Source organism: Lissotriton vulgaris, chromosome 9 (assembly GCF_964263255.1).
Source record: "Lissotriton vulgaris chromosome 9, aLisVul1.2, whole genome shotgun sequence".
Classification (NCBI taxonomy): domain Eukaryota; kingdom Metazoa; phylum Chordata; class Amphibia; order Caudata; family Salamandridae; genus Lissotriton; species Lissotriton vulgaris.
The window spans coordinates 884,938,688-885,227,045 of NC_141697.1; the positions used below are offsets into that span (position 1 = coordinate 884,938,688).

The following is a 288,358-nucleotide window of genomic DNA, read 5'->3' on the forward strand; positions in this document are numbered from 1 at the left end:
ATCAGGATTCAAGCAAGCCGGGCGGACGGCGGCTGAAATGCCAGAAACCGGTCCCCGGAAGCTTGTTTCCTTCCCAGTATAAGAATTGGCTTGGTAGTTTGGTTTGCCCTGTTCCCATCATGCACTGGGACAGGAACAGACTAATTTGCATGTAGCCAGGTTCTGAGCTGGGATGGTGCAGTGAGCTAAAAAACAGTGATGGATCAAGCCCTGATCTTTGGACTGGGTAAGAGTGGTCTGCTTAATTCAGACACTCTGTTCATCACCACCCCCTTTTCTGGTACATTAAATACAGCCCATCCATTGTGTCTCAAGGAGGGCACAGTGAAAACTGTAGTATCACAGTTCTGCCGCAGCATTGGAACAGTTTTCATAAATGAGGCCCAGAACATCTGAACAGACACCCAAGCCCTCGCCTATCTATCTGAGGTTCTGTTTCCAGGTGTGCAGCTTTCATTGGTGCCGCTGCACTACCCCTAGATGTCTGAGGGACCCACTGAGCCCTGATTATTGCTGTATTTTTAATTCCAAACAGCAGCCAAAGGGCCCATTTATTTCCTTGTACCAGGGCCTATCACACCGGCTTCTTTTACACCAAATATTCGTGCATTCGTAGCTCATCCTGATGTCCGCGGTTCCTCTGTGTCTGCCAAGCCCAAAGAGCCCAGTGCTGATGCCAGGTCTGCCAGGATGTTTGGCCCATGACCTCACCCGGCGAGCCCCGACCGACCCCTCTTCCCCTGCTTTCATCTCTCTGCTGATAGACGCTGATAACAGAGAGGTGGGGCGGTCAGCATTCTTCGGCCATGTCCAGGGCAGGGCGCCCGTGTCCCTCCTCTGCCCCTAGAAGGTTCTGCAGTCCATGGATTAAAGCTGGACTCGTTCAGATTTCTTTCTTTTCCGAAGCTCTAATGTGGAAAGTTGGTTTTAATCCACTCCTGGAAAATGTGCACTTCTGGCAGGGATTCAGGGGTGAGTCACACTCTGACTCATTCGAACATTCCAGAACACTAAAAAAAAAAAGTAAAGAAACGCTGCAAGGTTCACAGACTAACTTTTTTTTCCTTTTCGCGAGTGGGGTGCTGAATAGCGCTATCTGGGTCGAGTTTCAAAAAATGCTGTTTATTCTAAATTGGTGGCGCCTGGGTTTTTCAAAACGGACTGAAGCTCCGGGTCTCGAACACTGGAGCGAGGGGGGAGATGCTCCTGCTCTACATCTAGACTCTGTGGGCTCTCAGCCTGCTACCTACTACCCCCTTCTACCCCTCACCTCCCGCACAGCCTCACTAAATAGCACATGCCCTGTCGCTGCTAGTCAACCTTACCTGCCCCCTAACATCTGTAAGCCAACAAACACAGCTCACGCTCTGACCCCAGCAGGGCTCCATTTTTCACTGTTCCTTTATTAGCGTTGAGAAAAAGAAACAGAGGTTCCACATTTTCAATATAATATTAGCACGACCTGCTTTGACCGGTGATATTGCAGGAAGTACAGTGGTTTGGCAAGGGTGTCACAGGCCTTAGTACAAGCGAGAAAAGTGGCCCATAACCCCAACCTGGTAGTAAAAGACAACCATACAATGAGTCCAGTGGGTCCCTCACCGTCTTAAGCCCGGTGCCACTGGCCTGCTGCACCAAAGATAGGTAAGTGGCGATGACAGTGGCGTCCAGAAGGTTATATGACACAACCAAACATTCATTTTCCACTCGTTCCTTAACAACTCGGGCGTAACAACAAATGCGCCAGAACCACACATTCCATTTTCAACGCAAGTCGTTACAGCAACTTGCCTTAAGGGGGTGCTGGACTTTGGAATAGTATAATTTACTATTCCAACTCCAGTCAATGTAACAGTAGGGAAAGCGTTGGACTTTAAAGTCCAACTCCTCTTGACCTAACGCATGTCGTTGTAACGACTTGCATTGTAAATGTAATGCGTGGTTTAGACACATTCATTATTCCGCCCGCATTGCAAAGGCAACAAGTTTTTTGGAATTCATTGCATTTGCTGTTTCCCATTCAGGAATGAGGGCCCTCTTCCCACAAGGAATGTCCCAGGCCTCAAGGGAGACTTCTAAAAAGAATGAACTGTTTTGAGATGGTGTACCAGAAGGTTAGAGGTCAGGATCACCCCCAGAAACCACCTAGAGGGGTGAAGGAATTTTGGCATGCCCCTAGGTTGTCAGCCTTCAACATTGGAATCCCTTTAGAGTGCCCTATCTGCTGTGATGGGACTCCTCTGAGGGAAAAGGCTGGTTGTCTTTCTAGGGAGGTAGCAGAGCCACTGAACAAAGACCTAGGCCTAGCCTTAGGCTTTTAGTGTAGGTGTGTGAGTTACCAAACGTATGCGCCTGACTGTGCAACGTTTCAAGAACTAGTAAAGGAAGATGTGGTTCTAGACTTGTGTACCCTGTATTTGGATTGGGAGGGTGAGGGTTTGTTCTCTATTCTTCCCTCAATTTTTATGTGGGGATCAACTCCATCAGGCACTGAATCAGGCTGATAAATATGAAACTGGCAGGAGTGGCACTCCATGCCCTGACTAAGTGAGGTGATTTCTCACCCACTTATGGAAATCTGCAACACTGCCTTTCAAACCGGACGCTATCCAGCCCCGTGGAAGAAGGCAGTGATCAAGCCTCTTCTGAAGAAGCCCTTTCTGGACCCCTCCGCCCCGGTCAGCTATAGACCCATTGCCTGTCTTCCCTTCCCGGCCAAAATCTGCGACGCTCTGATGAATATACAGCTCTCAGAGTTCGTCGATACGTACCAACTCCTAGACGAAACGCAGTTTGGCTTTAGGAAGGGACACGGGACGGAGACCGCTCTAATAAAAGCTTCTGATGAAATCAGAACCATCATGGATCAGGGAGGAACGGCCATCTTAATTCTTCTGGATCTATCCGCAGCATTTGACACGGTCGACCATGCTATTTTGGTCGACCGTGTCACAGCTCTGGGGATTGACGGTTCGGCTAGAGACCTCATTTCATCCTTCCTGGCCGACCGCACCCAGACAGTCAAGTTGGGTAATTTCTACTCTCCCGTCTCTGCACTACCATGTGGAGTACCACAAGGCTCCTCGCTAAGTCCCACGTTATTTAACATCTACGTAGCGGACTTAGCGAGGGTAATAAAGGCCTATGGGGTGCGATTAACTTCCTACGCAGACGATACCCAACTGGTGCTGGCGATCCATAAGAACGGCACAGCAGTAGCAGCTAATTTTCAGGAAGCAATGCTTGCTGTCAGTACGTGGATGTCCTCCAATTGCCTAAGGCTTAACTCGGATAAAACCGAGGTTATGACCTTTGGCAACCTCGCCCCAGAATGGTCTTCCATCTGGTGGCCCAAACAACTGGGCTCTCCACCCGTCCCAGTGGTAAAAGCGAGGAACTTGGGAGTCATCTTCGATAGCAAACTAACTTTCAACCTTCATGTCAACAAGGTTGTCTCCTCTGCTTTCTTCATGCTAAAGAAAATAAAGAAATTGCTGCCTTATCTCCCCTCCTCCACCGGGAAGACTTTAGTTTCCACTCTGGTATTCTCCAAAATGGATTATGGAAATTCCCTCTTCCTCGACACCCAGAAATCTGTGCTGTCAAAGTTACAGTCTGTACAGAACGCGGCTGCCAGAATTCTTTTAAACATCCCTCGCCGCCAGCCTACTACCCTTGCCAACCGCCAGCTTCACTGGCTCAGAGTAGAGAGCTGTATTAAGGTCAAGGCCCTCTGCATTGCCTACAAGGCCGTGCATGGCACAGGACCCAAATTCCTGACTGAGGCACTCCAACTGTACACCCCCAAAAGATTGCTGAGATCGGCTAACACTTGCCTTCTACCTGTACCTCGCACCAGAACGGCAACTTGGGGAGACCGTCGCTTTTTAGTGGCTGCACCAAAACTCTGGAACCTTCTTCCACTAAATATCAAAAATGCCCCCAACCTGATGAGCTTCCGGAGGCTCGTAAAGACATGGCTGTTTGATCAGTGAACTCTACCATTGTGGTCCTGCTAGCTCACACATGCGCCGAGACACCTCAGGGTAATTGTTTGCGCAATAAAAATCTCAAAAATAAATAAATAAATAAAAGTTCCAGGGTTCATGAAAGTTTGCTGTGTCCCCTGGAACCACAACCAAAACCGCCCAACTGCAACCAAGAGAGTTTTATGTGCACCTGCAAGGGCATATCTGCCTACACCGATGCCTGTGAAAGCACCAGTCTGAAAGACACTTACCTCAATCACTCAAGTTCAGTGCACAGCAATCATTCTATTATTGTGAGCACAGTACTGTCAGGCGAAGTTCCCAGGGACTGAACACTGACTGTTTTTCTCCTCTTTGGTGAATTAGATTGTATACTCCGGAGGTCAGAAGTGTAATTCTCTCCATCTGTTGTGGATGCTTATTCTTTTGTGGCTGGCCACTCAGTAATGAACCTGATTGTCTTGGCTCAGTGTCCTCAACCCTACACATCACCTCCCAAGCTTTGGAACCAGTAAGGCACTGGATCATTCACCTGGTTTGAGAGTGTCGACCATAACAACTAAAAACTGCTGCCCATTGTGCCTGAGATTCTTGAGCTTCAATGCCTGAAAAAAAAAAGCTGATGGGCATGAACATTTAAAAACCCAAATTAACTCAAGTGACCAATTTCCCTGCAATTATGCACCATTATAAACAAGAAGGTTGATTTTTCACACGATATTTGAATGCTAATCAATTTTTGCATAAGCTTCTTCAATCAAAGAAAAGGGGATATCCCTGGAAAGGAGTAATACTTGGGTGTCTGCTCGATGAATGGCAGGCCGAGAAGTTATGAAGGTACTGATCCTGCCTCCACCCTTAAAACCTTTTAAATCCTGCCTTCGCGTGTATGCTCTGGCGTATCCCGGGCCTCATTTATGAGAATTGACACATCGCTGCGTAAAAGCAGAGATGTGTCACTTCTCAGTGCGCACTCCTTGCGACATACCTGATGCGTCATATTTAATGTATGACGAATCATGTCGCAAGGAGTTACAGATACGTCAGTATTTCTGACGTATCTGTAAGCGCAAAAGTGATGCATTACTGGAGTGAGTCACAAAAGTGACGCAACTCCAGCAATGCGTCCTTTCACATAGGGCAAGCCCCATGTGAAAGGGCCTGTGTCAGTCTTACGCCTGCTGTGAGGCAGGCGCGAAATTTTGACGCAACAGCGTCCTAGAAGTGACGCAGTGAAATCTCATATATTTCACTGCATCACTTCTACGAGGCTTTTTGCGGGGAAACGCCCCCCTGCATACATTATACCTGACGCATGTATAATGTAGCGCATGGGTTTACAAAGTGACGCATCTGCTGAGATGCGTCACTTTGTACATAGTTATGTTATGTTATTAAGGCATTTGTTAAGCGCACTATCACCGATTAGTTTCTTGGCGCTGAGGTCAACAGTAACATAAACATGGATGAGAGGTGGAGAGTTATTGAAATGCTTGTCTGTAGAGCCAGGTCTTCAAGGCTTTCCGGAAAGAGAGGAGGTCTTGGCAGTTCCGGATCTCAAGAGGGAAGGTGTTCCACAAGCAGGGGGCAAGTGTTGCAAACCTACGTCCTCCAGAGCTCTTGAGTTTGAAAGGGGGCGTCTGGAGGAGGCCCTGGTGGAGTGAGCGGAGGTTGCGAGATGGTACGTACCTGGTGATTAGTTGGTTAATGAATTTGGGGCTTTTGCAGTTCAAGGATTTAAAGATCATACATCCTGTTTTAAAGGCACAGCGTTGGATGACAGGGAGCCAGTGCAGTTTCCTGAGTAGGGGAGTAGCTGCATGCCACCTCGGTTGATTCAAGATCAACCTCGCTGCATAGTTCTGTACCATCTGGAGGCGTTTAGATAGGTAGTTGGGGAGACCTAGATAAATGGAATTTGCGTAGTCCAGATGGGACAGAACAGTGGCGATCACAACCTGGGTGATTGCCTCCGCCGTGAGTAGACGCTGGACCTTCCGAATTTTTTTTAACTGGAAAAAACATTTGGAGACCACTTGGCCCACTTGTGCTTTTAATGAGAGATCGCAGTCCACGGTGACCCCAAGTGTTTTAGCCAATGGTGAAGGTGATGGGGCTTGACCTAGATCCGATGGCCAATAGTGGGGACCCCAGTGCTTGGCGCTGTCCCCAGTAAGGACCAGCTCGGTTTTTCGTGGGTTCAGTTTCAGCTGGTTTTGGACCATCCAGGATTAAATAAACCTTATGGTTGATTGGAAATGCAGGATGGAGTTTTCAGTATTGTCGATAGTAAACGGTAGCTGTAAATCATCAGCATAGTTGAAAACCTTCACCTGTTCGTCTCTAAGGGTCTGAATCAGAGGAAGTATGTACAGATTGAATAGGTGGGTTGACAGGGAGGAGCCCTGTAGCACTCCACATGCAATGGACTGTTTGGCGCCAGCTAGGTCTCCAAGGCGCACTGCTTGAGTGCGGTTCTCCAAGAAGGACCTCAGCCAGCAAGCCGCTGTGTCCCGTATGCCGGCATGTTCGACACGATCGACCAAGATGTTGTGATCGACCATGTCGAACGCGGCCGACAGGTCCAGGAGCACCAAAGCCTGGGGGGAGCGTCTGTCAGCGCAGTCCCGCAGCGTGTCCAGGACTGTGGTTACTACTGCCTCTGTTGAGTGTGCCGGCCGGAATCCAGCCTGGTGGGGGTCAAAGCAGGAAGACTCCTCAAGGAAATTAGAGAGGCATTTAGCCACGTGGGCCTCCAGGACTTTTGCCAAATAGGGCAGTAAGGAAATGGGCCGGTAGTTAGCCTTACAAGCAGGGTCTGCCCCTGTTTTTTTCAGGAGCAGTATGACCGTAGCTTCTGTAAATGCTGAGGGAACTATGCCGGAGGTCAGGGAGTCGTTCAAGAGTGTAAGGGCAGGGGCCGGATGGGTGGAGAAACACTCTTTCAGGATGTGGGGGGGGGGGGGGGGGGCAGCTGTCCGAGGGGGCACCGGATTTAACTCTTGTCAGTAGTTCCAGAAACTGGTCCTGGGTTATGGGCGAGAACCTACTAAGGGTGCGAGGGCTGGTCTTGATTGCCATACCGGTAGTGATTGGGATCGCAGGTTGGGGAATGCTAGCTTTAATATCTGCTATTTTGTCGCTAAAGTAGGTGTTAAGTGAGTCACAGAGAGACTGGGTGGGAGTTATCTTGGGGCGGACATTGTCCAGGTTCATCAATTCATTAAGGATAGAAAAAATATCCTTAGATCTATTTGAAGATTCTAGGATTCGGGAAGAGAAGTAAGCCGCCCTTGCAACGGAGATGGCATTCATGCACTCCTTTCTGGCCCTTGTGTATTTGATTTTTAGCTCAGGGTCGTATTCACGGCGCCATTGGCGTTCTAACTGCCGCAGATCCGATTTCCTGGATTTTATATCAGAGGAGAACCATCTATTGGCATCAGCTCGCCGTGCCAATCTGACTTTTTTGTATGGGCGTGAAGATCGCTAGCCGCTTGTAGCCAGCTTGTGAGGGTGGATACTGAAGAGTTGATATCACTATGAAGGAGGGGAGTGGTGTTGGCTAGTGACTGTAGAAATGCAGTTTTATCCATTGCATTCCAATTCCTAGCTAGCCCGCAGACGGCTGGCGCGGTAGTCCTAGCGGGGACGAAACATAATTTGAATTTGAGGATTAGGTGGTCTGACCAGAGACTTGGCAGGATTGTCGGGGTTGTTACACAGGAGGTGTTGGTCCACACCTGGTCTAGGATGTGACCCTTGCAGTGGGTAGGGGAGAGCACTAATTGAGTAAAGTTTAAGTTGGACAAGAGGTCAGTCAATTCGGCCGATTGAGGGCCCTCCAATGGATCGTTAAACCAGTAGTTTAGGTCACCTACTAGGAAGATCCTGGCATGGTCGATTGCTAAGTTAGCGACTTGATCCCTCAGGGCCATAGGGAACGATGGCATCGAGTTGGGAGGTCTATACAGGAGGACACATGCTATCATCGTGTGGGAGGTGGCAATTTCTAACACTAGGTTGTCTGTGTTTAGTAACGTGAGGCAAGTCAAAGTGGTGACATCAAGATTTGAGCGGATAATAGCCACAACTCCTCCACCCCCTTTCCCCGTGACACGGTCTGCATGGATAATATAATAGTTAGGTGGAAGAGCCGCAATTATATCGGGGGCGGAATCAGGAGTTAACCACGTTTCCGTAAGTAGGAGAATTTCCGGTTTCTCCATATCCAGCAGGAGGAAAATGTCCATCTGGTGTTTTACTAGGGAGCGGATAAAGAATAGTAAGCTAGGGGAGAAGTGGCTCAGAATGCACCTGATTGTTTGCAGGGGTTGTCAGATGACATCCCTGGCGCAGGATGCCATACTTGCAGAGCCGACTGAGTATCTCCATCGGTAAGTGGCACTTATCATTATTATTGTATTACATAAGATCTTCCCTGGAATAGTGGATAGGACGGGCGGCATGGCCTGCCCCTCGTCCCGTCTGGTCGCGGACGGGCGCAGACGGGCTTGTCTTTGGCGCGTCTTCGGCACGCCGTCGACGCGCCCGCTGCGCTCGTCCGCTGCGCTTCCTGGGAGGGGGGTTAATTTTGTGGACGTAGAGGTGGGAGGGGGCGAGCACTGTGCCGCTCGCCTGCTCCTCACCTAAGATGGTGGCTTACTCTCTAGACCCCGGCAGCGCCTAATCGGCTGCAATGGGCGAGCAGGATCAGTGGGGCGGGAACAGAAGAGGTTAAAATAGATGCTCAGAGTGAACGATCGGTAAGTTTAAAATTCTATACACAAGTACACAATAACACTTTTTAAAAAGTAAATCTTTTAAAAAGCCGATAATCAGCTCACTCGCACAGCAGTCCCGGCTTCCGCCTCAGGACCTCAACATCCGCGTGCACACTGTCAATCGGTGCACGCGATCGAGAATAGCGCTTTTAAATGGTCAGAGGTGGAACATAGTGCGCAACAGGAGGCAAAAAGTGATGCATCGGAGGCGCAAAACTGACGAAAGGCCTCATAAAAGAGGCCCCCTATGTTTTTTCAGCCCGCAGCCTCTCATCTCGAGACTACTGATGGATACTCTAAAATGATTGTGGTGCTCCACAAGGTGGGTGCTAGAGTGCGGTTCTCCCTATCAATAGTAGCTGGTGACTTCTGTGTGCTCACCAGGGAGGCTGACAGCGGATGACCGCCAATCGATTTTCCTGGGCACAGACCTTTTTAACAGTACTCTTGGAGAAACATCCACTGAACCTCTCAGTAGATACACACAGCTTCCTTTAACCAGGACCTTAAGCCCCATTAATGTGTGTTGTGTGATTCTTTATGCCAGTGGCGTGAATGGAATTGTGTGCGATGTTAATGGTGCCATCAGTAAAACAAGCATTGGAAATGCAATAGGTCTCGCAGCATTAGAGTTAGTGCTTTTAGAATTGTTTATGGGTTTTTTTGTAAATCTTTAGCATTTTTGTTTCCTGTAGCCAATGCTAAAGAATTACAAATAAAAAAAGCCATAAACATTTCTAAAAGCTCTAACTCAAATGCTCTGAGACCTATTGCACTGTGTGAGGGTGAGGGGTTGAGGGTGAGTGAGGGTGAGGGTGGGTGAGGGTGAGTGAGGGTGAGGGTGAGTGAGGGGTTGAGGGTGAGTGAGGGTGAGGGGTTGAGGGTGAGTGAGGGTGGGTGAGGGGTTGAGGGTGAGTGAGGGTGGGTGAGGGTGAGTAAGGGTGAGTGAGGGTGAGTGAGGGTGAGTGAGGGTGAGTGAGGGTGAGGGGTTGAGGGTGAGTGAGGGTGAGGGGTTGAGGGTGAGTGAGGGTGAGGGTGAGTGAGGGTGAGGGATTGAGGGTGAGGGGTTGAGGGTGAGTGAGGGTGAGGGTGAGTGAGGGTGAGTGAGGGTGAGTGAGGGTGAGGGGTTGAGGGTGAGTGAGGATGAGGTGTTGAGGGTGGGTGAGGGTGAGTGAGGGTGGGGGTGAGTGAGGGTGAGTGAGGGTGAGGGTGAGTGAGGGTGAGTGAGGGTGAGGGTGAGTGAGGGTGAGTGAGGGTGAGTGAGGGTGAGTGAGGGTGTATTATTTCTACCAAAAAGAGAGGAGGCATACGCAGGAACACATCACATATATATTTGTTAGTAAGATAGCTCAGTGGACTACTGCATCCACTGCAGAGATCTCCAATAGTCTAAAAGGTGTACGAATCCCGGCAGGCCCGCTATTCTTTACGTCCTTCTAATCAAGCATATATTGCCAATCATGCTCTCCAGGGCGCACACGTATGTACAGCCACACCCCCTCCAGCTGGCAACCCATATTGTTACACGCAGTCAGAGCCGCGCGTTCGCATCAAGGCGATATGTAAAGGCCAGGGGGTCTTACAACCTGCCATTTGCTTCAACATACCCGTATTCTGTTTACTAACGTCAGAGGAGTATGACATCACAGACACACGGTACAGTGGCCAACATTAGAGCATGTTTTGTTGTTAAAAGGCCAGCGGGGCTTCTTAATCAGTATTCAGCATCTTTGGCACAGGTATTACAGGTCTGGTAGGTCTGATCATGTCACTTTGCAGCATTTACGAGTTGAGCTGGGGGATGGGGCGGAGCGGGTAAAAAAAAAAAGACGGAGAGAAAGGACTGAATCATGAAATCCCCTGGCTTCAAATCACATAAAAAGATGCCCATGATCATGAAATAATTCGAAATAAACACAGCCACACATTGTGGATAACCGATAAACTGTAAATACAGTTAGTCAGCACATAGTATATCATGAAAACTTTAGCTTCAACCTGCGAGAATGCAAACGACACCTGACATATACCGCCTTGTCCCAACTGAAATACATGGGCCGTGTACATTTAGCATGTATAACAAACATAATATCGAAACATCAGCACCTTGGAATGTCATGACATCTCTTAGAAACAAGTTGCAAATGGCCCATTATATACCGATATTGGTTGGAAGTTGAGGCATGTACACTTATCTAATCCTATATGAAAGAAATAATACCTACTTATAGTATATCATGGCATCTTTTATAAAAAAGCTTGTGTGACTCAGTCCGCCATGTCAAAACTGAATTACACTGCTCATGTACATTCATTTATTATGTATAACAATCATACCAAAAAAGACACCAACATTCAGGCACATCATGGCACCTCTCAATCACAAGCTGCAAGCAGCCAATGAGGGTCGATGGATGACAACTACAACTCCCATGAGCCTTAGGGAAAGATAAAGCGACGGCAGGGGAAGTTACATCACTACGCGGCCCCCAGACAGTCTCTACTTGGGATATTTGAAACGGCACTGGCTCAAAACATCGGGCATATCTTGTGAGGCCCCACTGACATACCAAAAAAGAAAAAAATGTTGACTATACTTCAGGGTATTTGTAATACTAATTCACTAATGTAATACTAACGCCTGCTGGAGATGTATGTCATTATGCGCTCCCCAGGCAGAGGCGGCATCGGACACTGGAACACGGACAGTTACACCGGCACATAGTAATTAACCGCAGGCGCTGTGCATCTCACTTTCCCCGCAAAATGGAAAACAGTTAAATATGCACCTTCCCTTCCATTCCAACATTATCGAGAGAAAGGAGCAGGCGCACGTAGGTGTACGGCGAGGGACGCACCTTGAGGCAGTAAGAGAATGAATGAGTGAAGGGAGTTTCTCCCTGGCTATTGCTGAACGCGAGTAAGTGCGTGATGGTATATTTTGTAAAAATGCGACACGGCGGGCAGGGGAGGGGGCGGAGCGGGTAAAATAAACAAACGAGACGGAGGGAAGAGAGGGGAGGGGGGAGGAGAAATGCGACACGGCGGGAAGGGGAGGGGGCGGAGCGGGTTAAATTAAACAAACGAGACGGAGGGAAGAGAGGGGAGGGGGAGGAGAAATGCGACACGGCGGGAAGGGGAGGGGGCGGAGCGGGTTAAATTAAACAAACAAGACGGACGGAGGAGAGGGGAGGGGGGAGGAGAAATGCGACACAGCGGGAAGGGGAGGGGGCGGAGCGGGTAAAACAAGACGGACGTGCACGCGCTTTTAAGCTCAATGCGCATGCGCATTGAGCTTAAAAGTCACGGGCACTGTAAGGAATCGCCACGATTCCTTGCAGTGGATAAAGAGTGGATAAGCCCCCATAGTCTCGCTTGCTCGATGCGCATGCGCATCGACAGGCGAGACCTAAACACACTATGTACCGTACTAAATGGTGGTTCCCTCGTCAGTACTATTTCTAGGCTTATGTTTTTTCAAGGTTTCCGAGACCTGCATAACAAATGGCCCTCCAGAGCCAATCCCTAGCATTTTTTTCAGCAGTTTGGAAAAAGCTATGCAGCTACTACACAGAGAGGCATTCAACCAGACTCAAGACACCTTGGGTTAAAGGGTGTCCAACAATACTTGACCACTGTTCCCAAAGGCAGGACCATGCCTAGGTTATTGGAGGAGCCGTGTTAATGTGCTCTGCTGGGAAATCTTCCCACAAACAGTGAGTAGCTACCATTCCCTGCCCCAATCGTGATGGAATACCATTGATCCCATAGCAAGGCTCTCCATCTTCCAAACCACCTTCATCATTTGCAAAACCATTACAACCAGTGCTCCCGCTTATCCTGCAGACAAACCCATCATCTCTGGTGCCTGTTGGCACACCCACATCCTGTACACCATCAAATTGGAGATAAAGTAGTGTGAAAAGAGGGAAAAAATTACACAGTAGGCCTTTTCAGTCTGTGCACTCAGGATCTGGAAAAGCATCCTGGGATCCATCGGGACCGCCCAGAGCTACTTCAATTTAGGAAGGAGCTGAAGATGCATTGCTTTAAACACTATAACATAATGCATTAACAATCCACAAACCTGCTACCGCTTGAGTTATTCAACTGTATGCCCCGCTGCCTTTTAGTTAGGATTGTGTTATACAAATACCACATACATACATTACACACTGAGCGCAAAAGAAAAGCCTCTCTATATCGGGATCTGCCTAAAGCAGCGGTTCTTAACCTATGGTTTGCGGACCATAGGGGGTTCATGGTGACTACTCAGAGAGTCCGTGACTGTTAAGAAAATGAGCAGATATTGACTTATATAAATATAAAAAAGCAAACTATAAAATGGAACATTTTAAAACGCTCTGTAAATTCGAAGGATTTTGAAATCGGAGGATAAAACGTAATTTGGTATCCTTAGCTTGATTTGTCTGAGCAGCACAAATACAGCGAATAATAATATGTTAGCTTCACTTCGATCATTTCGCCAATATGCATTAGGTGTAAAAAAGACAAAGTGATATACTAGAGTCTACATATCGCTTTGTCCTTCGGAAATAAAAACACATTTTAAAAAGCTACAACCGTAACATTAAAATTACGACTTTTGCATATTTTGTTATTGTTTGTGAATTAAAGAAAGCAGCAGTATTTCCAACTATCACCCCCCCCCCCCCCCCATGGCCAGTCTGACTTAATTTCCAGTACTTAGGACAAACTTATTTTAACTGATGCAAGTACCCAATTGGGACGTTTGTGACCTTTGAATTCTTAGTACATCTGGCCTGAAATGCAGGAGATCAACAGCATTGTTGGTGATCTGTATATTACATCGCTCCTTATTGGTTTTCAATCACCCTGGATAAGTCTACTAGAACATGTTAGACTACATTTGGGCTTTGCCCTTATTTTTGGCAGGAGCATCCTGAGTTTCTGTGGGTAAGGCTTTCCTGCGATGTCCAGTTGGATCCTGCTGTCTATTGATCGCTGCTGTTCCTGGCGATATTAGATAGTGCGCTTACCTTAAGTTGGTGTTGTTTCTGTGGTATGTTTCCCATCATTGCTTCCTTCTTTAACACATTGCGTGCTAATGAGGAGCTGAGCTCGTAATGAGGCACGGTAGAGCTGCACGCATGACGAGCTGAGCTCGTCACGGCCGTTGGAACGTTCACATGCGGGGATAATTTCCCCGCTGTGCTGAACGTTCGAAAAACGGGTGTGGTCGTGACGAGCTCAGCTCGTCATGAGTGCCGCTCCGCTGTGCCTCATGACGAGCTGAGCTCGTCACCAGCACGGTGGCGCCGCGCGCGGACCCCCTCCCCCCGCACAGGAGGTGAAAAACCTCCACAGGGAAGGGGTTAAAAAGTACAGAGAAGAACTGCATCATGCTTTCGGGTGGCCTGCTGGTTTGCACTAGTCATTCATAATATGTAACCCGTAGCTTTGTGGATTTGCTAGCAATGATGCAGCTTCTGTCAAACAAGAAACATCAGCTATCTCTCATTGCATTATCATTCTGACATCCTGTGACCCTTACCTCTTCCATTTCATTGAGTTTCCTTTAGGAGTTCATGGGAAGTACTGACCTATGGGTTTGTGGTAATGGTGTCTGAATTCTTGTGGTTTGTGGTTATGTCTCAATGTCCTCAACTACCTGCAGAGCAGAAGCTTGCTTCATCAACAAATCCTTCTCTCTCTCTAACAACTGAAGGTCCATGTTGGGTATTTTTGGGGTACATTGGTGTTGCTTTCTTGTTGCAGTAGGGTCCCTAACATTCTCCAAAACAGTCATTGTGAAATAAGGGCTTAACACTGTGATGTGGCACAGTGCTGATAGTGGTTTCGAGTCCGCTCCTTCCCATGTTTGTGCCATTGTAAAGTTTGCACCTTCTTTTGTCAGCTGCAGGCCCTTGGTACTTTTGTCATCTATGCTGTTTTCCAGTATTTTTCCTCCTTCAAGAAAGTAACTATGCGTGACTTTGGACTTCCACTTCTGTTGTCAGGACTTTCAAATATGTGATGAGGTTTGCTTAGTCTCTCCTTGTACTATTGTTCTTTTATGCGTACAGTGCATCAGTAGAATTTCTGAGTTTTCTATCCTTCAATTAGATTGTGCTTTGAGTATGTGTCTGCTGTTTGGGGAGCTCCCAGATCTATTGTACTTTACTGTTGCATTTTGATGCCGGACAAGACCAGACATGTATATTTTTAGGTCACGCCTGAATCAGGGCATGCACTGTCACTTGCAAGACATTTTGGGGCATATTACCAACAACTAGCGATAATTTTTGTCTCTAACTTGTTTAGAGACAAAAATTATCGCCGCACATCGGCGATTTTTATCGCAGATAAACCTTGCTAATAGCAAGGTTTATCGCAAATGCGATAAAAAACGGCCACAATGCATGAATATCGCTGAAAAGTCAGCGATATTCATGCATTATCGAGCAAATGCTCTTAGCCATGTTATCCACCTCCCATTGGATAACATGGCTAAGAACTGCTCAGGGCAGGTGTTAGCTTTTGGAGATATTCACGCTTAGCGCGAATATCTCCAAAAGTTGGTAATAGGAGATAGCGATGTTAGCGACTGTTTCCAGTCGCTAACATCTTGGCACGCCCACTTTGCATGTCATTAGTGATAAATATCACTGACATGCAAAGTGGGGCCCAAGATGGTCGCTATCTCCTATTAGCTGTCACTAACTGGTGTTAGCGACAGCTTGGTAATAGGGAGATAATTTTATCTCCGCTTTCTTGGCTTTTAAAGCCAAAAAAGCGGAGATAAACCCCCTTGATAATATGCCCCTTTGTTTCTTACAGGAGACTTTGGGATCGCCCATTGCTTACCAATGTTTGCTCTCATTCTAACTCTCATTTGCTTGCTTTTAAAAGTTGGGGTCTGCCGAAACCAGTTACACTTCTTGTGTCTGTTCCTCCCCTGGAGCATGGAACAAGTACTTATGTCCTTGCACTGCTCCCATAATCAGGCGTTACTTTTTCCTTTTTGTCTAAACACTTGACTAGAGTGAGTGTCTTTTCCAGCAGTCTTCCTCGTATACCCATCTTCCCTATTGCTTTGAACCTCACCACCCTATCCTCTCACTGCCTGTGTGCTCCCACCCGGTGTATGTATTGTTGCTTAGCTCCTCTTGTTGTCCGTACTGTTGCTTGCCACCACCCACTGTCCGTACTGCTGCTCTCCCTCCTACTGTATTGTTGTTTGCCTCTACCCACTGTCCATGCTGTTGCTCTCACTCTCACCCCAACTGCTGTCTGTGCTGTTGCTATTCCTCCCCCTCCCTCTTCCATCCTCCTTCTTCTGTGTTACCTCCCACCATAGTCAACAATAAAAAATGCAATGACGTGCAACGTGCTGGCCGTATCATAGCACTATTTTGTTTTTACTTTCAGAAGTAAACTGCCAAAGCCAATAGGTTTTGTCTATGAGCGCTATTGGCTTTGTCAGTGTTCTTAGTCATGTTGTACAGCAGCACAGCTGCTATGCGCATGGCTGAAAGTAAAAAGAAGCACTATGACGTGGCCAACATTGGTCGTTTCGTGACACATTAAAAAAAAAAAACTTTCAGCAATGTACAACATAGCTAAAAACATTGACAAAGCAGTTTTCTCAGTCATTAAACAGGGCATAATATTCAGACTAGTTTGTAGATTTGACCTCCAGTGGCATAGCAAGGGGGTGTGGGGGTCCGCCCCGGGTGGCACGCGTTTTGGGGGTAGCACCCTCTCCCACTCTTACCTGCGGCCGTCGGAAAAGGTCTAGCTACGCCACTGTTGGCATGTCTTACTTTACTCAGGTCAGGGTGCTAGAGGCAGGCATCCTGCATGTGTCTATTACTTGCCCATCATTCTGTGGCATTTTCTTTACCCTGTTTCCTTTCTTGCATCCTGTGCTCTGCTATAAGTTGTTCGTAGTCAGCGTGACATGGTTGCCTTGGACCGATCACCTGATTATTGGTTTGGTGGATTCACGGTTAAGAAAAAGGTGTCTCCTCATGGCTCTTTTTATGTAGTTCAGGCATCTCTGCTCCTTGACTCATATGGTGATGTGCATGCTGGTGACCTTTGTCGCTCTTTAGCTGTTTATTTGAATCTTTTGGTACTATGGTGCTTTGTCATCTACAACAAAGTCCTCCAGAAAGTGGATATTATTTTGGTGCGGATATAGTGCTGAATAGTGATAGTGCTGAATAGTGAGTGTCTTCTGTTACATCATGCAGTCACTTATATTCCTAAACAGTGTTTAGTACATTAAATCAGATAGAAATGCTAAAATTACCACCAATAACATTTGTGTGTAACTGACCTGTAGAGAAATATGCAAAATTTTATGTAAAGGTCATTACCACTAGCCATTCCCAATTTATGAGTGGAAAAGCCTAACTCAGTTATGCCAAACCAGTTTGGAGATTCTTAAGGACACCATATGGTGTTACCCCTAGTTTAGCATTGACCTCTAGATAGGTTTTGTATTGATACCTTTGTCCAGCAGAGTATAGTTTCTATGCCCCAGTGTAGTGCTCTGGAGTTTTTCTATTCCTATTTCGAAGGGAAAAAAAAACATGAAAATCACAAGAATCATAATAGACGGATGGGTAAGATTAGGAATGATGACCTAAGGATGCAGATGAACATCTTAATTCCAGGAGAAAACAATCAGGGAAAGTGCGGGAGAGAAATTTTGATTACATTTCGACGGGTTAAAAAAAAGTCAGTCCTTCGAGCCCACTCATCAATGCATTGGTAGTCTTTATTATAGGATAATGATATAAATATGTATAATGAACAAAACATTAGGATGTTAAGCCTTGGAGCTTCTGCTCAGGCTTATGCTGGCAGGGAACAAAATGGTGGCACTGAAACAGTTAACAAAGCAAGCGGGGGCCCCGACAGACAAGACCACATGAGAGGGTGTTTGTGAATAACATATGTACAGTTCCATGATTTCCCTCCGCAGGAGAGGACGGTGACCCATCTTGTGCCTACTACCAGGATGGACTGTGGTCTTCTATTCTTAATTAGACTTCACCATTGACATGGCGCCCCTGGTGTCTGGTTCTGTAATCGATCATCTTCTCTAGAAGCTCCTTAAGTCCAACTTGAGTCAGTTGATGACTGACAATCCATTCACATTTCCACTTGGAAGACTGTCCGGTGTTTGTAAGGTTTGTGAGACGTTTGGCAGATGTTAAAAATCTTGTGGCCTCATAGAAAATACCTTCAAACTTCATACATTTGTCAGCAAGACCTGAGAGGAAGACCAGCATAGGATATCTACCACAAGTCAATTCTAGACCAAAGACCACAATCCTGCAAGTAAGAGTTTTTTACAACTCGGTTTTGAAGGTAATAAACAGGCCCTATGTCATCAGGCCACTCTTATCCATATCTTACTATTTAACCAGCACCACTTTTGCTTTTATTGTTAAAAACATGAGACTACAAGTCCCAGAATGTAGAGGGTTGGCTAACAAGCTGACAACAGCCCGTAATACTGGCATTTTAGAAGGCAACTCTAAATTTCAAAGGAAAATCCGGTCGCGTTTGATCAACTTTGTCTTATTTAAATGTTATATCCTTCCAAAAAATGTATTTACGTTGCGATAATACAATTTTGCATTGTACAGCGCCCATACTTCACCTTCCAGCAAAAACAAAATGGCTGCCTAGTAGGAGGTTAGGCCTATGTGCCTTATTGCGGGTGTTTTAGACAATCGACTGATCTGTTGTAGTTTCAGATCCTCAACAGAGTCAGCAAGTTTCCAAGTACTAAGTGCAAATATAGACCCTAGTACCAAATTATGGTCCTGTCCAGGTTTTGATTGTGCTACTCTAGTGCATGATGAAACATAACCAAACCAGGGCAGGAATTAGAAAAGCGAGACTGCGTGATTCAACATGTACAGGGATATGGAATTGAATATTAAGCAGGCCTCCCAGGTGCACTTTAGAAATGGGGCTGGAGAGCTGTACAGTCTGGCTGCAGTCCAATATCTATCTATCTTATTTAATATCTGTAACCCTGCTGAAATAACCAGTAATAGGAGCAGAAAAGCACCACTGTTAGTCTGGTACTCGCTGTAGTAGCTCCTCTTCTGGTTGAGATTCTGAAACTGGGGGATCAGGCATGTCAAAAATAAAACAACTGTGAAACAATCTCTACTTATAAAAGCAGGACAAATGTATTTGTGAAAGAGTCTGCTAGCAACAAATTGATACTTGCGGTGTGAGTTCAGAGTACTTGGGTCACTGTGAAGCGTGTAGTCAAATATATAATGACATGCTAGCGAAAAAGGACCAAAACTCAGGCAAAAAATACAAAAAAACACACAGAACACATCAGTGGAGCGACCGACCATGGTTTCAAAGAAGAAACTCTATATTTTGTTAAGACTTTTGTGAATCTGCCTTATTAGTTGGCATCTTGTTGCGGCACGTGGTGAACAAGAACAACTGGAAAGCCTTTCATCTGAAGTCCGGGTAACAACGAAAAACCAAGAAATGATCATGAATTGGAGGCTGCCTATGCATCTCTTTTTTTATACCATAGCAAAGCATATCGCTTTGGTAACTGATGGTAATATACTATGAGTTTTGCACCGGCTAGAATCTGCCAAAAACTATTGGATAATGTGAAAATGCACAATTTAAGACCAGACAAAAGTAAAACTCGATGGAAAAGATAATTTCATGGGCCTGACCGGTGTTTATGTAAGCCTCTACGCATGAAAAATGAATAAGCGAAAGGGTCAGTTCAGCGTAACTTTGGTTATGCCTGGCCACTGTGCGTTCACCTGAAAAGGTAGCTATTCCAGAGCAACTCCCTGTGGTTTCTACTATTAACAACATACTTGTTGCTAGTGGTCTCTGCTTTGATACATTTTGTACCAATCGCTGCTCAGATCTTATAATAACTTGGGAGAGCAAAATCAGAATAAGCGTCTTCTGTTTTCAATGATAGATGCTTTGAACTTTCAAAGGAACTGAGCGTTCCGGAGTAATCACCCACAGCAATTGTTGGCTGTGATTCAAACCCAAGCGACGGTGCAGATAGGCTGGATTGCTTTGGTGCAACCCAACAAGGTTCACATCCATCAGGTGCTGGAGTGGTTGCAAAAAGGCCTAGCACAGGCACTGGGGGACAGCGAACACTGGTGGTAAACATCTGTACAATGAAAAATGAACCATCCTAAAAAGGCGGTTAAAGCCAGAGGTGTGTCTACAGCCATAATTGTCCTAAGGAACATAATAAACTATCCATTGGAGGATCCTTTGAAACATCCTGAAACGCCCCTAGAAATATCATGACACGGGGTAAGGCTGGGGGTAATAAAAGACAGAACTTTCTGAACTCAAGCATGGGACATAAAACCTGGTTCTCCGTGTGCTTGTTGTGCACTGCCATGCTATGGCTAAATCAGCCCTGGTTGGCCAACTAACTCTTTAGTTGGATGGCTGGTTGACCACCAGAGATCTTGGCAGTGACCAACCAACCCCTCTCTGAGTAGGGAGGTTCCAGCAGAAGGAGACGGTTAAGGTGGGACCAAGGAAGTTCAGTAGCACCAGAGTAAGATCCCACCTTCCCACTGCTCCAGAAGCACAGCAGATCCTGGATCTCTTTGAATATGCAGTGACAGCAGTCATGGATCAATTTTATATTTCACAGTGAGCAAAGTAGCCAAGACTGCTTAGATGGCATGACTGAAAACATGTAATAATAGACAGCTTCCCTTTGCCATACTGCTCAAAATCTACTTCTGTTTCTTATGTTCCAACACAAGATAAAACATCAGGTGGCTTCTTGTGCAGCACAAGAATGTTACTCGCACACAGTTTAATGGTGGCCACACCTGGACTACCTACATTTGGCATCTACCAGAAAAGCATATGAAAATTCTCTTAGATATCATTATATAGAACGTACTGCTTTTGTAATGTGCCGGACAGGGACATATTTGGTCGTTGGTCTTGTCCAGCTAGTTTGAGATGACATCTCCTACACTGACATTTATTAGAAGCTTCTTCAGGTCAACAAGGTCTCAGGCTAACTATTTCCCCATTAGCAAAGCAGGTTGCTGACCTTTTTGAGTACGTATTATCTTTTAAACCTTTTGTTGGCTGCATGTCTCCTAAGAGTTAAGATCAATATGAAGCAACTGAAGGCTTTCAAGCAGTGGCAATCATGACCCCATCCCAGAACAGTGTTGTTAACATGGATGCTACTCAAGCCCAAAATCTCCTTGCAAGGTCTAACACTGACATATTACAGTAGGTATACCATCTTGTTGAATGCAGGACTTTGATCAATGCAAGTGTGGTTGGTCCCATTGTACTTCCATTAATCACACCTAAGAGAAATACTAAATTCTTCATTGTAGGATCAATGAACAGAATCTCAAGAAAGATATTTCAGATATACATTGCATGTGTTATTATTTGCCGGAAACTGAGCATTGCGTCAAATAATATGTCAGCACCACAAAAGGTTTCAAACATTGGCTTCAGCCAACTTGACATTTTATATATCACATGTCAAGATGGCCAACATATTTTTCGAACAAAGGGTTTTTGAGTCATTATTACCCAAAAAAAGCTTCATATATGTTTTCTCTTCTTTTCTTCCTGCCCCCACCCTCTGCACATGCTCTTTAGGAGCAATCTTGTGGAAACCAAGAGAGTTAAATGGCATGATGTGGCTGGGGTTTCTTACTCTGCAGAGCCCTTCTGGCGCCTCTTAGAAGGAGGAACCAGATGCCTTGGCAGCTCACCAGGGAGCCCATGGCCATCAAGTTTTACTTCAATAAGATGGCTGGCCAGGGCAAACTCCTCGTCATCCAGCATTCCATCACGGTCAACGTCGGACAGCTTCCAGATCTTTCCAAGCACTGAGTTGGGAAGCTTGGTGGTGACCATCCAGTTCTTGACTTTGGTGCCAGTCAGCTTACCGTCCATGGGTGAGAGGTTGTAGAAGATCTCATCATATTTGGACTTGTCCCTTGTGACTACCCATTCCTCGTCATCTGCTCCTTCATACACACCTTCGGTAGAGCCCTCCACAAATGGGCCATTGTGCGTGCCATCAAAAGCCCCACCTTGGACCATGTGATCAGTGGTATCCATGTCCTCCTGTCTGAGTAAGGGCATCAACTTTGCAATGTCGGCGGTCATCATTTGATCCAAAGCCTCAATCATCGGAGGCTTCAGGGAGTGAAACTTCTTGAAGTCGTGGACCATCAGCTGCTCCTATAGAACGGGAAAACAATGGCAGATGAAGGCAGTACTTCAGCATCTCTAGAACACTGTTACAATACGAACGCATTCCATTTTATCCCGAAACACCTGACTTAAACTGCGCTCTAACATGCAGAAGATTAGATTTTAATGAAATAATTTTATATATTGACATAAACACACTGACCTAACATAAGTGCATTAAGTTAAAATTAGTATGCGTTAAATCTTAACGTGTGTGTGTGTGTGTGCGCTTAATGCAAGTTCTTGCTTTGCTTCTGCAGAAATTGCAAATTAGTAAACTCTTTTATATGTGCTTATACATAATGCCTTCACTGCCCAGCTTGATGTGCAATGTTCCCCTTCTGCAGTGACTACAGAAGCTGTGAGCTAAAACTTTCCTTTGAAAACGTATGGGGTTTCAAAGGCAATATATGTCCAGCAAAAGGTTGCTACTTGCCCAACATTGGTTTCTGAGCTAAATGTGTCTCCGTCAGCTACACAGAGATGCTTTGGAATACAGGGTATACAAAATCCCCTCAGTTAGTGAAGAGGGAGAGAGCTGAAACTCTAGGAGGTATGCTACTTAGACCAATACAGTATTGAAGACCATTTGATCTACAAGTGGTATACAGAAGTTATTGCATGGCTTGACAACAAAGCAGAGTAATAATTTAATGGCACAAGACATATCAGGAGTTTAGAGTAATCGATTAGGAATATGTGATAAACAGTGTTTGTGCTGTATATTCTTTTCTGTCTTATAATATTCATTATTGCTGAACTACCTATTATTATGATGATAATTATCAGTGCTTAATTTGTAAAATATTATGTGCCAGGGCTCTGACCAGGAGGCCACTGCAGCTTGCAACACCCATCGCCCTGTCATCGCTGACAAAACAACTACTAACCATCTCGCTCGCATATAAATGCAACAGTTCAGATTATTCCAGGTCCCCAAAGCTAAAGGAAAGGCTGGGGACAAAATTATGTCAGGAGACATGGAGTGAGTGTCTTTGTAGGGGGAAGTACAGCCCAAGAATGAGCTAATGACTGAAGGTGTTGGTAAATATCTTATATGTTTTAACAACACATAAGGGCCTCTGCGTATTTCCTGTCTGCCAATTTCCTGCTTTTGCTGACACACAGGCATGCACCATTCACCATCCTTCCAGTACTGTTTCACCATTACAATCATAGTAATATTAACTTTCACTGTCTGCCCCAGTCTTTTATCAACAAAATCATGAGAATCAATTTTCAAGTGTTGCCTCCAATCCCAATCCATGACAAGTCAGACATCGTCACCTTTTGTGTTTGTTAGGCTGTAGCTCTTCCACTGAAAATGCTTTAATCCCCCGGGGGTATTTGATTAGCTCTACCATGTCCCCACACCTCTTTTTTGCCAGGATGTCTATGTTACCTTTCTTGAGTATTTCCTTTCTTATTTGGGCATTCAATAACTATACATGAACAAACTACAAATACTACAGAATGCAGCACCTCATTTCCTAATGCGAATTCTAAAATTCAAATCATTCTCTTATATACTGGTTGAGCTACACTGGCCTACTGTCAGGAGAAAGACATTCAAAGGGTACACAACAAGGAGAGCTCTTCGATCAGCTGCGTCCAGAACAGTGGTAATCCACAAAATAAACAAAGCATTTTGGGGTGGCAGAAGCTTTGTTTCTTCTACTTGTAAACTATGGAATAAATTACCTTGGCATCTCAAACCCCAGTTCAATTTTATCTGTTCTCAGGACACCCCCGCGCCGCACGGCCACCAGCTGTGTGTGTGCCCCTCGCCTTGCTGCTGCCCGCAGCCTCGTTGTGCCTGCCTGGCTGATCCCTGCCCCTCCGCCGTATTTGCGTGTGTGTGATTAATAGTTTTGTTTCCTATTTGTTTTCATTTGCCTTTTGACTGTTGTCACTGCTGTCCCCTTGCACGTTGTTGTATTAGCTTTGTTTCTTTTCATCAGTCCCCCTGTGCCTGCCCGCCCTGCTCCCCGCTTCCCGCCGCCGTCCAAGCGGCCATGCCCCCTTTTCGTTTTGTGCCCTCCCCGCTCCCGCCTCCCAGCTGCTCCTCCCTCCCTCCCACTTGGCCATAAATGGCGACCGGGCGTACGCGCAGCGGTCACATGCAGCGGTCACGCGCAGCGGGAGCGCCGACTGTGCGCCGAAGGCGCGCCAAAGGCAAGCCCGTCTGCGCCCGTCCGCGCCTGGACCGCGCCCAGTGCCAAGACCCCTGGTCCCCACCGATGCAAGTCGACCCAACAGACCTACGACGCCGCGGCCCTCAACGTACTCAATGCCGGACAAAACCCCACCAGCTGCCGAGCCGCCCCAAGAAGCATTCACGGACCCTTCACCTGCACAACCTGCAAGTTCTCCTGCCTCCGAACCTGCACCACGCCCGCCAAGCCAAACTCCAGCAGCGACCTCAAGTGCATCCTGCTCAACACCCGCTCCGTCCACAGACACGCCGTGGAACTCTGGAACCTCCTCAACACAACATCACCAGACATCGCCTTCCTCACTGAAACATGGATGAACGCCTCCTCAGCCCCCGACATCGCCTTCGCCATCCCGGATGGATACAAGATCATCAGGAGGGACCGCGTCAACCAGACCGGAGGAGGCATCGCCATCATCCACAAGAACACCATCCGCATCACGACCGACGCCGATGACACCCTCGCCACCGCCGAACACCTCCACTTCCAGATTCACACCGACCCAAAGACGACCCTCAGAGGCACCCTCATCTACCGACCCCCGGGACCACGCACGCAATTCAGTGAAGACATCACGGACTTCATCAGCCCACACGCCCTCCCCTCCGCTGACTACATCCTCCTAGGGGACCTCAACTTCCACCTGGAGAACAACAAGGACCGCAACACCGCCACCCTGCTGGACAACCTCGCCAACCTCGGTCTCAAGCAACTGGTCAACACCCCCACCCACTACGCCGGACACACGCTTGATCCCGTCTTCTCATCCAGCAAGCACATCAGCTTCATCCACTCCACCGGACTTCACTGGACCGACCACAGCTGCGTCCACTTCAGATTCAGAAAAACCACAACCCACCACCACCCGCAACAGGTTCCTCACAGGAGCTGGAGCAAGATCACCACCGACCAGCTCACCACCTCCCTCAGGCAGAACCCACCTGCCAGCACATCGGACGCCAACGAAGCAGCCCGCAACTTCACGCAGTGGCTGACCGCCTGTGCCGATGACCTCGCACCATTGAAGAACCCTCCCAGCAGACCCAGAAGCAAGAAAGCCCCCTGGTTCACCGACGAACTCAAGGACTCCAAGAAGACCTGCCGCACCCTCGAGAAAGCCTGGCTCCTCCCCGGGACCACTGACAACATGACCGCCCTCAAACACGCCACCCGCAAGCACCACCAGCTCATCCGCACCACCAAGAAGAAATCACTGAAGGAGCGACTGGACAACAACGCCCACGACAGCAAGGAACTCTTCGGCTTCGTCAAGGAGTTCTCCAACCCCAGCACCGGCAACAACAACATCACCCCTTCACAAGATCTCTGCGACTCCCTCGCCTCGTTCTTCCACCGCAAGATCGCCGACATCCACAACAGTTTCGGCGCACAATCCACGCACCGAACCAACGAACCCCACCGCCACCCTCCGTACCTGGACCACGGTGACCACCGAAGACAAAGCCTGCACGATGAACACCATCCACTCCGGCACTACAACCGACCCCTGTCCCCACCACGTCTTCAACAAGGCCGACTCCACCATCGCACCCCAACTCCGGGACGTCATCAACACCTCCTTCAACACCGCCACCTTCCCGGAGAGCTGGAAGCATGCCGAGCTCAGCGCCCTACTGAAGAAACCAACAGCGGACCCCACCGACCTCAAAAACTTCTGCCCCATCTCGCTCCTCCCTTTTCCTGCCAAAGTCATCGAGAAGATCGTCAACAAACAGCTTGCCGCCTTCCTCGAGACGAACGGATCCCTCGACCCCTCGCAGTCCGGTTTCAGAGCCAACCACAGCACCGAGACCGCCCTCATCGCAGCCACCGACGAAATCCGAGCCCTGCTCAACAACGGGGAAACAGCGGCACTCATCCTCCTGGACCTCTCCGCAGCATTCAACACTGTCTGCCACCGCACCCTAGTCCAACGCCTCGGCAACACGGGCATCCAAGAGAAGGCACTGAAGTGGATCATCTCATTACTCACCGGAAGAACACAGAGAGTCCGCCTCCCCCAGTTTCGATCCGAGGCCACCAAAGTCATCTGTGGCGTCCCGCAAGGATCATCACTCAGCCCCACCCTCTTCAACGTCTACATGAGACCTCTAGCTGCCATCGCATGCCAACACAACCTCAACATCATCTCCTACGCCGACGACACCCAGCTGATCTTCTCCCTCACCAGAGGCCCCGACACCGCCAGAACCAGCCTACACGAAGGGATGAAAGACGTCGCCGAGGGGATGAAGAACAGCCGCCTGAAACTCAACTCAGACAAGACGGAAGTCCTCATCCTGGGACCATCACCCTCCGCCTGGGACGACTCCTGGTGGCCCCCAGCCCTGGGCACCGCCCCCAAGCCAACAGACGAAGCACGCAACCTGGGCTTCATCCTGGACTCCTCCCTCTCGATGACCAGACAAGTCAACGCCGTATCCTCATCATGCTTTCACACCCTTCGCATGCTTCGCAAGATCTTCCGATGGATCCTGACCGAAACCAGGAAGACTTTCACCCAGGCCCTCGTCACCAGCCTACTGGAGCACGGAAACACCCTCTACGCCGGAACCACAGCCAAGCTACAGAAAAGACTCCAACGCATCCAGAACGCCTCCGCCCGACTCATTCTGGACATCCCCCGACGCAGCCACATCTCCGGCCACCTGAGGGACCTGCACTGGCTCCCCGTCGACAAGAGGATCACGTTCAGGCTCCTCACCCACGCACACAAGCCTCTCCACGACCTGGGCCCCAAGTACCTCAACGACCCCAAGCGCCTTGAGACCCTTCCGGGTAAGTAGCGCGCTATACAAATGCTGTGATTGACTGATTGATTGATTGATTGATCTGTTTTAGGAAACAACTTAAAACGTACGACTCAAGGGTGCTTTAATCCCCAGGATCCTGTTTTTAACTTTCTTCACAAATTTTTTATCAAAATCTTTTTAAATTGTGGCTATTGTTAGTCATTATTGCACTCGCACTTTATTCCAACTTGATTTTTAATTGAGTACACACACAGAAATGCTGCATTTTAGCGATTTTCTCAGTGTTTATAATTCTCATTACGTGATACTTGACCATTTGAACCTGGTGTATTAAATATCTACTTTTACTTGTGTTGACTGTATCATGGGCTCCACTGCTAAGGAAGAATATGTGTGTATCTTTTAAGGTTTTACAACAGAAATAAAGATTATGATGATGATGATGATGATGAACTTAAAACTTGGCTCTTCTTGTCCTTGTTGCCCTGTTAGTTAATAGCTGAATAATTTAGCACATGCAGGTGACAAGATGCCTTTTGGCATTCGCCCACTCTACAAACAATATCAATATCTTGAGTATCGCCTTCTAGGACGTGTTTGAGCCATAGTCTCTTGTGGCTACACACTCCTAGACTTCTTACAGGGCCCCTTTTCCTTCTGGAGGTATGGCTTCTAAAAGTTGATGTGAATCTTCCTGGCTAGTGTGCACAGTTGGAAGCACAATTAAAATGATGCACTAAGTTATGATTATTTTTGTAGATGCCCTGACAACACTACATTTGTACCTTGGAGAATCCCCTGAAGAAAAAGAGGGGATCAACTGCTACTCCCTGAGGTATTCTTCAATAGCACACCCGTCAGAAACTGAGGCCATAGGCTTCTGAAGAAGGGTGTTGCCATTTTGCTTCACCCAAAGAAAATCACCCTGCCTCTGATAATGCTACCTTGTTAGCCCCTGTTCTACCCTTCTGCCATCTTCGTCACTAGAGTGCAAGTGGTGCCCCTGCCAACCTTACCTGCATTTTGTTGCAGTCAGGGAAGTCCCCGGGTGAGATGTGATGCTCAAGCTGGATCTTCGCAAAGATGACGGGCAGCTTGGCAATGAGCTGCTTCTTCTTGTTGTCCTTCCCAAACACAGACGGCATCTCTTTCTTGAGGTAGCTGATGATGTGGGCATGAACCTGTGGAGGGGATGGAACAAAATTATTAGAAAGGAATTATTACTTAGATTATAAATGAGTATAGGAAGACAGGCTGTCGGGGCATTTCAAACCACGATGATAGGCTAATGCATAAGAGAGCACAGCATAAGAGGGAGTCACATGTCTGACAGACTGGCTTTGCCCCATTTCTGCTGCCCCCCTTTCAGAAGCACTGGCATAAAGGGGAGCATTTAATTTCTGTATAGGTCAATCTAATTCTACAGCATGGGGGATTCCTACTTAAAACCTCACCAACTGCGTCCTTAGAAGGTACTGAGATATTTTTCCTTTCCAAGAAATTGCGTGTGCATCTCCTACGTATGTTGCAAGTACCACAGGATGAACTGCTTTCAACAGAATTTGCCTCAGCTATGTCACAAAGATGCATTGGGCTTCCAAACAGTACCTCACAGAGCACTTGTATATTTATAAATAGCTTCTAAAAAGGGAAGAGGGCCATATAGTTCGAAAGTTTGATGCAATAAGTGTATAATACACATTTTAGGGATCACTACACAAAAAGCTCCTTTTCCCCTCACCTGAAACCACACAAAACAATATATGGTACGAATGTAATAATGAACGCCACTAAGAATCAACATATATTAGGTAAAGGTCCCTTGAGGGTGGAGGCCTTCTAAGACTGAAACCTCTTGCAATGGATAGCGCTTGGAATTGATGTTTATTGGAGAGGGTTTTCAATGGGGTGAGGATCTGCTAAGGTTGAACTTTTTTAAGACAAAGGTCTCTAAGTGAGTACCTTTTTTTGAGGTGTGGGTGTCTTGAAGTGGAGGTGTTTTGGGTGGAAGGTATCTTGGACTGGGAACCGCTTACAGTGTAGGCCTCTTGGGGAAGTGATTTCTACAGTGTTAATCTATTGGGATAGTGGTGTTTTAGATAAAGAGATCTCAAGATGGACGTTTCTTGAAGGGGAGGTCTCTTACAGTGTTTGTCTCTTTGGGTTGTCTTTTCTAAAGCTGTTTTCTTGGAGTTAATATCTCATTGCTGAAAATCTACATCTGCTATATTACAATTCCATTATATCCTATGCAACTTGTAATATGGCGAACTGAATATCTGCTATGTTTGTGAAGGAGTATCCCATCTGCCAAGATTGGAATTAGGCCCTTAGTTTAGAGGTCTCCTGAGAAAAGTCTGAAATATTAGGACGTCACTTGGATTGGTAGTCTCTAAGGGGGAATGTCTAATTAGGTGTTGGTCCCTAATAGTATGAGCTAAGATCATGGAAATCAATCCAAGGATCGTCTTGGAGTAACTAAGATTCAAGCACGCCCTTCAAGAGATCTTGCTTCATTATTAAAATAAGCATTAGCAATGCCAATAGGCCTGGTGTTGGCTGCCAGCTTTTTGACTTTATCAAAGTTTGTTTTGTTTTTGCACAACTTTATTGTTGGGAAACCTGCTTGCCCTCTTCAATCAAAAAAAGCATTGGCCAAAAGCCAAAAAATGTTTGGTCTCAAAAAGCACACGAAGCTAAACTCTGGCACTGAAGGGAACTACTTTCTGTGAGGATGTGCGTCTAATGCAGGGTGAAGTCAGCCAAGGCCTAAAGGGGGCAGACCCTGGTATTTTGGACTGTCTGAAGTCTAGGTCTCAAGGACTTGAATGACAAAGGCAAGCTCTACAAGGTTGATTGTGCCCTGGGACCAAAGAATATCAGTGACCGTAAATGGCGCAAAATGCTGGAATTCCTTCTATACAGGGAAATTGATGTCATTGTTTGCTGCATGCAGAAATGTATTTATTCCAGTTGTTAAGCTACACACCATACAACATCCATGCAGTATTTTTTAAAGAAAGAATAGACTTTCCTATATATGTATATGAGTGAGATAGGTCACTGCCTCCAAGTAGAGATTTTAGAATTAAATTAAATTCATCCTTTGTGACCTTCCATTACAAAGAGTAGAATATAGTGATTAGCTTTACGTAATTTAGAGCGCTTTTTAGGCACATCTGTGCATATGCCATACTGATGAAATGGAGGGAGGGTTACAAACAACCTCACCTGTGAAAGGAAGTGAGCCTTGCTTTAATGAGAAAGTAGCTATATACTACTTTCTCTAGTGATCAGATTTCCATAAAACACATCTTCACTTCAACATAATGAAAGCTCAAAACTGCAAAGACTTTCAGCAAAGAAATGATCATGGGACAGAACTTAAAAGTTGAAAAGTCTGAGAAGTATTGTGCTTTGAAAGGGTGTTTTCAATGAGACCATAGCACCAACTAAAAGTGTTACAGCAAACAAATGATGGACGGAATGCTGACAATGCAAACATTCTCCCCAAGTCAAAAGATCTGGGTTAAATCCATTGTTCTTTTGCCCACTACGCCTGATCAAACGGATCTCTTCCTTCTGTATTAGTACGATCGCATATGCCAACGATACCCAGCTGGTACTAATACTTGACAAAAACCTAACCAATGCTGAATTGACCCTGAAAGAATGCCTTTCGGCAACATTTTCATGGATGACTAACAACCACCTAAAATATAATTCCGCAAAAACAGAAATTGTGCCGTTCTGATGCAATAACTGCTTCTCACCTCAGTCTTGGTGGCCGAAGGAGGCAGAGGCCCCTCTGAATACCATCAATGCAGTAAGGAATTTGGGGATTAAATTTGATAACACACTGTCCTTCAAACAGCAAGCAAGGGAAGTGGCCGGAAATTGCTTTAACATCATTAGAGGTCTCAGAAAATTCTTAGACCTGCTTCCCCTGAGCGCCAGACGGACGGTTGCAGTAGCACTGATAACATCAAGATTAGACTACTGCAATAGCCTGTATGCAGGGCTTAACAAATCTGCCCTGCATAGACTCCAGATGGTCCAGCACGCAGCGGCCAGACTAGTTCTTAGATGGCCAAGAGCATCCTCTGCCTCTGCTGCTTTGGACGCCCTGCATTGGCTCCCGGTACGAAAGCGCATTCTGTTTAAGGTTTTGACAATCTCCTACAGGGCCTTTCATCACCAAGGCCCAGTGTATTTACGGAGATATTTCAAGCAATACCATCCGACAAGTTAACTCAGATCATCCACAGCAAATCTGCTTATCGTCCCCAAATTTAGGCTGGCGACTAAGGGAGTTAAATCCCTAGTTGCAATCGGCGCAAAAGCATGGAATAAACTACCTCAACAACTTCGTGAAGCCACTACGGAGCAAAGTTTCAGAAAAATGTTGAAAACATGGATCTACTCACTGTCAGACACAGGATGCAAAACTTTAATTTGATCCTTTTCCACATCCAGGACAGTCTAGCTATGGACATCTGCTTGACATAGGGAGTCACAGCGCCAAGATGCTCCTTGGAGTGGTAGTGCGCTATAAAAGTATCCAATCACATCACATCACTGATTTGCATATGGCTGGGTCCAAACCAGAATGGCATGGTGAACAAAAACAAACTATGGATTTAGGCCCAGATCTCTGTACTTGGGTGAATATATGACTTTGTTCTGCATTCTGTCCATCAATTGTTCTTTTTGGATTTGTCACCCCGAGTGGGACGGGTATGCCCAGGGCCGGACGGGCCATAGCGGGCACCGGGCGTTTCCCCAGTAGGCCGCTAGGGTGGGGGCCGGTTTTGGGCCCCTGGGGGGCCATTTTGCTACCAGGGGTCGGCAATATCGGCCCCGGGTAACAAAATCGGCCAAAACCGACCCACGCAAACTGCTCGGCTGCACTCCCGCTCTCCCTAATGGGGGAGCTGCTGAGCAGATTGCCTGGGCCGGTTTCTGTTCCCAGTCCGGCCTTGGGTATGCCTAGTCGTGGGTCCCGTGCTCTCCATGCCACTGGAGTCAAGCTATCCTGGCTGATGAGGGCTGAATGAGGGCTGAAAACCTGTAACCGGTCCTAGGATGTTTGTTTCCAATCCAGGGAGGACCTGGTCTGGCAGTTTGGGCTGGACTGTTCCCAATGGGCGCAGGGTCAAGACTGATTTGCATATGGCTGGGTCCAAACCGGAATGGCATGGTGAGCAAAAAAAACTATGGATTTAGGCCCAGATCTCTGTACAGGGGTAAATGTATGACATTGTTTTGCATTCTGTCCATCAATTGTTCTTTTGCTCATAGCACCACCTAAAGCATGAAAGCACTGATCTCATGTAGTAGTTCCCTCTCATTACAGGGGGTTCTACAGAATGGAGCAGCTGATGTGATTGAAACAGACGGATGGATGGACGGTGGATGGATTGAAGGGCAGACAGGGGTCGGTGTGTGGATGGGTGAATGGAGGGATGGTTGCTTGGGGGGTTGCTGAATGGTTGGCAGTATGGGTTGGTTGAATTGATGATATGGGTGGGTGTGTGGCTAGGTAAGTCAACAACAGTTAAAGGCATCTCAAACGGACAATTGCCCAAGGTCCCCATCTTCCAAAGGCCCCCCTGAGAATATTAACTTTATCAATATTTGACCTCCGTCTATTCTATTTCTCTGTGCACACCTCTCTCCCTGTCTCTGCCCACTTTTACCTGAATCTCTCTCCCAAGTGTCCCTTCAAGGATGTTTGGTTTCCCACGTACGACATATTTCGACTGCCTTCGAAAGTTTTACTATAAATCAGTCCTTTTCGGCACCACGAGGGCTTGGGTAAGGAGAAGGGTAATGCAATTCAAAGTTGTTCTGAAGAGGGGCCCCAAAAATAGGTCTTCTTTCCATGCCCCTAAAACCCTTAAAATAACACGAGGTAAGTAAGACAGAAAAAGAAGAAAAATAATGCTTAGAAAGGAAAGCAAGAGAGAGAGAGAGATGACTGGAGTGCTTTTTAAGTGCACATACAGCCCGCTCTCGTGGGAAGGACGGCCTCTCGGTGATAGCAGGTAAACACAAGAGCGCCGTACAGATAAACAGACTCTAACAGAGTCATTCGCCACAGTTTGTACTTGAGCCTCGCCAGGACCGGAAGCCGCGGTAATTGGCTGCGGATGGGCGTCACTGTCTTGGAAGCGTGTGCTTCGAGATGTTGGTGTAAGCACACGCGTGTTTATCCGGGCGGCTTCTTGTTCACCGTAAACCCGCGCAAATCCACCCAGGCACAAGGAAGCAGTTAGTTAGAGGAATAAATCCCGAGGATGGAGCCAACTTTTCACTAGCTTCATAAAGAAGTACTGTGTGTTGGAAAAAGTCATGTGCTGCTGGGCTACGCGGTGAATTGTCTGTTACTTCTGCAGGAAGGGGGTTGTGTTTCTGTGAGAGAGAAGAGCGCACGTGCACGCACGGCAGGTGCTTGCACCATCTTTGCCTCTGCTTTACTTGCGGTGTGTGTAATGTTGCACCGTTTCTGCTTGTGCTTTACTCTATGTTATGAAATGTGCACGGCTGTTGGCCTGTTGCACGCTAGTGTGCACGAAGCTTGCAGTGCTGTCTTTTCTGCACTCGTTCTGCGTGCATGAACACAGGGAAGCTTGCAATGCTTCTTCTCTGATCGTTTTTTATGTGGCACGAGCAGTGGTGTGATTTTCTGTTGTGTGTCAGGGAAGCTTGCGGTGACACTGCATAAGCTGCACCCATTCTCCATGTGTAGGAAGCTTGCACTGACACTGCCAGACTCTGGCAGCACCTTCCTCTTCTATCCTTCTGCTATCCTTTCGAATCCAAATAACTGACTAACTTATCCACCACTTAAAATGTACTTGCCTGTTTCACTATACTAATTCAACACTAATTCTCTATTGGTCCCGGAGTAGCGCGCTACTTGCCGAAAAAGCGCGTTGACGCCTCGTCAGGGGTAGTAAGCGCTATACAAATGCAATTACAATACAATACAATATAGTATGTGTGAGTGAAGTGTGTTTTCAGTTTCAGTCACTGGCTCCCTATTGAGCTGCCTTCGGTACAAGTACAAACAAACAACCACTCAAAAATAAACTTTCCACCTCCGGCACGCCGGGGACATCACGAGTATAACAGATGCCCCGCTGGGCACAGAAGTGATATTTCTTTTAATACATTTCCTAACGTAGAGAGTAATTTATATTAAGAGGCTCTTCCCGAGGAGGTTCCGTTCTTACGTTCCCAGGGAGAGGCTCTGAAGGAGGCAGCTGCGTACTCCTGAGGGAGCGATGAAGCACCCGCCACACAAAGCCAGGAAAAGCAACTTTGATCCGACCAACTTCAAGAGGGGCAGGACGCTTGCAAGAGCTGCATCGGGATACTGAGTGACCCCTGACCCCGGAAGAGTGTGGCGACTCGAGGCGCGCACAGTGGAAATAAGCTGCGCGACTGCAGGGCTTTAAACACTTTGACAAACCTATAGTGCTATTTTTGGCAACACACCCCACCCACACAATAACAGAGCATGCATGAATAAATAAATACACAACAAAACTTTTGTTTGGGAAAAATATTGCTGCAGGTTTATTCCATACAAAAGTATGCAATATGAGGGGTTATCTTACGGGCAAGCCAAGGGCAGGCAGCTGTAGCCCACCTTTGCTGCCCTGCCCGCCTGATGAGTCAAGCACTGTGGAGAACCCAATCACGGTGTGCCCGGCCAAAAGAGGACGCCAGGATGGCCAGGGGAGGCATAAATAGCCTCCCCACCTCCTCAGCGTGCTGGAAGTGACGCGCTAAGCGCCTACGGCAAGGGGGACTCCTCCCTGAGTCCCGGAATTAGAGAGGGTGGGTTAGTGCCCAAATGGCGCAAAAGGGCAGCCCTTTTAGGGTGGCCCCCTGCGTGGGTCGCGGGCAGACGCATTTTGGGGGTGTGACTGCTTATTTTTACTGTCTTTATGCAAAAGTTGAGAGGACAATTTTCTACTGTTTTAGCAAATGAGGTTAATTGGTTTAGCTGGCTTTCAGAAAGGAAGGTTCCAACCAGGATTTTAAGTGGGATGAAAAAAATGGGGGTCGCTCCAAGGGGCGTGTTCGATGTAATTACGGGCGTGGCTTAAAACACAAACTGAACATCTGTGCTTAGCATAGTGCGCCACTGACTGGTAGTTTACCTAGTTCTGTCATTGCATCCAGATATATAATACATTACACCTAGACAGTGCTTTAAATGGAAAAAAATAAGTGCAGGTACTCACCAAATTGAGATGTGGACGAGGGGCGGGGTTAGAGGGGCAGGGCTATGGGAGCAGGGCTACGGGCAGTGCCCATACCCTGCTACCAGGGCAGAGGCCCACATTTAATTTGATTGAGATTTAATTGGTGTGCAGATATGCACATTGCAGACAACACTCACTCATACAAGAACACACACAGGGACATAGAAGCACTTGTGCACGCAGACAGGGTGTTTAGTTCATGTGTTTCAGAAAAGCATATTTGCTGATGTCCACATTACTAAACCTTGATTCCCTGACCCAAGCCCCCACCTCCACCTCCGCCAGTGACATAGCAAGGGTGCCATAGACCCTAATGGAGGCAATGGAAATGCTTCCCCTTGTCCTCAGTTGAGTGATAAAAACCTAATTTGAGTGCAGTGATTCCCTCAGAGCATTGAATCCTGGTGCTGTTGTACCAGCAGCACTAATCATAGCTATTCCCTTGCATCTTTAAAGCTTTAAAAGACTTGATGGCTAAGAGAGCGGCTCCGCCTGTGGATGGTTCCACCTCACAGTGTGAGATTTTGGCTGCTTTCTTTTTGGAGAAAGTTAAGAACATCTATCTGTCATTTCCCAGCACAACATTACCACTTTCTCCTCGGAACGACCTCTGCAGCCGCCCGGTATTACATTCTCTCCCTACTCTCTCTTGGGATGGGTTTGTCAAGCTGGCACAACGTGTCAAGTCCGGCTCCCCGGCGGACCCACTTAGACCTGCTCTCTTCAGAGATCCGTCTTTTCAGGGGCGCACGGTAGTGTGTTCATTAATCAATCTTTCCCTGACTTCAGGCACTGTTCCTGCCAAGTGGAAGCAGGCGGTGGTTTCCCCGATCCTGAAAAAACCATCATTGGATCCTCTAAAACCGGAAAACTATCGCCCGATCTCATTGCTTCCCTGGCCGGCCAAAGTCATGGAGGCCCATGTTAACCTAGCCTTATCTGAGCATCTGGCCCTGGCCAATGGCCTCGATCCTACGCAGAATGGGTTCCGTGCTGGGCACAGCACGGAGACCGCCCTTCTGGCAATGGTGGAACATCTGCGGAGTGTGTTGGATGCAGGTCAAACGGCAGCGCTTATTTTATTAGATCTTAGCGCTGCCTTTGACACAGTGTCCCATCGCATCCTCCTACACCGCCTGGAGAACATTGGCATTTGTGGCCCGCTCTGCAGTGGTTCCGTTCCTTCCTCAGCGATCGCTCCTTCTGCGTTGCCACCCCTCCTTTTCAGTCCAAATTCCATCAGTTGGACCTGGGGGTTCCCCAGGGCTCCTCGCTGAGTCCCACGCTTTTCAATCTCTACGTGCGGCCGCTGGCTGATGTCGCCAGGCAGTGGGGCCTTACTATGGTCTCATATGCCGACGACACACAGCTAGCGGTCACGATCAGCGGGGATGCCGAACTGGATGCCCCCAGGTTCCGAGACGGGCTGAGAGAGGTGGCCAGCTGGATGAATAACAACTGTCTCCAGCTGAACGCGAAAAAAACCGAGGTGATGATCGTGGGAAGAGGAACGGACTGCTGGGGGGACAATTGGTGGCCGCAGGAGCTCGGGCCTGCCCCCATACCGGTGATGGAGCTCAGAAACCTGGGAGTATGGCTCGACCACACCTTATGTTTTACCACCCACACTAAGAGAGTGGCAGCATGCTGCTTTGGTGTTCTGCGCGGACTGAGGCCGGTGCTTAAATTTTTCGATGCCCCAACGAGACAGTTGGTCATCCAAGCGACGATCATCTCCCGGCTGGACTACGCCAGCTCGCTCCTGCTGGGAGCTAACCAAGCTGAGATCGTCCGCCTGCAGCGCGTCCAGAACGCGGCTGCGAGAGCAGTGGTGGGCCTGCCGAGGTCCTGTCCCACGTCCAATACTCTGCGGTCCCTACACTGGTTACCAGTGAAAAGCCGAATCCATTTTAAGGTACTCAGCCTCGCTTTTAAAATTTTAAAAGGATCGGCACCTGAGATCCTCAATAACCTCCTATCCCCTTATGTCCCGACTCGCTCCCTCAGATCTTTTGGGCAATCCCTTGCGGTTACCCCGCGTTTCAGGCTTAGTCGGATGGGCGGGCGCTCCTTCCGTGTGAGAGCTGCGGCTCTCTGGAATTCTCTTCCTTTGGAAATCCGCCTTTTAGAGGATCTACTAGCATTTCGCAGGGCCGTGAAAACCTACTTGTTTTAAACTTTTTATGTTGACTCTCACTTTTTTCCGCGTTATGTTATGTTCACCTTTTCCATGCGCCAGGACGCTCCTTCGCTGGAGCAGCTGCGCGCAAAATAAATGTAGCTAACATAACATAACATAACATTGGGTTCCCCAAAAATTAGGCTACAGCCCTCCATTTTTAATACCCGCACTAAGACCAGGAAGGAGCTGGTCTAATGTGGATGGTATAAAGGGGCGGCTCCTCCACTAAGCAAAGGAGCGTTGCCCACTGCCTTTCAGCACTGTAAAAGAGGAAAAATAAAATGATATTATTGCAAGGGTATTGTTTTATTTTTCCGTGCTGAGGCAGTTTTGAGGGGCGGGGCTGGGCCGGGCAGTGCTGGGGGCAGGAGTGGTGGCACACTCTAAGTGCCCATGACTGTTTGGCCAGACGTCTTGGACCAGCCAAACAGTCATGCGCTCTTTGCATGTTCTCCACCCAGGCAGCATTACAGCTTGGCTTGAAAACATGCCCATGCTCCCGTACTCTGTCTGAGCGTCGAATCACAGTGCTCAGACCAATTACAACGCTGCATTGCAGCGCTGTGATGGGCTTAAGGGAGCCGGGGTGCCTAACGCCCCCCCATACCCCTTGCCCTCATTCTCGCCCGCTGCTGCTTCACGGGAGCAGCCGCTACTGGTGGTATTTTCCTTTGCCCTATAATACCAATTTGTATGGGACACTCTTTAGGCAAATCAAATCTCACACATGCACCTTAGCACTGGTGATAATGTCATAAGGCTCCTATAGGTTTACCACTGGTGCCAGCGAGCATCCGCCTGTCACTGGTGGCCCTTCTATAATGTGGGGCAAGCTTCACTCAGCGAAAGGTCTCCTATTGCTAGAAAGAAGCATATGCATTAAGATCCTTTTCATATCTTGCTTTGTCACTTGGCAAAATTATGAAGAGATTTCAAAACTCTATGTTTGGGAAAAGTTGGACAGTATCTGGCTGTGCTCTTTTTGACGTCTAACGCATGCATCTAGCAGAGACACTTTTACCAAAAGTTTGCTCAATGTCCGTGAAGCGAGGCTATTGCAATAGGTGGAATAGGGCAAAAAAGCCTCCAAACCCCAACTCCTGGCAGGATTAGCAAGGCACAGAACATTTTCAATGTTTGGCAGCGTCACTTGCCTCAATGTGTTGTTGCTTGTCTATGTACTGCACCGAGATACAGTCTAGGAGGCAGATTTACAAGCCCCGTACGCCACATTGCGCCACTGTTGCGTCACTTTTGTGATGCAGCGGCGGCGCAAAGCCAGCGCCATGCTGCAGGGTATTTACAACGTGACCCATCTAGGGAGATGCGCCACTAAAAATTTCTCATGGACGGACCGTAGGACCACCATATGGAGTATATGAGATGTGTTGTAAATGTAGTTTCTAAAAATTTGTTGTGATGGCATGTGTTGTAAATCATGCATTGGAATGGATGTTGCGATGTAAAAACTGCGTTGTAAAGGCATGTGTTGTAAATGTTTGCGTTGTAACATGTCCTATTCCTCTGTGATACCTGTTCCAGTACCATAAATTAGTTGGGAGGAGTTATACAACCTCAAACCCTCTCCTCTTGAAAATAATTCTTTGGAGGAGGCAACAATCCATGTCCTGCCTTTTGGGAGCATAACATGTTTGGAAAAGAAAGCAACACTTCCTCTCACATGGTAAGAGTTTAACAGATTTTTGTAGGAAGACAACTACTTCAGTCCATCCCTGTAGGACAGTATACGACAACTGAAAAAAATCAACAGCAATGCATTTCAACACAACTATGAACATATTCACACAGTTACCTACCAGGATCCAGCCAGCTGTTAGTCTAATTAAACTTCACTGCAACGATCTAATATGCATCACCGCTGAACAGTACAAAACAAAATTGTTCTCAGTGGTTGACCTTATGACTTCCAAAAATGTAAGGCCTGTACATAAAAATGGCAGTAAGTGCTAAACATAACTTGACAGCTTATATGAAATCGATTGGGAAAAACAATGACTTCCAGCTATCCCCTGGTAGAGAATAATATTGAGTGTGTAGAAGATGACGACTGCAGCCTATCTGGTGTTGAAGCTGTGGGTTTGTTAGATGTCAGTGGTCCGGGTTTTATTTATTTATTTGTAACTTTTTATATAGCGTGAACATGAGCCTTGCAGGTATTAGAGCGCTTTTCAATAATCAAGGCGACATGTATAGAAATAAAAACCTAATCCAGAAGGGATAGTGTATGGGGGAATCCCCTATTGAACTGTAAGTGGCATGTGAGAGACATCCTTGCCTGGGTCTGGGCGAGGGAGTGGGACCACCACATAGAATCTCGGGTTGAGCAGCTCTGAGCCCCATAACGTACATTTCCGGGATATTCCTCCACTCCTGGACTGATCTCCACCTGGTAGGTTTTGTGCTGTTCTGACTGGGTCTGGTGGCTCAGTGGACTAATGCGGCCACTGCAGAGCCTGTGTTCGACCTCATGGTCCACAGGTTCAAATCCTGGCAGGTCGACTCAGCCTTTCATCCATCTGAGGTCGATAGAATGAGTACCATTGAGATGGATAACAAGAAACATCTCTTATTCAGCACCAAGATACCCAAGGGTGAACGTGCACTTTACAAATATATCTAATGTGGCTCACCTTATCGTAGACAATTGAGTAGCACTGCCCAAAGGGAGAGATTATCCCAAAAAGTTCACACAAGCTTTGCGCTCAAAGCCACGTGAAATAGTAGCCTGATAGCTCCATTGTATTTGTAGTTCCTAACAAGTGTGTAACTTGAGTGATATAACCTAGCTGTCAAAACTAGTGCTGAGAAGTGAGGTTTCAAGACACAAACACACCAGAGAATATGAGTCAGCATCCACTCCTTGTGTGGTGGTGTCCACAAATATATACCAGAGACTGGCAATTTAACTAGGTAGGAGCTGTACACAAAGGATCACAAGGTATTAGTTATGATAACTCTGCGCCCTAAAAGTGACTGATTGCGAATACCTGTGTATGAGGATCTGGTCACATAATGGACCAGAGTCTGTGACAGCACCCTAGAGATGGTAGTGCACCCAGACAGTCTATCTCTCTCTCGCCCCCCCCCCCAACACAAAGGGGTGAAATGGTCTGGAGATAAACCTGTGGCCAGTATTCATCACTCAATCACTGGAGCCAAATAATTGAAATTATGTATCCCAACTTGAAAACCAACGTAATTTTTATGGCCCACGATTGGAGCACCCGCATATCACATCTATCTGTTGAAACCCATGAAAGGCCATATAATATCTGCAGAAAAATTCATGATGACTCGTGGAAATATTTTAATAATTTTTTTTTTTTTTTTTTTTAGACCAAGGCCAAAATGTTTCATTAGGCAGAAACCAGCTAATTGACATATGTGCCACTGGAGTACATCTCTATCCAGCTGCTTGAAATATCTACGTCTTCTAGGCCATGCCACACATCTCTCTTCAGCCATAATGTGTGAGTCCTGGTGGCAAGGCCCCCTTTCTCCTTCACCCATCTTTCCTGCATACATCTCACATCTGCCTTTCTGTAGCCTCTTATCAGGTTACCTGTACCCTAAACATTCTTCCCCATGCCCCCTTTCAAAGTTTATACACCTAACAGCACAGTGGTGCTTTCCACAATCAATTGTAGGGAACAGAAGTCACTGAGACACAGCAGTGACTTAAACTGTGCAACTTTACTACAAAGGTGTATTACGCGGGTGTCGCCTGCTCAGTCAGCCTGCATTTCAGCTGGGCTGTTCTTAAAATTAATGAGTTCCTCAGTCAGTGCTTGTGGGTGGGGTGCTAGCCTATGTTCATAGCAAAACACACAAGATGATGGACGGAATGTTGCACAATGGCAAAACATTCACCCCCAGTCACAGATCTGGGTTTAATCCATCATAATTTTGCTCACCAAGCCACCCCAGTTCAGACATGGCTATATGCAAATCAGTATTGACCCTGTGCCTCATGGGAACAGTCCAGCACGAACTGCCAAGCCATGTCTTCCCTGGACCGGAATCAAGCATCCTAGGACCGGTTTCTGGCTATCAGCCGTCTTCAGCCAGGATAGCTTGACTCCAGTGGCTTAGAGTGAGCACGGGACCCAGGTCTGGGCATACCCTTCCCACATAGGGTGAACAACAAAACACACAAGATGATGGACGGAATGTTGCACAATGGCAAAACATTCACCCCCAGTCACGGATCTGGGTTTAATCCATCCTTATTTTGCTCACAAAGCCACCCCAGTTCAGACATGGCTATATGCAAATCAGTCTTGACCCTGTGCCTCATGGGAACAGTACAGCCCGAACTGCCAAGCCATGTCTTCCCTGAACCGAAATCAAGCATCCTAGGACCGGTTTCTGGCTATCAGCCGTCTTCAGCCAGGATAGCTTGACTCCAGTGGCTTAGTGAGCACGGGACCCACGTCTGGGCATTCCCTTCCCACATAGGGTGAACAGCAAAGCACACAAGATGATGGACGCAATGTTGCACAATGGCAAAACATTCACCCCCAGTCACAGATCTGGGTTTAATCCATCATTATTTTGCTCACCAAGCCACCAAGAAACCAGTCCCAAGATGCTTTTTTCTGGTCCAGGGAAGACATGGCTTTGGCAGTTCGGGCTGGACTGTTCCCATGAGGCACAGGGTCAGACTGATTTGCATATGGCCATGTCTGAACTGGGGTGGCAGAGTGAGCTTAAGAATGGTGATGGATTAAACCTAGATCAGTTGACTGGGGGCGAGTGTTTGATTTGCTCAAACGCTCCGTCCATCATCCCCTTTTGCATCGCTTTGTCCATCCATCATCCCCTTTTGTACAGCCTATGTTCATAAGCTGCTTCCTCTCTCTGACCACATTAATTCCTATTATATTTCTGAGGTTTCTACAAGCTTTCTCTCTGACTGGAAAGTCACGCAGAGTATAGGTAATTTCACCAACTCCAAAAAGTGTTAACATTAATAAAATACATAAAATCTGCAGGGAATTTAGAAAGGTGGGTTTTCTGCAGAATAAAATCAGTGTCGCAGGTTTAGTCAGTATACTCTGGAAGCATGAGGGTTGGTTTGTTGTTTGTGATGTTAAGCAGATCACAGCAATCCTAGACATTCTGCAGCCCTGCCGATAGGCCAACCCTGCAGACTTGCACAGCTGTTTTGTTAGTTTCTTGTTTGTTTTAAGGTGTTTGTTTACTTCAAGGAAACAGGGTTCTTATATTGACACCATGGGTCTGCAATCTAGTTCCTGTTCAGTGATGACGGTACATTGTTAACAAGCATTGGTAAATTCAGGAAAATATGCCACAGCCAATAGAAATGGAGGAAATGTTGAGTGGCGTGCACAGGAACCTATGATAAGCCAGGAAAAGGAGGGGCCGGATTGGAAGCCACTTTTAAGGTTTATATTAAAAACAATAGATTTCACAAGCACAGCACAAGCGCTGTGCAGGCGAAACCTAAAAAGGGCAGTTTCCAGTGTTTGTTCTGCGTTTTGTCATCAGTTTTTGTAGTACAACATTCTCTGGCACAACAGTCTGAAACCCTGCTATGGGGCCGGGTGCACAAACTGTGAAGGCAGAGGCCGTTCACTTGAGTTGGTGGTGCCATATAATTATAGGGTAACTGCTTACAACGCCAATTAGATCATGCCATCATCAGAAGGGTCGAGTCAAGCACCGTTAATAACATGTTTTTGAAATACTTTGCATATAAATGATAGCTATCTTGAATAGACATGTGGCGCAGACTCTGCTGTCCACCACAATGATCTGAGACCTAGGAAAACATGCACTGGCAAAGCCATTAGGTTTGGCTAGGATTTTGAATCGATTATTATTATTTTAAAGCATGCTGCAGCGAATGCATCTATGATATAAAGAATATTATCTGTGATGGTTCGGTGTACTATTGAAATGTCAATAGCGTGAAATCAGATAGAAATACTCCAACATCAACCCTATGAATATTTGAAAGAATTGGTAACAATAGATCTTGTAAACAGCTGCAATGTCTCGCCAGACCTAATGCACCCAAGCATTGGCAAAGCCACTTGATCTCACCATTGGGACCCACTGGCTGTGCCAATGGTCTTTAGAAATGCTGCACAGCACCCTCGACGCTGTGCAGCACAGTTAAGAAGAATAAAAAATCCTCTGATGAGGCTTCCCATGTCATTTTGTATTTACAACAAGGGGTGATGAGGGACAGAGTCTCTGAATTAAGCAGAAAGCTCTCACCCAGTCAAGAGATCAGGGCTAGATCCAACACCGTTTTTTAGCTCACTGCACCATCCCAGTTTCAGAACCTGGCTGTATGCAAATTAGTCTGTTCCTGTCCCAGTGCATGATGGGAACAGGGCAAACCAAACTACAAAAGCCAATTCTTACACTGGGAAGGAAACAAGCTCCCGGGGACCGGTTTCTGGCATTACAGCCGTCTTCGGCCCGGTTTGTCATTTTGTAAGCATGCGCACCATACATGCATGCACCAATAAAATGACACAGGTTTTCCTTTTCCTATTTATTTACCAATCCAAATTGGATTGGTAAATAAAATAGAAAAATAAGCACAAAAGCGTTTTTTAGGTCAAAGCCTACCAGACAGCGCAGCTGCTTGCTTTGTTAAAAACACACAAGCGCAAAAGAAACGCAGGAGGGAGAAGCAGATGATGGCAAGCACATCACAAAGGGGGGTGCCGGAGAAGCATATTGAGGAGAGTACGCAACAGAGAGTGCGCAGGAGGAAGAGATGCACACTAGGAAGACAGCTGAAAAACACATGCACTGTTGTGGAAAGCTCAAGACAAAAGAAAAAAATAAGTTCCCTAAAAGTGAACAGTGGAAGGACACATGCAAATGTTCCAGGAGTTGGACAGGCACAAGATGAACAGGGCAAGCCATTGAATGAGTAGCAGGCAAATGATAGTCACAGTAAAGCCAATCAATGGTAAGCAGTGGGCAGACTGCAAATCCCGCTATGTATTTTATATACCCACAATATATCTTTTGTGACTAGACAGCTTTGCCATCTGTTAGGCTCGAGCGAATAAGCATGCTGTGCCCAGCTCTACACTCCCTCAGCTGACTGCCACTGACATGCTTGTAAAGATCCATCTTTCTCTTGTCCTACTCATTTTTCTCGTCAATGTGCTCCGTCTCTCTTCTTCCCCACCCTTTTCTCACTCCTCATAACCCCTCTGCTCTTTCCCTCTTTCTCATTTCTAGCCATTCCCTTGCTTCCCCTGTTCTCTCAGGCGTCTCTGTTATGTTATGTTATGTTTTTTGTATAAAGTCCATCCATCAATCTCTTGGACCTTACAGCTCTTGAGTGCAGATAAATGCTTCTGCGGTTTTGCGGTTCACCATGGAGGGTTTTCCATTGGCAAAGACCATGGATATTCCAGGCCGAGAATAGATTGAGGTGATGTAAACTGATACACTTTTTTTTAGGGCTGTAATCGGAATGGTGAGGGTTACCTTGCCACCTGCTGGTCAAACCCCTATGTGTGGAATGTTTTTGGATTGTCTCTGTTGGGCACATTGAAGTGGAGGATGCTAGTCTTCTGACCCGTCTCTAAACCTATGTCAGCTCTGTGGTAAAATCTGTCAATTTAGGGTCACTTTTCATCGTCCCTTCTCAATCCGGGTTATCTCACTTATTTCTCCTTCAAGCTCTGCTCCTTTCCTTGCTGTCTCTTTCTCATTTGTCAAGCATTCCATCCCAGTCCCTTCTCCCCTCCATCTCTTCTTCTAATCTAATATTTGCCTCCTTTGCTAATTTCCAACACCTCCTGTCATACCCACAGTTCCCTCCCCTTTCTCTCTCACAGTTAATTTTGTCCTCGCTGATTTATCTACCTTATTCATTCACCCTCTGTCTACCTTCCGCTCTCCCCACTCACTTTCTTACATTTTCTCAATCTCAGTATCAATCTCTCCTTACATTTTTTCTCATCCACTTTATTTTGCTTCCCCCTTTCTCATTGTCTATTCCATCGCTCTTTTCTCTCTTTCTCAAAATCTTTTGTTACCCTAAGCTGTCCATGCCTCTCTGATTCACTCGCCTTCCCCGTTTCTTTTGGCTCATGCCCCCAGGGTCAGATTGGCCTATCGGACTAAGACAAAAATAGGCCGGGTCACCAAAAGAAAAGTGGCACCAATTAGCAAACCATATAGATGAAAAAGTTGCCCAGATTCGCAAATCAGGCCAGTTTTGAGCCTGCAAAGACACGCTGTATGAGTATTTTGCAAGGTATGGGAGACTGCAGGCATTTGTTCTTGCTGCAGGCGATGTATGTGGTGAAATCATGAAAATCAACCGTAAAAACAGACCCAGCAGACCACAAAAACGGGCCTAAAAAGCAGCCCTAAAAAACTGGCCCACAGAATGATCTGTCAGACCAGCTCCACGGATACTGCCTGGTTGCCCTATAGGCCAGTCCGACCCTGTCTATAAGGCAATTTGGTAGTTCTCGAAGAGATGACCATATATATTGGTGCGTGGGTTTCTTTTTGGCTGTTTGTGGGCCTTGAATTTGCTGGTGGGACGATTTTTACAGTTGATTCTCCAATGTCACCACAAACATTGCCTGCAGCAAACACAAATGCACTCAGAGTCCCCTGACATGCACAACACCAAAACAGCTTGTCTTTACAAGTTTTAAACTGACCTGATTTGCAAATGTGGGCCACTTTTTCACCGCTATCTGATTCACTAATTGGGGCCACTTTTAATATAGTGCCCGGGGTTATTTTCCTTACCGTCCCCCTCCCCCCCCCCACCCCCCACACTTAGCATCTCACGGCTACGTGCTGGGCATTGGAAACCTCTAGTATTCAATAAGACTCCCGTGTGAGTGATTTAAGAAATCCTGGCTTCTCTCCACCATCTCCTCAAGGAAGTCGGCACTTCAAGCTTATTCATAACACAAAATGGCAGGCGCAGCCGGGAGAGAAGGTGACAGGAAAAGATAAGAGAGAGTCCGCTCCAAGCTGAGGAGTTATGAACTGCACAGAGCTTCCTGATCTTCGCAGGCCTTGGCCAAGCTGCAAGCCAGACTCCTGAGGGCCTGTGGCCGCGTCTGCTTTCAAGAAGTCCTCGCTTGAAGTTGAGGGCGCGACCACGGTACATCATTTTGCGTTGGTTTTCAGTAATAACAAAAACTACCAGTTTCCTGCTGTGAATCAAAAACAATTTCCTCTAGTCAAATTTTTGTTGTTGTAATTGGGTCATTCCAGTTAGGCAGGTACACTTCATGCAAAAGGACTCTCAAAACCTGGAAGGTTCGAGAGCTGTGCCGCGCTCAGGTCCTACCATAGCACTGTGAGAACATTCGGGTATCTTCTAAGACAGAAGTCAGAATATTAAAGGACAATGACAGCACAGAAGGCTTGGAACATCACTAAGGCACTGCCCCTCAACTGGTGTGACTGTAATAGCTCAGGTGGCCTTCGCAGTTCTGACGACCTACAACACCAGTAAGGCCAGATGTTCAAAGCATTTTGTAGTTGGAAAAGGCCCGATTCACAGAATTGGGCCGTTTGCACCCGGAACAAGCATATGCAATAGGTCTCGCAATTGCGAATTTTTAAGCTATTGGCATTGTAAATGACAAGGCCTTTTATACGCATTTAAAAAACCTGCAATAATAAAAGGCATTGTCATTTACAATCCCAATAGGTCAAAGTTAAAAAAATGCTAGACCTATTGGATTGCAAAAGCTTGTTGTTTACAAGCGCCCCATGCTGCATTTTCACGTTAATCAAAGTCACATTCCTTTCTTTAGACGAGCCTGTATCTAAAGAAAGGTCTGCAGCTGCTATTAAAGTGAAAGCGCTGTATGCAGCATTTTTACCTAAAAAAGTCAAGTTGACAAACAAATGCTTTTTTTGTAAAAGTGCCCTGTGAAAGTGTGCATTGCGCACTGAATGTTGCAGGAAAGCATGTAGTGCCTGCAGTAAGAAAAACCATTAAAGAAAATAGTGCTTACATAGTAAATAAGACTACCATATAACAACTGAAGTAAAAGGGCCAGTCCTCATGGGAGGTTATAAATGAAGACAAGGCAGTACTAAGGAGGCACTAACAAGCCTATTAACAAATCAGAAGCCAGCATTTATGAAGGACAATGACACAAGCCAATGATAAATATGGGTGGGGCTACAAGTCCATACTCCAATACAGAATGGATCGCAGAGCAACGCATGTGCTGCCCAGATTGGACCTAAAAATGCTCTTCCAAATGTACAAAATGCCAAATGATCGGTATGTAGAAGGGGCGTGTTTTGGGCATCTCTTCCAAATACCAAATCCGTATGTAGTGTATTACTGTTTTGTGACCGAATTCCGGTCACAAAACAACCACCATTTTAAAAGTGGTGGTAACCCATTCGCCAATGGGAAGGGATCCCCTTGGAAACCTTTCTCCTTTAACAATGTTGAAAAAATATTTTTCAAGAGCTACTATGCTTAAAAAAATAAATATTCAAAGTTACTTTTTTTCTTTTTAAACACATCTAGTTTTTCTTTAAGGAAAACGGACTGCATTAAAAAGAAAAAATATTGCTTTATTAAAAAGCAATCACAGATATGGTGGTCTGCTGACCTCAGTAGGCCACCTTCCCTGTTACAGCTGTGATTCCTAATGGGTCGCAGATTGCGACCTACTTCATTCATTTACATGAGGTAGGTCGATTTGCGACCTACAAGGAATCACTATTTGGGAATAGAAGTACTCCATACATTAGGAATACCGATTTCCTAAATGCGATTCAGAGATGATCGCAATTAGGAAATCAGTATTTCTAATGTTTGTACATCTGGCACTAAATGTCAAAAAAGCTTCCAAAATTCTTAAGGTTTAGTAAAGAGAATTCAGGATAGCACCTGGAAGCCACAACACCACTGAGGGGCAGTTATGGCACAAACTGCCTGCCACAGCACCAAGAGCCTGCTACAATTCCAACGGTCTACAACATCATAGAGGACCTGATGCACCTCAAGGTGCAGCAACAAAGCACATGGCTTACACTGCCACAGCACCTGGGTCGCTGATAGCAGACGTATGCAGCAACATCACTAAGGTCTACTATGCTATGGAAATCCTGCAATAGTGCTGACGACTGGAGCTGCAGATAACTCATAGAGAACTTAGGACAGCATATGCAGCCTTGGACAGGAGCAAGGACTGCAACAGCACTGTGGTTCTGTGACATTCCTGCAGAGCTGCGATCGCACTATGGTCCCGCTGAACACCAGTGATTTTGGTGATTCTTGTCATCCTGGATCAAGTATGTCGCTCATACGACTGGTTAGCTCTAAAATAAGGTAGTATTTCTGAATTTAGGATTAGGTAGGTCAATGTAGTCAGGCAAAAAGGTACAGGGGTCCTGATGAAGCCCTGTGTCTTTTTTAAACAACCAAGAAGGGTAGGCACATGTTGACCATATCTGAAAGATGAGGGAAGAGCCATAAAATCACCAGTCACCCCATCCCTGTGCTATATTGTATAACTGGGTAGAAGAGTGAATAAAAATTAAATTGATTTCCCACATTAAGTACAATTTTAATTTATATAACCATTCTCACATCCCCAAAAACTTCTTAAGAGCCCTAAAGCATTGTCATAGGACCACCAATCAACAGTTATTGCTAGTGAAGGAGCACCCCAAAAATTAGCATGCCACCATGTGTGGGTGAAGGATTGCATCCTATTTTAAAGAAGATTGATCAAGAGTGGACAGTCCGGCGAAGAAAGGCACTGAAAGCAGGGTTGAAATACAACAATATTCTAGAACTAATCAGTCTTAAGAGTAATATATGGTCGTGATAGGGAGGCGGATGCTGGATAGATCTCAATAAGCCACTCTCTCCCTAGTTGGCTACTGAGGTCTTGCACCAAGTTCATATCACAGTGTATCGTGTAGCATAAGTGAGCCAGTGCTTCTCACAAGGCATTGTACATGAGATATTACACAATTCTTGCCCCAGGCAGATGCCTGGCATAATCTTAAATATACCCAAGGCGCTTGTTGCTTCTTCCTGTTGGTCTTCTACTACAAGTCACCCAATGCCTGTGCCTGCCTTTGCTATACCAAAAGCCAGCCAGGGTCTGTCACAAGTCACCTTAAATCAGAAGAGACACAGTGCATGCCTCATTACACCCTATATCTAAAGTTGCAAGGCGCCTATCACAATCTGTGTGGAATCATTACATACCTGATGGGTGTCCCAGTCCATCGGGTACCACAAGTCATTCCTCACTGGGCACTGAGTAAAGTGATAACGTCCTGATGTCTTGGCTCTACCATGAAAAAGGTGCAGAGAAAGCAGATTGTTTGCATTGTAGGATTCTTCTAGCACTTGATACACCTGTTGGGGAGGACATTGAGGCCAAATTTCCACATGCATGGTTAAAATCTAGTGGGGTGTAGTTTGTACTCTACGGAGGAGTTGGATGAGGTGCTTGAGAATGAACTTCAAACATGGTGTCGCCAGCTAGTAATTGTGCATACGCATGATGTGCCACACAGCAAGAGGATAATAGAACCAGGTGCCTGGTACCCACCAGTTTTTTCTGCCTGTATCATATGATTATGGTAATTGAAAGTACCAGCTTTTAAGTGCACTCTGAAATTCTAGGTGATTGTTGATCCTTTTTAAACTGGCCAGAATTGGGTTACAGAGTTCAGGCACCTGAGCAGAAGAGGAGGACCAGTGTGTGTCTAGAGGTTAGTGGTAATGCCTGATAAAAGTAACAAAGGTCTGGGCCCCAGTATCCCAAAGCACCTTAGGAGCAGAAGTTGTTGAAGATGTGGGCTTGCCACCAGCTTTTGAGTGAGTGAGACATTTGTAATTGTTTGCACACTAACTATCTGGAAGGACTCGCTTACTAGCCTAAAAGTTATTTGACGAGGCTTGATTCCTGGCACATCATACCTGCCAGACAGTAGCCTGGTTACTGAAATAGAGCTACCCAAAGGTGAATTGATAACTAGAAAACGAATTGATGGATACTGATGCAGAAGACGGCTGATGGGCACGTGAATCCTGGCACAGTAGCTTCCGAATAGGCCAAAGTCTTACAACCCTTTCACACCATAAGAAATATACATTTGGACAATGAAGTGAATGTTTTGTTGTCTTTCACAACAATTTTTGTACAGATGCGATGAATGTGGAAAATATTTTTTTTTACATGCAAAATACATATAGAAAAAATATTATCTATGTGTAAGAAAGCGAAAAGCGAAAAATATAGGAAGAAATGTTTAGGGGCCCAAATCGTAAACTGTGACTCACTGTGGAAACGATTAACACCAACCCCCTCTTTCGATGTGGGGCTACAAATATATTTCATAAAAGGGAATCATTTGTATCTTGCTGATATGTTACACAGTTCCCAAGTAGCTAAGGTATCTGTATAGGGAATTTCTGTTTTAGCTTTTTCAAGTATCTAACTATGACTCAGCCACTTGACCACAAGCAAACCAGTGCTGTCATGCAGCCTTCTATGAAATCCCAGCTGCCACTTCACAGCCCAGCAGCTGTCTTGAATGGAAACTTCACATAAAAGACTATGTTGCCCACATATGGCTCATTCACTTGCAGTGGAAATTAACATAGTTTTCCAACCTAGCTAAGACCATGCATGTGTCAAAGCAAACACAGCGTTGAGTGAGGCACCCAACCCGGGAGTACAACTCGAACCTGTCTCCCCCACGTTTAATCAAAATAATGTTGCATTCCGCTCCTGAGGTGTACGTTCCTCTGGCTGCTTCTTTCTTGTACCTGCCTGGGTGAACGGTGATAAAGGGCGCTGGCGTTTGTTCCCAGGGTGGGCGAAACGACGCACCAAGTAATAAGCTCCTATAAAACACAAATTTCTAAGGTCCATTCCTTAAACACCCCAGGAACGTGGAGAGTGGATTTTCCTTTCTGTCAAACTTACCTAATCCTCTCCTTATTCCTTTGGACTTCTGGATCCTTCCTTCGGCTTTCTTCCATGTTGCAGTTCACTTTCTGCAGGGGTCATGTGACTGGGGCGAGGCACTTCCTCCCAAACCAAGATGGCTCTTCCATTTAGGAGTACTAATACTATCCAGTCCATCATGACTGCCTTTCATCCTGTTAGGTTACTTCTTGTTCCTCTAGCTTCATTTCCTGTTTCATTGTTAAGGGGTGTGGAACCGCAAATGCTCCTGTAACTCTGACTTTGTTTTCTCCCTTCTGGTTATTTTCTCCTGGAATCCTGCTTAATTTACAGGAATTTTGCATCATCTTCTGAAATCCTGTACCTTTTCTTAGTTACCTGCTCCTTCTCTTTGAAACTTGCTCCAAATCCTAGAATACAGCTCCAGCAACCTTGATCAATCTCCTCGATCCCTGATCAACCCCGATCTGGTCCTCATCTTGCGTGTTTTGGGATTTGCGAGAGCCAGTCTCTTCTTATATTAACTCGCAAGCTTACCAATTTATGATGCCATTGGCTTTTCCCTCTTAACTGTGACCATTCATGAAGGCACCAGGTGCCCTTATGAGAAGCCAAGCGAGACAGTGGCTACAGGAAGCGTCACTCCTACATATACCAGCATAGAAACATAACGCAGACACAAGAATTGCATCCAGCTAATAACAGCATGCAGGTGATTGTATGGCTCTTGCAAACTGATCTCAAGACTTAAATAATGTTAAATTTACGGTTTTAACACTAAAATCATGCATGTAGGTATTACAAACAGATTCATCAGTTTTGTATTTGTGTAGTGATAAATGTCCTCTTAGCACAGTCTAGTTAGGTTTGTTATCGGATGAAACTGAATCTGTTGAATAGAGGACATTATTTGATTGATGTGTTTTTTATCGCCCTAACCTGCAACAGTTAGGCTTTCGAATCACTGTGTGGTACTGTAGCCAAACAGATGAAAAAATAGGCAGAAATGTGCAAATTAGATAAGCTGACTAATAGAGAAAATGGCGCACATATGCTTGCAGACAATTGCGTGCACGCGCATACACACATACATATGTCTGAATAAATGTATTGCTTAGTGTCTATAAACCTATGCATTCAACAGGCAGCACTTGAAGAAGCTCTTCTCACAACTGTTGTTTTGTACTTCCTGCAGCCGTTCCCTGCTAGGAGAGGGCGCCAGTAGGGATCGGGCAGTATTACATACACTATTTAGTAATAGCAATATGATGACAGCAGGTATTATGCCAAAAGTGTGCACCTGATCTACAAGTGGCATCACTTCCTGGACAGAAATTTCAGGGCATGCCATCTGTCACATTATGCACACCACGCCTACTTTTGGAGTTGATGGAAGATGTCCTTATATAGATATTATCTACTGACCTTCATATAATGATCCTCATATAAAAACGATGGCAAATGGAGAATCAATACAAAATCAGGTGCCTGGGACTTTAGGAAGGTCAGACTTTGCAAAGGTGTCAGAATTAGTCAGTGTGTTGCAAGCAGGCCATGCCTTAACAGGAGCAAGATGGACGTCCTACTCCTGGGCTAGTCTGATCCATGTCTGCTCATTATCATTGGCCAACATCACCCACCCAAATGCCACTGTGGCATGGGTGAACATCTGTGTTCTGTTTTCGAAAGCAAACTCTGCTATTAAAGGCAAGCCTCAGCTGTGCCTATGTGCTCCAAGCACTACGTCATTTGTTTAAGACTCAATGTGGACTAGGCATATACACACATGCCCACAAGCAAAAGCTCTCTCAAATATCCAATAATGGATATCATCCATTTTGAGAATTAAAAAAATAGCGTAACAAAACTACACTATAAAGAAAACTGGGCTACCTGTATGATATTCAGACTAAGGAAAACTCATCAAAAATCTGAAGCTAGGAAATCACTTGGTGGTTGAGTACGGAAAACAGATCCATTTCAATGTACCGGGAATAAACTGGTATATTTTAAAGTGTTTGGCTCCCGTCTATTTAAAAAAAAAAAACATAAACGATTTAACCGGGTAAGCTTTGCAGTTTAAGATGTGTTGCTGAAAATAAACGATTGTTTCTGAACAAAAACTATGATGCAGAGGGCACAGGAGCTCTGTGTCCCAAATAGATGAATAGGAAGCAGACTGGTTCACATGATGAAGTGATGAAGGAAGCATACTGTTGAGGCTGTAACGCTAAACGGTACAATGCATAGGGGACGATGTGTGAAAAAGCTGAATTGTTCAGGGGCAAGCGGCTTCTCTGTAATGTAGAGTTGCCCCACTCTTCAGAGTACAAAAAAAAAAATTGACAGTGAAACAATATCATTTTATTTTTCTTTGACTAATTCTGACATGTGTGCTGGGCGGGGCCGGGCATGAGCTGGCCCTAACATTTGTTGTGCATGGTGCTACTGTCTTTTGTGGCACCCCCATTTCCTCCTTGTCCATGAATTCCCTCACTACCACTAGCCAGCAATGCACCTCAGCTCTCTATAGCACCTTTCTGACAAACATTTAATTGTGTATTGACCTACCCGTAGTTTGCTCACAGTTCTGTTATCTGCATGGTACATGTTCTTTGTAGTAGGCACATAAACCCTCTACGCTGTGTGGGTGACAGGAGTGCCCATGTGAGTGCACGGTGAGCGATGCGACAGTGTGAGAGTAGGGTGAGGGGAGTGACTGCAGGGTGAGTGTGGTGACCATATGAATTTGGGTGCGAATGGAAGTCCAGAGTGAGACAAATGAATATATGGTTAGTGATGGGCCTATTTGAGTGAGATTTCAGTGTGAGCAATGAGGGGGACAGGTTAGTGAACTGTCACATGATTGCAGGGTGAGTAGTGTGCTTGTGTGATTGCAGGGTGAGGTACAGGGTGCACAGCGCAAGTGCACTGTGAGTGCAGAGTGATCACTGTGAGTGCAGAGTGAGCGGTGTGCTCATTTGACCGCAGGATAAGTGGAGGGAGAACGGAGTGAGTTCAGGGTGAGTAGCATAATTGCAGTGTGGTCACTGTGAGTGCAGGGTGAGCTGGTGAATGGTGTGAATGCATGGTGATCAGTGTGAGTACATTGTGATCGCTGTGAGTGCAGGCTGGGTGTGAAAGTGAAGGGCGAGAGTGAGCTGTCTGAATGCAGGGAGCATTCACAGTCATTTGAAGTAACTCAGCATGTTAGTGAGGGCTGGTGTAGGGTTTCAGATGCAAGGTAAACTATTGCTAATATGGCATTATTCGGGGTCCAGGGATCGAGAGTGGAGGAAATAAATATTGTGCTCATCCTGCAACAAACTTCTAAACTTGTGATTAGGGTTGCCAGCTTATTATATCGATGTCCCAGACAGTACAAAATTAAACAGTCACCTAAAGCATATTTTCAGCACTTATCTGTGCATACTTGGAACAGCAAATATAAAATAGAAAACATATTTGTGTTCTAGGACTGCCTGAATGATCCATGACTGATGATTAAAGGGAACAAAGATAGAAAAGTCACATTACAAATGAATACATACTATTTTATTTTTGCCTTTACAGGCTCTTTAAACAACAAATGGCTGGATTTTTTTCTTTTGGTAACCCTACTTCATATTCTTTTTCATGAAATGCATTCTCACACTACTGAAATGCTTTCTCACACTATGGCAGTAAAAATAAAATACAATTGTAAGGAATAGGCAGAATGGGGACCCAGGGGGTACTGGATCCAGAAAATAAAACTAAGCCTTGTTAACCACTTTACAAAGGTATGCAAATATGCAAATGGTCTTTCAAAAACCTGTGAAAATCTCTGGATGCCGGAGATAAGACTCCAGACACTGCCAAGCGGAGCCCACAGCAAATCAAGCTGCAGCAGCCAGGGCTGAAAAACACGACGGGGGGAGGTGATCTGAAGCCCTTTCAGCCCTATGGGTGTTGCGCGCATGGTAGCTACAAAAAGACACTGGGACTTTCGTGTTGCCATTTTAGCCATGACAAATCAATCAATTTGCAGTCACAAGATCCCACTTACAACAAATTAAATCATTTGCTGCACACGATCATCAGGCGACAACTTCCTGAGCAATAGTGGAGGCCAACTCAGATTTTCTGTACGCATGAGTGTATAATGGCCTTTTGATTAAACCCCAGGTGATACAGAACCAAGCTGCGAGGATTGATCTTCATGCTGTAAGGAGGATGCAAATGACCCAATTGCTAACACAGCTGTATTGGTTGCCATTGACCGTGTTTTCAGTTTAAAATATTGACCTTGATCCATCAGGCTGTCCATGGCTCTCCCTGAGATGGAATCATGGAAAATGCGATGGCTCATGAACCGTAAAAACAAATAAGATCTGCTGATGAAGTCATGGCCGGCTCTAGCACTGGTGGTGCCCGGTGCAACAATAATTTTTAGTGCCCCCACGCCCCATGACCGTCTCCTCTGATTTTTTCCCTACCACTGGGCAAAAGTGCCCCTCATCTCTTAAATCGTAAGCTATTGCTAAACACAGTTGCCCCCCTTAGGTCAGCGCCCCCTCCACAGGTCAGTGTCCAGTGCAGTTGCACCAGTCGCACTGCCCTAAAGCCGGCTCTGGATGAAGTGCACGTGGTGATTCCATATGTGAGGATTGTGAGAGCACACAGATACAGAGCAATGTTATTAGGAAGTGACATTAGTCCAGGAGGTTCAGGGGTTCATTTAGGGGTCGCAGTTACGACCCCTTGCTTTCCCTAATACTGCCTTTGTGACCCGTGGCCTCAGATGTGGCAAATTCAGTTCCAGGTACACATGGGCAGCTGGGGCTTCACTCTCTTTATTTTCTGTCATTATTTTTTACACTAATAGTGAATAAATAAATATATTATTTACTAATAGTGAAATAAAAATGGAGTACAATAAGCTGGAATATGCCCCTCCATGGCAGCTGAGGTAAGAAACAAATGCTTTTAAGTGTATGCTGTGTGTGTGCTTGCGGCGGGTGAGAGTCAGTTTATGTGTGAGAGAGTGTATATGTGTGAATTTGTGTGTGTGAGTGAAGGCAGAGGTCAAATGGCGTGTGATGTCACTTCTGCTAACCCTGGCATTTTGGTGAATTGACGCCCATGAGGAGGTTGGGGCTGGGTAGTATGTTTTGGCGATTCTGAACACATAAATAGAGTCACCCTCTCCAGAATGAGAAAGCTAGAAAGAACCAGTTGTACAGTGGGGTAGAGGCGATTGCGTCAAATCCACAAGAAATTATCCCATGACAAGGGATGCACAAATTTACTGGAGTTAAGGGGAGCCATTAAAGAGCTATCTGTTAGAGTATTCTTTCCACTGGGGTGATCTAACCTTTGAATACTCTTAAATTAAGATTTAAAAAAATGAGTGGAAGAGACCCCAGAGTTCCAGGTGCTTAGCTTTAGACCTTCCAAAATGTGCGTACTTGTCTTAAAACCTATCATATAAAGTTTTGTTAGGGGTTAAGAACATAGCTATTTTTTATTGTAAGTCTCATCTGTGCTTTACTATTATCCAGAAGAATTATATAACCCCATGGGGCACCTCAAAGGTGAATGTATGCGCTTTATAAATATCTTTAAAAAATAACATTTCTAGAGTATAGCACACAAAGGGTAGAAGCTCTGCAGTAACAAGAAATGTGTTTAACAAAAGACTTCCTAACAGCAGCAGTGGGTGCAGCAAACTTTAAGAGGAGCCAACTAGCATGACAACATCAAAAGGAGGACTGTTACCATTGGGAGCAGGGTCAAGACTGATTTGCATATGGCTGGGTTTAAACTGAAATGGCATGGGGAGCAAAATACAATGGATGTAGACCCAGATCTATGTACTGGGGTGAATGTTTGACATTGTTCAACATTCTGTCCATCAACTATTGGTTTTGCATTTGTCACCCAGAGTGGAACGGGTATTCCCAGACGTGGTTCCCATGCTCTCCATGCCACTGGAGTCAAGCTAGCCTGGCGGAGGAAGGGTGAAACCCTGAAACCGGTCCTAGGATGCTTGTTTCCAGTCCAGGGAGGACCAGACCTGACAGTTCGGGCTGGACTGTTCCCATTGGGAGCAGGGTCAAGACCGATTTCCATATGGCTGGGTTTAAATTGGAATGGCATGGGAAGCAAAATAATGATGGATTTAGATCCAGATCTCTGTACTGGGATAAATGTTTGACATTGTTCAACATTCTGTTCATCAATTGTTCTTTTTACATTTGTCACCCCGCATGGGACGGGCATGCCTAGAAGTGGGTACTGTGCTTTCCATGCCACTGGAGTCAAGCTAGCCTGGCTGATAAGGGGTGAAACCCCGATACCTGTCCTAGGATGGTTGTTTCCAGTCGAGGGAGGACCTGGCCTGGCAGTTCAGGCTGCACTATTACCATTGAGAGCAGGGTCAAGACTGATATGCAGATGACTGGGTTTAAACGGGAATGGCATGGGGAGCAAAAAAAATATGGATTTAGGTCCAGCTCTGAACTGGGGTGAATGTTTGACATTGTTTAACATTTTGTCCATCAATTGTTCATTTTGCAAACATCTGAAGGTGAGGCATTATAGTTACAAGTGAAATGCAGTGTTAGCAGACATACACATATTGTGTTGTTATGTGTTTTAAAAAATACAGGTAAGAGCAGCGACCCAAAGTTTTGCATTTTCTTAAGAGCCCACCACCTGCACTGCCAAATTCCAGGATTGTCGAATACCATTGCTGCCTAGTCTTGATTCAACCTCATTGCGTCTTTCCACGCTGCCCTTCCTGAACCCTAGTGGTGGCTGGCACGGGTGAGAGATGGTGATGTGGGAATGAGTGGAAAGTGGGAAAAGAAAAAATAAAATTTTACTTACCTCCTCACCGCGTCCTTCTCGTTGTGTCTCTGCTCCTTGTCCCTCCAGCGGTAACAGGTAGCCCCCAGGCTCCTCTGAGCCAATCACAACGCTGCAATGCAGCGTTGAGATTGGTCTGAGCGCCGTGATACGGCATTCAACCAGGGAATGGGAGCCTCAGCATGTTCTCCACCCAGGCTGCAATGCAGCCTGGGTGCAGTACATGCTGAGTGCACATGAAAGTTTGCCCGGCCCGAGCCGGCCAAAAATTCATGCACACTTAGGGAGGGAAAAGCACTCCTCCCATGCTCTGTCAGCAGAGCAGCCCTGCCCCACCCTGCAAATCTGCCACAACAGGAACAAATTAAATGATAATAATATTGTGTTATTATCATTTTATTTTTCCTTACACTGCTAAAAAACAGTGAGGCAACACTCTCCGGCCTTAGTGGAGGAGCCGCCACTGTTGAACCATTATCTCATTCTTGCAGGTTGTTTTACTCATTGATTTCGCTCATTGTCACTAGCTTCCCATCTTCTTCATCTTTCTTTCTGTATGTTCTGCCCTCTCTTGCACTGAGTCTAATGTTGAAAAATAAGTCATGCCCCCCAAAAAAAGAGCGCCTTAGCCCAACACCTGCAAACACTGGTACCACAAACACCAGCAGAAATTAAACGCTGGTTATTTGTAAAAAGAACAGCTTTGTTAAGAATCAGGGAAAGTGTTTTAAATCTAAGCATATCGGTAATTACAGGATTTACAGCAGCCGAACGAAGACAGCGCTTGAGAACAGCCAGAGTGCATAAGGCTGCAACAAAGGAGTGGTGAGCAGAGGAGATGAGCTGCCTTGGATGTTCATTTACTATTGTTTCACAATATGTACATAGATTCTTGAGACGTTCCAGGAAATGTGCACTTGTTGATGGTTTCACTAGCAATAAGTACAGTTCTAACCTGCAAGTTACAGATCACTACACTTTGTAAAACACTACCCCTTCCAATGCAAAACGAAATCAAAGATTGCATGTGTTTATCTTGAGGAACTGTGGTGGTTGTTGTGGTGGTAATGGTTATCATGCTAGTAATAGAAGTATTAGTGTTTAACGGTGGTAGTAACAGAGGTGGCAAATCAGTGCTTAATTTGTGCCAGTGGTTTCCGGTGCTCAGCATCGGCACTTAATTGTCAACACCAGCACTTATGACAGCTGCCACACGGTGGCACTGTTTGTGTGATTTAGAGATAAGCAGAACAACAGTTGTTTTATGAATTCAATATACATTAAAAACAACTAATACCGGCCCTCCAAGCTATTCTTATATTAATATTTGGGGCCTCGCACATTATGAACTGTCACACTGGTAGGAGTATGATGGTTAGTAGTTGTGTAGATACTGAGATGGCTGCGCTGACAGGGACAATGGGCGGTGCCAGCTGTGTGGCCTTCTGATGAGGGCCCTGATACTTATTTTTGTTTACAAATTAAGCACTGGTGGAAATGGTAATGACTTCTCTTGACAATACTTTTTTTTAAAGCCTATTACAGTAAAATCAAAATGCAAAAAAAGAATGACTTTCTGTTTTACATGCATGGAAGAGGTAAATAGTTGAATACGTAATGACCGATCGCTCATACATCTGAATGGAGGCACTAAGTAAGAAGTGAAATGGTCCACCAAGCAGCCGGTGGCATGTTGTGAGACAGCTATAATCCTCTGATTTTATATTGAAATTTCTATTGGGGTTTAGTGGTATAATTAAAGAAAACTCGATTGTCTACCGTACACATTATGGGGCAAAAAAAGGAAGAACTAGCTACTTAACTAATTTAAATATGCAGTACTGCAAATAATAAGTATGGACACGTATTGTCTAGAACAATCATGACTTGTTTAAAATAGCAAGCAGCCATGGGCAAATATAGATAAATACATGGAATTGTTAAACTCTGCTCCTGGAGTCAAATATCCAAAAACATGCTCAGTAGTTGTAGTGGCTGGAAAAGGCACTTCTGTCTGAATTTGTAAAAAAACAAAAAAATCAGGGGTCAATAGTTATTCTAAGGAACCCACCATTGGCACTGCCGAATGCCAATGTCATTTTTGCTGTATATCAAGGCTACCTAATCTCGAGTCCACCGCATGCCTCTCTCTTCCACGATCCTACACTTCCTGTCACTTCATCCCACTTCCTGTCACTTCATCCAATTCGTGCACGTTCTGTTTTATCCCTGTTTCTTTAACTTTCTCACAGCTTTTCTATATTTCTCTTGCTCCTTCCTTTTCTGCCTTCCACCCTCTTGCTCTGAGTCAAAGGCTGATGTTGAATAATAAGTCCCAGTCCCCAACTGTAAGTGCAGGTGACTGCCACCTGCAACCACCGGCACAAATTAACCACTGGGCACTAGAGCCCCACTTGGTTGCTATGTCTATGAATTGTGACTCCGCCTTTCAACAAATGTGTCCCTTTTGCTACCATTCATGCGTTCAAGCTGAGCTTTCCTCGTTGTTGTTGTAATAACTGTGCATCTAGCTTGCTTGTGTTTGTTTCCAGATATAATTGTTCTGCAAGTAACTCAATGACCCATTGGGGTGAGTCAATATCCCTCAAAACAATCAGGCTTAGGTTTGGCTGCTGGGACTTCCGCAGCATACACAAGGAGGCCTAATTAGCAGTCCTTGTGGATCCTGTGACGCGCTGGGATATGGAAGCAGTGAAGGTTCTAACGACAAAACCGGGACAGGATGTCTGTGTGGGACAGGAAGTGGATCAGCAGCATGGGAACAATAGTACTTTTTCTCCAAGGAGATGGTGCTCAGGCAAGGTGGGGGGCACAAGGAGGGGGATCCATTACAGACTGTGGCTGTGAGCACCCCCTTGCAGAAATTGACTCAACTTGTGTTCCTTGAAAGTGAAGGGTATCACCTGCCACCCTATTCACTTGCCTCCACCTCCAACGTTTTCTTTTAGTAAATTGGGCCTAGATTCTGATCATTGGAACTCTCTGTTTATGATGACAATTCAATGAAACTCTGGCATGCTGAGTACTCTGGCCCAGCATAGGGCAGTTTTTTGGGGGAAATACCATCTGCATTTCTATTCCTCTTCGTGTTGGCTTCAACCACCGCCTATCACTGTCGATCGCGCCATTGAAAGAGGCAGAGGGAGAAAGGAGGTAACCTGGAATGGTGCACAAGTGCACAGAGATCCAGGTAAACCTGTAAGTGGAAAATTAGGCAGTGGATAAAAGAAGATATCTACCAATCTCAGAAAAATAAAGGCAAAAAGAGATCAATAGGTAACCTAGTACCAAATGTTTACAGGTTGCGATGAACATGGGGGACATGTCCAGCTTCAGCTATACAGTCAGTGCTTAATTGGAGCCGATAGGGCCCACCGGCACTCAAGCTCTGTCAAGAAGTCTCCTTCTGTGCCCTGCCTCAACCTGGAAGGATTTTTTAGCATATACCTCACTCCTCTCCCTAGCTCTTACCCTATGTCTTCCCTGACTCGGAGATCGACCAGTTTCTCTCTCCTTGCTGCTGCATCCCATTCCCATCTTGGGATGGGGACCGAGGCCTTACAATATACATAGGGCCATGCGAATTTCGGCCTTAGCGAATCGCAAACGGCCTTTTTACCGATTGTGGAATGTATGAAAAATTAGCAAAATAAGGAATCGCAAAAAATTGCGATTCCTTATTTTGCTTAAGCATTTAAGGAATCGCAATTTTGCGATTCCTTAAATGCTATGTATGAAGCTTTTTAAAATTGCGATTTCAGGTTTAGAAATCGCAAATTACCACCAACTTGTAGTTGGTGGTAATTTGCGATTTCTTGTAAATATGCACAATTGTGCATTTGTGAGGGTGGCATATGACGCACATACATGCCCATTGGGCATGTATGTGCACCATATGCACACACATGTAATTTACAGGGGTGCAGCAGGGTGTCCTTGAGACACCCCTGCACCCTTGAAAAATTCTCAAATTGCGATTAGCAAATTGCGAATTCGCAAATTGCGAATTATTTCACAGTCATTTCTATGGGCCTCCTGGCCCATAGAAATGAATGGGAAATTATTCCTTATTTGCGAATTCGCAAATTGCGAATTCGCAAATAAGGAATAATTGGAAATCGCTAAAAAATACCGATTTTGTACATACATACCATTTAGCAATTTCTAAATAGCGATTCCTTAAAATTCGCGATTTAGAAATCGCAAATGGTGATGATGATACATATGGCCCTTAATCTTTCATCTTTAGTTGGGAGGGTAGGAAAGGCTGGCCAGAGTATTCCCCTAGGCCCTTGCTCCCCAGTTCCTAGTCCATACATAAACACTGCATTGCAGGCGTGGGGACAGAGCTGGGCCCTCCTTTGGGCTCGTTATCCAACCTACTTTTCGCAGGTGTTGATCAAATTCTCTTCCCCTTAAAACACTGAGCTGCTATCGTGGGGTAGGGCACAGAGGTTGCATCCTCAAAAAAATCACCATATTCAACTGGGATCTCAGGAGAGGCTCATAGAGAATCGTAGGAACTTCAAATTGACCAATTCTTTAAAGGAATCTTCCACTAAAGCAATTCCTCTTGTGATCCAATGAGGAGGAGTGGATGTGGAATTGTCGCTTTCCCTTGGGCTCATTATCTACCACCTACCACCCTGATATGCACAATAATGGGATATGGCACAGAGGCAATGCAAATAACATCATCTTCAAATGTGAATTAGATGGGTCTCCAAACATTCTGATTGGCCCATAATCCCAGGGCGCCTAGACCACGAGGTAGTCCCTGCTGTGCCCAGATGAACAAATTACACCAAAGGAAAAAAAAGGTGGCTCAGTAATCCACAGACAGACGTGAAGATGAAGCAATAGCTCTTACCTGGCTATGAGTACGGTCCTTCTTTAATCGGGGATCAAGCAGCCACCTTCTTCCCCCTAAACACCTGCACACCCAAAATCCTTTCCTGTTGCCATATAGGCATGGAATACTGTAAACCATTAAGGAAGAGGGCCAGACTGGGAACTAAAAGAAGTTCTGGTAAAAATGATCAAACCAGCCCATCCCTTTTCTTTCTATATTTTTCTCTCTCTACCTCTCTCTCTCTCTGCCCTCCCCTCACCCCCCCCCCCCCCCCCAAACTGCATGATGCAATAATCCCTTGGGAGCTAGAGAGAATGACAGAGGAGGACGTGGGCCAGCAAAAGTCAGGCACCAGCGGCTTCAGCCACCATGGGTGGATTCCACGATGGGTTGATGGCCAGTCCGGCCGGGTAGAGAAACAACCCATCATCTTCAACTGGGAGGCCGAGAGAGGCTACTTGGATGTTCTCATTGACACATCCTCTCCTGCAACCTCCCGCTGTATGCGTGGCTGTGGCATCATTGTCTACTATAAACAAAACAGAAATCAGTTTAACCCCTTCGATGCTTATGACGGAACGGTTCCATCATCAGCGCCGGTTGGGCTGTGCTGATGACGGAACTGTTCCGTCACGACCACGCCCGTTTTTCGAACCTTCAGCACAGCGCGAAAATTTGCGCCACACTGAAGGTGTTAACTTGCATTAATTGAAAGGTGGCAGAGAGTGAACGCTATTTCGTTGCCTTTTTTAAATTTTTCACAGGCTCCTAGTGAGGTTGCTTGCAATCAGACAACAGACCGACATCATGCCAACTACCTGAATTCCGAGAACTAGACCCTTTGCAAACTATTGATGCTTGTTTTCATAGCTGTCAACAGTTGGCACCAAGGATATGGAACCAAACTATTGCAACCAAAGTATTGTCTAACAAAAAAAAATAGTGTCCTAAATACTGTTAACAAAAATATCAGCCGATTGGTGTTAATAACAGAAAATCTACACTGAACGGAACAATAATTGTAAATGATTTTCCAGACACAATAGGCAACGATATTTTGCCATACAGCTGCTAAAGATAAATACAGGGGTGGACAAACAGATTATGGACATAGCTTCTGGTGGGGTATGCAAGAGCAAACTGCAAAGGGGAGAAAGGAAAAGAGTGGAAGGGAGCGTGAAGTCAAAGCATGCTTGCTGCGGTATGCCGTCACAAACTCTAAACTCCAGGTCAAAATCTGAAAAATTATACGGTGCAGCAGGGTGAGGAAAATAATACCCTCCTGGTCGCAGAAATTTCAGGGGAACTGACATCCGCCATGACAAAAGCCTTGTCGGCCATCTTGGATTGATTAACCAGAATTGTGGAGGCATCCTTACAGCTGGATCCTATAGTTGGGGCCCACTGACATCTGAGCTAGCCACGCGAAGGCTGATTGGACAAAGGCCAGGCCTTCTTGTTAACTCCCCTCAGTGAAGGATCTCTCCAGCTGGGCAGGTTTCTCACATAAGAAGCCCAGATCAATCCGGGGCACAGGAATCTGGCAAATCGGCTCAGTCAATCAATATAGGAAAAGTAGCACAAGTTAATGCGCCTAATCATATTCAGAGGGATTTGGTTGTGCAGTGGCGAGGCTGAATGACCAAAAGTCCCCACTGAGTCATCAGGAGCCACCAATTGAGCCTGGCATGGAACTTGCCATAAGCCAAACAAGGACACACTGGATTTGTCCCATGCAACCTGCCCCTATGTTTTAGTACTGGCCGGAGTGCCACCTCTTAGGGAATCTCAAAGCAGATCTTGGGGGGAGTTATGAATCAAAGGTGCGGATTGGCTTATCAGCACAAACACTTCAACCCCTTGGGCACTAGTGAGATTATAATGGTGCGGAGGGTCGGAGGGTCGGAGGGTCGGGGGGTCGTTCAACTAAAGATATTGATGGAGATTGCATTGTAGTGAATGTTCGTAGACTGTCCATTGTCAGAAATATTTTGAGGTGGCAGGAGGATTTTGATCATACTAACACCAAAATATGCTCCCTTCCCCAAGGTTACTTATAAACCAACAATGCAGAGAGCCCAGTTAAGTTCACCCTATGTCAATTCCCTATGGCATCTTTTGCACATCATAACAGATTCTCCGCTTTAGATAACATTGAAGGGCTGGACTGACTGAGACCAAATCAGTAGACGGGGATGTACTGGTACCAACTTTATTAGTAAGTGTGCCTCATTATGACGTTTCACCACGTTCAAATAATGTCTTGGGTCAGTGAGAATCTGTGCTGAAGATATTGAGTTGGAATGTGGCAATCTAAGGTCTTGATACCTGACTGGTTATCCTTCAATAGACAATGTGACATTTTAATGTTTGAGGAAACCTGGGCAGCAAACTAAATATCTATCGATGGATTTATGTGCCATAATAACCTGTCAAATTCTAGATCCAGGCGAGTGTCGAGGGGTGGTTGGCCATTTGGGTGAACTTCTCGGCATGGGGTTGTGTAAAGGTAATAGAAACCAACAATAAATGTTTTCAGGTTGTGAGGTACAAGAGGGGTCCAAACTTGTATTTAATGCATTCTTACAATAATGATTTTATTAATATTCCTGACACTAAAATTTCCATTTTGTTCCATTACATCACCAGTTTACAAAATTCTGTTAGTGATAGACAAAATACTGTTAGTGATAGCGGGCAGCTTGCAGTATTTTGCTTAGGGGGTGATTTTAATGCTATGCTCATTCCACATGCTAATTCCTTGAGCACTCTTAAAGCAGTTGAGACAACCAATCATACTTATGCCCAGAATAGTACTGATATTAGGGGCTCTGAGCTGAGGGCCTATCTTGTGATACAGGATTTAGAAGACCTTTTGGATATTGCAGCCCTATGTGAACCCCTGTGACTCACTTATAGGGGTAGAGGTTGTTCATCTACAATAGATTCTTTTTTTCGTATCATCTAATTTGGAGGAACTTCTGCGGTATAGGAAAGTTGTTTCTTCAAATATGGAGATCATCACCCTATTGAGGTCACATTTGCAAATCCCCTAAGCTCAGACACAGAATGGAATGTGGAGCAAGAAACCTTCAACCGTCTACTGACACCTTAGGACTAAAATAGAGAGCAGTTGAAACTGCTCACCTGTTCCATAAATTGATCAAGAAGAATCTAGATCTGGTCAAGGCCTTGTTCAGCTGAGAACGACAATGAAGGCCCAGTTGTTAAAGCATTTTTCTCAGCTCTGTTTTAACATTAGGAACGAGCTATTGAGACACTCACGATCAGCGGTCAATAGATCCATGTCGTCTAACCATGATTGCTCAGTGGTTAATCGCCAATTACAAAAGGCCCTTAGGGCCAAACCAAGGAACCCTCTGGAAAGGCGTCTCTATGTAAGTAATATAAAGAGGTCACCACCACGAGGAGGAAGGAAGTATTGGATCAACAATGGCAACAATGGGGGTCCTTAGTCTTCACGGTCAATAACAAGAATAGCAAATGTTTTTGGGCGGCTGTAATAGATATGAGACAACGGAGCACCGCTATTGCTGAATGTTTTTAACAGTTTGGATCATTCACCCTTACCAAGAACATGGTCAACCACAATTATAGTTCCTATTTTTAAAAAGGGTGATCGCTCGCAAGCAGGCTGATACAGACTCATCTCTTTAATTGATACTTCACTGAAAATCATGGGAAGGGTTCTATACAATAGGATTAAGGTATGGACAGAGGAAAGGTCCATCCTACATCCTAGTCAATATGGTTTCAGGAACAAGGTTGGGACATTTGAACAGTGCTTGAATCTTAACCTGATTACTGGGAAATATACTGTAGCACGACAGTCCACTATATACTTAGGGTTTATGGATTTGACTTCAGCATTTGACTGTGTTAAGCGTTGAAAGCTGTGGTCAAACCTTTAAGCATGTGGGATGAAAGAAGCACTGACACACTTTTTAGCTTATTTGCAAAGGGATATGAAGGCGGGCAGAATCAGAGGAAACATCCAGAGGGAGGTTACTAATGATATAGGCATCTTTTGTGGAGTGAGACAAGGTGTGTTTTAGCCCCACTTTTATTTATTTTATATATTAACATTCTCCACCCTTTCTTATAAACGATTAACCAAGATGTTTCAAAAGTCAAAGGCCTCTTTTTACCCTTCCTGTTCTATGCAGAGGATGCCGTACTGACAGCCCATACACCAAGAGCTCTGCGTCTTCTAGGTCAAAGTTTTGTGGACTTTTATGGTCACATTAGATTTACGTACCAATTTGTTTCAATCCTATATTATGGCCTGCGGTCCTAGGAAGCATAATTTAAACACCCTGCCTGTTGGAAATTACAGTCTAAAATGAAATAGCACTTTTTCATATCTGGGTTTAGTCTTTGCTGCTAATGGATTATGGTCAGCACATATTGCCAATGGCAGGAATAAATTATCCAAGGCTATTGGTTCTGTACTCGTCCTACCACAACCAAGGAGTGGGGGAGCTCTTAGGCCTATTCTGCAAATTTAAAAAATGCTATGTATTCTGTTGGCAAAATATGGGGCAGAGGTATGGGGTACCTCTAATTGTTACACTGTAAGGGGGGCTATTTCTAGCCCCAAACAAACGCACAGCTGAATGTGCAACATTGCAGGAATTTTTACCAATTTTTCACAATTTTCATCCATTTTACTCCTTAATTTTCCAAGTTTGTAATCATTATTCATCTCTTTTTAATTCGAGTCCACGTGCTGAAATTACATATGCTGTTTCCGAATTTTTACTGTTCAACTATGTCTATCCAGACTTTAAGAATGAACAGGACTAGAGCATGAATTCATTTCAGGCAGTGTTTATTTTAAAAGTACCCAATGCATTTCGGGCTCAACGCCCTTCGTCGGGGGTCTCTGTAAACAAATAAAAATAATCACAATCACCAATACAGTTATCCACTCGATTATAGTGTCACCAAAAAACCTTTTTGATTCAAAACTCCAATAATTTCTCAGAGAATCACAGAATCATCGATACATTTAAAAAGCTTTTCGCAACTGTTCTATGCATTGCAAGTGTTCCTAAGTATACGGCGCGGTCATTAATCTGTTCCAACCTATTTAAATACTGAGCCCATAGAAATTATCCCAACTGTTGTTACCTCCCCTTAAACAAATCATTCCGTGCGATTCTGCAGCAGTGAAAGCCTCCCCGTCACCCTGTTCTTTACATGCACGTTTTCACAAGTGCCTTTCTAGTGCGTCCTAATGCATTCTTTCTAGTGTGCCCCTTCCGGATCCCTCCATGTTCAAAATCCTCTGCATTCACTTTATTCCTAGATCGTAACCCATTTACATATCGCCGCAGCTTTGTCTCGCGTATTTTACCTCTGTCCCACAATTATTAATAAGCGATTGCATCTCTCCGTATCCACCCCTCTACCTCCAAAGTTGCAACACCAAACCTAGCCATTACACTGTGTTCTTCTTATAACATACCTGCCGCTCTGTTGTTAAAAACCACACGTTCTTCCTCCGCTAAAACTGCCTCATCTCCCTTCCTGAAACCCTTTCTTTTAAACCCGTCGTTACAACTTCTTAATTAGGCTCCCCATTCAAATTTCCCGCCCTTCAGGTGTCCCTCATTACATCTTATACACGGAACACTACCATTCCCATGATGCAATTCAAATGGCTTTGACTATTTAGTCCAATGCAAATTTCGGTAATGTGACCGAATTTAAAACGATGATATACCAAATGGTGCTTAACACATAACGTGTGAATATTAAATGTCATTTTTGTTTGCAGGGAGTTTTTCAAGCGTCGTTTGCACTGTCCTCGATGAACCTCGTCGATGTTAGTGGCGCGCAGACTCGTCTTCATGACCTTCATTTCTTCTATGTTCTTTTATCCTCTTCTTTGGGTGCTATCCTGATGTAGGGCACTCTAATTGTAACATTATTCAGGTTGAAGAAAATAGATTTTGCCGAAAAGATTTAGATGTCCCCATATCTTCTTCACACTTCATCTGTCACAGTCAACTGAATGTAACACATATATAGAAGATTACATCAGAGCCCTCCCATCTCTGTATGGTTAGCAGTGTGGAAAAATAAGGAGGCGAGCCTCACTAGAGATATTATCATGGGAGAGAGAGAGAGAAACTTGTTTATTTAGACCTTGGTCTTTTAAACAGTACAGAACACACGCAATTAGACTCAAAAAGTACGGACAGACAAAATTCTACTACATCTTAAATAGGTAAAATTCAATACTTGTTAAAATTAAATTAAAAGAGGGAGACGCCCTCAGAAACACTACATACAATACGCCCTATTTTACAGAAATCTCAAAATCGCTAAAAGGATAAGAAGAATATTTTCATTTTATAAAACTTTAAAACAATTTAAAATCAGTGCCCCTCTTTCAAAATCACCTTTCCATATTCTTTTAAACTCCTCAAAAATGTACCCAATCCGATTGCAATTTCTAACGTGGGCATATCGGTAAGTAAACATATCGCCTGGGCACGTGAAGTTATCTTATGTGATAAAAATATCGGACGTAAAAACAGTTTCCTTATATCCTGTACAAATAAGCAATCAAGTAAAATATGTGCCATATCATGTCTTAGTCCGCGTCCACAGTTACAGTTACCTTCTGGGCCGATCAGTGCAGATTTTAATTTTCCATCTATCTTCCATGGGTTAATCCCAACCCGAGTCCTAAGAATTTCATATCTCAGCACTCGATTGGGCAGAATGTCCAAATACGGGAACCAGCCATCATTAACCCATGACTTTTTTAACCACTGGACCGATTTTTTCTCTGTCATATATTCTTGGTCCTGCGCCCTAGAGAGCGACTGGCCTTGTTCCCTAAGGGTTTTCTTAGTAAACTCGGCTATCAAGGTTTCCTGGGAGAATTTCACATTAAGGCACCCAGTTACTTTCTGGAGGGTTTTATTCACATCCTTTGCCCAGGCAAGATTACTTATTTGGATCTCATCCCTACACCACTGTGAGACCTTTAGTGTCACTCCTGGGTCTTGGCGCTTCCAGAATCTTACCAGGGCCATTTGAGATTGTACGGTCCATGAAGTTAGCCCTAACTCCATTCTTATTGCTTGAACCATAGTACAATTTGGTAAAGACAATAACATTTTTAAGATTTTTCCCTCTTCCTGGTCCCACTCATGTTTACCGCTCAGGTATAACACCTCTGCGCCATATAATACTTGGGGGGGAATCATTGCACCGAATGCCTTTATCATTGGTTTATGAGTCATGTCGCCATATTCTTTATTAAACTTTTTCAACCCACATGTGGATGAAAAAGCTTTGGCTCTTTGTGCCTCCAAATGGGTGCGCCAATTTAGCGCACTATCAAACCAGAGGCCTAGATATCTATACTCCTTAACAGCCTCTAATTTGTTATTACCCAAAAACCAATTAAAATTCTTCTTGCTCTTACCAAAACATAAGACCTTGGTTTTTTCCATATTTACAGTCAAAATTTTCCTATCACAATAACCTTTAAAAGCATTTAGTTTCCTTTGAAGTCCCATTTCTGTTTGATCTAGGATCACTAAGTCGTCTGCGTATAATAGGCAAGGCACTTTGTTCCCGCTCATTCTAGGGCTTGCACTTCTTTCTACTTCAAGTGTCGCAGGGAGATCTGCCAGAAAGATTGAAAATAACAGGGGTGCCAGAACGCACCCCTGTCTAAGGCCATTCCCTATCAATATCTTCTGGGTTAGTGACCCATGCGAATCTCTAATAACCTGGGCCCAGTTCCCTCTATGTAGATCTTTCAAGATCATCAACAAGCCATCCGGAATTCCGTATCCTATCAAATCCTCCCAGAGTTTGTTCCGGTCCACAGAGTCAAACGCGGCTCGAAAGTCAACAAAACAACAATGCAACTTCCCATTTTGTTCTATTGACTTCCGGGCCAACGCCCATAGGGCAAAGCAGTGGTCAATTGTAGAATGGCCTTCCTTGAAGCCGCCCTGTTCCACTGGAATAATTACTCTCTCCTCTGCCCAAGTCTTTAGCCTACCTAATATAATTTTCGCAAATATTTTTTCTCCTATATCGAGTAGGTTGATTAATCTATAGTTCCTTGGTGCGTTGACGTCCCCTTTTTTATGGATCGGTCGAATTATCGCACCATTCCAGCTACTTGGAACTATCCCTGATTCTAGGATTACTAAGAACATTTGGGAGAAGAATTTGGCCCACCAAGGTGTCCGTGTCTTGATTATTAGGGCAGGCAGGTTATCTGGGCCGGAGGCTCTTGTTAAATTTAAAGTTTTGATTGTATCAAGTACATTTTTTTTCTGAGAAGTCTGGTTTTAGATCATCTACTAGGCCACTCCAGTCCCTTTGTACTTCCTCTTCAGCTTCACCCCCCAGCGGGTATAGCTCTTTCAAATAATCCACCCAGGCACCCTCTTCTACCACGCAGATCATTGACCCAGGTGAGGCTTCTGTTGCTGAGCGAACTAGATTCCAGAATAAACGTATATTCTTGGATTCTATTGCCTCCAGCAATTTCTTCCAGCAATTATCCTTATGGGCTCTTCTTGTGCTATCAAGAAGCATGGTATACTCTTTCTTTAATTTTACAAGATGTTCAGCTCTAGTGTTATCAAATTTATTACGCAGACTGCGCTGTTCTCGCCTTAGTTCTCTTTTCTTCTTTAAACAGGCTATATTATACCAGTTTCCCTTCCTAACTTGGGTGGTTTGTATACTCTTGATATTATCATGGACTGCCTCAGTTATGACAAGGGCTTGGAAATTCCATGGCTAGCAGGGGTGGAATCCTCTTTGTGAAGGATTGGTTATCAGCCTGTTTTTGAGAACCCTGGGGGCAACAATTTGTTTAGCAAAAAGCAGCTACAGCAAGAAATCCTTCCATAGCAAAAGAATAGTCTCAGAGACTAGGAAGACGAGTGTGATCGCATTTTTTAATATTAAAACAGATAGCCAAATTACAGGGCACCTTACCAAACCATTGGATTGATGGAAGCGTAGTTTATGGTTCTGTTTTAGGGCTGATACCATCAATTAGCTGCTATGCTTCGCCTCTGGTTTGCAGGCAAATCTTGACTTTTTGCCCTAGCCGTGCAATGGGAGATCAGGTAGATCTGCACTACACTTTGTATTCTTCTGTGGCTTTTATTCTATGTATACAGAGCATATTATGCTTCCTTTAATTAAGAGGTGCCATATCAGAGATTTTAGGATAGCATTTACTATGCCGCTTAAACTTAACGAAGAAGAGAAAACTGCCTATATTGGTGCTTCTTTGAGAACAGCCGTATAAGCTCACATTTCGATGAACACCCATGAAGTTTATTTTTTTTTGCTGTATTGTCCCACGCTTGGCTGCCATGGTTGGAACTGTAACTGCGTGTTTTTATTTTATGTTTTATTTATTTATGCATTTTATGAAACATTTTATATGTTTTTATTATGTATGTTTCAACTTTTGGGGATATTCTTGTACCCGAATAAAAGTAAATTGATTGACTTGAACTTGATTCTTCACTGACATCATATCAGGATATACTCCAACTAGAAATGTATGTTCCATCAACCTCAACATTCTAATCACTCTCAAACAACCTTGTGTTGCATTATAGTTCTGGTCCTTCTACCTTCTGTGATATCGACAGTAGATCTCCCTGTCACCAGACATTTGTGCATCTCCCTCCCTGGAAGAATTCAAAACTAAGCTGAAAATCACCACCTGCTTTCGAAACAGGAGCGTGTCTGCCTCCCAATATGCTGTATAGACTAGTATATTGTATCAGTTAAATAGTGTTTTGCCATTAATTACGGGTACATCTTCACCAACTACAATCAGAAAATTGTAATTCATCCATATAACAACTACACTTTGTCTACACTACACTATTAATACCATCACAAAATCCACCACCACTACCATCTCCATCAATTTCACAACCGACAAAAGTCTTTGAAAACCATTAGGCCTGGCTTTAGTCTTTTATTGAATGGAAATATAATTTCTGCATGCCTGTATTTACATGTTTTGACACATTCAACCTACGCATGTTGGCTTTGTCAATGCTTTTTTGAAAGTTATCCCTTCATTGTGAAAGCGTGTTGACTTTTTTCAGTCCCAGGTGTTGAGCGTTGTAAAATTATTCATTCTTGCTTTGGAAAATTAATAACGCCTTTCAGTTTCCAGAGAAGGCGCTATCCTACACTTTCATTTTGCAAATATTTCTTTGAAACAGAGGATGACAAACGAAAAGGGGTCCATTGTCCATGTCCATCACACCGTCTGTTCAAATAATAAAGTAACTTGTCTCCATGCTGCAGCGAGCAGCTGTGTGTGTTTTGTTTGTTGACAGTAGTGGAGGCTGCCTGTGATCAGATAGGCCAGGCCAGCTTGAAACGTTATTCTATCTACAATGTCTGTCAGATATGGGGCTAGATTACACAAATTGCCGCAGACGCACAACAGACGTTTGTATCCTAGCTGTGGCAATTTGGTATTATTGGCTCCAGCTGTAGTATCCTCGGCCCACGCGCAGGGGCGTTGCTATCAATATTAAGGCGGAGGCCCTCAGAAGACAGAGGGGCCAACCGTACCTTCATTATGGCTGTCTTTTGTTAATCCTAACTAGACTTATATAGTGCGCAGCTGCCTCAGCAAAGAGGCGTCCTGGCGCAAGCAGCAGAAGAACATGGAGGCTGAGAAACTGGGCGAATCGGTGCATAAAGAAGTGCACATGAAAAGGAGGTCTTAGGCCACGGGAAAGAGGTATGTCTTAATGTCTTAAGGCCAGCAAGCTATCTAGACTACGAATCTGAAAGGGCAAGGAGTTCCATAACTTAGCTGCCAAACAACGAAAGGAACCCCCCCAGCACGGAGATGGTTCACTCAAGGGACCACAGCCAAGTGTTGCCCCAGAGAGCGCAGCTGGCATCCAGGAATGTAAGGTACCAACAAGTTGGCCAAAAGACCGGGAGAAGCAAGCTTAAGAATTTTACAGCACAAACAGAGAGCCTTAAATTCGATTTGCTTAGCCATGGGCAACCAATGTAATCACCGGATAGCACCAGCTGTTGAGCAGCTGCTCGGGAGCCCCAAAAGGGCTATGGCGGCCTCATTTTGGACTCGCTGCAAGCTTACTACCTCAGCCTGATTAGCCCCAAGGAGGAGCGAGCTGGCGTAATTCAGTCTAGAATAGATAGTATGGCCGCTTGAACGAACAGCTGACGGGTGGGTGGATCAAAAAACCCCAGGAAGGGTCTAAGTCCCTAAAGAAGGCTGAAACAAGTACCTGCCACTTTCTTGGTGTGATCCTGGAAGCTGAGGGTAGAATCCATCCAAACCCCTACATTTTTAACCACTGTCTTGGGGATGGGTGCACTACCAAGAGTGGTGGGTCACCATTGCTCACTCCAAAGTCTCCTGTCTTTACCAACCAGCAACACCTCGGTTTTATTGGCATTAAGCTGGAGGCAGTTGGAGGTCATCCACTCCACGACTGCAGCCAGACCACTTCTAAACTTGGAAGGGTCCTACATATAGTCGTCAGAGAGGACCACCACCAACTGCGTGTCGTCAGCGTAGGAGACCATAGTAAGGCCTTTGTCCCTAGCCACCGTAGCAAGGGGTTGAATGTACAGATTCAAAAGTACAAGACTCAGAGAGGAGCCTGGAGGCACCCCGCGTTCGATGGGCTGGACACTGGAGAGAAACGGATGGGGGCAGTCACTTGGAATTTTCTCCCTGACAAGAAAGATCTGAACAATTCCAGGGCTTAGCCAACCACACCCACCTCCTCCAGACGACCTAAAAGAATCTTCTGGGAGACCGTGTCAAATGCGGCACTGAGATCGAGTAATGTCAGTGCAGCAGTGTGACCTCTGTCAAGAATGGTCCGCAGATGGTCAATCACAGCAAGGAGAGCAGTCTCCATACTGTGTCCAGGGGGGAAGCCATTCTGGGAGGGATCTAGAGTGCCGTTAATATTCAGGAACCCCGTTAAGATGTTATTCATGTGAGCCTCAGCGATCTTAGCTACCAATGGTAGAAGGGATATAGGCTGTAAATTTTCCACCTTAGCTGGGTCCAGCGAAGGGTTTTTCAGAAGTGGAACCATCATGGCCTGCTTCCAAAGCTCAGGGACCATGACAGTAGAAAAAGATGTGTTCGCAACCTGGCACAAAGGAGCCAGGAGCACAGATAAGAAGTCCCTGAACTGGGCAGGTTTCAAAGAATCTACTGGAGAGCCAGATTTAACTTTACCACACAGCTGTAAGAACCCTTCCTGTGAGATGGGAGTGATAATCTCTAAAAAATCAGTGGGCGGAGGTCCGTGAGGAGCAGTGAGAGATGGAGGCACGGAAGGGAATGACATTTAGATAGTTTCCACTTTATTAACAAAGAAGGTCGCCAGGTCTTCACAATGTTGCTCAGACATAATCACTGAGGCAGTAGAGTTTTTTCTAACTCTGAGATCCTTGAGTATTTTAAAAATGCGCTTAGACGGATTGCGGCTTAGCTTGATTTCATTGACAAAGTACAATGCCTGGACAGAGTGTAAAGACCTATGGTAGCTTTTAATTGCTGCCTGATAACAAGCTTTAGCAGCCAGAGAATCGTTAAACAAAAGAGGGGCTCCATGTTCTGTGCTTACGTTCACTTCAGTGGCGCCTTTGCTAAGTCAATGCCCACGCGCAAAGGGAGTCCCAGAAAACATTACTGCCTGACCTACCTGACTTCACCGGGGGAGCGTGGGTAGGAATTCTGAGGTACTGTTTAGTGCCATTTTTACAAACTTTGGAAAACAATGAATTTTATATTCACCTTTCCTCCTCAAAGTACATGCACACCCCTTCACTCACACACTGACAGGTCCGTTAGCTATTTCTACAAATTGCTTCCGGTCCACGCCAAAGGAACAAGTAATCGAACAACACAGAAAGTACGTGAGTGAATTTTAGGTGTGGTCTAGTAGCAGCGTTTATGGTCTGGCCTGTCTCATGTTTCCCCCCCCAAAATTCATAACAAAAATACTTACATAGATAAATATGTAAACGGCTAACTGGCAGCCCTCAAAATTCAATGGTCTGCTCAAATAACCTTCACACTTTGCTTCTGCCCCTCACAACATGGGGCAATGGGTCAGCTCAGTCATCCTCTGGCTGTCTTGCTCAGAGGCCGAAGGGGTTTTCCCTGCACATGGGTAGAGCCTCTTGAAAACTAGAGCACTTCAGTGCCAGGGCTGTGTGCCTGGGTTCCTGAGTGAGTTACTCCTTTATTTTAATTTCATTGGCATATGTTTGCAAACAATACCTATAAAAATATACCATCAAACCCTTCCTAAGGCCAGATCTATTGGCTTTGCCAATGCTTGTTGACGGGTTAACACTGCTGCAACTTAATCATATTAGTCTCAGAAGAACAATTAGCACTGCTGACCATGTCGGTCTCCGCTCCCACTGGAATGTTTTTGAAAGCCCCATCAAAATGACAGGTTGCCATTGGGCATTCAATTTCCCCTCCATTTTAGGCCTTTCGTTGCAATCCAGTGCTGTTTGTTGCTTGCACAATAAGGTTATTCCATTCAGTGGGCTTAATGTTCCGCCATCCCTGTTATTATCATATGCAGCACACTAGTTTCATTCCAAGGGTGGCATGAGTAAGAAATGCTTCCCATGTACCTCTGGAGCCTCGGGCGGGGCTTCTATCTGGAGGAGATGGGTTCAATTGCTATGGTTTTTAAGCTCCACTTGCATAAATGAATCAGATAGAAATAAAAATAAAGCAACCCACATTTCTCAGTCGCACCATTGTTCAGGAACACAGAGTCTAGATTGAGGGGTGCATAGCAGGGGCCTCCTTGAGGGTGGCAGTCATAAGGGCAGTCCAGGAGGGCCACTTGGCCTAGGCCTCAGAAGTAAACGGGGCTTCCCCTTAAGCCACATGTTCATTATTCTCCCTTTGATGGGGGTGTAATTACAGCTGGAGGGGGGGGCTTGAAGATTGTGGTGTGGACCCCTGACATGTTAGTGGTGCAGGACATGCAGTGACACTGAGAAAGGGGCAGCACTCTGAGTAGCCCTCTGGATCTTGGTGTCCTACCTCTGTTTTTTAGGTCGAGGACCGAAGGCTGCGCTTGCGCAGTCTCCGGTGGGAGATTTAATGATTTGGAGTATGGGGCTCGTACCCGCCTCTCTCTTCCATTGGCTGGCTCCCTAAACGGAGGCCAGCCATTGGATGAGAGGGGCATCACTCAGTTCAATCCCCGTCTCTTTCGGATTCGGGGCGTGTTTTTTTGCGTTCTTTCGACTGTGACGTCATCCGTCACTCAGAACGCCAAAAACACGCCCCCGAATCCGAAATTTTCGGACGTTTGAGGCCGCCATTTTTTTTGCTGTTGCCCGGAACAACCTTGCTGCCACTCCAGGTAAGTTTTCTTCTGCCCCTGATTGTGCCGGCCCGCAGCTCTCCTTCGTCTCTCCTTGCCCCCGCCCCTTCCCTCTGCCCGCAGCTCTCCTTTGTCCCGCTCTCGCCCCCCCTTCCCTCTGCCCGCAGCTCTCCTTTGTCCCACTCTCGCCCCCCCTTCCCTCTGCCCGCAGCTCTCCTTTGTCCCGCTCTCGCCCCCCCTTCCCTCTGCCCGCAGCTCTCCTTCGACTCTCCTCGCCCCCCCTTCCCTCTGCCCGCAGCTCTCTTCGTCTCTCCTCGCCCCCCCTTCCCTCTGCCCGCAGCCCTCCTCCGTCCAGGCAGGCGCAGCACACCCAGAGCCCCGGGACAGGCGGCAGGCAGGTCCCAGACTCTGACCGCGGGGCACCCCGGCTAAGGCAGACCTGCAGGGAACGGGCATCGGAGGAGGGAGCTAAAAATGGCACTGACACTGTGCTTCAATACTAGCCGACTTGTAACCACAGCCCTGTGACTCAACCTCTTTGCCACAGCCCACTGCCCCATGCACGTACACCAGCACATATTAATGGGGGTCGTGACAGTGTACCCCCCCCTCCCCAAATTTTGTGGGAAGTTTACAAGAACCATGTTGCAAATAATATCCCTGATGTTTAGACTCAAGGTGACATGTCCAGGGCCGTACACAAAACTCATAAAGTAATAAACAACATAAATAAGTGTGTGAAGTTTGCTATCTTCACACCTATTATTTTGTGCAAGACTGCCATGATTTACACGGTGCTCTCACACAGAAGTGATAAGCTGCTAGCCAACCTAAACCATAAGGCCAGCCTAACACACCATCACCCTGGTGCCACTGCCAAATAATGTGTTTTTTTCCAGCTGGATCAAGAACACCATATTATCTCACCCTCATAAAATAGAGGAAAGCAGACCGGACGTCTGGTGATTTTTGGCAGCGGCAACACACATACCGTAGGTACAGCACACACAATAGTGTTACAGCTGTCCCAAGCAGCAGACAGACAGACAGCACAAATGCAAACTTTCCACACACTCAAAACACAAACACAGTACAGTTCGTAAAAGGAAAGCGTCACACAGCTGAAACACAAGCACTACAAACTGAAACAACCCGGAACTAATGCTGATACTTTGCAACGCCGCCGCCCCCAGCTTGAAATACTTAGGAAGCTGGGATTGCTGGCACTTCTGGGTCACAAACAATTTGCTAATGACAAAGAATTTATGCACCTCAACAACAACAATAGTTTTCGCCCCACTGAGCGCAGGCAGCAGGAGTGCATAGCTCTCACGCGCAGCAACACGGGCTCACCGCAAGCAGCTGTTTGCTAACGCTCTCTCTTTTGTTTCTATCAATCTCCCTCTCCCTTCCCCCCCACCCAGGGCTTTAAATGGGATGAAAAAACTGGAGGGTCTCTCAAAGGGGTGTCGACGATATAATTGAGGGCGTGGCTTAAAAACGCAGTAAGCTTAAAAGCTATGCATAGAATAGTGTGCCGCCAGACTGGTATTTTGCTGCTTCATTGCATCCAGATGGATAATACAGCAAGTAACATTACACCTACAACAACCCAGGAATATTGTTTTTTCGTCAATGGTTGTTAGTTGTATAAGAGCAATAAGCAATTACTATGGCTTTGTTGTATATAATATTGAAAATGCTTCAGTTCTGACATGAGACTGTGAAAGAACTATACATAGTCTCTCTGTAGATACATCATAGGTTTTAAGAAGTGGTACTGCTGCAGAGTTAAGATTTTTTTTTCACCCTGAGAGTGAAGGCTAAAAAATGGGGAGCCCCGATAGAGAAAAGTCTCTCTGGACTTGTTATTTAGAACCCCGGCAAGACCCTGCCCACTCAAAACACTGCCCCCACCCCTGTCTCTATCTCTCTATCTATCACATCTCTTTTCTTGTAGCTTATAGTAGGCTGCACAACAGTACGTCGGGGGTCCTTCACGCAGCTTTAAAACCCACAATCACAAATAAGCAAGCTAGTTTACACAAAACCAGGTACCGAGAGAGTCCTGTTTTGTATCACTCATTCACTTCCTCTGCCTGACTAAGGACGAGCAATCCAATTCACTGAATGGCCTGTGAATAAAATACAAACGTTTCCAAAGACAACTTTTATATTTCAAAGCAAAAACCTTGTCTTGTGACTCGAGCTTCTGACAGTTTTACAAATTGTTAACACAAATACAATTCTGTAAATAAAAATGCTAAATAAAGTTTTAGGCCAAAACAATAGCGAGTGATATGACTTCACCAAGAACCTTTTTGCGAGGTAGTACAGTCATCCTTCTACAGCACCACTGTGCCATTCTTCTACAGCACCACTGCGCCAGCCTTCTACAGCACCACTCCCCTATGCTTCAACAGCACAACTCCCCCATGCTTCCACAGCACCACTCCCCCATGCTTTCACAGCACCACTCGCCCATGATTCCATAGCACCACCACTCTATCCTTCCACAGCACCATCCTTCTACAGCACCACCGCGACATCCTTCTACAGCACCACTGCGCCATCCTTCTACAGCACCACCACGCCATCCTGCTACAGCACCACTGCGCCATCCTTCTACAGCACGACCGCGCCATCCTTCTACAGCACCACTGCGCCATCCTTCTACAGCACCACTCCCCCATGCTTCCACAGCACCACTCCCCCATAATTCCACAGCACCACCACTCCATGCTTCCATAGCACCACCACTCTATCCTTCCACAGCACCATCCTTCCACAGCACCACCTCTCCATCCTTCCACAGCACCACCACTCCATCCTTCAACAGCACCTCCACTCCATCCTTCCACAGCACCACCTCTCCATCCTTCCACAGCACCACTGCACCATCCTTCCACAGCACCACCGCGCCATTCTTCCACAGCACCACCGTGCCATCCTTCCACAGCACCATCACGCCATCCTTCCACAGCACCATCGTGCCATCCTTCCACAGCACCACTGCGCCATCCTACCACAGTCTGTGTGTGTGCGTGGCTCTGTGTGTGTGTGTGTGCGTGGCTCTGTGTGTGTGTGTGTGTGCGTGGCTCTGTGTGTGTGTGTGATTGGCTGTGTGTGTGTGTGTGCGTGGCTCTGTCTGTGTGTGTGCATGGCTCTGTGTGTGTGTGTGCGTGGCTCTGTCTGTGTGAGTGCGTGGCTCTGTGTGTGTGTGCGGCTCTGTCTGTGTGTGTGTGCGCGGCTCTGTCTGTGTGTGTGTGTGGTTGTGTGTGCGTTATTATTCTTTTTGGGGTGGGTAGAAGCTTCCCTACTCTATAATTGGCAGTTATTCTGGTTAAAAGACGGTATACCTCCTAGCGAGCTGCTGCTTGTGACGGGATGGACCCCTGTCCTCCCTCGCTTGCTGACAGGACTCTGAAGCACTACAAGGCTCAGTCACTGAATAAATAGTCGGTGACTGCAGTTGAGCTTGCTCTACGTTTTCCAGCCACCTTCATGCTCGTGGTTGTTGAGAGTTTGTGTTTGCAGTTCATACTTGATGTGGTTGCACCCCCTCACAGTTTTAACATTGCTCCAGCTGCAATAACCAGTAGCGGACTTTTTTTTTCTTTTGCCTTTCACGCGGACTGTTAAATTTTCACATGTGACTGCAATTATTTAATACACTGGTGCTTGTTACTTGCAGGGAGATAACTCTCGAGGGTGGGCAGGGACGAAAAGGATCTGTTTTGAAACTTTTAGCGTTCTGCCCCTGAGGAATCAGTGGGCGCATTGTTGTGGCTCTCTGTGTGTGGGGGGCTCTGTGTGTGTGGGTAGGGCAGTGTGTGTGTGTGTGTGGGTGGCTTTCTGTGTGTGTGGCTCTGTGCCCGCGAATAATCTCTACTACTCTCTAATGCTCACCTATTGCCATTGTAAATGACAATACCATTTATTTATCTTTAAAAAAAAAATGTCATGAGCAATGCCAATAGCTCTACCTTTAACAATGCCGAGACCATTGCATTGTAAATGCTTGTTTTTCTTTGTCCTGATTCACCTTGGAGTTATTTTGGGTTTCTCTGAGGCCCCCCTCTTGATTGGCACTAACCAGAGAGCTCTGTTTCCAAACAGGTGCACTTTACACAGAACCTCTCCTTTCCTGGTTGATCTATTCCGACCCTCTCTCTAAGTTACCCAAAGAACAACCGGAGTGGTGAGGTATCATTGTGTAGAGGCATAATCATCGGACTGTGTTCATCCCAATTTCCAGCCAATTTATGCATGGTAACCAGAAGTCTTTTTCTTACTTTTCTCATTCAGGGATGCCCTATCTAGCTTTATTGTGTATTTCACCTAATTAATCCACTCTAAAGTAGTCGGGGGACATTTCTTAATCCAATATTTACAAATTTCCCTCCATGCAAGTAAGATTAAGTAAAACAATAAATCCTACCTCTGTTTTTACTATCAAACCTAGAGATGGGTGCCATTTTCCTTGCTTGCATTAAGGCCTATGGCACCCTTGCTCCTACATATAAAGGCCCAGACTATGAATGGACACTACGGGCCCGACTCACAAAGGTAAACTTAGACCGAAAGTCAAAGTTTAGGCCTGATGTCTAAGTTTAGACATAAAGTCTAACTTAGCTAGTAGTAAAGTTAGACTTTTGGTCTAAACTTAAACATGAAGTCTAACTTAGCTAGTAGTTAAGTTAGAAATTTGGTCTAACTTAGACTTTTGGTCTAAACTTAGACCAAAAGTCTAACTTTACTGCTAGTAAAGTTAGACTTTAGGTATAAACTAAGACTACGGGCCTGATTCACAAAGGTAAACTTAGACCAAAAGTCTAAGTTTAGACCAGATGTCTAAGTTTAGACATAAATTCTAACTTAGCTAGTAGTAAAGTTAGACTTTTGGAATAAACTTAGACATAAAGTCTAACTTAGCTAGTAATAAAGTTAGACTTTTGGTCTAAACTTAGACCAATAGTCTAACTTTACTACAAGTAAAGTTAGACTTTAGGTCTAAATTTAGACTTCAGGTCCTAATTTAGACTTTTGGTCTAAGTTTACCTTTGTGAATCGGGTCCTATATTTTTATGTATGTACTGACATACATTGTCAGGACACTGAACATGCTTTGAATGGATACAACAAATCAAAGTATGGGACACAACTTGTGAAGCTGCTCTGAGTAATTAGGACACATCTATCAAGTGGCCAAAAGACAATGGGCCATATGTATCAAGCAAATTCCCATTCGCAAAGGCCGAAATTCGCAGAATTTCGGCCTTTGCGAATGCGAATTTGCTAAATGGTATGTATAAAGCAAAATCTGGTGCAAAACAATAAATCGCAAAATTTGCGATTCCTCATTTTGCAATTGCATTTAAGGAATCGCAAATTTTGCGATTCCTTAAATGCAATGTATGAAGCAAAAAAAATCTGCAAAATGTCCATAAGGAATCGCAAATTACCACCAACTTCTAGTTGGTGGTAAGTTGCGAATTCCTTGAAAAATGCAAATTTTTGCATTTTTCAAAGTGCCATGTGACGCACATACATGCCCTTAGGGCATGTATGTGCACCACATGTGCACCCATGCATATTTCAGGGGTGCAACAGGGTGTCCTTTGGACACCCCTGCACCCTTGAAATTATTCTCAATATGCGATTAGCAAATTGCGAATCGCAAATTGAGAATAACTTCCCATTCCTTTCTATGGGCCTCCTGGCCCATAGAAATCAATGGGAAAGTAATCCTTAATTGCGATTCGCAATTTGCTAATCACAATTAAGGAATTTTAAGAAATTGCAAAAAAAAATGCGATTTTGTACATACATACCTATTTGCGATTCTCAAATAGTGATTTCTTAAAAATCGCTATTTGAGAATCGCAAATCAGGTTGATGATACATATGGCCCAATATGTGACTGTAAAAAGCACACTTTGTGAAGCCACATACTAATATAGAGGGTACGTCTATTAACGTATAGTACGCTTTTAGTGAATGTATAAATCACTCTTGTGAAAGCAGGCGGCACACTGAATGTGAAGGCCAATCTGTGAATCGATATGGAATCCCTAGTCTGCGTGGCAGTACATCGAGTGGTCGAGCTGTTTATTTCTTCTGCACCGAATGTAAGCTGTGTTGGGCATATATGTTGCTACTCATTATATATATATGGTATTTGCTCGTTGATCTATTATGCGTTCTTAACAGAAATGTGAGAGTGTCTCTATGCTTTAAATCAGAGACATCCCCGCCTGATCCGCCTCTCTCCTGCCAAGAAGCTGTCACTGTGAGTAAGCCATGTGGAATGTGAGCAGGGTTGGGTTTGGTGAGAGGCGGGCAGAGTTCTCAGCACCGCTGCCAAGACTGGGAATGAGAAACAGACCGTTTCTTTTCCAGGCTGCTCGGGGTTATGGCGTTGGTGGAAGGCTGGCAGTGCTGTGCCTGTGGTTTGTCAGTCTGCTGGTTCACCTGCTTCCAGAGCCCAAGCCAAGCCCTTCAGCCCGAACCTTGCGCGAGAGGCCGGGGACTGGATGGGAATGCAGTGTATAGGAGCTTTGGACTCAAAATAGGTGGGTTCGAGGAAACTGTAGGGATTAAATGGGCGCACAGTCTGAAGGGAAGTCGGACCCCTAAAATTGATGCTTCCTGGGATTGGCCAAGAATCGAATGGGCAAGGACGGAATGGCCTGGCAGTCTGATGCGCCATCGAATCTCTCTCTAAAGGTGTTGCATTCTGGAATAGTAGAGGGAATGGGAACTGAAGTCATCCCCGGAAGGAACCTCACGGGGCCTCTGAGTTGGCACTTACAACATTTCACTCTAAAGTTTCTAAACTCTAGGTTGAAGCCCAATTTTATCATATTGTTTTGGTATTATTAACTAGATAAATGCTCCACTAATGAACTCTGCCATTAAAATGCACGCACAGCGCCGCCATGTGGTGAGCACTCATATATAGATGCCAGGGTTTACAAATAAGCATTGGCAAACAAAGTCACAAATTAAGCACTGGCTTATTCCTCGGCGTTTCTAGGATTAACTCTGGGCCCAAGGAGAGGAGCTTTGAACTAACATGCCCGATTTTTTCCAGACATTACAGGGGACTGTAAGGCATGCAGCTCCCTGGCTGAGTGAATGCTTTGGCTATTTAAATATAAAGCACTGTCAAGTTCTCAGTCCTTGAAGCTCTTTCCTATGAACCCCTCATTCACTTAAATGCTGTCTTTGTCCCCTTAAGTCCCTTTCCGTGCGGACAACTTCACTGCACACAGGCTTCGTTCTGAGTCCAATATTTAACTGTAGTTACTCATACCCGAGGCTTAAAGTGGGATGAAAAATCTTGGGGGTCTCTCAAAGGGGCGGGGCTAATATAATTAGGGCGTGGCTTAAACACAAGTAAGCTAAGAATCTGTGCTTAGCATAGTGTGCCGCCCAACTTGTATTTTCCTGTTTCTGTCATTGCATCCAGATTTAAGATACAGCAAGTAACATCATACCTACAACAAGTCAGGACTATTGGATTTGTCAATGGTTGTTAGTTGCATAAGATAAATAAGTAGCAACTATGGCTTGTATACAATATTGAAAAAGCTTGGATGTAAAGCCCCGGTGACACCACAAAAATGTTGCTGCTCCTGTCATTGCATCCAGATACATGATACAAGTAACATCAAACCTACAACAAGCCATGACTATTGGTTTTGTCAATGGTTGTTAGATGTTTAAGATAAATAAGCAGCAACTATGGCTTGTATACAATATTGAAAAAGCTTGGATGTAAAGCCCTGGTGACACCACAAAAATGTTGCTGCTCCTGTCATTGCATCCAGATATATGATACAAGTAACATTAAACCTACAACAAGCCATGACTATTGGTTTTGTCAATGGTTGTTAGATGTTTAAGATAAATAAGCAGCATATATATATACATTGTATATAATATTGAAAAAGCTTCCACTTAAAGCCCTGGGGACACTAGGACGATGTTGCTGCTCCTGAGTTTTAAAAAGAGAAGGGAAATCCAGAGAGAAAATGAATCTCTTTAAAAGATTTCCCTTCCCTTACAACGCTCACCTGGCATGACGTCATGACATAACTTCCACTAGTGAGAAGTGAGCAGTGTGAGCAGCGCACATCGAATGTGCCTGCTGTCACTGCAGTCCGGAAAAAAAACGAACGGCCAGGGCACAAAACAGAGCCCGATAGAGGCCTGTTTCGAGGTCCCCTTTAAAACACTGCCGGTGCTCAGCACCGGTGAGACCCGGCCCACTTAAAGCCCTGCTCATACCCGAGACATTGGACTCCAAGGTCCGTCGATTCCTTCCTCCATGTATCTTCCAGCATTTCACCAGGAGCTTACAGCAGCTGAAGTCTCTGGGTGAAATACCACCCTTTGTGTTCCTGATAGGAATGCAATGCCACTTATCGGTCCCGTTTGAATTGCCTGGGGCACTCAGAATGAGGCCAAGAGAGCGTCTTTCATTATGTCCACTCTTCCCACAATTACTCCAATATGGGAATATCTATATGGAGCGCTGATTTACTCTAGCGCTTAGACCGAACCCATTCCCAGGCATATTAATATTTAGGCTGCTCTCCATGCTCCTAAATGGGGCACACATCAACACAACTCCCATCAGCCACAAGCCAAGTTTTTCTTGGGAAGCTTTATCTCAAGGGCTTTCTCTTCTCCTCCATATGGACAGCGTCTGTTCCCTCCTCTCCCACCTACCATCGTATCCATACTCACTGTGATGGAGGCAGCCCTCACTAGCCACAAACATAATATAACACAACATGTGTATTTGTTAAGTGCACATTCCCACCAAAGGGGCATCTTGGCGCTGAATAACAGATGTTTATTGGTACCCAACTCAATGGTAGAAACAGTGTTGTTGTCCCCATGAATCCACAGGGAGACCTGACGACACAGATTCAGACCACGTACCACCCTAAAGGCAAGATAGACCTCCTGTAGGTAGAGTATCTTTGAAGTAAAATACAGGTCCTGGGTGGTGGAAGGCCAAAGCGCTAAACAGACAACAGGGACAACTTCTAGAGCTCACAGAGGTTCCTCAACCCAACATGCATGAAAATCACATTCAGCCCATTGCATCTTTAAGCACGAGTCTGAACTACTGGACAATGATCAGGGTCTTCAGGAAGACATACACGTTCAGCTTGGAGCCTATAGTCTACTACTCCTAGCAATCACCAAGCACACCTTGCCACAAACCAAGGAACCCATCTACCGTTCCATCCAGAGACTTTTCATTGAAGCTCAATCACAGCAACCAGGTCAAGGCACCTCTATTCAGCTTTGTCTGTGGTTTCCAAGTCCCAGCTAATGAGGACTTGCCCCGTTTGCAAAATTCTGCTTGGATCTCCTGCCTATCCTGATTACCAGCATCCTCCATCATTCGTCCAGCAAACTATTGCTCCTGGTCAACCCACAAACTCGCTTTTCACCGCAGTTCTGGGCAAACCCTCCATTTATGTACTAGTCGTTTTCAACTACCACCTCATAGCTCGTAGACATGGCAATCACGATTATGGAAAAAGTTTGCATCTTTCAGTAACAAAACTATCTGGGATGACCCGCCTTCAAAACCGCTGGCAATCAGACTTGTATATGGAACGGAAATTGCCCCAGTAGCTGTCTGCAATGATATCTAGTCTTAAAAGATGACAACATACTATGATGATTGTCCTATGCCTCTTGGTCAATTTCAATGGTTTGAAACGCTTCTGAGTCACGTAATCTACAATATGGGAATGAGGGCTCCAGCCAACTCTATGGAGTTGAGATAATTCCTCAGTGCGGATGAATAACACACAAGCTGGACCTTCTCCTTAGACCTCTTATCCATCATATGTAGCATTCCAATAGGCTCATCCCTTTTTACTCTAGTACCTAACTCATACATAGTACAATTCCTTGGCCGCCTCAGAAACCGTGGAGTCAACTTTTCCTCTTAGGTTGATAATACCCACATCTATTTCAAAGTCACTGGCTCACAAAGATACATTCTCCACCGTATTTAAGAGCCCCTTAGGCCTCATTTAGGGTTGGGCAATACTAGGACATTTGCCAAAAACTGGTGGATGTTCCATCTGCCAAACCCTGATTTCCCCACCTCATTTAGAGGTCAGTGGAAAGCTGTGTTTACAAAGGCGTAGACACTGTACGCTCCACTGCCAGAAACACCCTCATTGCGGCTCCACAACTACAGAATCAGATCACCTATTTGCGACAGACCTTTTTGATGGCTCGCTATTTTGACATATTTCTTCCTGTCCAGGTCAGACATTCGTTCCATGTTAGTTACAGGCTGAAAAAAAATAGAAGGTCCTTCAAGAACTGGGAGAAAACTCACAGTGCATCAGGGACACACATATACGTATATATATATATATATATATATATATATATATATATATATATATATATATATATATATATATATATATATATATATATTCCATCGGCAAACGTGTCTGGGATTCATCTCTGGAAAACAAAAAAAAGGGACGACCAACCCTCTACGTCAGCATCACATGTTGATCCTACTCCACCCCAGCCACTTGACATCCTTGCATATTTAGACAATATCATCGGGCCAGCCACAGTTTTAGCTGAAACTGCTCCTACCAACATGGCTGGGGTCCGCTTCTGTGAAAAAGAACCCTGATAGCCAGTCCACCCTGGCAGATATACAAAGGAGGGAGCCAGTTGATGAACTCCACATGGGTAAAGCCAGAAATGTTGGCAATCTTGCTGCTGACAGGCACAGATGGGAGAGAATGACTCCATGTTCTCGTGGACTCACCATAGGCGTCACTGATGACAGTGAAACAAATCGTGGATCACGGTCTTATATTATTCTATTGAAATGGAATGAAATCCTTACCTTGCTATCGCCTTTACCGAAGAAAATTATCCAATTATACATGATTGGTTGAATGTAACGTATCATAAGTAAGCAACTTATGAAATCATACGTGTGTGCTGTTACAAATTGCCTAATTAAGAAATTGATGCTGAATCCTCATTCGAGAATAACCACATTTGTATTGAAATACTCAAGAAGGTATGTTTTTATAAGAATGTTCTGCTTATAAAAAAAATAGGTTCCTTGCCCTCTGCTCTCCACTCAAAAGAGAACAACGAACTCCATTGGCTCGAGTCTTTCTTCCTGTTTGTGCAGGATCACTCCAGTCAAATGTGGGAGGGGACCTGACCTAGGGCTTGCTTTGCCTACATGAACCCTACAGGTTGCTGAAGAATGACTTAAAACTTCACTCTGGCTGAAAGCGAAAAGACGTGGTAGCCACCAATTCAGAAGACTAAGCTCCCCTCCAGTAAGAATCAGAACACAATACCAGGGCATGTGCCTGACAACAATACCATACATACCACACTTCAGCCAAAGTATGGCATTGAGCATCTCAACCACACCCTTCCACACCCCCAGTCTGTATGCACTTCGCATTCTCATATGTATATGACGCGAACACAGGAACGTCTCAATCGGAGCTACAGAGCGCTGTAAGGGTTACCGCTTTCCTACAAGGACTTGCATTACCTAATTTTTTCCCGTAAGACCCTAATAATGCCATGCTTGAAATTTGTAGGGCTAGGCATTGGACTAGACACGATTCATTATACATTGCATGAAATACCAGCTACAAATTAAAGTAATATATTACAGATGTGAAGTTTGAGGTGCATTGGCAGAGCTTTGCTAGCATTCACAACACTGTTCTGGCAGGTAGCTACAAGTCAGGTTAGATGGGGATTGGTGGGACTAACTTTAGGTGTCAGTGCTATAACGTCAAGCGTTCCATAGGTGAGGATTGCAGGGGCGGCTCCTCCGCAATGGTGGAGGAGCGTCGCCCACTGCTTTTAAGCAGTGGGAAACATAAAGTGAAAACAACTTAGAGTTATTATCATTGAATGCTTCAGTTCCTGCTTTTGCTCTCCAAGCAGGGCAGGAGAGGAGTGGTTTGTCCACTACTAAGTGGCTAAGTGGGCAATGATTGTTTGGTCGGCCCGCTCGGGCCGCCCAAACCAGTCTGCGTACTTTCCCCCTTCTACACTTCTCCATGCAGGCAGCATTACAGCCGGCATGGAGAACATTTCCACCCCTACAGCCCCTGGCTAAGTGGTGTGGCATTGCAGCTTTATGATTGGCTATGGGAAGGGGGCTTGGCTACATGCTTCCTGTTCCTGTCAGTGTAGGAGGCAGGAGAGCAGGAACAGAGAAGACATGGGATCATCAAGGTGAGATTTTTTTGTTTAATTCCGACATCCCCCCGTACGACACTCGACACCCTCCCCCCTCTCCCACCCCGCCACATGCGATCCATGCCGGCCGTCACTGGAGGATTGAGTTACACTTGTATATCGGTTTTAGAAGTCCCACTACTTCAAAAGCCGTCTAAGACCAAGGATGCATATGGATCCCCTGTCAGGAAACAGTGAGTTCTAGAAAAAGGTGAAGAGAAGGGCTGTTGCGCAAGGGGGTATGAATACAGAGATGACAACCAATAGTACAAGTGTAGAGAAGGTGGAGAATGGACCTGCGGCGGCTGGGGCTGAGAAGGATTGACTGGCAGGGCATAAGATCCAATCAGAATTGTTCTTCCAGGTCACAGGTTGGGGCTGGTGATTCTATGTGACTCTAATTAGTGACACCAGGAATTACCTGGTGCCCTCAATGTGCTTAAGGTTCCTGCTCTGCCCAGTTTGTTCACTGTTAGCACTCCCACACTTTTGTTGTGTTTACCACTCCCTAATGTTTCCTCTCTCTCTAGGCGTTTTCCCTGCATGCCATGTGCTCTTCTTGGCATAACCTTCAGTGTGTCACCCTGCTGCCTCTTTTGCAGCAGACTCAGACAGGGTCTTATGATACTGTCCTGGTTACTGCCACTGCTCTCGAGCAAGGTCAAGTCTAATATCATATGAGATCATTGTATTTTATTGTATTGTAATTGCATTTATATAGCGCTTACCACGCCTGATGAGGCGTTGAAGTGCTTTTTCGGCGAGTAGCACGCTACTCCAGAAACCTTAAAAGATTAGTCGTGAATTAGTACAGTGAAATATGAAAGTAATTTGAGTGTTGGATATGTTTGACAGGTATTTGGATTAAGAAGGATAGCAGAGGGATAGAAGAGGGAAAAAGGTTTGCATTTAGTGGAGTGGTGTGGCTCACTGGTTAGAGGCGGCAGACCCGGAAGCAGAGAACGGCCCGGGACCAGGGTTCAATTCCCGACGCGGCAGGGTCGTGGACCAGAGTCAATGTACTCGATAATTCTCGCCTCGGTGCCTACTCTAACCAGGGATCACACTCTGCAACTCTGGGCATTAAGCTTGCCTCATCTCTACAACGGCCCCCCACAGACGCCGGGGATGCCTGGTTTCACCTTGGAGATACCCAGAAAGGGACCATCTCACAGGGAAAGTCAGGACGGGTTCCCCAGCGGTCTTCCGCGCCAGGATACTCCGGTAGTAATTGAGCGAGCTACAAAACAGCATATTACATTACATTACATTACATTTATATAGTGCTTGCTACCCCTGATGGGGTGTTGACGCGTTTTTTCAGTGAGTAGCAGGCTACTCCATGGTTAGGAGTGTGAGAAGTTGGCCCGATAAGCAACGTTCGCTATTCTAGCGACCGCTATGTATCGTTCCAACGACCCTTATGGTGTTTGGTTGTAAGTCAACCTATAGACCAGCTATCCTAGTAGCGTGGATACGAGCAGTCTAAGGCTAAAGACTCGAGAGGGCGCGTTAAGCCAGCTGTTTACCACACATGTACCCCTTGAACACCCAGTGAAAGGACACCACACAAGTGTTATGAAAATAAACAGTATATTTATTAAGAATCACAACAGCCCTGTACTCTTTGTGAGGACAGGGTACTAAGCACAAACCAAATCTCTTAGGCAAATACTTCAAGTGCACAATTAAAACAAGTGTCCGGGGACACGGAAAGTTTAAGGTCTCGGGCGGACCCGATAAGGCAAGTCGGAAGCGAGGGACTCGGGACCCTAGAGTAAAGAGGCTATGCAGGCACCGAAATGCCGAGTTACCTAGCCACGAGGGCTGCGGCTGCACAAGTCTTACAGGCGTCGGGGTCTTCGCTGACGAGCCAGGAGCCGGAAGAAAAGGAGTTGCTGGCCGGCGACCAGTGATGAATAGTTCGTAGAGATCCAAGCCTGGATCAGAGATCGTTGACACCTGAAAGCAGAGGGGACCAAGTTTGTACTACTAGCCAGTAGTCAGAGGGTACCAGGAGGGCACCGGTTGGCCGTCACCTCGACTAGGTGAGTGGGCGACGCTAGGCTCTGCAGTCTCACGGACCAGGAGGCGTTGTCGGCGACCACGGTGGAGGTGCGAGCTGTCCCGCGAAGGATGATGCTGTCGGCGTCGCTGGGCCCAGGATGGGGCAACAAGCCTTGGCAAATCTCAGGGCCACGTGGTGGGCCTAAGATGGCGTCTTGAGTGGACCAGGAGGGTCCGGGGTGCTTCTCGCAAAGATGGAAGCAAGGGCCAGTCTGGAGCAACCAGACCAGCAGAGTTGTTTGTCGGTCGTCGTCAAGGACGGGCACAAGCCAGCGGCTAGTGACCAGACAAGCAGCGAGCAGCGAGCAGAAGGGCCCCACGCAGATCGTGGAGATGCTGGGAGACTGCACTTCGGTGCTGGAGCGGCTCAGGGTCGGGGCTTCTCGGACCCCAGAGCACTCACCAGAGAGTTACCTCGATGGTCGTGCTGGTTTAAGAGCGTGCAGGTTCTGATGATGGCCGGTCCCTCGAGGTCTCGTCGCACCCACAGATCACAGCTGAGCTGATGACGTGGGTAGAGGTCAGAGGTGCCAGGGAAGCCGGTTCTCGTCGAGCTGGGCCGTCGGATCCTTGAGGAAGGACTTGCAGCAAACCGCAGAGTTCTTAGATGGTGCCCGCTGATGCAGGGTGACTACTCCTTAGTCACAAGGGAGAAATCTTGAGAAGAGTCTTGAAGTCCTTTCGTAGAAAGTATTCTTGATTCAAAGATGATCTAATTTGGAAGGGTCCCCGCTCCGGTCTTTATCCTAAAGAAAGGGGTGGGTACATGACTAGGTCCTACCCTAAGGGTGGGACCAGGAAGGGGGGTAGTTACACCCCTCTCCCCTGCCGGACTTTCCCCAGGCCAGGGCTGTCGCCCCTGGAACTGGTTCTAACCGGCAGATGCGTAGTGAGCACCGGGGTGCCACTCCGCAGTCACCTTCTCGAAAAAGCCCTACCTACCCAGAATACACAAACCCTGTCTGGGACGGTGCGAACACCGCCCTCGACAGGAAACCCTTTGTCCAAGCTCTCCTCGCTGGAAGGACTCCCAGCAGCAGGAGGTCAGACTCGTGTCTGTGGTGGCAGCACCCATTTTGTGGAGCTGAGGCTTTAGTTAACTTTAACCGGGGTTCACAGTTACGTACATGTCGTGTCCCTCTAGAAGGGTGGAATGCTAACCTCATCGCCAGTATTGGTGAGAGGGCAGCACCCCGATTCGTATGACACCTTACTCGACATGCCTTGATAACGCGACACCGAAGTTACCGATATGGTACGCGTTATCATGGAACAGCCTTTGGGTCTTGATTCCGCAAGCTGCAACCGGGCTCGGCTCGGGCCTGAACCTAGCTCACCTGAGCCCACGCACTCTGCCTTCAGGATTGTTAAGGCCTGCCATAGGAGTGACTGATAGGAACTCGGGTGTCCAGTGTATGGTTAGATATAGAACTACTATACCTAAAGCGAAGGGTGCTTACACGACTCCGCCCCAGCTGTCGTGCAGCCAGTTGTGTCAAATTTAGGAGGCCAGCCAGGGGTGGCATAATACATGCTGCAGCCCCTGGCGGCCCTGGGTACACCTATGCCCTGTGTTACGGGGTCTGATAAGGTGGCCCAGTACCAATTGGTAAATGCACCTAGGGTACATCTCGTAATTTAGAAAGAGAACAGCCAGGCTGTGGGTCTGATTGGCAGGCCCACAGCCAGAGAAAGTCGTAAACCAGTGAAACAAAAGCGAAAAATCTGGGTGATCATAGGATTGCAGACCCTACTCTCCTACATGACCCCCCCCCAAACGTCGGAACAATAAGCTAACCTTGACCAGGTGAGTCTTCTTGTTCTAAGTGGAAATATCTGGAGAGCCCATCGGCATTGCCATGATCAGTACCAGGTCTATGTTCCACTGTAAAGTCCATCCCCTGTAGGGAAATGGACCACCTAAGCAGTTTGGGGTTTTCACCCTTCATCTGATTTAGCCACAAGAGGGGCTTATGGTCGGTCTGAATCTTGAAGTGAGTGCCAAACAAGTATGGCCTCAGCTTCTTCAGGGCCCAAACCACAGCAAAGGCCTCCCTCTCAATAGCTGACCAATTCTTCTCTCTAGGGGTCAGCCTTCTGCTTATAAAAGCAATGGGCTGGTCTTGACCATCAAAATTCAGTTGAGAAAGAACAGCTCCCACACCCAACTCAGAAGCATCTGTTTGGACAATGAATGGTTTGGAGTAGTCCGGACTCTTGAGGATAGGCGCCGTGCACATGGCCTGCTTTAGGTCATCGAATGCTTTTTGACAGCTCGCTGTCCACTGAACCTTTTTTGGCATTTTCTTACTTGTCAGTTCGTTTAATGGTGTCACAATTGAACCATAGTTCCTGACAAACTTCCTATAGTAACCAGTCAGGCCCAAGAAAGCTCGAACCTGAGTCTGGGTGGTTGGAGGAGCCCAGTCCCTGATTGACTGTATCTTGCTCTCCAGTGGCTGAACCTGGCCTCCACCTACAAGGTGGCCCAGGTATACAACCTGTGTCTGCCCTATCTGGCACTTGGTGGCCTTGATAGTGAGGCCTGCTGCTTGCAGCGCCTCTAACGTCTTCCGCAGGTGGACCAGGTGATCCTCCCAGGTGGAGCTAAAGACAGCAATATCGTCAAGATACGCCGCACAGAAGTCATCCAGCCCAGTAAGGACTTGATTCACCAACCTTTGGAAGGTGGCAGGTGCATTTTTCAGACCAAAGGGCATCACCACGAACTGATAATGCCCACCAGGGGTTGAAAATGCGGTTTTAGGCTTGGCGTCCTCAGCTAACCTGATTTGCCAATACCCAGCTGTCAGGTCAAACGTACTTAAGTAGTTGGCCGAAGCCAGCCTATCAATAAGCTCGTCTGCCCTTGGTATTGGGTGGGCGTCAGTCTTAGTGACTGCATTGAGACCCCTGTAGTCTACGCAGAACCTCATCTCTCTCTTACCACCCTGGGTGTGAGGTTTCGGCACTAGAACTACGGGACTAGCCCAAGGGCTATCCGAGGGTTCAATGACTCCCAGCTCCAACATTTTCTGCACTTCACTCTTGATGCAGTCTCTAACGTGATCAGGCTGCCTGTAGATTTTACTCTTGACGGGCAAGCTGTCACCAGTGTCAACCTCATGGGTGCACCAATCGGTCTGACTGGGTGTTAGAGAAAACATATGTCGGAACGACTGAAGAACCTGTTTACAGTCGCTCTGTTGATGTTCGGAGAGGCTGCCACAAAAGACAACACCATCTACCGATCCATCGTCAGGATTCTGAGTGAGCAGGTCGGGGAGAGGGTCACTCTCTTCTTCCTGTCCCTCATCTAGGGCCATGAGCAAACTCATGTCCTTCCTGTCGACATATGCTTTTAGCCTGTTGACATGAAGCACCCTGTGGGGGCTCCGGGGAGTTCCCAGGTCGACCAGGTAGGTGACCTCTCCCTTTTTCTCCAGGATGGTGTAGGGCCCGGACCATTTGTCCTTGAGTGCTGCTGGGGCCACTGGCTCCAACACCCACACCTTCTGTCCGGGCTGGTAAACAGTCAAGACAGCCTTTTGGTCATGCCAAGCTTTTTGGAGTTCTTGGCTGGCCTTAATGTTTTCAGATGCCTTTTCCATGTATTCAGCCATCCGCGAGCGGAGGCCAAGCACATAGTCCACTATGTTGGCTGCAGGCTTTTTGAGAGGTCTCTCCCATCCTTCCTTCACCAAACACAGGGGTCCTCTTACAGGATGCCCGTACAGAAGTTCAAAAGGGCTGTAGCCAACCCCCTTCTGTGGGACTTCTCTGTAGGCGAACAAGAGGCAGGGGATCAGGACGTCCCATCTACGCCGAAGCTTTTCTGGTAGTCCATGAATCATCCCTTTTAGGGTCCTGTTGAATCTCTCAACAAGCCCGTTGCATTGTGGGTGATAGGGTGTAGTGAATTTGTAGTTGACACCACATTCCTTCCACATAGCAGTTAAGTAGCTCGACATAAAGTTTGCACCTCTGTCGGAGACGACCTCCTTAGGGAAGCCCACTCTGGAGAACACTCCAACTAGGGCTCTTGCCACAACAGGTGCTGTAGTGGTCCTAAGGGGAATAGCTTCAGGATACCTGGTGGCATGATCCACTACCACCAGTATAAACTTGTGCCCTGAGGCTGTCGGTGGTTCCATGGGACCGACAATGTCGATCCCCACCCGTTCAAAGGGCACCCCCACCACAGGCATTGGTATAAGGGGGGCCTTTGTCGTGCCACCTGACTTACCACTGGCTTGGCAGGTGACACAGGAGCGGCAAAACTCCTTGGTATCTTCGTTCATGTGGGGCCAGTGAAAGTGTGAGACAAGCCTGTCCCACGTTTTCGTCTGGCCTAAGTGACCTGCTAAGGGAATCTCGTGGGCCAAGGTAAGTAGGAAACCACGCTGAGACAAGGGTACAACCAGCCTCCTGGTCATGCCAGGCTTGGGGTCTCTTGACTCAGTGTACAGGAGTCCATCTTCCCAGTATACCTTGTGGGTACCTGTGGCGTTCCCAGCAGCCTCAGCAGCAGCCTGCTGTCTGAGGGGTTCAAGAGAAGGGCAGTCTAACTGGTCCTTCCCCAGGTCCTCCCTTGAGGGTCCCCCTGAACCCAAGAATTCAACTTGATCAAGTTCGAACTCCCTAGGCTCAGTTTCCCTCAATTCCTGTAGGTCAGCCTCCTCTGAGACTTGATCCACGACCTGGGGCAAGGGGGAAGGCGCAGCCTTAACCCTACCGCTCTTTTTCTTGGGAGGTGTCTGGTCCGTTGTTCCAGGATCCAGCACCTGTTCAGTGGGGCATTTCCTGACTTGTGACCTAGTCACAGCGAACACATGTGCTGGCAAACCTAACATTTCCATGTGAGTCCGGTGCTCCACTTCTGACCATTGTGATGACTCCAAATCATTGCCCAACAAACAATCCACTGGGAGGTCTGGACTAACTACAACCTTCTTTTGGCCAGTTACCCCTCCCCAGGAGAAAGCTACAATTGCCATACTGTGATTGGTAGTGACATTGCTTGCATTGGTCACCAGCAATTCTGTACCTGGCATGATCTGTCCAGGGTCCACAAAGTTAGGCGTCACCATGGTGACGCTGGCACAAGTGTCCCTATAGGCCTGAGCCATTTTTCCATTTATGAAAGGCGTCTGTCGGTATTTGCCCAGGGTATTGGGACTTACGTCAGGGGACACGTCTGCGTCCCCTGTACTGACAAGGACAGCCTGAGTGAGTGTGCCAACTAAGTTGTCACGCCCCTCAGAACCCAGGGTTAACCCTACTAAACCCTTGGGAGGCGCACTACCACTGCTGACTGTACTAGGGGGCACAGGTGCCTTAGGGGCTGCAGTGGCAGGAGTCTGCCCTCCTCCTTTCTTGGTGCACTCACTAAACCAGTGAGATTTACTTTTACAGTACTGGCACCATCTTTTGGATTGGCCTTCTTTCTTCTTTTGGGGAGCCTGACCCCCACCCTCTTTGGGTTGTTGGGGACCTGTCGAAGACTTCTGGTCATTTTGTTCCCCCTTAGAATCTTTACCCTTCTGGTCTGCTTTCTTCTGACCACCTTGATTCTGGCCCTGGTTCTGTTTAACTCTCGTACAAACCCATCTGTCTGCCTTCTTTCCCAATTCTTGGGGAGAGGTCAGATCCGAGTCGACAAGATGCTGATGCAACAACTGGTTCTGACAATTGTTTAAAATTTGTTCTCTCATCATCAAATTATACAATCCTTTGTAATCAGTAACCTTACTGCCCAGCAACCAGCCCTCAAAAGCCTTAGTGGCACAATCGACAAAGTCAGACCAATCTTGAGACTGCGTTTTCTGGGTATCCCTGAACAGCACCCTGTACTGCTCAGTGGTTAGGCCGAACCCTTCAACGAGTGTATTTTTCAAGACTTGGTAATCGTTCGCATCCTCCACCCTTGTGGTGAGGAGCTTGTCTCTTCCTTTACCTTCAAAGGAGAGCCACAAGATAGCTGCCCACTGACTCTGGGGAACACCTTGCACCGTGCAGGCCCTCTCCAAAGCAGTAATCCATTTGTGGATGTCGTCCCCTTGTTTAAAGGGGGGCACTATCTTACCAAGGTGTTTCGTATCGAAACTCTTTTCCCTATTGCTAGGTACATTGCTGCCACCAGTGGGGACTGCCCCACTTAACTGTTGCTCTCTAGCAAAGGCAAGCCTTTCTTTGGCCAGGGCAAGTTCTTCCCTTTCGATCCTCAGATTAGCTGCCCTTTCCTTAGCTTCGTACACTCTCCTTTGAGGGGACGTCATCCCTCTCTGAGAAGAGTTGTGAGAGCCATTGGTTCGAAGGGATCCGCCAGAGTCTCTTGACAGAGATCGGGCTCGTCCATTCCCAATGTTAAGCGGACCTGACAGTAGCGCCGGGGGTCCCCCAGTACCACTATCATGTTTGCTTAAGTTGGACCTGCTTAGTCTAACGACTTCTACCTGTCCCTTATCTGCCTCATCCCCAGAGGGATCCTCATCCTCATCATCCTCCGCATCTTCGTTCTCAGTTGCGAGGTGGATGAGGTCAGGATCGTCTCTGGTTCCCTCGAGGGGAGGCATGTCTCCTTCTGGATTAGAAGAGCTAAGAAGTTTCTCAGCCCTTCTGGCATCATAAGTCTCCAAGAGACCAATCAGAAAGGACGTTGTGGGGTTAGACCCCTGCTTGATCTTCCTGGAGTGACACAGCTGTCGTAACTCCTTGAAGCTCAGCACAGTATATCCTGAAGGGATGACCTGTGGAGGGTCAACTGACACAAGGGGAGACCCAGAGTTTCCTCCTTTGTCCGACATACTGCTTCTAGTGTGGTGTAAGTGATGCACCTACCTACACTACGTGTTTACCTACTGTTCCATTGCTAAGAGTTGTAGCCAAGGTGTGCTAAGCCTTGAGGAGCTACAACAGCTGGTTCAGTAGAACTCAGAGTATTCTAAGCTTTAGTTATATGTACTAATAGTACTTGTGCGATCTTTCAACAAGATATTCTTAGGATACGTGTGGTAAAACAACAGCAAGCTCAAATCCCAACCGCTGCTCACCAATGTGAGAAGTTGGCCCGATATGCAACGTTCGCTATTCTAGCGACCGCTATGTATCGTTCCAACGACCCTTATGGTGTTTGGTTGTAAGTCAACCTATAGACCAGCTATCCTAGTAGCGTGGATACGAGCAGTCTAAGGCTAAAGACTCGAGAGGGCGCGTTAAGCCAGCTGTTTACCACACATGTACCCCTTGAACACCCAGTGAAAGGACACCACACAAGTGTTATGAAAATAAACAGTATATTTATTAAGAATCACAACAGCCCTGTACTCTTTGTGAGGACAGGGTACTAAGCACAAACCAAATCTCTTAGGCAAATACTTCAAGTGCACAATTAAAACAAGTGTCCGGGGACACGGAAAGTTTAAGGTCTCGGGCGGACCCGATAAGGCAAGTCGGAAGCGAGGGACTCGGGACCCTAGAGTAAAGAGGCTATGCAGGCACCGAAATGCCGAGTTAGCTAGCCACGAGGGCTGCGGCTGCACAAGTCTTACAGGCGTCGGGGTCTTCGCTGACGAGCCAGGAGCCGGAAGAAAAGGAGTTGCTGGCCGGCGACCAGTGATGAATAGTTCGTAGAGATCCAAGCCTGGATCAGAGATCGTTGACACCTGAAAGCAGAGGGGACCAAGTTCGTACTACTAGCCAGTAGTCAGAGGGTACCAGGAGGGCACCGGTTGGCCGTCACCTCGACTAGGTGAGTGGGCGACGCTAGGCTCTGCAGTCTCACGGACCAGGAGGCGTTGTCGGCGACCACGGTGGAGGTGCGAGCTGTCCCACGAAGGATGATGCTGTCGGCGTCGCTGGGCCCAGGATGGGGCAACAAGCCTTGGCAAATCTCAGGGCCACGTGGTGGGCCTAAGATGGCGTCTTGAGTGGACCAGGAGGGTCCGGGGTGCTTCTCGCAAAGATGGAAGCAAGGGCCAGTCTGGAGCAACCAGACCAGCAGAGTTGTTTGTCGGTCGTCGTCAAGGACGGGCACAAGCCAGCGGCTAGTGACCAGACAACGTGCTGAGCAGCGAGCAGAAGGGCCCCACGCAGATCGTGGAGATGCTGGGAGACTGCACTTCGGTGCTGGAGCGGCTCAGGGTCGGGGCTTCTCGGACCCCAGAGCACTCACCAGAGAGTTACCTCGATGGTCGTGCTGGTTTAAGAGCGTGCAGGTTCTGATGATGGCCGGTCCCTCGAGGTCTCGTCGCACCCACAGATCACAGCTGAGCTGATGACGTGGGTAGAGGTCAGAGGTGCCAGGGAAGCCGGTTCTCGTCGAGCTGGGCCGTCGGATCCTTGAGGAAGGACTTGCAGCAAACCGCAGAGTTCTTAGATGGTGCCCGCTGATGCAGGGTGACTACTCCTTAGTCACAAGGGAGAAATCTTGAGAAGAGTCTTGAAGTCCTTTCGTAGAAAGTATTCTTGATTCAAAGATGATCTAATTTGGAAGGGTCCCCGCTCCGGTCTTTATCCTAAAGAAAGGGGTGGGTACATGACTAGGTCCTGCCCTAAGGGTGGGACCAGGAAGGGGGGTAGTTACACCCCTCTCCCCTGCCGGACTTTCCCCAGGCCAGGGCTGTCGCCCCTGGAACTGGTTCTAACCGGCAGATGCGTAGTGAGCACCGGGGTGCCACTCCGCAGTCACCTTCTCGAAAAAGCCCTACCTACCCAGAATACACAAACCCTGTCTGGGACGGTGCGAACACCGCCCTCGACAGGAAACCCTTTGTCCAAGCTCTCCTCGCTGGAAGGACTCCCAGCAGCAGGAGGTCAGACTCGTGTCTGTGGTGGCAGCACCCATTTTGTGGAGCTGAGGCTTTAGTTAACTTTAACCGGGGTTCACAGTTACGTACATGTCGTGTCCCTCTAGAAGGGTGGAATGCTAACCTCATCGCCAGTATTGGTGAGAGGGCAGCACCCCGATTCGTATGACACCTTACTCGACATGCCTTGATAACGCGACACCGAAGTTACCGATATGGTACGCGTTATCATGGAACAGCCTTTGGGTCTTGATTCCGCAAGCTGCAACCGGGCTCGGCTCGGGCCTGAACCTAGCTCACACGAGCCCACGCACTCTGCCTTCAGGATTGTTAAGGCCTGCCATAGGAGTGACTGATAGGAACTCGGGTGTCCAGTGTATGGTTAGATATAGAACTACTATACCTAAAGCGAAGGGTGCTTACACGACTCCGCCCCAGCTGTCGTGCAGCCAGTTGTGTCAAATTTAGGAGGCCAGCCAGGGGTGGCATAATACATGCTGCAGCCCCTGGCGGCCCTGGGTACACCTATGCCCTGTGTTACGGGGTCTGATAAGGTGGCCCAGTACCAATTGGTAAATGCACCTAGGGTACATCTCGTAATTTAGAAAGAGAACAGCCAGGCTGTGGGTCTGATTGGCAGGCCCACAGCCAGAGAAAGTCGTAAACCAGTGAAACAAAAGCGAAAAATCTGGGTGATCATAGGATTGCAGACCCTACTCTCCTACAAGGAGTACATATGAACTACTACTGAACTCTGTATTCTGTTTTGTAAAGACTTTACCCTGCTACTGGGAAGTATGTACCATCGTACTGGCGCATTTCACCTGCTGATATACCCAGACAAGTATCCACAACAGTGGTGTGATCTTTCTCTTCCATTGCAATCCCCTTTCCTATCCTTCAAGGTTGTGGTGGTGAGCTTGACTCCATGAGGGTCGGCAACCTATACTCTAAGGGAGAAAACTGGTGGAATATCGGCTGAAATATGTCTTGACGCATCTTGCCACTGGGCATGTCTTGATATCTCACATCTCCATACAGGAACAGAACAGAGGTGTCACCACCGGTTTGTGACAGAATTCCCAGGACTCAGAGAGAGCAATGTTTAAAAGTCACTCAAGATGGTGGTTGAAGTCAGGAAACTTCACCATTTACAAGGATCCTTTACATTGAGCTTGGCCCACAAGTGGTGAAGATTTACTGCTGCCGAATGTCCTGCACACAAAGGGCCTCGTTAATGAAAAGTGACGCATCTCTGCGAGAAAACAGCGTTGCATCACTTTTCATTCCGACCTCCTTGTGACACCAATGATGCGTCATATTTACAGTATGACGTATTATGGCGCAAGGAGTTACAGATATGTTAGTTTTTCTGATGTATCTGTAGGCGCAAAAATGACGCATTGCTGGAGTGTGTCACAAATGTGACGCAACTCCAGCAATGGGTCATTACACATGGGCAAGTTCCATGTGAAATGTGACTGCGTCAGTCTTATGCTGCCATGAGGCAGGCGAAAGATATTGACGCATTTATGTCCTAGAAGTGGCGCAGTGAAATCTTATAGACTTCACTTCGTCACTTCTATGACCCTTTGTGGCATCAGAACGCCCCTCTGCATACATTATACCTGGCGCAGGTTTAATGTGGCGCAGGGGTTTACAATGTGACGCATCTACCTAGATGCGTCACTTTGTAAATATGGTGCAACAAGGCGCATTTTGTACAAAGCTGGTGCATTACAAGGCGGTGCAAAAGTGACGCAAGGTCTCATAACAAAGCCCCAAAGTGAGGAATATCCTGTGGCAGAAATCATTTGGTTCTGAACTGCACACCCACATGAGGTATCATCAAGTAAATGATGACGGTGGGCAGACTCATAACGGGGTGAGGGGGGCTGGGACTATTTACCCCAAATGCCCACTTTTTTCCTCACTTTGCACTGCCACTGCTAAATATATTTATCACAAACGGAGGCTCTTAGCCTGCTTGGGTGATATATTTGTGATGAGGCATATAAAGGCAGTTGCCACTAGGAGGCAACATATATATACTGGTAAGGTACACAGGCTCCCAAAAACGTCTAACAGGCCTGCCAGTGGTAAGAGCTCTGAGCAGAGATTGCTGCCAAGCGGTGTCAATCCAGCCACTGTCTCGCGCAGCTGTCAATGGCTAAGAGAATGGTATCAATCCACGGCACAGGGTTCCGAAAACTAGTCCATTTTTTTTTAACTTTGTAACCATTGCAAAATGTGAAGCTTGCAAAGTTTAAAAATATTGTGCAAAGTTGCAAGTCACCCCACATTTCACAACCCTACCCAGACATTATAGACACGAGAGAATGCCATACAGGGTTCACGTGCTATAAAAGAGCAGTTCTGCAGTTCCCAGTGGAGGTTAGCATGGGATGCTGCAGGACAGAGGTGCATTGGCAGAGTTGTGTTTGGGGGGAGCACTGCCAGAACAGCATGGAGTGCTGCAGGACAGAGGTGCAGAGCTGTGTTTGGGAGGAGCACTGTCAGAACAGCATGGGGTGCTGTAGGAAAGAGGTGCAGAGCTGTGTTTGGGAGGAGCACTGTCAGAACAGCATGGGGTGCTGCAGGACAGAGGTGCAGAGCTGTGTTTGGGAGGAGCACTGTCAGAACAGCATGGGGTGCTGCAGGACAGAGGTGCAGAGCTGTGTTTGGGAGGAGCACTGTCAGAACAGCATGGGATGCTGCAGGACAGAGGTGCATTGGCAGAGCTGTGTTTGGGAGGAGCACTGTCAGAACAGCATGGGGCGCTGCAGGGCAGAGGTGCATTGAATGGGCTGTTTGTGAGTCCATCACTGGAGCAGCATGGGGCACTGCAGGACAGAGGTGCATTGAGTGGCTGTTTGTGAGTCTCTCACTGGAGCAGCATGGGGCACTGCAGGACAGAGGTGCATTGAATGGGCTGTTTGTGAGTTGATCACTGGAGCGGCTTGGGTCACTGCAGGACAGAGGTGCATTGGGTGGGTTTTGTGGGTCCATCACTGGAGCAGCATGGGGCACTGCAGGACAGAGGTGCATTGAATGGGCTGTTTGTGGGTCCATCACTGGAGCAGGACAGAGGTGCATTGAATGGGCTGTTTGTGGGTCCATCAGCGGAGTAGCATGGGGCACTGCAGGACAGAGGTGCATTGAATGGGCTGTCTGTGGGTCCATCACTGGAGCAGCATGGGGCACTGCAGGACAGAGGTGCATTGAATGGGCTGTTTGTGGGTCCATCACTGGAGCAGCATTGAGCACTGCAGGACAGAGGTGCATTGAATGGGCTGTTTGTGGGTCCATCAGTGGAGCAGCATGGGGCACTGCAGGACAGAGGTGCATTGAATGGGCTGTTTGTGGGTCCATCAGTGGAGCAGCATGGGGCACTGCAGGACAGAGGTGCATTGAATGGGCTGTTTGTGGGTCCATCAGTGGAGCAGCATGGGGCACTGCAGGACAGAGGTGCATTGAATGGGCTGTTTGTGGGTCCATCACTGGAGCAGCATGGGGCACTGCAGGACAGAAGTGAAGTGAGTGGGCTGGTTGTGGGTCCACCACTGGAGCTGCATGTGGCACTGCAGGACAGAGGTGCATGGAATGGGCTGTTTGTGAGTTGATTACGGGAGCGGCCTGGGGCACTGCAGGACAGAGGTGCATTGAATGGGCTGTTTGTGGGTCCATCAGTGGAGCAGCATGGGGCACTGCAGGCCAGAGGTGCATTGAATGGGCTGTTTGTGGGTCCATCAGTGGAGCAGCATGGGGCACTGCAGGGCAGAGCTGCATTGAAAGGGCTGTTAGTGGGTCCATCCGTGGAGCAGCATGGGGCACTGCAGGACAGAGGTGCATTGAGACCCTCTGGGTGAGTAGTGCGCTATACAAATTCCTGAACTTGAACTTGAACTTGGGTCCATCAGTGGAGCAGCATGGGGCACTGCAGGACAGAGGTGCAATGAATGGGCTGTTTGTGGGTCCATCAGTGGAGCAGCATGGGCACTGCAGGACAGAGGTGCATTGAATGGGCTGTTTGTGGGTCCATCAGTGGAACAGCATGGGGCACTGCAGGACAGAGGTGCAATGAATTGGCTGTTTGTGGGTCCATCACTGGAGCAGCATTGAGCACTGCAGGACAGAGGTGCATTGAATGGGCTGTTTGTGGGTCCATCAGTGGAGCAGCATGGGGCACTGCAGGACAGAGGTGCATTGAATGGGCTGTTTGTGGGTCCATCAGTGGAGCAGCATGGGGCACTGCAGGACAGAGGTGCAATGAATAGGCTGTTTGTGGGTCCATCAGTGGAGCAGCATGGGCACTGCAGGACAGAGGTGCATTGAATGGGCTGTTTGTGGGTCCATCAGTGGAACAGCATGGGGCACTGCAGGACAGAGGTGCAATGAATGGGCTGTTTGTGGGTCCATCACTGGAGCAGCACTGAGCACTGCCGGACAGAGGTGCATTGAATGGTCGGTTTGTGGGTCCATCACTGGAGCAGCATGGGGCACTGCAGGACAGAGGTGCATTGAATGGGCTGTTTGTGGGTCCATCACTGGAGCAGCATTGGGCACTGCAGGGCAGAGCTGCATTGAAAGGGCTGTTTGTGGGTCCATCAGTGGAGCAGCATGGGCACTGCAGGACAGAGGTGCATTGAATGGGCTGTTTGTGGGTTGATCACTGGAGCGGCTTGGGTCACTGCAGGACAGAGGTGCATTGGGTAGGCTTTGTGGGTCCATCACTGGAGCAGCATGTGGCACTGCAGGACAGAGGTGCATTGAATGGGCTGTTTGTGGGTCCATCACTGGAGCAGGACAGAGGTGCATTGAATGGGCTGTTTGTGGGTCCATCAGCGGAGTAGCATGGGGCACTGCAGGACAGAGGTGCATTGAATGGGCTGTTTGTGGGTCCATCAGTGGAGCAGCATGTGGCACTGCAGGACAGAGGTGCATTGAATGGGCTGTTTGTGAGTTGATTACGGGAGCGGCCTGGGGCACTGCAGGACAGAGGTGCATTGAATGGGCTGTTTGTGGGTCCATCAGTGGAGCAGCATGGGGCACTGCAGGACAGAGGTGCATTGAATGGGCTGTTTGTGGGTCCATCAGTGGAGCAGCATGGGGCACTGCAGGGCAGAGCTGCATTGAAAGGGCTGTTTGTGGGTCCATCCGTGGAGCAGCATGGGGCACTGCAGGACAGAGGTGCATTGAGACCCTCTGGGTGAGTAGTGCGCTATACAAATTCCTGAACTTGAACTTGAACTTGGGTCCATCAGTGGAGCAGCATGGGGCACTGCGGGACAGAGGTGCAATGAATGGGCTGTTTGTGGGTCCATCAGTGGAGCAGCATGGGCACTGCAGGACAGAGGTGCATTGAATGGGCTGTTTGTGGGTCCATCAGTGGAACAGCATGGGGCACTGCAGGACAGAGGTGCAATGAATGGGCTGTTTGTGGGTCCATCACTGGAGCAGCATTGAGCACTGCAGGACAGAGGTGCATTGAATGGGCTGTTTGTGGGTCCATCAGTGGAGCAGCATGGGGCACTGCAGGACAGAGGTGCATTGAATGGGCTGTTTGTGGGTCCATCAGCGGAGCAGCATGGGGCACTGCAGGACAGAGGTGCAATGAATGGGCTGTTTGTGGGTCCATCACTGGAGCAGGACAGAGGTGCATTGAATGGGCTGTTTGTGGGTCCATCAGCGGAGTAGCATGGGGCACTGCAGGACAGAGGTGCATTGAATGGGCTGTTTGTGGGTCCATCAGTGGAGCAGCATGGGGCACTGCAGGACAGAGGTGCATTGAATGGGCTGTTTGTGGGTCCATCACTGGAGCAGCATGGGGCACTGCAGGACAGAAGTGAAGTGAGTGGGCTGGTTGTGGGTCCACCACTGGAGCAGCATGTGGCACTGCAGGACAGAGGTGCATTGAATGGGCTGTTTGTGAGTTGATTACGGGAGCGGCCTGGGGCACTGCAGGACAGAGGTGCATTGAATGGGCTGTTTGTGGGTCCATCAGTGGAGCAGCATGGGGCACTGCAGGACAGAGGTGCATTGAATGGGCTGTTTGTGGGTCCATCAGTGGAGCAGCATGGGGCACTGCAGGGCAGAGCTGCATTGAATGGGCTGTTTGTGGGTCCATCAGTGGAGCAGCATGGGGCACTGCAGGACAGAGGTGCATTGAATGGGCTGTTTGTGGGTCCATCAGTGGAGCAGCATGGGGCACTGCAGGACAGAGGTGCATTGAGACCCTCTGGGTGAGTAGTGCGCAATAAAAATTCCTGAACTTGAACTTGAACTTGGGTCCATCAGTGGAGCAGCATGGGGCACTGCAGGACATAGGTGCAATGAATGGGCTGTTTGTGGGTCCATCAGTGGAGCAGCATGGGCACTGCAGGACAGAGGTGCATTGAATGGGCTGTTTGTGGGTCCATCAGTGGAACAGCATGGGGCACTGCAGGACAGAGGTGCAATGAATGGGCTGTTTGTGGGTCCATCACTGGAGCAGCATTGAGCACTGCAGGACAGAGGTGCATTGAATGGGCTGTTTGTGGGTCCATCAGTGGAGCAGCATGGGGCACTGCAGGACAGAGGTGCATTGAATGGGCTGTTTGTGGGTCCATCAGTGGAGCAGCATGGGGCACTGCAGGACAGAGGTGCAATGAATGGGCTGTTTGTGGGTCCATCAGTGGAGCAGCATGGGCACTGCAGGACAGAGGTGCATTGAATGGGCTGTTTGTGGGTCCATCAGTGGAACAGCATGGGGCACTGCAGGACAGAGGTGCAATGAATGGGCTGTTTGTGGGTCCATCACTGGAGCAGCACTGAGCACTGCCGGACAGAGGTGCATTGAATGGTCGGTTTGTGGGTCCATCACTGGAGCAGCATGGGGCACTGCAGGACAGAGGTGCATTGAATGGGCTGTTTGTGGGTCCATCACTGGAGCAGCATTGGGCACTGCAGGGCAGAGCTGCATTGAAAGGGCTGTTTGTGGGTCCATCAGTGGAGCAGCATGGGCACTGCAGGACAGAGTTGCATTGAATGGGCTGTTTGTGGGTTGATCACTGGAGCGGCTTGGGTCACTGCAGGACAGAGGTGCATTGGGTAGGCTTTGTGGGTCCATCACTGGAGCAGCATGTGGCACTGCAGGACAGAGGTGCATTGAATGGGCTGTTTGTGGGTCCATCACTGGAGCAGGACAGAGGTGCATTGAATGGGCTGTTTGTGGGTCCATCAGCGGAGTAGCATGGGGCACTGCAGGACAGAGGTGCATTGAATGGGCTGTTTGTGGGTCCATCAGTGGAGCAGCATGTGGCACTGCAGGACAGAGGTGCATTGAATGGGCTGTTTGTGAGTTGATTACGGAAGCGGCCTGGGGCACTGCAGGACAGAGGTGCATTGAATGGGCTGTTTGTGGGTCCATCAGTGGAGCAGCATGGGGCACTGCAGGACAGAGGTGCATTGAATGGGCTGTTTGTGGGTCCATCAGTGGAGCAGCATGGGGCACTGCAGGGCAGAGCTGCATTGAAAGGGCTGTTTGTGGGTCCATCCGTGGAGCAGCATGGGGCACTGCAGGACAGAGGTGCATTGAGACCCTCTGGGTGAGTAGTGCGCTATACAAATTCCTGAACTTGAACTTGAACTTGGGTCCATCAGTGGAGCAGCATGGGGCACTGCGGGACCGAGGTGCAATGAATGGGCTGTTTGTGGGTCCATCAGTGGAGCAGCATGGGCACTGCAGGACAGAGGTGCATTGAATGGGCTGTTTGTGGGTCCATCAGTGGAACAGCATGGGGCACTGCAGGACAGAGGTGCAATGAATGGGCTGTTTGTGGGTCCATCACTGGAGCAGCATTGAGCACTGCAGGACAGAGGTGCATTGAATGGGCTGTTTGTGGGTCCATCAGTGGAGCAGCATGGGGCACTGCAGGACAGAGGTGCATTGAATGGGCTGTTTGTGGGTCCATCAGTGGAGCAGCATGGGGCACTGCAGGACAGAGGTGCAATGAATGGGCTGTTTGTGGGTCCATCAGTGGAGCAGCATGGGCACTGCAGGACAGAGGTGCATTGAATGGGCTGTTTGTGGGTCCATCAGTGGAACAGCATGGGGCACTGCAGGACAGAGGTGCAATGAATGGGCTGTTTGTGGGTCCATCACTGGAGCAGCATTGAGCACTGCAGGACAGAGGTGCATTGAATGGTCGGTTTGTGGGTCCATCACTGGAGCAGCATGGGGCACTGCAGGACAGAGGTGCATTGAATGGGCTGTTTGTGGGTCCATCACTGGAGCAGCATTGGGCACTGCAGGGCAGAGCTGCATTGAAAGGGCTGTTTGTGGGTCCATCAGTGGAGCAGCATGGGCACTGCAGGACAGAGGTGCATTGAATGGGCTGTTTGTGGGTTGATCACTGGAGCGGCTTGGGTCACTGCAGGACAGAGGTGCATTGGGTAGGCTTTGTGGGTCCATCACTGGAGCAGCATGGGGCACTGCAGGACAGAGGTGCATTGAATGGGCTGTTTGTGGGTCCATCACTGGAGCAGGACAGAGGTGCATTGAATGGGCTGTTTGTGGGTCCATCAGCGGAGTAGCATGGGGCACTGCAGGACAGAGGTGCATTGAATGGGCTGTTTGTGGGTCCATCAGTGGAGCAGCATGGGGCACTGCAGGACAGAGGTGCAATGAATGGGCTGTTTGTGGGTCCATCATACTGGACTCTTCACTCTCAATGAATAGACAAGTCAGCGCCGTATCCTCTTCCTGCTTCAACATTCTTCGCATGCTGAGAAAAACATTTCGCTGGATCCCCACCGAAACAAGGAAAACAGTCACCCATGCTCTGGTCACGAGCCGACTAGACTACGGAAACACCCTCTACGCAGGCATTACCGCCAAACTCCAGAAGAAACTCCAACGAATCCAAAACGCCTCAGCCAGGATCATATTAGACATCCCACGCAACGAACACATCTCCGGTCACCTTAAAGACCTCCACTGGCTACCCGTCAATAAGTGGATCACTTTCCGACTGCTAACCCACGCACACAAATCACTCTACGACATCGGACCAGAATGCCTCAACTCACGACTGTCCTTCTACACCCCCTCCCGCCAACTACGCTCTTCCAGCCAAGCCCTCGCCACTGTACCTCGCATCAACAAGACCACCATGGGCGGCAGATCCTTCTCATACCTGGCTGCTAAAACATGGAACTCACTCCCCGCTTACCTTCGCCTTACCCAGAACCACCTAGCATTCAGAAAGCAGCTTAAAACGTGGATATTTGACAAGTAATCTTCCTCCCCTCTCTAAGCGCCTTGGGACCCTCTGGGTATGTAGTGCGCTATATAAATTCTCTGACTTGACTTGACTTGACTTGGGTCCATCACTGGAGCAGCATGGGGCACTGCAGGACAGAGGATCATTGAATGGGCTGTTTGTGGGTCCATCACTGGAGCAGCATGTGGCACTGCAGGACAGAGGAGCATTGAATGGGCTGTTTGTGGGTCCATCACTGGAGCAGCATGGGGCACTGCAGGACAGAGGAGCATTGAATGGGCTGTTTGTGGGTCCATCACTGGAGCAGCATGGGGCACTGCAGGACAGAGGTGCATTGAAAGTGCTGTTTGTGGGTCCATCACTGGAGCAGCATTGAGCACTGCAGGACAGAGGTGCATTGAATGGGCTGTTTGTGGGTCCATCACTGGAGCAGCATGGGGCACTGCAGGACAGAGGTGCATTGAATGGGCTGTCTGTGGGTCCATCACTGGAGCAGCATGGGGCACTGCAGGACAGAGGTGCATTGAAAGGGCTGTTTGTGGGTCCATCACTGGAGCAGCATGGGGCACTGCAGGACAGAGGTGCATTGAATGGGCTGTCTGTGGGTCCATCACTGGAGCAGCATGGGGCACTGCAGGACAGAGGTGCATTGAAAGGGCTGTTTGTGGGTCCATCACTGGAGCAGCATTGAGCACCGCAGGACAGAGGTGCATTGAATGGGCTGTTTGTGGGTCCATCACTGGAGCAGCATGGGGCACTGCAGGACAGAGGTGCATTGAATGGGCTGTTTGTGAGTTGATTACGGGAGCGGCCTGGGGCACTGCAGGACAGAGGTGCATTGAATGGGCTGTTTGTGGGTCCATCACTGGAGCAGCATTGGGCACTGCAGGGCAGAGCTGCATTGAAAGGGCTGTTTGTGGGTCCATCACTGGAGCAGCATGGGGCACTGCAGGACAGAGGTGCATTGAATGGGCTGTCTGTGGGTCCATCACTGGAGCAGCATGGGGCACTGCAGGACAGAGGTGCATTGAAAGGGCTGTTTGTGGGTCCATCACTGGAGCAGCATTGGGCAATGCAGGGCAGAGCTGCATTGAAAGGGCTGTTTGTGGGTCCATCACTGGAGCAGCATGGGGCACTGCAGGACAGAGGTGCATTGAATGGGCTGTCTGTGGGTCCATCACTGGAGCAGCATGGGGCACTGCAGGACAGAGGTGCATTGAAAGGGCTGTTTGTGGGTCCATCACTGGAGCAGCATGGGGCACTGCAGGACAGAGGTGCATTGAATGGGCTGTCTGTGGGTCCATCACTGGAGCAGCATGGGGCACTGCAGGACAGAGGTGCATTGAAAGGGCTGTTTGTGGGTCCATCACTGGAGCAGCATGGGGCACTGCAGGACAGAGCTGCATTGAAAGGGCTGTTTGTGGGTCCATCACTGGAGCAGCATGGGGCACTGCAGGACAGAGGTGCATTGAATGGGCTGTCTGTGGGTCCATCACTGGAGCAGCATGGGGCACTGCAGGACAGAGGTGCATTGAAAGGGCTGTTTGTGGGTCCATCACTGGAGCAGCATTGGGCACTGCAGGGCAGAGCTGCATTGAAAGGGCTGTTTGTGGGTCCATCACTGGAGCAGCATGGGGCACTGCAGGACAGAGGTGCATTGAATGGGCTGTCTGTGGGTCCATCACTGGAGCAGCATGGGGCACTGCAGGACAGAGGTGCATTGAAAGGGCTGTTTGTGGGTCCATCACTGGAGCAGCATTGGGCACTGCGGGACCTAGATGTTGCAGCAAAGAAGCACATTGTCAGAGCTGGGTTTGAGGGTCAGTACAGAGAAGCATGAGGCGTTGCTGGACAGAGGTGCATTGGCAAGGCTGTGTCTGTGTGTCCAGCAGAGGAGCAGCATTATTTGGGGGGGGGGGGGGGACAGGTACATTGCCAGAGCTGTGCTTGCCGGGTTCAGAGCTGTCCAGCTGTTGTCACTGCAGCGGGTCAGAGCTGAGGGTGCGAGCAGAGCTTTGCATGAGTATCACCGCGTGTGCACCAGAGAGTGCCCTGAGCTAGGACCAGGCTTGGGGGGCCCGTGACAGCGGCTGCAGGAAGCACACACAAAGCTTGGCCTTTCTCCTCTCCTGGAAGTCTGTCTTGAATAAGAGTTTCTCTGTATTGGATAAATATTGATGCAGAGCCCAGGAGGGGAGATTATATAGTCTGCCACTTCATTCCCGCTCGGACTTCCTCTTGAAGAATCCCCGCTGTGTGTTTGTGTGCTTTTTTTTCTCCTCGGACTGTGGTAATAGGATAAGTGCGCCGGGTTGAGGGGAGGGGGGGGGGGGGGGGGGGGTTGTCGGTCCCTTCGCCGTAAGTGCGTATCTACATATCTACTCAGCCGCCAAGTACAGTACTTCAGCATATCTGTGTTCTCACGTTTTTGCCTTCAGCAGCTTCTTCGAGCCAGGGTCAGCTCTAGGGCGGTGCGACCAGTGCAGCCGCACCTGGCGCCGACTTTTGGGGGTCGCAGTGTTTAGAAACACCTTATTGGTTTGAAAAAGTTCAATGCAGAGTTCCTTGTGTTTTGGGCAGTTTCCAGGCAGAAATAAAAATGTGGAGATAACCGGTGATTCATGATCCTGCTGGAGAGAGGTTGGGTTTTGTTAAGTGGCAGTTCTTACTCGCCATAATGTAGCGCAGGCGGCTAATGTTCCTGCTGCAGAGACCCTGCACCCTGGGGATCACCAGGGCCAGCCTGGGCATGGGTGAGCTGGGCCCAGGCCCGGGGCGCCAAATTTTCCGAGCGGCGAATCAAGGAGCTGCCTGACTTAATGCCATGCAAATTGCAGCTTGGTCTCAATCGGGTCCCGTTAAAAAGCCTTGTAAATGGTCCCTAACCCTTTCGCCGCGGGGCTAATTCCCCTGCGATGCGGGGGGCAGCGCATGGCGTTGCAGTGCTTGTGACGAGCTCAGCTCGTCATGCAGCACGGTGGCGCTGTGCTCATGACGAGCTGAGCTCGTCATGACTCCGCCCACTCAATGGAACGCCCCGTACAGGAGGGGAATTATCCCCGCGTGGGCGTTCCGAGGCAGTCATGACGAGCTCAGCTCGTCATGAGCACAGCGCCACTGTGCCTCATGACGAGCTCAGCTCGTCATGAGCACCCAAAGTGTTAATGTACCTCAGCATAATTGCTAGAACCCCATGAACCCCTCTCCTCCCACCATCTTCCTCACACCTCCTGCTGTCACACTGCAAAGATGCCCTACCCTCACAACAAACACCACATTTTCTTTCCACCTAGGGTGCTCGCCCAGTCAATCCAATTTAGGGCAGGATCACAAAGCTGCCTTTTATGTGGATAGCTCAGTGGGATACTGCTTTTGTCACAGAGATGCTTTTGTTACTTGCAGTTCATAATTTACAATCCTAATATAGCACAGTGTCCTATGAACTGTCGTCAAAGAGATACATACATTCTATTTGGTATAAATTAGAGCAAAAAAATGTTTTGCCCAGTCATTCATTATTTTAATGTTGCTAAAAAAGGGTTTGTTTCAGTAGAAATGCATTATTAGTAAAGCCAACTCCAACCACTGTGGTACGTTTTAAATCCTATGTTTGTGCTTCTCCGGACCAAACACTCATTTTCTCTTTATAACATTTCCCATACACTGATTTACGCATGATTCACTGTTTCTGTATACTGTGTGTGTGTAATATAAAGTACTCTGACACTCTACACTGGTATGAGTAGCGCTATAAAACAAATGAAATGCATGTGTGAATGAGATATATGGAAAGATGTGGGGCACTACTGGAGAGTGGTTGTGAAGGGATCCGTGGAGAAGGAGGTCAAGGGGGGAGGGCCATCAAAATAGATTATCGCACTAGGCACCACCAGCGCTAAAACCGGCCCTGCTTAGAGCAGAAGCAGCCGGGTCTCGCCTATATGCTATATTACGGATATTTAGTGCCACTTATAATCAACAAAGGCCCTTTTAAATTGAGGGGCTTATTTACTAAGGGCTTTTGCTACCCGTGCTTGCAAGTCATTGCAAGACAACGCAAGCCCTTAAATGGTATTTATAAAGACTCGTAAAGCCACCATACGAGGCTCTGCATGGTTTAGTAAATCCAAAGTAATGCAAGGCAACGCATATCACTACCTTGTGTTACCTTGCAGCACGGAGGTGTTCCATGGGTGGAGTGCAGGCGTGTTCACGCATCCACCTATGGTTTTTGACAACAATCCTAGATTTACTAAAGTCAGTAAACCTGAGATTCAACCAAAATGCTGCGCCTCCCTGACCGAGGCATAACGAGGAGAAAAAGCCGCAAAGGCTTGTTTTTGTGCAGGAAACTAAAGTTCTCTGCATTTTGGTATTTCCAACTGTTTTCTAAAGCAAAGTACCTGGTTCCTACAAACCGATCATATAATTTCTTTATATGAAAGGGATTAGACGGATGCATTCTAAATCCCATGTTCCATGTCACTAATACTTGGGCCTCGTGATCATTTTCAGGTGCCACTTTAACTACATGCATCAAGCCTTACAAGGGGTGTTTCTCTGGTATTATTACGGTGGTGGTCGCGATATCGCAGTTGAAATGATGACCTGCAACAATATCGAATCCACAATATCGACTATCACTATATCGTCACGGTAACTAGATGTGGAATTAGGAACAGTAAATCTATACTTCCCTATATATACTTGCCTTCACAATATAGTGGTAGTCAATATTATGGATTCGATGTTGTTCGAGATGGATTGTGTTGACCTCAGTACTGTGGCATACAGTTTTCTTATTGTAGCTTTTGCATATATTTATTACTGGAAACTACTTATGCTACATCTGGTTACAACATTCCCACTCACAGTTTTCGCATGCACGGCAGGAGTGGCCCATGCAGGTAAAAGCGATGAGGCTGGGTTAGGGGGGAGGGATGCAACAGACGACCACTAGGGAAAATTAAATAAATAACGAATTGTCCCTCATGGTTGTATGTCGAAATCCCCCCCCCCCACCCGGCCCTACCGCTCTTACCTGCACGGGCCGCTGCTGATGCACGGTACCACATTTGTCATGTAGTACAAGCCGCCTTTTCAAAATACACTGAGAAAAAGTCCTTATACAAGTCCTAAGGAAATACTCCATAGAGTATTGAACTCCATTGAGCCAAAGATACAGCTGAATTGCATGATGCTGTACAAAGGATTGCCATGAGGTTTCATGTTTGTCTAATGTCAAACAATGTCATATTTTGCATGATCTACATTTGTTTATTCTTCTTGTTTGCCACAATGACATGATGACTAGTCGATCCTTGTATGCCACTCACTAAATATCTATTTAGACTATTCATGTTAGCCTACTGTATATCGAGGCCCCTTCCCCTTGCGCCCTGTAACTTTTAGATGCAGGCATAAGCCATCCCTTTAGCATTAGTTCTCCTGATTTTTATCGTAGTTGTATATAAGACTCAGTATCGTCTTTTATTTTCGCTTATCTGATTGTTACTGACATTCTATTAGAACATGACTGCTATCTGATCATGCTACTGAAGTCTATATTGCACCCAATATTGTGTCGCGTCACCCTCATGTTATCGTCACCCCCTGTTTCTGTGAAGCGCTCTGATATCTGTAAAGATCTTGTTCGCGCTATATAAAACTCTGAATAAATAAATAAATAAATAAATAAGCTAACGCCCTGGTGTCCCTCTTGTGTCCCTTCCCTTTACCTAGGTCACTTACCCTCACTAGCCTGGCGCGTTTCACCAGGTCATTGAGCTTCCTCAAGGCTGCGTTTCGGGGCAGATTCTGGATGTCGGTGAACAGGTCCTGCTCCTCCAGCTCAAAGAGGTGGCGGTTTTCAGAGATGAGTAGTGGTTCGGACCAAAAAGAGCCAATAAAGACCCTCAGCACTTCAGGGGTGTTGAAGACTTTGCCGAGCGACCACATAAGCGCTCCATAGACCCGCATCAGCTGCTGCGTGTCCACCATGTCGGCCTTGTTCAGCACCACACGGATCTTGTCTTCGTTGCCCTTCAGGGCCCTGATGGCTTCAGAAAACTCATCTGAGATCTCCAGCTTGTGGGCATCGAACAGCAGGATGATGCGGTCCACGCGCTCTGCGAACCACTGCAGGACAGCAGCAAAGTCATAGCCTGTGGGAGGAAGCAAGAGAGGGGGTTACTGAGTGTCAAGCTTGGCCCATCTCATATCAATCCAGGCTTTGCTATTGGCGTACTGGTCATGGTTGTCAGCTCTGGAGCAGCAGGTGGAACTGCAGATCATGGTTAAGGTGGACTATGAGTTGTATGTTTAGATGCATGTCAGGTTTAGGGTGTGTGAGTATGTGTCTGCGTGCGAGCCTATATGTCTGTGTGAGTCTTAGTGTGTGAAAGACTGTGGGTGGGTGTATGTGTCTCAGGGTTTGTGGGTCTGAGTGTGTGTGTGTGGGCAAAGAGGGCAATTGCTTGGGGACACCAGATTCTATAGGATACTGGGGGAAGCGAATGTCCCCTCTGTCACACCCTATTCTCTATCTATCTCTGCCTATTTCTCTATCTCAACCTTTACTGTATGATTCAATATTCTTTGGCATTATGGGACTTGGCTTAGCAAAAAATAGTTAATAAGATTCAAGGTTGTTCCGAACAGGGGCCCCCCAAAATATGTGTTGCCTTGAGCCCCTAAAATCCTTAGGATGACACTGCATGTGGGAGGGCACATGAGGTGCTATAAGCATTTTCAAAGCAGTTTGTGAGGTGGCGGTGGGTCAACAGTAAGGGGGTGTGACAGGGCAGGATTGAGGCACACTGGCAGAGCTGTGTGTGGGTTCTAGCACTAGAGGAGCAGGTGGCACTGGTCAATGTTCCTTAACACAGGGTGAGATCACCCTAGCGGTAGGGCTCTCTGGTGCCACAGGATTAAGCGAGGAATACAGGGTACTGCAGATCAGCGCTGAGATACAGGGCACTGCAGGTCAGCGCTGAGATACAGGGCACTGCATGTCAGCACTGATACAGGGCACTGCAGGTCAGGGCTGAGATACAGGGCACTGCAGGTCAGCGCTGAGATACAGGGCACTGCAGGTCAGCGCTGATACATGGCACTGCAGGTCAGCGCTGAGATACAGGGCAGTGCAGGTCAGCGCTGATATACAGGGCACTGCAGGTCAGCGCTGAGCTACAGGGAACTGCAGGTCAGCGCCTTATACAGGGCACTGCAGGTCAGCGCTGAGATACAGGGCACTGCAGGTCAGCGCTGAGATACAGGGCACTGTAGGTCAGCGGTGAGATACAGGGCACTGCAGGTCAGCGCTGATACAGGGCACTGCAGGTCAGCGCTGAGATACAGGGCACTGCAGGTCAGCGCTGATACAGGGCACTGCAGGTCAGCGCTGAGATACACGGCACTGCAGGTCAGCGCTGAGATACAGGGAACTGCAGGTCAGCGCTGAGATACAGGGCACTGCAGGTCAGCGCTGAGATACAGGGCACTGCAGGTCAGCGCTGATACAGGGCACTGCAGGTCAGCACTGATACAGGGCACTGCAGGTCAAGGCTGAGATACAGGGCACTGCAGGTCAGCGCTGAGATACAGGGCACTGCAGGTCAGCGCTGATACATGGCACTGCAGGTCAGCGCTGAGATACAGGGCAGTGCAGGTCAGCGCTGAGATACAGGGCACTGCAGGTCAGCGCTGAGATACAGGGAACTGAAGGTCAGCGCTGATACAGGGCACTGCAGGTCAGCGCTGAGATACAGGGCACTACAGGTCAGCGCTGAGATACAGGGCACTGTAGGTCAGCGCTGAGATACAGGGCACTGCAGGTCAGCGCTGATACAGGGCACTGCAGGTCAGCGCTGAGATACAGGGCACTGCAGGTCAGCGCTGATACAGGGCACTGCAGGTCAGCGCTGAGATACAGGGAACTGCAGGTCAGCGCTGAGATACAGGGCACTGCAGGTCAGCGCGGAGATACAGGGCACTGCAGGTCAGCACTGATAGAGGGCACTGCAGGTCAGCGCTGAAATACAGGGCACGGCAGGGCAGGTCAGCACTGATACAGGGCACTGCAGGTCAGCGCTGAGATACAGGGCACTGCAGGGCAGCGCTGAGATACAGGGCACTGCAGGTCAGCGCTGATACAGGGCACTGCAGGTCAGCGCTGAGATACAGGGCACTGCAGGTCAGCGCTGGTACAGGGCACTGCAGGTCAGCGCTGAGATACAGGGCACTGCAGGGCAGCGCTGAGATACAGGGCACTGCAGGTCAGCACTGAGATACAGGGCACTGCTGATCAGTGATGAGATGCAGCAGTAGATCTGTGTTTAGATCTTAGAGATGGAACATTAGGGAGTGTTACAGGTCAGGAGTGGGGTACAGACAGCCATTGATGGAATAAAGTAGTCTCTGCAGGTCAGGACATAGGTAGAAACAGAAGAGATGTGTTTGGGTACAATTAATGGAATAAAGTAGTCTCTGCAGGTCAGGACATAGGTACAAACAGAAGAGATGTGTTTGGGTACCATTGATGGAATAAAGGGGCTTCGGCAGGTCACGACAGAGGTGCAAACAGAAGAGAAATGTTTGGGTACCATTGATGGAATAAAGGGGCTTCGGCAGGTCACGACGGAGGTGCAAACAGAAGAGAAATGTTTGGGTACCATTGATGGAATAAAGGGGCTTCGGCAGGTCACGACAGAGGTGCAAACAGAAGAGATGTGTTTGGGTACCATTGATGGAATAAAGGGACTTCGGCAGGTCACGACAGAGGTGCAAACAGAAGAGAAATGTTTGGGTACCATTGATGGAATAAAGGGTCGTCATCAGGTCACGACAGAGGTGCAAACAGAAGAGATGTGTCTGGGTCCCATTGATGGAATAAAGGGGCTTCGGCAGGTCACGACAAAGGTGCAAACAGAAGAGAAATGTTTGGGTACCATTGATGGAATAAAGGGGCTTCGGCAGGTCACGACAGAGGTGCAAACAGAAGAGATGTGTTTGGGTACCATTGCTGGAATAAAGGGGCTTTGGCAGGTCACGACAGAGGTGCAAATAGAAGAGGTGTGTTTGGGTACCATTGATGGAATAAAGGGTCTTCGGCAGGTCACGACAGAGGTTCAAACAGAAGAGATGTGTTTGGGTACCATTGATGGAATAAAGGGGCTTCGGCAGGTCACGACAGAGGTGCAAACAGAAGAGATGTGTCTGGGTCCCATTGATGCAGTGAAGGGGCTTCGGCAGGTCACGACAGAGGTGCAAACAGAAGAGATGTGTCTGGGAACCATTGATGGAATAAAGGGTCGTCATCAGGTCACGACAGAGGTGCAAACAGAAGAGATGTGTCTGGGTCCCATTGATGGAATAAAGGGGCTTCGGCAGGTCACGACAAAGGTGCAAACAGAAGAGAAATGTTTGGGTACCATTGATGGAATAAAGGGGCTTCGGCAGGTCACGACAGAGGTGCAAACAGAAGAGATGTGTTTGGGTACCATTGCTGGAATAAAGGGGCTTTGGCAGGTCACGACAGAGGTGCAAATAGAAGAGATGTGTTTGGGTACCATTGATGGAATAAAGGGTCTTCGGCAGGTCACGACAGAGGTGCAAACAGAAGAGATGTGTTTGGGTACCATTGATGGAATAAAGGGGCTTCGGCAGGTCACGACAGAGGTGCAAACAGAAGAGATGTGTCTGGGTCCCATTGATGCAGTGAAGGGGCTTCGGCAGGTCACGACAGAGGTGCAAACAGAAGAGATGTGTCTGGGAACCATTGATGGAATACAGTGGTCTCTGCAGGTCAAGACTGAGGGACAAACAGCAGTGCAGTATGTCGGTCCCATTAATGGACTAAAGGGAGTGCTGGAGGGCACGACTGATGTGCTCTGGCATATCTATGCTGAAGCGGATAATTAGACGAGTTTCAGCAGCTGGGAAGCTGGGCTAATCACCAGAATGTGCGTGAAGAGTTTACATATTATATAATTTTACACAACACTGTGACCCATAGACAGAAGTATGCCTCCAAAGAAATCCTGCGGCCCCGCCCCCTTCCATCCCTTCTCTGCTCCCCTCCCCAGCTCGAGCACCTCCAGCCCCCCGCCCGTCCTCCACCCCTCGCTCTTGGCAGCCCACGAGCCTTCAGCTGCTCGAAAGCACCAAAAAAGGAAGTCGGGTTGTTTGAGGAAAGCCTGAGAGAGCCTAGCATCATTGTTCTGTTTAACATTGAGAGAAAAAAGCCATTGGAGAAAAAATGACCATTGGGTTGATGTAAAAAAGAGAACAATTAATCAGAGCTTATCAGTGCCAAGCAGATCTGATCTGTCTGCACTCCGGGGGTCACGGTGGTGGAAAATACACTTCACGTGGACGCTAAGGGGCGAGAAGTTTCTGGAAAGTCACCAAGAGCAACAGCCCAAAAAATGCATTACATTATTTTAAACAAAAAAAATGAACGGCCTGGAAAACAACTGCGCTGCAATTACCCAGCTATCACATTCTTTCAGTGTGGCATCACCGGGGGCGCGCTGAGTTCGTCCAGGTGACCCCCCTCCGCCCCCCCCCCCTGCCCCCCTCGGCCCTAAAGGAGGGACGCTCAGGGTGAGGTGACACATGTAAAAGATCTCATATATTACGACCTCGGGAAAATGTAACCCTGCAAACTGAATGGTTACGTTTTTTGGGGGGACTGCGGCACACGCTCCCGAATGGAAAATTAACATGAACTGGCCAAAACCAGTGGGACTGGCTTGTCAAACCTAGAGTTTCTTTTTTTGTTGCAAATTTATGTTAACAGATAATAATAGTGTTAAATAAAAAGCAAAAAATGCTTCTGTCTAAAGGATGCGTGCAAATATTTTTTTTAAATAAGTAAACAATTACCTACTGTAGAATTAAATATATATATATATATTTTAAAACATGAAATGAAGCAGAAATTGGTCTGCCATAACTGCCACTTAAGCGGACTACTTTTTAGGAGGATGTGCACTAGTGCAAGAAAAAAATGTGTCACTCATAGTTAAGAGAGCCAATGGCTGAAGTTGGCTGAACCATTGCCCCTTGCTAGAGGCTGTGGTGGGTTGAATTAAGATGTCATTGGTACCAAGGGATGTAGAGGGCTGACCTAGCCCCTGTAAACAGGGTCTGACTGACCGATAGGCAGTCAGGCAGCACATGATGGGCTGGTCTGACCCGCAGTGGTGGCTCGTAAAGTGCAGCAGGGGCGGTTGCACCCACCCATAGTCTATTCCACATGCACACACATACTCACACAAATCAACTATCATTCATACTCATCCACAAGCGCACACATGTACACACACACACACCCACCCATTCAAAGCACACACACATACACATAAAGATACATTCATATATATACACTTGCATAAAACATACATTAAGGGCCAGATGTAGGTAAGTAACATTTACCGATTCTTAATTACCGAAAATTAACTAATTTTACCGATTCGGTAATTAAGAATCGGTAAATGTGAGGGGTGGGTATGTAGGGAATCCAGATGTTCCCTTTTACCGAACCAGTAAAAGTCGGTATTTACCGATTCGGTAAATACCGAATCGGTAAAGCCTATTGATTCCTATGGGCTTCAAAGCCCATAGGAATCAATAGGCTTTACCGATTCGGTATTTACCGAATCGGTAAATACCGAATTTCACAAGGGTGCAGGGGGTGTCACTTTGACACCCCCTAGCACCCCCTAAACAGGATTGGGTGCCATGTGGCAGGCATACAAGCCCTAGGGGCAGGTCTGCCTGCCACATGGCATAGGTGTGCATGCACACATGTGCATGCACACCGGAATCGGTATTTTACCATGAAGTTGGATTTCATGGTAAAATACCGATTCGTTAAGGCCTTTGGGACTCAGAAGAGTCCCACCTACATATGGAATTTACAGAATCGGTAAAATTACCGATTCGGTATTTTACCGAATCGGTAATTTTACCGTTTCTGTAAATGTAGATTTACCTACATGTGGCCTTGGATTTAGGCCCCTACATACCGATTGGCCATTTACCGGTCGGTAACGGCTGAAATCGGCCGTTACCGGTCGGTAAATGGCCTGAAACGGCCACCTACATCGGGCCCTTAGGGATTACCTATCGCAGCAGTGACAACGGATGGCGGGAGGGAAAAGCAGAAGCCTAGGTTGATTCCTGGAGGCTTCGGATAAGGAAGGATGGAAAGAAGATCCCGCCACCTTTTCTCATTGGCTGACCTAGTCATAGGTCAGCCAATAAGAGGAAGGCTTCCTTACCTAATCACAGAGTGGGAAGGGGTCATTGAGAGTTACTGATCCCACTTCCCTCCGAAGCAAGTGTCACTGATGGACAGTCAGCTTAGGGCACTTCAAGGCTTATAACTAAAGTGCACAGGTCTGAGTCTATCAGTGACACTCCCCATCCCCATGAGCGGGGAATTTCACAGAAGACTTTGCCCTAATGCGAAATCTTCAGCCCTGCAAATTCCAGCGCTGGCAGCCAGGCACCTGTGCTTTTAGCGCATGTACAGCTCCTAGCTGCCTGATTCAAACATGAAGAGTGTCTGTCGGGCTGAGCTTTGCTTAGCCTGCCAGAAACTCTTCATGCATTAGAAAAAGGTGGAGGGGAGGGGCCCCTCCACCCTTAATGACGGGCCATGGCTGCCGACAGGTGAGTGTGTAGGCCAATTTATTTGCTGTTTGTGGGCCTGTTTTATGGTCTGCTGGATCGGTTTTTACTGTTGATTTCCCTGATACTAAAACAAACACTGACCACAAGAAGCTAAAACCTGTACTGTGTTCCTTATCCTGCAAAGTACTCACACAGCGTGTCTTTACAAGCTCAAAACTGGCCCAATTTTCAAACATGGGCCACTTTTTTATCTTTCTAATTCACTAATGGGGGGCACTTTTATTTTGGTGCCCGGGCTTATTTTCTTTCCCAGTCTGACCCTGCCTTCATTTATACAATCATGTATTTTTCTTATGAATGTTTTGAAAAACTTGAGGCAGGCGATATAGCTTACACTGTTTCTGTGCCAAACCTAATAATACGTATAAACATACATTGGCCTTCATAACAAGGTGGGCAGATTTAGGTGCAGGTATTCTGGGAGCTGAAACTCCAATTGCAGTGAGTATCCCCAGACCTAAATCCAGCCATTACATATCTCAGTTACTCAAGTAGTGAATAACTTTGCAGACCCAGAAATTCAAGCTACAAATCCACATTTTCCGAGATCCAGAAATTATTTTGAAGATTTTTTACCACCAGGTGGTAAATATCAGTAGGGGAGCAGAGTATGCTGTTGGCGTTCATCTAGAGAGGGGAGGGTGTTTGGGGCAAATAGAGTCTGTGACCTCACTGGCAGGAGCATTGTCTGCCCATCCAATGGTTCTACAGGGGATGGTCAGGGACATGGTTGCGCCTATGCCCACAGCCCTTTTTTTTTCTTCACCTGTGGTTTTGCAGGAAGCGAATAAGAATCTCATAAACTGGGTCTGGTGCTTCTGGACCCAATAATTTCGTGTCAGTGAACACTAAACTAGTGTTCTTTGGGCACATGCTCAGCCCACTTCAGCCCTTGGCTGTCTTGCACTGTGAATGAGAGTATTTAACTGATCACTTGTATACATCCGCCTGAAAAGAAGGTCACTTCCGTGCCAGATTCAGTCAGATATCACTTTTCTTCTCTAATGCTTTGTTCTTTCCATTTTTATTCTTTCATACCTTTCCTGTCATTCTTGTATGTTTAAACCACATGTTCAGGTCACACTTATTCAAAGCCAATACTATCTTTTCTTTGTGCCAGTAAGATAAACATTTCCTGCAAAGTGCATTAAAACTCAATCCAGTGTCTATATCTGGTATAGCCCACCTGCTTCTTACAAAGCACATATACTGTACTATTAAAACTATATTTGATAGTCATTTTGTTTATTTAGATTTTTTATTGCAAGCATGTTCCTGCCATGTCCGAGCAGTGTTATTATGTATTAGTTTTATTTTTGTGGCATTTGCTTACAAAAAAAAAAAATAGCCATCACACCTGCTTGCCAAAGCCAGACCTATTGGTTTTGCCATTATTTATTATTTTTAGAATGGGAGGCTATCCCTGTACTCCAGAGATAATGCAATGCTTAATTTATTTGTACTTAAAAAATGTATTGTAAGCACATAACAGCCACCTTTAGGAGGCAGCGTGTTCTCTCTTTTCTTCTTTTTGTCTTTCTGACATATGCCTGTAATATATATATATTTTTAAATAATCATTGTGCCAGCTTACGAAGGCCAGCTCTATTGACTTTGTCAAGGCTTGTTTTTCATGGTGACTGCAGTTCCTGCTGCTCGGCCACTCGGTTGGACACATGGCAAGCCCATCCAAACTCCCGCTAATATAAAGACTTTGGTCACCAGCACTGTGCTGCATCCAAAGCATTTATGAGCTTTGTCTCAAAATCTATAATTCAAACAAACCCAATTTCACTTCAGGGTCTATGGTCGCACCTTGTACTCCAGTAGTTGCCTCTCTCCTGTGTTGTAGGGAGTAGGAAGTAGATATTCGGTTCTATATTCTTGCACAACACTGTTGTGTATCCCCTTGTTATGCTCAGATTGATATAAACGTACCATACTCCGGTTCAAACAGCAATATAATATGTCAATCAGGGCACAAGTCGGGGGTACACGCAGGTACACAGCATTCACCCACTCTTTTCACAGGATGGGCGTCGTCGCCTCTGCCCAAAAATACGTTGAACTTGTCCCCGTGTAATTTTTAGACATCGAAACACATTCAGCAGCACCTGCACGTTGTCTGCTTTCGATTCCCAGCAGCAACCTACAGGCAGCGAGGAGGTTTTTTTTAAAACTCCAGCTGGGACGAAGTTAAGGGGCCATCAGGTCTCCTTTTGTTGAATATCCTGACTGGAGGTGGTCTGGAACTCACACTTAAATGTAAATGGCATGGAGGGGAAACAAAGGCACACAGCTTATTTCTTCACTGGTACTTAAGAGAGGCAGCTTTTGCCTTTGTTCAGTCCCTGTATATAATAGATGCATGTACTGTAAGAATGTCAGGTCTATTGGTCTGTCCCAGTATTTACACAAATAACAATTTCAATAGCACTATTTTATTTCTTTTATAGAGCTATGCAACCCAATGCAGGGTGTCAGAGCACTTTACATAACATACACATTATACATTGACAATAAATCACGTACATGTGCAAATCAATGTACAAGATGAGCTACATGATACAGTGAGGGTTACAAGGTGAAGGAGTCACATGCCCTTCATACCTCACTGTGGTCTTTTAAAGGGATTACAATTTATGAACTGCAGGTAACGAAAAGATCTCTTTGTTAAAAGCAGTAATCCACTTCACTATTTACATAAAATAAAAATCTGTTGTCTGCGTGTTAGATGATGTGCTTTGCAGGAGAAATATTTATCTTCTCCACTACTTTGAGTCAAATCTGTGACTTTTCAAAACACAGATCTCTCAAGTCATAGTCACAGTGATAGTCATAGGCTCTTGTATAGCGCACGGATCACCAAAAAGGTCTCAAGCAAGTGCATTAACCACCAGAGTTATCCCCCCATTATTGCTATTCCCTGAGATTTACTGGGCACCTTCACAGCAGATGCCTTAACCCAATCAAATATTTTAGAATGTAGACTTTTCAACCAGTTAAGCATAGCAGATCTACTTTCCATGCTTCTCCTTGTTGCCGATTTCTTTGTGGCGGGGTTAAAAAAAATAAATGTATTAGTTGAGGCCCAAATTTTGCGTTGGGATTGCGCCACTTTTTTGGCAAAACCCCAACCCCAAATTTCATTTGTTAGATCTCATAATGTGCTTAAATGTACTCATGATATACCTGATAAACATGTGTGAGGTCTTAATATCTGATATTACTTCTTGTGATGTCACTTCCAGTGAGGTAACTTCCTGTGATGTCACGTTCAATGTCACGCGTTGTGAGATCATGTGCTGTGATGACACGCGGCATGATTTCACTTGCATACTGCCTAACCTGGCTAGTCCCCCCACTTCTTCTTTTTAGGACTTGTGTCCTGATGTCAATGTGAAATAAAAGCAGCTGATTTAGCCCAGCAATCTCTTTTTATAAACAGTAAACTAGCTTTTCCTTTTCCTGGTGAAATGTAACTCTCCAAACAAAAGGAGTTCCTCCAGTGGTTCTCACCGTCATCTTGTTTTAAAAAAAAGTGTCCCAATGATACTGCTGATGTGTGCTAACATCCGCAATCCTAATAAACAGGTAAAACGGAAAGACACAACACAGCATCAAGCATGCCAAAAGAAACAGAGTCAAATAATTCCAAACGTAAACCTACCCTGATTTCATAGAAATCAACTTTTAGTATTGAAGGAATGCTGGAAGCATTAAGATTAACCTGCACACATATGCACATATACATACAAAGATAGGAATGTGCCAAAGAGTCTGAACATCTGTGTAGAGATCAACTGCACTCCATTTGCAAGGTGTGCTTGAATTAATTTCAACCACTGGCGATTACACTGGGTCTCCTTCCAGTTCATTGTCTTTTGCTAACTGTGCCACTCCACAAAGGGAACAACCATTTGGTAAATCAACTTTCACAGTGATCCTAAAGGAACCACCAAGTTACATCACCACTGAATGTGAACACAAGCCACCCCAGATCAGTTTCAGCTTTGGTGGGCCTCATCAGTGAGGTGCCTCGTTATAGGCCCTCAGCTGCTTCTCTGGCCCATCACTGGGGTTGAGGGATTTTGACAATCACTAAAGCCCAGGCAGAGGGTCACAAGGCTAAATACAGAAAATGGATAGAAATACAGGGATCGGATTGGCCTTGATGAAAGCTGGGTGACTCTTCCACCAGCTGAAACATGTTGACATGTGGACGTTTGGAGGCATGGGCACTTTATGGACATCCTTTTATGTTTTTAACCTGTCATGGGTGCAGTTAGAATAAACCCCCTCCCTTGAAAATATTTAGGCAACACCCTAAGAAATGTTAACCTTTCGATTTCCCCGGTCCCAGTATCATGATCTTTCGCAACATCGAAATGTTACCTATAAAAGTGCGGTTCGGTTGAGCCCCCCCTGCATTTTGAAATATACAGGATGAGCATTTGATGATAATGCATGCCACATAGTAATTTGTCGGTGAGAGTTCTTTAAACAAGCAGGAGTGTTTTCCTCTTTCCTGGTCCCTGGAAGACAACAGGAGTGTCTATGGGGCACTGGTGGTTGTTACGGTAAAAAGGCGGGTGTGTGAGGGGCACCTGATGCTAACGCGTGGGGCTGTGATGGCTGTCTGAGGGAAATCAGTGGAAATCTGAGGCTGTAGAAAGGAGTAGGCCCCGTAGAAGGAGTCCGTCAGGCGCAGAGTATCTCAAGGCGACCGAGGGTCAGTGGAGTAATTGAGTGCTAGTTAAGAAGTTCTGACTCTGGATTCTTGGCTTCTGAGGGCTGTGCGAGGGCTGCTGGTGTTTCAGGACTTCAAAGGGTCTCTGAGGATGGCTGAGGGCTGGCTTATGTGTACCCCATGTCCAGCTTGGGGTCTCTTAGGGCATTTAAGGGGATCTGAGGACCTTTGAGAGCCCTATCTTTGAGGGCCTATGAAGGTCAATGAATGTTTTTAGTTTACTATTAAGAAGCCTGGGGTGGGTGCATCAGCACTGAATATCATGTTTGGTCTGCTGTCTTTGAGGTTAGCCTCAAACAAGCGCCCTTTTACTTCGAACACACTAAGGAGTCATTATTCATGTTTCAGTGTTAAATAGTCTTGGCTACATCAATGGGGGGACCAGCCACATCTTTTTTTATATAACGGGTGCTCAGCATAACAAAGATTGAAGACCACGCAATAGTCAGAAAACCTCGTATAGCTCCTAAACAGCCCAATGTACTTCCCACACAAACAGTGGATAAAAAGGTGCGACTAATCGGAGGAGAATCTACGCCGCCCCCCCCCCCGCCCTCCCCACACACCACACACCTTACGCCGCGAAGGAAGGAACGCACAAACACTTGTCCCGGGACTCACACAGACACAACACCTGGCCTACAAACCCGAAAGGTTAGATCAAGTAAAGCAGAGCTTCTTTTCTTTTCTTTTCCTTTAGTTTATAGTTTAGTTCATTCCCTTTTCATATTGTGAATTCCCCCCTCATGTTCAACAGTTGAGTTTAGGCAACTGACCTTTCCCTAGTTGATAGGGCACCAGCCCAGAGACACATGAGCAGTCCCTCTAAGACACACCAGAAAAGGAGGCACACCGCCCCAGACCAGCGGGGCGATAAGCAGAGCACACCACTAGGCCGCACGAGCATAGAAATACACCAGAGGGCTGACCTAGCTAACAGGAATCCGACAACATGTGCGCTCAGCTACACCGCGGAGCTCGGATAGAGCATATTACTTGGAAGGAGGCCATCCGCTAGGCGCCCTGAGACTGAATGAGATCGGGGACTCTAGAGAGATGGGAAGCGACCCCTGCAGAGGTACACTGCGAGGAAATATTAAACAGTATATATTACCGAGTGCCCTGGGGAATCTAACAATGCAGTCAATTGTTGGCTGAAATGTATAATACAATTGGACTGATTATTTCTTATCACGAGCTGAATGTGGGACAGATTTATGCTTCCTCGCAGTGAAATGTTCAACAGTATGGACCTCTATGTTATATGATAAATGACAACACAAATATTCAAACAAAAAAAGGGAAAAAATTATAGTTTACAGCAAAAAAACATAAAAATTGTTCTACCAATTAGATCTGGTATTTATTTCATTACGCGAGTGTGATATAAATGTTACAGACATTCTAAACTTGCCACCGGGCCTCCGGGATGCCGGTAGAAAGGCTGTGTTACCATCTTTTTCTCTCTATTTCCAATACCCTGACGAATATCTCATGCAACTGATGGACATGCCACCAGCCCCAGGGTTGTAGGTGTAAGGCTATGTCACTTGTGTATACCTAACTACAAAAAAAAAAAAAAAACAGCCCAATGTACTCTACAGCTGGGTATGAATGGCGCTACCAATATCACTTACCGCCTAGACTTGCCACGCCCAAGCATGGAAGCGAATACATTTTGAGAGAGAACCATATAAACACCCAACATGGCATAGCATGGATATGCAATGTTGGCAAGTCCCAAATCATTCCCACCACCAGTAGCCACATACTTCAACAGACTCCATGTATACATTTAGAGAGTTATTACATGCCCATGTATTCCTGCCGCCATTTTGAGATACCATGATACAAACATAGCATCCCTCATACAGCCATTAACGGCATAACATTAATACTTAACAGCAGTAACCGCTAAGTATTTATCTGCATCACAAAGAGATCAAGCTATCTAATAACAGCATCACACACACCTCTAACACAAGTCAGACATACCACATAACCAGCAAAATCATGCACAGACTGTTTCTAAAAACTAGGCATCGGCCATATTACTTACTATCAAAAGATTTGCAGAAGCAATTGGAAAATACCTTCAACCCCACCTACTTCACACCAATCACACACCCAGAGATCAAAGAAGACAACATTTCCAGTCAGGCATCCAATGAGAACACAGATGGTCCCTAGTTAATATGAAATCACCGCCAAACCTCACAGCACGGAGGATAGAACAACACAGTACATGCATCACGCAGCGACGCAAACTGTGGTTGGTGATGGAAAAAGCGGAATTATGAAGAAGGAACCCTGGACAGCCAAACAGTGTTACAAGGCCATACTAATAGAGCCACTGGAATTATGCGGAGGGCCAAAGTATGCAGCAGAGTTGAGTAAATCATGCGGCAAGGAAAGGCAAATTGTGTGGCATGGTACAGCACATTTTGTAATAGCATTATTTCATTATTTCGTCAATTTTAAATTTAGTAACACTGCGCAATGGCTGCACCTCATTAAAACCAGATTAACACCCAAACAAAGCAATAACCAACAAAAAAGTGACCAGTCCAGCTTTGAAAATGGCCTTCCACTGAATGAAAACACAAGTGGCTGCATTTTTTGTAACTTTTGAATCATTTGAGTTAGAAATAATTTTTTTATGTTAACATTTTCAGATTATGCACCAGAGGATGGATTATGTGGCAAATCTTAAATTATGACAAAATTGCAGCGGCCACACAAGTTCATAATTCCAGTGGCCCTGCTAATAGTAGATGGTGTTCTATACAAATGCATAACATGGCACACAAATGCAGTATTCTCCGTGTTGTGATTTTGGAGCTAATATGAGTAGACCCGCGTGGTAATGGCAACAGAGGATGGAGCCAGGTGGTCTTCTTTAATTTCCACACTGATGTCTGAAGGTAGGCTTGGATGTGGGCGGGGCACTTTATGGCACGTGGGGAGCAGAGCCTCTCCTCTTTTTCCAATCACCATGGCTGACACACCTAAGGTGGAGCAGGAGGAAGAAAAACACCCTGGCTCTCTCGCCAGGAGGATGCTGTCCAGTCCTTTCTGTCTCCATTTCAAGGAAGTCTGTCTTGAGGTAGCCAGACTAGATAAAAGAACTTTTGAAGACATACAAATATGACATATGTAGAAAAATATTTCGTACAATATTGGACTGGGCAGCTCATTATTCTAGCCTTTGCCAAGTGCAATGCCATTTTTAAATCCCTTGAACCTTAGTCATAGTCCTGAGCAGCATGGGAGGGAGAGGACCTTTAGCAACTTATGTGCATCTGAGGCAGAAGGACTATAACAGTGTTAACACATTTCACCCACTGAGCACAGAACGTTCTACAATTAAAAGGGAAAAACAGAAGGATAAACATTCAGGGCCGGACTGGGAACCACAACCGGCCCTGGCAAGGTGCTCAGCCAGCCCCCCCTCCCCACTCGGAGGGGTTGGAGGTGCCGCTGAGCTCTTTGACGGGGCTGGTTTTTCGGCCGATTTTGGTACAGGGCCGATTTTGCAGCTATGCTGCAAAAACGGCCCCCAGGGGCCCAAAACCGGCCCCCACCCGGGATTGCCCGGTGCTCGCTATGGCCAGTCCAGCCCTGTAAACTTTGGAACGTTGGTGTACAATATTTAAACCACCCATTATTAGACCTGAGCCACTCCACTGTCTTTAATGGTGCTCTCAAATGAGAGTGTTCTAATGTAGCCATATAGACCACTGCCAGGGGCTATAATTATTGTTAAAGGCCCTGAAACCAAGTTCAGCGGCTCAGGTCTATAATGAAGGAGACCTCAAAATTACAATATTGTTATTGAACATAAATCTTTCAATGTAGACCAGATGTTCTTGCGCAACTTCCCAGGGCCATGGGCTAGTAGTATCAGCTGGCCAGAGGACCAGGGTGCTCCCGCTCCGTAGCCATCCATAATGAACCTGGAGATGTGGTTAGACCACAACCTTCCCATGGAAACTCAAGTTACAAAAACTGTCGCCTTTAAAAATTTTTTTTTGTCAGAACTCAAACCACAAGCTCTGCCAATTCTTGTTTCTATTTGTGTGTTGCTTCCTTTGACATATTTCCTATTACAGTCCCCTGACTCTGTTACTTTTTCTGATTCTTGTGATGACATGCCTTTTCATTTTTGAGTCCACAAAAACAGAGGAAATAATTTTTGGGAAAAAATTCTTTGTTTTCCCTTGTTTTTCCTGCTTTTCCATTTAAAATAAATAAATAAATATGGATACTTCAGACTCTTTGTGTACTACTAAACTGCAGTTGAAATATCGACCTTCATAAATCTTTCCTCGACCATATGACCACCAATCTATTATCAAAGTAAGTATAGATAGCTGAGAGTATACTTACCGTTCCCAACCCCCACATCAACTTAGCTAAACAAAATAGTGATAGTTGATGTTGGGGATGTGACATTTTTGTATGTCTACATGTTGGCCACGATTCAGTGGCCCACCAAATGAACACACGCGTCACAGATATTTTGCCAAAGCTTACATTTTGCCAAAATATATTTTATTTATTTGAAGGGTTTTATATAGCGCAAACATGACCATCGCGGGTATCAGAGCGCTCTACAATTGTTAGAGAGGATATAGTTATGCAATGAAAATAAAAGATATGTTTTCTATACCATTCATTACGTTACGAAAACTGTGGGTAAGTCATTATACCATCAATCTATGGGCCTGTTGTTCGGCATCCAACCCATTAGAGAATCTATTCCCACAGACATCTGAAAAGGCCAACAGCATCACCCTTCTGATTAATACTGAACAGCATTCCTTGATCTCCGGCATGTCACTGATCAAGATTGCCAGCACCATCGTTATCAGCATATAAAACGACAACAACAGATATTTTGTAAGGTGGGAACACCTGCTATTCTTTCATGAATATAAAAGGCACAAATAAAACCTAGAAAGAAGTATTGTGATTGGCAATAATAAAAATTAAGAGTTCAGTAGATGTTTCTTCAGTCGGTTGGAAATACATTTATCTTCATCTTGATTGTAAGAGGAAGTACTTTTATAGAGCCAGTTTGAACAGGTATACTTTTGGTAACAGTCATAGCCAAGCAGCTCCAATGAACGCAACGTCTTTTGAACTTATTTTACTTTATTCTACCACGCTCTTCCATGCACTTTCATTCTCAGTGTTTAATTTTGCCCAACAGCGGGGGAACTTTGTATTTTTGTGCTATCATCACTCTGCAAGTTGTTGCGTAGACTGGACACAAAAGAAAGGGCACAGCCAAAGGCCTAATACTCTCTAAAAGTGTCCAGAATTCCCCCATCTTGCTCCGTTAGCAGAGGCATCCAGTACAAGGAATCCCATTGGCAAAGTTTACTGAAAACATCTACTGATACCATAATGTTAAATTCAACTATGCGTTAATTCTGATTCTCAGGATCCTATTTGCTCCCATCAGAACGTTGGGCCGTACTGTAAGTGGTCACTAGGTGTCACTGCTGCATGGTTCCTCAGACAAACATAGCAAGCGTATTACTCAATACAACCACTAGATGTCACTGCTGGTCTCAGATCCGCCTGCTGTTGATACGTTTGTCAGTGACAACATGATGGCCTACAAAGGGAACAAAAGAAAGAAAACAAAACCCTTCACTTGAAATTTAGCTGGGGCTCCCTTATCAAACAATCTTTACTAGGTTTCTGAGGTTTTGAGAATGTAGTTGAATTATCTCACACCCTGTGGAAAATCAAGAAAATATATATTTTATTTAGCATTCCCTTTTAGCCTCTTCATAAAAGGAGATGATCGTTTTTTTCCATCAAGGTAAAAAAGTGGCAACGGTCCAGAATTTCTTGACTCAGATTAGGATGTCACCCACTGTTAAAAATGCATAATTACTTGCATTTGTTTATATGTGCTGGTAGTGTATGATAAGGAAGCCCAGGTGCTAATTTTGGGCTTGAAAATGTACAATTGCACATTTTGACATAGCAAAAAGACATTGGGCCTCATTCGAACCATGCGTGCTATATTGTTCTCTCTAGTTTACAATTCCAATGTATATGTTTCTCAATTTTATGTAAAGTGCCCTGATATCCCATGATGAATACAAATCTGTGCAATAAAACAAATTCAATGATGTTCTTCTTACGTCCCCAGATGACGTTCTGGAGCACTTTACCCCTCCCAGTACAAGGCTGTATATCCCAATCAAAAATGATGATGTTACCACGTCGCCTATATTTCTTCCATCACCTCCCGGTGCACATTCCGAGGGACACCTATAGGACCCTGAATGCAATGCTGGGTGCCTTCGTGTGGAAGAGGGGTAGGAGACGAGGATACTACAACTGCCCTTTGACAAAGGGGTCCTAGGTGCGACTAATTGTGAGCTTTATTACTTGGCTGCACAGCTGCAATGGCCTGCGAGATGGCTAGCGTGAAGGCTGACGGAGGAACTAGGATTAACGTTCATGGCTCAGGCATTTGCTATGGCGGGTAACATGTTGCTCCCACAAGCCCGACCCGCTGAGGAGCCCCACAACTTATTGAGTATCGCTTATGCAGTTACCGTAGGGGACTGCGGTTAATGCCATTGATCCCTCCATACTCCCCGGAGATTAGCCTGAGCAATATAGCGCCACTTTGCGCATTAATTGGGCGAGAAGGAGTGGTGACTTGGGCTGAGGGCAGGGTGGGCACAATAAGTGACTTATTCTGCGAGGGAGTGCGCATCACCATCGATCAGCTGCGGGAGGAGAATGAGATCCCAGCGGGGCACTTCCTTGCGCACGGTAGCCTAGTGGCTGAGCTTGGGAGGTTATGGGATATTACAGACTCTGAACTGGGGCAGCATCCACTCGTGCACATTCTCTGTGTTAATGGCAACAGATGCAGGCTCATTACGTGGTTTGTAAGGGTGCTAGCATCCACCACACGAGATCACTTGCAGGCAATGTGCCACTGCTGGAAAAGAGATATTAGCCAAGAATTCACATCTAAAGAATGGGATAAAGCCCAGCATTACCCAAGGAAGGTGTCCCGCAATGCCAAATTTCAATACATACAACACAACATTCTCCATAGGGCATACCTTACCCTTGCACGAGTTCGCAAAATGTGTGGGTCTTCATCGCTTTGCCTCCAGTGTCGAGCACAGAATGCCAACATGACGTACATGTTTTAGAGCTGCCCAGCGGCTGGGGCCCTCTGGTAGGGAGTGGTGGAGGCACTGTCGGAGGTGACAGGCCAGGAGGGGCTCCTTACCATGAAAGAGATGCTGCTGGGAACATTCAAAAGGAAGAGGGCACATATGGCAACCAACAGATTCCTAGATTTGGCCCTTTTCATGGCCCGGCGGTCCATTGCCGTGCAATGGAAGGCGCACACCCATCCGATTGTACAACACTGGTGTGCAGCAACCATCAAGTGGGGCAGAGTTGAGGCGGTGGCATTGTGGCGTGGGGAAGTCCGAGGATTGTGGCCGATTCCTATTGCTGCACTGTGGGAGGGGTCATTGCAAGAGCTACAAGAGCTACAGATGTTCAAAGACTCACTAGTGGCCTAGCTGGGAAGCCTCCCACTTCTGCTTTCCGCCCCGCAGGAGGCTGGAACGCTAGTGTGGCTGGTGTTCCTGACATAAGGCTCCCGAGGCCCACTGCCTGCGGGGGGCTATACTACTCTTGGAATCTAAGTGTGATTTGGGCTGTGGGTGGATTTGTCCACTGCCTACCATTCCAGTATGAAAGAACAACGTGTAGGCACGAATAATTATAATATGTTGATAATGGAGTCGCCAACTTGTGCCGACAAAGCATGGATCCCCCTGATGTGATCTGATGGTTGTTAATGTTATTGTTGTAGTCATGTTATAATGAAGCAACTGCTCCTTAACAAAAATTGTTGTTACCAGGAAATATTTGATATACGAATGTACTTCGAACACTGCTACACTGTAACATGTGTGCCATACTGGAAAACTAATATAAGTTTATAAAAAAATAAACAAATACTAATAAAATGAAATGTCCTGTTGTGGCCAATTCTTGAAAACTCATCCATTATCTAACCTAGCTGTTCTGCCACCAGATACCCTCAAAGAAGGAATGGAGGCATTACAGTTCGCTGATAAGGGCCAGCTCCCCACTGCTTTAGCTTTGCTGAAAGCCAAGAAAAAAACAACCATTGGGCTCCAGCCTTTTGGCTCTATCAGTGCTTGTTTGTGTGTCATGCTTTAGTGAAATATTATTAAGGAGGCTGCTGTGCCCTCATCAATTTAAAAATAAATATTTGCTAAAAGTGAGTATATTGTATAATAATGTTTGGAAAATCACAACGTCAAGCCTAGAAATATGACAATAGGATATTGATGTTTAGTTAACCTTCTTAAGTGTCTGGTTATATAAATGACATTCCATTCCAAAGGAATAGTGTGCCTGAAGAGCTCAACACAAAAGACATCGAATGTGACACACTGAAGGCTCTCTCATCTCCTGAATAGTGAACCAAAATCCTTCTTAATGCAGGGCTTGGAGAGGAAACTATCAACTTCAAGGCAACTCAGAGAAACAAATAAGTAACAATGTCCGAAGGGACTATCGAAGAATACCCAGTCTTGTATGCAGGCAGCTGCAGGAAAGCTTGTAGCGACTGTCAGGGGGCCGGAGCCTCCTTCCGCTGGATGTGTGGGCCATTCTATGTTACTCTTTAACCCTATGATGACAGTGCTTAGTTTGTGCCAGCGGATCCAGGTGATAGGGAGAGGGATATTTTTCAACACCATTCTTCAACCCAGAGCAAAAGAGAAGCGCTCAACATCGAGAAAGATTGTTAAATAGTGATACATGGAGAAAACAAGGCAGATAAGAATCCACAAAGGCTAAGTAAAGTGCCTGGAAGTGTATGATGGTGGAAAAAGAGGCATGAGGCGAAACCAAGACTATGCAGCCTTAGAAATCAGCAAAAGTAGCATTCAAAAGTGTTGCTGGAGCGAGAATTTTTAATTTTTTTTAAAATAATACAAATAAGCACTGGTTAGTACCGGCAGGGTCAGGGCCCAACAGGCTGTCCCCAGCCAGATGAGCCTATTTTCATGCCTACTCACACCTTAGACGCTGGTTTCCCACTGTGTGCAAGTACATGTATGTGCACACTCAGCCACAGAGCAACAAAGTGCTTTACAGGGCAGAGGAGGGTATAAGAGAGTAGTACTCTGTGGCTCAGGAGGGAATTGTTGAGGGCACAGTTGCAGGGCTATTTGCTCTTTGCAACAATTACTCTCCTTTCTCCATCCCATATGTTTTTGGCTCTCGTGCTTGGATGAATGAGACTTTAATTTACAGACTCATGATTTTAGGGCCGGACTAGCCATGGCGGGCACTGAGCGTTTCCCCGGTGGGTCGCTAGGGTGGGGGTCGGTTTTGGGCCCCGGGGGGGGGGGGCATTTTTGTTACCAGGGGTCGGTAATATTGGACTCCTGTAAAAAAAATCGGCCGAAACAGGCCCTCGCAAACTGCTCGGGGGACCCGGCTGAGCAGTTTGCCAGGGCCGGTTTCTGTTCCCAGTCCGGCCCTGCTCCTCTCCTCCTCTAAATTAAAATAAACTCTGTGGTTTCTTTGGGTCAAACTGACAAAATATTCTGGCCTTTAAACAGCAGATTTTATGTTCCCAAATCACGATTTGTTCACATTCACATTCTTGAATATGTTAACTAGCTCTACTCCTTGCTCGGTGCAGGATGTAGATCTTCAGGAATCTCAGATCGCATCTTGGCTAACTACAGCCAGTAACCATTCTGCTCCCTTAAAAAAAATCAGAATTAATCGCAAGGCTGAAGCCCACAAATGGTTCACCAAGGAATTGAAAGAAATGAAATTGGCACTTCGCCAAAAAGAAAGGAAATGGAGAGCGGGCTATGACCCAGGGGACAGGATCCTCTATAAACAAGAACAGGTCAAATACAATAAAGCTATTAAAGCAGCAAAGGTTGTACACTTCTCTTCGAGAATTATTACGTCTTCCAACAAATCGAAAGAGATCTTTTCAATAGTGGATGAGCTATCCAACCCGGATAGACTGTCACTTAAACCCACTCCCTCTCCCGAGCTATGTGACAAATTGAACTTTTTCTTTTTGGATAAAATTACAGCCATTAAAGCTAGTATCATATGCCCCCCATCAACTAAGCCACCGAAGGACACTATCATGAACAACTCTATCATGGACATTTTTCCCTCAATCAGTGAGGAAACATTTTTTCTTTTACTGTCCAAAGTAAAATCTGGCTCTCCTCGGGACTGCTGCCCACCATATATATTGAGGGAGGTTTTTTCTTCCTCCCCTCAACCTGCTCTGTCTTTGCTCAATTCATCAATCTCTCTAGGATGTGTCCCCAGATCATTTAAGGACGCGATAGTGGTTCCTTTGCTGAAAAAGATCGGGCCGACACTTCGGAACCCTCCAACTATCGACCGATCTCTCAGCTCCCTTACCTAGCCAAGGTATTAGAGGCACATGTGGCAAAGTGTATGTCCGATTTCATGGAACACACTGGACATCTAGACTCCCATCAGGCCAGCTTTCGACCGGGTCATTCTACAGAGGCAGTCATTCTGGCAGTCCTGGACGAGCTCCGAAGGAAGGTTGATGCAAGCATCCCCCAAGCACTGGTTCTTTTAGATCTGTCTGCCGCGTTCGACACGGTGGACCATACCATCTTGGTGGACCGTGTCGGACGGGCAGGCTTTCAGGGCACTGCCCTGAAATGGATCACCTCCTTTTTGGAGGATCATACGCTGGCAGTTCGTTTATCCACCTTTACTGCCCCCAGGCTGAATATCACCTGCGGAGTCCCACAGGGATCCTCCCTGTCCCCACATCTATTCAACCTGTACCTCCTCCTCTTAATCAAAGCTTTAAAACAGAGACAAGTATCCACATTTAACTATGCGGATGATTTGCAGCTGTCTTTTACTATTGATAACTCCACTAAGTCCATCACCGATTTCCAGGAAAGTATGGTATTCATCCGTCACTGGATGGACCATAACCAGTTGAAACTAAACCCCGGGAAAACGGAGGTGTTATTGATAGGAGATAGCTGCATCCACTGGGGCCCCCACTATTGGCCCACAAAACTTGGTCCTCTGCCCAAACCGGCCTCTGCTGTAAAAAGTTTAGGGGTGAACATCGATCGCGATCTTTCGCTAAACACCCAAGTAGGTTCAGTCGTATCGAAGTGTTTCTTCCAGTTACGTAAGATTCAGAAGATCCACCATCTGCTTACCCAGGCAGTATTGATCCAGGTTGTGATAGGACTTGTCCTGTCTCACCTGGACTATGCTAATTCTATCTACCTGGGTCTTCCTCTGTATCAGATAAAGAGGCTCCAGTTGGTACAGAACCAGGCCGCGAGATTGATCTACCAACTACCCAAATGGCAATCGGCCAAACCCCTACTAAAACAACTACATTGGCTCCCATTGCTTCAACGGTCAACCTTCAAAACTGCCTGTTTAACATTTAAGTCCCTGAACTGCTACAGTCCCATTTTCATTAACGATCTGATAATTAGGCACATCCCCATTCGTGATCTCCGTTCCAAACATCAAAACCTGTTGGTGAGCACCAGGTTTAAGAAAAAACGATATGGTGGCCGACGCTTTGGATTCCTGGCGCCACAACTTTGGAACACGTTGCCATTTGAGATCCGTTCCTGCTCTGAGCTACTTCAGTTCAGAAGACAACTTAAGACCTGGCTGTTTACACAGGCACATGAATGAACCAAAGTGAATTAGTCTCCGTCCACACCCTACTCTGATCAGCGCCATGAAACCTTGGTCTACGTGCGCTTTACAAATGGGTTAAATAGAAATAAATAGAAATTTGTGATATACAGAATCAGAATATCAAGAATCTCCTGAAAACAAATTCCACTTATTACTGGGGAACATGTATCAAGTTTAAGGAACCAAGTTTAGTAAGGGTATTTCTAAAGCAGTAGTCACTGTAAATGTCAGGAATACCTGGAAAGTGACAATATGGGTATTCACACACATTCCCATTACTTGTCTAACCGCATTTACAGACATACGCTACGCATAAAAAGGTAGCAGGCACACTGCAGATTAGGTGAGAAACAGCCTTAAACAAATTCATATTTGCAGAGGGCCTAGGGCATAACTTTTCTCCATATGTAAAAATGTTTACCAGGTGCAAAAGAAAAATGAAAAAAACACCCGGTATATTCATAAGCCCCTGTCTGAGAGCTCCGAACTGGATTCAGAGCGTGGGGGGGGGGGGGGGGGGCTCCCACTGCCTGCAATGCTTTTATGCTGCATGCAAACACCCGTTCTGCTCCCTATTTGGCAGCTAATTGTTTAGTTATGCACCTTTTTATCATTTGCCTGAACGTTGGATCTGGATTTTGGTCGCATGAATGTATAACTGGTGAACTGGTGAGGTATATTGAGTTTTCAAAGGGAAAAACTTCAGGTTTGACAATATTCCAGAAGAAGTCTAGTGACATAAATAGCAGTAACACAGGCTGCTTGAATGTTTCCTCCTAGACATCCCAGCACCCATCTACTTCTTTCTCAGATTGCCTGACTGCTGTGATCATCTGACAGAATAACATCGCCAAATATATTCTTAGAAAATATGTGCCAACCACGAGGCTTCCTTGGCACCATCTCCATGCTAGATTTCCTCATTTTTTTCAACTATTTCTTTCATTCTACTCCTAATGTGGCAACTAATGTGTTGAAAGCGTGGTCACCCAAGCTGTTTATGAAGAGTTATGCTAGTAGATTGGCTGGTCTAGCATGTCTGCAACTTTAGTCTTGCCACACAGTATATGGTCTTATGGCAAGGGAACAAAATTGGGCATGAGAGACTAGTGCTGAGGGTCACCCAACTAGGACCATTATAAGGTGACCTATTGAAAGAGTACGATGTAGTTACTGATTTGTTAAAAAATAAAAAATAAACAAGATATGTGCGGAGGCCAAATTGTTCTTGCTGCATACTTCAGGTGACTGGTCTTGATTTCCCCACAGACATCTCTTTTCTACTACCCTACATTTCTTGTCTCTTCATCTAAATCTTGCACAGTCTCTTTTATTGCAGGTTCATCCTTGCTTTCTCTCATTGTCACCAAGTTTGTTCATTTTCTCTTCCTTCTTTCTTTTCCTCTACTGGGCCAAAAGCTAATGATGAAAAATAAGTCTGGGCCTAAAAATGAGTGCCGGTTTCTACCAGCTTCAACCCCGTCACAAATTAAGTGCAGCAACTCCATCTGCTAAAAGAGAAAGTCAATTTAGCTTTGGATAAAAAACATTGCAATGCTGGGGACCACATAGGAATTCCAGGAGCTGCTCTAGTTAGTAAATATGGGAAGACCAGCAAACTTGATGGACCATTTCTGCCCGCAATTTTCTTGGATTTACTGCTAGCCCTTTGGCTTGGACAACAAAGGGGACACATGTGTTGCCTGCTTCTGCTTACTTTACTGCGCTTTGTGAAAAGCAGTGTATTCAAGTGCACTCATGTCTTATTGAAATTCACATTTTCTAGCAAGTTCGATGTGAGCGAAATCTATAGGCCAGGTTACACAATGCCTTTGCATCGCCATTGTGGTATGCAAAGTGACACACCAGGCAAAGTCACGCAAGGGCTGATTTGCTTGACCTTGCGTGACTTGTAAAGAAATAAAACGCAACGTAGTTCCTTGCACTGCCTTACGTAACATTGCGACTTGGGAGACGTTCCGGGGTAGAGCAGGTGCATCGCCGCGCATCCACCCATGGATTTTGGCGCATTCCCATATTTATTAAAACCATTAAACCTGGGAATGCACCAAAATGCTATGTCTTCCTCAGTGAGGCATAACAAGGAGCAATTTCTTTAGTTCTCCTCATTATTTACTCATTCCACGTCTGCTGCATTCTGCGGCACATATAGAAAGAGGAAAATACCTCTAAGGATTGTTTTTGTGCAGAAAGGTGTCCCGTCCTACACAAAAATAGTGGATGGGTGCCTGCATTGGCACCAGGCAGCACAAGGAGAGAGCAGAAATGCCCTATACCTTTGTAAATAAGGAGCTTTTCTGCGCTCTCCCTTTCACGCACCGCAGCTCAGCAACTTTGCTTGCTGCCCTACGCAAATAAAAGTAAATCTGCCCCATAGTGTGTGTGCCCTGCTACGCTGTCGCGGCCCATGCAGGTTAGAGCGGTGGGACGACAACGAGGGAAAATGTAATTATTTATTTCATTTTTCCTCTTGGTTGTTTGTCGAATCCCCCCAACCTGGCCACACTGCTCTTACCTGTACGGGACTCAGCCGGTGCTACGACCCTCATTCTGGGTCATGCAGAGTGGTAGCACCACATGAATCTAGTGCTTTGCTGTGCATGCTTTCACCCATCGAAAGAAAGTAGAAAGTGAGTGCGGATACGGCCCGGGACCAGGCAACCACGGGGCAAGAAGGATCCTGATAGTCCAGAGACCTGCATGTTTTGCCTGCTTCCTGGTCTGGTAGGTCGTGATGATGGCTGGTAGTTGGGGGGGGAGTGGGAGACGGACGGCAATAGAAGCTTTTATCGGAAACTCGGGCTCCTGTTCTCCAATCATCTCATAATAAGAGTCAGAGTGGGCTCCTCGGTGCTCTGATACCCAGGCTCAGCAGCTTCTGTTGAGGTCATACAGCCTGATTCATCATAGACCCGTTTTGCGAGTCTATAATAGCGATTCATAAGGAATCGTTATTACAGACTCGCAAAACGGGATTCATGTAGGAATCGCAAAAAGATTTGCGATTCCTACACAATCCTTATTTGCGATTAGCAAATTGCTAATCGCAAATAAGGAATTACTCCCTATTCATTCCTATGGGCCAAAAGGCCCATAGGAATGAATGGGGAGTATTCCTTATTTGCGATTAGCAATTAGATAATCGCAAATAAGATAGCGATTTAAAGGGTGCCAGGGGTGTCCAAAGGACACCCTGTAGCACCCCTTAAATGCAAATTGAAACAGGTGTTGCGCACACACATGTCCAAAGGACATGTGTGTGTGCAACATGCAACTTAGAAAAATGCTTTTAAAAGCATTTTTCTAAGTTTTCGCTATTTACCACGAGGTTTGACCTCGCGGTAAATAGCGGGCCGAAATTGCGAATTCGCAATTTTTTAATGGATGATGGATTGCATTTAAGGAATCTCAAATAGAGATTCCTTAAATGTAATTCCTCGCAAAATTGCGACATCGCTATTACCGATTTTTGCATTTGGGATGATGAATCCCAAATGCAAAAATAGAGCTCGCAAAGGGCCAGATTCTCAGAATCTGGCCCATTGCGAGCCGAGTTCGGCTTGATGAATCAGGCTGACAGCCCTTTTGAGTCATGCAGGGTGGGCCTCACTGCCATTTTCCACTTTAATTCAAACCCTTGTAATGTAACTGCCCCCACACAGTTGCCACAAAATTATCCTGAGGAGAGAGGGCAATGAACTGGTGGAGTATGCAATAATACAATACAGAGTAGTGCACTAATAAAACAAATATGGCGGGCTTTGCAGAAGTACGTACGCAGGGTGCACACGTGATACTGAAATGCTGCCTTTTTAAATTGCTTCCTGGGCACTGCGCTCTGTACTGCATGGGTGTGTCTGTCTCTTTGCTCCGTCTGTGGGACATCGTAACCACGGCGTGAATTCCGCCGCGGTGCAGTGGTTTTAATCAGTGGGCGGGGCCACGTCGGCCAACGGACGTGTGCAGAACTACCAAGATAGTGCTCACGACGGCCGTTGGCCGACGTGCGCAGCGAAGGGGTTAAGGATTATGGGGCCCTGGGCCAAATGTATTTTGTGGCCCCTTTTTGGAACAGCTTTGAATTTGATCCAATCTCGTCTTTATTGTGCCCTCTTTGGCAGGCCGGACTGGGGACTGGACATAAACCAGCCCTGCCAATGTTGTCTGACTCAGGAACATCTTATGGATTTTGGGGGACCTGGGCCAAACATATTTTGGGGCCCCTGTTCGGAACAGCTTTGAATTTACGATCCAATTTCAGATTTTTCATGCCCTCTTTGGCCAAGTCACAGACACTGCACAGGCACACTCCTCCATATTGTAAATGTGTTTCCAGCTAATATCCAGGGACAATTACGTGTGCTTTCAAGACTGTAAAATAGCAGCAGCTCACAAACATTATTGCAAATCATCTCTGCGACTCAGTGCCATTTCTGAAAGGTATGGCCCTGTTTTGATGTAAAAGAAACTTTTTTATCGATGTTACACGGTGTTGAAATACAAACACATCATTTCTCTGCAAAATGTCTGTTATAGACTCCCACGCATTACGCGTATTAAACATAAATTAGATGAAAATTGTATTAACAATCTATGTTTAAAAATCATTAAATTGTCAGAGCAGGACTGTGTGGAAAACAGAGCCAGATCTATTTGGGGTGCCCCTGAAAGTCTGTGGGGCCCTGGGCCAGAGTCTGAAAGTGCTGTCCTCACGCACCGAGGGGCGTCTCCAACTTGCTCGAGTAAATCAGTAATCAAATGGATAGCCGTTTGATAAATTCTTCTCAATAACTTTATTAAGTGTTTCCAAAAGTTTATGTTGAACATCAAGCGGTATTCCTGCTACGGGCTTGAGCGCCGAGGGAATGGCGACGTGAGCCCGGAGCTCCGCGCCTCTTCCCCCGCAGGAATCCTGTTACAGGGGCCGTAGAGCCCGTGTGTGCCCCGGCGCCGGATGATAGCCCGGCGGTGACCGCCTGGGCGAGATTTGGGCAGCCGGCGACTCCGCGGACCTGGGAACGACCGCCGATCGCGGCGGCCTCTGGAGCGGCTGAGGGACTGGCGCCGAGCAAGATGGCGGCCGCAGCGAAGCCCTAGAAAGCGGCGGATCGCCGAGAGACGCACTGCCGGCGTGCAGGGTGAGGGCGCGATCGCTGGCAGTATCGGACACCACACGACGAGGATTGCTCCTCGGCGACCGGCCGCGGTGAGCGGCGCCATCGGTGGAGGACGGAGTGGGCGTGGCCTCCTGGTGGCCCCGTACAGCAGTGAACCGGCGGACCGACCCGGATTCAGGCATCGGCCGGCCCAGTAAGTGAGCGAGGACCGCCTGGGGAGAGGGGAACAGAGGGGGACGGCGAGCGCGGCAGCGCATCCTGGGCCCCCCCCCTCCCCCGTGGCAGTGACACACACGTCTTGTGGGGACGTTGGGAGATCCCACGGAGGCAGAAACGGGCGGAAAAGGGCCTTTGACATCCGGCCCGCCACACCGCCTCGGTGAAGAAGTGGACGTTACCCCTCAGCACCCGGGGGCTGGACACAGCGACAAACGCTCACACTGGGACGCCCATCTCAGGGCGCAGTAGCCGTCCAACGAAGCCCCGAAGAGCACAGGGGTGGTCCACGAAGCCGGGGCCAGTGGGCAGTCGGGGTGAACGAGAGCGGCGGGCCGGCCACGATGGGAAAGCCGAAGACCAAGGCGGAGGAGGCGGCAGCATCAAACGCAGGGGAAGGGGGCCCTGCGGAACAGACAGACCTGCAGCGGCTGCAGGACCGAATACTGGACGCCATAACGGCCACCAGAGATGCGCTCCACAACGACATAGCGCAGGTGGCGTCGGGGCTGGGCCTACTCCGGGCAGACCACGATAAACTGAAAGACAGGGTTAAGGAGGCTGAGGTGGTGATCGGGGACATGGCGCCGGCTCACAAGGCGATGGAGAGTAAGCTGACGGAGGCCTTGGACCGCATAAGCACCCTAGAGAGACGGGAGGAGGACGCCGAAAATAGAAACCGACGCAGCAACATACGGATCGTAGGTGTGCCGGAGACGGAGGGGACGGGAGACATGATTGCCTACATGGAGGAATGGCTGAAGACGGTGGTGGCGCCAGAAGGACTTTCGCCATTCTTCACTCTGGAGCGGGCCCACAGAGTCCCCTCAGGACCACCCAAACCCGGACTCCCACCCAGACCGATCATAGCCAAGTTGCTACACCACAAGGACAGAGATCTGCTCCTGCGGAGGGCCCGTGAGGATGGCCCCTTCCAGATTGCAAACAGTAAAGTCACGCTCTTTCCGGACTTCACCTTTGAAACGCAGAAACAACGTGCCTCCTTCCTCACGATCAAGAGGGAATTGCGGACTGAGGGCATCCCCTACTCCTTGCTTTTCCCAACCAGACTACGAGTGGTAGTGGACGACAAGGCGATCTTCTTCACGACATCGGCGGACGCTTGGGACTGGTGGGAGACGTACAAGGCCGGGACTGACGGAGCCAGAGTGAGAGAGGAGCGGGAGAAGGAGCGGGAGCGTTCGCCCAGGCGGCTGCGGAAATCGAAAAGACTCTGGAAAAGGGGACAGGGGCAGCTGGGCCCATCGGCCTCACAAACGGAGGCGGAAAGGAAGGCGGCGCTGTTGGAGGTGGGGAAGCTCGGCCGAGCGGAAGGTTCCGGGTCCAGAGGAGCCTCAGACTCGGACACTCATGTTTCGGCCTCTGGATCGGAATCGGACTTGTCGGGACTACATCGCATGGAGGGGCCGCCGGTGACACCGCAGACGGCTGATGAGGTCCTCAACATATGAACTACTGTCGATGCTGAACGGGTAATGCTTGGGGTGTACGGGAGGGGGGGTTGCTGCCCTCGCACACAGTGGGGGCCGGGGCACACGGCGGGACTCAGGGCAGAAGATCCATGAGGAACTGGGGAGGGAGGGCGGAGAGGGGCGGCGCGGCCGCCCTTTGGACAAGGCCACACTCCGTAGGCCCTTAAGGCACCCACAGCTGCGGCTGTGTAGTTGAGACCTGGGTCATCAGGTACGGGAGTTTGGATGGGGACTGCTATTTCGATATTGGGGCCTGTTCTGGGGGAGGAGGGGGGCTCCACAGTTGGGGATTGTTTGTTTTTTTCTTTGATGCTGTTGACCCTGGGTACGCCATGGGCAGGGCTGTTGGGGAGTTTTGTTTTTTACAGGGGGGGCACCATCACCGCCAACGGGCTGGACCTGGGAGGAGGGTTTCGGCCTGATCACTGGGATAATGGCTAATGCAAATGTTTTGACTTGTATGACCTGGAATGTCCGGGGCCTACACACTATGCAACGCAGACACAAAGTGCATGCCTACTTAGTACGGAGGGGAGTACACATCGCGCTGCTGCAGGAGACGCACCTCACAAAACGGGAGGGGGAGGCCCTACAAAGGAGATGGCGGGGCCAGGTTTATCACACCAACTATTCGGCTTATGCGCGAGGGGTGCTCATATGGATTAGGGCAGGCACGCCTTTCCAACTCTCACGTCACTGGATTGACCAGGAAGGGAGATATGTGGTGGTGGAGGGGAAGCTCGAAGGTAGAGATATAGTATTAGCTAGCATCTATGCCCCAAACACGGACCAATTAGCTTTCCTAGCTGCACTGTCGGGGACGCTGGCCCACCCCCTTGCGGGCCCGGTCCTGCTGGGGGGTGACATTAACTCCATTGCCGACCCCCTGCTGGACAGATCTCACCCCCCCCTTCGTGACTCCCCGGTACACAGACTCTCTAGGGGAAGGAGGGATTGGCAGGAGAACTGGGGACTCGTAGACGTCTGGAGAGGGCAACACCCGACTGATCGGGATTACTCGTTTTTCTCAGGGCTCCATGACCTGCACGTCCGATTGGACGCCATACTTTGCTCCCGGGAGGTGCTACCGTGCGTCACCAGCTCAGAATACCTAACGAGGACAATCTCAGACCATAACCCGCTCTTGATCCGGCTGGCGTGGGTTACGGGGAAGCCCAGGGTTCCGCTCTGGAAACTGAGGCCTGAGACACTGGAGGACCCCCTCTTCGGGGAGGCCCTTGCGGAAGGCGTGACCTCGTATTTCGCGGAGAACGCAGGGACAGCAACTTCAAGGGCGATGGAGTGGGATGCCTTTAAAGTAGTGGTAAGGGGCATCTGCATTCGAGACTATGTGGGCGTACGGAAGGTACTGCTGGGCGATTTGGCGAAGGCGGACGCGGACCTGAGAGAGGCGGAGAGGAAGCGGCCTGGACGGCCGGAACTCCAGGACTCTCTATGCTCGGCCAAGGAGGCGGTAGCCGTTGAGGTGGAAAGGCTTCGAGCTTTTGACCACAAGCGGTACGTGCTACGCTCCCATGTAGAAGGCGATAAGGTGGGCACCCTCCTGGCGTGGCTATCGAACCCCTCCAGGAGATGCGCTCCCATACTCCAGCTGCGGGATGCGACGGGAGTGGTACAACAGACTCAACTAGGCATAGTCAACGTGTTCCAGCAATATTATGAGGGCCTGTACAAGAGTGACCCGGGCGGCAGGGCAGGACTGGTGGGTCCCTTCCTGGCTGACCTGCCCCTAGGTCAGATAGAGGCGGAGCAGGCGAAGGACTTGGGGACGGACATTGATGTGGGCGAGATACGACTAGCGGTGAGGCGTATGGCGAGGAACAAATCGCCGGGGTTAGACGGACTCCCCATAGAGTTTTACGACAAATACCTGGATGTACTGGCCCCCCGTCTCCAGACTGTTTACAAGGAGGCCAAGGCGACGGGTCGACTACCGCAATCGATGAGGGAGGCGTTAGTGGTCCCACTGCTGAAGCCCGGCAGGGAGAGTGTTGACCCCACGTCATATAGGCCGCTATCTATGCTCACCGCAGATTATAAAATCCTGAGCTCCATTTTAGCGGCGAGACTCCTACCACACATGGCGGGGCTGGTGCATGACGACCAAAACGGTTTTATACCGAACCGCAACACCACGGCTAATATCAGACGGCTCATCCGCATCATGGACGGGCTCACCGAGAGGACAGGGACGGAGCTGGTCCTGTCGGTTGATATTGAAAAGGCCTTTGACAGCCTCGAGTGGGACTACCTCTACGCTGTCATGGAGCGCTTCGGCCTGGGAGCTGGCTATATCCACTGGACTAAGGTCCTTTACGCGGAAGCGATTGCGAGAGTGAGGGTAGGTCCGGCGGTGTCCCTCCGATACCCGGTGGAGCGGGGCACTCGACAGGGCTGCTCCCTATCACCGCTCCTTTTTGCACTGGCCATTGAGCCGCTGGCGGCCGCGGCCCGAACGGGGCGGCACACCCACGGAGTGCGGACCCGTGACGGGCATCATTTCATTTCACTGTATGCTGACGACTTATTACTATTCCTCCGCGACGGGGTGAGGACCTGAGGAGGGCGGAAGCCCTGCTTGAGAGCTTCGGAGAGGTGTCGGGCCTACGAGTCAATTGGCCCAAGACGGGCTTGTACCCGCTACTGGAGGGCACTGCCCAACCGCAACATCGGTCTGAGGCGACCTGGAACCCTACCTGCATGAAATACCTGGGGGTTCACATCTACCATAAGCCGGAAGACTTACTCGAGGGCAACCTGGGACGATGCGTGCGCGGGCTGAAGGGCTGTATGTCCTTCTGGTCCACATTACCGCTATCAGTGGCGGGCCGGATTTCCCTACTAAAGATGGTAGCCCTGCCGAGATTACTGTACTATTTCCGGACGCTCCCAATCTGGATACCTGGCTCCTTTTTTAAGCTCCTCAAATCTCAGATCACATCGTTCATTTGGGGAGCGGGACGGTGCAGAGTAGCGCTAGCCACGCTCTCTCGCCCGAAGGATGAGGGGGGGCTGGCGGTGCCGGACTTCGAGCTCTATTACCTAGCGGCCCAATTACAGATCTTCACGCAGGAGGTAGCGAGGGTATTCCGGGGCCCGGAGGATGAAAATTTGCGGGGAACGCCCAGGCACGTCCTGGCGTACATAACCCTCCAGCAGCGGTTGGACAGTCGGGACTTATCGCTGGAACAGCGCACGTACCGACAATGCTGGAATCGGACCCAGAAGAGAGCGGGTACCCAATGCCCTTACGCGCCTGAGATACCACTGGCCATGCTGACGGCACTACCACATGGCGGCGATTGGTCGAGCCTGCAGGAGTGGGAGGAAGCGGGAATTCAGGTGGTTGGGGACCTCTTTGAGAGTGGAACACTGCTCCCGTTCCAGGAGTTAACAGACCGCTTCGGTATCCCGAGAGGGGGATTCCTGCTGCACGCAGCGGTGACCAGGGCGATGCATGCCCACTGGGGCACGGGGCTTGGGGAGCCCGAGACGGCAGCGGCGTGCCAATACACCATGATGGCGGCGGGCACGGTTAAGGCAGTTACATGCCTGTACAACCGAATGGTTAGGGAGAATATCCCTCCTCTCACATCCCTGAAAGCCAAATGGGAGGCGGATCTGCACAGGGACATTCCGGACACGACCTGGGCACAACTTGTCCGCAGAGCTCGTAACAGCACGAGGAACGCCAGGTTCCAGCTGATACACTACTATGTGCTGCATAGGGCGTATATGACACCAGGTAGAATACGGCGGTATTTTGGCGATGACACAGCAGCCTGCCCCCGGTGCCCGGAAGAGGGAGCTGAGTTAGTACACATGCTATGGGCGTGCCCGATCCTGCAGGACTTTTGGCAAGAAGTAGGGGAGGTACTGAATGAGGTGACTGAACGATCGTTAGAGTATGGACCGGCCGAATGCCTTTTGCACTGGTTTCCCCACACCCCCAAAAATAAGCTCACGAGTAAGTTTATCGACATGGGGCTGATGATAGCTAAGAGAGAGATTACCAGGAATTGGAAAGCGAGGCTAGGGCCTACTCCACGGAGGTGGCGGCAGGAGTTTCTGAAATGGGCCTCGGCTGACAGCACACATAGATACCAAATAGCGCGCAGGACCCCTAACCAGACAGCGGCTGACACCGCGACAGCATGGGAAGTAATGGTGCAGGCGCTCAGGGATAGCGAGGCTGACGCACAGGAGGAGACTCCCGGAGGGGAGGGCGCAGAGGAAGCGAGTTGAGGCCCCAGGAACAGCAGGAATACGGGGAGCATGAGGCTAGCATCCCAGGGTTAGTACTAACGTAGCCTTAGGCGGGTGATGGTGTGCGGGTTGGGGTGGGATGGGGGGGGGGGTGTTTAGGAGCTAGCGCGGGGAAGGGGAGTTGGGGTTCAGCGCGTAGTTTGGTAGGACAATAAAAGTAGACATACACTTAATCCGGACAATAACCACTCCTCTCTACGGAACGTCAGGCATGGAAGTGCAGAGACTTCAACGCCGCCCAACCCCCGGGTTGTGGGCCGGAAGGCTGTGTAATGATTGAAGAAATGTAATGTATATCTGCTGACACTTATGTTGCTACTGCTATCCGTATATTGGCCTGTACAGGTATGTCTACAATAAAAATTATTTAAAAAAAAAAAAAAAAATCAAGCGGTATTCCTGCATAACGCTGATTATCATATGGTAGTCACAAGTTAATGTCATATTTATTCTTGCGCCCTATGCATTTTGGGCAATTAGCCCTTCTTCAGGGGCTTAATGTCTGTAAAATAGAAGAAATTAAAGGATCAGTACCAGAAATGGCGCTAATGCCGAGTTAATAACGTTTTTAAATCAGTGCTGGTTGTATCGGGGTCCCCCACCCCCCACCTGAAAGGCGGGGGGCCCTGGGCCAACACCCACTTTAGCCTTAAAACGCCTCAGGTGTGTTGTCGTGCAGAGCAGGCCTGTGAGCTCGGAAACGCTCCCAGGCAGAAGCGCTGAGGACACAGACCGTCTCAGCCACACCTGCATCTGAGAATCTCGAGGGGGCAGTCGTGGCACGTGCGGCAGGGAGTGGGAGGGGTGCCGTACCAGGCACAGAGAGCCCTCCAGGTCAGAGGCCGTAGCGGGAAGACCTGGGCGAGAAGCGCCAGGAACATCGGAATGCCTTTGATACGAATTCCTGACCTGCCAGTTTGAGGGGAGGAGTTTGTGCGTGAGTGTGGCTGCTGCCCGAGTTACAACAGGTCTGAGTGCGAGAGAAAGTTGGACCTCTGCTGTCCATGCGGACCCTGTTCTGTGTCAAAGGAAGCTTGAGGCTGCAGCCTGCACTATACATGTTGTGTGGAGTCATGCTTTTTTTTGTGTGCAGTTTTATATACTGAACCCGAAGTTGCATTAGCTTTACATGAGCACCAGTTGCATACAGACGGACACATTATTCTTTTTATTATGTTTTATGCTGGGGGAGATTAAGTGATTTGCCCAGAATCACACGATGTTTGAGCCACCCGCCAGACTCGAACCTGGTTCCTCAGCTTCAAAGTGGCTGCTCCCCCCTTAAGCTTCATCCTCATCTTGCACTGCTGGTGTCAATGCTCTAACTTTTTTGTGTGTCAGGGAAGCCTGAGGCCAGGGGCCTTGTGAACCACCACTTTATCAGCTACACTGAGGGTGGAGTTTATAATGTGAAAGGGTGGGTGAGTAAGTGAGTGAAAGGAAGGACGGATGTGTGAGTGAAAAAAGTGGATGGATGGGTAAGTGAAAGAGTGGATGGAGTGGTGGCTGGATGAATGAGTGAAAGGATGGATATAAAAATGGATGTGTGAAAGACTGGATGGATGGGTGAAAGGGTGGATGGAAGAGTGAAAGGATGGATCGCTGAGTGAAAGGTTTGATGGATGGCTGAGTGAAAGGGCCGATGGAGGAGTGGACGGGTGTTTGAATAAAAGGGTGTTTACATGGATGAGTGCAAGGCTGGATGGGTGAAAGGATGGATGGGTGAAAGAGTGAATGGAAGGGTGAAAAGATAGATGGATGGCTGAGTATGATGGAAGGGTCGGTAAGTGAGTGAAATGATGGAAAGATGGGTGAGTGGAAGGGTGGAAGGATGCGTGAGTGTAAGGATGGATGGATGAATGAGTAAAAATATGGGTGGATGAGTGAAAGGGATTGTGGAAGGACAGATGGATTGATGAGTGAAAGAATAAATGGATGGATGAGTGGATGGATGGAAGGATGCATAGCTGAATGAAAGCATAGATGGCCTAATGAAAGAATGGATGGATGAGTGAAAGGGAGGGTGGATGTATGTAGTGAAACGGTGAGGGAATGGGTGAGTGGGTGGATGGATGAATAGGTCTGAGATGGCAGAATAGGTTTTGATATGGATGCGTTGATGGACGGACAGAATGGTGAAAGACTGAATGACGGATCAAAGAATGAATGACAGAATGTAAAGGTGAAATGATGGATATAAGTGGGTGGATGGAAAGATGGAAGAATGAATGGATAGGTGCCTGGATGGAAGAGACAAGAGAGCTCTTCTGGGGACGGTCGCAATGACTTGCTTAACTTGCTTGATGCCCTAAGAGCTTTGGTTCAAAATGGGGGCTATTTATATTTCTGGCACTCCCTTTCCTGTGGATGTGACATTTACTGTGTTTATTCTGTGCATGAGGGAAGCTTGAGATTGTGGTATGAGCTTTAACTGTTCCGTGTGTGATGGAAGCCTGCACTGCTGTACCTGTCCTTTGTCAAAAGGAAGCCTGTGGCTGCAACCTTTGTTGCATGTGCTCCATGTGAGGGAAGCTTGCTTCGTTGCTGCCCATACAGTACATGTTAAGAGTCTCAGGGAACCTTCTGTCTGTGGCAATTTCTATAAGTGTTTTGTGAATGGTTGGGAAGTTTGTGGCTGTAGCCTGTGCCACACTAGCTTTGTGTGTGAGGGAAGCTTATACTGTGCTCACCTATGCTGTACATCTTCTGAGCATCCTTTGTGCTTCAGGAAAGCTCGTGGCTATGCCCACTACTATAATTGTTCTGTGTGTGTGAGGGTAGCTTGCAGCTGTGGTCTGTGCTACAACTGTTCTATGTGGGAGGGAAGTGTTATGAAATATATATGAATATCCATTTAAATTCATGTGCATGCACTTCAAAACATATCATGCTCATATAAGATCATATTAACATGAGGCCTGGAGTTCGAAAGGGCTTCCTATTTGACCTTGACTGGACAAGCTTCAACCAGCTAGTCTGTACCCCCTTACAGGTCACCTTGCTTGTCTTGGCTGCAGAGCCTGCCTTTCTGGTCTGCCCATATCTGGCTGTTTTGCATGGTGCAGACATTGCACATCCATGTCAGCCATATCTGGCTTGGTGCCTTATTCTAGTTCCGCTGACATGGCATTTCATACAGTATATAACACCTAGAAACTTGTCACTCTGGGAAGAAGCGGTCTGAGAGCCCCTAAGGTGGCAGATCTGACTTCTTCCTTGCTAATTAGCAATGATGGATGCTTTTGGTACCAATAAATACATTTCACTCTGTTTCTGAGCAAACCTGCTATGTCTGGTGAGCTTCATTCATTTGCTCCTGGGAGGGTGCCAGTATTTCCCCATCAGTAAGCTGGCACTTATGTTGCCCAGGCTCTACCCATTCTGTGCTACAGAAAAGTTTGTGTCTGCAGCCTTTTGTTACACTTGCTCCATGTGAGAGAAGCTTGCTCTGCTGCTGCCCATGCTGTACATCTTCTGAGCCTCAGGGACGTTTGTAGCTGTTGCCTTTACTAAGATTCATTTGTGTGTGTTAGGGAAGTTTGTGACTGTAGCCTGGTGCATCTGCTTTGTGTATGAGGGAAGCTTGCACTTGTGGTGTGTATGATGCACATCTTCTGAGCTTTTTCTGTGCTCCAGGAAAACTTTTGTCTGTGCCCACTACTATCATTGTTTTGTGTGTGTTAGGGAAGTTTGTGGCTGTAGTCTGTGCTACACACGCTTTGCGTGTGAGGGCTGCTTCTACTTGTGAGCGCCATGCTGTACATCTTCTGAGCATCTTCTGTGTTCTAGGAAAACCTGTGGCAGTGCCCACTACTATAATTGTTTTATGTGTGAGGGAAGCTTGTGGCTGTGGTCTGTGCTGCAACTGTTCTGTGTGAGGGGGAAGCTGGCACTTATGTTGCCCATGCTCTACCCATTCTGTGCCAAAGAAAAACTTGTAGCTTTACGCTTTACCTGTTTTACTGTGTGAGAAAAGCTTGTGGCTGTATCTATTGCTCATGCTGCACATGTACTGCATATGAATACAATTAGCATCCTGAATAAGATGTAAATATTCTGAATGTGAGTAAGGCCTGCACTGCTGCTGCCAGGATCGTACCCGTGGTATGTGTGAAGAAATGCTGAACTACCTCTTGGGTCAAGTTCGCGCTATATAAAACTTTATAAATAAATGAATACTACTGGCTGTGCTTTGACTGAGGATGTCTATGAGCGATGCTTGCCTAAGGTTACCCTATTCTGTATGTGTAAGGCCCCGTACTCTGCTGCTGCCTATGCTATTCTTGTTCTCTGTGTGAGGGAAGCTTGCACTGCTGCTGTATTGTTCAGATTCTTTAATTGTGATGGAAGCTTGCCATGTTGCTGCCTGAGCTGTCCCTGCTCTCTGTAAGTGGGTGCTTCCTGCTGTGTGAATTTGATCTCAGCTTCTAGTCATGTCCTCCATTTTTCCAGCCCCATGCTTCTGCATCTGCTAATGCTCTCATGGTGCTTGTCTGTGGTACAGCTGCCCCCAACTGTTCTTATTAGCGTAAATAGAGCAGCTAGTCCAGACAGGTTACTGCAATGCTACTTCTGGTCAGAAGGGTTTTTTTCTGAGATTTACGGAACATATGGCTATTTCCTAAATAATAAAAAATAACACCTCATTTTTAGGTCGAGCCTGGGCAGCGCATGCGCTGCAAGGCATGCTGTATGGAGTATGCACTTGAGGCCCTGCCCACTCTACACCCACATTTGTCATTGTCCTTCGTAAATGCTGGCTTTTAATTCTTAAAAAGGCTTGTTAGTCCCTCCTTAGTACCGCCTGGTCTTCATTTGTAACCTCCCATGAGGACACCCCCTTTCACATGTGTTGTTGCTCGGTAGGCTTTAATTACAGCCTACGAGCACTATTTCATTTAATGGTTTTATCATGCCTGCTGTTGCAGGCAGGACATGCTCTCTCCCAACAGCTTTATTTTTTTTTTTTACGTAGCATGGCATGCCACATTGATAGTGGCGGCCATGCCTTTGCTTTACTTGCTGGGCCAAACACGGCCACATGTTTATTTTAAAATCTATCTATTGAATTCATTTTTTTTAAATGCTCCATGTCACACTTACACTTTAAGGTCGGCCGCGCCTCTTTTCTTAGATGAGATGAGTCTAAGGAGAGGGACATGGCCACCATTAAAGTGAAAGTGTGGCATGGGGCGCTATTACAAAAAAAAAATCATTTGTTTGTCTACTTGATAAACATGATTTTTTTTGTAAAAGAGCCCCATACCGTGCTTTCACTTTAATGGCAGCCACGCCCCTTTCTTTAGACTCGGCTCGTCTAAAGAAGGGGGCGTTGACGATATGAAAGTTAAAGCGCTGCATGGGCGTTTTTACAAACTAGTATTTGTAAAGCAATAGGGATTGTATTTACGAACTCTCGGAAATGCGAGACCTATTTCATTGCAAATGCTTGTTTACACTTTTGCTGGGGATAATTGAAAAAGAATGGTATTCTGCTAGTCCATATGCTGGAACTATTTTTCCTGGAGTGTTGTTCCTTTAAGTGCTTTCTGGGTTGGCATCTTTAGCATTGCACTAATCTGTATGCCTAAAACTAAGCTGAAGTGCGGAATTCAAATTGCGATAAGGGGATTTTTCATGTATTTTATTCGTGATGTTCTACATCTTAATTAGGGCTCCCAGTTTTATGCTATTTATATTTTGAACATTTATATCTGTTTATCTACATTTATTTATTAGCCATCTTACAGTATGTATCCATAGTTATCTTAAATGAACTTGTAAAATGGTATCTATATTGGCATATATCGTTATGTATGTTGACATATATCATTATTTAAGGAAATCTCTTCCTGATTTTAACTCCTCAGATGTCTATCTGTTCAGCTGTTGGCCTGGAATTAATAAACGACATCATGGAAAGTTACTCAAAAGAAGCACCCTCAAAAGAAGCCCAGCTTTCTGAATTTTTCAGTTGTTTAAAATAAATGAAGACAAGAAACATATTGGTTTTTGTCCGCAAATAGCTGTAAAAATCAGTAAAGTAGAAAACTGGAAGCCTTATTTTAAATTAGGAAGATCCCAGAGTTCCTATCTTTGTTTTGTATAGTTTATGTAACACCGTAAGCAAGTGAGGAGGTGGTTTAACTGAACATACTAAGCAAAAGCATTTGAAATTCATAGGTTTTCAAAGTCACACAGATGCTTTCAATGATGGCAATGATACAGGGGTCATGAGGATTCAGGGGAGACTTCAATATCTAAAAGGCACTGGTTGGTGAGAAATGTGTCTTTATTGTAGGGGGATATCCCTTGTAAACGCTTGCAGGAGGCAATTTGGTGTGCCAGTTTGGTGTGCAGATGCTCTTGGTGGAACATATGTGTATTCAACTGTGAAGTGTTGGTCAGGCATTTCGGGCAGTGTGACTATCTGGCACTGCCAGACAGGCCAGCTTGAACGGGCAAGTGTGTGGGATGATTTTTCGTTCTGATCACAACCCATGACTGGGGAACCGGCCCCAAAACAGGGGTGGGGGGGAGGGGAGTGGGGTGCTAGTGAAAAGCTGTGTGCCGCTTTTGTTACTGGGGGATGATACGGCAGAACTGGCCCCCTGTAACTGAAATTACCCACCAGGGTTCTAAAACCGGCCTTCACCCTGGGGGCCCACTGGGGAAATGCCAGGTGCCCACTATGGCCAGTCTGGCCATGCCCATGTCACAAAATAAAACAACCCACCAACAGGCCCTTTTCAATCAGGCACATCTGGCAATGCCAGAGCACCTTAGAGGTCAGTCCAACAGTGCCACTGTGCATCAGAGTGGATCACTGTTTAAAATTTTGGCTTGCCATAGCTAGCGTTGTTTCATATTCTTCATTAGCAGTGGGCGAAACATTCCAGAAAAAAGAGAAATATGCCAAATCTGCCCAGAGGAATTTGGCTTGTAGAATGAATTTGCCACTTTTTCACTAATTTGTTCCACTGAGTAGAACTTTGTAAATTTCATGGAATGCTATGATGTTTGTGGAATTTTAACCCTTCCCACCCATCTCCTGCACAAACCACAAGCCACTACATACTATCACAAACTACCACAAACCTTGTGACATGTTTTAATTGTTTCCCTTTTTCACAAAAAAATATTGATCCAGAGATCTTCTTCATTACCAAAGTTATTTCTTTTCTCTCTTCATCAGCACAAAGAATGAAAAGTTTGCATAAAAATAAATAAGAGGGATCGAGAACCGAGTACATAAAACTTAGAGATTTGCGTATTTTCGCACAAAAATATTAACATTTTAAAAGAATAAAGCACATATCACAGTTGGAAGGCTGGTGGATTACAGGCCTAAATGTTTCAGCACATGTTCTCATAGACACAAAATGGGTAAAACCCTTTGGTAAATCAGCCTCTAGTCCAAATAGAGTAACTACAGTGTAAGGTGTGAGACCTGCACCATATGGGTGTCACCGAAGCATGTAATGTGCTAGAGATGACACCTATAATTTTGTAGAAGAACTAACAAGAAGTGCTCTTGGTTCAAGAGGGGTGACAGCAAGTCTGTCACTCCTGCACTTACCCAAAGTGCTCTAGAAAGAGCCTTTTTTGACACGAGGCACTCTGGCAGTATTAAGAAACATTTCGTCACAAAGGTTCAGTCTTGTTATATTGAAAGATGGGGAGCTAGAAGTCAGTAATATAGCACAGTACACAAAATCTAAATAAAACAGGCCTTGGCAAAGCCAATCGTTTTGGCTTTTGTATAATAAAAACGTTTTCACAGCTTCATTAAGTCAGAGAGAACAGGTAAGCATCAGCTTCACTAGTACAATCTTTCATTATACACAAAACAGGAACAGCATTGGCATGTGTGGTGCAAGCATATCTAGAACGCAGAATAGGAACCACATGGGCATAAGCAGTGCTTAATTTGTAAAAAAAAAAAAAAAGAATGAGTGCCAGGGCCCTCGTCAGGAGGACACTACAGCTTGCACCATTGTTGCCCCTGCCAGCTCTGCCAATGGCAGTGCCAACACAACAACTAAACATCACACTCTTACAAGTGTGACAGTTCATACTTTTCCATACAGCCAAAGCTATAAGAATGGCTTGGGAGGCAGGTATTAGTATTTGTAAATGTAAATTTAAATAATAAATAGCTGTTGTTGTGCTCATACCTAACTTAGACAGACAGCGCCACCATGTGGCAGACTGTCATAAGTGCCGGTGCTAGCAATTAAATGCTGGTACCGAGCCCCAGAAACAACCAGCTCAAATTAAACACTGGGCATAAGAAGATGATGCTTCCCTAACATGGACTCAAAACAGGTACTAACTGCATGGGCATCAGCAGTGGAAGCTTTTCACACACAACCAAAATAGGGACCCCACATTGGCCGCGCATTGAATGTTTTCCTAGCATTCAAGCAACAGGAACCATGTGGGCAACAGCAGTGCAAGCTTTACTCAGGCACAAATACAACTGAAGCCACATTGACATCAGATGCCAAGTATTCCTCCCACGGCTATACACACGGAAAAGAAACAGAAACAGAATGGATAGCAGCACGTGAACAGGGCAATTGTCACATATTCAAGTGTCCCATTCAACAGGATAGGTTCACTGTGAGCAGCAGCTGCAAAACAGACATCCACAAACCAGGCACAGCGCAGAAGGAGCTGGACAAGTTGCCCCTATTCAGAGTACAGCAGGGCACACACAGCAGCATCACTGCAAACTTACTCCAGTCATAGAACAAACATAGAATGAGCAGCAGCATTGCGAGCATCCCTCACACAGAAAAAGTTTGGCATGGACAGTAGCAGTTGCAGTTTCACAGGCAGCAGCAATGCAAGTTTCCCACTCGCAGAAAAGACACAGTCTGTCAATTTGCAGTACAAGAATCCTAAAAATGTTTCAGCAAAGGCAGTAATGCAGTCTCTGCAGTGCCAGCAGAGGAGAGTCCTGCTAGTAGCAGCCCAGGTCAAAGGTTGAACGCTCTTGCTGGCCCGGCTGGTGGTGTGGACCATAGGTGTAGGGATTGTGGTTTGCAGTGCTGGCAGAGGCCCGGGCACAGGTTCGGCTGCTAGTAGTGAACCTGATAGTGCTACAAGCTGGAGGAGGTGGAGAAAGTATCTGCTTAATTTGAGCCAGTGGTTTCCGGTGCTGAGCACCGGCACTTAATCATCAACACCGACGCCTTTCATGAGCACCAGTTAAGCACACATTCATTTACGGGGAGATCAAGTGATTTCCCCTGAATCACAGGATGTTGAGCCAATGCCAAGACTCGAACCTGGTTTCCCAACACCAAATTCGGCAGCTCTGGCCATTACGCCACTTACTCTTCCCACTTTCATGGTTAGTAGTTGGTTCTGTTTTAGGCTGCGCTAACAAGAGAAATGGGCTGGTGCAAGCTGCCTCCTGACGAGAGCCCCAGCACTTATGTTTTATTTACAAATTAACCACTGAAGTATCAGTTCCTGTTGGTGGTGTAGTCCAGCACTGGAGATTAGTGTGTGCAGGAAAGAGGCAGCAGACACGGATATGTGTAGGGCATTCTGAAGACTCACCGGAACAGGCAGCCACCCCTGGCCAAGTGTGTCGAGCTGAGGTGATACTCAGCCATGAGCAGGCTAAGTGGCTTTCAGTAGTGCATCATGGCTGAGAGTGCTGCAAAGCAGAGTCATGTTTAGGTCATGATTGCCTACTCACCAGAAATGATCACATTCAAATTGACAGCAGGAATATTCCTGCTGTCTGCAAGCCTCAACAGTCAGGTGTGCAGGCAAAGGCGCTGACTCCTGAGCCTGCTCACCGACTGAGACCTGAGACCCTAATGATACCACAAGTATTTCTCTGTCTTCAACTCCTTCAAGTTACTTCCTGGGTCATAAGAATTTGCCCATAGGAGGATGGTCCAACATCACTTAAGGCAACGCCATGTAATATTTCACCGAATTAAGGATATGGGATGCGTGCAGCTGTATCTTCCAGAGGGTTCATTTGCCTGATAAAAACACTCGGATAGTTTCCATTAGTGGGACATGAATGCCACCCCACCAAAAACGTAAAAAGCAAATTTCTGTGGCTTGTATATGCGAAAAGCAATGTTTCTAACGAGGAAAATGCGAACGAATGTGCATTTAAAAAGCCGGTATGGATGGGGCCAAATCAAGTGATTGGCTCTGCCACAGCCCAGAGGGCCTTTCAATAACATGACATAAACAGACTGAGTTTACCACAGACCTGTGTACAATGCGCAGTAGGCCTTTTGGGTCATTGGCCTGCTCTAACAGGCAAAACTAGGAAATACTAAGGCCCCATACTCTTTCCCTTCCAGCTTCATCTCCCAGAAGAGGGCTATTAGAAAACACAGAAAAGGGACAATAGGCATGATGGGGAGCTCCTGAGTGGACAGGAAATGGCCACTCATTTTCACTTTTCTGAGTGTACTTTTGCTGGTGAGGGCATCGCCTACATCCTGAGGGACAGTGTTCAGCCCCACACTCTAGAGTTGCCTTCCTACGAAGGCAGCATCCCCAGTATTTGATACGAATGTATGACGTTACAACGCATACTTTTACAACGCATACCTTTACAACGCATTTTTTACAACGCAACATCCATTACAGCACATTCCATTACAACGAATGCCATTACAACAAATTTTTAAAAACTACCTTTACGACGCATTCCATTACAGCGCATACTACCTTTACAACGCATACCATTACAACGCATACCATTACATTGCATGTATGGTAAGTATTGGATAGTGTAGGGGTAAAAATTACTATTCTAACTCCAGGGGGTGCAACAGTAGGGTAAGTGTTGGATAGTGTAGGGGTAAAAATTACTATTCTAACTCCAGGGGTTGCTAAGGTAGGGTAAGTGTTGGATAGTGTAAGGGTACTCTGCGCTGTGATGGTATGCGTTGTAATGGTATGCGTTGTAATGACTGCGTTGTAATGACATGCATTGTAGTGGTATGCGTTGTAGTGTCATGCGTTGTAATGGTTGCGTTGTAATGGCATGCGTTGTAATGGATGTAGCGTTGTAAAGGTTTCGTTGTAATGGTAGTGCATTGTAAAAGTTGAGTTGCAAAGGTTGTTTCCCATTTGATACTAACCACCTGACCGGCATCAACAGGTGGCAGCTAGCTGCACTGCCAGTCCTATCCATAGATGCCACCCACTGGGAATACCAAAGGGAATTTGATGTCTCTATTAACTTACATGCTTTGGCCAAAAGAAGCATTATGCTGTTAGCAGTGCTTTGCTTAGGGGGAAGAAATTAGCGGCAGTAAGCCACTCTGTAATGTGCCATCACTAACATTTTGTCATGTATATCCTAGCTGAGAGTATGTCAAAAGAGAAGAGACTCCAAATATTCTTCAAAACCCACACACCCATTTCGAACAATCACACTGTGGATGTCTTTACACTTTAGTAAGGCCTGCCTGACCAGAATAGTATGTTTGGCAATCACATATTTGATTGCATTTGTTAAAAGGGTAACAGAACTTAAATGCTTTGTTTAAATAATTTTAGACATATTTAAAAATACCAATTTAATAAAATAATTGGAAAAAATGTTGAGGGGGCCATGATGACATTTATTTTTTTCACTGACGGGGTGAGGCATTAAAAAGTTTGAAGACCACTGCTTTAAGGTAGGGAGATAAATGAGAGGAAGAAACAAGTAGCAATACAGTAAACTTTCATTAACTCAGTGGGCCCTAGATTGTCATGGACATTGCTTGGATATCCACAATCAAGTAAATCCTAACAGCCCACGTGAGGAAGGAGAATTGAGTCATAGGGGTCTGACTGACAATACTTAGGGGTCCAACTGGAAGGAATGTGATTTTCCAAACGCCAGGGTGAAGAAGTACGTTTTTAAGGATCTTTGAATTTTAGGTAATCAGTTTCCAGTTTCAGGAATAGAGGTTCAGAATTCCCTTTAGGAAGGGAGAAATTGATTTTTTTTTCTTTCTGAGGATAGCAGGAGAAGATCATGAGTTAAACCAGTATTTTAGGGCATCTACCGACAGAAAAACATGAAGGACTGTTTGGAAATGGTATGCCACAGGAGCCATGAACTGATGCAAGACTGCCACCCGCCACCTTGTCTGCAATGTGCACAGCTGGAGAGCAGCCCATTCCAATGGAATGCACAGCAGGTAATCAGAATACTCTAAAAACACAGTGACGGCTGCTCCTGGAAGCAATAGTGAGACGGTGTGGTTAAAAAAAACAATAAAAGATCCCTTACCTGGCGGGCGGCTGGCAGGCCGCCGCTGCTCCTCCGTCCTCTCTGCCCTCTTCCTTCTGTATTAACAGGAAGCACCCATGCTCCCCTAAGCCAATCACGACGCTGCTGTCACCATGACAGCAGCGTTGTGATTGGTCTGAGTGTTGTGGTTCGGCGCTCAGACAGGGACTGGGAGCCTGGGCATTTTCTCCACCCAGGCTGTACAATACAGCCGGTGGAAAAATGCAACAACGTGCACTTGACTGTCATTCACACTTAGAGAGTGCTACCAATCCCCCCCCGCTCTGCCCAGCCCCGCCCCAAAAAACTGCCTCAGCATGGAAAAATAAAATGATAATAACATCACGTTATTATCATTTTATTTTTCCTTTTTTGCAGTGCTGAAAGCAGTGGGGCGATGCTCCTCTGCCTTAGTGAAGAAGCCGCCCCTATAAATACAATAGATAGTTTTGATAGGTTGAAAGATGGCCAATTAAAATTCTTGAAACTACCTGCAGTTTTATAAGTTATGACTGACCACCTTCCAACCAATACAAAAATGGGTCCCTTGATTAACATCAGTTTTGTTGGTTGTTGGATAGCCAATCAAAATAGCTGTGGCATTCATCACCTCTTTGGACAGTTGTTGTCCAACTCGAGTAGATTTTTTGTTGTTGGGCACGGAATCTGACTTTTATTTTAATTTTTTGCAGATGTATACAGCGCGAACTCGACCCGAAGGTAGTGGAATGCTTTACATGAGCACCTGTTACGTTACACAAGGGCACATGAATTTTTTTTTTGGTAGGCACGGGGGCAGATTTATAAGCCCCTTGCGTCATTTTTGCGCTGCTATCACTTTTTGTGACGCAGCAGCAGCGTAAAAATGCTGCCCATTTACAATGTGACGCATCTCCCTCACATCTAGGGAGATGCGTCACGTTGTAAAGGCCTGTGTCACATTATACCTGCGTCAGGTATAATGTATGCAGGGTGGGCGTTCCAGCGCAAAATAGCCTCGTAGAAGTGATGAAGTGAAATCTACAGGATTTCACTGCGTAACTTCTAGGAGGCCACTGCGTCAAATTCTTACGCCTGCTTGAAGCAGGCGTAAGGAGTGACGCAGTGCAATGAGGATAGGCCTCCCCCTGCATTGCTGGGGTTGCGTTGTGCTTGCAACACAACTCCAGCAATGCATGACTTTTTTGTCAACAGATGCCTCAGTATTTCTGACACATCTGTCAATCCTTGCGCCATGGAGCACCGTATTGTAAATACGGCGCATCCATAGTGGCGCAAGAGTTTCTAATGGTGGCGCAGGAAAAGTGACAAATCTATACAGATGCGTCACTTTCTTGTAAATCTGCCCCGGGGAGTTTTCGTGATTTGCCCAGAATCACAGGATGTGGACACAACTCAGAGGCTTGAACCTTGGTTTCCCAGCTCCAAAGTCGGCAATCTAGCCGTCAGACCACATTCTCTTCCTTGTAGTTAGCCTCAAGAGCACACTTTCGCAGTTTTGGGGGGAAAATCGTCTCCCCCGGCCACATATGTTTGTGGATTACTTTCTGGGGTGAACATTTCGCTGATACCTCAGTTCTTAGCACTGCGGAGGCCTTCCTCACATTTTCCATTTGAAATTCCTCGAGATGACACAACATGCCTCAGCGGGCGTGGAGCGGGCAGGGTATCCCCAGGAACGCGGCCCAGAGTGAGCTGAGGACGCCCCCACACCTTCCTCGGTACACGGCGCAGTCTGGCACTTCATCAGCAGCACGAGCCGGTCCGCCATTTCTGACCCCGACATTCCTCTGGAAAAATGTGTTATTTCAGTGAGAAAATGGAGCTCAGCCTCCAACCCCGCCCCGCGGTCGTTGCCAGCTCAGTGTTTGCACATTCCTAGCTCTGCAAACCCTCTCTGACCTCTCGCGCCCAATCCACTTGCCAAATTCTTGCACAAACCTTGCATTTCTTCCAGAACAGTGGGGGCTTTGCTCTAGGCTTGCTACTTTTTGTCTGCCCCATTTTTTGACAGAAAGGGAGAAGTGATGCACAGTCAACGGAATGGATTGGCTGGGGTCACATAGTTGCTTATAGAAGGCCACTTAGGACAGGTGGCAAAGCCAAGATTGGAGCTCTGGTCTGCTACCCTGACATACCTTGAGCTTTAGAAGTAATACACGTAGGGCCCGGAAACCAATGCGGTGCAGAGGACAAAACCCCCACTGATCACTGGGTTTATGTTCTGTATGTATACCTATGGTCACAGGAATTATGCGGCAGGGAGGACTGAATCATGCAGCAGAGTTGACTAAAATATGAAGGAAGGAAAGGCAAATTTTGCGATGCAATAGCTTATCTTGTCCTATTCACACAGGTTAACTCTTTCTGGGCGAAGGTTTCACTTCATTAGTACCAGTTTAACACCCAATTACACAATTAGCAACAGAAAGTTGACTAGTCAACTTTGCAGAGGGCCTTCCGCTGTGTGGCAACAAGTGTCACCAGGTTTAAGTAAATTTTGATCCGCTTGAGCTAGAAACATGTTTTTTTTTAATTAAAATATGCCAATAATGCAGCAGATAATGAATTATCTGGCAGAAGGGGCAAATCCATAATTATGTGGAAAACACCATGGTTGCAATTTTGCATAATTCCAGTGGCCTTGTGTATACCTGTGAAGGAATCGGAGTGCACAATGCTGGCAATGAGGCAACTACACTGTGTGCAAGAGCACCAGGGGCCCTAATGCAAGGAAGGTAAATGCCCCCCTTAGGTCCAACAGGGTAATAACAGAAAGCTATAATCGGGGTGCAGTCAGCCCTTCAAACCTCAGACCCCAGGGCCACTATAGCTTCCACACCACTGGTCACATTGCGCTGTCGTGGTTAGCAGCCATCGCTATGGTCACTCTTCACTTTTTACACACACTCTCCACACTCCACCTATTATTTTGAGTCATACCCATGGTTTTAAGTGGGATAAAAAGGGAGGTCTTTAAAGGGAGCGATCTTATGTAATTAAGGGCATGTCTTAAACAAGCTATCTATATTTCTGTGGCCCCACCCAACCAGTATTTTGGTTCCTCTCTGACCTTTGTGTTATTGCACCCAGATATATAACACAACAACTGACATACACCCAAAACCAACCAGGACTATTGGTTTGGCCAATGGTTGTTAGCTGTTTAAGATAAGTGAGTAACACCAATGATTTTGTTGTAAAGAATATTGAAAATGTTTCTATTCTCAAATTGAGATGGTAAATGAAACATTACTGAGGCTTATGAAAGGGTAGTGGTCTTCAGACACATTACCTTTTCATGTTCACATCTGCATATCTTACACCTCATCTCTTTCCTCTTTAGCACCCTCTTTAAGCTATCACCTGAATGCACTTCCTCGCATGTCCTTTCCTTCACCATCCTCAACCCCACAATGCTCCTATACACCTGTAAGCTCTTCATGTGCTTTAAATTTTGCCTTGTCAATATTTTGACAACTGTGTCCCTAATTCACACAGAGAATCCTGCACAGAATCGCAACTGCAACTGGAATATATGACCAGTGCTCTGTGTGCTTGACAGTGAGGCCAAGGATTGGATTACCGTGTATTCTGAACACCACTGACAAGCGATGTGATAACTCGCACTACCTCAGCCTCTGCTCCAGAGCTATAAATGTGAATCCCGTTCTAAACACCTGGTGGCGACTCAGTTCAAAGCATGCTCTATACAATCGTAATATGCTACATGGAAAAACACAGAAACACTACATTCTGGAAATAGTTTACTTAATCTTGCATGCCGAAGAGTGTTATAAGTGTGAAATATAAGCAGGAACTCAATCGCTGACATGGTTTACTTAACGTTTTTTACAGACATTGTTCGGAACTCGATCCGTGCTTTTGTCAGATATGTTAAGGACTTGAACATAGGGCCCAAAAGTGACCTGTTTTAATGTCCATTTTTAGGTCTCGCGTGCGAATATCCTTACAAATTCATGTGTATGCACTTTAAAAGATATCATGATTAGATATTTCTCATTAACATGAGGCCTGGAGCTCAAAATGGCTTCCTATCTGACCTTGACTGGACAAGCTTCAACAAGCTATTCGGTACACCCTTACATGTCACCTTGCTTGTCTTGACTACATGATATGCAAGTGTTACACAGTGCAGAGCCTGCCTTTCTGGTCTGCCCATATCTGGCTGTTTTGCATGGTGCAGACATTGCACATCAATGTCAGCCATATTTGGCTTGGTGCCTTATTCTAGTTCAGCTGACATGGAATTTCATACAGTATATAACACCTAGAAACGTGTCACTCAGGGAAGAAGCGGTCTGAGAGCCCCTAAGGTGGCAGATCTGGCTTCTTCCTTGCTAATTAGCAATGATGCATGCTTTTGGTACCAATACATACATTTCACTCTGTCTCTGAGCAAACCTGCTATGTCTGGTGAGTTTCATTCATTTGCTCCTGGGAGGGTGCCAGTATTTCCCCATCAGACCCAGCCCTCTTAAAGCCCTGGTCACCTAGCACTTCCCAGCTGGATCATTTCACCTCAGCATTGCACCTAGCCATTTATTATTATTTCTGGCACATGTGCGTCTAAACTATTGAAAGATTTTAAAAATGCAAACCAGTCGTTTCCCGGGATCCTGCATAATGTTTGCATAACCCTGTTGATGGCTGATGAATCTTATAGCATGCAATATCCTTGCTGTATTGTAATATGTAAAGAAGAGAAAGAAAGCTGTATTGTAATATGTGGCACAGTGGCACCATGTGTGGGAGCTACAGCACACATCATATGGAACAAATATAGTCCCATGAGTGTACCTGGCTCATAAAGCACTATTGGGTTCTGGAGTAACGTGCTACTCGATGAAAAAACACTTTGACGCCTCTTCACGGGTAGTAAGTACTATATAAATGCAATTACAAATCAATACAATACAATAATCCTACATGGCTACAAACAATACTTACGCCCAAGTGGAAATCATAATGCAGTACAAGTTGTAGTCAGACCCTGTTTTTTGAGGCGCAATATTCTTAGTGGCAAAAACAGTGCTGTTAAGAGGAAAATGTTGTGGTAATACAAGTCTAAAGAACATTTCCATAATGTATTCACCATTTTTAAGGAAAAACACTGAATATTGTGCAAACACTGAGCTATTACTTAGTGGTCAGGGTATTTCTTTGAGTGTTTTGTGCCAGATCTTCCTGCTGTCAGGCAAAACGAGGTTGTATACGTTCATTTCACTTTTCCTGTTCATAAATTTAGATATACCAGAAAATATGATACTCTGTGTACGCATAAACTGAGCATTAGACACAAAAGAAAACTGAAGTGCTATGCATACAAGCTAGAGTGCACACTACAGGTGCATAACTTTTGTATGCACGCATTATGGCTTGGCTTAAAATGTGGATGCACACAAGGGTTTGTGACTAAAATGGCCATGGCAAGCAATGCAATGATAGCATAAACCCATGAAGGAACAAATCCCACATACATGACGATCTACAAAGGAACAGCACAAGGGGTCACATTTACTAAACGTTCCATGGGCACTCCACAGTGCAATGCAATTTAGCACTGCGCATGAAAATTGTAAAACAAGGTCTTAGAGTGATTGATATGGAAGCGCCTGAGCAAAGCTTTAGCAAATATTGGGCAAAATGTGTTCCTTAGGTCTTTGGTGATAAAGGACTTCAGGTACTACCTGCAGTTCATTTTAAGTTTTATACTGCGCCAACTCTCCACATTGTAACTACTTCTGTGCACTCTGAAACCACAGTGAGGGTGCCTACATTCTAAAATAAAGGTGTAGTGCATCAACGAGGAACGATTACTTGTGATTATCCATCTCTGGTGGGCCCTCCTCCTGATGATGCCTGAAAAGCAGGTACTACACGCAGGCGAGCTGCCTGAGATTTTGGACACATTCAGAAGAGAGATCCTTTAGTCTTAGAGTCAGCTATTACCCCCAGGTCCCTCCGTCCTCGACACCTTCATAATAAACAAGTGGAGATGTCCATCTCCCGACAGAAAAAAACAACAAGAGGCATGCTGGGACACTAATACTGCCCCTCCCCCCGGGAGTACATAAGCAGTACTTACCCAGCAGACCTCCTGTTCTTTTTTTCTGTCTGTCGACAGAATGGATGGTGTGCTGGTGCTGCTCCTGCTGGGCTTGAGTGGCTTCTATTCTCCCCCCCCCCGCCCTACTGCCTGGCTGTTTGGGCGCGGGGTTCCCTGGACTGCCTCCTGGCCTGCCGGGCTTGCTGGGAGTCAGTCTGTCTTGGAGCCGGTGTTTCTGCTGTGCACTTCGTGCACCTACCGGTCCTTTGCGGCTGGGGCTGGAGTTCCCGGGAAGTTGCTTCCGGGTCGAGGGCTCGGATCCCCGAGCCTGGCCGGGGAGGCGTGCCTCGCTGGATGTGCTCCTGCCGGTTTCCCCTTGCTGTTGGAGTGGGGGCCTTGTTCCTGGGGTTGGCCCCCACTCTGGGTGAGTCCCGCTTGCGGAGATTTTTGTTTCTTTTGCTCTTGCTTCTTCTTGGCGCCCTGTTACATAATGCTGGTGCTGCCCGGTCCCGGGGACTGCGGCTGCGGCCGCTTTTGCACTCCGTGCTCGTTGAGGGGCGGGGACTGGCCGCGGATTACTTTGCTGGTTCCCCACTGACTGTTGGGGTTTGGGACTTGCACAGGACACGAGCGCCGCCCAGGTCCGGGCGTCTGCCGCGCTCCCGGTTCTGTTTGCCTTGCCGGTGTGGTGTGTGCGTTGTTTGGCCTCGCTTATGCCTGCTGTGTCCGTGTTTTCTCTCCCTTTGCAGGTCCTTGCTCCCCTGGCTGCGGAGCGGCGGCGCCACGGATCTTCCCGGCGGTTCGAGGGGCTGCTGCTGGACAGAGTTCGGTGGTTGGTGTGACTCTGTCGTCTTGTTGCCGTTTGCTGGTCATTCACGGTGACGCGCAAGGATTGTGGGGAGGGGTGAGCCCGATATTCTTTGGGTTTGTGACATGGGGCCACATGGGAGGCTTTCTGTGTGCCTTTGTGTTGGGTATCAATATACATCTGTTATTACTACGCCCTGTTGCCCCGCTGCTGGTGTGGCCATACGGTGGCTGCTTGCTCTTGTTTTTTGCCCTTGCACTGCTGTGGTCTCGTGCGCTGGGGTTCCGTTTTTCTTCCCTGCTTTGTCACGGGAGGACGGTGGTGTTTGTGCAGTTTTTTCCACAGGGTTGCGGTGGGGGCCTTGTTGTGCTGCGTGGCCCCCGCTCTGGCTGTTTTCTTCCCCTTTTTTTCTGCTAGGGGATCCTGCTGCCCTGCTGGTGTCTGGCCTGCTGTAGTGGCGGGCGGCCCTTCTTCCCTTCTTCCTTTGGGATGTCTGCTGCTGCCTTTGGGTGCCCCGCGCTGCTTCCTTCCTGTGGGGGCTTGGTGGGGGGTGCGTTTGTGTGCCTTTGGTCACTCTGCTGTCCTAGTGTTCGGACTGCACTTGCTGGTGTGTCTTTACTTCGTTCTGTTTTTGGCCTGGATTGCTCAGTCTGTAGAGCATCTGCCTTTTGATCTGGGGGTCCTGGTTCTGGTCCCTGTTCTGGCACCGCGTGTCCGACCCTCCATGTGCCTTTTTGGTGCTCGCTTCGGCAGCACGTATACTAACGTTGGAACGATGCAGGGAAGGTTAGCATGGCCCCTGCGCAAGGATGACACTGCTCCTTCCTGAGACATGCATGGTTGTGCTGTTGGTGGGTGCTACTGGGTTGGTTCTGCTGGTCGCAATCCCTGTCGCACGTGTCTGGTGCCCTCTCTGTCTCTTTCGTCTCTTTTTGGCCCTGGCCTTTCCACGCTCGGCCTGTTGGGTTTCGGGGGTTGGCGTCCCTGGGATGCAGTTCTTTTTTGAAGGGCTACGGGTGGGTTTTGTGGCTGTTGGTCTCGGGCACTGGGGTGCCGTGTTCCTTTTCCTGTCCCTCGCCTGTCTGTAGGTGTTCTGGGTTGGCTTTGGCTGCTCGTGCACCTGCGCCCTTCCCTGATCGGTGCTGCTTTTTCCATGTGCCTGTGCGGGCCTTGTTTTGCTGTTGGTCCCCGCTCTGGCTGTTTCGCCCCATTTCTCTTCATGGGCTGGTCCTGGTTTTGGGAGCTGGCTGCCCTGGCTTTGCCGTGTTCAGGCCTCTTGTTCGCCTGGGGGTGCCGTGGTTGGTGCGAGGTCCTCCTCCTGGGGGTGCATGCGTTCGGCGCTATGCTTCGTCCCCTCTTCTATTTTGGCTGGTCTTCCTGCTGCTTCCATTGCCCACGCTGCTTGCTTCCTGTGGGTGCTCGGTGGGAGTTGTTCTGTGTACTCTGTTGCCCCCCCGCGCGGTGGTCTGGTGGGTGCTGGTTGGCCTTGCCCTCTGCTGCTCGTCTGTTTGGGGGTGGCTTCTTCGGCGTCCTTATCTGTGGGTGGCCTTCTCTCCTCGGAGGGCTGGCTGTGGTGGCCTTGCTCCGGTGGCGTGCCCTGGCTCTTCACCTCCGCTTCCTGGCTTCTTTCAGCTTGGTCGGCTGCGCCTGGTTCCTGTCCTTGGTTGCTTGCCGGTGTCGTGCCAAGGGGGTCTCTCGGGTGCTTTGTCCCCTCTGCCTGCGCTTGGGTGGCTTGTGCTGCCTTGGGTGCGGCTGTTCTGTTCCAGCCCTGCCTGCTCCTGTGAGCGTCTGTTCCCTGCTTGGTGCCTGTTTGTGGCGGCTGCCTGGGGCTTCCTGTTGGTGTGGGCTTCCCTTGCTCCCGCTTGGGGCTTGTGGTGTTGTCCGGGGGCTTTTCTATGTGCCGGGTGTAGTAATAAACCGCTACTCGATGAGAATTCAAAAATGGGTTTTATTAGTCATGAATACAACAGGTGCTCCCAGCTTGGTGGCAGACTCTCTCATCAACATTCTATCTTGCGCTCCGCTCTCAGAGGCAGAGTGGACCGCACCAAGGAGGGAGAGGGTAGAGGGGTGTTGGACGGGGAGGAATAGCTAGAAGGGTTACAACACACCTTCCCCCCTAAAGGGAACAACGTGAAAGAGGGACAGAGCTCCCCAGAGAAAGGCAGGGGAGAGAGAACAAAGATAGAATGGGGAGGGAGAGAGAGAGTGTAAGATTACGGACTGGACCGCGAAAGCAGAGGGACGAGAGAGAGAAAGGAGATGGGAAAGAGGGGAAGAGAACACAGCATGGGATGGGGAAGGGTGGAGAAAGCGAGCCCCCGCTGGGTGACTAAATACAGGCAACTTTAGAAAAGAAGGTGAGCCTTCCACCCCAGGCCCAAGAAAGAAATCCCCAAGAGGATGTATCTGAATAGAGGGGCAACTGTAACGGAAAAACTGTGACCCACAATCAACTCCAATGGAACCAGCAGGAGGCTAGAACGGAAGCGTCCAGTTCCACATGGTCCTGCCCCAAAAACTGGCTGTGGTCGCAAAGGGGAAGAGTAGTTTGGAGTGGCAGATTCTTCCCGATTCTAGGACACATCCTGTGCCACCCCACTTTACTCTTCGACAGTCTAAATGACGAACCTATGGCAACGAGTCCCACTCTTCTCCTACAGGACTTTCCAATCATCCTCATGGGGGATGAAGCTGGAGGGGTAATTCAAATTTACTATTACGAGCAGTACTTGGGCCAGGATCCAGATCGGCCACTCCATCTGGTACACTATGTCTTTCTTACCAGGTCATCAATGGTGGCTGGTCTAGGACGTCTTTTGTCCATTATCCCTTGGCCCTTACCCGACTCCCCGCCTTTATCGGATTTCTTGTCAAACTGCTCCCGTTGATCCGCATGGGCCTCTTCAGCCTTGAGTCCGTCCCCTTGTTTCTTCACACATCTTCCATAGGGGAACTCAGTGGAGATTTCTGGGACCCTAAACTGGTGCTCACTCCTATAATCATAGAGTGAGCCCTTCTGACCTGACTGAACCATATGTGGGAAACCTTTTATTATTTTCTGCACGTCCTTGCTTTCTCTCTCCAACTTCCCACTGTAGGATCTTGCTATGTATTTACCTTTTCTCTCATTTTTTGGTCCAATCCCACTTGCGTCTTCTTCTCTTCCTTGTACACATTTGGCCACGTACTCCTCCCTCATTTTTGTCTTGAATTCAAGCGACGTGGTTCTGGAACCCGTCTCTTTGCAATTGGATATGTTCTTCTTACCTATTAACTTTTGCCACTCTTTAACTGTGGACCTGATGCCTTCTCCTTTTCTTTCGAAATCTCCTTCTTCACTGACTATACCTTCACCGTTTTTTTCCTCGTGTTTCTTACGTATTTCTCTCTCATCCACCAAACTTTGGTAAGATTCTCGTTTTTCTCTCAGTTTGCACTTGGCTGTATTTTCCACACGTTCTTCACAACTTGCTGCACCCGCACAACCACCTGCCCCCATTGTGGGCGGCTTGAGGGCAACCAATGCGCAACCCTTGGTCACACTCATGCTTTGTTTCAGTGCCTCCTCCTTCATTTGTCCTCTTCTTTTTCCATGGAGGGATATTCTCAATTTCTTTTGGTCCTTCCACCCTAGCATGGTGGGTCCTCTTTCTGTAACATATATGGTACTTCTAGTATACTTTCCCTTGTACATTAATTCCATGACTAAATATCCTATTACATCGATGTCTTCCCCTGTATATGTCTCCAGGGATGAGTTGGCCTCTTTCAATTCGTGTCCATATTTCTTAGTTAATTTTTTATTCCAGTCACTCTTGCTTACCCCACTATGAGGCGATCCTGAATCTAATAACATATCTGTCATCACTCCTCCAATGCAAATAGTACACCCCTGGTTTACTTTGCTTAGCTTTGGCTCCTCCTTGCTACTCATTTCTTCCTTGTAAACTTCTTCCCTTTGTACTTTTTCCAAAGAGGCCTGTGCATAATATTCATCCAACACTCTCAAGATGTCCTCATAAATATTACGAACTGTCCCTTTCATGAATGTTTTTTCCATATTGAGGTACCTTTTCCGCCCTCCAGTTCCTAAACTGTAAATCAATACTTCAGCCTTTTCCTTAGGTACAAAGGATACTGCCTCTTCCTCAAGAACTGTAATGTAATTCTCAAAATATTCTTTCCATTCACTCCATTCTGCAACTTTTCCATCATCCTTCTCCATAAACGGCACTGGTGGCAGAAAATTGTACTTCTGGCCCCACTCCATGTTGAATGCGCAACAGTATTTTAGCAAACACGTGACCAAGTTTATCCTCCTAATCAGAAAGATGGAGATGTGGTGAGCTCAGTGGAACACACTAGCGTCCCCAGGACAGTCACAAGGGATGTGCAAAGGACTCACTGGGATTCTACTTTTAAAAGTCACTCTCCAATTTTGCTTACTGTTTTATTGCTTGACTTTCTGTAATCTCTAAATCTGCTTTGCTCACGTCGTAAGTGGGTTTGGGACCCTTGAAAATCTTCATTCACTTTTGCAAAAATACTTGTTCCTCTCACATCGAGCTGCTTCACGACTGTATTGATTCTGCCACAAGATAAAAGAAATGTGCAGGCTGTGGCGACTGGAGGTCCTTACTCTGGAGGTCTTGTTTCCAAGACCGCTTACTATTCCCCTAAAGGCTCTTTTCGATCACTTAATATGCTTTGCTCACGCCGTTTGTGGGTTTAAGACCCTTGTACAGCCACCGTCCACAAGATAAAAGAAATGTGCAGGCTGTGGCGACTGGAGGTCCTTACTCTGGAGGTCTCGTTTCCAAGACCGCTTACTATTCCCCTAAAGGCTCTTTTCGATCACTTAATATGCTTTGCTCACGCCGTTTGTGGGTTTAAGACCCTTGTACATCCACCGTCACTAATTGCAAAAAAATGAGTATCCCTCACGGGACGTGCTGCCTCACCTCTGTATTAACTCCACAACCAGAATTACTAGCACTGTATGCCCCTTCTTGAGAATTCCTCACACAGCTTCTCCCCGCTGCTGCGACTCAATTACTACTCGAAACTCGTGGGTTTGAACTCTGAAATCTCCTCACCCTGTTTCTAGGCGCTGCCTCAGATCATAAGTTACTACACGCTTCTTCTACACACTGCTGCGGTTAGGTTTGCTTCACGGAGCCTTGAGATTTGCAAAGCTCCCTCTGTTCCTTTTGAATCTCCACACGCCCAGTTTTGACAGTGGCTCGTGAAATGTGAGGAGACTTGACTGAAATGCGTGCTGCCTCGCGCTGAGGTACTCGCAGAGTGTAGAATTCCTCTCACACTCACGCGCTGCAAGCTCTGAGTTCTTTAGCTGAGTCCCGTAGACGAGCGGTGCGCAGCATGTGTCCAGATCTTTCACCAATTCAGCCGCTTGCCCTTAATGCGATCGCCTCCCACACGTCGTCCGCACCTTCGCGCTCTTCACCTCTGCGCCACCTGTGCCCGGTCAGACACACGAACTCGGTCTGAAGCGCCCTGATCCTAGAATCGAACCGCAACTCCCTTCAACGCTAATAGGCTGGTCGGAAGCGTGGTGCCCGACACGACACCCGAAATTTTATTCCCAACCTCCTTGACAGATTTTCTTATGCCAATACACTAGTATGGATACAGAGTCACTGCGTCTGAATACTCTACTGGAGGTACTTAGTTTTCCACTTTCACAATACTGTCACATCACCTCATTGGCTCCAATAATATTTCTTTCACTTCTTTCGTCATTGACAGCAATGAATTCAGACCAGGGAGGCGACAGCCACTGTCCCTGGCACAGCTTTCCTTTGCTCCCTTCCTCAATAATCTCAGACAATATGTCACTAAAAGTGCTGCCACAGTGAATCTTCAGTCACTGGAACACAAGCTCGCTAAACTTTCTGTCCCTCAGATATTCCTTCATACAGCTACAATGCACTGCTACCGTACAGTTTAATTAGTCTTTAACACAATATGTTCCGTTAAACGCTCCTCACAGTGTTTCGAAGGCTCAACGCAATTATGCAGTACAGCTTGGTCCCTTACGGTCAATCTTCCTCCCAAATTGGATAAGAATAGTTCCAGATTCTCAGAGACTTTTAATTACTCGCCTCCCTAACTTCTGAAAGTTAGGGGTAGTGGCTTCCCCAAGCTGTCACTCACTCATGCCTCGAACACTTGGCGCTCACCTCAAATCAGTTTCTTTCACGTTGTAAAAATGATTTCAATCCTGCACCGCTCCCGTCTCCTCACGCAGCTTCACGGGCTCACCTCACAGACTTGTGCGACTCCCTCGGGAACCTCAGGGAATACTTCCACCTTTCCGTCTTTACTTCAAAAATTCACACCGGAAATGGTTTAGGCTGCGAGGTCCTCCTTCTTACACACGTTTACAGGACCGGACTTCCCGTCGACAACTCTGTGTTTATTCGTGCCAAGACCCGCTCCGTCTTCTTCTCACGAGAGTTCCCAGCTTTTCTTAGACAGCATGACAGTCCTCACAAACCACGGAGGGGACTAAGCATGGTGCTAAGGGACACCTCCTCAAAACAAGAAACGGAACACTGCTGCCATGAGTCGTCACCTCACATCGACTTCGACAGTTTCACTTCTTGTCTCACGCTCATTACCGGCAACTCATCAAGCCGAATTTTCATTCCTCCTCTTGGTGAGTCTTCCTTGTAAACTTATCTTCGCTCAAGCTCAAATTTATCCAGGGGGGAGGCACCACACTGACCCTGGCTCAGCATCCCACCCTCGTCGCCATAAATGTAGTAATAAACCGCTACTCGATGAGAATTCAAAAATGGGTTTTATTAGTCATGAATACAACAGGTGCTCCCAGCTTGGCGGCAGACTCTCTCATCAACATTCTATCTTGCGCTCCGCTCTCAGAGGCAGAGCGGACCGTACCAAGGAGGGAGAGGGTAGAGGGGTGTTGGACGGGAAGGAATAGCTAGAAGGGTTACAACACCGGGCTTGGCTGCTTCGGCGTTGGCTCCCCCGGGGCTGGCCTTTGTCTGTCTGCCCATCCGTTTTCTGTTGGGGTACCTGCCTGGTTTGTTCCTGGCTGGGGCCTCCGGGCTGCTGCGGGTTCCTGTCTTGCCTCCTGTTCACCGAGTTGGTGTGCTGTCCCCGTGCTCCGCTGTCCGCTCTCTGTTGGGCTTGGTCGGGCCGGGTTGGTCCCTGCCTGGCCTTCTGGGGCTGCTGGGGGCTGTTGTCTTCCGGGTCCGTCTCCTGTTTGGGGGTGTTTGCTCCCTGGGTTGTTCGGGTCTCGTCTGGTTCCCTTGGTGGGTGCCTGGCTGTAGTTTCTGCTGCTGCTACCCGCTCCTGCTTGTGGTGCTCCTTTTTTGGGCTCTGCTTCCCTGCTGGTGCCCCTTTGGGCCCTGGCGGGGTGTTCTGTGTTGGGGCCGCTTCCTGGTGGTTCCTTCTGGGCCTTCTCCTGCTGTTGGTTCTCTTCCCGGGCTTGTTTACCGGTGTTGTGGGACTGTGTGGGGTTCTGTGGCTTCGGTTCTGTCGGCTTCTTGCTGGCTGTGTGTGAGGCTTCGGGCTGTGCCTTCTGGGTTTTCGGGCTGTGCTGTCCCTTTTTGGCCTGCTCTGGGGGTTGTTGCCGGCCTTTCCGGGTTCTTCCTGGTTCTGTGGCCCTGGCTCGCTCCTTCCTCCCTTGCTTTACCGGGTTTTGTTCCCTGTGTGGGTCTGTTTGGCTGCCCCTCCCTCTCTGGTTGGGGTGCTGTTCTGTGGTGCTCGTGCCTCTGCGGGTTCCTCCCTCCGGGCTGCGGGTTGTCTGTGGTTTCCTGCTGCTTGGTCCTCTGCTCTCCTTCGGGGTTTGCTTGGCCTGCTGTTTCTCCTGCGTGGTCGGGTTGCTTGGCTCTGGTCCTGGCTTCCCGGTTCTGTTGGGGTTTGTTGGCCTCCTTTTTGCGGTTTGCTTGGCTCCTCTCCGGCGTTGCTGGGTTGGGGCCTTGTGTTTGTGGTCTGGGTGCTGTGCTCCCTGGACTTTCTTTTCCCGCTGCTCCTGTCCTTGCTGCTTGCCGGGCCTGGGTGTGGGGTTCCTGTGTCTTTTGGGCGCCTTCTTTGTGCTGCCCTCTGTGCCTCGTTGGCCGGCTGCTGGGTTTCCCGGTTGCTCTGTGCTCCCCTCCTGCCTTGTGTTCCATCCCTTTGGGGTTGGGGTTTTCTGGGCTTGAGGTCGGTTTCTCTGTCCCCGACCTGGTTGTGTTTTCTTTGTTGCTGGTTTCCGGTCTGGTTGGCCTCTCCTTGTTTGGTGGGCTTTTGGCTGGGTTCTGGGGTTCCGTCCTGTCCCTGTCTTTTGGGTCAGGTTATTGGTCCTGTTCGGCTCCTGGGTGCTTGTTGCCTCCTGGGCCTCCTCGGGGGGGTTTCCTCCTCGGTTCTCTTGGGCTCGGGTCCTTTCTTTTCCGAGTTTGGCCGTGTTTCTGGCCTGTGCTTCTCCTTCCTTTTTGGGCTGGGTGCTTATGCCTGGGCTCTGTTGGCCGTTCCTTCTTTGGCTTCTTCCGGGTTGTCTCGTCTTCCTGGTGGGTCTGCCTGGCCCTGTATTGTATTGTATTGTATTGTATTGTATTGGCATTTATATAGCGCACTACTTACCCGTAGGGTCCCAAGGCGCTTCGACCGCTGCAAAACCCTTCCGGGCTTCCCTGAGAGATGGTCCCTTAATGGGTATCTCCAGGGTGAGACCAGGCATCCCCGGCGGTCTGGTGGGGCAGTTAGTGAAGATGAGGCAAGCTAATGCCCAGAGTTGCCGAGTGTGATCGCTGATCAGAGTGGGCACCGAGGCGAGAGAATTATCGAGTCCGCTGACCCTGGTCCAGAAACCTGCCGCGCCGGGAATCGAACCCTGGTCCCGGGCCGTCCTCTGCTCTCGGGTCTGCCGCCTCTAACCAGTGAGCCACACTTCCTGCTGGTTCTGACCTGGGCGGTCTTCTCCGGTGGGTTGTTTTGGCTGGTATTGGTGTCCTGGTCCTGGTCCCGGTACCGGTTGCCTGTTTCTCGGGTTGGCGGCCTCCTTTCTTTGGAGCCCTGGCCTTTTTTCTTTCTCTCCGGTCCTTGTCCCTGCTGTCTTGTTCGGGGTTGCGGGCCGGATGTTGCCTGTGGTCTTCCTTTCCTCCTTCTCGGTGCTCCCTTGGGTGGCTGCTTTGTTGTGGTTTCCTGGGTGTGCTTTTGCGTGCGGAAGGCCGGGTTTCTGCTTTGGTATTCTCCACTTGTTTATTATGAAGGTGTCGAGGACGGAGGGACCTGGGGGTAATGTCCTATTACATATGGTAATCTTCATTACTCCGGGTCCCGTAGTCCTCGACACCTTCATACGCCCCTCCCTCCCTCCCGGGCGGCCGGCCTTCCTGTCTGGGCTTGTTAGTACAGGAGGTCTGCTGGGTAAGTACTGCTTACGTACTCCCGGGGGGAGGGGCAGTATTAGTGTCCCAGCATGCCTCTTGTTGTTTTTTTCTGTCGGGAGATGGACATCTCTACTTGTTTATTATGAAGGTGTCGAGGACTACGGGACCCGGAGTAATGAAGATTACCATATGTAATGGGACATTTACAAATGCCCTTATTTTGGGATTTGTTTAGTGGACATGTGGTACAAGCAGTCTTTAGGGGAACATTAGTGTTTCCAGTTGTGGGGTTGAGGCTCATCGAAGGCTGAAGCTGGGCTCTCATGGGAGGTATTTTTTAGGTCTGGATTTTGACAGCAAAGCTGTCACACTGACCTATAGTCTGCAATATAAGTGCAGTGAGCCTTGAGGATGTCCCTAACAATTTTTGACTTTCTACATCCAGCCTCTTTCAGCCATTGACATGAGATTTTGCCAATCATGCCTTAACTCTGCCCAGTGGAGTTTCCGTCTCTCACCTAATGCAATTTGGTGTTTGGGTATATACTTCCGCCTCCATCCGAGTTATTGCAGTAAACTGCATGAAGGACTACATTGCGACTATAACTCTCTGCCTACCTCTGTTGGCTTCCATCCATATTTCTTGTTCCAATGTGTAACATAACATATGTTAGCACATTAAACCACAACCTGAAGCCTTTGCCAATGCTTCTTGTATCTATCCCCTCTCTCTCTAGCTGCTGCAGTTGCCCCTCTCTGTTAAACGAGGTTCTAAGCATGTCCCCTAAGCATACAAGTGATACCTCAGCATTGTCAATCAGAAATTTCAGGTGAAAAAGGAAGAAATGTGTCAACCTAGGGCTACCGGGGACATTCAACAACATAGTCTGCTGTGGCTCTTTGGTGACATGCAAGAGAGCGGGCTGGTGCTACTGGATAGAAAGGCTCTTTTGTATTTTTAAATGGGAAATGAAAAGACAAACTTGTTCTCATAAATTTACACTTTTCCCTGTTGACAAGGTCTTCATCTGGAAAAATTGGCATTCTGTTAACCTCCTGCTTTCGGAAAACTGGTAGCCTTGAGAAATGTAACGTCAATGCATCCGAGCAGTACATTAAGGTGTCATGGGTGTAGAGAGATTGCTCTAGAGCTTAGTTTAAGAAGAATACCTCACTGAATACTGATGCCACATATAGTGCTTCTGAATGGTTATTGAACGCCCAATCCAGAAAAAAAGAGGTTAACTTAGTGCAGTGAGATAAAGTGTTACTCCATGTGGCTATAGGCACATAGAACAAGGCACTGACTGGTCCTAAAGAAGAAGAATAGGTTCATCATTCTGAATCCTTACCAACTCTAGGACAAGAGTACCTAAAGGGCGTACGTCTGCATATCAAGCCTTCTCCTAATTTAAAATGGCCTCCCCAGTCATAAAAGAGCAGTGTAAAACATCTAACTTTACTCCTACATAAGGTTGTGAGTGTATCTCAGCTGACAGGTATTGGGACGCTACGTACAACTTAAAAGCCAATATGGCAACGTTCAGGAGCACTTGAAGAATTCAATTGAAACTTGAACCATTTGAGATTCAAAAACTTTTTGCTCACAAAACAGTTCTATGACGCTTCAAAAAGAGGAAAGAATATTTCATCTGACATGGGTGTATTTTGATATTGTGTGACCCATGCTCTCTTGTCTCGGGGTGAATTGCTAGTGATTTCACAGGCGGAAGATGGGTCGACCTGAGTCAAGGGATTCTTTTCACATTTGGAGTGACGTTTGATTTAGTTTTAATTAGAACTAAACACGTTTCACAAAACCAATACAACTGTGGCTTCCATTTCTAAAAGAAACTAGTGAATCTTTTGCTTATGTTATGCTATGAGAGAAACCCCTCCCCATTAATAAGTTAATTCTCTTCAACGAATGACAAACTATATTATTCCTCCCCTCCCGGGGTGATTTGTGTGAATTATAAATTAAAATAACATAATAACATAACAATCCCATCTTGCAACTGGCTCTGTCAAAGTTCACAGCTCTTTATTTGTTGCAGGGCCTGTGGGCCTGTGGCCAAAATGCTGTTCTGTTTCTGTGACCCGCATACATTTCACAAAACATTTCAGCTAATACGTAGTGTGAACCTGGCATGTGTATAAATCCGAAGACTGTACCTTACAATACACATTGCAAACACTTATGCATGGCATAGTTACACCACAAACATCCCAATTCTGACCTGTGTGAGCCAAAAGTTATTGCAACATTCTCCAAAGCACTCCACAGAATTCCACCCTTGGCAGATTACGGTGTGACTCATAAAGGCCTTTTTATAAAAATTGTGATGGCTCATCAAAACGCAAGCTCTGTTCCATTTCCCCAACATATAGGAACTGCCTTGGATGTCAAATCATCTTCTCTGGATATCAAAGATCTTACCAATATCAATTTAATTTTCAACCCATGAAACATGTTGATGTTCCTTGCCAGGAAATGCACAAGTAATTTTTTTTAATGTTTTATTACATGCGAAGGCCATTGCAGCAGTGCTTAATTTGAGCCGGTGGTTTCCGGTGCTCAGCACCAGCACTTAATTGTCAACACTGGCGCCTACAACAGTCTGCCACATGGTGGCACTGTCTATCTTATTTACAGATGAGTACAACAACAGTTGTTTATTAATTTAATATACATCAAAAATGGCTAACATCAGTCACCCAAGCTATTCTTTTAGCATTGGGGACCTAAAATAGTCTAAATTGTCACACTTGCAGCAGTGTGATGCTTAGTAGTTGTTTTGGAACTGCCATTGACAGAGATGGCAAAGGACAGTGGAAATTGCAGGGAGCTCCTGAAGAGGGTCATGTCGCTTATTTTTTCCAAATTAAGCACTGCATGGAAGGGCTTTATAGGAGCACCACATTACTTTACACAAGGTCATATTAATTTTTTAGGCACAGGGAGATTAAGTGATTTGCCCAAACTCACAAGATTTTGAGCAGACTCTGGGATCCAGACCCCTTTCACTAGTTCCAAAGTTGCAGCTCTGATCTTTATGCCATATCTCTTTCCAAGCCCAAGTAATTTTTGCAGTTGCCAGACTTGGGGATACAGATTCAAAATGACGCCTGTGCAATCAAGGAATACTAGGGCAATCTGTGTAATTCTGTCATACCTTTATGTTTTCCGGCAAAATGGGGGATCTGTGAATTAAACGCTTGTCGCTGTTTTATGGTGTAATCCGCACGTCAACTTTCATCGTTCCAGGGTCGATAAAGAGTGCACCGCTCATTGGGTAGAGATTTTATAATAACAAAAATGGAGAGTATAGGGTCGAAATAAAATACCTTACCTTTTGTCTATTTTGCACACAAATACTATCCTGAACAGAAAAAAAGATCTGCACCTAGTAATCTAATTTCCTAACGAGCGCCTTCTCATCAGAAAGAACGAGGGCAAAATCATCACAATCGCAGCCGAAAAGTTTCACGCGGCTGCCGTGTGGCAAACTGATTTAGCTGATTTTGTTTACAAGAGCTCTGCAGGATTCTTTGCAATTATGCCGGATGTTTTATTTTGTTTTTAAACCGCGTCCAGAATTCCCTCGAGCGACAAACTAACGTCATACAAAAAGTAAGCCGGGATGTGGGTCGGCGTCCCTTGCAGACAATGGGACGTGTTCACGGTGCGCCACCCCTCCCTGGTGCAAGTTTCCACACGTCCCCTCGACATACTGCAGCATGAGGCATTCCACTGCACTGTAAATAACTGTCCAGCAGCACAGCCCCGGAAAGTGCGCGGCGCGGTGCGGGCGGGAGGAGGGAGGGGCAGGCAGGGGGGCCTGGCGGGGGTGGGAGGGGCAGGGTTCCCCCGAGGAGCATCAGTGCCTCCCTACCGCCACACCCTGAAGGCGCAGCGGACACCATGGCTACCCTCGGCGATGTTCCACAACACGCCCTAAACGTGCAGCTGGAGTCTGGAAGCAGCTGGAATAAGAGAGGAGGGGCAGGGGGGGGGGGGGGGGGGGGGGGGGGGGATTATGGAAAAAAAGATTCCAGTTGGAGGCGAAAAGTGACATATGATGATTTCAGGAGCACATGTTCTTAGCTCTGAGTCTTTCTTTTTTTTATTGAACGATGAATCACACGGGTCTGCCACATTTTAGGGCAAATCGGACCCCTAGAGTAGGCTGCTCATTAGGGAACACTCGCACTCAATAGAGCGCATTGTCAGTGATTTCACTGTGGCTGTCATACTCTGGCTCACAGCTCACTCACTGGGTTGGAGCCCACAACACGGGCCATAGTCTCAGGGGTGTGGCGCAGCGACCAGGGTGCCCGACTCCGGACCACAGGGTTCACGGTTCGATCCCCGGCCCCAGCGGCAGGTTAGCCCAGCACCATGTGACTCTGGGCAAACTCTTGCCTAATCTTCCAGATGGCCTCCAGCGCTGGGACACCTCCAATGGAGGGAGCTGTGCGCTTCTACAAATGCTGGCATTTATATTTTACACATTGGCGGTATCCCTCACATGGAACACTGTTGGGCTGGAATGTCCCCTGCACTGTGCACAGGTATGTCCCCTGTTCTAAGTACTAGTGAGGATTTGATATCCTGGTCTTTGACTCTGGCCCTAGACTCCCACTCATATAGTGTGCTTGAGAAGGCCTAGGGCTGTCGCTTGACCTGAGTGAGGTACTGGTTTAAGCATGCCTGCATTTGAATGACAGTAAACTACAGTCCCCATCATTCAGGGCCTGACTGGGAACCAGAACCGGCCCTGGCAAAGTGCTCGGCCGGCCCCCCTCCCCCCCTCCGGGAGGAGAGGGGAGGGGGGAGAGGTGCGACCGCGCTCTCTGACAGGGCCGGTTTTCGGCCGTTTTTGCAGCATAACGGCCCTGTAACAAAAACGGCCCCAGGGGCCCAAAACCGGCCCCCAACCATGCGGCCCACCGGGGGATTGCCCGGTGCCCTCAACGGCCAGTCCGGGCCTGCCATCATTGGTTTAGTATGTAGAGCAGTGGCGGTAGCATACTATGTTTTATGAACCGACAATTGCTACCAGACATTTGTATCTATGTCCAGGAGCAGAGGCGGCCCACTGAGGTAAAAATCTACTTCTATGTGCTAACCCAGATCTTTGTGCATTTATGGTGTGTATTTGAGCATTTGTGTAAGTGGCCTGGGCATGGCCGGACTGGCTGTAAACGGCAACGGGCATTTCCCCGGTGGACCGCTAGGGTGGGGGCCGGTTTTAGACCCTGGGGGGCCATTTTTGTTACGGGGGCCGGCAATATTGGCTCCCTGTAACACAATCGGCCGAAACCGGCCCTAGCAAACAGTTCGGCCGCACCCCCTCTACCCCCCCAGGGGGGCCGGCCGAGCAGTTTGCCAGGGCCGGTTTCAGTTCCCAGTCCGGCCCTTGGCCTGCATGGTGCATACAGTGTGTGTCTTAAGGAGCCAGACAAATGGAGGCCTGCGGGTTCCATTTTGGAAGTCCTGGGCCTGGTCAGGTGTACAAGATGGGAGTGAGGTTATTATCCTAAACAGTGGAAGTGTATTGCTAACATTCCTGAAGCTGGAAGGAGAGATACACATTTGGGCGAGGACAGAGGAGACAAGCCTCCTTTTGAAATGTAATTAGGCCCTGAGAGTGAAAGGAGCTGCTGATTAGTCTGCCCGTACCACTGCAGTAGATGGTCTGGGTTCCTTGTGGACGTCAGGTGGGGGAAACAACACTTACAACGCAACTTTTACAACGCACTACCTTTACAACTAAACTTTTACAACGCAACATCCATTACAACGCATGCCATTACAACGCAGCCATTACACCGCATGTCACTACAACGCATACCCCTACAACGCCTGTCATTACAACGCAGTCATTACAACGCATACCATTACAACACATACCTACACTATCCAACACTTACCCTAATGTTGCACCCCCTGGAGTTAGAATAGTGATTTTTACCCCTACACTGTCCCATACTTACCCTACTGTTGCACCCCCTGAAGTTAGAATAGTAATTTTTACCCCTACACTATCCAAAACTTACCCTACTGTTGCACCCCCTGTAGTTAGAATCGTAATTTTTACCCCTACACTATCCAATACTTACCATACATGCAATGTAATGGTATGTGTTGTAATGGTATGCGTTGTAAATGTAGTATGCGTTGTAGTGGAATGCGTTGTAAAGGTAGTTTCAAAGAATTTGTTTTAATGGCATGAGTTGTAATGGAATGCGTTGTAATGGATGTTGCAGTGTAAAATATGCGTTGTAAAGGTATGCGTTGTAAAAGTATGCGTTGTAACGACATACATCCGTCAGGTGGGGCTACATTTTCCTTGTTTTCTGTCAATCTTTTAATACACTAATAGGGAATCATATTTTATAGTTCACTATTAGTGTAACAAAGAATTGATTACAATTAACTGGAATAAGACTCTTCTTGGCAGCAGAGGTAAGTAAAAAATGCTTTTAAATGTATGTTGTGTGTGTGCTTGCAGGTGAGAGGGTGTTTATGTGAGAGCGAGTGTGTGTATGTGTAAGCATGCATGTATGAGTGAAAATAAAGTTTAAATGATATGTAATGTCACTACCGCTGTCCCTGGCATTTTGACCAACAGTAGTTTCAGGGTCAATAAAAAATACTAATTTTTGTTGTCCGGTACATAACCAGAATTGACGGCACCAGTGGAAAATCAAAAGTTAATCAAAAGGGGTGCTACTTCCATAATTCAAAACTCAAATATAACTCATGACAACCAGAGTAAAGAACATCTTTTCGGGCATGTTGCGGGGTTTCCTACACCCTATGGGAGGAGGAGTGACAAATGATCATCGTGATGCAGATCGTGAAATCACAGGTCAGGCACCCCAAATTAAACTGAGACGTGGATGAGTGACTGGTCTGGCCAGTACATCGTTCAATGAGAGGTTTCTGGGTTGACCATGTTTTGCAGCCCCAAAATCAAACAACAGTGACATTCCAGCATGGTTTGTGTGGTTGAAATTCTCTGAAATGATTCTCAGGACAATGAGGCGTGAAAGACAATTAACCGTGGCTCAAGGAATCCAGATAATTGTCACATGCCTTACGACCTCACAATATTCATAAGGCACACATTCTCCATGCATGCCACTCAAAAGCACAATCACACAACATACATCCAGGAGGAATTGAAGATCTTCAGGAAACTATATGGATTTTTGATGGGGAAGAGAGAGTTATGTGGAGTCAAAGAAAGATAGAGACTCTGGTACATTTAGATGATTATTTATTATCAAGACGGAGCGCCGGGATAACACTTCTGCTCTGCTCTAACGGTAGGCGCCAATGGTTACAACGGCCGCCTTCCGTTAACGCCTGACGTATTTCCTGTCCCGCCTAGCGGAGCGCTGACGCAAGTGCGTCACCACATATCTCCCCCCTTTACGCAGCAAAATATAAATTGTAAAGTTCTTACTTCCAGTTCATATCAAAGTCTTTGAATCTCTCTGGTGTCTTCACTTCTCTTCCCCTTCTGGTTCTCACCTTCGTCAAACCCTCTCTGCACTCCTGTTCCTCGCTCTCTCTGATCAGTGTACCACTCTTGTCCTTCATGTCCTTGCTCCCTTCTCCGTTACTTTCTCTTCCTGATTTTTCTTGCTCTCCTGCTCCGTTGCTCTCCGCGGCCATCTCCTGCTGTCCTACTTCTACTTCCACGTCCATTCCTCTGTCACTTTCATCTCTTCTACTGTATTCGCCATTCTCCATACCTTCCTTCTCGTCACTCTCCACTTTTATCCTTCCGCTGCACTTTGCCATCCTGTCCTGTGACCAAACCTTTCCGTCACTTAGCAAGGCAGACCTGTCGTACGGTTCCAAAACTTGCAAGGGCGGCGAAAACTTGCTCTCACCCTTTTTCTTATGGACTGCCAGTTTAACTCTCACCCAGTCCCCCTTGTCCAGTACCGCTTCTTTAACTTTGTGGTTCTTGTTGAAGTGATTAGTGTACATTTCTTGAGCTCTTTCTAGGTTTCGTTTTACAATAGCTGGGGACCACTTACTTTGTATCACCAGCTTCTTCCATGCCAGATTGTCCTTGGTGAACGCTTCTCTCCCTCGCAATACTTTGAACAGGCTTTACCCGGTGCTCCCCGGGGTGATCCTGTACGCCCATACCATCTTCTCCAGTTCCTTCTCCCAATCCAACCCGTCGTTGATGGCTGCCTGGATGGTTCCCATTATTACGCGGTTGAACCGCTCCACTTGGCCATTTCCTGCTGGGTGGTATATGGGTGGATGTTTAACTTCAATCCCATTCCTTTCAGTGAAGGATGCCCATCTCGTTGATGTGAACTGGGGACCGTTATCACTCACGATGATCCTGGGTATGCCTTCTCTCAGGAATATGGACTGTAAGAAGTTCACCACTGCTTCAGTATCCATGGTTTCTTTAATTTCAATCTCAGGCCATTTGGAATACTTGTCCACCAACGCCACCACGTACTTCTGGACCCCTGCTTTGTTCTGGACAGGCCCCAAGATGTCTACTGACAGCACCTCCCACGGGCCGTCCGGTATGGGAAACTTCCCCAGGGGTGGTCTGATCATGGATTGTGATTTGTCTGCCTTCGCACAGGATTCACATTTCCTTACGTGCCTTTCGATTTGCATGTCTACCGCTGGCCACCAGTAAGCCTGTCTGGCTAGGGCTTTGGTCTTTGTGATGCCCTGGTGTCCTTCATGCAGCAACCCCATCAGACGTTCCAATATTCCTTTCGGTGGTATGACCTTGTCTCCTCTCAGGAGAAAGATGGAGTCCTCCGCCAAGGACAGCTCATCCCTGACTTCCCAATACCTGCGGAGTTCCTCCTTCAGGTGCCTCTTCTCCGGCCATCCGTGGACAATGTATCCTTTAATGGCTTCTAGTTCCTCATCATCTTTGTACGCCTCCTCCCAGTCTTGTCGACGTATCGCCTTCTCTGTTTCCTGGATGGTGGCCACCACATATCCTGCCCATTCCCGATCTTCGAGGTCACTCCTCACTTCCATGGCAGCTGCCCTGCTGAGAAAATCAGCGACTTTGTTTTGTGGCCCGGGAATGTGTTCGACGTCATAGAGAAAGTCTAAGAGACGCAGGGTCATCTTTGCGATTCTAGGCGTGGCGTGTGCATGGCCGCTCAATGTTAACACTCGGACCAGAGGCTTGTGATCCGTTTTGACTAGGAACCTCGCTCCCCACAGATACTGGCGGAATTTCTCCATGGCCCATACCACTGCCAGCATCTCCTTCTCCACCACGCTGAACTTTTCCTCGTTGGGGGCCAGAGACCTGGATGCGAAGCTGACCGTGTGCACCTCTCCATTGCTCGAGCGCTGTGTTAGGACAGCTCCCAGACCTCGGTCGCTCGCGTCTGTCGTGAGAATTGTCTCTGCCTGTGGATCGAAGCCTTTGAGCGGGATGGCAGTGCCCATTTCCTTCTTTAAGTTGTCGAATTCACTTTGTTCCGCATGTCCCCACTGGAATCCGTTCCTTTCCTTGAGTAGTTGTCTTAGGTGGTGTGTTTTTGAGGCGAATTGTGGCACAAACTTGCTATAATATTCGGCCATTCCTAGGAATGACCTAACATCCTCCTTCTTGCTCGGGGTGGGCGCGTCTTGAATAGCTTTCATGTTGGTCGTCTTGGGTCTGATGCCTTCTTCGCTTATTTCGTGCCCTAAGTAAGTGACCGTTCTCACCCCCAATCTGCACTTAGACCACTCTGCTGTCAATCCGTTGTCTTGTAAGATCCTGAAGACTTTGTGGAGCTTTTCGTTATGGTTGTGCATGGACTTCCCCATCACCAATATGTCATCCTGAAAGAATTGGACGTCGACCACTCCTCTCAACAGTTTATGCATCATTTTTTGAAAGACTGCCGCCGCCGAGGCTAGGCCGAACGGCATTCTTAGGAACTCGTAGCAGCCAAATGGAGTGATGAAGGATGTGAGGTGTGTGCAGGAAGGGTGAAGCTTTTCTTGATGGTACGCAGACGACAGATCCACTGTGGAGAACCACTTGATGTTCTTGGTCTTAGATAACATCTCGTTTATGCGTGGCAGGGGGAACTTGTCCACTAGTATGTTCTTATTCAGTTCTCTCAGGTCCACGCATAATTTGACCTTGCCATTTGGTTTGTGGGCCACTACCAAGGGGGAGAGCCATTCTGCACTTTCTATGGCCCTGATCACACCTTCCTTCTCAAGCCTGTCCAATTCCTGCTGCACTGCTTCTCTGCTCCTGAACGGGATGTTTCTTACTTTGTGTATCACTGGACGTGCGCCTTCTTTCAGTCTGATCAAATGCTTGTATTTCGCCAACTCCCCTATCTGTCCGTTAAACACTCTCGGGTACCCTCTCCTCCACGACTCTACGTCGTCACTTTTTTCCACGTCCATCAGGAGAATCTTCTCGATGCCCCCCGGGTTCAACTGGATCCCTAGGGCTCCCAGGTCTCTCCAGCTCAGCACTGAAGGGCCTTTCTCCGCTATATACAGCTTGCATAACGCCTGTCTGTCTCTGAATTCAAATGGCAAAGGGCAGAATCCTAACATTGGGATCTTCTGGCCCGTGTACGTGACTGGACGCAGGTCCATGGGACGTAGCTTCTCACCGTGTGTGGAGGCGAACTTGTCCTCCCAAACCTTTTTCTGAATGATCGAGATGGGTGCGCCGCTGTCCGCAATCATTTCTAATGGAATGCCTCCAATGTGCATGTCCAGCCTGGGTTTGTCATTGCCTGAGTCGTCCATCTCCAACACCTGGACGTCGATGTACAGGATCTCTTCCTGGTCATCGGTGCTCTCTGATTCCCCAGTGTCTGCTTGTTGTTCACGGTCGACGAACTTCACCGTGGGCCCCTTGGGCTTCCGGCGGCAAACCTTCTCGTAGTGGCCAAATATTCCGCAGAATGAGCACTTCGCTCGGAATGCTGGACACGTTTTGTCATTTCCTAGATGGTTACCGCTCCCACACCTGTAACAACTCGGGCGTCCACCCTTTGCTCCCCTCTGGTCGGTGTGATGCGTGGACTTCTGCTTCTTGCCGTCGAGTTTCTTCTGTGGTTCTTTTTGTTTCGGGCGGTCTCCTTTCTGATGAGCCGATATCTGACACACTGCCGGTGCATTGCCTGAGTCTTTCTTGGCTGCTTGGGCACAGCGTATCGAGAGTTCAGCCTTTTTGACCATGGCCCAAATCTCTTTGAGTGGGGCATCGCCGTTTACCCACAGTTTGTCTTGAACATGGGAGCTTGAGGTATGCATTATGATTTGATCTCGGATGAGTTCGTCGTGTAGCGCGCCAAATTTGCACGAAATGGCGAGCTTCTGCAGGGCGATGACGTACTCGTCAACTGACTCGCTGTTCTTCTGTTTCCTTTGGAAGAAATTGTAACGGTCAATTGCGACGCAGACTACAGGTCGGAAGTGCGCATCCAAATCGGCAATCGCGTGGCTGAAAACGTCGTTGTCCGCTGCGTCTCTTTCTGCCTTCACGATGGTGTCGTAGACTCTTATCCCCTCCGGGCCCAGGTTGTGAAGCAAGACCTTCTTCCTGCGTCTGCTCGAATACGGAGCGCCTGCTTCCTCCTCTAAGGCGTCGAGGTAGTTGAGGAAGTATCTCTTCCAGTCTTCCCATTGCCTCTCTGGTTCCCCTGGGTTGGTCCAAAACGGCACCAGTTGCGTGAGGGACGACGAGTGCGCCGCCATTTTGTCTTCCCTGCGTCTGGAAGGATGAGCTGGGACCGGTTTCCCTTGGGGGCTACCCGGAGCGTCGTGCTTAGTGGAATCCCCTTCTTCTGGGTCACTATCGCTGTCTGTTCGTAGTTGTGCGTCGGGAAGGGTGGGTGATGGTTGTGCCCCGGCCCCTTCTCCCGCCTGCGCCAGCTCGTCGGGGTGAGTGTTCGAAGACTCTCCCTTGCTTTCAATCTGTTCCGCCAGTTTGCTCAACAGTCTATATCTCTTTGGGCTGTGAACCCCCTTCAGTCTCTTTTAATGCTTCCGTTGGCGCGGGCACCCTCAATGCGCCTGCTAGCTACCACTAGTCTTCTTGACGCCTGGCACCTCAAGTACTGCAGGCCTACCTCCGTTGCTGTGCAGTCTCGCGTGCCTTGCTGGGGTGTGCTCCGCTCGGAGTAGAGTGTAGGCCTCTGCCACGCTCCGTCTTGCAGGTTGACACGTGGGGTCGAGTCCGCCGCTGGAATGAGGGACTCTCGACCTCGGTGGCTGTCTGCTCGCCTCAGGGTTCTAGGTCAATCCCGTATCCTCGTCGCCATTGTGGAGTCAAAGAAAGATAGAGACTCTGGTACATTTAGATGATTATTTATTATCAAGACGGAGCGCCGGGATAACACTTCTGCTCTGCTCTAACGGTAGGCGCCAATGGTTACAACGGCCGCCTTCCGTTAACGCCTGACGTATTTCCTGTCCCGCCTAGCGGAACGCTGACGCGCTGACGCAAGTGCGTCACCACAAGTTATCAGACCCTCTTCCATAAGTGCAAGTATAGAAAAAAAAGACATTCCCAGGGTCCCTGGAAGTATGTAGTTCTGCAGCTGCAGCCATTTTCGATTTTAACAAACAAAATAGTTTCTAGTTTAAACGGAGCAAAAGTTGCAAAAAGTATGGTGACACGGATTCGTGTGCACAAGAAGGCTTTTTACAAAGATTGATTGGTCATCTTTCAGTTGCTAATTGCCATATTTGGGTATTAAATTAGTACCAATTAAGGTGAAGTCTTATCTCAGACACAGTTACCAGGTGTAAAAATTCTATCAGAAAATGCTCAGCATTATGCCTCATAATTTGTCTTTTCTTGCTTTATCATTTAGTCAACCCTCCCGCATAATGTGGTCCTCTACTGCAGTATATTTCTAGTGTCTCAACTTATACCCATGACTTAAAAACAAACTGTCCTATCTGTTAGTAGCCCCTTACTGGGCACCTGTGAATACTTAAAGTTTCAAAAAACACGTAATTTGATGGATATGTGGAACGGATGGAAATATTGAAAAGAATATGTTAAAGTTAAAACATGGACGAATCAGTATCAGAAAAAAATGGATGAGCTTAAGGGGGATCTAGTATCCTTTAAATAAAATGCTGTGCACCAGGGTGTGGAACGTTAATGTTGCGTTCCCCACTAATGGTTTTTGAAATTGCGCGATGGCAAGGCGAAACCCAGGTTGCACGCAAGAGCAAGGATGTTTAAATATATGGATTAAGGATTATTGTGAAAAGTCTGGTGTGCACACCACCACATTCATCATTAATATTGAACTGCCACATTGGTGATGCACCCGAAGATGAATTGAGTGTATGTAAAGAACTGCTGTCTGAAAAATGCCACATTATCGGAACAGCGAGTTCTCATAAGCACTTTAAAGAGGGGACTTTAAAATACAGAGATATCTATTTTTATATTTTAAGATTGTGCCATTTTGCATATATGCAAAACCATCGACTTATGGACTGTGCGCACAAAGCTTACGGTGTAATCAAGATGCACTATGGGATTATGAGTCGGGCGGGCACATTATGGTGAATTGCAGGTTGCTAATTGATTGCACGTGAGAGGGAGGAGCTGAAGTATTTGATAAAGTTAGCGGCGAAGGGGAATACACCCAGGAGCTCGAAAGGAACTTGGATTTTAAATGAGGAAGATACGTAAGCAGGTACGCAAGGCGCACAGAGAGAATTAGCAAGTTCTAGTAATGTAGAACACAGTTTCAGCTTAAATATGTAAACCGATAAAGCCACCGGCGTACAAAAACTGGTCCGTAATGGAAGTGTATACCTATATATATAAAAGAAGGATAAAATGACAGATAGCCTCGTTGCAAAGTATCTCAACTCTGAAATGTCTGGGTAGTCATTTAGCTCCTGGTAAAACACTAGGTGAGAAGTTCAAAGTGAATGTATTTTGATGTAATTAAACCATGCAATAAAATCATTCTGATCACCATGTCTGCACTAAACTGAATTTTGAGTTTAATGAGGTGTCTTGATTATTAATGCAAATTTTGTGATGTTGTATTACAGCTACCCCTGACGAAGAGCAAGTAATTGCTCGAAATGCATTGGGTTGTAAATAAAGGATGCTGCTGAGAACTACTTTTCGTGTATGAATCATATTTACAAGGAAGCTTGGATGGGCACCTGTGAATACTTAAAGTTTCAAAATACACGTAATTTGATGGATATGTGGAACGGATGGAAATATTGAAAAGAATATGTTAAAGTTAAAACATGGACGAATAAGTATCAGAAAAAAATGGATGAGCTTAAGGGGGATCTAGTATCCTTTAAATAAAATGCTGTGCACCAGGGGGTGGAACGTTAATGTTGCGTTCCCCACTAATGGTCCTTACTGATGCAAGGCATCAGAAATTACCATCCACTATGGTGGGGGAGTTGCACTTTAGAAGTGCCCCCCTGTTTAAAAAAGTCTTGTGCACTGATGGAGGACAAACAAAATTACACAGTGTTTCCAATGCACTCAATGCTCTGAGTTCACTGTAGGAAAAACAGGGTCAAGCACAGATGAAGAGGGGCGGCATGACACAGCTGTCTGCAGAGTGTGATGACCAACCATACTTCACAGATGTATAGGGCCCCGATTTCATTGGGGGGGAGAAAACCTGATCCGTAACCTAGTCCTAGGGTGGCTTGTGGTTACACCATTCACTTGGTAACTCCCTGTGACTATAGGTTCTGACTAGGTGGTGACCAGGAGTGATTAGGTCCAGCGTACGTGCTCCTTACTATATCTCTGATCCAACAGGAGTATGCAGTTCCTATTAAAGAGTGTGTATATGAATGTTCTTTTAAAGTGGGAATCTGCTCCAATAGGAGCAAGAGCCCTCACACACCCAAAGGGGCATCACGCTTCATCATTGGGCAATCTCCTCGGGCCGGCGCTGCAATGCCCGATGGGCTCCCGCGAAGGGGCTCTTTGCCGGAGATCTTTTCATGAAATGCCGTTTGATGAAGTGAGGGTGTGTGGGCTAGTGGTGTAGATTGGCGGACCTTGATGCGAAAAAGAAAAAAGTGTATTTAAATAGGGCAAATGAGACTCGGGACAAGAGGTTTTAATGAATGCGCTCACTTGTCTAGTTAAAATGGTGGTTCACTAACGAAGAATATAATGGTGGAGAACCCGGACAGGCTTCATATAGATCAAAAGAATATGAAACAGAGATTGCAAACTCTTTCCAACAGAGCCCTTCTGTGTTAGAAATATAGTACCATGCGGGGATGCTGAGGCATTCTCCTGTTGCGTTAGTCTAACACGCAATGCGTGGCACATGGCATAGTCACATCAGGGCCACAAGAACCCCCCGCCCCACAATGCCCAAACCCGCAAATAACACGCAGACACAAGTGTTAAGTTTGGGAAAATTTGCTGCAGGTTTATTACATACAACATATGTAATGATGGTGGGTTAACTTACGGGCGATCAAAGGGCAGGCCGCATTCTGGCCACCTGCCCGCCTGTTGAGCCAATCAGCACAGTGGCGAACCACCCAACTGCTGCACAATTATTATAATTATACTACACACGCCCTTTGCGGGGCGTGACTTGGTAAACCCCCGGTTGCACAGGCCCACAACCGCCCGAAGGACTACTGGGGCGCCGACACGAGTTCCTGCACCTCCCCTGAGGTTACAGGTTAGGCTCTCCTACCGGGCGATGCCTGCCCGGGTGAAGAGTGGCTGGCCACAAGGTGGGCGGGGCCAGCCCTCCGTGACTAGGGGCCCGACCTTTTGATGGCCACTGCGTGGCCTCGGGCAGGCGCAGAGCTGGAAAACCCTCTATGGTGGATGTGAGGGATTTCTGAGGCCCCTAGGGGCATTTCATTGTTAGTATCCTAAAGTAAATATCAGCTGGCACAGTGGCTTCAGTATGACAAGCACCTATAATCCAGTTCTAGTTTAAACCGGCAGCATTATGCATGTGTGGCCTACAAGTCCCAGCATGCTCAGCACAGTTGACACAGAACTCTGGGCGGATTTATTCTCCTCCGTGAACTGCGGCCAGCTGGCACTAGCACCCATGTGTAAACAATGTTTAATAACCAATTATATCTAACAGGCTTTTGAACACAACTGTTGCAGAGGCGCGATCTCAGTCCATACCCGCAACAACCGCGCCCCTCTTCCTCCGCCTCGCAGAGTTTCAGTAAACTACGTGTAAATTAAAACAATGGGGTGATTCATTTCGCAAATCTGGCCTGCAGTGGAAAAGGGAAAAACGAAAAAAAAACGAGAACAGGCAAGGCAGCCAAGTTTGGGGGAAGAAGGAAACTTCTGGAAAGAAAGGCGCATATCTTTGCAGATGTGCGGGCGAGCAGTATTTATAGTAACGTGAAGCGCAGAACACACACTGGCAGTCACACGTACAGAAAACGCGGCGGAGGAATCAAGGAAGACTGTGTGTTCTGGAAGATTCCAAGCTCACCAAGGCAAAGCCACGAAAACATAGGGACAAGGACCGAGTCATTCGCCCAAGAACACACAGTGAGCAAAGGTACTGAGTCTCTGGCCTCCGTCGGCGAAGGAAAGAAAAAGAGGGCCTTTTTCAAATTTAGTTTTATTTTCTTGGCAAGGCTGAGTCCCGCAGGGCCTGGCCCACTTAGGAAAAACTGCGAAGACAAAAACTTATCCAAGCCTCACTTATTAAGATGGCACCCGCCTCAAACTAAAGCATCACATGATGAGATGTCATAGCACCACAATCTCAAGTATCACGACTTATACGCTTTTGTGACATCACGCAAACAAGCATTTGCAATGCAATAAGTATCGCATTTGTGAATGACAATAGCTTAAACTCTAGCAAATGCGAGACCTATTGCAATGCAAATACTTTTTTTTGGTAAAAGCGCCCATGTCGCTTGTTCACGTTAATTTCGACCACGCCCTTGACTTTAGATGAGCCGCATCTAAAGAAGGGTCTGCAGTGGCCCTTAAAGTAAAAGCACGGTATGGGGCACTTTTACAAAAAAATCATTTGTTTGTCAAATTAACAAACAGAAGTTTTTTTTTGTAAACGCGTCACATGCTGCGGTTTCACGTCTTTAATGACTGCCGTGGACCTTTCTTTAGATGCGGCTAGTCTGAAGAAAGGGGCGTGGCCTCTATTCACATGAAAGCGTGGCATGGGGCGCTTCTAAACAAAACAAAAGGGGAAAAAAGGAAAAATAACATGCAGCTTCGTTTGACACCACAAATAAAAACAAAGGCGCGGCCGCCACTGTGGCATAACGTGCTATTAAAAAATTAAAATAATAAAGCACTAGGAGAGAGCACGTCTTGCCTGCAATAGAAGGCAAGTGAAAACCATTGAAAGAAATAGTGCTCTGAGGCAGTAATTAAAGCCTACTGAGTAACAACACAAGTAAGAGAGCCAGTCCTTACAGGAGGTTACAAGATAAGAGAAGGCAGTACTATGGAAGGACTACCAAGTATATAGACCAATGAAAAGCTCGGTTTATTAAGGACAATGACACAAGCCAATATAAATTATGGGCAGAGAGTGGGCGGAGCTTCAATCCATACCTGAATAAAGCATGCCTCGCAGAGGAGCGCATGCAATGCCCAGGCTTAAACTAAAAACGTGTCATTATGTCAAGCATTAGAACGTATACTGGCATGCATTAAAACGTTATAGTCAAATACTAGCAGTAAAAGATCACATGCTAACTAAAAAACATCATAGTATCGAGAAATAAAAGGTTATAATCAAATACACTATACTGTCCCTTGTTAGTCACTAAAAGACTCAGCATCATGAAAATAAGGTCACAAACCACCACGCATGCACCAAGAGCAGAGTGATGTAACCCGTCGTTTGTCACTCACTAAACATGTCACACTCAAACTCTCGATTACCACTTTTCACTTCGCAAGTGACAACTGGAACATTATGCTTCACACAATAAAATGTCAGCATGACTACTAAAATGTCAACTGTGAGGTGATATGTGATCTCACAAGTGACGCTGCCAATGATGTCGCTTGTGATTTCATCTGTGGCATCAAGGGTGGAATAATTAGCAGTGCATTGGGGTGCCAGTACTCTCACATTAAAAGTAACGCACCCCTGTGGACAAATCCTGGAATTCACTCTTTCTAATAATGAAGTGCAGGACTCAGTCCCTGACAGTATCTGCCCTTTTGCTGCACAAGATCAAGGCAACACTCCTAGGCTACAACGAGCCAATGAGAGATCGACACAATAGATCACTCTCAAGCGTAGTGTGGCTCACTGGTTAGAGGCGGCAGACCCGAGAGCAGAGGACGGCCCGGGACCAGGGTTCGATTCCCGGCGCGGCAGGTTTCTGGACCAGGGTCAGCGGACTCGATAATTCTCTCGCCTCGGTGCCCACTCTGATCAGCGATCACACTCGGCAACTCTGGGCATTAGCTTGCCTCATCTTCACTAACGGCCCCACCAGACCGCCGGGGATGCCTGGTCTCACCCTGGAGATACCCATTAAGGGACCATCTCTCAGGGAAGCCAGGAAGGGTTTCGCAGCGGTCGAAGCGCCTTGGGACCCTACGGGTAAGTAGTGCGCTATATAAATGCCAATACATTTACATTTACATTTACAGCCCTCATTGGTCCTAACATTTTTTAACACAGGAGCTCGTACATGCTGGTGCCCTAGGGCTGAAACACTCATTGCTATGGGAGGACCATTCTGAACCTGCACTCATGCTATATTCTGTTTGGTCCCCTAGGCCTTTCATACTTCTGTTCAATGTTTTTCGCAAACTAAGCTAAAGTCACACAAATCAATATAACATTTGATTAAAAACCACTTTTACCAACTGTTGTCAAAAAATTAAAGTCCAATGGGGCAATGGTCTGTCCTACAATCTCAGAGTTACGGTCAGCGGGGACAATATACCAATCTTTTATTATCTACAAGCTGTGGTGTACTGCTGCCTAAACAAAGCAGCCATACACCTTGAAATACACATTTTGAATAAAAAGTAACAATTGCATATAATTTTAATAAGACTGTAATGCTTCCTAACAGGCAGGCGTTCTTAGAGCAGGTATCAAAACAATTACAAACTTTTTTTTAAAAACACAGAAAAATAGGATTCTTATTGGAGCAAGAAAAGGTTACGCTTTTCTTAGACTTACTATAACAAGTACACATGTTTTAAACACTCAAAGGTGGCTATTTTCTAAAGCATAATAATGGAGAAAAAAAGCATTGACAAAGTAAAGAGCAACCCACCAGCCCTGACCCACTGCCACATTCTGTATGCTGTGGAAGCCAGAAACAAAATAAGGGTGACAGTTGAACTGACGAATGGATGTTGAACACACCAAATCTGTTGGAAGGAATGCTTGCAATAAGTTTCTCCACTGGGAATGACTAGGGGTAGCATTCCAACCCATCGTTCTTTTGCCCGCCATGCCACCTCAGATTAGACCCAGCCATATGCAAATCAGTCCTGACACTGCTCCAATAGGAACACTCCAGCCCAAACTGCCAAGCCAGGTCCATCCTGAACTGGAATACAAACAACCCAAGACCAGTTTCTCCCTGATTGGGACTCTTTAGTCAGCTGTAGCTGGTTTCAGTGGCAAAGTGAGTAAGGGACCCACGTCTGGGCATAGCATTGACCACTTACGGCGGTACATGACACACACAAAAGGTGATGGGTAGATACTTGTAATAAGGCTAACCACTTGCAATCACTCGGGGTAGCATTGCAATGCCTCGTTCTTTTGCCCACCACCCCAACTCAGATTAGACCCAGCCGGTCAAGGGAGGACGTAGCCTGGCAGTTCGGGCTGGATTGTACAAATGAGTGGCATGGTGGGCAAAGGAACAGGTCAGGAGGAAGGTATATCACCAGATCTGAGCGTGTGTGGGGGCTGGTACTAGGACACACTAGTATTCTATGTGCACCATCACTGAAATAGCCTGGATTTTGCAGATCCAGATAGAGGTACATCAGCAGAGCTGTAGATGGGCTTTAGAAGGACTGACAGCGGTGGCTTCTCCGTAATGGTGGAGGAGCCTTGCCACACTGCTCAAAGCCAGCAGTTAAAAAAGTAAAATGATAAAAAAAAAATTTAAGTGACTAGCTGACCCTGTGAGCCATGCATTCTTAGGGAGGGGTGGGGCAGGGCCATGGCAGGTCGGCAGAGTGGTGGGTACTATAAGTGCTTATGTCAGTGCAGCCATCCGTCTTAAGACAGCCAAACTGGCACGCACACTTAGGTTTCTCAAACCCAGCTGTATTCCACAGCCTGGTGGAGAAACGGCACGGACTTCCTGTGCCTGAGCGAGGGTCAAACCAGCCGACTCAGGCCAATCCTGGCGTTGCTCTCATGCTTGGTAATAGCATGAGAGCAGCGTCCGGATTGGATTGGGAGCCTGTGATGGTGTCCCATGGACACCCAGGAGCAGGAGAGCAAAGGGGAACCAAGGCACGAGGCAGCCAGCAGCATCAGGTAAGGTTTTATTTGATTTCTTTTTAATCCCCCTCCCCAGCTGCCTGTCACTGTATATTGGCAGCAGCTGCCACTGAGGGCTGAGCTACCTCAACAGAGCTGTGTGCAGACACCACTTATAATATGATTTAATTGACCACAAACAATCAAACACAAAAAAAATATTTGTATTGAAAAGTTAAAAAAGAATAAATGATATCCAGAGAAACTGGGTGAGAGCTTGAGTTCCATTTCCCTTAGAAGGGCGGATGCCCCTTCCAGATGGAACATTCTTCAGACCAGTCCTGGCACCAGTCTGTGCCCTGCTCCCCTTTCACCAGCTCAATCCCTTGGTGGTTTGCATGCACTTGAGCTGCCGGAACCGCAGCCAACATATTTTGTTGACTCAAACAAACAAATATTCTAAACAAAAAAATGTTGGCGGCGACTGGCTGAAAGTTGCAGACGCTATATTCTGCCCTGCCTGAACTCTGTCCACAGGAGAGGAGGTGGCGTAGAGGGGAGGCAGCGAAAGGGCAAGCACTGGCAAAGCCAGCTGGTCTTACCTTTGGCACCTGATGGTTTTGCCACTTGTTTTAGGTATGCTGCACAGCATTCCTGTTGCTGTACAGCCTAGCTAATAAACACGGCCGGCTGCGTCATTGCGTATGTACAGGCACCAAGTACGCAGGCACCAATAACATGACGCACCTTTTTTTTTTAACAGCTCGGAGTGGGAACTTCAAACACGTGACAAAGAGAATTGTGGTCAACACTAGACAAATTCCTAACCCCACACAACCCCCCATAGACTATATACATCCAAACCAAAGACAGCCAAACAGACCACAGGTGATCCTCAGCTGGGCCGCAGGTTTGTCACCGCAAGCACCCGCAAGGCATATATATTTGTTTTATGTTATATTATATGGATTAACAAATAAACGCGACTACACGAAAGTACCCATGCCGTTCAATGTTATATGTCACGAACGCGGGAATATAAGGGCTATCACTCGTAAGCCATAGATCACACCCGCCAATACCAGAATCGCAGATAACTGCCAGAGCCACCCAACCTTTGCCCGCACACGATTATGTGCTATATGTCATATTGTTTTGTATTCTGTAATATGTAAATACCAATAAAAACATTTAATAAAAAATGACAGGACAAATTTGAATAACCCAACACAACCACATAACAGTGAGATAATCAGTACCCAAAATAACATGACGGAAATCTCATCAGCCTCTCCAGTAGCATGAGACACAGAAAATACCCACGTATCATTCATTGAACACGAAACAGTGTGCACCATCCATTCCAGTAAGGTGAACAACAGAACATTAATCACCCCAATAATGTGACAGAGGAAACAACAACTTCTCTAATAAGATGGCAAAGAAAACATCAAGAACCCGAACAAAATGACAAAGAGAATGTAAAGCACGCCATTAAAATCACTGACAGAAGAAAGACTACTTCAACCACATGAAAAACAGAACATTAGTTACAAGTAAATGACAGAGAAAATACATCCACTCCTAATCCTAAAATACAGCATCAACCACTAGCATAATATAGCATGGAGACACCAAACTCCAGTAACATGACAGAAAGAACATCAGCTAGGACATAAAAATAAGAAAGAGTAAATCCGATGAGGGAAACCACCATTACCTAGGCAACCTGGTGCAAAGAACCTAAATCAATCCAATAAATACAGTGAAAATCTTCACCATAGCACTACAAAAGAATGCTGGAGATGGGCATTTCGGTCTTGCAGTGTGATATTAAGAATGGCGAGCACCATTCCAATAGGGTGAGAACCACAAACAACGTTCTTCAGACAACCATTTGCAATGCAATAGGTCTCGCATTTATGAACGTTTGAGCTATTGGCATTGTAAACGACAATATCAATAGCTTAAACTCTCACAAATGTGAGACCTATTGCAATGCAAATGCATTTTTTGGAAAAGCGTTCCATGTCGCGCTTTCACATTAATGCCGCCCACGGCCCTTTCTTTAGACGAGCCGCGTCTAAAGAAGGAGGCGTGGCTGCTATTAAAATGAAAGTGCTGTATAGGGTGCTTTTACAAACAAATGTTTTTTTTTGTAAAAGTGCCCCATGCCGTGGTGTCACCTTAATAGTGGCCTCACACCTTTCATTAGACCGGCTCATCTAAAGAAAGGGGCATGGCTGACATTAAAGTGAAAGCGCCATATCGGGCGCTTTTACAAACAAAATTTGCAATGCAATAGGTCTCGCATTTGCAAGAGTTTAGGCTATTGTTATTTATACAGCCAATAGCTCAAACTCTCGTAAATGCGAGACCTATTTCATTGCAAAGAAGCAGCCACGGTTGTCCCAGGCTTCTTTGAAAGTGAAAGCGTGCATGGCGCGCTGAATGTTGCAGAAAAGCACGTTGTGCTTGCAGTACCAAAAATTAATTAAAGAAAATAATGCTTACAGACTAAATAAACATCCTATGTAAAAACCGATGTAAAAGGGCCAGTCCTGATGGGAGGTTACAAATTAAGATAAGGGGGTAGTAAGGAGGGACTATCAAGCCTTTTAATGAATCAGAAGCCAGTATTTATGAAGGACAATGACACAAGCCAATGAAAAATATGGGCGGAGAGTGGGCGGGACTTCAAGTTCATACTCGTATACAGCATGCTTCGCAGAGCAGCGCATACGCGCTGCAGAGCATAGCAGAGCAGCTTGCTGCAGTACAAGCACTAGTCATCCCTCGAATAGAATATGCCAGTATCACCCTCTGCGGTCTCCCCCATACCACTACGGCACCCCTAAGAGCCTCCCTAAACGCTGCAGCGAGACTCATCACAGGGTCAAAAAAGCACTCTCATATTTCCCCTGACCTGAAATCCCTGAACTGGCTGCCTTTTGAAGACAGAATACACCTGAAAATTGCTTGCATGACACACAAGGCGTTACACCTTAACTCACCCGGCTACCTCACTCAGAAGTTGACAATCTCTGGCGGCTCTAGAAACACCAGAGGCACAAACAATCTTCTGCTGAAGCCTAGAAGATTTCGGAAAGAAAAAACTTATAAACGCTCCTTTTCAGGAATGGCACCCAGAATCTGGAACTCATTCCCTCCTGAAATCAGGCTCATCTCCTCCACTATACGATTTAAGAAAGAAGTAAAAGCTATCCTTATGGCTAAATACACTTGAACTACTACTTCGGACTCTTAAAGAATCTGCACACACCTTACTCCCTGTTCGACCTCTTTGTTTATTTGTATTATCTGTATTTTTGCTCTACATCTATTTGTACTGTTAGCTTTACTGACTTACCTGACTAGGATCATGTACTCTCTCTATGTAAAGCGCTCTGATATCTGCAAAGATCTTGTTCGCGCTATATAAAATTTTCAAAATAAAATAAATAAATACGCTGCCCAGGCTCGACCTAATAAAAAGCAATACGCTTCCCCAGTAACAAAGCCGCAGCTCCCTTACACGAATGCTGAAAGACAGTGCGATTGTCCTCTCAATAACTTAACCCCTTCGAAGCTAATGACGAGCTGGGCTCGTCATGGCGCTTACCTGCCGTGCGCTGATGACAAGGCCAGCTCGTCATGAAATAAAGTAAAACAACAATTTGCAGCAGAGGACGGGAAAACGCCTAGCAGCCATGTGGTTAACGAAACCCTATACTGTGCCAGAGAGAACCATAAGCACCACACTATTGAATCAGAGAAAATGTAATGTAAACAGCATTACTCTGAAAAATTACCTTGGTTACTCCCTAACAAAATAAGTGATCAAAGAAGCACAATCGGCCATATTGGAATGAATTAAAAAAAGTAGATAAAATAAATTATTTACACTTGAAACAAAAACTGCAATGCCTTTTATATTTTCAAATGCCATTTAATTTTTATCAATTATTCTCAAAATCCACAGTTAAGCCCGTTCACTACTTGAAACTGTCAGAATTACTTTGTATCTACTATATAGTTTACTACATGTCAGAAGTTGATTTAACCTAGGATAATACAGTCACCTACCGAGGAAAATCCTACACAAGGGGTAGTATCTTACCACCAACTCTGCTATGTGTGGTGGGAGGCAGGAGGGCCAAACTATTTTTTCCAGCACCACCACTGTCCTCATAGTATGCTGTCCATGGGGAAGAGGGTGCAGGAAAAGGTGCTAGGTCCCACAGAGCCGTTCTGGACAGAACCAGCAGAGGCACACACTTGACCTTTTATGTTCATGTTTTCCTAAATGTGGGACCATTGAGACCCTAGTTATGAGCACAGACCACTTATGGCCTGAGGAAACCATGTGATTTCCATCAGAATTAATTCAATCAGGCTTTTCCCTTAAATTTGTACACCAAATTAATTGTGATGTGCCCTCACACTACACCCCTTCTGCTAAGTTGGGCAGCCAATAGGGCCTGTTTGCCATTAGCCATGGGAATCCTAGCAGTGCTTTTGGAGAACGCCAACCCTACTATATGAGACACTGTTAAAATAGGCCTCATGCGCCCACTTTACCCTTACAGCTGGTAGAGCGGGAGTACTCTCTATAATTCTGCTCAGCTGGCCCTATCACCATTTTAAAGGGAAATACTGCCACCTCATTGGTCAATATTCCAGAGCCAGAGGATGGATGCACCACCAATAACAAGCTCACAGATACAGTGGTCATACTGCCATGGACAAATCTGATCCTGTAGTGGTTTATTTTCCTAGGCGGTGTAAGGCTCTGCAAGCACCACCGAGACACAAGAATATTTTCCAAATGACAGGCTATCAAAATCATTGCTATTTAGGCTTCTCATACTCAAACACAAGTGACTTTAAAAGTACAGCTCTGAGGCAATACTCTTTCAGTTCTTATTTCTAATTTTTTCAACAATTACTCCATATTCCAACAGTTTGATCCCCAGGAACAAAAGTATGTCCATTATCTCCTTATACTATTGTGACCAACATGAGATGCAACAAAAAATGCAAAACACGTACAAAAAGTGAGACATCATTCCCCCATGTGAATCAGTGGTCGACCCTTACCTCGGCTCACGCGCTGCTTGGCTCCTGACAGGATCCCAGGAGTATCGATGAGACTGATGCTTTCCAGTACTCGGTTAGGCAGGTGGGCACACTGGAAGCTACAAAAGAAGGCACAGAAAGGTGGTTACTTGAAGATTTCCTTTAATGGCCTCAGGCGTGTGCCGTTGTTTTATGATTTGTACATAATCGCTAAACTCGACCACCATGAATCTGTACATGTATAAATGTAGCGATACCAAAGGGGATGATGGACGGAACGTTTGAGCAATTCAAACCCCCACCCCCAGTCAGCTGATCTGGGTTTAATCCATCACCGTTCTTTAGCCCACTCTGCCACCCCAGTTCAGACATGGCCATTTGCAAATCAGTCTGACCATGTGCCTCATGGGAACAGTCCAGCCCGTTGTTTTTGCATGTATAAATGTAGGCATGTTTTACTATACATACTGGTTACACGCGGGAGGACCACACTGGGGCTTCTAGGACCATGGTGACAGATCTTTCTACCTTTGATTGAACATTGGTATGGATCCCCACTGAGCTGTGCATTTTAAAGCGGACTCTCAGCGTTGCTCACTTTTATTGTCTGTGTGATTGATTGTGAGTGAGAGGCAACAGGCAATCCAAGAAGCACAAATCCGAAAGACAGTAAGAATATCTTGTAAGTCTGACAAAAGAGCTTCTAGCAAGGTTCCATAAGCAGGAAGATCAAGAGGTAGGGCAACTAGAACCCGCTCTCTCTTCCCCACGCAGGTCATACCAGTATTGGAAATGGAAGCTCACACACAGGGCCGGCTTTAGGGCAGTGCGACTGTTGAGGCCTTACTGGGTGCTGACATGGGGGTGGGGGGCGCTGACTTGGGGGGGGGGGGGGTACTCTGAGTTTAGCAATAACTAACCATTTGAAAAACACCCTCAGCAGAGTTCCTTGTGCGTCCAGTTTTCAGGCAGCTTTAAAAATGTCAAGATATTTCTTGTGAATAATGTTTCTGCTAGAGAGAGAGATCAGAGTATGGTCTAGGGGCAGTTTGGACACGCCATAACATAGCAGAGAGGGTTAATAGGCCGGCTGTAAATAACACGTTCCGTGCAAATCACAGATCTGTATTTTATGTGGGTAGCTCAGTGGATTACTGCTTTTGTTACAGGAGATCCCCGATATAGAACTGCGACTGTTAAGAACTGTCATCAAAGACCTGCATGTAAACTGCATAAAATAGGTTAGGACATTCTGTTCTCTTTCCCCCAGTCTTTCATTATCTATTCCTAATGTTGCTGAAAATAATTTGTTTGTTTAGGTAGATGCACATTCTTATTAGTAAAGTTAGCCTTTAATAATAGTCCTTTAAAACAAATTAAATGTATGTGAGAGAGGGGCTATGGAGAGATGAGGGGCACTTTTGCTTGGTGGTCATGAGGGAATCCGAGGAGGTGGTCATGAGGGAGAGGGGGGGGGCAAAAATGATTGATGCACCAGGCGCAAACAACTTTAAAGCCAGCCCTACTCACACAGGTTTCTTAGTCCTACTTCACTCCCCCTTAACCTTAACACTAAGGGGTCCATTAAGATTGCCGGCGGACTTTGTCCGCCCGCCACCGTAACGGTAAACGGAACTGACCGCCAGAGGTGCGGCGGTCCCGCTGTGCCCATTAGGATGCGACCGCCACCCTGGCAGTCGCATCCCGCATATTTAACATTGTGGCGGGTGGTGGGTGGTTTGTGCAGCACCTGCCACAATGTCAAATATGCATGTTGTGCATGCCAATGTAGGGGGGTACATATTTCAACCAAGGATTGGTCATGGCCAGTGTGGCTAGTGCTCCAAGCAGTAATGAGATGTTAACATAGCTGGTTTGCCCACGGGGAACCTCCACATGACAGAGTTTCAGGCAAGTCACATGAAATAAATATACATACAAAGACTGTATTTTAATCAGTTTGCTGCTTTGAACATTCCGCGCCAGTGCGGAGCGTTCCATTGAGCGGCCGGGGCCGCGTCAGCCAATGGACGTGCACAGCACTACGGAGGTAGTGCTTGCGACGGCCGTTGGCCGACACACGCAGCGAACGGGTTAAAGGCATGTACATAGTACATAGTTATCTTTAAAATCTGGCATGGGCCAACTTGTCGTGAACTAACAATGGACAATGTTGATCTACAAAGATTCCCAGCATTTTGACCTGGAGCTTGATAAGATTTCCCAATAACCGAGGGCATAGTATGAACAGGGTGAGACATTTCAAAGGTGTTCAAGCACAGAGGATGGTGATCTCTGTTTCAGACTGATAGACCCGAGGCCAGCTTCAGTGCATGCAGAACTCAACAGCCATCCCAAGGCAGTGATGCTGAGAGCAGATCTGTCAACGCTTGTGCTAATTCTGCATCATCATCATATTAGTGTAAATACAGCCCCGGGTCCTTACTCAGTTGGAGAAGCTACCCAAAATTCACCTCAGAGAACCTACACCCTGCAGGTACGAGTCCACAAATAAAACAAGCATTTACAATGCAATGGTTTTGCCTTTGTTAAAGTTAGAGCTATTGGCATTGCTCTTGACACTCTGAATCTCCACTCTGCACTCTGAATCTCCACTCTGCACTCTGAAGCTCCACTCTGAATCTCCACTCTGAAGCTCCACTCTGAAGCTCCACTCTGAATCTCCACTCTGCACTCTGAAGCTCCACTCTGCACTCTGAAGCTCCACTCTGCACTCTGAAGCTCCACTCTGAATCTCCACTCTGAAGCTCCACTCTGCACTCTGAATCTCCACTCTGCACTCTGAATCTCCACTCTGCACTCTGAAGCTCCACTCTGCACTCTGAATCTGCACTCTGAATCTCCACTCTGCACTCTGAATCTCCACTCTGCACTCTGAATCTCCACTCTGCACTCTGAATCTCCACTCTGCACTCTGCACTCTGAAGCTCCACTCTGCACTCTGAAGCTCCACTCTGAATATCCACTCTGAAGCTCCACTCTGCACTCTGAAGCTCCACTCTGCACTCTGAAGCTCCACTCTGAAGCTCCACTCTGAAGCTCCACTCTGAAGCTCCACTCTGAAGCTCCACTCTGCACTCTGAAGCTCCACTCTGAATCTGCACTCTGAAGCTCCACTCTGAATATCCACTCTGAAGCTCCACTCTGCACTCTGAAGCTCCCCTCTGAAGCTCCACTCTGCACTCTGAAGCTCCCCTCTGAAGCTCCACTCTGCACTCTGAAGCTCCCCTCTGAAGCTCCACTCTGCACTCTGAAGCTCCACTCTGAAGCTCCACTCTGCACTCTGAAGCTCCACTCTGAAGCTCCACTCTGCACTCTGAAGCTCCACTCTGAAGCTCCACTCTGCACTCTGAAGCTCCACTCTGAAGCTCCACTCTGAAGCTCCACTCTGAAGCTCCACTCTGCACTCTGAAGCTCCACTCTGAATCTGCACTCTGAAGCTCCACTCTGAAGCTCCACTCTGAAGCTCCACTCTGAAGCTCCACTCTGAAGCTCCACTCTGAAGCTCCACTCTGAAGCTCCACTCTGCACTCTGAAGCTCCACTCTGAATCTGCACTCTGAAGCTCCACTCTGAAGCTCCACTCTGAAGCTCCACTCTGAAGCTCCACTCTGAAGCTCCACTCTGAATCTCCACTCTGAAGCTCCACTCTGAAGCTCCACTCTGAAGCTCCACTCTGAAGCTCCCCTCTGAAGCTCCACTCTGCACTCTGAAGCTCCCCTCTGAAGCTCCACTCTGCACTCTGAAGCTCCACTCTGCACTCTGAAGCTCCACTCTGAAGCTCCACTCTGCACTCTGAAGCTCCACTCTGAAGCTCCACTCTGCACTCTGAAGCTCCACTCTGAAGCTCCACTCTGCACTCTGAAGCTCCACTCTGAAGCTCCACTCTGCACTCTGAAGCTCCACTCTGCACTCTGAAGCTCCACTCTGAAGCTCCACTCTGAAGCTCCCCTCTGAAGCTCCACTCTGCACTCTGAAGTTCCACTCTGAAGCTCCACTCTGAAGCTCCACTCTGCACTCTGAAGCTCCCCTCTGAAGCTCCACTCTGCACTCTGAAGCTCCCCTCTGAAGCTCCACTCTGCACTCTGAAGCTCCACTCTGCACTCTGAAGCTCCACTCTGAAGCTCCCCTCTGAAGCTCCCCTCTGCACTCTGAAGCTCCCCTCTGCACTCTGAAGCTCCACTCTGCACTCTGAAGCTCCACTCTGCACTCTGAAGCTCCACTCTGAAGCTCCACTCTGAAGCTCCACTCTGAAGCTCCACTCTGAAGCTCCACTCTGAAGCTCCACTCTGCACTCTGAAGCTCCACTCTGAAGCTCCACTCTGAAGCTCCACTCTGAAGCTCCACTCTGAAGCTCCACTCTGAAGCTCCACTCTGAAGCTCCACTCTGAAGCTCCCCTCTGAAGCTCCCCTCTGCACTCTGAAGCTCCCCTCTGAAGCTCCACTCTGCACTCTGAAGCTCCCCTCTGAAGCTCCACTCTGCACTCTGAAGCTCCACTCTGAAGCTCCACTCTGCACTCTGAAGCTCCACTCTGAAGCTCCACTCTGCACTCTGAAGCTCCACTCTGAAGCTCCACTCTGCACTCTGAAGCTCCACTCTGCACTCTGAAGCTCCACTCTGCACTCTGAAGCTCCACTCTGAAGCTCCACTCTGAAGCTCCACTCTGCACTCTGAAGCTCCACTCTGAAGCTCCACTCTGCACTATGAAGTTCCACTCTGAAGCTCCACTCTGCACTCTGAAGTTCCACTCTGAAGCTGCACTCTGAAGCTCCACTCTGCACTCTGAAGCTGCACTCTGAAGCTCCACTCTGCACTCTGAAGCTCCACTCTGCACTCTGAAGCTCCCCTCTGAAGCTCCCCTCTGAAGCTCCCCTCTGAAGCTCCACTCTGAAGCTCCACTCTGAAGCTCCACTCTGAAGCTCCACTCTGAAGCTCCACTCTGAAGCTCCACTCTGCACTCTGCACTCTGAAGCTCCACTCTGCACTCTGAAGCTCCACTCTGAAGCTCCACTCTGCACTCTGAAGCTCCACTCTGAAGCTCCACTCTGCACTCTGAAGCTCCACTCTGAAGCTCCACTCTGCACTCTGAAGCTCCACTCTGAAGCTCCACTCTGAAGCTCCACTCTGCACTCTGCACTCTGAAGCTCCACTCTGCACTCTGAAGCTCCACTCTGAAGCTCCACTCTGCACTCTGAAGCTCCACTCTGAAGCTCCACTCTGCACTCTGAAGCTCCACTCTGAAGCTCCACTCTGCACTCTGAAGCTCCACTCTGAAGCTCCACTCTGCACTCTGAAGCTCCACTCTGAAGCTCCACTCTGAAGCTCCACTCTGAAGCTCCACTCTGAAGCTCCACTCTGAAGCTCCACTCTGAAGCTCCACTCTGCACTCTGAAGCTCCACTCTGAATCTGCACTCTGAAGCTCCACTCTGCACTCTGAAGCTCCACTCTGAAGCTCCACTCTGCACTCTGAAGCTCCACTCTGAAGCTCCACTCTGCACTCTGAAGCTCCACTCTGAAGCTCCACTCTGCACTCTGAAGCTCCACTCTGAAGCTCCACTCTGCACTCTGAAGCTCCACTCTGAAGCTCCACTCTGAAGCTCCACTCTGAAGCTCCACTCTGAAGCTCCACTCTGAAGCTCCACTTGCTCTTGACACTCTGAATCTCCACTCTGCACTCTGAATCTCCACTCTGCACTCTGAAGCTCCACTCTGAATCTCCACTCTGAAGCTCCACTCTGAAGCTCCACTCTGAAGCTCCACTCTGAAGCTCCACTCTGAATCTCCACTCTGCAGTCTGAAGCTCCACTCTGCACTCTGAAGCTCCACTCTGCACTCTGAAGCTCCACTCTGAATCTCCACTCTGAAGCTCCACTCTGCACTCTGAATCTCCACTCTGCACTCTGAATCTCCACTCTGCACTCTGACTCTGCACTCTGAATCTGCACTCTGAATCTCCACTCTGCACTCTGAATCTCCACTCTGCACTCTGAATCTCCACTCTGCACTCTGAAGCTCCACTCTGAATATCCACTCTGAAGCTCCACTCTGCACTCTGAAGCTCCACTCTGCACTCTGAAGCTCCACTCTGAAGCTCCACTCTGAAGCTCCACTCTGAAGCTCCACTCTGAAGCTCCACTCTGAAGCTCCACTCTGAAGCTCCACTCTGCACTCTGAAGCTCCACTCTGAATCTGCACTCTGAAGCTCCACTCTGAATATCCACTCTGAAGCTCCACTCTGCACTCTGAAGCTCCCCTCTGAAGCTCCACTTCTCCACTCTGAATCTCCACTCTGCACTCTGAATCTCCACTCTGCACTCTGAATCTCCACTCTGCACTCTGAATCTCCACTCTGCACTCTGCACTCTGAATCTCCACTCTGCACTCTGAAGCTCCACTCTGAATATCCACTCTGAAGCTCCACTCTGCACTCTGAAGCTCCACTCTGCACTCTGAAGCTCCACTCTGAAGCTCCACTCTGAAGCTCCACTCTGAAGCTCCACTCTGAAGCTCCACTCTGCACTCTGAAGCTCCACTCTGAATCTGCACTCTGAAGCTCCACTCTGAATATCCACTCTGAAGCTCCACTCTGCACTCTGAAGCTCCCCTCTGAAGCTCCACTCTGCACTCTGAAGCTCCCCTCTGAAGCTCCACTCTGCACTCTGAAGCTCCCCTCTGAAGCTCCACTCTGCACTCTGAAGCTCCCCTCTGAAGCTCCACTCTGAACTCTGAAGCTCCACTCTGAAGCTCCACTCTGCACTCTGAAGCTCCACTCTGAAGCTCCACTCTGCACTCTGAAGCTCCACTCTGAAGCTCCACTCTGCACTCTGAAGCTCCACTCTGAAGCTCCACTCTGCACTCTGAAGCTCCACTCTGCACTCTGAAGCTCCACTCTGCACTCTGAAGCTCCACTCTGAAGCTCCACTCTGAAGCTCCACTCTGAAGCTCCACTCTGCACTCTGAAGCTCCACTCTGAATCTGCACTCTGAAGCTCCACTCTGCACTCTGAAGCTCCACTCTGAAGCTCCACTCTGAAGCTCCACTCTGAAGCTCCACTCTGAAGCTCCACTCTGAAGCTCCACTCTGAAGCTCCACTCTGCACTCTGAAGCTCCACTCTGAAGCTCCACTCTGAAGCTCCACTCTGAAGCTCCACTCTGAAGCTCCACTCTGAAGCTCCACTCTGAAGCTCCCCTCTGAAGCTCCACTCTGAAGCTCCCCTCTGAAGCTCCCCTCTGAAGCTCCCCTCTGAAGCTCCACTCTGCACTCTGAAGCTCCCCTCTGAAGCTCCACTCTGCACTCTGAAGCTCCCCACTGAAGCTCCACTCTGCACTCTGAAGCTCCACTCTGAAGCTCCACTCTGCACTCTGAAGCTCCACTTTGAAGCTCCACTCTGCACTCTGAAGCTCCACTCTGAAGCTCCACTCTGCACTCTGAAGCTCCACTCTGAAGCTCCACTCTGAAGCTCCACTCTGCACTCTGAAGCTCCACTCTGCACTCTGAAGCTCCACTCTGAAGCTCCACTCTGCACTCTGAAGTTCCACTCTGAAGCTCCCCTCTGAAGCTCCACTCTGCACTCTGAAGCTCCCCTCTGAAGCTCCACTCTGCACTCTGAAGCTCCACTCTGCACTCTGAAGCTCCACTCTGCACTCTGAAGCTCCACTCTGAAGCTCCCCTCTGAAGCTCCCCTCTGAAGCTCCCCTCTGCACTCTGAAGCTCCACTCTGCACTCTGAAGCTCCACTCTGCACTCTGAAGCTCCACTCTGCACTCTGAAGCTCCACTCTGAAGCTCCACTCTGAAGCTCCACTCTGAAGCTCCACTCTGAAGCTCCACTCTGAAGCTCCACTCTGAAGCTCCACTCTGCACTCTGAAGCTCCACTCTGAAGCTCCACTCTGAAGCTCCACTCTGAAGCTCCACTCTGAAGCTCCCCTCTGAAGCTCCCCTCTGAAGCTCCCCTCTGAAGCTCCACTCTGCACTCTGAAGCTCCCCTCTGAAGCTCCACTCTGCACTCTGAAGCTCCCCTCTGAAGCTCCACTCTGCACTCTGAAGCTCCCCTCTGAAGCTCCACTCTGCACTCTGAAGCGCCCCTCTGAAGCTCCACTCTGCACTCTGAAGCTCCCCTCTGAAGCTCCACTCTGCACTCTGAAGCTCCCCTCTGAAGCTCCACTCTGAACTCTGAAGCTCCACTCTGAAGCTCCACTCTGCACTCTGAAGCTCCACTCTGAAGCTCCACTCTGCACTCTGAAGCTCCACTCTGAAGCTCCACTCTGCACTCTGAAGCTCCACTCTGAAGCTCCACTCTGCACTCTGAAGCTCCACTCTGAAGCTCCACTCTGCACTCTGAAGCTCCCCTCTGAAGCTCCACTCTGAACTCTGAAGCTCCACTCTGAAGCTCCACTCTGCACTCTGAAGCTCCACTCTGAAGCTCCACTCTGCACTCTGAAGCTCCACTCTGAAGCTCCACTCTGCACTCTGAAGCTCCACTCTGAAGCTCCACTCTGCACTCTGAAGCTCCACTCTGCACTCTGAAGCTCCACTCTGCACTCTGAAGCTCCACTCTGAAGCTCCACTCTGAAGCTCCACTCTGCACTCTGAAGCTCCACTCTGAATCTGCACTCTGAAGCTCCACTCTGCACTCTGAAGCTCCACTCTGAAGCTCCACTCTGAAGCTCCACTCTGAAGCTCCACTCTGAAGCTCCACTCTGCACTCTGAAGCTCCACTCTGAAGTTCCACTCTGAAGCTCCACTCTGAAGCTCCACTCTGAAGCTCCACTCTGAAGCTCCACTCTGAAGCTCCACTCTGAAGCTCCCCTCTGAAGCTCCACTCTGAAGCTCCCCTCTGAAGCTCCCCTCTGAAGCTCCCCTCTGAAGCTCCACTCTGCACTCTGAAGCTCCCCTCCGAAGCTCCACTCTGCACTCTGAAGCTCCCCACTGAAGCTCCACTCTGCACTCTGAAGCTCCACTCTGAAGCTCCACTCTGCACTCTGAAGCTCCACTCTGAAGCTCCACTCTGCACTCTGAAGCTCCACTCTGAAGCTCCACTCTGAAGCTCCACTCTGAAGCTCCACTCTGCACTCTGAAGCTCCACTCTGCACTCTGAAGCTCCACTCTGAAGCTCCACTCTGAAGCTCCACTCTGCACTCTGAAGTTCCACTCTGAAGCTCCCCTCTGAAGCTCCACTCTGCACTCTGAAGCTCCCCTCTGAAGCTCCACTCTGCACTCTGAAGCTCCACTCTGCACTCTGAAGCTCCACTCTGCACTCTGAAGCTCCACTCTGAAGCTCCCCTCTGAAGCTCCCCTCTGAAGCTCCCCTCTGCACTCTGAAGCTCCACTCTGCACTCTGAAGCTCCACTCTGCACTCTGAAGCTCCACTCTGAAGCTCCACTCTGAAGCTCCACTCTGAAGCTCCACTCTGAAGCTCCACTCTGAAGCTCCACTCTGCACTCTGAAGCTCCACTCTGAAGCTCCACTCTGAAGCTCCACTCTGAAGCTCCACTCTGAAGCTCCACTCTGAAGCTCCACTCTGAAGCTCCACTCTGCACTCTGAAGCTCCCCTCTGAAGCTCCACTCTGCACTCTGAAGCTCCACTCTGAAGCTCCACTCTGCACTCTGAAGCTCCACTCTGAAGCTCCACTCTGCACTCTGAAGCTCCACTCTGAAGCTCCACTCTGCACTCTGAAGCTCCACTCTGCACTCTGAAGCTCCACTCTGAAGCTCCACTCTGAAGCTCCACTCTGAAGCTCCACTCTGAAGCTCCACTCTGCACTCTGAAGCTCCACTCTGAAGCTCCACTCTGCACTATGAAGTTCCACTCTGAAGCTCCACTCTGCACTCTGAAGTTCCACTCTGAAGCTCCACTCTGAAGCTCCACTCTGCACTCTGAAGCTGCACTCTGAAGCTCCACTCTGCACTCTGAAGCTCCACTCTGCACTCTGAAGCTCCCCTCTGAAGCTCCCCTCTGAAGCTCCCCTCTGAAGCTCCACTCTGAAGCTCCACTCTGAAGCTCCACTCTGAAGCTCCACTCTGCACTCTGAAGCTCCACTCTGAAGCTCCACTCTGCACTCTGAAGCTCCACTCTGAAGCTCCACTCTGCACTCTGAAGCTCCACTCTGAAGCTCCACTCTCCACTCTGAAGCTCCACTCTGAAGCTCCACTCTGAAGCTCCACTCTCCACTCTGAAGCTCCACTCTGAAGCTCCACTCTGAAGCTCCACTCTGAAGCTCCACTCTGAAGCTCCACTCTGAAGCTCCACACTGCACTCTGAAGCTCCACTCTGAAGCTCCACTCTGAAGCTCCACTCTGAAGCTCCACTCTGAAGCTCCACTCTGCACTCTGAAGCTCCACTCTGAAGCTCCACTCTGCACTCTGAAGCTCCACTCTGAAGCTCCACTCTGCACTCTGAAGCTCCACTCTGAAGCTCCACTCTCCACTCTGAAGCTCCACTCTGAAGCTCCACTCTGAAGCTCCACTCTGAAGCTCCACTCTGCACTCTGAAGCTCACATACACAGCTCGGTAAAACAATAAAACACACACACAATACCTCAGAAGCAGACTCTGCTGTGGGGGAGGGGGATGAGATTTAAAGTCGTTTATAAAGTAATCCTTCAAAGATAGCGGAGCAGGAACTGCCGTCTCATACTTGCAAAAAAAAAAAAAAATGAACAAAAGAACAACATTTCAAAAAGTGAATCAACAAAAAAAGCTGCCTTGAAGGTCACCTTTTGATCTCGCGCACACGGCCCGGTCTTTGCGGGTCATCCCGGCAGGACGGGCACTTCAAAGGGCGAACCTGCTTCAAATGCACTAATTACCGAGGCACATTGCCTGCCTTCCAAAGTGAAATTTATTAAGGAGACCCGCGCCCGAGGATTACAGAGGCGTAAATCACCCCGAAAGGACAGCTCACTCCGGCAATTTCCAATTTAAGGGGCCGGGGATGTGTCCGGGCTTCAGAAGTGCCACTTTCCGCCCCAACCTCGCGTTTTACTGAATACCATGTCTGGAGTGGGCAGCCCTTTAAAAAGCTTAATTGTGCTTTTGTTCCTTGCAGAGCAGCCCGTGTGCGTGTGGCTGCTTCTTCCAGCGCCTCGAGGCGGGGAGCGCAGTGAACAGTGCAGCACAAGGGACGTGTGCAGTGTCCACCTAACGTGAGTGCAATAATGAACCACTTATTTCTGCTCTTGTGCGACATGCACAAACGAGAGAGGCTGAGCCGGCCGGACACCCAGGCCGGCCGGCCGGACATGCAGCGAGCGGTCTGCAGGGAGGGGGGGGGGGGCAAGGAGGGGGCAGGGCCCCGCCGTGATTGAACCTGTGCACTGAAACACTTTGATGTCACCCCTCCCTCCCCGGATTCCTGGCAGCAGAGTGACCCGCACGTATCCACCCTGACCCCCACGGCCAGGTGCGGGCGGGGAGACACGGAGAGCGGGAGAGGGGGTGGGAACCGGCAAACAAGCATTTCACAAAGCAAGCACTCACCTGGACTTTTTCCGGGTGCCTTCAATGCCGGGACAGACTCGGGGGCGTTCCCGGCGTCGCGTGACGTCGGCAAAAGCCAAAGAATGTCGGGAACGCCCCCGTGTCTGGTCCGGCATTGACGGACAGGCCCCTCGTCCAATGGCAAGGCTCCATTTACGGAGCCAGCCAATGAATGAGGAGGGCCGAGCCAAAGCACACTACAGTTCTCATCAGGTTTTCGCCTGCGCCGAAAAAGATGCGCAGAGCGCATCTTTTTGGCGAGGCAAAACCTAAAAACAACACTCGTCTGTTATACAGTGCCCATTTACCCATGTGGTTTCTTGGTACTATCTAACAGAAGTTTTCTGTTACCCTACTTAGTAGTACTCATTTGATCAACTTCAGGAGGATGAAACACTGAGTGAACACACGAGGATCCGAAACGGTGAGTAGGCCTGTAAGAAATGTAAATTACGGCAGCTGCTGATAAAAGAGACACTATGCTGCCCATGGTTGTCCTATCTGAAGAAGGTAACTGGGTCGAAATGGTAATGTTGATGAGCAGCACAGCACAGAGCCAGTCAGGGCTAAGTATTTGCTATAAGTTATAACCCTTTGTTGCAGACAGAGGTGTGCCACTCATTATTTTCAGCGTTAAAGTGTTCAGTAGTTTCATATCTTCAAATCAATGCCACTGTTCTTCAGGTGGTCCTCGCTGGGCACTTCTGCGCATTCTGAAACATGTCAGGACACTACGCGACTCGCATTATTCAGGTTTTCTCGGAAGGAACACAATAGGGGTGGCTTGGGTCGAGACAAACAGCAGAGGTAAGAAAAACCAACCATCAGTGAACGCTCTCCCTGGCGTCTGTCTCCAAGCTTGCAAGGTGTGTGGGCTCACACCTGGTCTTCAGATGCGCTCCCTGTCGGCCGCCATATTGATGAAACTGTGTGTTCCACAAAGTGGATCATGTCCAAGGCCAACATTGTATCTGTTGCAGAGGGTGTGGTGGAACATTTCCCAACAATACTAGAGTGTGTCCTGTTTCAACAGGGCAGCTAGGAAAAAGAGCTTCCCTTTTGTGGTGCGTGAGTGGGAAAGTATTCACCATCACAGATGGGTGTGTGTGCCCCGCACTTCAAGTGACGGGGTTCTTCAAGAACTGTGTCCTGCGCACCTCTTAACTTTTGAGTGGGCTGATTGTAAGGTGCACCATTGGTTTGGACTGGAAACTAGCCGAGATGTCAATTACTCTGTTTGGGTTCTAGCTTGCCTAATTGGTCCACTTGTCTGAAAGGACTGGACAATAATGAAACGCAATGGGCACATTCAGGCGTTTCATGTTTTTGAGCATCTGTGTTCCTATCCTTGGAATTGTTAATCCAAACATGGACAAAGTTTATGTATAGGCACAAGTTGCCTTCAACGGTGGGAATTACTTATACACTGCCTCAAAACCCTATGTGGCTCTTTGTATGTAATACAATTCATCGCCTCAGTTTTTTGGGTTTCAGTGGTTTTATGTGTCAATGGGCAAGATGAGACTGCACTTAGCTGTAGGACAAGGTCCTGTCCATGGAGGTGGTGTTGAGCCATTGTTGTGAAGCAACAGAAATGTTAGTGGCTGAACACTAATTTGCAAGGAGAATCAAGGATGAGGTCTGTTTTAAGACTGAGAGCTCAAGGGGAATGCTTGGAGTGAGGGGAGCGCGGTGAGACTCCAGCATTTGGAGTGACGGAGTCCCCAGAAGATTGGGCTGTTGTGGGCGACTGAAGTTAAAATGAAGGAGGTCTGTGTAGGCGGCGCCCAGATTAATGAAGCCTCAGTCTCAGCAGTAAAAGGTGTTTTCAGAGGCTCTATTTCAATCTCAGTAACAGGTGCTGTGTGTTTGGGCAGCATAATTTGCACGAAAAGTCTGAATTGGGGTTGTCACTGTCAGGAGTATGAGGGCTGTGTTGGAAATCTCAGAAGAAAGAAATCTGAGAACAGAGGAAAAGTCCTGCATTGCAAGCACCAACCTCAGCAGCAAGATGTCTGAATTGGGAGTCAGTGGAGAGAGAGTACTGTATTGCAATTACCAATCTCTGCAGCAAGATGTCTGTGTAGGGAGTCACTGAAGAAATATTCCTGCATTGCAAGTACCAAGTTCAGCAGTAAGAGGTGTATGTTGAGAGTCACTGGAGAAAGAGTCCTGCATTGCGAGTACCACATTCAGCAGTTAGAGGTGTATGTTGAGAGTCACTGGAGAAAGAGTCCTGCATTGCAAATACCACTTTCAGCAGTCAGAGGTGTATGTTGAGAGTCACTGGAGAGAGAATCCTGTATGGCAAGTATCAAGCTCGGCAGCAAGAGGTCTGTGTTGGGAGTCACCGGAGAGGGAGTCCTGCGTTGCAAGTATCAAACTCAGCAGTAATAGGTGTATGTTGAGAGTCACTGAAGAAAGATTCCTGCATTGCAAGTACCACGTTCAGCAGTAAGAGGTGTATGTTGAGAGTCACTGGAGAAAAAGTCCTGCATTGCAAGTACCATGTTCAGCAGTAAGATGTATATGTTGAGAGTCACTAAAGAAAGAGTCCTGCTTTGCAAGTACCACGTTCAGTAGTAAGAGGTGTATGTTGAGAGTCACTGGAGAAAAAAGAAAAAATCCTGCATTGCAAGTACCACGTTCAGCACTAAGATGTGTATGTTGAGAGTCACTGGAGAAAGAGTCCTGCATTGCAAGTACCAAGTTCAGCAGTAATAGGTGTATGTTGAGAGCCACTGGAGAAAGAGTCCTGCATTGCAAGTACCATGTTCAGCAGTAAGAGGTGTATGTTGTGAGCCACTAGAGAAAGAGTCCTGCATTGCAAGTACCAAGTTCAGCAGTAAGAGGTGTATGTTGAGAGTCACTGGAGAAAGAGTCCTGCATTGCAATTACCACGATCAGCAGTAATAGGTGTATGTTGAGAGTCACTGGAGAAAGAGTCCTGCATTGCAAGTACCACGTTCAGCAGTAAGAGGTGTATGTTGAGAGTCACTGGAGAAAAAGTCCTGCATTGCAAGTACCACGCTCAGCAGTTAGAGGTGTATGTTGAGAATCACTGGAGAAAGAGTCCTGCATTGCAAGTACCATGTTCAGCAGTAATAGGTGTATGTTGAGAGTCACTGGAGAAAGAGTCCTGCATTGCAAGTACCACGTTCAGCAGTAAGAGGTGTATGTTGTGAGCCACTAGAGAAAGAGTCCTGCATTGCAAGTACCAAGTTCAGCAGTAAGAGGTGTATGTTGAGAGTCACTGGAGAAAGAGTCCTGCATTGCAATTACCACGATCAGCAGTAATAGGTGTATGTTGAGAGTCACTGGAGAAAGAGTCCTGCATTGCAAGTACCACGTTCAGCAGTAATAGGTGTATGTTGAGAGTCACTGGAGAAAGAGTCCTGCATTGCAAGTACCACGCTCAGCAGTTAGAGGTGTATGTTGAGAATCACTGGAGAAAGAGTCCTGCATTGCAAGTACCATGTTCAGCAGTAATAGGTGTATGTTGAGAGTCACTGGAGAAAGAGTCCTGCATTGCAAGTACCACATTCAGCAGTAAGAGGTGTATGTTGAGAGTCACTGGAGAAAAAGTCCTGAATTGCAAGTACCACGTTCAGCACTAAGATGTGTAGGTTGAGAGTCACTGGAGAAAGAGTCCTGCATTGCAAGTACCAAGTTCAGCAGTAATAGGTGTATGTTGAGAGTCACTGGAGAAAAAGTCCTGCATTGCAAGTACCACGTTCAGCACTAAGATGTGTATGTTGAGAGTGACTGGAGAAAGAGTCCTGCATTGCAAGTACCAAGTTCAGCAGTAATAGGTGTATGTTGAGAGTCACTGGAGAAAAGGTCCTCCATTGCAAGCACCACGTTCAGCAGTAAGAGGTGTATGTTGAGAGTCACTGGAGAAAGAGTCCTGCATTGCAAGTACCACGTTCAGCAGTAAGAGGTGTATGTTGAGAGTCACTGGAGAAAGAGTCCTGCATTGCAAGTACCACGTTCAGCAGTTAGAGGTGTATGTTGAGAGTCACTGGAGAAAGAGTCCTGCATTGCAAGTACCACGTTCAGCAGTTAGAGGTGTATGTTGAGAGTCACTGGAGAAAGAGTCCTGCATTGCAAGTACCACATTCAGCAGTTAGAGGTGTATGTTGAGAGTCACTGGAGAGAGAATCCTGTATGGCAAGTATCAAGCTCGGCAGCAAGAAGTCTGTGTTGGTAGTCACTGGAGAGAGAATCCTGTACTGAGAGTACCAAGCTCAGCAGTAAGGGGACTGTTGGGAGTCACCGGAGAGGGAGTCCTGCATTGCAAGTATCAAACTCAGCAGTAATAGTGTATGTTGTGAGTCACTGGAGACAGAATCCTGTATGGCGAATATCAAGCTCGGCAGCAAGAGGTCTGTGTTAGGAGTCACTGGAGAGAGAGTCCTGTATTGCAAGTATCAAACTCAGCAGTAATAGTGTATGGTGTGAGTCACTGGAGAGAGAATCCTGTATGGTGAGTATCAAGCTCGGCAGCAAGATGTCTGTGTTAGGAGTCACTGGAGAGAGAGTCCTGTATTGCAAGTATCAAGCTCAAAAGCAAGAGGTCTGTGTTAGGAGTCACTGGAGAAAGAGTCCTGTATTACAAGGAACACCTTCCTGCTCAAAAACAATCCTTAGACAGAGAAAACAACGAGGAGAAATAAAGATATTTCTCCTCCTTGCACCTCTATCTGGAAGGAGTGGCATTTGGATGCATTCCCAGGTTTACCAGCCTTGATACATCTGACAAAGCACCAAAATCCATGGGTGGATGCGTGGAAGCACCCACTCTTCACCCACGGAACGCCGTCCCAAGCCATAGTGACGCAAGGCAGCAACTTACGCTGCCTTGCATTACTATAGATTTAACAAGCAACATAGGGCCAACCTGGCCCTGCATTGCTTGCTAAATCTGACTTAGGGATTGTGTAGCCCGTTTGACACCATGCGGGACGTAAGGCCAACGCAATCCAATGATAAACCTGGCTCTCAGACTCCTGCTCAGGTGGCCTCCAGCTCAGCAGTAAGAGGGTGTGTTGGATCGGTGCTGATGGTGCGATGGTACAAAACATCAAGGGACCCTCAATGAGCAGCACCATGCCTATGTTGGCAATTGCAGGCTCAGCAGTAGGAGGTCTGGGAGTCTAAGTGGAGTGGTGTGGCTCACTGGTTAGAGGCGGCAGACCCGGGAGCAGAGGACAGCCCGGGACCAGGGTTCAATTCCCAACGCGGCAGGGTCGTGGACCAGGGTCAGCGGACTCGATAATTCTCACCTCGTGCCTTCTCTAACCAGGGATCACACTCAGCAACTCTGGGCATTAGCTTGCCTCATCTCCACAACGGCCCCCCACATACGCCGGGGATGCCTGGTTTCACCTTGGAGATACCCAGTAGGGACCATCTCACAGGGAAAGCCAGGACGGGTTCCCCATCGGTCTATTGCGCAGAGATACTTCTTCGGGAGTCGATTCTAGCGCGTTAGAAACCCACAATTAATTAATTAAGGGGAAGCCTGTCAGTGTTGGGGCTATGGGTTAGCAGCAGTTTGTCTGTACAAGGAGGCTGTAAGTGGTGGTCTGTGAGGAGAACCTCAGGTTCAGCAGCCAGAGCTTGGATCTGGGGCGAGGGTGTGGGCATCAAACACCAGAGCCTCGGTGTCTGTGCAATTTCTTCTGACGTAGAGCACATTACTCATCCAACAATGTTTAAGGAAGTGAATTTTCAAACAAACATGCGCGCCCAAAAACATCCTCAGGGATTCCATATCCACTGTATGTGAACTTACTTTAGGTCAGCAATTTGTAGAGCCAAGAAGTGAGGTTGAGGAAGAAGGGGGGAAGATGTTGAGGAGGCTAAACAATGGGTGGCGGGGGGGAAGGAGACAAAGAATGAGGGGGGAGTAATAGGGTTGAGACAAGAAACGCTGAAGACACCTTTAGCCGGTGGAACGTTTAGCACTATGAGAACAGAGGTAATGAACAAGGAATGACAAAAGGAAAGAAAGAAAAGCAGACCAAACGAGGGTGTAAAAAAAGAGTGAGTGAGAAGGAGGCAATGGTTGCTAGAAAATCATTTTAAGAGAAAGGAAAGAATTGGTAGCAAGGTAACGAAATAATGAATGAAAGGGAAGCACAGGGGAAATAAAACAGAAAATGGGGAGAGGAAATATGGATAAGAAAAAAAATTGGATGCCAGAAAGAAAGTAGGAAAAAAAGAGGTAAAACAAATATAGTGGTGATATGGAAGAAGGGAGGAAGTAACAGAAAGAGAGGAGAAACTGAACTGAGGCAGGAAGGAAACAGTGAGATTAATAAGAGAATGGAGGAAAGAATAGGGAAAACTGAAGAAAGTGATAAACTATTGGGTAACAAAATAAAGTAGAGGACTAAAGTAAAAAGGCAATGAAAAAAAGATAACAGCATGGAGACAGGGAGGCACAGAGAGAGATCCATGTTACATCTGTCTTTCTTAAAAACACGAATGACTGATGTAGTGTCAGTTTCCAAAAAGTGACATATTAGTGTGATCTACCCCATGCAAGAACTATAAGATTAAAATTGGCATCAGGTAGGCAGGAGAGGTGCCACGACCAGCTACTGGAAACACGCAGAGGGTGCCACTAAACGAGCTGGCAGCAATGTCCAGAGAAGCACCTTATGCAGGCAACAGCCACACCCGACCACAAAACATTCTGTGCATGAGCCCCAGGCTGCCACCTGGTCTAACGCAGGGCCCTGGAACATTATACACCTGCAACCAGGGCTTTAAGTGGCATGAAAAAACTGGGGGGGGGGGGGTCCCATGGGGGCGTGGCCAATGTAATTAAGGGCGTGGCTTAAAACACCTGTGCAAAAAAAACTGTGCCGAGCATAGTGTGCCACCCGACTGGTATTTTGCTGCTTCTGTCCATTCATCCACTTATATAATACACCAAGTAACATCACACGTACACATTGGCAACACGTATGACTTCTTTGTATATAATATTGAAAATGGTTCTCTTTGTGGGCGACAGCTAACGACTTTCGAGCCGGAGAAAGCAGGTTCGAGCCTAGCATCCGCTCAACATCCTGCGATTAAAAAAAGAGTAATGTAACTGGTGCTTATGTTTGTGGTATATAAAACTGAAAAACGAGTCACTTTGAAGCTACTTCAAATGCAGTGACGGGTGCTACTATTGCAGAGATAAGGTTTTTTTCTTCCCCTCCCCAGGGTAAAAATGGAAGCACAATAGGGACCCGCTTTTGCACCTGCTTTTAAGAATTGCCGGTGTTGCGCACCGGCAAGACCCGGTCCGCTTAAAGCCCTGCCTGCAACTGCAAATCTTGTAAATGCCTAGAAGAAAAACTGGAGGTCACTCCCTGCTTTCATGGCAGCGCGGGCTGAGGATTCCTCATATCAGGGACTATTTTAGTGTGCATAATGGCACGTTTCTGGAGCAGGGGCACTGCACAATTGCCAGCCCCTCAGTTCAGGTTGGCCAAGTAACAGCACTGTATATGGCATTACTATGCAGTGAAAACTTCCTCTTAACGCAGGCTCAGTCCACCCGACACTGAATGCATCAATCACTGTGTGCTCGAGCCCCGGGGGTTTTCCTTGTGCCTGTGATAGCCACTCCAGCCGGCCTGTGCATGTTGGTTTGACGCAAGAAAGCGGTCTCAGGCACAAATACGCCACTACAAGAGGACACGCATGGCACTGACCTGCCAGACCTAATTCCAGAAGCGAAACACTGGCACATACAATGACATAAATATGTGCAAAAAAAAGGGTGGGTTACAGGTGTGGCGAAAGGGGGCTGAACACTGTGTCACTTTGAGCAAACTATTTCACTTCCATATGCATTAGTGCCTTAGAAGAGGCCCTGCCTAGAAGCACACTAACCGAAATATTACGCATTATGGAATAAACGTGTCATGCACAGTGCTTAAAGGGACCTAGCATGTGAAAGTATCTGCTCTTTAAAGAAACTGTCAGTGTTCTTTGTGGGGTAGACCCCACCTCAAGGACTCTGTACTGCTGATCCTCCCTCTGGCATGAAGTTTACCATCGACTCGACTCGAGGCTGCTTAATATATACAATATACATGGCCAGGCGCACTAATGTAACTTGGGAGTCAGGGACCTGGGTTCTAATCCCAGCTTCGGTGAACCAGCACTGTGTGATCCATGGCAGATCGTTTATCTTGCTGCCTTACCTTATCTACCATAACTTTAAGCGTTTACAAATAGGGCTTCTACGAAGTACAAGCGATTATCTTGTCACCCCCCCCCTCCCCTAGATGGGAGAAGTAATCCTAGGTAAACAGTCACACCCCTCAGTCACTCTTCAGCGTCACACTTCGGTGACACTGAGGAGTGACAGCAACTTCCTGCTAGAAACAAGTAGTTTTCCCTCTTCCTTAAATCCCCTCTGGGTGATTTTGGTGGATCCGGTACTTCTGATCGGCCTCCGCTCAAGAGCCTCACTGACTGAAGCCCTTTCAAGCTGCGCTTTGTCGCAGCTCTGACGGGAAGCGCTCCAAGTCAACTCAGGTGCCACAGTAAGAAACTTCCCTGTTGCTGGAGCATAAATGTCTTCCCTGCAAGTAAATTGATCTGAAGAATATTTATGCTGGATCTGATGCAAGTTGACCTGTTTGCAACTCTGCTGTAGACACCCCTGATGCAAACCCTTTGAGTTGGGGCAACCATGGTATATCTTTTCTCTCGGAGACCAGCCTCCAGAACTAAACCCATGATGCCACACAGTCCTGCCAACAACCGTGGACTACCTTTGGTGGTAAGAGAGGTGGCGGCATCTGCAGTCTACCACTATTAAAGCTCTGAGACAGGAGATAGGGAAGGAACCCAGACCTACCGGTTCAAGAAGGTGTTGCCAAAGGGGTTGAGCTTGCGGAAGGGCTTCTTGGGGTCTACGATGAGTGCGTTGCCCGGCACAACGCCTTCGGTCTCACCGTGCATGACCGCGATGAAGGAGTCGGTGGTGGGCTCAGGCCCGATGCGGGCTCCGGGGATGTCCTGCTCCAGGAGGTACTTGATGAAGGTGGTCTTGCCGGTGGAGTACTGGCCCACCACCAGCACCATGGGCTTGTTATCGAAGTCTGCATCCTCCAAGGCGGGCGAGTGGAAGTCGTGGAAGCGGTAGAACTCTTCCACGGGCAACAGCTTCTTCTTGTAGAGGTCCTTGAGCCCTTCGGTGACCGTGTGGATCACCTCGGGGACCTTCTTGTTCTTCTCGTTCTTCCCCATCCAGCTGAACATGGTGGCTGCTTTCTAGCACCTGGATCCAAAATTGAAAAAAAAATTCTGGGGAGAGACCTCTAGAGAGAAAAGAACCTCGGCCTCCTGTCTGAGGAGATCTTGAGCAGAAAAAAATGTTCTGTAGGACTTCTCTTCCCCGACTGCCTCAGGAAAGAATGTCCTTCAAAAGGCTGTAAAGTTCAGAAAATGTTCCCTAAGTGCAAAATAGAGAACGTGGCAAAGCTGCCCTGGAGTGCACGAGGCTTGGGTCTTGAGAGAACTTGCAGAAACGACGCGAGGGATTCTCGGCGTCTGCGGGGGAGAGCCAGGCGCGCGCGGAGTCCTGTCCTCACTTGTGGAAAGACGCTGCCCAAGTCTGGAAAGCCAGCAATATCGCCAAGGAACACCCAGCTCCTTGGGTGGGGCAAGCACATTACACAGGGCTAGAGGGGCTGCAGAAATCGGCATAAATGAGGACAGGACCTGCCTCCAAACATCTCCCCTCCCACCACCGTCCTGTAAATACAAGAGGATGGAAATTGCTACTTTTTTCTTTACAAAAGAATGTCATTTTAATCGTTACCCGACAGCGCGCTCTAGCGGCAAAATTGTGCAGTCGCGTTTATACTAAAACTTTTTGATGGAATGTGAATGAATACAGGAAATTTATCCTGGAGCCTGTGTTTTTAAAACTTTAACATCCTTCTAACTTCCAAGTACCTGTGATGTCTGGCACCTCATCCTCGGTTCATTTCTTAGAGGTTTTCTATAGCGCAAGCTTGGCCCAAGGGCCTTAGCTTTACAAGAGTGGGCGGCGTGTATTCAGCTTAATAACATTCATAAAACAATCAATTAACAGCTGGAAAAACAAAAGGGAAAGGCAGTTCATATTCGCATAAGAGCAGTACCAGAAAATAATTACTTTAGAAAACAATCATCATGAAAACACAGAGAGTCTGGAAGTCGAATCGGGCTAGGCACTTCGGGTTCAGCCAAACTTGAGACAAACCTCATTCTAATCATTGTTTCTCTTAAATAAGAGGATTTTGACATCCCTTTTGAACTTTTTCAGGCATGAAGTTGCATGGAGGGCTGGTGGGAGGGAGTTCCAGAGACTTTTTGCTCCACCAGAGAATGATTATTTCGTAAAGCGTTTTAGCCATAATATAGGAAGTTTCAGCAGGAGACATTCTGCGTTTTTTGATTCTTGTTGGTCGCCCAAGAATTTTAGATTTTCCACCCAGGGGCCGTATTATGCAGTGCGGCACATCTTTATAGTTAGCACCCAGTGCACCTTTCAAGAGATGCGCTCGGCGCTAACAAGGAGAGTGCCTTTTACACTCTGACCCCATGGCAGCAGCGAACTCGTGCTGCCCGGGGGGCAGCGCATTCAAGTGAAATATGAAGCGGCTCTCAAGCAGCCCTGTGCAGGTGGCAAATGTTATGCCCAGCATAAGTCAGCATTCTAGTGCTGAGCCTGTAACTACACTGAACACCCACCCACCACTGATGTCACTGGTCAGGTGACACAGCTTGAATAAAAGAGGCCGAGCCCACGTGCTCTGGGCCAGTTGCACCATACCTCCAGTGTGTCCTGTGTCTGCGTGTGACTGATTGCCAGCATGAGGGCCTAGGGCCCATCCAGACTTTACAATGGCGACGAAGGTGGGATCTGTGCCCAGCGTGCCAGCCAAGAAAAACATTGAGGAAAAAGGGAAGGGAAGCTGCCAGCAGTGAAGGCACACCCCCCTAAAGAAAGAGCCGGCCGCCGAGAGGCCCACGGGGCGTGCAACGAGCCCGTGCCTGGGGGAGAAGGAGGAGGTGACCGGGAGTCCACCCGCACCTCTCCAGCCTGCTGAATGCCGCCCTGCCGTGGCGGTGCCCCCAAGAGGATAAGCGGACAGGCCAGAGCCCACCTGTACCGGCCGCAAGTGAGCCTGAAGAAAAGTGCGGACCAACCGGAGCCCACCCGCGTCGGCCGCGAATGTGCCCACATATGCTGAACCAACGGGAGCCCACCCGCGTGGTTGAATAGGCCTGTTGGCCGAAGGTGAGCTTGATAATAGCGGCCGCCAGCTAGCGCCTCCGAGACTACGTGCAAAGCGGAGCCCACCCGCTATCAACTGTACACATTGCCCCAACAGGGCGAGCGGCGCCAGATATTGCCCCCGTTAATACGGCAAGACCAGCGGAGCCCACCCGCGGCCTGCCTGCAGCGTCCCCCGCAGCGTGTGTAAAGTGCAGCGGCAGGAGATTAACTTAAGAGGAGAGAACCCGCAGCGTGAGGATAGCTGCCGGGCGCCCAAACAATCAAAGCGGAGCCCACCCGCAAAGCGCTGTCACCCCCACCCCACGCCGCGTGTGGCTGCGGTGGTGGGGGAAGGGAAAGGAGAGAGCCAGCACCCGGCCCGCAGCCAGCAACAGCGTCAGTGCAAGCCCCCCCATGCGCGGCCGTGGAAAGTGAAGGCCTGCTGCGAGGGAGGGGAGATCGGAACTGAACCCCTGGCCGTCATCCCGCCTGGCCGGAGAAGGAACAGACTCCCCGAGACAGGGAAAAGCAGGCCTCCAGCACCAGCGCTGACCCCACCCAGTGCAGCGTGTTGACTGTGAGACTGCTGCAGGCTGGGAGAGTAGCAGAAAATCACAAGCCAAGCTGCCGGGTGTAGATGCACTAAACAGGAGCCCGGTGTCTGTGCCTCAATCTTTTCCCCCGCACCCGTGCCCCTACACAGCAAACAGTCTCTGCCCGCAGAGCCAGACCATGAGAAATGTGAGGCGCTGTGGGCGGAAAGCTCGAGGAGAGTAACAAACGGGGAAGATCACAGCTCGACTAGCGCTGCCCCCAAATAAATCGGAGTTGAGCCAGCCCTCAGAAATAAATAAATAAAGACCTCTCCACCTGCCTGCCTCCTTGCTCCGGAGCCTGCGCCTCACCTCCCGGCCGGGACGAGCAAGACAAGCATCAGAGAGCTGCCTGGCCAGCAGAGCTATCTACTGGCCAAACTGCATCACTGCGCTCACAGGCAAGGGAAGAGCTCCACAGAAAGGAACAAGCCTTGGGTCAACCAATTACAAACAAGCATACCACAAGCAAAGAAAGCCCACAGCCCAGCAAGCACAAGAGCCCCCACTAGTGATGCTCAGAGACTGATAGAGGACCACCTGCAGGCAGGTGGCTACTCCCAAGCAGAAAGAAACTGAAGAGCACGCAAGAGCGCAGTCACTAGAGCGCGCAAAAAGAGAAGACCCGAAGAACATCAACGGAGTGGTGACGCAACCCTCCAAGAAGCAAACCCACAAGAAGCATCTACGCCACGCCAGAAGAGAAGACAGTGATTCCTGGTGGCCACAGGCCATTGCTGCAGCAGAATGGCGAAAGTAGGAATACCACTACACGAACCAACGATGGTTCTGGAACCCAGCACCAGGTAGTGCGAAAGCGCATGACGCAAATGCGCAGCAGTGCGGACAACACTAGCCCAAAACAGCAAGTCACAAGGGAACACCCGAAGAGCGCACTCAGTTGAGCACCAAAGCAATTAAACTGCGATGAAAAGAAAATGGTTGCGCAGACAAACCCGCAGCATTGAAGATTCAACACAGAAGCTACCTGACCACTCAGCCTGGTCACAAAGCACGAATCCGACCAGACAGATGGTCGCACCACGAGGCCTACCTGCCGGACATCGGCAGAAGGGACCAGCACGCGGTCCAAGAAGCTCAGCACCACAAAGCCTACCTGCCGGATATTGGCAGAAGGGATCAGCACAAGGTCCCAGAAGTTCAGCCAAGGCGCAGTCCGTGGACTTGGACCAACGAACTTCAACCCCATAATTAATGGAAGCGAAAGAAAGAGGAAGTGAAGGTCACAACGCTAACCCCGGGAAGTCAGTGACAAGAAGACAGTGTCCTAGGACTAGGACAAGACCAGGAAGACACGTGCAGAGTGCGCACGCTGCATGGGGAAGCCTGGCCAGAGAAGCTGAAGAAGATTGGGCCAAGGTACGTCGCGAGAAGAGAAGAAGAAAGATCGGAGTGGCACGCCGCCACTGAGGAAAGGAAGAAAGGAGAAGTCAGAGTGGCACGCAGCCACTTCAAGAAGAAGGAAGAAAGAACAGAGTGGCCACCACCACTAAGAAGAAAAGAAGGAAGAAGTAATCAGAGTGGCACAACAGCCACTTCAAGGAGAAGGAAGAAAGAACGGAGTGGCCACCGCCACTATGAAGAAAAGAAGGAAGAAGTAATCAGAGTGGCACGACTGTCAGGTTAAGAAGGAAGAAAGAACAGAGTGGCCACCACCACTAAGAAAAGAAGAAAGGAGAAGTCGGAATGGCACGCTGCCACTGCAAGAAGAAGCCGCCCCTGCGGAAAGAAGCAAGGTGACAGGCACTGGAACACCTGAGTGCAATGGAAGACAAGCCTGGCAAGAGCACCGGCAGCGCAGACCAAATACAACCACCTACGAGCCATCCATCCACATGGCGAACGCAGAAGAGAGCAAGATAGACTGTTGGCGACATCTACCTCTGTGGTTGAGCGGCAGATTGGATGGTGAGAGTGCTCACACATCCGGCTGATGAACTGACCACTCCACACCGACTCGTGGCAACCCAAGGAGCAGAGGCCTCAAGGGACTCTGGTGGCAGCGAGTACCGCACGGGAGACAGATCTACAGATGCACGTCTGCAGGACCCAAGGGGAGGAAAGCCTCGCGATTAATGAAGAGAGTCGACAACTCAACCTTCAGGTAGAACTAGGACACGACGGTGAGGCTCGTGGAGCGCCCTGCTCACGGCCCGAAGGCCATGGTGGAGCAACACGACCGAAAACACCAGTCCAGTGGAAACCTGGCAAAGAGGTCCTCCAGGACATCTGGTGAGAGAAGAATACCGGCAAGAGGGGCATCCTAGTGAGAGGGATGTTTGCACCTACTCTATTCACCTGCCAAGAGTCAACACTAAAGCCTGACCGGAAACAACACAAAGCCAAGAGAGAGAACAAAACCAGAAGACTGTTGACACCTGTGTCATCCATATATCTCTCATCACCAACGGAGCGAAGCAAAAGCAGGGCTGAGAACAGCGGGCTGAGCACAGACAAAGAATGAACCCGCCGAACAACTGCGAACCGTGCCACTGAGAACTGTTAGACCGAAAACACAAGAACTATACTGCCTGCGGCTTGCAAGCAGCCAAAGAGACTCGTTTGAAAACGCAAGTCCAATGTTACATTTCTGTGTTTTCTTTCCCCCACAGGTTTTTGGGCTTTTTCCGTTTGGTTTAATTTTTAAGCAATTTTGGGAGGGATGCAATGCCCAGCATAAGTCAGCATTCTAGTGCTGAGCCTGTAACTACACTGAACACCCACCCACCACTGATGTCACTGGTCAGGTGACACAGCTTGAATAAAAGAAGCCGAGCCCACGTGCTCTGGGCCAGTTGCACCATACCTCCAGTGTGTCCTGTGTCTGCGTGTGACTGATTGCCAGCATGAGGGCCTAGTGCCCATCCAGACTTTACAGCAACCCATCTGCACTTTTAAGAGAAAATAGACATTGTTGTAATGGAGGAATTATCCAAGGAGGCACATAAGTCTTTGTAAAGAAGTTTATATTTATTTCTTATCAAGTAAGTTAATGGAGCCCATGATTCAGCGAACTCCGTGCCCACAGCTCCGTTGCCACCCATTCAGCAACCAACACTAGCAGAAAGCTGAGAAGTGCTTGAAGGATGCAAAATACAAAAGAAAACAACACGAGGCAATGCATGCTCTTAACTATTGCGCGCTACCAACAAGTTAGCATATAACACATCTCCCCTTTCCCCCAAAATACCTTATACAATATTACATGGTAAAGTCCTGTAGATACAATTTTTTTTGACAATATACCACTTCTAGCTGTAATACAATCATTAGCGGAATGTGTTCTAGAAGAACCAGCCATGACTCTTGGATTCATATGAGGACCAATACATTGATCAGAAGTATGTTGATTACCTGTCACAAAAGCTTGTGACTGGTGAACATCAAGCTGAATCCTGTTCCAATCATGGATACAAGAACCCAGAAGTGATAGAAACATTTTTAGGTTTTTGTTGTAAATTAATTTTAACAATTTTGCATTTGGAATCATCCAACAGAACCACATTTTTCATGGACCACCATCAACCATCTTCCAAAAGTACAGATGAACGAGCAACTTTGGATACCTGAAAGGACCATTGAAGTTGAAGTCCACTTTGGATTTCCTAGGTTTCATATTTCTCAACAAGACCCATGACCCAACCACCATGTCAGGTGTAAAAACATTCCTCCTATTATCATGCAGTATCTTAGTTTTCACTTGAGATTTAAACATTCTATCTTCTACTTCTTTGAGATTCATCACATCATCTAATCTATTTGGTGCTTTATCCTTAAGCCACGTGGGATGTAATGCAGTGTGAGCTTGTCTACCTTATAACACTACAAACAGAGAAACTCCAGTAACACTGTGTGGGGTGTTATGATACGCCCACATTTTATCTTGGAGAAACCTGACAACACCTTTGTTGCACGTGAGAGCAGAGTGAATACCCTCTTTAACCAACCGAATTGCTCTCTCAACAGCCCCATTGGAACGAGGAGAATATAGAGGAATATTGTGGTGTTTAATACCCCTGTCCATTAAACATTTTTCCATAGTTTCTGACATTAATTGAAGACCATTGTCTGTAACTAGTTCATCAGGGTAACCTTCCAAAGAAAAAATTCTATCCAAAAAGTTGATGACATCTTGGGTGGATGTCTCTTGTGAGAAATCGCAATAGATCCACTTCGAAAAGTAATCTACAATAACAATTATGTACTTTCTTTCAAAAGGTAAAGAATCCGACTGGCCCAGCCAAGTCAAGCGCAAGCTTGCACCAGGGGCCTTGGGGTAAAGCTGTGGTAACCAAAGGAGTGTCATGCGATTTCCAGTGCTTGTTATACAAGACGAATTCCGGATAGTTGTTCGCAAACATGTCAATGTCAGAATGCAATTAGGGCCACCAGAAGTAGCACCTTAAAGCTTGTTTTGCAGCAGTGGCTCCCAGATGACCTTTGTGGCCTAGTGCCAGAACTTTGGAACAATGTTAAAACACACAAATGATGAACGGAATGCTGACAATGCAAAAATTCTCCCCCAGTCAAAAGATCTGTGTTAAATCCATTGTTCTTTTGCCCACTACGCCACCCCAGTTTGGACCCAGACATATGCAAATCCGTCTTGACCCTGTGCCCCATGGAAACAGTCCAGACCGAACTGACAGGCCATCCCTGGACCGGAAACAAGCATCCTTGGACCAGTTTCAGGGTATGTCACCCTTCTTCAGACAGGCTAGCTTGAATCCAGTGGCACAGTGAGCAAGGGACCCTCGTCTGGGCATACCCATCCCACTTAGGGCGATAAGTGTTACAGCAAACAAATGATTGACGGAATGCTGACAATGCAAACATTCCTCCCCAGTCAAAAGATCTGGGTTTAATTCATCGTTCTTTTTCCCACTACGCCACCCCAGTTTGGACCTAGCAATATGCAAATCAGTCTTGACTCTGTGCCCCATGGGAACAGTCCAGACCGAACTGCCAGGCGAGGTCTTCCCTGTACCGGAAACAAGCATCATGGGACCGGTTTCAGGGTATTTCACCGTTCTTCAGCCCGGCTAGCTTGAATCCAGTGGCACAGTGAGCAAGGGACCCACGTCTGGGCATACCCAGACGTGTTACAGCAAACAAATGGATGGAATGCTGACAATGCAAACATTCTCCCTCAGTAAAAATATCTGGGTTAAATCCATCATTCTTGTGCCCACTACGACACCCCAGTTTGGACCCAGCCATATGCAAATCTGTCTTGACCCTGTGCCCCATGGGAACAGTCCAGACCGAACTGCCAGACCAGGCCCTCCCTGGACCAGAAACAAGCATCCAGGGACCGGTTTCAGGGTATGTCATCCTTCTTCAGCCAGGCTAGCTTGAATCCAGTGGCACAGTGAGCAAGGGACCCACGACTTAGCATACCCATCCCACTTAGGGCGAAAAGTGTTACAGCAAACAAATGATGGATAGAATGCTGACAATGCAAACATTCTCTCCCAGTCAAAACATCTGGTTTAAATCCATTGTTCTTTTGCCGACTACGCCACCCTAGTTTGGACCCAGCCATATGCAAATCAGTCTTGACCCTGTGCACCATGAGAACAGTCCAGACCGAACTGCCAGGCCAGGTCCTCCTTGGACCAGAAAGAAGCATCCTGGGACCGGTTTCAGGGTATGTCACCCTTCTTCAGCCAGGCTAGCTTGAATCCAGTAGCACAGTGAGTAAGGGACCCACGTCTGGGCATTCCCATCCCACTTAGGGCGAAAAGTGTTACAGCAAACAAATGATAGACGGAATGCTGACAATGCAAGAAAATGATGGATTTAGGCCCAGACCTCTGTACTGGGGTGAATGTATGACATTGTTCTGCATTCTGTCTATCAATTGTTCCTTTTGTATTTGTCACCCCTAGTGGGACGGGTATGCCCAGACCTGGGTCCCGTGCTCTCCATGCCACTGGAGTCCAGCTATCCTGGCTGATGAGGGCTGAAAGCCCGAAACCGGTCCCAGGATGCTTGTTTCCAGGCCAGGAAGGAACTGGCCTGGTCAAGTCAAGTCAAGTCAGAGCATTTATATAGCGCACTACATACCCAGAGGGTCTCAAGGCGCTTAGGAGGGGAGGAGGATTACTTGTCAAATATCCACGTTTTAAGTTGCTTTCTGAATGCTAGGTGGTTCTGGGTAAGGCGAAGGTAAGCGGGGAGTGAGTTCCATGTTTTAGCAGCCAGGTATGAGAAGGATCTGCCTCCCATGGTGGTCTTGTTGATGCGAGGTACAGTGGCGAGGGCTTGGCTGGAAGAACGTAGTTGGCGGGAGGGGGTGTAGAAGGACAGTCGTGAGTTTAGGCATTCTGGTCCGATGTCATAGAGTGATTTGTGTGCGTGGGTTAGCAGCCGGAAAGTGATTCTCTTATTGACGGGTAGCCAGTGGAGGTCTTTCAGGTGACCAGAGATGTGTTCGTTGCGCGGGATTTCTAATATGATCCTGGCTGAGGCGTTTTGGATTCGTTGGAGTTTCTTCTGGAGTTTAGCGGTAGTACCTGCGTAGAGGGTGTTTCCGTAGTCCAGTCGGCTCGTGACCAGAGCATGGGTGACTGTTTTTCTGGTTTCGGTGGGGATCCAGCGAAATGTTTTTTTGAGCATGCGAAGAATGTTGAAGCAGGATGAGGATACGGCGCTGACTTGTCTGTTCATTGAGAGTGAAGAGTCCAGGATGACGCCTAGGTTCCGTGCGTGGTCTGTCGGGATGGGTGCTTTTCCAAGGGCTTCCGGCCACCAAGAGTCGTCCCATGCAGAGGGTGATGTACCTAAGATGAGGACTTCTGTTTTGTCTGAGTTCAGTTTCAGACGGCTTTGTTTCATCTAATCGGCAACTTCTTTCATTCCTTCGTGTAGGTTAGTTTTGGCGGTGCTGGGCTCATTGGTGAGAGAAAGGATTAGTTGAGTGTCATCCGCGTAAGAGATGATGTTGAGGTTGTGTTGGCGGGCGATGGCCGCGAGGGGGCTCATGTATACGTTGAAGAGGGTGGGGCTGAGTGAGGATCCTTGTGGTACGCCACAGATGACTCCAGTGGCCTCGGACTTGAATGGTGGAAGGCGGACTCTCTGGGTTCTTCCGGTGAGGTGATCCATTCAAGTGCTTTTCCTTGTATTCCGATGTTATTGAGGCATTGTAGAAGGGTGCTGTGGCAGACTGTGTCGAATGCTGCAGAGAGGTCGAGGAGGATGAGGGCGACTGTGTCTCCATTGTCCAGTAGAGTTCGAATGTCGTCTGTTGCTGCGATGAGGGCGGTCTCAGTGCTGTGTTTTGCTCGGAAGCCGGACTGTGAGGAGTCGAGGGATTTGTTGGCTTCGAGGAAAGCGGCGAGCTGGTTGTTGACAGCTTTCTCGATGACTTTGGCCGGGAATGGAAGGAGCGAAATGGGGCGGTAATTTTTGAGTTCGGTGGGGTCCGCTGTGGGTTTTTTCAGAAGGGCGGTGAGTTCAGCGTGTTTCCAGTCTTCCGGGAAGGTGGCGGAGTTGAAGGAGCAGTTGATGACGTCTCGGAGGTGCGGAGCTATGACGGAGTCTGCTTTGTTGAAGATGTGGTGAGGACAAGGGTCTGTGGGGGATCCTGAGTGGATGGAATTCATCAGGCGGATGGTGTCCTTAGTGGAGATGGGGTTCCAGTTGTTAAGGGTGTTCACGGGGGGAGAATGTTCAGCAAATGGTTGGGTGGGATGGTCTCCGGGTTGGTTGTCGAAGCTGTTGTGGATGTCTGCAATCTTGTTGTGGAAGAATGAGGCTAGGGAGTCGCAGAGGGCTTGAGAGGGGGTGATGTCGTTGGAGTTGGCCGAGGGATTGGAAAATTCCTTGACGATGTTGAAAAGTTCCTTGCTGTTGTGGGCGTTGTTGTCAAGTCGATCCTTGAATGCTGTTTTCTTGGCCTTTCGGATTAGTTGGTGGTGAGTGCGGGTGGCGTTTTTGAAGGCGTCCTTGGTGCTGGTGGTTGGGTCTTTTTTCCAGGCCTTTTCAAGGGAGCGGCAGAGTTTCTTGGACTTCTTAAGATCATCGTTGAACCATGAGGCCTTCTTGCTGCCAGGTTTGCTTTGACGTTTTTTCAGAGGTGCTAAGGTGTCGGCGGTGTTGGATAACCATAGGGTGAGGTTGGCGGCGGCTTGGTTTGGGTTAGAAGAGTGGGCTAGGGTGTTTAGAAGGAGCGATGCGGAGATCTGGTCGGTGGTGATTTTGTTCCAGTTTCTTTGCAGAGTTGGTTGGAGGTTGTTGGTCGGTTTTGGCTTATTGTAGGTGAAGTGAACGCAGCTGTGGTCAGTCCAGAGGAGATCCGTAGTGTGGCTGAAGGAGACATGATTGCTGGAGGTGAAGATGGGGTCGAGTGTGTGACCTGCGATGTGGGTGGGGGAAGTGACTAGTTGTTTAAGTCCGAGGTTGGCGAGGTTGTCCAAGAGGGTGGTGGTGTTGCGGTCGTTGTTCTTTTCAAGGTGAAAGTTGAGGTCTCCCAGAAGGATGTAATCTTTGGAGGGGAGCGCGTGTGGAGTGATGAAGTCCGTGATGTCTTCACTGAATTTTGCGCGGGGTCCTGGTGGTCTGTAGAGGAGGGTGCCTCTGAGTGTGGTCTTGGGGTCGATGTGGATCTGGAAGTGAAGGTGTTCAGAGTTGGCAGGGTTGGCGTCAGAGCTGGTTGAAATGCGGATTGATTTCTTATGGACGATAGAAATTCCTCCTCCTGTGTGGCCGGTACGGTCCTTGCGTGTGATCTTGTAGTCTTCAGGGATGGCAATGGTGATGTCTGGGGCGGAGGAAGCGTTCATCCATGTTTCTGTTAGGAAGGCGACGTCTGGGGAGATGGTGTCTAGTAGATTCCATAGGTCAATGGCGTGCCTGTGGACCGATCGGGTGTTGACCAAGATGCATTGTAGGTGGTTGGGGTCAGGAATCTGTGGTGTGATCGTAGCGGTGATGTTGTCGGTGCCGCTGAATTTGCAGGAGTAGCAGGAGAAAGGTCCATGGGTGTGTCCGGGAGCTGCTTGGACGCAGTTGGGGGCGCGACCGGGGTTAAGGGCTAGGAGGGTGGAAGCATCGTAGGTAAAGCGGGAGGGCTGGTAGTTCAGGCTGGACTTTTCCCATTGGGCGCAGGGTCAAGACTGATTTGCATATAGCTGCGTCCAAACTGGAAAGGCATGGAGAGCAAAAAAACAATGGATTTAGGCCCAGATCTCTGTACTGGGGTGAATGTATGACATTGTTCTGCATTCTGTCCATCATTTGTTCTTTTTGCATTTGTCACCCCGAATGGGACGGGTATGCCCAGAGGTGGGTCCCGTGCTCTCCATGCCACTGGAGTCAAACGATCCTGGCTGATGAGGGCTGAAAGCCCAAAACCAGTCCTAGGATGCTTGTTTCCAGTCGAGGGAGGACCTGGCCTGGCAGTTCGGGCTGGACTGTTCCCATTGGGCGCAGGGTCAAGACTGATTTGCATATGGCTGGGTCCAAACTGGAAAGGCATGGTGAGCAAAAAAACGATGGATTTAGGCCCAGATCTCTGTACTGGGGTGAATGTATGACATTGTTCTGCATTTTGTCCATCAATTGTTCTTTTTGCAGAACTTTGGAACAAAGCTGACTGGGAACTACAATTTTGTCTTCTTGCATGAGAATGTAATTTTCGATAGTAGGGTGATTCGCTAGTTGACAAAATACGAACAGATCAACTATAAAATTCTTGATATGGGGTCAAGCTAAATGAACACATTTTTTCACTTTGCTTAAAACTGTTTCCTGGTTACAGACAGTATTCCATTCATTTTCAGAAATAGAGCCATTACACAAATGCATTACATCTAGATTAGCAACAATATATTCATTCACGAATAAATCGAAATTATGAGCTTCATCTGAAGAAATGGGTAAGCGGGATAGGCAATCAGCCCTGGAATAAGAGGCTTGTGATCTGTGCATAGAGTGAAAGTAGTCCCCCAAACATAAGTTTTAAACTAAGCAATGGCCCATGCACAAGCAAGCGCTTCTCTCTCGATCGTGCTATACTTTCTTTCTGCTGAAGTCAAAACTCTGGAAGCAAAAGCAACTGTGGTTTCAGATGAACCATCCTTTTAACACAAATCAGCACCAAAACCATCCTTACCTGATCCTTATTGGATGGTGGTGGTACTTCTTTCAAGGTCTTGACAAGATCCTCTTTAGGCTTGATGCCTTGTGCTGTTATGTGGTGACTTAGATATGCCACATTGTCAGTATGAAATTTGCACTTATCCTTAGACACAGTCATTCCATGGTTGGATAATATTCTCAATACATTGTCCAAGATGCAATTGTGTGTTGGATGTTCTTAGCGAAAATGAGTATATTGTCTTGAAAGGCAGAGCTCCTTGCACATCTTTGAATAAGGAATGCAACTTTTGAAATACGCTTGCCGCTGATGCAAGACCGAACTGCATGCATAGTTTCTTAAAAGCACCAAAGGGTTTAATAAAAGTACAAAACGCTTGAGAGTCTTTCTTGAGCCTGACCTGGTGATCTGCTGCTCTGAGATCGATATTGTTCAAAATGACAGCTTCATCCAGAGTAGAAATTAGCTCATTAATTTTAGGAAGTGGATAGCAATCAATTACAATGTTTTTGTTCAGAGCGCACAAGTCAGCACACAAACACGTTTCCATCCTTTTGTTTGGCGATAAACACAGCACTGACCCATTCAGCTGAATCTACAGGCTCAATTATTTTATCTGCACACAACTGGCCTAAGTGTAGTCTCAGAACTTGCCTAATGGAAAGAGGAACATCTTTACATTTATGTTTTACAGGAGTGGCACCTAGTTTCAATACAATCTCATGTTCAAAATCCATAACTGTACCCATATTGTCTGAAAAAACTTGGATACTTTTGCAAAATGTCACCAATGTCTAAATAAGTGTTCTCAACAATCACAACGTGTATGGTAGTACCTGGTCGTAAAATGATACCAAGTCTTCCTTGGTCTATCCCACCCTCGTTGTCAGAAATATGTTGTAACGGAGGAATAATCCAAGGAGGCATATAACTCTTTGTACAGAAATGTATATTTAATTCTTATCAAGTAACTTAATGGAGCCCATTTTTCAAAGAACTCCGCGCCCACAGCTCTGTTGCTGAATGGCGTTAAAACCGGCCCATTCAGCAACCAAGACTGCGAAGAGGCTCTTGAAGTTTGCGGAATATAAAAGAAAACAACACAAGGCAATGTACGCTCTAACTATCACGGGCTACCAACAAGTTAGCATATATCAGACATCCCCTTGCAGGCAGGTGCAGTGAGTGACTGCAGCCACCTGCAAGGGGATGTCCGGGGGTCCATAGGGCCCTATTACCCCCTTCAAGAGGGCTGCTACAAGGGGGCACACTGACAGTGAGCCACAATGTTAGTGTGCCTCCTGACAGCTTCTTTGCCTCTGCACCGGCATCTATAATAATGCGCGAGTGCAGAAGCAAAGGAAGTCCCTCATTTGCATGGGGCCACACCCCCATGCAAATGAGGGAACACCCTCTAGTTATAGCGCTGGCGCTATATGTGTGCCAGCGCTGTCCGTATTACAGAAACCAGCCCTTTCTGTAATACCAAAGTGCCCAGGGGCAAGCAAAGTAGGAGCACATGCCTGTTACACTCCAAGTGTGAAAAGTAAAATGGGTACCCTAATCAACACTTGACGGCTTGGGTAGTATCAAATAAGCAGGTAAGTGTGCCAGCAGGGGATTTATTCATACAATTCTTTTGAGTTATTTTACTTTTTACTAAGGGCAATTCTAAACAATCTGCTTGCAAAATAATATCTTTTTCAATTAATATGTCTGTACACAAACAACTCGTATAGTTTTAGTTCTCAAAAAATGTGAAAACATGAGCACATGTCAGAAGAATATGTGAAACAAATTTCTCAATGAATGACGTTTCAGTACACGGGTGTATATTGAAAAAATAGATTTGATCATATTTAAAAAGACATTATAGGGGGTACTAAATTATTGGACACACAATGTAACCGGAAGTTGCATATACAAATAGTTGTTGTTTGTACTTATCAGTGACAATTGTGTACACTCTTTTCAAAATTGAAACTAGGCAAACCAACAAGTAAAACAAATGGATATCGCCTGTATTAGCTTTATACAGAAAATAAGGGTGATTGTCGACTTTTCGGTCGATGGGCTGTCGTCTACTCGACCATCTTCAGGACTGTAGCAATTTTACAATGGTTGACCTCAAAAAATAGAATGCAGAGTATATTAGGGGAGTCAGATAATTAATAAATAGAAACTGACTTATCCAAGGGAACGGATCCAAATCTGAATACTGTTGTGGCAGTCTGTATTTAGAATAGCGTTTGTTGAAGCTCTTGTGGATCAACAATGAGGACGCGCTAGCTGAAAATCTGAGTATTATCGAAAACTTCACAATCTGTTGAAGTCCGTGATAGCTCGCGAAAAATCCGCAGATTTGATAAAAGTAAAGTAAAGTAATTCAAAAAAATTGTATGAATAAATCACTTTGTTACACCCCAAAGCACATTCTATAATATGGCCCAGGTAGAAAGGTGAACAGTTGTAGAGGACTTTACAGGGATACATGCCATCTTAATTTGGGCTCGTTCCCTAATGGTGAGCCATTTCAGAATCCAAAGCGCTAAGAGATGTGGTTGATTTTCTTGTAGCCTGGTACAAAGATGGAGGCTGCATGCAGTACTACTCTCAGGTTTGCATGGTGCACTTTAGGAAGACTGGAGAGGAGTGAGTTCCCATAATCCAGTCTGGAAAGAACCAAGGCCTGGGCAACCGATTTCAAGTCCTGCTCAGGAATGAATTGTCTGACGCCATAGACCAGTCTCAGCTGGTGCCTTGCACTTTACACCATGGCCAAGACTTACTTCTTGAGGTTCAGACAGTAGCAAAGGGTTTTGGCAATCTTCACATTGGCTGGATAACAGTTCAGGCGAGACAAGGATTACAGCCACTCTAGAGGATATATTTTTTGGGGTGAGACAGATTAGCAAATGTTCAGTTTTTGTAGGATTGAGTTTTAAGTGATGGCTATACATCCATTGAATTCTATCAAGGGTAATGGAGAAGAGTCTGATGTCTTACTTGAGCCTTGAGCAAATACAGTTTAAACTCATGGCCTATGAAAACTTCAGAAAACAAAACTTCAAGCAAATGATGAAATAGGGGCCGATTTATATGTTGGCAGAAAGGGTACTCTGTCATAACGGTGCCAGAGTACCCTTTCTGCTAGCATAATGGTCCACTCGTCTGATTTAAATGCGAAATGTGGTGAGTCTTTGGTGTGACAATGGTGGAGTCTACTCCATATCTGCAGTGGTACGCTCCTCCGATGGCCCGACAGAGAGAGGGTCGCCAGAGGTTGATCTTTATGTCCACCCACCTAATTTAGATGGGTGGACACACAGGTCAGTTTTCACTGCCCATCACCCCCAGGAAAACCCTGCAGTAATGGGAAGTAAAAACAGGAAAATACCCCCTTCGCCATAGAAGATAGCTCTCATGGCAAGGGTGGAACTGTTTTTTTTTTATTTTCAAAAACAAAATATCACTTTGAGATTGTGTTATTGAAAATATAAATGTAACTTTGCCGTACAGCTTAGTCATGTTTGACCGAGCCGAACGGCAACCGCCTTGATGGCAGTTCTAGTCAATGCTTGAAGTGTCCATCAGCCTGACGGACATTTCAAAATGTGGGAGCTCTCTGCCAGGCTAATGGAGTAATTTACTTTGTTGCCTGGCTCGAACATCACGTTTTAAATCAGGTCGAAATTGATATTCATGTATAATGGCACATTTGTCTAGGTGTTTTTTTGTGTTAAGCAGTGGATGCCCAACGATGGTCCTCCAGGGCCAGAGCACTACCACATTTTCATAATCTCCACATATGATACATTTATATACAATGAAGCTACCTGGGACTCATTTACATAGCAAACTGTTGATACTTTATATATTGATCGTTGAGCACTCCAAGGGAAATAGTTCCAAAGTTAGAAAGTAAGTCTTCTTAGTATTTTGTTCCCAAAAAATCTTCTTAATGTTATTTTTAATCACAAGAGATCAAACATCTAATATTTGGTGTACACGTTCCTTCATAAAACTAGTCACAATGTGTTTCATTGCTAGGTAAATCTTTTACAATCAACAGCACATTTTTGAATACCAAACCAGAACCAAAACAATAAACCATCACCCAAAGGGCCATGAACTTAAAATACAGGTGTATTTGGAGAGGAACAGAAAATATTTTTCTCTTGTGAAATAAAACTTCATACATGTTAATGCCAAACATAGTCAAATTCCCAAATATAATCCAAGCCAGTTATTTATTCACCTATGTGAAACACCAGAGCAATTGACAACCATAGGCCACAATAAGGACATGTGTAGACTGTTAAAGAAAGGAAGACTAACTAAAGGGCTTAACAGATCATACGGCTCACCTATTCTGAATAACAACATCGACAACAGTATTCTTCGGAACGTAATATAACAAATACCTTCTTACACTGAAAAACAATATAATTGACTAAGTGAGTAAACAACAATCATTAATATGTAAGAAATTTCCCTTGAAGCCTATATTCCAAACAAACAAAAATGGTAGTCATGTAATTAATACTAAAACCTCAAAGCCCAGTCACCATTTTTTTCAAGTTCCAGAACACTCACCAAAGGTAGGATCTATTGAAGGCTATGTCCAAAAACGGTATATATAATTTATTTGTAGAATAAACAAATATTAGCATATTATCTCTTCAAAATTAAAATAATGTTACTTCACAACAAATGACCTTTAAGAGCGTATTCTACAGCAAGTAAGGCGCTGTATATTCACACCATAATCCAAACTAAATTGATGACTATAATTCGCATTGAGTGTCATATTAGATGCAATCATAAAAAGCATATGGAAATACGCATTCAGAGGTAATCTTGATAAAGATTCCTGTAACCAATCAAAATCCATAATAATGCAAAAATTAAATGGAGAGCCCATAAGAAAACTCACCAACGGGAGAGTATTCTGAGTTCTCCTACAAGTGTCAGTGTATGGTGTTGTAGATGTCCAGCATGTTAAAATAACTTTTTTTTAAAATAAGATCGAAGCAGGACATTAATAGCCATGGTTGAACAGAAGAACTGGTGCTGGGCATCTTAGATGTGTCCTAGTGTGTTCAATAAAAACCAACTAAAAGAACAATACACATCCTAAAACAGTCACACCCAAGCAGAGAAAGTAGCCCGCTCACGGGAGTTAACCTGAAATTAAACCATAAACCATAGTAATCTGTATCTGTCAATTCGAGAAGTTGTGTTTCATATTTAGGCATACATTTAAAAGACAAACTAATCATGGCTGCCAATCACATATTGCAACTAAACCAAGAAAGCACTGTACACATTCTAGAATCAACAGTGCCACCGTAATTAATTTGCATTTAAAAAAATCACAATAGAGTGAATGTAAAAATGGAAATCAATTGAACTCTTATCTTATGGAAGAACCAGAGAATGGGTATGTCGTCAAACAACAAACATCAATAAGTCAGGGCATACTAATAGTGTTCTGATTAGCATAGTTATTCCTAATAAAATTACAAATTAGTATGTGTCAAGTACATATGTACAAATCTTAATAATAATATATTGTGTATAATTCACTACTCAAAAAAGTTCCGTTAAAATCTCAAATATAGAATTAGACCTGGAGTATGTAGTGTCAATGTTATCTAAAGTTGAATCATATGAGAATAAAAAATAGAGTTTCAAAACTCTGTTGTGTCACTTACAATAATCTTCACAAGTCACCTAAAAGATAATAATGCAGTTCATCATCAATATTTACTCCTTCTTGTACTGCTTTTAATTTCCTGATCCATAACACTTCCTGATGTCTCCATCTGAGCTTTAGGGGTCAACCAGTACTGTCTCTAATCCATGAAATTGAAAATTCTGATGTGTCTGTTCATTACATTACAAAATATACATAACAATATGATATTTTGGATCTCCTTGCTTCACTGCTCTAAAGTGTTCTGAAATTCTGTCTTCTAAGGGTCTCACATAATATGATACTGAGCATTTCCTTTGTTACAGGGCCTCTGCTCCACAATTGTGGGTGTCTAGTGGGCTGGGGATTCATTCTATGTCAGGACGAGAGGCTCAGATTATGCTTCTCTACCTTTACTGCAAAACATACAGCCTCCAATAAAAACATAGTAAAACACAAAACTACATTTCCCAGAAGTCCATCAGCCAATCAGGGGCTACCAACCTATTACAGGCAACCCACAAGGACGTCTCCTCTTTCTTTGCTGTTGTAGCCAAAGCTAATTATCTCTCCTTGAAGCCGTTACTCAATATAGTACTTGTTTTATGAGGCAAGTCAAGTGTTTAAGGTTTTGAATTGCTGCATTTATATTATGTGCGACTCCCAATGTGCGTGATGCTCTTCTATGTGTCCAGCGCACATTCGCCCCCCCGCCCCCCAGGGGGCAGCCGGTGTGCTGTAGTCCTGTTTCTATGATACCCTCAGCAGGAAAGTTCTCACACCAAGTGGCTTTCTCTCAATTGGGAGAGCAGCATAGAGTCGTCAGAGCCCTTTGCCACTGCGCTTGCAGCTTGTTCGGCCCTGCGAACAGGGCACTTGGTGGTGAGTAATCAATCTGGGTCTAATTTTAACACAGGCTTAGCGCTGCTGCCCGTGGTGGGGGGGGGGGGTAATTGCAAGCCCGAAAGTCTGTGCTCAGGCCTTGGGGACCGCCCCCCTCAACATAATCCATGGGCACATTACTAAGTCTTCGGCCTGGTACTGGTTTAGCCTTAATTGTCCATTAGTAATGATCACATTTTTGGAACCACAGCCTTGTGGGGACAAGGTGCTGATCTCTAGCCAATCTACAGTATTGACTTGCTTGCTGCCTCCCTGATTAAACTTGGTACAAGCCCTCTCCTCTACCCCTTAACCTTCTCGGTGCACATTTGATTTTCATTCAGCTATGGATCAATCAGCTATCAGGCCCCAAGTGAGGCTTATAACATGGAGGAGTTTAGACTGGAGAGGAACTAGCTGAGGCTCTAGACTCATTGGTTCAACATTCCGTGAACAATGTCTTTGCTCTTGCGCTCCAACCCTTCACTTGCCAGCTTCGAATGATTGCAGAGCACGTCCCTATCCCCTTCCCATCTATCCTGTCCCACATCCTTCAACCCTCTTCAGGCCCTTCTCGGGAGCCCCATCAGACCCAAGGCGCTAAACTTCCCCCACACAGATGCTTCTGCCTGTCACTCCCAAACCTTTTTGGTGGACCACATTTACTGCACACCTACTGGCTCCAACCCCTCTTCTACCCCTCCTTTTAGTCCTCGTTCCCAAGACAGAGACACCCAGACCAACCCTTCCCCGGACATCAGTCTCATTCTGGCCAAGAGGAGTCTTACCACCCAACCCAGAATTTCCTTCACTTTGACCCTGAGGGTATTGTTCACTCAGATCTAGCGGCTGAGCCCCATGGCACAAAGACACTGACTACATGTATTCCCATCTACACAAAGGACTAAACAAGGAGGTATGGGTTAGGCTCCAGACAGATTGCCCTAGCCTGACTTCGGAGGACAAGGTCTCCAACACTCCTGAAGTTGATATCAACATGAATACCTTTCTTAAAAGGATCTCCAAAGACACTAAAAAAGGCATTCATAGTAATGCAAGGATCGAATGCTGGATGTCACTGGACCACTGGCTAAGATCCTGGAGATAGCGGCTGATGTTGATGAAAAGGGGAATCCTATTGATACAGACGTACTGGCGAGGTGGGTTTAGTGCACCATCTGCCAGGTGGGCAATGCAAACTGTGCCAAATCTATGGAGTGCAGGAAGTAAATACTTATGCGCATAGACCAGAAACTTTCTGAATTAGGTTCCACGGAGGCTGAGCCTGTTGCCATCTGCCTACTTTTTGGAGATTCTTACATCAAGGACCTGAGCAAATTTGTCAGTACTTTCACAGCCCTGGACAAGGCCGAATCCGCCCTCAATAAAGATTTCCACTCCAACCTTTTTGCCAGGGCCGGGAATTTTCAAAGTCATTTGTCTGGCCATGCAGTCTCAGGGTCTCCAAAGTGGGTTTGAAGATCGTCGGAGCAACTCCTCACAGGATTACAGCAGTGACTACTTCAGCTGAGTCAGGTACGGAAAGGATGGCGACCGTGGAGCGTAGCTGTCTATTACAAGTGAGCCTGATCTCTCCTTCTCATGTATCATTAGGGGGGGTTAGATTTATCTCTTTTTACACAATTGGGCTGAGATAAGTCAGGATGCCTGGCTTCTCCAGATTGTGCAGGGCAACCAAATCCAGTTTTACAGGACCCCATTCCAATGGATCCCTCAATGCCCTCTGTCTTTTTACCTTCCAGACCAGGTGGTCATAGGCAAGAAGATTTGGAGTCTTTCGGCCAAAGGTGCCATTTCCCTCAAATCTCAACATACGTGAGGTTTTGGCAGTGCCATCTTCCCGGTGCCTGAGGGAGGTCACAGGCTGGTTCTCAACCTCAGGGAATTCAATAACTGGGTCTGCTATCGACATTTCAAAATGGAGGGCATTTACCTTCTCTGAGAAGACGACTGGATGGTCCGGCTCGACCAGAAGGACGCCTATCTCTCAGCCCCAATTTTCCCTCCTCACCGCTGATACTCAAGTCCCAATGGCAGAACACCTTGTTTTAGTATTCAGCTCTGCCTTTTGGTCTATCTTCTGCCCCTTGGTGTTTCACCAACTTAATGAACCCGGTGGTGAAATTCTTTGGAGCTCGCGGGGTACATCTTATAATTTATATGGAAGAAATCCTTATTCTAGCCCAGGAGAAAGAACTCATCCTGTCGCAGTTGAACATGACCATATCTCTTCTCCAACAGTTGGGTTTCCATCTGAATTCGGTGAAGTCCTGGTTGATGCCTTCACAATCAATAGAATTCCTGGGATTCCAGATAGATTCAGAGACGGTGCAATTATTATTGCCCCCTCAGAAGATCAAATATGTCAAGAGGGAATTGAGGTCTCTTCTATCCATGGAGGTGGTATCTCTGAGAAAGGTGGCTTGAATTGTGGGGTTGCTTCCAATTTCAATTCAAGCCATTTTTCCGGGTCCCCTTCATTATCAAGCTTTCTAGCAGCTTCAAATTCATCAACCCTGAAAGGGGCTATCCTATTTGGACTTGGTTCCTGTTGGACAGGCCACATGAAGGGCCGCTCTCCCCCAGCCCAACCAGGCCTGAGTCCAGTCCCGCAAGTACCACACACCACCATTGCACGTCCTCCGTCCCCTCAGGGACCCCTGCCCTCGAGCATGTCGACCTCGTGGGCCCGATCCACTGCCAGCCCACGCGCCCAGCCTGGGGCGCCATCTTGGACACTCCACCACGAGGCCGCCTGGCCCCCGATCGACCTCAACCCTGGGCCTGGCCCGGCCTCAGACATTCCGGCACCACCCTCCACCCAGGAGGTGAGCGGGCTACTTGGCAAGTCAATGGGAGAAAGAGGTGCCGATGGCTCTCCCCCACCAAGTGCCGCTCGCCCATCGCCTCCCCGGGCGCTGGCTCCACCCCCCTGCTGGGTGTCTGGACTCCCTCATCCCGGACCTCCCGACCTCCAAGTGCGAGGGTCCGGACATCAAAGCACCACAGCCCTATAACTGGGGCAGCTCCAGAGCAGGAAGGCAGTTGTATCTTGGAGTCGAGAGACGTAAAGAGGAACTCATCCTGGACGGACTACTGGCGCTGCCGTAGCTCTGTCTTGTGCACCATCATCCTGCCTGTTGGCGCTGCCACAGCCGTCGTAATCTTCATCACCTTCATCGTCGTCGGGACCTGCTGGCGTGGCCGCGGACCGTTGTAACCGTCATCTTCACCGGGACCTGCAGGCTCCGCCGCGGACCGTCGTTTTCCTTCGTCCATCTCGGGACCTGCCTGGCTCCGCCGCGGCCCGATCATCTAGAACGCCGAGCTCGAGGATTGAGAGCTATTTTCCACTCGTTGGTAACAAAGACTGTCCCGCTACCCCTTTCCTAAACCAGAGACTAGAACCGAGGGGACCCCTGAGTCCAGACCTCCTTGTATCCATCATCGTAACCTAAGAATTGCATATAAAGTCTCGTTAACCTTCAACCTTGTGTGGTGTCCGTCTGTGGGGGGGAAGTTACTTATCTGTACAGTCGTTGGAGACGGCTCTCCCTGGAGACCTCTCCCCGTAACCTCGGCCGACCCTCCCGGTCCGTCTAACATTGGTGGCAGCGGCGGGATCCGAATCACCGCATAAACGTACAGAGAGTAGCTCACCCCACGACGAAGTCACAATGACCACGAAAGAGAGCGGATCAACCGAGAAATTCCAAATGGAGAAATTGGAGGAGTACAACCATCGTGAACTAAAACAATTCTGCATCGAACTGGGTATCGCTACCACCGGACTGAGTACCAAGGACGATTTTAAGCATGCCCTAGAATCTTGGGCAGAGACCGGGGCTGCCGGAACCCCTGATCAAAGCACCGTAGAAAAAACGACCACGGCCCCTGAAGGGCAAAGAACGGGTCTCTCGCAAGACGAGATCCAGGAAAGAGAAAGGACCCGACTACACGAACTAGAAATGGCCCGACTTAAAATGGACGTTGAACTTAAGTTGGCCGAACAAAAAATCAACTTAGAGCACCTGCGTCTCCGAGAAGAAAGAGAGGAGAAACAGAGACAAAGGGAGCTCGAGGAAAAGAAACTAGCGTACGAACACGAACGGAACCTAGCCGAGATCAACCTACGCAAGCAGAATAAAGAAGCAGGGGTGCCCGAGCGACCCCCCACCTCAGGGACCACAGACAAAAAGGTACACATCCCCAAAGATGTTGTCCGAGAATATTTCAGAGAGGACGACATCCAGCAATGGTTTAAAGCTTATGAAATCGCTATGACTGCACACCGGATCGATAGAAGCGACTGGGGAGCCGGTCTCTGGGGAAGATTCCTCAATGAGGGCCGCGACACCCTGCTACAGCTCCCGGACCACCAGATGACCTCCTACGACCATATGAAAGCGGCCCTCCTCACCCGCTATGGTCTCACACCCGAGATGTACCGTCAGAGGTTCCGAGACTGCACCCGCATCCCGGGTACAACTTGGGTGGACTATGTAACATACTTTAGCCGAGCCTTCGAGGGCTGGATCCGAGGAAGCAACGTCACGACCTACGAGCAACTATTTAATCTGATGGTATGGGAGCATCTGTCGAACAATTGCTTCATTGAACTCCGCCAGCACCTCCTCGACAGCAAGTTAACGGATCCCCGGCAGCTCGCAGCCGAAGCTGACCGGTGGGAGATCACCAGAGTGGGCCGGAATGGGTCCTACGAACAGAACCGGAACAACAATGGTCAGCACCGACCCAGAGGAGGAGGAGGGGGCCAAGGGCGAGGAAGAGACAACGCCCCGGTCGCCCCCACTACCAACACCACCCCCCCGGCCAACCGGGGCAGCACCCCAGCGCGACCGGGGTACAGAGCCAATGTCACGTGTCACCGATGTCAACGAGTCGGCCACTATGCGAACGACCCAAACTGCCCGCAGTACCAGAGCCCAAGACCCCGCCAAGTGGCCGCTGCAGCCCTAGGGGAAGAACAGATCTCCGAGGAGCAGGAAGAGTACGAACAAGAGCATCAAGAGTGGGAGCCAGCCGCCATGGCTCTAGCCTGCTTAGGGGGGAAAGACATGGTCCCGCGGGTCCCCCTACCCGCTAAAACCCAGAAGTACAGCCAATGGGTGAGCATCAATGGACACCAGGCCGAAGCCCTTCGTGACACCGGGGCCAGTGTAACAGCCGTCCGCTGTCACCTCGTGGCCCCAGAACAGTATCTACCGAACATTCTCTGCCCTGTACGATCAGCCGATAACTCGGAAAGCCTGTGTCGGATGGCCTGCGTCCCCTTCGAATGGGGGGGGGTCTCCGGCATGTTGAAAGTAACGGTCCGAGACGATGCCCCCGTAGACTGCCTCCTGGGCAATGACCTGGAAAGCTCTCCGTGGGCCGCCGTGGAGAGAAAGGAACACCTGGGGATGTTGGGCGTCCCAGACTGGGCGTGCGTCACCACCCGTTCCATGGCCGCCCGTGCCAACCACCGACCAGAAGAACCCGAATGGCCGGCGCCACCGCCTCCGGTCGCCCCAGCCGAAAACACCGACCGCAACATTCCCTCCGAACCAGCCCAACCTACCGACCTCGCTAACCTCGACCAGTGGCCTCAAGAAGGAGGGCCCACGCAAGAACAATTTCGCCAAGAACAGAAGACCTGTCCCTCCCTCGAGGGACTCCGCCAGCAAGCGCTCGCCCAAAGCGCAGGGGATACCTCCGGAACTCATTGGGTCTACTGGGACAATGACCTGCTGTACAGCGAGCAAAGAATCGCCGAGCTGGGGAGCAACCGAGTACTAGTGGTACCCCTCCGTTTCAGAGACTTCCTGTTAAACCTGGCCCACGATGTCCCCCTGGCAGGACATCTGGGACAAGATAAAACCTACAGTCGCCTAGTGACCCACTTCTTCTGGCCCAAAATGAGGAACGATGTGCACCAGCATTGCCGATCTTGCCCCACGTGCCAAGCCAGTGGAAAGAGCGGCCGCAAACTAAAGGCCCCCCTGCAACCTTTTCCCGTGGTCACTACCCCGTTTGAGAGAGTCGGAATAGACATTGTGGGGCCCTTGGACCCACGCACAAAACAAGGCCATCGATTCATCTTGGTGCTAGTGGACCACGCCACCCGCTACCCCGAGGCTGTTCCTCTACGAACTGTGACAGCCCCGGTAGTCGGCCGGGCCCTGATGGGGATCTTCTCCCGTGTGGGCTTCCCCCGGGAAGTCGTCAGCGACAGAGGCACAAACTTTATTTCCAAATACATGAAGTCCCTCTGGCAACAGTGCGGGGTCACCTACCGATTCACAACCCCCTATCACCCTCAAGGGAACGGACTCGTTGAGCGGTTCAACCGCACGCTAAAAGGAATGATCGGGGGGTTGGAAGAGCCCCTCCGTCGCCAGTGGGATGTGCTGCTGCCGTGCCTCCTCTTCGCGTATCGAGAGGTCCCCCAGAAATCCCTGGGCTTCAGCCCATTTGAACTGCTATATGGACACCCAGTGCGAGGGCCGCTCAGTCTCGTCAAGGAAGGCTGGGAGATGCCTCCGTTAAAGAACCCTCCAGATGTCTTCCGGTACCTCCTCACCCTCCGCAACCAGACCCGGCGGTTCAGAGAACTAGCGAAGGCCAACCTAGAGGCCAGTCAAGAGGACATGAAAAAATGGTATGACCAGAATGCCTCATCCATTGAATTCGAACCTGGCCAACAGGTATGGGTGATGTCCCCCACTGAGCCATGCGCCCTACAAGACAAATGGACGGGGCCCTTCAAAGTAATAGAGCGCAAGGGTCCTGCCACCTATCTCATCGACATGGAATCCTCCCGGAACCCCCTCCGGGTCCTCCACGCTAACAGACTAAAGCCCCACTTTGTGCGAACAGAGCTCAGCCTCCTGATGGCCACAGACACTGGGGTTGAAGAAGACTCCGAGCCTCTCCCTGACCTCCTACGGGCTCAAGAGCAAGACGGCTCCGTGGATGGGGTCCGGCTCTCAGAGGCCCTCACCAGAGAACAACGCCAAGAGTGTCAAGCCCTCCTATCACAGTTCGCCAGCCTGTTCTCCCTCACCCCAGGTGTCACTTCCTGGTGTGTGCACAATGTGGACACCGGGGACAGCCCCCCTATCCGCCACCGGGCCTACCGCGTGCCAGACCGGGTACGGGCCTGCATCCAGGAAGAAATAGCCAAGATGCTCACGCTCGGGGTCATCGAGCCCTCAGACAGTCCCTGGGCCAGCCCTGTCGTACTGGTCCCCAAAGCAGCTGCCCCCGGCACCACACCAGAACTCCGGTTCTGCGTAGACTACCGGGGCTTGAATGCGGTCACCAGGACAGACGCGCATCCCATCCCCCGGGCAGATGAACTAGTCGACCGAATGGGAGCTGCCCGCTACCTCAGCATCTTCGACCTGACAGCAGGCTATTGGCAGATCGGCCTCACACCCCGGGCACAAGAACGTTCTGCCTTCTCCACCCCCGATGGCCATTACCATTTCACGGTCATGCCCTTCGGCATGAAGAATGCCCCAGCAACATTCCAACGGCTCGTCAATCAGGTCCTGGCGGGGCTCGAGGGATTCAGCGCCGCCTACCTAGACGACATCGCTGTATACAGCCACCATTGGACCGAGCACCTCCACCACCTCCGAGCAGTGCTGCAAGCCCTTCAGCGAGCTGGCCTCACGATCAAGGCCAGCAAGTGTCAAATTGGGCAAGGGTCTGTAACCTACCTCGGACACCAGGTGGGAAGCGGCCTAGTGGCCCCTCTACAGCTGAAAATTGCCGCCATCCAGGCCTGGCAGCCCCCCATCACCCAAACAGAGGTACGAGCCTTCCTGGGCCTCACGGGCTACTACCGAAGGTTCGTGAAAGACTATGGTACCATAGTGGGGCCCCTCACAGAACTCACGTCAAAGAACCAGCCCAAGAAAGTCACCTGGACCCCAGAGTGTCAAACTGCATTTGAACAATTGAAGGCCGCCATGTGTTCCGCCCCTGTGCTCCAGGCCCCAGACTACAGCCGGGAGTTCGTAGTCCAGACGGACGCCTCCGACCAGGGCATTGGGGCAGTCCTGTCTCAAGTGAACACCGAAGGCCTTGATCAACCGGTGGCCTTCATCAGCCGGAGACTCCTACCACGGGAGCAACGCTGGAGCACCATAGAGAGGGAAGCCTTCGCTGTGGTATGGGCCCTCAAGAAGCTCCGGCCCTACCTTTTTGGCACCCACTTTCGGGTGCAGACCGACCACCGACCCCTGCAATGGCTGATGCATATGCGGGGGGAGAACCCAAAGTTGCTACGCTGGTCCATCTCCCTGCAAGGTATGGACTTCACAGTCGAACACCGGCCTGGGCCAGATCACGCCAACGCGGATGGCCTGTCCCGGTTTTTCCGCCTCGACGAGGAGAGTCCCCAAGAGGATGGGTAACTCTCCCCGCCTTCAGCTGGGGGGGACGCATGTTGGACAGGCCACATGAAGGGCCGCTCTCCCCCAGCCCAACCAGGCCTGAGTCCAGTCCCGCAAGTACCACACACCACCATTGCACGTCCTCCGTCCCCTCAGGGACTCCTGCCCTCGAGCATGTCGACCTCGTGGGCCCGATCCACTGCCAGCCCACGCGCCCAGCCTGGGGCGCCATCTTGGACACTCCACCACGAGGCCGCCTGGCCCCCGATCGACCTCAACCCTGGGCCTGGCCCGGCCTCAGACATTCCGGCACCACCCTCCACCCAGGAGGTGAGCGGGCTACTTGGCAAGTCAATGGGAGAAAGAGGTGCCGATGGCTCTCCCCCACCAAGTGCCGCTCGCCCATCGCCTCCCCGGGCGCTGGCTCCACCCCCCTGCTGGGTGTCTGGACTCCCTCATCCCGGACCTCCCGACCTCCAAGTGCGAGGGTCCGGACATCAAAGCACGCCAGCCCTATAACTGGGGCAGCTCCAGAGCAGGAAGGCAGTTGTATCTTGGAGTCGAGAGACGTAAAGAGGAACTCATCCTGGACGGACTACTGGCGCTGCCGTAGCTCTGTCTTGTGCACCATCATCCTGCCTGTTGGCGCTGCCACAGCCGTCGTAATCTTCATCACCTTCATCGTCGTCGGGACCTGCTGGCGTGGCCGCGGACCGTTGTAACCGTCATCTTCACCGGGACCTGCAGGCTCCGCCGCGGACCGTCGTTTTCCTTCGTCCATCTCGGGACCTGCCTGGCTCCGCCGCGGCCCGATCATCTAGAACGCCGAGCTCGAGGATTGAGAGCTATTTTCCACTCGTTGGTAACAAAGACTGTCCCGCTACCCCTTTCCTAAACCAGAGACTAGAACCGAGGGGACCCCTGAGTCCAGACCTCCTTGTATCCATCATCGTAACCTAAGAATTGCATATAAAGTCTCGTTAACCTTCAACCTTGTGTGGTGTCCGTCTGTGGGGGGGAAGTTACTTATCTGTACAGTCGTTGGAGACGGCTCTCCCTGGAGACCTCTCCCCGTAACCTCGGCCGACCCTCCCGGTCCGTCTAACAGTTCCCCCTTTCCAGGAAACCAGGATAGAGATGGAATGGTGGCTGAGCCACATGGAAACCTGGAATGGCAGGGCAATTTTTGCTGGTCAGAAAGACATCGTCATAGAGTATGATTCGAGCGAGTGGGGTTAGGGAGCCTGATGCAATTCATTCTCCACTGGGGTGTCGATCAGAGGAAGAGCTTCAACTTCATATCAATTGTGTAGAACTCCTAGCATGTTCTTTTGCCATCAGGGTGCTGTCTCCTCAGAAGTTCTCGGGTTGCATTGTTCTGAGGAAGCACAATGTCAGTGATTTGGTATGTCAACCAATTTGGGGGCACTAGATCACGCATGTTAGCAGAGGTTGCCAAAGAATTTTGACATGATCTCAGTGATTAAGGAACATCTGCCGGGCCACTCCAACGCAATTGCAAACAAGAATTTCAGATTTCTGAAAGATTCCAGCGATTTGACGTTATTCCCCCCATCTTTCAGTGGTTTCAACATCAATGGGGTCCTTGCCAGGTAGATTTAGTTGTGCCCCATCTGAACTCCCAACTTCCACAATTCCTCAGTTGGAGGTCAGACCCTCTGGCCTTAGTGATCGATACCTTCCATCAAGACTAGAGTCACGGGTTAATTTACGCATTTTAACCGTTCCTAATGATTCCTCGAGTGGCAGCTCAGGTGAGGTGTCAGAGAGCGAACCTGCTACTTGTAACTGCTCTATGGAGCTCTCATTTCTGGTTCCCAACTCTAATGGATCTTGCATGTAATCTCCCGGTGCAAATTTTCCCCCAATGCGGGAGCTTCTGGTGGACCCTTAGGGGAATGCGCAGCCCCTAGTTCTGCAAGGGACTCTTAGTCTCATGGTGTGGCATCTTTCAAGGGACGTAGACCTTTCCAGGGTTTTCGCAGCAAGCTGAACTGTTTATCACCCATCCTCGGTCTTCGAGCAACCATAAAATGATATGTTTTGGCATGGTGTCGATGGGGCAGTTGGTGTGACCCACATGGTCTTGATCCTGTAGGGGTAGACTGTTGTGTAGTTCCTATTAAAAGTATACAGGAGCTGCGCATTTAGACAACATACACTGTAGGATGGTGTCATACGAACTCTGATCACCCCCACCGGGTAGGTTGACCTTCTTGTACCAACTAGCTCACAGTGCCACTAGAATCTCCTCTTACCAAGGAGGGCATAGTTCTTGGCACCCATCAAACATGACAACCTTGATCCCTCAGGGCGGTGGAAACAATATACTACCTTTCGCTCAGTCACTCATGCTTACATAGTCTGTCTCGGAGAGATACACCGAATAAAACAAGCCGGGCGTTTTCAATAATCATTTATTGAACAGTTGTTATTCTGGTGTAGAACAGATGTGCTGCAACAACCGTTAGACAGTATAAGATATAAATGATTACCAGTACTATAAAGGTAAAAGGATGGTATAGTTCTACCATCTTTCTAAAATCATGAATATATTCAAGTATATCAAACACATGATAGAAAGATGTGTACTCCTAGGATGCCTCCCTAACTAGATGTACCTAAGTGTACCTAGCATGGGTGTAGGTGTTAAGCCGAGAATTCCTCTAGGATTCAGGCAACCCCATTACCTGAAGTGGCACAATGGCACCCGATCCTGGTCTCGAGCTGGACACCCCGCGAGGGATTTTAGACCACTGCTAGCAGGAGTGTCTGCATGCAGGAACCTCAGAGTCTCTGGTCAGTGTGTCAGCTGGGAAGATGTCAGGCATGTACTTTGTACCTAGATTTTATACAGGCAATGGCAGTCCTACTGTGCTTCCAAGAACCCTCATGCATAATGTATGAAAATTCAAACTAGGGAAAACCTGCGTTCTGAATGCAGTCTAATATCTAGGTAAAAGGTCAGTTCCTGTAAACCGTGACAAGTGTAATGTCGGGAGAGAATAGAGGTGAAGGGTAACGAGTTTACAGAGGCCTATATTATAGTACCTATATGGAATATAACAAGACTTATCTCAGATAGTGAACTTCCTGTCTACTCTCACAGTGGACGGTATGGCTTATCGTTCTGTGAACAATTTTCATTCAGCCATTTCCGCCGGCCATAATCCCCTGGATGGTAAACCCATAAGAGAGCTTCCTTTAGTTTGCAGGGTTATGCGTGGCATCCAAGTCTCGAAACCTCAGAGGCCTCATTATTCTCTGCTTAGGAATGTAAATGTTGTGCTTCGATTCATACAAGAGTGGCTGGAGAACTCCCTTTTATTGCATAAGCAGTTGTCAGCCATACTAACTACCCTCCTTTGCTTCATCTCTTGCTGCAGAGTCTCGGATGTCAAAGCCTTCGACATTGCAGGTAGAGTGTTTACTCTGGAAGGAGTATCTTTTCAACTTTCCAAATGCATAAAGAGTGTTTCCAAATGTATTACATCTCCCTGCTTTCCTGACAATCAATAGTTGTGTGTCATCCAATGCCTTAAGGCTTATGAGCTGAAACCCGATCAATCAGATGGGTTCCTTCGGGGCAATTGTTGATTGCTCTGCAGAAACCCTTTGTTCCAGTGGCCTCTGCCATGTTAACACATCGGGTTAAATTGTTGCTGGCAGAAGCAGGAGGGGACGTGTCTGTCTTTGGTGCGCATTTAATAAGGTTGGCTATGGCATCGAAGTCCTTTTCACTGGGTTCTCCACTAGAGGACATCATGATAGTTACTGATTGGCATCAGATTCTACTTCTAAATGTTCTGACTATAAAATTATTGTAAATGTTGCATCTATGGTGGAGGATCATCTGTAAACAAGCATAATCTAAGCCTCCGGTCCTGAAATAGATGAAAAATGTTCAAACATTTGCATCAAGAATTTTCAATTCTATTAAGGACCCGGAGGCAAGGATTACCCCACCTGACAATGAATTAATTTATCATGTAGGTGTTTCCGTTGTTGATGATCTTGTTACTCTCCTAAGAAGTTAACTTGTGGTATATGGCAGATGTTGCTCCTCTCTTTTTTGCTCGACAGGTTCAGACCAAATGCAGAGCTGAGTATATCTGGGGATGAAATGTCCGTAGTTTTCAAGTTCCAATGTTGGCAGCATTCTGGCTGGTGTTTGCAGAGTTCTTTATTTGCCTTCAACTTACCAACGTTGGATCACTTTCTAAGGGCAAAAGGGCAAGAGGATCAACGGTCAAGCTGGACTTCCTTAAATGTTCAGGTTCATGGTTAAGCTGTACGAACGTTTGACTTGCAAAGAAAGAAAAGGAGCCCTTTTGGGTTGTCTGTAATATAGGGGTTGGTGTCCACTGATTGGTTAATGATCTTCTGGGAAATGTAGTTTTGTATTTTACTGTGTTTCTATTGGCTGCTGAAAGTTTTGCAGTTAAGATAAAGAAGCATAGTCCTTGCTTCCATGTCCTTAATAGAAAGGAAAATTCTTGACACAAATTTTTTTGACTGAAATCCCTTGCTTTATAAATCAACTTTCATTACAGTTCCTGAAACATACCTTTCTATTTTCTTGTGCGGTGCTGGGAGAAACCAATCAAGCAGGGGAACCTTGCCCTTGACCAGTCTGGACTGGCTCTTCCACTCTCCAATGAGAAAGCCCTGGAAGGAAGACTGATTGAAAAGGAGTTCAAATTTTTTGAAGGACATTTGGTTGGTTGTGGTGCTCGTAAAGTGAAGAAAAAGAATGTCCCCAGTTTAGGAGGCTGTGCATCTGCAGAGAAGAGAGAGAGATTTACTAGAAAATGCACCTCCTACTGCTGTCCTTCCTCTAGGGTTGAGAACCAGTCCTAGGAAAAGGAGGTACTCCGTGCCTGTGATCCCGAAGAAGAGGGAACAGAACCACTCACACTGACCGAAGGAACTTTTCCCCTGACCAGCACGTTCACTACAGTGCCCAGCTTACTGAAGCCCCCATGAGGGTGCCTCAAGGAAATGATCCAATCAAAGAGCTATGCAGAACTTTCCGTGCAGCTGAACAAAATGACAGAAGAGCTTGAAAGTGACAATGAAGGTAGTGGAGCTGCAGGAAGCATTCTAAGACTGCAGCGGTGGCTAGACTTCATTGTCCTCAATCCTCTGTATACCAGCACGACTTCAAGGGTAATCTTATCTGCTGTTAGACCACCAAACACCCTTTGGCTCACTAGATTGGCAATTGACCCGTTGGCAAGCTGGTTGACCCAAATCTGGATCCGCTGACATTTCACAAAGTATTAGAGTTCTGGAGATACTATGAATTCAAAATGCATGTATGGCATACCTTTAAATCATAGTTCTTCCATTGTCAACTGGTCAATGGATGCTTGAGGGCATACAGTGACCTTCCACTTTTGGAGGACTTTGGGTATCATACAAACTGTACCCAGGTGCATACTGCATTTGACTTTGCATCAGTTGGAGCCCTAAGTGGTTCTCTTGCAGCAACTGTGATGAATCTATCCCTGCTTTGGAAAACATAAAAAGGCACCTCCCATCGTTTTCATTTGACCCTCTCTAAAAACCGTAATGTGCTAAATTACCTGAAATCTGTTGCAACAACTGGTGAGAAACCAGGACACCTGGCCACTCTAGCTCAGACCCACTCAGCTGCCCTACCCAGGATAACCACAAAGCCAGGACAGAGAATAGACAGATCATATCTAATGCAGGGACACCCCATTTCCTTGTCCACAGCTCTACTCCACTGACCAACTCAGCACACACTGCAGTAGTAACCCAAGTGATCCCCACAGGCAGACATGAGCACCCACCCAAACCACTCCCGTTTAGGGTGAAACTTTATTTTTATTGAGGATGTTGGCTCAGTGCCAACTAGGTGGTAGAACACAGTGCAAGTAGTGTAAAATACATACACAAAAAAGTAAATATACATGTACAACAATAGACATTTTGCAAGGAAAAGAGTTGACAACAAAATGTGATGAAGGAAACCAACAGGCGGGCTAAGCATACATATTTGACAGAATGACACAACAATCTCGATGTATTGAGAGAAGCAGAAGTTCTGTATACTGGGTATGGGAGCAAGCAGGGAAAGCAGGGAATTTTCATCTCCTGTTCCATAACCCTCCCTTTCAGATTTCCCTGTGGACCATGCTTCTACTGGTCCACTGAAACACACCCAACTTTCAGGACATTAAAAAACAAGATGGTACACAGGGAAGCCCGAACACTGCATCATCCAAGCACACATACTTTTTCTAAGGTCAGTCATCCAATTCCATCATAGGCTTGTTTTCACTAAGGCTAGGCACGCAGTAAAGCAGCAACTTTCCCCTCTTCTGTATCTCTGGATGTCACATGAAACCTCAAAAGCACTCAGCCATGCAGCTGCTTCATTATTGATGAGTTAGGGTTTGATAGAGTGTGGTGGAATTGAATTGGGGTGGAATCTCAAAGTAAGTAGAGTCCGATGGCTGAATTTCCTTCACAATAAGAATAGGATGAAGGAGCACATATAGCCACCAGAGTCAAATCTTTATTAGGAGTTTTCTCCAAATTCTAAATGCAGCCCTTATTGTAAAGCAAACTTTCTTTTGAACGCGGGGCAAGAGGGGACTGAGCAAGGGTGCGCTGTAAATCACAGCTGGAGTTACAGTGGGGGCTGTAGCCACCACCACTACCTCAAACTAGAAATCCTTCACCCTCAAAGTCTTGGCAGGCGTCTTCTGTTTCAGTACTTGCTCCAATTCTCGTCTCCTGTTACCTCCCCTCTTGTTCCTTTTCTTTTTGTTTAGAGCTTCTCTCTGGCATTGTTTTCCTCTTCCTTGACCTTCTCTTTAAGAATCTCTAACTCATGATGTGTAATTTCCAACAAATCTGAACTGCAGAAGATAATGGGTCTTAGATGCAAGGGCTGAGGAGGTGTTATTTATTGGTATGAATGGACTGTCACCCGCCACATAAAAGACAGAATTGAATCCATAAGCCTAATCTTCACAGGTCCAATATCCGATATCCTGCAGGCCTTAGCTAAATTTGTGAGCTCTTCCACAACCCTTTTTTTTTTTTTTTTTTTTGTAAACTGTATTTTTATTGCAGATATATGGAAAACATACAGACAGTTGTTTCGAGTGTTTCATCACTTAGCTATGGCCTACACCAGTTGTATTATCTACTATGTTTGAGTCTTTCATGGTGGTACAGGCCTCATTTTGTAATAGTATTGGACTTTGAGTTATGTTACGGTGCTACATTTTATAAAGTGCAAACTGGTATCCAGAGGCTGTCCTGGCGCTATGAGCCAAACTAAAAAGAATCATCATCATCAACTAGAAGGATTAATGGAAGAGGAAGGTTTTACGCGCTTTTCTAAAGTCAGGATGGTGATAGATGGCGTTGAGGGAATTAGGGAGATCGTTCCAGTGCTTACTGGCTAACAGACTGAAAGCAAGGCATCCATGAGATTGCCTAAAAGCAGGAAATGTTCCATTATTTTATGAAGCAGAACTAATTAAGCAGGCAGGGAAATATTTATGAAAACTATCGTACAGATAGGCAGGCCTGAGACTGTGCAAAATGAACCAGATGGTTTAAAAAAGGTTCTCCTCTCTACTGGAAGCCAGGGGAGTGCCAATCTGTAAGGAGTGGTGTGTGTCCTTCTGCCTATACAAAGGATTAAACGAATGGCCAATTGTTTATGGGCACCAAGTTAAAGGCTGTTACAATAGTCTAGTCTTGAAATGATGGAGAGGCAAGTTCTTAACCTTCATGGGGTAAATAGGGAAACATTTTCTTCAGCAGTTTTAACTAGAAGCAGCACGTGGATACACTCTTATTTATCTGGATGGACCATGAGAATATCCTCTAGGTAGAAACCCAGGTTTTCCACTACATTTGTGGAAGGTGGAGGAGGCTCAAAGTTGGAAGGTCACCAGGTGTTAGACCAAACCATATTGGAGTGCCCCAGGACTAGAATTTCTGTCTCACTCAGTTTTCATTTTTAAGGTACTGCATGCATTCAGTTGACAACAACTGGTCAGCATTGTTTGAAGGATGTCAAAATATGATCCATCAGGCCATCTAGATGGTTGAAGAGCTGAGGATAATCAGCATACATCGTAACAAAAAGTCCAAAGAATTGTGTCAAGAAGCCACATAAATGCAAAAGAGTGTGGGCGCCAAAAGGAAGAGCGCTGAGGAATCCTAGGAGTACGTGTGAAAGCTAGCCATTTCAGGGCCACTACCTGCCTATACTAATGCCATGGAGAGGCTCTAAAAGGGCCAAGTGGGAAATGGTGTCAAAAGCGGCTCATAGGTCCTAAGACATCAGGGCTGCACAGCCACCAAGAGAATGTTATCAATTTCCCATCGAATATCTCTTGAAATCAGTCCAAGTGATAATTTCTTTCTGCTGCTGGCTTTAAAATGATTGTTCTAGCACGAGAGCTATTGGTGCTAGGAAAAGGGTTTAGCACTGATAGGTGATAACCTTTGCCTTTCCCTCTTCAATGGCTGGCAATGGTCAAATATTTTTAGTGGTTGGGCTACCCACAGAACCATGCCAACCGAAAGGACCCAGTGTTACCTAATGGCAACTTGTGGTAAACGTCTTTGGGACTAAGGTGCGATTTTGACTTTAACCACTGTATGTCAGGAACTGTATATTGCACATTGAGGTTCAGTTGCATCCAAATTCGCATGATCAGCATCAGCAGGTGGGCTATATCTCTACATCTCAAGGATTTAGGTTTTGAGCAACAGCCATTAAGTCTCACTGTGATTTAGGGAGGAACAATAAGGGATGCCACAATGTCAAGTGGTTCGAGGGCTGTAGAGGTCCATCAAACAAAGCAGTCCTTCTGTGGTACTACTTTTCCGCGACCTGCTAGTGGCACAGATGTCACCTGACTCAATCATGAACTCCTGACTGTGGGCTTTGGAGGTTCCAGGAAAGGCTCAGTTCCTCGATTCATCCTCCATGCAGATCACAGCCAGTAGGGCATTGCTCATGACCTCCAGGCCAGAATAGCTTCTCTTCTTCACAGCTTCCAGTCGTTATGGAGTGGGCACACCTGCAAGGATTCTGTGCATCACAGGTATGATTCCAGTCTTGTGGGGGAACAGCAACTTCCAAACCCAAGTAGCGGTATACACACTTGACAGAAGCAAATCTTACTCCATTGCTGAGCCTTCTCATCTACTCACCACCGCATTCTCCCCCATTCTCTAACTCCTAAAACCAAAAGACTACTACAATGGTTCTTAGAAGCCATCAGTGGTCCCCTAACTTCACATCTGAGGAATCTGAGATTGGTGCGAAATGGCTCATGACTATGGGCAGGTCTGGGATACAGCTGAGCAGCCATGTACGAGGGACCATTTGGCTGCCAGAAGCCACTACAGTGTTCTGGTCCACCAAGTTGCATGGCAAGCACTTTTACAAACAAGGCATGTTTGAATAACCTGGACCAGCTAAGGAGCTCCTCCAAGCCGCAGATAAACTCTGCAGGGCCGACTGAGCTTCTGACACAGCAAATAAAGTGCTGGCATCTATACAATAACAATTGTTTACTAAAATTGCAATCTCCAATTACATAAGGTGATGGGATGTTCATCCCCTCTCCATGTCTAGGTGTAACAGTACCACAGTAGTAATTAATTTATGTTTTTACTATTATAGAGGCCCTATAACTACTGGGTTGGAAAAACTGAAACCAATTAACACAGAAATAGGAACAACTTTCTAATAGTGCATGTAATTCCCTATACCAACATACACAAAAAACACATTTGAGCTGCCCGTTCCTGAAATTTGCATAAAGTTTTACTAGCTGTGAATTTGGCCCAAAACATGAGTGACACTGAGAATCAACTGAGCCCTCTGAGGGTTCTCCTGCTTTAATGACTATGAGATGTCAGGTCTGATGTCAAGAGGGCTTACAAGTCCACCACTCTTTTTGACGGTCACTACTCTCCCCTCTACCAGCGCTATGGTTGGACCTCAGTGGAACCGGCTTTAATTTTAATCCTGGTACAGACCTGTATAGCAGTCTCCAATGAGGGGACTGCCGCTAGCTCCCAAGAGCTAGATTATGTTCAGTCTCGGGTAACCTTGACTTCTATTGTGTCGGGGACATGAATGAAATATTTTTGTGTTTTGTTTGGTGGCCAATTCAATGCTGGGCTGCTAGTGTCCATCTCTCACACTCGGCCTCAGATATTGGGACCTGGACATACATATCTTGTGTTCCTATTCCAAAAAACTGTTGTCGCAGTAGAGCAGGAGTAGTATCCAGCCGATCCTGGATATAGCCGCAGTTCACCTGACAGAGCGAGGCCTTTTCAATTCTACAGTAGTCAAGAACAAGAAAACCTCCCCTAGAGCAAAATATAAAGAAAGGCAGACACTCTAATCTTTGATTCAAAACATCATCATTGTCCCACACACGGAATATTTATTTGAAAAACATATCTATTTATTGTTATTTTCTGAAATGTTTCATTTGTAAATCCAAAAGCAATAAGGACATAAATGTATATACATACTCTATTTACATTTCAAAATAAATGTGAAGCATGCCCTCTCACAGCTTCAATGCAATCACCAATCACACCCATCCAATCCATCATCAATCATACCACTCAACAATATATACAAAAACACAAACAAATTACAAAAAATTGACATTCATGTATATACACCATTTAAAAACAACATACAAAAAGGAAGAAGCAAAAGGAAACACAACAAAACAACAGGCACCGACGCGCGCTTCGGAACAGGACCGATATCCACCAATCCTTTGTCAGGGCGCAAATGGATACATGTAATTTCTTCTGTAATTTATCAGAACACCAGAAGTATACCAATAAGTTCAAAGTATAATTAAATACAATTTTATAATGTTTGCGTTGAGAAATGAAATCAGGGCTGCAGCTTCACATCACAGTATTCGATCATATCCCTATCTTCAGAAAGGGAAAAACATGGGCGATACACGATGACGGAAAGGTGCTTCACTGAAGGCTGAATTTCGGCTCATAAGAAGATAGATCTAAATCAAAGGAGGAAAGTCACAACGATGATTCGATCTGCGATGTATGGGTTCAGGCTCAAGCTCCCGAAAATATCTCCAGCTAGAGAAGGCCTCAGAATCGGGAAAACAAGTATCCCGCAAAAAATCACAGATTACAAACGATAGTCTTGTTAGGGATAGTGGGCAGTGACCCCAGGCTCTTGCAAAGTACCCCGAAGGGAGAAGCCCCGCAGCGCATGAAAATAGCGCGTCTCTTTTCAAATATATCGTGGCTAGGGTCCGACAAAAAGGCTGAATTCTACCACTTCGTAATATGCATCCCTTTAAAGATGGGCTTGGGGGGCATGGCCAAGATGGCGGAGTGAGCGGTTGCACTCTGCGAGCTCCCGTGAACCCGAGCCCCTTTACCGCCTTTAACTGCAGATCTCCCCCCAAAAGGCCGGGGATCTGCTAAGGGATTGCGAGATCTTCCTGCAGGGACGTCAGCGGTGCTGGTAGCCCTCAGAACCGCTGCCTGAGAGCCCGAGGAGTGTGTGCGGAGGTTGAGCCGGCTCCGCGAGAAGACTGCGGGCCGTGGCCACGAGGCCCGAATCGGCCCGGGGACGTCCTGCGGTGGAGCGGCTGGCTGGAGTATTGAGGCAGGACTCGACTCAGCGGACCCCAGTACCGCACGGAGAGGTGCATATATCCAGTGCTTGGTGGCGATAGGCTGTTAACCGAGGCCCCCGGGTCGGATCTTCACGCGAGACCGGGGATGTAGCCCAGCGGCAAACTCTCCTGAAGCGAAGTTTCACTGGTGGCGGAGACGCGTTAGGGGTCCGGAGTTGGAGTTCCTGTGGCTGGCCACGGCTCTGAGCGGCTGAGTGCGGATGCCCGATGCCCGGAGGTGTGCGAATGGGAACCGGAGTGCTGACGCAAGAAACTACGCGAGGCCGGGGATGAGGCCTAGCGGCACACGCCCTTGAAGCGCGCTTCTTCCGGAAGCGGAGGTTGTCGCGGGGCCAGAGTGGAATCCCCTGCGGCAGAGTACAGCGCCCAGTGGTGAAGCGCAGAGGCCCAGGGCCCAGAGGAGGGAGACCGGAACCCGGAGTATCGACGAAGACCACCGTGTGAGAACAGGGCTGGGGCCTAGCGGCTGGCTCCTTTGAGGCAGATTCCTCCCGACGGCAGCAGCTGGCCGATAGATTGGAGTCGGAACTTTCGCAGCTGACTGCCGCGCCGACTGGGGAAGTGAGACTAGCCAGGACCTGGGGGTAAGAGACTTGGCCCAAGACTGTGGCGCAGATCGCTACGCGAGGTCGGAGTTGAGGCCTAGTGGAGATCGCCATTGCAGCGGCCCCTCCAGCGTCGACGGTCCATCAGGGGAACAGAGCAGGCTCCACAATTGGTTGGGGGTACGTGTGTCTGCCGTTCGGACACGACGGACCTTGGTTCGGAACGCCGGAACAGCCCACACGTGATATTGGGCCTAGTCCGGATCCCCCCCGACGCGAGGGTTCTCCACCCAGCTACCGGTCTGATCAGTGGGACTTGCAGCGGGCCGGGCTTGAGCCACCTGGTACCAGGAGTAAGGCTACCTACGGAGCTTGGAAGGCAACAGCGCGCTCCCTCACCGGCGATATGGCCGGCAACAGAGGTAACAGGAAGGGGGACTGGACACTGCCTGAAATGTTGAACAGAGGCCCAGTGCTGCAAGAAAGGGGGCAACAATCACCGGGCCACTCAAGCAGCTCCCAAGATCCTTCCTTGAATCCCTCTTCAGCTCGCTTAGGGAAGATTTCCAAACGCTAAAGCAGGACGTCGCAGGGGAGGTCCGTGAGGTGCTAAGGGAGGTCGATGGTCTTGGCGAGCGAGTGGCCACCGTGGAAGAAGCGGGTCATTCCCGGGACGAGGAGATTGCACAGCTGCAGCAGGAGGTACTGCGCCTACGGGATCAGCAACTTGACCTCCAATCGCATAACGAAGACTTCGAAAACCGGTCCCGTCGCAACAACATACGTGTCCGGGGAATTCCATCCGGAGACGAGGGCGAAGACGTTGCTGGGTATCTCAGGGAACTCTTCAGAGAGATACTGGGAGAGCCGGATGACTTCGTCATCAGAATAGACAGGGCTCACAGTGTAGGCCCGGCTCGCAGGGCCTCTGCGCCTCCCCCTGACATCTTGGCTTTCCTACCGGACTTTCCCCTGAAGGAGCGGATTATTCGTGAAGCACGTCAGCAGCAGTCCCTGCGCTTCCGGGGGCACCAGGTTGCTCTCTATCAGGATCTCTCAATAATAACTCTCCAGAAGCGTAAGGGGTTCAAAATCGCTACGGACTTCCTGAGGGATCACAATACGCAGTACTCATGGGGCCATCCCTTCCGCTTGATTTTCCGATGGAACGGGACTCTGCATCAGCTTCGCTCCCTCCAGGACACCTGCGGGGTACTTGGCATTACCGCAACAGACGATGCGACTCCCACTCCCCGTCGACGGCGTGCTACCAGAGACGGTTGGCAATCGATCCCAGCACGCAGGTCTTCTACTTCTTCTGCCCGTCCAGACTCACCCACTATCCGAGCGGACATGGTCAATGCAGTTCAAGAAGTGGCTAGAGACACGGCGCCTACTGAAGTCGCTCTGACGGCCTGAATATTCTCCGGGGGGAGATCGACATAGCCATTCAGACAATGCAGGTTTGGGGGTTCGGGGTGGGGGGCGGGCAGTGGCTGGACGTCCACTTGAGTAACTCTCCGCAGACTTGTCCGCTGAGGACCGGACTGGGACAATAGAATTTTGGGAACAGTTGGGGGAGCAGGGGGGAGGGGAGGGGGTTGTTGGGGGGGTTTCAGTTGCGGGTCAGGGTTGGGGACAGTTAGGGAGTTGGGATGGAGGGGTGGAGGGAAGAAGGGGGAAGGGATCCGGGAGTAGGGAAGGGGGGGGGGAGGGTCGTCCAGTGCACTTTGCGGCTACTAGATATTTTTGCGACTTTCATACACCTTGGTCTGCCTGGGCGGGGACGCTGCGCAAACACCTACACTCTCTTTTTTGCCTTGCAGCCTCTGGTACCGTTAGGGGTGCTTATACACTCCGCCTTATCCGAGCGGGGTCTTCACGCCTTCTTTCACATCTTTCCCGATGCCTCCTGACACTTTTAAGGCAGTGACCCTGAACGTCAGGGGTTTGAATAATCCCGTCAAGCGGTGGGCAGTGCTCTCTCTCCTGGAGAATACATGTGTGGACATATGTCTCCTTCAGGAGACACACCTGCTGCCACAGGACACACACAGACTGCGCTCCCATAAGTTCCCGTCACAATTCTTCTCTTCCTGTGCCACTAAGACAGCGGGGGTGGCGATACTGGTGGCCAGACACTTTAAAGGGGAGATCCTCCACAAGTTCACCGAACAGAAAGGCAGGCTGTTGGCATACCGGTTTAGGATTGGGGGTCTTACTTTTACGATCGGGTCCTTGTACAGCCCTAATGAACGGCAGGAACGTTTCCCACAATCGGCGGTTAAGGATATTACTGCCTCGCAAGATAGACATATTATTCTCGGGGGAGATCTTAACATGGTTTTTGATTCCGCTACGGACAGGTCGGCACAGCGCTCCCCGCAGGTCAGGGAGTTCTCCGCCGGCTGTAGGGCGCGGCTGGCCGAGGTAGACCTCCTTGATCTTTGGAGACACATGCACCCCATGGACAGGGATTATTCATATTATTCCCACGCACACAAGTCGTATGCGAGGCTAGACCACCTTTTGGTCACGTCTCCGGTGCAAGCGCTGGTCTCGGGGTCGGATATGGGCATGTTGTCTCTATCGGATCTCGCCCCGGTCGATGCTACGTTGTGTCTGCCTCCGACAGCTCGCCCTCCCAGAACATGGCGCCTCCGCGACACCCTGTTGCACAGGAAGGTGGTGGTGGACCACTTTGAGGACGCGATCCGGGAATATCTAACTCACAATGACAACTCTGACACCGCCCGGGCCACACAGTGGGCAGCCTTGAAAGCGGTCCTCCGGGGGGAATTTCTGGCGATCTCCTCTGCCGAAAATAAAGAGCGACAGGCCAAGAGGGAAGAACTCACCGATAGGGTCTGCGAGCTCGAACAGATACATCGAAGGACAGGGGCCCCCAGAATCTAGCGGCAGCTCAAGGAAGCTCCTGGCGGACCTGGACCGAGTGGAGTACGCTGCACTCCGGTTGCGCCATACCTTTTACACAGGGGGGGGTCATTGTGGCAAATTGCTGGCCAACAGGCTCCGAGTAGCGCACCAGAGTCAGCTGGTGCGGGAGATCACTGACCCTACGGGGATGGTGAAGACGGAAGACGCTGACATTGCAGCCGTTTTCCGCAGGTTTTACGCGGATCTCTACACTAGTGAGCCACCGGATGAGACGGCCATGGCCACTTATTTGGATTCGGTCTCCTTGCCCTCCCTTGATCCCTTGCAGGCAGAGCACCTAAATTAGGATATCAGGATAGAGGAGGGGATTTCTGCCATCGCCAGGCTTAAACATGGCAAAGCGCCAGGCCCGGATGGATACACCTTGCTCTTTTACAAAACGTTTTGCACGTCGCTGGCCCCTATCCTTACTCGTCTTTTCAACTCGTTTGCTGAACCGGGGGCCATTCCGCCTGATCTTCTACGGGCCTCCATTACAGTTATCCCCAAACCTGGGAAGGACCCGAAGCACTGTGGATCTTATAGACCGATATCTCTTCTGAATGTCGATTTAAAATTATACACGGTAATCCTGGCCGCCCGACTAGCCCCTCACGTACCCGGTCTCATAGATCCTGATCAGGCTGGTTTTGTCCCGGGGAGGCAGACGGTTGACAACACGAAACGGATCCTCCACCTGCTAGAGAAAGCCTCCCGGATCCCGGGGGAAAGAATGATGCTGGCGGTGGACGCGGAGAAGGCGTTCGACCGGGTGCACTGGCCTTACCTGGAACGAGTTCTGGTGAAGGCGGGCATAGGGGATAAGTTCCGCTCCATGATCCTTAATTGCTACAGACAACCGACCACTATGGTTCGCGTGAATGGGTATAACTCTAGGGACTTTAACATCGAAAGAGGCACTAGGCAGGGATGCCTGCTCTCGCCCTTACTCTTCGCGCTTTTTATGGAGCCGTTCGCCCAACGGGTCCGCGACAATCCGGCGGTGACAGGGGTGCGGATGGGCGGGTTCACACACGCTATAAGCCTCTACGCTGACAATGTCATCTTGTCGCTAGACGAGTCCTGAACGGCCCTGCTGGCCTGCATCGAGGAGCTGGCCTCCTTTGGCACAGTCGCGGGGTTTAAAATGAACATGGGAAAGTCGGTTGCTCTGGATGTCTCCCTTGAGCCAGCCACTAGGGCCCACCTACAGAACCAATTCCCCATGCTTTGGTCATCAGAGGCGGTACCCTATCTGAAATTAAATGAAATGAAAATAAAATTTATAAAGCGCTACAGTTGCCCTGAGGCGTCCAGGCGCTGTGACTACACAGAAATACCTTCAGAGGAACAGGAGTAGTTTGTGGTAGCTAAAATAGATAAGTTTTAAGATGCTTCCGGAAGCTAGTTAGGTTGGAATTGCATCTCAACTGCAGAGGGAGGGTGTTCCACAATTTTGACACATTGTACAAGAACGAACGTCCACCTGCTCTGGCTCTAAAGATTCTAGGAATTTTGGCCAGTGATGCAGTCGAATATCGAAGCATCTTGTTGGGCAAGTAGGGGGAAATCAGAGAGCGGTTGATTTCTGGACCCGTTTTCCAAAGGGTCTGATGAGCAATGCACAGCGCTTTGAACTTCACTCTGTCCCTGACAGGCAGCCAGTGTAGCGTTCTTAGGCCATTTTTTATTGAAGTTCTTCGTGGGACTCTCAGTAGCGCACGGGCAGCACAATTTTGAGTGCGCTGGAGTTTTTTAAAGGTGTAGTCTGGTGCCCCGAGATAGAGGGCATTATTAAAATCTAGACGAGATTGGACAAGGCCCTGCATGATTATTTGTCTGGCCTCAAATGGAAGAAGGGGAAGAATTTTTTTATCACCCTAAGGAGACCAAAACATGTGGCTGACACCTTGGTGGCCTGTGTATGGAGGCTCAACGACTTATCCAACCATACCCCCAGACTTTTGATGTTGTCTCTGGGGGCAGGAGCCGCCCCCATGCTCACGGGCCAAAGCAGCTCCATGGTAGAGGGGGCTGCCGGGCCCAGGAGCATGAGCTCGGTCTTATCGTCGTTGAGCTTCAGGCATGAGCTCATCAACCAGCTCCTAACTTCCTCCATACACGCCGCTAGATTGGGCGGTGATTGGAGGCCACTCTTCTGCGTAAGGGAGACCACCAGCTGGGTGTCGTCCGCATAGGAGATGATGTTAATCCCATGCGGACGAACAATCCCAGCCAGCGGCCTCATATATGCGTTGAAGAGCGTGGGGCTCAAGGATGACCCCTGCGGGACACCACACCCCAGAGGCCTGTCTGATGACATGGATGTGCCGTCAAAGACCTGGAAGGTTCTGTCCGATAGAAAAGACTCGAACCAAACCAGGGCTTCTCCGAACACTTCTAGGTCGGCGATCCAGATAGCCCCCACTTTACCGGCCATTGTATCGGCCAACTACACTGCCCTGGGTGCAAAGATCAGGGAGGAATTGGGCCGATGGAACCGCGGAACCCTCTCCTGGTTGGGCAGGATAGCCGCCGTTAAAATGACGATCCTGCCTCAGGTGCTTTATTTGTTCCGGGCCCTACCGCTCCAACCACTGGTCGGGTGAATCCCGCAACTACAGACGGATGTCTCGCGCTTTATATGGCAGGGGAAAAAGCCCAGGATGCCCAGGGCCCTCTCACTGTTGGCCCCTGAAGCGGGAGGTTTGGGAATACCTGATTTCCGTAAATATTTCCAAGCAGCGCAGCTGCGTTATCTCGTGGAATGGAGAAAGTGGGAATCCGATAAGCACTGGCTCTTCCAGGGCCAGGCGGTGGCGGGCAGACCCCTGCAGGAAACCCCATTTCTACGCCGGACTCACCGACCCAAAAACTTGTACGCCTCTTTTGTTACAAGAGTGCCCCTGCGGGTCTGGGATGCCACTAGCGTTGCGTATGGCCTCACCTCGTTCCCGTCACCACTCACACCGTTGGTGGACAATCCGGACTTTACCCCAGGAATGGAAAAGGGAGCATTCAAGCACTGGAGGCAGGCGGGGTGTAGAGCCCTGTGTCACATGTATGGCCCAGAGGGGGTTGTCCCCTTCCCGCAGTTCCGCCAGGAGTTTTCACTACCTGAGACCGAGATACACCGCTTTATGCAAGCTCGCCACTGGGCTCTTCAACCGCAGGTACGAGAGACGGCCGATAGGCTCCTCCTACCGTATGAAACATGGCTACTGTCGAGTACATCGGATTCGAAATTGATTACGGATCTCTATAAATTGCTACAACCGCCTTCAACACACCTCTATAACCCGGGGAGAGAACGCTGGGAGCGGGAGCTGGGAAGGGCATTGAGCCCTAAAGAATGGGAGCACATATCCTATAGAGCGAGGCATTCGGCATAACACATGGGTCTCACTGACACACTGACTAAGGTCTCCACCTATTGGTACTATACACCGGAGCGGGTTCACAAATTTGACTGTAGCAAGGAGGACACGTGTTGGCGAGGGTGCGGGCACCGGGGAACACTTACGCACATTCTATGGGATTGCCCCCTCCTGGAAACCTATTGGAAGGAAGTGCTGGATGAAGTTGATTCCAATTTTGGCATTGAACTCCCACGCTTTCCAGCATACACCCTGCTGGGGCTCCCGAATGGACTGATGTACCCACTCAGATCCCGAAGGGGTAAGCAGATAGCCATCGCACTAGGTTCAGCAGTCCAAAACATCCGGATACATTGGCGCACTACCACGACACCCTCTATCACGGGCTGGCTCCATAGATTGTGGCACGTGTTGGGCATGGAGAAATTGTCGCTCACAGCGGGGGGAGATATAGCGCAGTTTAATGAGCTTTGGCAACCATTTCATTCCTTACTGCTTTCAGAATTTAAAGAACTTACCTGTCCCAAATACCTCCGCCTACTGCGGCTCACGAGCCCAGCAGCGCCAGCCCCGTGAATAGTTGAGAATCGCTTTCCTTGTAGGAGGTGGCTTTGGTGTATTTTTTGGATAGGGACTGTGCACTGGACGAGGGGTGGTGGGGGGGGGGGGGGGTCGGGCCGGGGAGTTGGGTAGTTGGGGTTTTGAGGGGGTGTGTGCAATGGAAATGTCATCTCATACTGCGACAATGCATACTATGTACTGCTGTAATGGACTAGCACACACGAACTGCACCTGTTTTTCGCCGGGGATGAGGCTTTGCCCGCCCTAACTAGTCGCTCCATGATGATGTATGTTTGTCCTTGTATGTTGTGCTGTATGTTGTGCTGAATAAAATACTTTAAACATAAAGATGGGCTTGACTGGAGAAATTCCATATTTTACCTCAGCCTTCCTGAACTGTTCCGGTCTTAGGAGGAGCAGCGGAGCTGCAACATTTGAAAGTGAAGTGATGACAGATTGTCAATGCCCCTCCAAGATAGGAGGGGTGCCTAGAAATTCAAAAGCTGCCTACCCCGTATCCCCTCAATCAGGGGAAAGATAAGCCCTGTCTACTTGGCCAATCAAACATTAGGACTATAGAATCAAAGAGGACCTGTACTTCAGCACAGGAGAAAAACAAAACATCAAAACTTCCAGGAGAGGACAAGTGTTGTCTCTCCACTCTCCCCCCCAGACTCAGCTCAGCCTAAGTCTCTTAATGGCACCCCTGCACGAGGATCTAGAATTACCCTGGTAGGAATGTGTGATGTGATCCACCGACCACAGCCAAGAGATCGCTAGTGAAGCCATGTGGCTGTGGCAAGAGTCACAAGATTTTCCCAGCCAACTACCCAGGAGCCTGAAAATATCTTGGTCAAGAGGCTGCTCTCAAACCAAGAAAGGAAAGCCTGCATTGTCCCACCCTTCCTTTACTACCTGGGTGATTCTACCTAGCTTTCTAGCTGTTCCTTGGAAGTCACAAGGAATTACGATTTTGACCCTTGCTGGCGGAGATATACCATTGTTTGGAGGACACTGTCCTTTATATGAGCTTTGGCAACCATTTCATTCCTTACTGCTTTCAGAATTTAAAGAACTTACCTGTCCCAAATACCTCCGCCTACTGCGGCTCACGAGCCCAGCAGCGCCAGCCCCGTGAATAGTTGAGACTCGCTTTCCTTGTAGGAGGTGGCTTTGGTGTATTTTTTGGATAGGGACTGTGCACTGGACAAGGGTTGGGGGGGGGGGGGTCGGGCCGGGGAGTTGGGTAGTTGGGGTTTTGAGGGGGTGTGTGCAATGGAAATGTCATCTCATACTGCGACAATGCATACTATGTACTGCTGTAATGGACTAGCACACACGAACTGCACCTGATAGTTTTTCGCCGGGGATGAGGCTTTGCCCGCCCTAACTAGTCGCTCCATGATGATGTATGTTTGTCCTTGTATGTTGTGCTGTATGTTGTGCTGAATAAAATACTTTAAACATAAAGATGGGCTTGACTGGAGAAATTCCATATTTTACCTCAGCCTTTCTGAACTGTTCCGGTCTTAGGAGGAGCAGCGGAGCTGCAACATTTGAAAGTGAAGTGATGACAGATTGTCAATGCCCCTCCAAGATAGGAGGGGTGCCTAGAAATTCAAAAGCTGCCTACCCCGTATCCCCTCAATCAGGGGAAAGATAAGCCCTGTCCACTTGGCCAATCAAACATTAGGACTATAGAATCAAAGAGGACCTGTACTTCAGCACAGGAGAAAAACAAAACATCAAAACTTCCAGGAGAGGACAAGTGTTGTCTCTCCACTCTCCCCCCCAGACTCAGCTCAGCCTAAGTCTCTTAATGGCACCCCTGCACGAGGATCTAGAATTACCCTGGTAGGAATGTGTGATGTGATCCACCGACCACAGCCAAGAGATCGCTAGTGAAGCCATGTGGCTGTGGCAAGAGTCACAAGATTTTCCCAGCCAACTACCCAGGAGCCTGAAAATATCTTGGTCAAGAGGCTGCTCTCAAACCAAGAAAGGAAAGCCTGCATTGTCCCACCCTTCCTTTACTACCTGGGTGATTCTACCTAGCTTTCTAGCTGTTCCTTGTAAGTCACAAGGAATTACGATTTTGACCCTTGCTGGCGGAGATATACCATTGTTTGGAGGACACTGTCCTTTATATAGAACCACTTGATTTATTCTTTCTGCTCCACCACTTCTGGAGATATTGCTGTCTCGATGCCCGGTCAAGGCTCTTCATCCAGACCTGAAGACAGGACAGAAACCAGTCAGCTGGGGCCCAAAAGAAAATGTCTCACATGGGCTAAGTTACAGTAGCCCCAAGAAAAGGTCTCATGATGGCCCACCGAGCAAGGTTTCTTAGAATCCTCGCGGGCAAAGTTTGGTTTCTGGGGCAAGGACTACCATGTTCCATACTCCACACTTGATACGTCTGAGGCTTTGCTCGTTCATCTTGCATGCTCTTACTAAAAGCAAGTTCCTTTTAAAGGATAAACAACACCACTTTCTGCTGATATCTCAACCAGCCAATCTCTCAGCCCTCATGTACAACTGCGACAACTTTGAATTACATCCTTGCACGCTTGGGGGATCAGAGAAACTCTTTCAGTGCAGGTGTGACATGATGAAGCTTACACAAGAGGGGGGAAAATCTGGCTACCTAATTGTAGCATTTACAAAAACTCAGGGCAGAGATTTCACGCACTTAATTAGGGTCAGGATGTTTTGGGGAAAATGATGAACAGAAGGGTAGCCTTGTCCTTGCGCAGGAAACCTACTAGAAGCATTGCGCTCCAGTGACAATTGAGGATCACAAAGCACATTCTGGACAAGCAAGGTAGTCAGATGATGGACTTGATCCCTCACTGATTATAAACCTTTGCGCATCTGTGTGTTGCCCTTGCCGTGTCATTGAGATCGAGAGGGGTGTGGGGATGTGGCCTAGATCTCTATGAACTGATGAAGTATTGCACTACCATATGATTTATGGGTTTAGATTGGGGTCCCTCTGGTTACTGGGAGCATGGAGGAGTTGCGTCAATCCCTGTATGCCACATGAACCTTACTGACTTTCGCATGATAACATTCTCATGGTAGGCTGATGTACAACCTGCATTGAATGTCACTTTGTTCTTTTGGAACTTAGATTGATAAGTTCTATAAAACGAAAACCCAGGGTGAACAAGATTGTAACAAACTATGGATGCCATTTTGGAGGCTGTTAGACTTGGCTGTCTCTAGTTGGCAGTGTTATACACTTCTGACAAATAGGGACTCACCTCCTCTAGTCAGAGCAAGGGGATCACACACTTAGATAACCCCTGCTCACCCCCTTGGTAGCTTGGCAAAGTAGACAGGCTTATCTCAGAGGCAGTGTGTTAAGCATTTATGACCACATACAGTAATAAAGTGAATACACTACAAATGGACACAACACAGTAGTATTATAACAATAAGGATTTTTATATAAGGTTTAGCACAAGACCAAATAACGACAAAAATATACCACAATCTTAATAAATACTCTTGGAAGGAAAAATAATAGTTCAAGCGTAGTTTCTTCTTAGCACAAAGTCTTTAGTAACAAAAGCAACTCTTCTTATTTAAATCACAGTTCTTGGCAACAATGTAACCCCCACGGGAGTCACACGACGTCGAGGCAAAGTTAATCCAAAGGTTCGGCGTCGACCGCGAGGAGGGCTACGTCGAGCCCGGAGTCGCACAGACCCCCACAACACAGTACCTTGGAAAAGCGAAGCACACGATGATCAGCGGCGTCGAGATGTCCGGGGTCGCGTCTTTGGCGTCGATCGGGCCTCGGAGTCTGGGCGACCTGCAGCGGCGTCGACAGATGTCAGGCAGGAGCAGCGCTCACGAGGCGAAGCAGGATACGGCGTCGTCGTCGATGTCGATGATGATGTTGCAAGAGTGAGCAGCGCTCACGGCGTCGAGAGGGCTTGGGTCGATGCAATCAGCGGCGGCGTCGACACGGGGTCACTTGGAGCTAAAGCCGAACTCGCTACTCACTGGCGTCGCTGCTGGCGTCGATATGGCCCGGCGTCGAGGAAGCGGGACACTGGAGCCGTTACTCACGATGTCAAGCTGGATTCGGCGGTGTCCGTCGGCGTCGAGATTGCTGGATTCTTCAGAGGTGCTGGATTTTCAGGTTCCAGCAACAAGCACTTTTAGTAAATAAATGAAGTCCTTTGACCCTGTGACTTCAACAGGAGGCTGGCACTCTTCCAACCCTTGGAGATTTTCTTTAGCAAAGTTTGAGAGTACACACACAGTTCCTCTCTCCTGGTTCCTTGGCAAAAATAAAGAAGTGACTGCAGGATTCCCCCCAGCAAATAGCACACTGGCAGAAGGGGTAGGCAAGTCCTTGGATCAGAAGGCTTCTTGTCCTTGGTTCAGGTTTCCTTGTCAGAAGTGATCTAAAGTCTTGGTTCAGGGGTCCTTCTCTTATACCCCTTTTTGGCTTTGATCCCTTTGTCCATGTAGGGGAATTCCCCTCATCCTGGGTTTGTTGTGGGTGTAGCCAGGCAGAGGCACCTGGCCTATTCACTGTGCAGGGCATGGTCCTCAGCCGCCCAGCAGGAGATAGAGCCAGTATTGTCACTGGCAGGAGCAGAGCTATCAGTCGCCCGGCAGGGGGTGGAGCTGTCAGGCTAGTAACCAATTTTCCACGGGAGCGAAGAAGAATCCCTACACCTCCAGGACACAGAAGCAAGAATGCGAATAGATACACACTCCTGTCTACTGTCCCCTAAAAGTATGAGGGAATTACCCTAGGAGTGCCCACCACTCTCCTCATACGAGGGGGTATGCAGGGTACAGCAGGAGTCTTAGGTGGATGTCCAGGCTAGAAAACAAAATAGGCAATACTCATAATATTTCCTTACTTCACTAACCTTCATACAGGAGACATTGACATGCGTGATTCTTCAGGTGTGCTTACCCCAACTGTAGGTTAGGCGGACTTTATCGAAGAGTTCAGTAAAGGTAAGCAGGATACTCAGTATCGGGATATGAGGAGTAGAACTCTCGAGGGACATTCACACCAGACAAAAACGAAAACAAAATGAGGAGATGTGAGGAGCACCGGCCGGCTGTTGTGGGCAGAAACAGCGGAGCAGCACACACACACGAGGAGAGACACCCGGCCCTAAAAGGAGGTAAGGGCGGAGCGCTCACTCTCACAGGAGGTAATAAACAACAAATAACTCGCCAGGTATATACCATTCATACAGCAGAAGAAAAGAAAAGGAACCGAGCGATCTAACGCCCGCTAAATGCGTGAGCAAAGTCAGGGTAGTCGCGATAAAACTCTCGCGTAAGAAATCAAGAAATGCCGAAGCTCGGCAAAGACACTCTCACAAGATAATCGACCAGCCAGCTGCTGCAGGGTCAGGGAATGAAGGCACCAAAGAGGAAAAGGGTCCAAGGAGCCTCGAAGAAATCCGAAGGACGCCACAGAGACCTCGAGCAAGGAACCAGGAAGTGAAGAGGGGGCGTGGTACTGAAACAGTAAGCCAAGCAAAGGCTACGTTCTGCCCTGACTCTTTTCTCTGTTAAGGGAGCGTCTAAAAATAAATAGCTGTTTTGGTCTTAGGGACCTGGGAAAAAGACCACAGACCAGCAATCTTGCATGTCAAGGTGTTTAATTCCTAACAGTACCCCTCCTCAAAGGTCTATTCAGAGGACCAGGCTTAGCAGGATGAAGTCTGTGGAATTGTTGAATCAATCTCGCTGCATGTATGTTTTCTGCAGGTTCCCATGACCTTGTGGAGAAGTGTGGCTAACGGTGTAGAGCAGGCAGACCCGGAAGCTGAGGTCAGACCCGGGACCAGGGTTCAATTCCCGACGCGGCAGGGTCTTGAGCTCTAATGTCCACGGACTCGATAATTCTCGCTTCGGTGCCTGCTCTAATCATGGGTTCTCACTCTGCAACTCTGGGCATTAAGCTTGCTTAATCTCCACAACGGCCCCCCTGCGGCGGGATGCCTGGCTTTCACCTTGGGGATGCCCTGTAGGGGCTATCTCACAGGGAAAAAAGCAAGGACGGGTTCCCAAGGCAAGCGCCGGGAAACCTCCGGGTAGCTGTGCGCTCAATAAATGCAATAATAATAATAATAATAATAATCCTCTGGAGGGTATCCTACCCAATCTATGAGGTACTGGAGTTTGCCTCTTGTTTTCCGGGAATCTAGAATCTTTCTCACTTCGTATTCAGCTTCTCCGTCAATTTGTATCGATGGAGGAGGGATTTCAGGGACAATAGACGGAATATATTTCTTTAACAAGGAGCTGTGGAAAACAGGATGTATTTTCATGCAAGGGGGTAGTTGCAACTTCAGGGTGACAGGGGATATGACTTTCTCAATGGGGAAGGGACCTATAAACCTGGGTTGGAGTTTTTTCGATCCTTCCATCTTTAGATTTCTGGTGGACAACCACACTTTCTCTCCTATTGTGTACATGGGCTCGGGTCTTCGGTGTTTATCCACTTGTTTTTTCATCGCTTCTTTGGCCTTACCTAACTCTGTCTTTGCTGTTTCCCATACTAGCTTAATTTGGGCATGGTGTTCATCTAGGGAAGGCACAGAGGAGCCCTTGGGAGGTATTGTAATAGGGATCATCCTAGGGTGTTGTGCCTGCACAAAGAAAAAAGGAGAGATATGTAAAGCGGAATGGTTAGAATTATTGTAGGCGAATTCAGCCAAAGGTAAGGCTTGGACCCAGGTGGATGGAAGGGAAGTCACTAAACAACGCAAAAATTGTTCTATGGTTTGATTGGTCCTTTCTGTTTGCCCATCAGTTTGGGGGTGATAAGCAGTGGATAATCTGTGGTCTATCCCCAGCATAGAACACAACCCCCTCCAGAACTTTGAGACAAACTGTGGACCTCTGTCTGAGATTATGACCATGGGTAAACCATGTCATTTGACAATGTCTCTCAGGAAGACAGATGCTAGTTCTTTGGAGGAAGGTACTTTCTTCAGAGGGATGAAATGTCCCATTTTGGACAGTAAATCAACAACCACATAGATCGAGGTAAAACCTTGACAAGAGGGCAAATCTGTCATAAAATCCATGCTAATCGTGTGCCAAGGATGTGGAGGAATGGCTATGTTTTTTAAGAGTCCTGTGGGAGCACAATGCGACGCCTTTTGGCGAGCGCAAGTGGCACAAGCTTGTACATATGCTGCTACCTCTTTGAACATAGACTCCCACCAAAACCACCTGTTACATAAGTCATTGGTTTTCCTAATGCCTGGATGACCAGCCAAGGTGCTACTATGACACCATTCTATGATTTTCAGTCTCAACTCTGAAGCAGGGACAAACAATTTGTTGTCATGATAGAACAATCCTTCTCTAATGGTGTGTAGAGGATCCTTCAACCAGTCTTCCTGTGACAAATCTAAGAGAAGATGTTTGATTTGCTCAAGAAGGTTATGATCTTTTTCCCCCACTCCCAGTATTTTGTTTTCAGGTATTATAGGACGGGGTTGTTCTTGTTCCAAACATTGGTCATGACCCAGCCTTGACAAGGCATCAGCCTTTCCTTGCTGTATCCCTGGGCGATAGGTGATTATAAAGTCATATTCACTAAAGAATAATAACCACCGCATTTGCCTGGGCGTGAGGGCTCTAGCTGATTTAAAAAACTGAAGATTCTTGTGGTCCGAAAAAATGGTGACAACATGTGGGGATCCTAATAAATGATGCCTCCACTCTTGGAAGGACAATTTGATAGCTAACAATTCTCTTTCACCTATAGTGTAATTTCTCTCCGCTGGTAATAGGGTTTTAGAGAAATACGCTATAGGATGCATGTGTCCTGTCTCAGGGTCTCTTTGTGAAAGTATGCCTCCCACAGCGTATTGAGAGGCATCCGCCTCCACAAAAAAAGGTTGAGTATTATCGGCGTGATGAAGGATAGGAGCGGAAGTGAACTGGGTTTTTAAGTCACAAAAGGCTCCTTCTGCTTCCTTTGACCATTGAAAAGGTACTCCTTTTTTCAGGAGTCTAGTTATTGGTGCTATAGTATCAGAGAAATGATTAATAAACCGCCGATAAAAATTGGCGAATCCTAGGAATGATTGTATTTCCTTCACAGAAATAGGACTTTTCCAGTTCACCAAGGCTTCAATTTTCTTGGGATCCATCTGCAGGCCATTAGGTTTGATGGTAAAGCCCAAGAAATCCACTTCAGTAGTGTGAAACATACTTTTGTCCAATTTAGCGAACAACTGATTTTCCTTTAGCTTGGTAAGGATCTTTCGTACGTGTTCCACGTGGTCTTTCTCATTCTGCGAGAATATAAGGATATCGTCAATATAGACGATAACAAAGATGTCGATATATTCACGCAGAATGTCATTGATAAAATACTGGAACGCAGCCGGTGCGTTGCACAGACCGAATGGCATCACACAATACTCATAGAGCCCAAAGTTGGTGCGGAATGCGGTCTTCCATTCATCGCCCTGTTTGACGCGTATTAAATGGTAAGCACCTCTGAGATCTATCTTAGTAAAGATTTTTGCTCCTTTTATCTGTTCCAGAAGGACTGGAATCAGAGGCAGAGGGTATTTGTTTTTTATTGTAATTTTGTTCAAGGCTCTATAATCAAGGCATGCCCTGAGTCCGCCTTCCCTTTTATCAATAAAAAACAAAGGAGAAGACACGGGGGAAGTAGAATGTCGGATAAAACCTTTCGCTAGCATTTCGTCCAGATAGTTTTTTAGATAGTCGTTTTCTGTGGGAGTTAAAGCATAAATCCGACTACAGGGCAAATCTGCGCCTAGGATCAAGTCAATTCTGCAATCGTAACTCCTGTGAGGAGGTAATTTAGTTGCTTCTTGTTCACTGAACACCTCTTCAAATTCTGCATATTGTTCAGGTAATTTCAGGTCTAGTCCTGTTTGGACTGCGCAGTATAAGGGGAGTTCAGGTTCTCGAGCTTCTAAGTAGCAATGGGATTTACAATACGGGGACATCAAGGTAACTGTTCTTTTAACCCAGTCTATAACTGGATTGTGCACTTGTGACCAGGGTACTCCCAAAATAACACCAAAATTAGGAGCGTCTTTGAGATCAAAAACAAGACTTTCTGAATGCCCATTATTAAAAACAATAACCACAGGCGGGGTTTGATAACTTATCATCCCTGAAGACAACTCGGACCCGTCTACTGCCCATATGGATTCAGGCTAGGGTTTCGCAACAAAAGACAGTCCCAACTGTTTTGCAAGTTTGATATCAAAGAAGTTTCCTGTTGCTCCTGAATCAAGGAGGACAGACATAGTGAATTGCTTTTTACAACTGTACGTGAGTGTAATGGGTAGAGCGACATTTTTGACTACATGTATTTTGTTGGTAGAGATCTGATGAGGGATGTAGCTTGAGGAAGTGACCTCTCTATTCCTCAAGCTTGCTAGTTTTCCGAACTAGAAAGACTGCTAGCTGATAGTCTGGGTGTCTTAGGACGGACTGGACAGTTTTTAGCATAGTGGCCACCCTTTCCACAATACAAGCATAAGTTTAATTTTCGTCGCTTGTCTTTTTCCTCCGTGGATAAAGGACAGCGTATGCCCCCGATTTGCATGGGTTCAGGGACATCTTTTTGTACTGGTTTCTCAACTTTAGGTAAAAGAAACCTAGGTACAATGTTTTGTGTTCTTTCCCCTTTCCTTTCATGCAATCGATGATCCAATTTCACTACAAGATCAATAAAAGAGGCACAATCTTCCGGGGGGTTCACTATTTGAGAGAGTAAGTCTTTTAAGTCATCACCCAACCCACGATAAAACAAGGAAGTTCGCTTGTCATCTGGCCAATGCGTTTCCGCCACCAAACGATTGAAATTGGTAATGTAAGACAAGAGATCTTTGGAGCCTTGTTTTAGATTGAGCAGTTCTGTATCACTTGCTTGCATATATGAATGTTTGGCAAAGAGGCTTCTCATTTTTTCCATAAAGAGATCCAAATCATATAGCGCTGGATCATTGTTCTGGACTAAGGGAACCGCCCATTCTGCTGCATTCCCTGCAAGATAGGAAATTATGAAGGCTACCTTGGCTGAGTCATCAGGAAAAGATGCAGTCTTACACAAAAAGTGGAGTTGGCATTGGTTCATAAATACGTTATATTTGGTGCTATCCCCTGTAAATCGTTCAGGCATGGCTAGAGGAACAGGGTTAGGGGTATTTACAGTGACTTGAACAGGGGAGATGTGGGAATCGCCGCTAGCCCCTTGGTCTGTTTCAGGGGGAGGTAAAGTGAACCTAACGGGTTGTATATAGTTTTTTCTGGTTTTTGGTATGGTGCGTGTGTCTCTCTCTCCTGTTCTCAATTGATGCACTTCAGCTAAGAGTCTTTGATTCTCTACCCCCAATCTACCCACTTCTGACTGAAGGGCTACTAAGGCTGCAGTAATTTCTTCCATTGAATGAGCCTGGAGGTCTAGAGGACTTAACGAAGGGTCAGGATCCATCTTCGCTCAGGGGAAGTAAAATTCGTGGGCTTGGCTTTCTGTCAGGCTAGTAACCAATTTTCCACGGGAGAGAAGAAGAATCCCTACACCTCCAGGACACAGAAGCAGAAATGCGAATAGATACACACTCCTGCCTACTGTCCCCTAAAAGTATGAGGGAATTACCCTAGGAGTGTCCAACACTCTCCTCATACGAGGGGGTATGCAGGGTACAGCAGGAGTCTTAGGTGGATGTCCAGGCTAGAAAACAAAATAGGCAATACTCATAATATTTCCTTACTTCACTAACCTTCATACAGGAGACATTGACATGCGTGATTCTTCAGGTGTGCTTACCCCAACTGTAGGTTAGGCACTCTTTATCGAAGAGTTCAGTAAAGGTAAGCAGGATACTCAGTATCGGGATATGAGGAGTAGAACTCTCGAGGGACATTCACACCAGACAAAAACGAAAACAAAATGAGGGGATGTGAGGAGCACCGGCCGGCTGTTGTGGGCAGAAACAGCGGAGCAGCACACACACACGAGGAGAGACACCCGGCCATAAAAGGAAGTAAGGGCGGAGCGCTCACTCTCACAGGAGGTAATAAACAACAAATAACTTGCCAGGTATATACCATTCATACAGCAAAAGAAAAGGAACCGAGCGATCTAACAGCCGCTAAATGCGTGAGCAAAGTCAGGGTAGTCGCGATAAAACTCTCGCGTAAGAAATCAAGAAATGCCGAAGCTCGGCAAAGACACTCTCACAAGATAATCGACCAGCCAGCTGCTGCAGGGTCAGGGAATGAAGGCACCAAAGAGGGAAAGGGTCCAAGGAGCCTCGAAGAAATCCGAAGGACGCCACGGAGACCTCGAGCAAGGAACCAGGAAGTGAAGAGGGGGCGTGGTACCGGAACAGTAAGCCAAGCAAAGGCTACGTTCTGCCGTGCCTCTTTTCTCTTTTAAGGGAGCGTCTAAAAATAAATAGCTGTTTTGGTCTTAGGGACCTGGGAAAAAGACCACAGACCAGCAATCTTGCATGTCAAGGTGTTTAATTCCTAACAGGAGCCAGCATTGTATGAGGCAGGGCAGGCTATCAGGAGCTACTCTTCCCCTACTCTCAATGCAAATGCCTCTCTCACTTCACACTGACTCATTCAGAACTCTGGAGCCACCCAGCTCCTGTCACACACACACCAAACCAGCAGAAACCAGTAGTAGTTAGACAAGAAAATAGCCACTTTCTAAAAGTGCTATTTTCAAACCCCGAGTCCAAAAACCATCCACCCAAACTGATGGGTTATTAAACCCTGAGTCCAGGGATACTAAACTCGACATTGTACCATGCTCCCCGAGCCCTCTAAGATTATACTATTAATAATCCTGGCAGCCCATTCTAACTTATGGAGAGCAGGTAACCTTACAATAGTGAAAAACGAATATGGCTGTAATTCACTATTAGGACATGCCAACCTAGTCAGGCTTGTCCTACCTTATGCTTACAATGCACCCTGCCCGTGGGCCTACCATAGGTGTGACTAACATGAAGTTAAGGGAAGGTTTAAGGACTGGCAAGAAGGTGTACTTGCGCAGTCTGCTTGACAGTACCAGACTGCACGCAGGTCTAGCAATGGCAGACCTTTAGACATATTTTACCAGGCCGCTTCTGTGGGTGGCACAACACGTGCTGCAAGCCCACTAGCAGCATTTGTATTTACAAGCCCTGGCACTCCTGGTGCACTATACTAGGGACTGACAGTAAACCAAATAAGCCAAACATGGAATCCAATCAATAATAATTTAACATAGGGAGCACTTGCACTGTGGCACTGATCAGCAGTGGCACAGTGCCCAAAGCAATATACCAGCAAAAAAACTCGTAAATAGAGGAGGCAAACAGAAAAAATGGAGGAGAGACTCAGGCCAATGATGTCAGGTCTAACAGGCTCATCGCAGCTGTAGACTATAGGACTAATTTAGAGTTTGCTGTATGGGTTACTCTGTTACAAACCAACAAATCTAATCAATATTTGACCATATCAGGCTATTCAAACATGTACTGATTACAGCCGCTCGTAGCCGTGGACTGTTTGCTGGGGGTTTGGCGGTCAGAACAAATGGACTACACTGCCCAGGAGGCCTACACCCTGCTCACCTGCATCTTGTTGCCCCGTCCATATGCGCTACATAACAGCTTGCGGCCCCGCTTCGCGGGTGCCACTCGTAGCCGTGGACTCTTTGCTGGGGGTTTGGCGGGCAGAACAAACGGACTACACTGTCCCAGAGGCCTAAACCCTGCTCACCTGCACCTTGCAGCCCCGCCCATAGGCGCTACATAACGGATCGTGGCCCGCTTCGCGGGACCCGCTCGTAGCCGTGGACTGTTTGCTGGGGGTTTGGCGGACAAAACAAACTCACTACAATGCCCAGGAGGCCTACATTCTGCTCACCTGCACCTTGTTGCCCCGCCCATACGTGCTACATAACAGCTCGTGGCCCCTGCTTAGCGGGACGCGCGTGGGTTCGCGCAGGGGGCGAAGCCCGGGCCAAGGGCGGGCCCGTCTGAGCCCGTCAGAGCACGATCGAGGACGGGACGGGGCTCCACTCCTTAATTATTCCTGCAAACTATTCAGTAAGGTCAGTATACTTCAAATTGACTTCTAGTACTGCCTCTTAGCCGACAAATTCTCTCTGTGTCACATGTTACTGGAGATATTGTCCTGTAACCGACTAAGAAAATGGCTGCAGCCGGTGTGGGGAAGGGGAGAAGGTCGCTCACTGGATGAACGATTGCGGAGACTTAGATACATTTCTAATAAGGGCATCATCAGTGCTACAACACGAAATTGAAATAACTGAAAACTCTATCTATGGAGCCGATTTTCGACAAGCCGTCATCGCTGGGTAGACTGGCCAAGGTGCCATCACCAGTGTCCCAAACAATGGCCCAGGTGTTATTACCAGTGTCACAAACAACGGCCCACGTACGATCACCAGCAGCTCAAATAACGGCCGAAACTATGCCCGTTGGATCCTCAGGTGAAGGTAATCAGCCATCCGATAGAGCTGGCAGGTCGCTTAGTCCTACAGCGACCGTGGCCACGGCATTAATTGACCCATGCATTCTGCCGCAAAGCTCAGGAACAACCAGATCGGGATTGCCAATTCGGTCGGCATCTGGTACCAAACTGGGGACTACCAACCAGGTGGCTGACTCAGTAGTTAAAAGAAAGCGTGGAGGAACTGCATTAATGAACAGAAAAGCAGAAATGCAGAAATGTGGCAATTCAGAGAGCAATCCAATCGCAGCTGATTCGGACTTACTACAGTCAACTGTAAACTCGTCTTTGACTACCCAGGTTATTGATGATATGATCCCTCTTGATAGTAGGGGAGACTTTTGGGTTAAACTGGAACAAATATTCACAGAGACTTGCCTTCCCATCTACGAAAGACTGAATTCCATCGAACACAGACTTTCCCATCTTGAATCGTTGGCAACAAATGCCACAATGGATTTGCCAGCCCCAACTGTTTCATTGGGTGATCACCATACAATGCTTTCTGTTCCTGTCGTATCTAATGTTCCAGCAATAGATATGAATAGGGAGGGAGGGGGGGGGATATGGGGGTTCGAAGCCTTGATCGATTAGTAAATATGGCAAATATGGCAAAGACCTCTGATGTTTGTAAGACTGAGCTACCTTGTTTGGACCTCCCTCCCGAGTCTATACCCTACGTGGTGGTTTTAGCCGGGGTCCCTACCTTGCGCCAGGGAAAAACAGAGGCCTATAGTGAGCTTAAGAACAAATGTATCCACTGGTTAAACTACAATAGGCCTCTCCCTAATCAGGGTTCTAGTGAAATTCTTTTTGCTAGACGTGTAGACTGGGTGGGGTCCCGGGCGAAAAATATACAGGGTGATTGCGTTGTAATCAACTTTAGGAATAGCTGGGCTGTCAAGCATATTTGCAATTGGGAGGCAGGCAGCCCAGAAACGCAAATAAAATCCCTTCCCCTAACCTATTTCTACCCGGTTGGCTCTAGTAACCTTTACTCTGAATCTAATAGGAGAAGGCTGGTTTGGGGGGATAAGGAAAACCAGGGTGGCAGGGTGAGTAACGCCAATTGGTAGGGGCCTCAAAATTGTTCCTCAGCACTTGATATGTTTCACCACAATAACAGATTTAGTGTCCTGGATTTAGTAGACTGACGGTTGAGGTGTAGATTGCCCCCCATCCACCAAAGTTGACAAAAAGAGCCTTTTAGAGGTTAAGGCTGGCTTTGTAGAGATGAAGCGTAACATTCTCCAGTATGGTTTTTTGGGGGGAGAGGGCACACTCGTGGTAACAAGGGGTACTAACAGGGGGAGTCCCTCCAGCAGGTGCAGTGGGCTACCAACACCAATAAAGGGGATGGGAGGGAGCCCTGGGATGGGAGGGCCTGGAAGCAAAGCACTTAGGAATAGTGGGGCTAGTTGTGAGACGGGGGGGACATATACACAAAAGGCCGACCCACAACCAGGGTTAACTAGTTGTGGTATTAACAAGAGGACTATGATAGGGGAGGCAAACAGCAACATTAACATTCTTTCTTGGAACGTGGCAGGGATAAAAAACAAACTAATATGGCCAGACTGGGGTCTGTTCATAGACAACCATGACATTTGCCTCATGCAGGAGACGTGGGCTTTGGATAATAATCAGCGGAGTGGCTTTGCTACTTTTAATATACTAGCCACAACGAGGGGTAGGGGTAGACCATCAGGTGGGTTAAGCATCTGGGTGGGTAGGCATCTGGGAGCTAAAGCGGAACAGCTGCCAACAAACTCACCTGACATACTATGTGTTCTACTAACACTTCCAGCAAAAAAACACATGGCCCTAATCAACATCTACTCCAGGCAAACCCAGAGTGGGCAAGTGTCTAGTGTTATTGAACAACTGAGAGAACATATACTGACCCTTGACCCAGAGTACATTGTAATAATAGGGGGCGATTTCAACTGCCAGTTTGAACCACTTAGTAATATGGATTTAGATGCTCCAGACGCTGTGAACCAGTACTGGAACATTCCGGAACCCCTGATCCCATCGGTTAAAGCATCGGCGCCATTGGTTTTACAAATTATTTCACTGACTCTCTCCCTATCCCTGAGGTCTTGTAATGGTAGATTAAAATCGGACAGACCTGGCCTATTGACATTTAATAGAGAAGGGCAAACATCAATCATAGATTATATTATGATTGAATGTAGATCCTGGGATAGGGTTTTGGATTTTCGGATCCAACAGCGGAAAGATAGTGACCATAATGCTCTGGTAATGACACTAAAGCCAGGGAGCTGGGGTCTGTCAAATTACCAAATAGAGCCCAACCCTGCTCAACAACCTCTCCTGCTACATAACAACAGACGGAGAGTAAAATGGCCCCATATATTGGGTTCTCCAAACAAGTTAGTACACATATACCAGCAGGTTGTGCCGCACCTTAGTGAAATGGCTGGGGCTGGGACACTGGGTTTCCAAGTTGGGTGGGATACAAGGCCTATTGAAATTCATAACCAGCTGACCTCTAAAATGCTTGAGGTGTTTTATCCGGAAGGGACCATCAAGGAAAAACTGGTTCCGACCCACCCATGGTACAATGCCAACTGTCCTAAAAAGAAAAGAGATCTAATTGAAGCTATTAAGGCCAAGGATAAGTCAAGGATTAAGGAACTCTGGTTGCAGTATAAGT

At 47.8% G+C, this 288,358-nt stretch overlaps 1 protein-coding gene and 1 non-coding gene across 2 annotated transcripts; one reads left to right on the top strand and one right to left on the bottom strand.

Moving 5' to 3' along the window:
* Nucleotides 1-17,525: 17,525 nt before the first annotated feature.
* Nucleotides 17,526-225,690, bottom strand: EHD2 (EH domain containing 2). The gene is made up of 5 exons (XM_086938638.1): nt 224,854-225,690; nt 204,499-204,596; nt 115,785-116,197; nt 28,055-28,219; nt 17,526-22,036 (listed from the first exon to the last, which is right to left on the bottom strand). Exons 1-5 carry the CDS (start codon nt 225,255-225,257, stop codon nt 21,500-21,502), a joined length of 1,617 nt encoding a protein of 538 aa, XP_086794764.1. The 5' UTR covers nt 225,258-225,690; the 3' UTR covers nt 17,526-21,499.
* LOC147692433 (U6 spliceosomal RNA) lies at nt 170,311-170,418 on the top strand. The gene has a single exon (XR_015300287.1). It is a non-coding gene; the product is annotated as a U6 spliceosomal RNA (small nuclear RNA).
* Nucleotides 225,691-288,358: the final 62,668 nt, after the last annotated feature.

What these genes read in the sequence shown, in the direction of transcription:
- EHD2 (XM_086938638.1), bottom strand. Translation starts at nt 225,257, where the DNA reads ATGTTCAGCTGGATGGGGAAGAACGAGAAGAACAAGAAGGTCCCCGAG. An exon ending in AACGCGCCAGGCTAGTGAGG is followed by an intron (nt 28,220 to 115,784) that starts GTAAGTGACCTA and finishes TCCCCTCCACAG; the next exon opens with GTTCATGCCCACATCATCAG. An exon ending in CTGACTGCAACAAAATGCAG is followed by an intron (nt 22,037 to 28,054) that starts GTAAGGTTGGCA and finishes CCCGTTCTATAG; the next exon opens with GAGCAGCTGATGGTCCACGA.